This window comes from Brachyistius frenatus, unplaced genomic scaffold, assembly GCF_029030835.1.
Source record: "Brachyistius frenatus isolate BFR_SWC_R1_liver_20210118 unplaced genomic scaffold, ASM2903083v1 Contig_16, whole genome shotgun sequence".
In the NCBI taxonomy this organism is placed as follows: Eukaryota; Metazoa; Chordata; class Actinopteri; family Embiotocidae; genus Brachyistius; species Brachyistius frenatus.
In genome coordinates this window covers 2,159,695-2,399,609 of record NW_027210615.1, presented here as the reverse complement: position 1 = coordinate 2,399,609, position 239,915 = coordinate 2,159,695, and the positions used below count along the sequence as shown (strand labels likewise).

At 40.0% G+C, this 239,915-nt stretch overlaps 5 protein-coding genes across 6 annotated transcripts; 2 read left to right on the top strand and 3 right to left on the bottom strand.

The window, feature by feature from the left end:
• The first annotated feature begins 29,265 nt into the window (after positions 1 to 29,265).
• LOC138618300 (neuronal acetylcholine receptor subunit alpha-4-like) lies at positions 29,266 to 44,794 on the top strand. Its single transcript, XM_069693942.1, has 6 exons — positions 29,266 to 29,620; positions 32,203 to 32,354; positions 34,221 to 34,265; positions 34,358 to 34,467; positions 36,163 to 37,594; positions 40,146 to 44,794. Exons 1-6 carry the CDS (start codon positions 29,569 to 29,571, stop codon positions 40,269 to 40,271), a joined length of 1,917 nt encoding a protein of 638 aa, XP_069550043.1. The 5' UTR covers positions 29,266 to 29,568; the 3' UTR covers positions 40,272 to 44,794.
• A 7,132-nt stretch (positions 44,795 to 51,926) lies between these two features.
• On the bottom strand, positions 51,927 to 57,183 carry zgpat (zinc finger, CCCH-type with G patch domain). Of its 2 annotated transcripts, none has more exons than XM_069693940.1 (7): positions 57,031 to 57,183; positions 55,899 to 56,540; positions 55,452 to 55,585; positions 55,099 to 55,263; positions 54,836 to 54,958; positions 52,818 to 53,229; positions 51,927 to 52,341 (listed from the first exon to the last, which is right to left on the bottom strand). In XM_069693940.1, the coding sequence occupies exons 2-7, from the start codon at positions 56,531 to 56,533 to the stop codon at positions 52,203 to 52,205; spliced, it is 1,608 nt and encodes a 535-aa protein (XP_069550041.1). In that variant the 5' UTR covers positions 56,534 to 56,540; positions 57,031 to 57,183; the 3' UTR covers positions 51,927 to 52,202. The 2 variants fall into 2 exon arrangements, with proteins under 2 accessions (XP_069550041.1, XP_069550042.1); XM_069693941.1 differs by lacking the exon at positions 57,031 to 57,183 and adding an exon at positions 56,790 to 56,982.
• Positions 57,184 to 57,623: 440 nt separating this feature from the next.
• On the top strand, positions 57,624 to 81,766 carry tti1 (TELO2 interacting protein 1). The gene is made up of 14 exons (XM_069693938.1): positions 57,624 to 57,737; positions 58,390 to 59,142; positions 60,613 to 60,950; positions 61,044 to 61,296; positions 62,311 to 62,482; positions 62,570 to 62,850; positions 65,142 to 65,558; positions 65,694 to 65,853; positions 66,738 to 66,905; positions 67,086 to 67,237; positions 68,910 to 69,050; positions 69,846 to 70,050; positions 76,444 to 76,531; positions 79,428 to 81,766. The coding sequence occupies exons 2-14, from the start codon at positions 58,417 to 58,419 to the stop codon at positions 79,645 to 79,647; spliced, it is 3,321 nt and encodes a 1,106-aa protein (XP_069550039.1). The 5' UTR covers positions 57,624 to 57,737; positions 58,390 to 58,416; the 3' UTR covers positions 79,648 to 81,766.
• Positions 81,767 to 82,790: 1,024 nt separating this feature from the next.
• LOC138618296 (V-set and transmembrane domain-containing protein 2-like protein) lies at positions 82,791 to 129,116 on the bottom strand. Its single transcript, XM_069693937.1, has 4 exons — positions 128,769 to 129,116; positions 89,572 to 89,741; positions 88,762 to 88,806; positions 82,791 to 85,450 (listed from the first exon to the last, which is right to left on the bottom strand). The coding sequence occupies exons 1-4, from the start codon at positions 128,884 to 128,886 to the stop codon at positions 84,977 to 84,979; spliced, it is 807 nt and encodes a 268-aa protein (XP_069550038.1). The 5' UTR covers positions 128,887 to 129,116; the 3' UTR covers positions 82,791 to 84,976.
• Positions 129,117 to 135,674: 6,558 nt separating this feature from the next.
• On the bottom strand, positions 135,675 to 186,191 carry ctnnbl1 (catenin, beta like 1). Its single transcript, XM_069693939.1, has 16 exons — positions 186,025 to 186,191; positions 184,062 to 184,280; positions 182,608 to 182,714; positions 182,169 to 182,308; positions 181,215 to 181,312; positions 178,440 to 178,533; positions 174,962 to 175,053; positions 174,183 to 174,255; positions 172,931 to 172,989; positions 172,380 to 172,528; positions 166,877 to 167,058; positions 156,818 to 156,915; positions 155,876 to 155,956; positions 144,657 to 144,794; positions 144,189 to 144,261; positions 135,675 to 136,332 (listed from the first exon to the last, which is right to left on the bottom strand). Exons 1-16 carry the CDS (start codon positions 186,052 to 186,054, stop codon positions 136,244 to 136,246), a joined length of 1,722 nt encoding a protein of 573 aa, XP_069550040.1. The 5' UTR covers positions 186,055 to 186,191; the 3' UTR covers positions 135,675 to 136,243.
• Between the last annotated feature and the right edge of the window lie 53,724 nt (positions 186,192 to 239,915).

The window sequence follows — 239,915 nt, the reverse complement described above, 5'->3', positions numbered from 1 at the left end:
TATAATGCTAACAATTTAAGCATGAACAGTTCTTGTTAAAGCTAACTCGAGTCATACCAATTCATTTTAACACCATTACTGAAACATGGACACGATAATCGAGGAAATGTCATTCAGAAGAGACTGGTCAAACACAATCCGTATTTTTCAGAAAAGAAGACAACAAACCTTTCCGGCATGTTTTGTACAACCCTTTGGAAGGACCTGTAGGGTTTTACATGATACAGTAGATGCTAGTTCAGCGCCATTGTGTAACTGCACCTTCATCTTCTTCAATAATAAAACTTTGTACATCACTGACAAAGTAGCTCTCTGTTGCCCCTTTTTTTTTTATTAGATCCTGTGTTAATAAGATGATGCTGTGACATGTTGTAATATTCGCCATAGATCACTAGATGGCAACCAAGAACTTCATTTCAGTCAGGGATAGATAGAGAGCTCCAGCGATAGATCCAGAAATAGAAATCCACAGGCATAGATAAATAGATCCATAGATTGATCCATAGATAGATAGACCCATAGATAGATAGATAAGATAGATAGACCCATAGATAAACAGATCCATAGATAGATCCATAGATAGATAGATAGATAAATATATATATATATATATATATAGAGAGAGAGAGAGAGAGAGAGAGAGAGAGAGAGAGAGAGAGAGAGATGGATAGATAGATAGATAGATAGAACCATAGATAGAGAGATGAAACATTATTTAAAGACCTTGCTTTGTGCACAGGGGTATTGTTTTGTTTAAGCAGGGAATTGTTTTACACATACTTATGCCACAAAGTTAATAGCACTGTTAGTCTACAATAGAGTTCAAGGTTTCTCTTGATTAAAACTAAACCGCGGAACCCAAACCATTAAAATCACCCCACAACAAAAAGCAAGCTAAATAAACACATTAACATACTTTTAGAAACATAGCACAGCTGAAACCTACATATCACTACCTGTGTCTATGTCAGCAAAAAGTAGATTTATTTATTGCTGTCTCCTGATTTTATTTAACAACCAATTCAACAGCCATTGGCTATTGTCAGTAAAATAGCAGAGGGGCATTTCCATGCCTCAAGCTCAACCCTGGGTCAGCCAATTTGTTAAGTGTTGAGAAGCCAGGATTTGAGTTAAAGGGTGGTACAAATAGGAATTGATTGGCCCATTAATAAAAGTCAGATGATGGCGACACAGCATCTAAGGCTTATTTACTCTCTGCAGCACCTTGGGATTTGCAGTCAGCTTGACCACCCAGAACGTAAACCAAAGGACAAACAACTAGCAGGCACAAGCATTTGGAGTTTAATCTATATTGCAGTGACTTTGAGCATATTACCAATTCATTTCAGTAATTGAAATGCAAAATGCATGTTTGCCACAACTATACTCCAAGGATGGACCCAGAGTTCTGCTGTGACTCGTGGGAAACCAGCTGAATTAACACAAATATGACAGCTCCCTTTGGGTTTACTGCTGTTTTGCATGAGCACAGAGATAACACTGTTATTAGCCAGAGACATTTATCCAAAGATGAGGGATTTGTGTTTAAACGGTGTCATTAGACAGAGGTAGGGTACTGACGCTTTGATGATGGATGATTAGAACCAACAATCAATGAAACCATTAGTGATCCACCTCTTACGAGAGTCCTGTCAAATGAGGGGCCAAAAACAGATGGGCTCTATGCATTTTGGTAATGGTATGTGTGCTGACATGTTTTACCACTGAGTGCACAGAAAGGAAAGCAATAAAAATGTAGCTCCTCCAGCAGCCTCACCGCTCTATGGCCTTTTCTTTTCAGCTTTTCATTTGAAAAAAAAAAAAAAAAAATCACTCACCTGCCCTCTGAATTGATTGCACTTCACATATATGACTAAATTAACTTACATGCTGTTTATTTAAATGAGCCCAGGTCAAACATAAATCCTTAATTTGCCAGAGGTGAATTTCTGCAGTTACACAGGAGAGGATGAAATGATTCGGTGTCCTTGACTCCAGCTGTGTTTGTTCACAGGTCTGCTCAGGTGGGCTCCATGTAAACATTTTATTTATGTATTGTGTTGGGTTACATCAGCAGTGTGTCATCGATGTCCACCAAGGGTAGACATAGGTGATCTTTCTATCTCTCTCAGTAACACATACACACACATACACAAACTAAGACATATGGGGCCATAATGACAATGGGGGAGGGGATTACCCGTTGCGTAGATAATATTGGCCAACATATATCATAATTTACCGTCATTACACACCGGCTGCAGCTCAGATAAAGGCTTTTCACAATGACAAGAGGCAATCTGTATTGCCTTACTGTTTTATGACTATAACGTATTGTCATTCTGATCCCCCTCACAGTGGAGTGTGGCTCTTTATTAAGTTATAAATGGGTGAAAGCATAAATGCATGCACATCAATAATCATACACGGGACAGGCATCTTATATGAATGGATTTACAGCCGAGGTAAATTTTCACGAGGTAAGACACGTGTCATGTGTAATTAATTATTCCCATCAGGTGTAGAGGTTCAACGTGTAACTTGAGCGTGACGTGATTTGTGTGACAGGTTCTTCACAAATTACAATTTTCCAGTCCTCTGTCAACAATATATAAAATAAAAAACAGAGGCGATCCAGATATTGGTCCCTGTACGAGAATAATACCTGGGAATAAACCTCACTGAGAGCACGTAGCTTATCATTAATCATCAGATAATTACCAAATTGAATTGATCTTAATTCCCAAAAGGCTTTTGCCAGAAGCATGTCTGGTCATTCATTTATCAGATCAGAGGAAGGATATGACCATTTTATTGATGTATAACCTGACTTGACTAATTAGCTTGATATACTAGTTTGGACTGCAAAGTCACAACTATTTGCGACTATGCTTGAATAGAAACAGGAGAAATAATCAGAGCTGTAGGTCAGTTTACACCATTTTTTACAGAAATTTATTATAGTTTTATGCCTTAACAATCACAGAACAGGAAACATTATAGGCTACTAGTAAGATTATAAGATTACCTCAAATCGTTGTTCCGAAGCTACTTTGTGTGAGGTTAAAAACCTGTATAATTCTGCTAGGTTTAACCGTGGTTTACAACTTACCTTCAGAAACTTATCAAGAGCCTACAGTCACGCTAACCACTATGTAAACTGCATGTTTCTGTTCTGCGGTTACTGGTCCCACCGGCAGCTTATTTCTCCCATCTCTATGCTGTTCTTTTTTTCTCTCTGCTCTCTCTTACCCCCGTGTTTTCCACCGTTCTTGTGAGTTTCCCAGGTTTTTGATCTTGCTCTTTTCTGCCTCATTCCTTTGATCCACTGCCTCATTGTGTTGTGCTCTGTACAACCTGCAAGTAAAGAGCCTAAACTGTCTGGGTCTTGAGTCATGCCTGTGGGTCCTGTGTACCCTGGTGTAACATATTTGACCACCAAAGTATTGTAGCACAGAATGTAAAATTTTCGCCAGATGGTGAGGCTAAATGTTTAGCAATCGCAAATGAATAAATTGATTTGAAAAAAAGATCCTGACAATCCATCCAACAGTAGTTTAATCTACAGTAGTTTTAATCTGAACCAACTGACGGCCAGACATTGCTATCTCAGACCCATACCGTTAACATGGCTAAAACATATCTTTGGTAATATGATCAAATTTAAAGATAAACTGCATGTTGTTTTTTAATGTAGAAATTTGTAAAATGCATTTAATTTGAGTGTGCTCCAAAAAAGAAAAACACAGGAGTGTTTGCACACCTTTGTAAGACTAATGTTTCTCATGTGGCTCAGTACTGCAGACAACTAGTGTCAACTGATGCAACCAAGCCTCGAGTTTAGCCAGATATTGTAACCAAAACAACTGGCACTGTTGGTGGATGGGAAGCCAGTTAGGGATGATATCACTAAGAAAAAAACAACTCGGGAAAAGGGTTAGGATGAGTTTACACCTCAGGATGAGGTTTCAGAAGGAAAGAAAAGCTTCATCAATAATAACTTTATTTATATAGCACCTTTAAAAACAGAGTTTACAAAGTGCTCTACAGAGAAGCAAAGCATAGTCAAACATAACGTCAATACCGGTAAACATTTAGGAAAACAGGAGGCAAAAAAAAGACCAAGGTAATGAATACAACAAAACCAAACAAATAACCAAAACGAGCAAATGGAATAGAAAACAAACAAATAAATAAATGAATAAAATAAACAAATTAAAAACAGGGGAACAAAAGAACTGCATAAAAGGACATAAAAGGATGACATCACTTAAAAGCAATTTGATAAAAATGGGTTTTAAGAAGTGATTTAAAAGAAGTTAATGATTCTGCAAGCCTTATCTCCTCAGGTAGGTCGTTCCAAAGACGAGGGGCTCTAATGGCAAAAGCACGGTGACCCTTTGATTTAAGTCTCGACTTTGGAACGGCCAGAAGGGCCCCACCGGAGGATCTAAGGCTGCGAGTTGGCTCATATGGATGGGGCTAACATTTCAATAATGTAGCTTGGGGCCAGACCCAGGCGGGCCTTAAAAGTGATCAACAAAATCTTAAAATCAATCCTAAAACCAACCGGGAGCCAGAGGAGAGAGGCCAGAACTGGAGTAATGTGATGTCGTCTGTTAAAAACCAGTAAGAAGCAGAGCTGCTGCATTCTGGACTAGTTGGAGGCGGGAGATCGATTTTTGGTTTATGCCAGAAAGGAGGGAGTTGCAGTAATCGAGTCGAGACAAAATGAGTGTGTGAATTACTTTTTCCAGGTCAGAGTGTGATGAAGGTGTGTAAAATCAGGGGCGGTTGCCTCTATCAGAGGACTGCAGTCTCCCTCAGATAACCATGTCTCAGTGATAATAAAAAAAAAAGTCCAGTGTGTTGCAGGTAATAAAATCATTGCATAAAAAAAGACTTATTATTGAGAGATCTGATGTTTAAAAGACCAAAGTTTGCCAGATTGCTATTATTTGCAGATAGTAAGGGATGTTACAGAGGAACTCTAATCAAATTATTATAATTAGCAGCAGCTGGGTGTGATACTGAGCGTGCTGCAGTGAATCTGTGGTAGGAAATGATGGTGGTAATAAAAGAAGGTGTACCAGTCCTGTTTTGGAGAGTGGAGTCGGCAAGAGGAGTAGGGGTTGCTGCAACATGTCCTACCGTGCCGCCGTGTCATTTCTTCAGTGCAGAGTCCACGTTCTCAGACAGCATCTGGGATCCCCTTCTGTTCAGGTGGAGGCCATCGCGCTTCATAAGGATGGGCCTCGCCCAGAAAAGGTCAAAGTTGTTGATGTAGGGGATCCCAGTGGCGGCACAGTAGTCCTTCAGTCAGGTGTGTAGAGAAAAAAGTCTGGATCACCTTTGGATTCCCCTGTTGTGGGTGGGGATGGGGCAATGATCTTGCTGCCAGTGTCCCAACAGTGAATTGAGGAGTGCCTGAAAGTCTCGTTTTAAAACCTCTGACTGTCCAGCTCTGATGTCATTAGTTCCAATGTGGGTGATTATGGTGCTGATGTTGGGATATTTAGGTAGGATGGTGGGGAGTCTGCGCTGAATGAATCAAGGGTGCACAATATAATTTATTTAATTAAATGCAAAAGTTATTACATTATGTAATCATAATGCTATTATATTAGGAGCAAGTTATTGCATAATCAGTTGCTGTTAAATTTGATCATTATGTTAAAATATATTTTATTACATTATATACAATCTATAATTACAGAATATTAAAACTAGAGCACACAGTGATGACTGTGTTCTGTTTCCCTACCTTCATTAAATGAACCCAGCTTCTCTGTAAAGCTACAGTGTAATTTGAATGGCCTCATATCAGGATATGTTTCACACCACATTATAAAAATGCCCATGTGTGGGAAGAAACAGGAAGATATATATGTGTTGTGAACTATTATGATTACAACACTTTGTGAGCAGAATACTATTCATCTGCTGTCAGTATCAAAATTACCAATTTAATGATGTAGTATCATAGAAAAGTCAACCAAATGTTTGATATCCTGTGGTCTGCCCTTCCATACAAGTAAACAGAAATGAATGATGTGACTGATAAAAGCTATAAAATAAGGAACATTAGGTGAATATGAGAGGAATATGTATCAATGAGTATACAGTATGTGTGTTGATAACCACGATAAAGCACAATCCAGTAACGCACTGTAATTCATTTTTAATCTGTTTTATAGTTAACATTTTTTATTGGTGTCATAATGACATTTATGCACTATATAAATATACAATTATGTAAAATCATATCATGTGTAATCTGCCCTGTCTCCCTTTCTCCCCTCTACAGCCCTCTGTCCTCCTTCAGCTATTTATGGATCTCTCCAGATGAGACTTCCCTGCTATTTGACAGTCACCTGACCTGACCCAACACATCTGTCCTTTGTTACCTTAATCGCCTTTACGGCATTAATAGCAGGCACTTTCTACGTACTCCTCATAACTGTGACCAGTCTCTTCCCCCTTTCTTATTTACAAGCTTAGTTAATATTATTCCTTCTATTCTTATTTTCAGTCTAATTTAAATCTTTAATTTCTCTTGAATATACTTAACTAGACTGTGTACTCTTCTGGTCTGTTTAAGAAATTACAAGTGCACCAACAATATATTCCTTTTATGTGTAACATGATTGTGATGCTTTGGGCTTAGTTTGCCTCTTTTGGACTTTGTTCACAATGGTCAGTGTAAATCTATATTTAAGTTTCTTTCACTACCTCTGCCAGTGTCTGTTTTTGGGTCCTCTTTATTGTTGCTTCTATCTGTCAAATGAATTTCTGGTTCAATACCAACCAAACTGAAAACCATGCTCAAACCTGCCAAAAAGTATTTTTTGGTTTCTTCGGGGAAGCGGAATAAGCTACAAACACACATCACCTTATGAAATTGACATGCTGAACATGCTGGTGAACAGTTGCCTATTATGACTACATATAGCCAGGTGGTATAGTTTTGTCTGCCCCTTATCTTTAGCCTGATCAGTATGTTTCCTGTTGTATGTTGAAACTCTCACGTCTTGTGGTTTCTGCTACATTGTCACAGTTTTGTCCTTTCTGCCTCAGTTATTAAATTTGTCACCTGCATCACTCCCTTGCTTGTAATACACCCATCAGTCCACTAGAGGATACCGTGTCAGTGTCACATTTTACCTCGGGTAGTCATGGAAAATAAGGAGCCTGAGGTCAAAGAACTAAAAACCACATTGTTAGGTTTAGGAAAAGTGTAATGTTACATTATACTTTTGCGTTCTCATGGTTTTGTTTTATCCAACCTTCTCCCGACATGAACTTTATCTTCCATCATGTGACCTCATTCTTTGACAGTCACACATGTGTCTACTTTTCACACATAGGTGAGGCAAAACGTGACACCGACACGGTATCCCCCGGTGGACTAATGGCTGTACTACCGACTTTGGTCTGATACTGGGCTGACTGTACTGAGGCTTTATCAAAGCGTTTTTACTGTAAACATCTACTCCTCGCCATAAATCAAACAATATGTTGAATGCTATAAATTTTCATAGAGCTGAAGCAAACTGAAGTCAAGCGATAATACTTGATTCTAATGAGAAATGCCTTTCACATACACTAATCTGACACATATAAAGTAATCATTACAACAGCTCAATAGTCTCAACATACACTCATTCACATATGGAGTATCAGCACACTTGAGACCTTTTCTAATCCTGAAGAGGGAAACGCAGTAATACAAGTTAATACTTCCTGCAAAAGAGTAATACCTGAGCCTGTATGTAATATATTTAGGGTTTGAAAGCTAACGTAAATACAGTGTGTCACACTAATATAAAGTGGAATCGGAAAACAGACTCATGTCTGTTGAGCATTGATGACATCTTTGTGATATTTACCAGCTTTTTACTTGTTTGTAATGTTATTCATAAAACCAGGGTATTTTCACTAAAACGATTCTTACTTCAGGGACACAGGAAATGATGGGAGGAGGTTGAAATCTAAGTAGACGTGGTTGAATAAATAGTCCTTGACTTGCTTACAGCAGATTTCTTTTGAATTTAGTCAATGACTGATATTCCTTATATTTCAACAGAGAGAAGATGTGGGTGTAGGAAGTACGTAAATCCTTCATCTATGATTTGTGGAGGAGTGCGGCCATTTAGGTGACGTTTAATTTGGCCCTTGTAACCCAGGGAAGGAAACCAAGATAAGCTCTTTTCTTTCAATGTAGAGCAGAAGGGAAGTAATGCCTCACTGAAATGATCAGAATTCAAGACAGAACAAAGAAGCTTTACACAGCAGAAGTTTTTTTTAATTTGTTAGAGCTGCATTTATTCAATTTTTGGAAAATGTATAAAGATTTAAGAAGTAATCTGTCCTGGGATTTTCAATATAATTGTGATCAGATATTGAGTTGGTTTAAATTTCAACCTGGATCAAATGTTTACTTGTAGTTAATTTCTTGGCTTGAGAAGTTCTATGAAAGACGTCCAACCAGAGCAATCATCAGTGGGGGCTTTAAGATTGAAAACTGCAAATTAAACTCAACAGATCTTCATTTCATACTTAAAGGGTGATAATATCTGACGCCAATCATGATTACTCTTTCTGCAATGCTCCGCATGAATTTTGTGATTGGTCATGGATATTGATTAATGTGATGCAGGGTCCGATTTGGATCACATTTATTTAACTGCTGTTTTAGTAAAGTTATTTCAAGAAGTTCGGGTCATTTTTAACAAGCTGTAACTGTAGGCAATATAATCTAAAATGTATTCCTTGAACCCCTGACATCAAATTATACACAGATTTGGGTGTGCACTTTGGTTTACGCACTGACTTAAACAAACCCATACAGCCACTACTATATAAAGATTGCATTCATTTGTTCTAGCAAAGCTTTTTAAATTAATGGAGATACAACAGAAATCAGTTAAACAATGAAAAGAGTTGCTGAGTCCATTAAAGTCGCTCAATGTGGCTGAATAAATCCTCCTCGGCAAAATGAACAAAACATAATTGAACTCCAGCAAAACAATAACAATTAAACTCCAAAGAAACAATGCTAATAAAGCAAAAAAAGTTTCCAGCTTCCACAGAGGAACTTAAATTAACATTGTTCAAGTAAAACTTCAACACAAATCATGCTGCAGTCAGAAAAAATAAGCCAAAGTCTGCACTGAGCATGCACACTTGAGTTGTTCTGAGCTGTTTAGAATGGGACTGAGGCAGAAGGTGACCTCCTTGTCTGACCTGTTCAGGTAAACAGCTTTTCTTGTGATCACCAGATTGCTACACCAGACATAGAGAGACTATTCTAAAACGTGTCTTATTAGACAGACTCGACTTATTCTGTGTTCCAGTATCCATACTACCATACTATTTAGTATACCAGGAAAAGATGTATTATTTAATAACACATAGTCTGTTAAATGCAGTATGCCAAAAATACCAGGATGTCCTTAAGCATCCAGCTGTATTTTGCAGTATGCAGACCAGCGTGTTTCTCTGGCTATTTCTGACCAACAATTCTCTGAGCAGTGGACGATATATCACATCGACTGAGTAGCCGAGAGAGTTGATGATGGTAATGCTCCACCTGGTTGCAATTTGCAAAAGGAGGAAGAAGAATTCAATTTAAGTGCAGCACCTTTCACAAATTGCATACTTTTTCCTTTTACTTCAAATGTTGCATTATGAATCGTGGCGAATAGGACCAAGAGGGTTAAACCTCAGGGTACATTTTTATGACAAAGTAGTTTGTCCCAATTGTGTGCAACAGTACATACTTTGTAAGGGTAGCTGCAGTACATACTAAAAGAAAAAGTATGTGATTGGGAACGCAACTTATACACTGAGCGGACTGTGAATGTGAATATTTACAGAACCTATAGACACATTGCACAGTTACGTATCTGATTTCTTCAAAGTCAGTTTGTGTGCCCCCGTCCATGTGGAAGTTGGAACACATTGTTGTCCACAGAGCAGAACTGCAGCGAGTGAAGATGTATCTGTCAGTGTTTCTACATTCATTAGTATTCAGTGTAAGTAGCAGACTTGATCTCACACAGGCTCGGGGGAAGCCTTACCGATGTTCTTAGACCGACAGAGCTGGGTTCACCTGAACCTGCTCTGTGTTTTCCCACAGCACCTGATGGCAGCAGCTGAAAGAAGCTGTTGTGGGTTTAGGTTTTATCTATGAGCTTAAATCCACAAATACTATTCAAGGAGACAATCAGATGCTTCAGTCTGGAAATGAAAGATGGGTGGGATGCATTCATTGCTAGGACGTCATCTACTCTCAGTAGCAGTAAAATTCTGTCTTTCTAGGAAAAGGACAAAAGGTAAGTTCAAGCAAAACACAACAAAGGGAAACCCATGAGTAAAAAAAGTGAAACTGCATGAATAAAGCGGTGTGATTGTGAAGTAAATGACCTGGAGGCAAGTGCAGGTTCTTTTTCCTCCCCACACTTTGAATATGAAATAATTTATTGATGCCTTGATTATTGCTTTGGTGATACGCCAGCTCTAATTAACAGCTTGGCAGAAGTTAAAATGTGAGTGTGGCGACCGGGCCTGATTCTGTGACTAAGATGGAATCCTGAAAGAGAAGCATGATTGGCATATTTTGGAGTTAATGAAATTTCACAGAGGTTCAAATGAGCTGCGAAGCTCTCAAAGCCAAAAATATGGTCTCCTTTGTAGCTTTTTGTGGTTGGAGACAGTTTGAATGAGATCTGAAGTGAGAAATAAAGGCTTTTGGTGGGTTCCTTTTTTTTATTTTTTATTTTTGTTCCATTGATAGTCATGCATGTGGAAATTGGAAGCTGAAGGTCAAAAAACTAGTCTGCAGTTTTAAAGAAGAAATTGGTGCCACTGAGATAAATATTATGCTGAAAAGGGGAGTAGGTCAAGGCATACGAGATGAAGCTTGCGACACAAAAGATGTTAAGACATTAAAATGGGCAAATTGAAGGTCTGAAAAGAATTCCTTCATATGAGGTAGGTAAGTGTTCAGTGCAGCTGTAGAAGATTACACAGGAAGCTGTGACAAAGTGGTATGTCCAGACAGAAGTTGAGGCGGATTTTAGATGTCGCACAATTGCAAAGTCAGTGAATGATAATTTGATAGAGCTGGCATGAACTAAGGCCAGGGCATCTGCATGAGTTGAAAATATTTCAGTTTAAACCAAAACTTTGCTCTAATGCCAATGCTTTATGAAATTACTTTGTATAACGACAGAGGTTAAAGAGAGAGTTTCAATTCGGTATGATACCAAATCATGTAATACAGCCGTCAGTCCACAAGAGGATACCGTGTCAGAGTAATGTTTTTGTCCAGTCTACCTACCAAAAGCAAGGTGCCCCAGGTTTGGGCATCAAAAACAACATGGATAGGAAAATAAAACGTGACAAAAACACAATGTTTTGAGATGAAATCAAACATTGGTCATCTTGGTGAACGTCTTGTGTTTGTTACAACCAACCACCCCCGACCTCCTCTATACACGGCCTTTGTCACATGACTTTCATCTGGCACTGACATGGTATCCTCTAATTTTCTAGTAACTTTTGAGATCAGTGTAAGGCTAAGCTGCAGACAAACACACAGACACACTCCCACATATACTGCTTGTAAACTAACAACTGATGCTAGCAGAGTCTTTTAATTGAGAGATCAAAACTATTTTTTAACCACGCTGTAAATTTGTTTATTTCTGCTCTAACATGGGGGTCTGTGAGGATTCACTTCCATTTAGAGTCAGCCTCAAGTGGCCATTTGAAGAACTGCAGTTTTTGGCATTGAAACATTGGCTTCAACTTTCAGATCAGTCAATCGTTGACGTTACTTTTGGTTCCCACTTGGGTTTATGGACTTGAGAGTTAACTTTAGAGCGTCTGTCTTGCTTTGGGGGCTAACAAAGTGTTACTATAACTTTTCTTACACATTATATGTCCTCTGTGGCACTCGGCAGACTTCTGGGATAACGTGACTGTTGTGAGCAACCTGTGCCACATCATAATCAAGAAAGTCAAAACATTGATCTCTGCATTTTTAATGACTGACCTAAAGGTACCACTAAGTCTTTTATCACTCTTCATGCCAATCTTTAACCAATAAGTCTTTACCATTAACTTCTAAGTAATTAGTGACTTATGCTATCAATTTATTAAGCAGCTATGTTGTTAAAGGCACCTTCCTGTCAGCCAGCAGTGTAGCTCCAATAACATGGGCACTTAATCCCAATAGTTCTTTGTGTTATTAACCCTTCTGTGCTTGCTGGTGCTTTTGGGAGTCAGTAGGATTTATTGATAACATGTGCCTATCTGTTGTATACTGTCTAAACCGGGTACATTAGTTCCTTGGCATCATTTATTAATATCAGATTGAACAGAAACAGACAATGATTGTTTTCTTGATCTGAGAAGGAATAGTCAAACGGCGTCCCTAAACTTTTCAAGGTCTGAACTGATGAGCTGTTCCAAGGTCATGGCTCACAATGAAAAAAGAGAACAGGGACAAAATACTTGCCACCTTAAACTGTAGACGGGGTAGCATAAAAAGCAATATTATAGACTGACAATGGATATCTTCAAACTTAAACTTTCAGATATCATAGATGACATTTGGAATGGAAAATGTTAGAAAAGCAAATATTAAACTAATTTTTTTTTTAGCCTCACTGTAATTTCTTATTGACACCTTATGATTGGAAATAATTTAACGGACTCTCTCAATGGAAACATGTGAGATGTCATCTGGCTTCTGAAGCATTAGAATTACAAGGGAGAGCTTTGAGTTGCAGTGAGTCTTAAACCTTTTTTATTTATGGGAATTTATCTTTCTTGAAGGCTACTTTAAAAAGCACTTAATATGTTCAAGGTTCTTCAGAAATTGCCGCAACGCTGAAACCTCTTCTCAATCCTCACTGACCTTTTTGGGTTATTCCCACGTGGACTTTTAGGCCAAATAAAAAGCCCCTCAAACATCAGATATAAAGCAGGAATTAAACTGACCCCAATTTCTAGAAATTAATTCTCGATATTTTCTGCCCATGAATTAAATTATAAATGTATATCCATGTTTCAAATTGAAGTTTATATCAGTGAAATATGATATATAACAAATAATACAGAACTTCATGAACTTTACATTCTTCCAGGAAAATGAAGGCAGTGCTGTGATGTGCGCCTCAAACCTCAGTGGGTGGCGACAGACAACAAGATGGGAACCCCAGGAAGTCTTGTCAAGCTCTGCAACACAATTATCGCTCATCCATCTTTAATATCTCATCCATCTTCCCCATCTCCACCAACAGAGAGGTACTCACCTTGCAATTATTATCACAGCTGGTGTTCGAATAGTAGAAATCAGATCTTCTGCAATCCAGAAATGACAACAAAAATGGAATAAAACGGCAAAAACAGACTTCGATTGTTTACAGCTCTCCATAGGGACTGGCTAGTTAGAGGTTGAAATAAGACATGCCTCAGTAGTGAATATAAGAACTGGCTGAAGTGCGACATTTTCTGAAACCCCAAATTATCACTAATCGCATTTTGTCGTCAGTTTTTCACCTGTTTCTAATGCTTCATTTGTTATTACTTGATGTGAACCCAGCATACCTTATATTTGTCATTGTTATTTTTCAGCATTTTCTTAACAATCCCTAGAAATCATGCTTACACATTTACTAATGATGTTAGACCTTAAGCTATTGTACATCAAACAAGCTAGTTTCCATGCTTTTCCAATAGACTGTCATGGACAGTGTTGGAATAACTAATTACATATTAAATTACAGTTACTGTTCAAAATGTTGGTGATTACAAATGGCTCACATCTGAATATATTCTTTTCAATAAAAAGCTCTGTTGAATATAATCATTTAGCTGCTTTACGTCTTTGGTATGCAGGAATGTCTTGTGTCAATGTCTAGACAGGCTCCATTCATTTGGCAGTATGCGCCAGAAGTTTTATTCTTGTTTTTGATTGGTTCTCTTTTTTTGCCCTGCCTCTTGTCTGACAATCAAATTAATGTGCAATGCTCCAAGCAGCCAAACCAAGGCAATTGGCCATGTCATCAGATAAGATGAAAAGGTATATTAACAGTTGTTCAGGAACCAGTGACAAAAACCTGCAAACACTAGCCAGCCCTGTCGATGGTTGTATCATGACTCAAACAAATGTGATAAAGTACATTACTTTGAGGCAATGATGTTGCATTATTAATTACATTTTAACCGGGTAACTAGTAATCTCTAACCGATTACATTTCAAAAGTAACCTTTCCAACGTGGAGACTATTTTCTGCCAGGGGTCCTGCTTAGCTGTAACTACACTGTAGGGCTCTATGTAGATGTACAAGAAACTGGAACTCCTCAGCTTGGGCTGTTTGTGGTTTTTCGCCTTCCCATTTCTGATGCAAACAGAGATTGTTGATGGTGATCACAACATGGAACAAAATCTGAAGAAGGGCTGGATTATCTTTTCCTTTTCAGTGTTAAAAAGGACACAATATGTTGTATATTTGTACTGCAAATTTGGTCTGCGCTGCAGCTGTTTTTTCTGTCACAAAGTGAAAAAATGCAAACTCATTGCCTGATACAAATAATGAATGCATGGCACAGTCTGATAATGTATGGCACTGCTGGACATCTGGTGTCGCAGTGGCACTTAATCACATTCAAGTAAACTACTAAACTGAACTGTAAATGTAATTGTGAAATGGAGGCATCTTGGTTGGGAACACCTTGATGAAGAATCATAAATCTGAGTCTACTTACTTTTATGTGGAGGCACTTGTCGTGGTGACAAGGACACAAACTCCCCGACTTCTCTCATGGGAATAATCCCATTTGTGTTGCAAAAAAAAGACCAATCTAACAGGGTTACGGTGCTTTTGTGCCACTTTGGTCTATAGCTCTTAGTTTTTTTGTTCCATGTTGACCTCGTTTGTCCTATTTCTATTATTACTGGAGCGGAATTTGAGATAATCATGTATTTAAAATGTTGCTATAGTTATTTATCACATGGATCTGTTTACTTTTTCAATATCATTAAAAAAAAACCCACACAATTATATTTTAAGTCTTTGAAACAGAATTAAAGTTTGGCTAGTTGGTGCCTTGTGGGAGTAAGACAAGCGTAAAACAGCTGGCCCTTCAATTTTGACGGTGCTAAAACTTCCATTAAATTAAAAGTGCCACTGGATAAGAGCCTGAAGGCATGAGTGCCCAACACTCATCAAATGAATTAAGCAGTGTATATAAAGACCAAGGGCTTTGGATTAAATGCATCACAAAGTAACTTTGCATGACAAAAAATTAGATAGATTGGCTAAAGCTAATTTCCATTTGCATTAAATTTCAGTTGAAATTGTTGCATGCACTGGTCATGCAGTCATTCCTCACTGCATGATGTTTCTGTGTCTCAGGGGAGCAAAAACTAGCACTTATCTACAAGAATATGTTTAAGTATTGATGAGAGCCCACCCCCCACTGGACCTCAGATGGTGACCTTAACATCAGGGGAACAGCATTAGTCACTCAGGCTGCACTTAAGTATTCCCCATTTAATTAAAGCTATCAAAAGTGGGTGCTCTTTAAACTGGGCAATCTGGAGGCATTAGTGAAAGACTCCTAACAATAGATGATTGAAAGGTGGAATTAAAAAGGTGGGTTACGACAGCAATGTGGTTCAGGTGTGTTATTTTAATTAGTTTTATACAAAAGAATGTCAACGTTAATATTCTTATCTGCGATGAAATTGTAGGGTTTTTTTCTGTTTACAGAATTTGCTATAATAACTGTGATGTCAGTTCAAGAGAAATATATATATATATCTTTTTTTTTTTTTTTTTAACATTTTCATCAACTTGGGCCAATTTTCCGTTCATTAGGAAAACATTACCAGAGCAAATTATTCATTCAAAAATAAATGTATGTATTTTCAAAAGGATTTTGATTTTCAGAAAATTTCATAATTTTGATTTTATTTAAAATTGATGGATATTGGTGATCAAGTATTCAGTTTGTAAATCTTGTATTAGAAATATAGTTGCCTGAGCTGCTTTGAACCATTATAATAGTGTTTTAATTTATTTCAGTTTTATTTTTCAGAGCAAACTGAACTGTGTGAATTCATATTTAAGCTGAGGTTTTATTTAACAGTGTATTTTTTTTAATAATTTGCTCCCAGTGATGGATTTTTAGAAAAAACAAGTTACAGTAATAAACCTAAGCCTGTAGCTATACTTGTACACTGCAATGAAACCATTTTCACAAAATCTTGCAGAATCATAAGGAAAAAAGTATTGAGAGAAAAATATTTTATTCCCATTATTTCTTGGACACAGCTGAGAGCAGCAAGAACTCAAACTCAAAACCAGCAGCCTCCTCTGAACTTACCTCAGCTTGCCCTCAGCAAGGGATTTGCAGCATTGAGGTCCTATTCAGAGCTAGGGCTCTTTGTCGTTTTTTTTTTTTTTTTTTTAATGAGAGTGGACCAGCTCAATGTCATTCCAGAGGGGTTCGTTCTTATAAATAAAAAACCACCACGAAACAAACACAAAATCTCTTTGCACAAGCAGAAAGTGTTGCCAACATTTCATGACAGAGAATTTGGTAAGGAATACCCAAGACACCAGACTGGGGACAGCTTGGTCACCGTGTAGTGTTGTACAGGTGGTTGTTCATCACTGTAAGAGTGGAAAAAGGAAAGATTTCACCAAAGTTCCAGGAAGTGGCAATTTGCAACATGAGATCCTTTATCACTCATTTTGACATGTTTCCCTAATCAAAACACATCTTTCACTTGCATGACCACATAATGAACCTGTAGGACGTGCAAATATATCTGCAATATTCACCAAACACTGGTGAAATGATGTGGCCACCATTTGCAATCTGCATGTAAGCAATAGCTCTTTTGTGACCCAGGCTCCCAATGAGTTTTTTTTCATTCATAATCAAGCCAAAATAATTATAAATGGGAGTAAAGTTGTTTAGTTTGAAACAAAAAAGGCTAATATTCAGCTCTAAGCAGCACCAACCATCATATGCAGGCATTTGTGTCTAAAACAAACCTTAACAGCAAATTAAAGTATCAACCACCATTCAGAGGTTACTGTTCAGGCAACCTTCTCTAAAGTGCCTTCTTAACAGGTGGAGAAGCTAATGTAGTCTATTGATAACAAGAAAAGTTGCTGAAAACCAATTTGACTACAGACCTCTGTGAAAGCTACTACATCTGAAAAACATTACCCGATACTTTCCATTCGTGAGGTTTGGGTGCCTGTATTTAGTGATTTTTATTTATTTTTTTATTTTTTTGCACTTTTCCCAAAGCGACATTGTGACAAGCATTCCCAAGTATGCAGAGATGAGAAAGACGTAGACGGGAATTAAATATAATTGCAGACTCTTCTTTTTTTCTTCTTTTATCCTTCATGCAGCTAATTATGACATTATATCGTGTCTTGTCTTTGAAGAGAGCTGTCAGGAAGTGTCCGCCCTTATCCACACGTATACAATTAATGTCATTGTGACAACAAAGACACACAATAGACCAAGTTTTTTTGAGAGACTTGATGGAGGCAGCGGGATGCAGTCAGGAGGAGGTTATTATGCCTTTGAATGTGAGCATTCAGAAAATATATTTCTGACCTTTTTTAATCAAACTTATGCAAACTGCAACGTTGTCCTGGACCACTTTTGAATGCCATCCCCTGTTACCTCCATGCTACTAACTAGACAATTTGAATTTAGATGGAAATGGTTTTCCGAGACCACCAATTGTCCATGAAGCACTAAAAGTATTCAGAATTTAAATATTACATTAAAAAGGCAGTTCAAATTTATATTTCTAATTTGAGAAGGCATTTGTAATGTAAGGAAAAAAGGAATATATATTGGAACAGCTGAAATAAAGAAAAGTCAGAAAATTCAAGGTTAAAGTCAAATAAAGTTATTTTCCAAGAATTACCATGGTGATAAAGTTAATTTTACTTAATAACTAAACCCGCCTCATCTACAGAAACACCTTCATTAGACTGCTAACATTTCCCATTATTCCTTTGGACAACCCCCAGAGTATAAATCTGTGTGCAACCGCATGCTCAGTTGGAGAAAGACATAGCAAACAAAATGTGTCCTTTTTTTAGGACTGTGCAGAACATCCGGGTCTACACAGACTGGTAGCGGAGCATTTTGTAACCCAGGGGTCTCCAACCTGTTTTCCTCTGAGAGCTTTGCTGTAGCGGGTAGAAAAAAAGATTGGAGATGTTCAACAAACTGAATTGTGCTAACTTATATTATTATTGGGTTGTTGTTTTTTTAAGTTTTGGACACAGAAATTTCATTATAATTTACTTTCCAACACACTCTAATGATGGGATGTTCAGTGGATGATGTTGTCAGCAGTTGTAGAAATCTATACATTGTTAAAAATCAGGTCACATAAACACAATGACACACACACACACACACACACACACACACACACACACACACACACACACACACACACACACACACACACACACACACACACACACACACACACACACACATTCCCCTGTTCCTCCTTATACTGAGGAGATGACAGCAGGTGGATTTGGGAAGACAGATTGAGATGGATAGTAACCGAAACAGGGACAGATAGTGAAAGGAAGAGAAAAGGGGGGCGGGAGAAGACAGGAACAAAGTTAGGGAAGGAAGTGGGAGGGATAAGGTATAGACAGAGGAAGAGGGAAAGGCAATATGAGTACACAGTCCTGCTAAACCAAGCACACTCATTATGTCCAGAGTATCTGTGAAGCTTCAGTTATTGCAGAGGAAGTATTCAGTATGAAAGATAAGAGTTTCGAGAGATATAGAACATTGTTTCCAAATGACTCCTTAGTACAGTTGGTACAAGTAATCACAATCAAGGCTGAAAGTTTATTCACACGAACGATTCAATTAGATAGATAACTTGCAGCTTTTATGCACCGTAGAAAAGAAGCCCAAAGGCTGTTGACACCACACAAAAGCAGTGCAAATTACTTCCTTGTCAATCCTTGAGGAACCGTGCAGTCAGGCAGCCTCTCTCCCCTCCATTATTGAGGAGGATGAGAAAATGAGATGAGCTCCATGATGTTTATTGTTGCTCCAGCGGGTCAACACCTCCTTATGTTTTATGTCTGGTAATAATGCTGCCTTTAAATGGAGCTGGTGATTAAGACTTGCGAGGTTGTGTGCACAATATGTTCAGTGTTCAAGTGGTTAAACTGTGAAAGCACCGCTGCTTGGCACTGGCAACATGGACGCCAAAATACTCCTTGCTGTCAGCTAACAATTTAGCAAGCCAGCAGGTGGGTAATATAATGCAGGAAATGGGCAGGCATGATGATGATGATTTCTCACTCATGAATGCTGAGCTGCACATCCAGCTTGTAGGAGACCTTGGGATAGATTCAGGGGCGGACTACAACCTGACCCTAGATAAGCGGAGGACAATGGGTGAATGGATTGTCCACTGAAAAGGCAACAGAGAAGGCTTTTTATTTCTAATCAGAAAAGTTAGGCCTTTTTGATAAAACCTAAAACAGTCCAGGTATTAAACAGCAGAAGATTTTGAAAACAACTCTGCACATACATCTCTGTACAGTAAAGCTCAAATTTAACATTTACCAAGACATGTTTGAGTGAAGAGGGAGTGTATAAAAACTTATTTTGCCTATTTTTTGGATTCTACTCCAGTCTGCATGTAATGTTTTTTATTGAACTGCCTCATTTCCTGTGAGTTCCTTTTGTGAGTAGCGCTCTCATTTGCTTTGACTAACCACCTCAGCATTGTGGTTCTGGGTCCTCTACATTCTTGTGAATCTAACAACTGGAATACAAGAGTAGATGAAAGACCTGGCTTTCTCCCTAAATCTCAGCTACACTCACACAATTTTTAATAAGATAGACAGACCGTTTCATCAATTTAAAATTCTGTAAACCAGATTGAGAGGAGTCACAAACTACTCAAACTATACAGTGGATACTTTGGAGCAGCCTACTTGTAGAGACGCTCCAACAAGGGTGCCAGCACGGTGAAATGTTACCTGCACTAATAATGTCATTGATGGATGACTATTTTCTAAAACAAAATCATGCATGACTTGCTCTGAAAAACAGTGGGATGTGCAAGGAGAGGTCAGAGGCTAACAGTAATAGAAATCATCCAAGCACATTGTGTCAAGTTGTCAGGTGGATTTGTGATGGATGAGGGAGCCTGTAGCTACATGCTAGAGACAGCCAATGGTGTTCAGGATCCCAGTGTCACCATGTGGGACGCCCACAGTGGCCAAGACAAATGACTCTTAATATGCATTGGAGATTTCCCCTAATTCACTTGACATTTTCAAGACGTCTCGTTAATTCCACCCTGTCTACTATGAAGTACATTCATATGCAGCAATCCTCCAGTGGCAATTTACGCATAGTGAAAATGTTCAGCACAAATGCAGGAAGTGGTGTGATTTTCATGTAATGAAGATAAAAGTAAAGGTTTCAAAGAAAGTTACAAAGGCGTGTAATCCTGACAATCATCTTTTAGGTGGTATCATGGACATCAATCAAATTAGCTTCTTATTCCCAGATGGCTTCAATTTATGACATTTTTACACTCCTGTAATATTTCCATAGGGAATGAAGGACAATAAACCTATAGGCTCACTATTGATGAGAGTACACACTAATGTGTATGTGGGTATATAGTGAAAATATATTTACTGTAATTGTTTTTTTTTTTATAAAGCAGCAGGCTCATCTTTTTCCAAAGAAACAAATCAATGAATAAGACACATTTCTATTCTGCATTCTACTGTTGCATACGTATACTAATAATGGAAAATACAGTCAAATGGAAATAATAATAATGTTAGAATTTTTTTTTTAGAGGCAATGGTGAATTTGCGCCCCTGTACTGTTTCCCCGAGGAGCCTCCTCAGCTGTTTTTTTTTTTTAACTGATGTTGCTGACACACCAGGGACTTCACACCACACTCCCCCACATACAACACTATCCTCTAAACACATCCTCCAGATACATCACATTCTGCAGCCATACCATTGAGATGATGCATGGAGCAAATATTTATCATTGCTTATTTAGTCGTGAAAATCATTGGAGGTTGATTTATGGCCATGTAGCTGGCTAATGTTAGTTTTTATTACATTATAATGCAATAACGAAACTTGAGAGAAACATGCAGAATATCTCCACATAAAAAACATGCGTGGAAGCTGAACAGTGTCCTCTTATCTGCACTTGCTTTTGTAATCACTTCAGTTGTATTCCTCTTTGAATCAAAGTAAAGCTGGATGGGGGTTGTATATTAGTGCCTCTCTTTGTAAGGTTTTTGAATGAGACTTTTGAATGACAGTTATTCTTTGAGCTAATGGTTTTGGCATTGTTCGAAGAAACATACAATATCTAAACACCTACATAAAAAAGTATTTTTCCCATAGAAAAAAATTTGAAAAGGGCTTTTGTAAACCACTTTGCACCATTATTACTGTTACAGATTTGACTAAAAAGCACCAGGTTTATGTGAGCATACTTTCCATTATTCAAGACCTCTTGGAAAGTAGTGAACCTCATGTAGGTGTGAGCAGCGTGGTTAAAAATATAGACACAAGAGTTTTGTAGGGATTACACAAGATCTATACAACAATATTCCAACAATTTACATCAGAACATATCATTTCATTTTGATTAAGGTTCTTACTTTGAGCCTGTTTAATATAATTTAGCCTTTATCCATGAATACATATCCACAGTTTAGTAAAAACAGACATAAAGACGTATAAAGACAGGGTTTGACTTCAAGACCGATTGAGCCAGCTGCTGGGCTCCATTACTCAAAGAGTTAAAGTCAAACCAACATTGTAGTGGGTGTTCCTCTACCAGGGTGGATAAACATGCATCTTTGAGAACAACAGTAGTGGCACACTTACAGCTGCCTCTGATTTCCCATTTGTAATTATGCTGCACCCCAAGTGTGCACCATGACACAAACGTATGTCATAAAAAGCAATAATGCCTTTTTGACAGATGACTGCCCTCTCCTCCCTGCTCTAGGGCCACGCTGATACCTAAACAACCCCAAAGAGAGAGAGAGAGAGAGAGAGAGAGAGAGAGAGGAAGAAGTGGGAGGGGCTTGAGGAGATGGGTGTTATAATTAAACTCAACATGAAAAGTTACAGCATTAATCACCACATTTCAATTGTATCGTTGTCTTCACACATGCTGTCCCTCTGTGTGCTGTTCAACAGAAATCAATAGCATGCCCTTGTATAGAAACCCCTGAGTCAGCAGACGCAGCAGAAAATTGTAGGGCTAAAATCTTTTGTGTATAGTAATTAAACTGCAATTAATTTTTTGCTGCAACCCACCATGTAATGACTGCTTTTAGTGTATTAGCTTAAACCTCAAGTGGCTGTAGAGTTAATCAAGTCCCGTATGGATGTTGCATAATCTCAACCAAACCATTAAAAGTCTCACTCACCGACAACGTTTCAAGGCAACACAACTGTGTGAATAATTCACGATTTTTCTTTTAGTTCAATAAAGCCCACCACTATAAGTTTACAGTATATTACCTTTGTTTTTACTGTTGCTGTGTTGTAATTGCAGTTAAATTATTTTTTGACATTAAAGGCACATTAACGATTTGTGAGTGGTTACAGTTGAGAATGAATTTGTCCCCTCTGGTTTGCCTCATTATCTTTATGTGTGCATTATGTGATAGAGAATAGCATATTCGTTTTCATATGAAACATAATTTTATGCTTCTAGAAAGTAAATGTCTTCCTCCACCAGGAAAATTCTGTAATAGTGGTGGCCTGACCTTGACATTGAAACAGTCTGGTCAAAGTGTAGCTGTCATTACTTGTACTAACTCATGGTAATCATAGTTCTAATTGCTCTGCAATACCATGGTAATGATGGATCTATTAACAGTCAATGAGATCAAACACATTTAGGTGTGACTACTATTGTATCTGGGCAGAGCATCATTTAGTTTAATGGTATTTCTGCCTATTGATTTTTATTGTAATCAAAATAATATTGATCTGATATCATCCAACGTGAAAGGACGGCATTGACTATAACATTGTTATATAGTAAAGAGAAGTCCTTCATGTCTTTCAAGAGGAAAATGGTCCTTATGTAATCCTACACTATTTTGTTAAGACTGTGTGTCACTGGCTAACAGATGGCATTCACCACACAGATGCCACAGGTGCCCCGTCTTTGTTGGTACTTGTTCGCTGGCCATCTCCGCTCACCCCTGGGCGGTTGCAGGTGGTTTCGTGTTTGGCATCCATGTACAGTATGTCAATATTTGCCTTTGCCGGCAGCATTCAGGATGGCTTCAACACCCAACTATTGCTTCAGGCTGCTTTTCCATTCAATTTGGCTCTATTGTAAAAGCAAACTTGACAGGAAGAGGACTATGTAACAGCCAAGACAACAATACTACTATTATTTAAGCCTTTCCTTCATAATCCCCACAAGGTAATTGAACCTTTGAAACCCATTAATTTTATGTGGATAGTCCAGGAAAAGTGCAGCTGGGATTTTTGTGTCTTCTTTATAGACACAGTGGCCATGATTGACAGCTGATCTTGGCAACCCTAGTAGGCTGGGTGTTTATGCATGCATGGGATGAGTCCTCACGTCTGTGTGTGGGTTTTTGTGTCTGAAGGTGGATCCATGTCAGTGTGAGTGTAACAAAGAAAGCTGTGTGAATCACTCAGGCGCAAAACATGCGCTGTTGAGTGCAAGCTGACCTGGCAATTTCAGATCCTGGGGCTTTTTCAGGGAGCTTCCCTCTGAGGCCGGCTTCAGACGGAACATACTCTGCGATTGGATCAATACTACAGTTACTTCACTCGGTTTTGGGAGCCCATCAATAATGGTACATTTTGTATGTATGATGCAAACCCCTAATGACCACTGACAACTGTCTGATTAACATTAAATCTATAGCTCACCTCCCACTGGTCGTGTTATCATATACATGTACTGTATGTCTCTGCTAACAGTATCCACATAGCAGTAGTCAATGTAGGACAGTCGTAGATCATCGTTAATGATCATTAGAGGACCGTAATGTACTCAAGCATGTGTGGGTTATTCTGGGATGATCCTGAAGTGAAAAACCTTTTCTTTTTTTCTCAAGGACAATAATAGGTGGCTGCAGTTGATGAAGTCTTTAGCGTTTACATACCTGTTTGATTTAGATTAAACAAGCTGTGATGCATTTGCCTGGTTAGTTCAGTTTGCTTTGCCTAATATGACACCTGTAAATCAACCTCTAGTGTGGACTGTATGTATATATAAAAGTGAACGTAGCTTCCAAGTCTGAAAAACGAGATCAATGCAGAAGTGCCATGAAGTACAATACCATAGATGGCCACTAGGAGTTGTCAATCATTTTTTTCCCTCAAATTTATTATGTTGTTTTTAGCTAAAGTCCCTACTTCTTATTAGTGATCTGGTTGTTCATCTGAAAATAATCCAGTCATTAATTATAAATTAGTCTTCAAAAGCCATGCTCACCGCCTGTTTCTCCCTTGCTCATCCAAATATGGTCACTTCTGGCTCCAAACTGCTCTCAGCTAGCAAGATGGCGATGGCTGAAAGGTCAAACTCGAGGCTTTATAACGGCCGTTTACAAACCAATGGATGACGTCACTGTTGGTTGCCGCTTGGTGTGGACCCAACAACCAGGCCAAGATTGTTTGGAAACACGTGTCTCATTCCTCTTCCAAGTGGACTTTGAAAGGAAATGAACCAACCAAATGACTTTAGCATGAATGTAAAAGGTAATTCCTCATTAAATCTATACGCTGATTGTGAACTGTCAATGGTGAGAAGAAGATTTCCCTGATCAATCAGACAGTGAAGAGCAGTTAAAACAGCAAGGTGTTGTAATATCATGTGGTGAACTGAGGTCATTCACTTCATTTCCTCTTCTATATTGTAATGGAGAGCTGTGTAAGGCTCTTCACATCTGACACTGTGAGTCCTTATTAAAACTGTGTGGCCTGGCTGCATGTGGAGATAAGCAGTGAAACCTTTTTCTTTCATCACACATTCTCTTGTCAAATTAAATAAGTCCTCATCTGCTGGTGATCCCTCGGAGCTAACATAAGATGCCACCTGTGAAGACCAGTGTTCCTCCGTGGAAATCTCAGTGATAGAAAAGTAATTTAATCAGTGAAAGAACTACTGAGTGAATACAGTCAGAATCCGCAGCTGCCGTCTTTGTTTGGGCTGTACGAAGTTTTGGATTACATATTCATATATTATAGGCTTAAGTGTGGCAATTACAGCCAGTGTGGCACTTTGCCAGCAAACATTGAAATGTTAAAATTAAGTAAAAGTTATAACAAGTGCCAGTAAATGAAGTTACAATACAAAAGTTTTCAGCAAACGCAGGAGGTGCATATTCGCCCCACCCCAGTATAAATTAGCCGCCTTCAATTCAGTGCATCATTCATCTTGATGACTGTTATGGTTTTAGTCTTTCTGCCTTTTCTGTTTCTGTCGGTCTGTCTGCAATGGGTTCTCACTCACAGTGTGTCAAAGATGGCCATTCCCAGGGCATCAAATACTGATATTTTATCAAAGCCGTTGGTGTCTCGTATGGATGCACGAGGTGCCGTTTTCCTTACATTTAGGCACCAAAAACGATGTGGTTACGGTCATGAAAAGATCATGATTTGGATTACTTAAAAGAAATCCATGTTGACTTTTTCTTTATCATGGACTCAAACATTAGTCTACCGGGTTGAGGTTTGGGTTTGTTCTATCCAACCACCCCATACCTTATACGTAGGCAGACTTTACCTGTCTTGAACTTCGTCACATGACCTTTTTCGACCCACCTTGTCAATGCACATAAGACATAAGGTACCTTGTGCATATGTGTTCGACGCCAAAGGGGACCTTGTGCATATTTCTCTTACGCCAACAGCTATGACATAGCAGTAGTATTTGATGTCCTGGGATTGAGAATGGCTTTGTGTTACCACCCACCAGAGGTCTTCAGTCCCTATCGCTATCAATGCTCAGTCTCCTCTCTGACACGCCCACCTCACCTCTTACCAAATCCCCGATCTGCCGCACCTCCAGCCAATGTATGAATTACCTGGTTCCCAGTGATTCTACTGGTTACGTGTCCTGCTTGCCACGCCCACCTCAACTGCAAATAATTTGTTTTTCAATTATCTGGAGAAGTATATTTGCTCCCAGTTCATAACTCAGACTGCCAGACCACAATGTTGTATAATGTTAGACATTGTTCATGATTCAGTTCTTGTGTCAAACCTTGCCTGTTTGGATTGCTGCTTATTGCTTTTTGACTTCCTGGTTTTGCTGCATTTTGTATACTGCAGTTAGTAAGTAATGCTTACTTTTTATTCTACATCCCGCCTCTTGTCTCATGCGTTTGAAGCCTCTCCAGTTGAACAATCGTAATAGTAACTTGATGAAACATCTAAAATAAAGCAAAGAAAACAAGTCTTAAACCAATGCTGCGTTCGAATTGACCACTTGTCCACCACATAGTGTACAACAGATTGAATAAAATCCACTCTGATTGGCCACTGTGTTCACAATGTTCACTGTGTAGTGTGCTATATAGAGGACAAGAATACAATCCAAACACAATCTTATTTCATGGCAATTAAACCCCAAATCTTGATTGGAGAATTGTAATTTTGCTTAATGTTTTCATGTTTTCTACACCAAATGTAAGGCAACGGACGTTAAAACTTGTTTTGCAATAATACTGTGTGAATATCAATAATGATACATTATTATTAACATTGATAATATTGGCAAAATATTTTTCCCTTGAAAGCTCTGGACAGCTTTGCAGAGGATCCAAACAGTCATGCTAGAATTTTCTGTGAGGTTGTATTGAGGGACCATAGCCAGCTGTGTCTGCCAGTTTACATGCTCATGTTTAGCAGTTATGTTTACCCCATTTACCCTCCTAAATTAGTATGCTAAGCTTTGCTGATTTGCATCCAGCACAAAGAACACGAGAGGCTGATGGGAATGCCATTAGTTTTACAGATGATATTTGCTCATAAATCACAGGCTTGGGAAAATTTAAGTGTTGATCTGCTGATGGTACGAGATCACCAAAGTGGTTGCACATCATTATGATAAGGACGTGAATGCATGTACCAAATTCCATGACAACCCATATTTGTCACGATATAGTACATCACTTGAAAACACAAATTTCATCCTCATGGTGGTGAAAGAGGAAAACTGGACGTAAAGTGATGGTGTGACAGAACGCCATTGACAGTTGTCTAAACCCCACCACTAACATGTCAAATTTGAACAGATAGTGGCTTTATATAAACCAGCTAGTTCAGTTTAAAGGGTTGTCAAATGCAAAGACATTGCACAGTTTACAAATGTTGGTGCTCGATTGTAAAACCTCGGGGGAAAAAGCAAGCAAATGGATTACAATTGTGATACCTTTGGTAGTTATAGTGTGTGGCATTAACCTAAAACAGGCCATTCTAGGGTGAGCCAGTATGTTTGGGTTGTGACCATCTGAACCAGAGGTCAAAGTGTTTGTTTGGGGATCAGCAAAGGCTCTCCAATGTCAGGACGTGGAATTATTAAGGAACCTGCTGGATGAGGTGAATGCTGCCATACAATATACTCCATTAACATTCAAATAGCAAGGAAGCACAGATGGCTCTGCTCATCCGCTGAGAAGCAACAGAGGGAGATTATATGTGTCTATATGTGGGTGTGAGATAAACTAATGTACGTGTCAGCCACCAGGCTGTAATTGGCCTGTTTGTGCACCCTGCCCTTTTACTGAAAGTGAAATTTCCTCTTCTGGTGTCCCCCTGCTGCTGCGTTGTCCCACTTACAAATTCCTGCTGGACTCTTGTCAGCAATCCAACTAAATAATCAGCCATCAAATCTCTGATGGCCAGAGTGTACATCTGTGCTTGTGGCGGCACACCGGTGAGAGGAATCTCTTCATCTGTCAAGTCACTGTTAGTCATCACCGGATCAAGAGAACCGTGTCTTTGATTAGAAAAAAAATCAATGTGTGCACTGCGGAGGCTTTTCTCTCTGTGGGCTCATAGTGTATTGAAAAGAAGCATATCTGACAAAGACATCTACAAGAGCAAAATATATCCCCGCCTGGACCTCTTTTGTTGCACTCTATCATGTAACGCAGTTGGAAAGAACTGCCAGAGTCAAAAGCCGCCTTCTTCATTACGCACACTCAAGAAAACATCACTCTTAAGTCAGGGTTTTTTTAAGTGTCTCCGGTTATTCTCTTTTTCTTTGTATAACCAAAACATGACATGTTGCATTTGCTGTGGAAAAGTAAAAAAAAAAAAAAAAAAAAAAAAGTCAGTAAACACACCTCAAGCCAATGTGACTGTCTCAAAAGATGGCCAGCCTTGGCACTGAGCTCTGCTGACATATTAAAAGCTGTAAAGGAAACTATGAGCGAAGCACGGAGAGGCTGCAGAGAAAGAGAAACCTCTGTCTATTTGTTATACATTACATGGGAAGAAAAATTGACAGCAGGTGAGGGTCAGTAGTGTTTTTTAAGAGAGAAAGGAGGGGCTGAGATAAAAGAGGGGTGGAGGTTGAGATGATGTGCCCCTGGGAAATAGTACAGAGAGGAGATTGAAGAGGATACTATGACTCACTGGTACTTTTACCACACCAGACTTTGACAGGTGGCTATACATGGCTGCACATATATTGTTACACAGCTCACATACAAATAAGTGGTTGACAAAGACACACAGCACTGCTCATGTATACTGCATATATACTGGTAAGATGTATACTTTTATTTCCCTCACATACACACTGACAGCAAAAAAAAAAAAGTTCAGTTTTAATGGAAAAGAAAAAGTGAAGAAGAGACAGAAAACTGGAACAAGGACAAAAGAAAATAAGTGGGAGGGAAAGAATACAAACAGAGAAATGAGGTGTGTGTGTGTGTGTGTGTGTGTGTGTGTGTGTGTGTGTGTGTGTGTGTGTGTGTGTGTGTGTGTGTGTGTGTGTGTGTGTGTGTGTGTGTGTGTGTGTGTGTGTGTGTGTGTGTGTGTGTGTGTGGAGAGAGGGAGATGAGGTGAGGAGGCGGAGAGATGAGAGGCGGGGGAGGGAGTAATGTAGACAGGGAGGGCGAAGACAGGGATAAGCCACACTTGGATGAAGGATTCCTGTGGAACGAGGAAGGACTTTCAGGACAACTACACTGCGTGTCTGTGGTCCTTCACACTGCGATGACACGAGAGAAGAGCAGCTGAATACATGGATAGATGGAACTAGGAGGAACGTGGGATCTATGGCTCACACAGACTGACATGGCCTCTCCATCTGGCCGGTTAACCTGAACCTGCTGAAGACCTGCCGTTAGAGTTTACAGGTTTGATCACCTCTGAGATGACTGACCACCAGGACTGAAAACCAGCACACCTTGGAAGGAGTTCATTCACAGAGTTGGAAACTACTGGATTCACTATGGATATATACAAATGTCTGAGCTTACTTTTCTTCATGCTTTCTCCACAAGGTAAATAATTTTCTTCCTGTCAGTTACAACTGTTTCAACTCTTGTTCTCTTTTTTGAGGGAGGTCAAAAACAAGGGAATGTTATAATTGTTGCTCAAGAGAGATCGGTGTATATTTAACTGGAGAGCATTGAGTAGGTGCGCCAACTTTTACGCATCTCAAATTACAATGATTTTATCCATTTTTGGGCAAAATATTCACAGTGCATCAGTCCACCAGCATCATCAAAGTTGGCACCAGGACGTTGTTTAACCACTGGGCACCTCATTACTCAAAAATAGTTTCTGCACTTTTACTGTTTTATTATTTTGGCCCTAAATTGCAGAGCCAATACGAAGAAAAGTTTACAAAGGCAGCAGTGGGCCTTGATTTTTTTAAAATAAAATATAGGATGATAAAAATATAAAATTCATCCCTCCTTTCCTCACTTTCATAATCTTAGAACCATCGATGCCCCAGCTCCATTATTTATTAGAGGGACAAGGGTTTTTGCTGAAGGCTAATTAGACAAGATGCGTAGTACAATCACTGACAAAAGCAGGCAACCTTCGGGACACAAAAACTTGTTTTCTATAGTTTTTTTAGACTGAATAAGAGGAGGACATGCCTCTGTTGCTACCCACGCTTTGTAACCTGGTAACAAGCTTTGTCTACCTAGTTCAAGAGCGCTGAATAGAAACTGATATTTGCTGCTGATGCAGTATTGGCCTGTGAGAGTGCATTGATCAAATGAGGACAGATTTGGGTCCAGTAGCTGTGACACATCTAAATAACTAACCAGGATGAAACTGCTTGGCTTGTGTTTTACATAACTGGAAATATGCATAAAAATATTAGAAGAAATCACAGTATATTTGCTGTAATTCTTACATTGGATATCTCTGGATGATTCACACAATTCTTCTTGTTTGATTTTAATTGACTGCGTAAATATTGAAAAGTGAATATTTCCATGATAAAAGATTGGTATCATCACAGTCTGCATCAGTACCATTCATAGTGTCCTGTAAAGTACATCACACAGAAGTAAACTCATCCTACTTCCGCCTGAAAATATCACTGATGTGACTTACACATTGTCAAAGTCAGGACAGCCTGTGAGCTCTCCCACCTAAACCCATTAGTTACAAGGCTGCATTAGAATCAACTGGAGCTTCCCTTTTTATTTAATACCGGCTGCAGTCAACAGATATCACTCTGATCTGATGTGATTAAACAAAAGGTCCATTTCTCTCATCTGAAAACCTCAAGACATTTCAAGGTTGTTGGTTGTCTGGATGTATCAAATAGATTGAGGTGCAAGCAGGAAGAAAAGATGTGGGGGGAAAAAGACACTATATCCATTTAATAAGATATTGATCCCTATCCTTTAAAAATTGTGGATGCCAGTTTTCAGCCCATCAGCTTTGATTGAGTGGGTTGGAAGACCCAAGAGAAAGGCCGGCAGCATGACAACAACACCTGAATCCCTATTCTACAAGTTGAAACAACAGAGCATATACTTATCTATGACAGACAGATAGCAGCACAATTGAAACAACATAACAAAAACAGGACAGTGACCTTAAAGTGACTAAAAACTCAATCTGCTGTGTTTTCTTTCTTGTGCAATCACATGACCAAATATATGAGGTCATAAAGGTAACCCAGAGCTCCTCTGTAAGCTAATTAATATTGTTCAATGTACACAATATAAGGCTCCACAAAGAAGAAGTACATTGGAATTTGCAGTAGTGCCAGGCATAAAGAAGTATGAGTGAGGCCAGTTAAATAAATCACAGACTGTGTGATATATCGCTATGGCAATGAATTACCTGCACAGATTTATAAGCTGCAGGATGGAAAAAGGCCTGAATTGAATGTGTAATACAAAGGACATTGTACTGTACAGGCCACAGGACATTCCATGCCTCTATAATTGCTCCCGGACCTCGTTAGGTCATCCTCCGTGCAGCGGGATGTGATCGAGTTGCTCCATCCGTGGCAGAGAGACAGAGACACAGGCAGAGAGGGCATGAGTGGGTGAGGGGGTGAGGGAGGGACGGGACGTCTCGCCAGATCGTTCCATCAGCACGTCTGGTCGGAGACATAACGGATGTCCTCCGATTCAGATCCATCCTTCCTCTTTATTTCCCTCTCTGCTTCTCTTCCCCGGCTCCACCCCCAACCCCGGTTCGTCTCGTCTCTCAGATATTGTCTCATGTAACCATACGCCACCAGTATAATAGAGGTCACCCGACTTTTAGATTACACTCTGTATTCTTTGGCATAGCTGCATCAGCTAAATCCATTATAGATGAAGATATTGTAGATGTAAGCAAATATATTAAGCATTTGAAATCATGGCTTCTTTTTCACACGCAAAAAGAGAAACAATTCAAAGTGGTTATGAGGATGTGAGGTCATTGGAGAAGTCTGCACAAAAGCATCTGACAGAAATGAGCACCAAATATCAGTAATAATATCTAGTTCATGTAGAAATTCTGTTTTAAACTACTAAAATGACTTTAAGTTGTACATAAATGGCATGAATTGGTCTAATCTTTTCTTTAATGTTTTTTAAATATTCTTCTCTGCCCTCAGTTTGTTCCCAAATTGGACCTCGTGCCCATGCAGAAGAGAGGCTGCTACAGAATCTTTTTGCACGTTACAATAAGCTCTCCCGGCCTGTGCAAAACACTTCAGACACAGTGCTCGTCCACTTTGGACTGTCTATTGCCCAGCTTATTGATGTGGTGAGTAAAACGTCACAGCCTGGTTCTCTGTCCTGTGTTTCTTTTCCTAAAGAAATGTAAACCAAATGGGAAAAATTTATATTTGATACTTTTTATTTTATTATATTATATTATATTATTCTGTCAAAATAACATTAGTTCTACAACTACAGAAGTTTTATACTGTATATAAAAATGGACATAGTCTTTGGGCATGAAAAGCAAAGCTAATGCAAAAGTGCCTTGAAGTGTAATACCACTGCTGGCTCCCCCCAAAAAAGTGGCTGGCTCCCAAAAAATCAGGACAATTAAAAAAAAAAACTTAAAATTAAAAAAAACAACTTTGGCTCCAATAGACTGATTTAAAAAATAGTCAACTTCTGCCATGAAATACAAATGTCCACAAGGTGTCATTCATGAAAATGACTTCTGATCTGTGTTCTGGTGATCCATCTTAAAAAAAAAGAAAGATTATTCATTAGAGAGGCTTCAAAGAGAGGTATGTTTTGGGGCGGGCCGGGTCTGATTGACATGCCAGGGGTGCAGTCAAGTTGACAGTACAGGTGAGTGGGCGTAGTGTCCTCAGTTCTCAATCAGATCCACCACTCACTCCTTCCCAACCAAATATGGTCACTTCTTGCTCCAAAATGGTGACGCCCAAAAATCCAGACTCAAGGCTACAAAGCAGCAGTTCATAAACCGATGGGTGGGTTGATGTTTGGCGAAGATGTTGTTTACATACAGTCGATCAAACTGCTTCATTTAAAACAATATTTACATAAAACTTTAATGCAGATTACATTTAAAAACTCTTAAGCCTCTTTCTTCTAACTTACAAACATGGACACGCTTCCTGTCCTGCACCATGGCTTGTTGAATGAACCAACAAACATTCACCAGGGAAACAAGACTGCTGACATCAGCTTGAAAGCTTCATCACTAAATAGCTGTTTAGCTTCAGCACATTACACAATGTGTACATATTTACATCATTATGAGTGTTATGTTGTGGTGGTGTTTGTGCAAATTATTTTCAGTTGTACCCTTTCTGTCGTATGTATATTCATTATAAGCAGCTCAAAGCTACACCAAACAAGAGAGATAAATTAAAATACAGATCACTTATCAGCGGAAATGAAACCACAACAGAAGAGATTGCATTATTTTCCTAAATTAAATTCAGATGTCAAGTATGCTAACGCTGGCAGTAAATATTCAAAGCTGTCTCCTGAACAGCAATCCAGACGCTGCAGTTCTCGACAAAATAACATCTTTATTCTTTTTTGCCCCTGTTATCTGTTCATTCCAGACAAACTGGGCTTTTAAACACAAGCACGCAATGTGCATTTTATTCAAATGTTGTTGGGATTTGGTTGAGTAAGGTAAAAAACTGTTTAATGACACCGAACTGTCCTTTGGAGCCAAACAAAATTGCCTGGGGCAGCTTAAAGATTGTGCCACCTGCATTGCTGCAGGGACAAGTCTTTGACACACAATTAGTTGACAGTGCTTGCTCCATATGCCTGGCTGTGAGAGTCAGCTCTGGGTGAAGTTGTCTTCTCCTACAGAATGTATTCTAAGACTGCTGTGTCTTGGATGTTACTGGGGAAGAGCTGGAGAATGCAGCTTGCCAGCAAAGCAGCAGTAAGGGTGTTTTTGCAGGAAGCACAGCCTAAAAGTTTTTTCCTAGTGTATTACACAACAACTATGTCTTTATAATTTGAGGTTATGTCTGTTGGTTTCTTTTGTAAGTCATTCAGTGTATGTTACAGGTTAGAAAGAAAAAAAAAAAGACTGAAAAATGACGTGGTGATGAAGTCCAAACTGACAGACAATCCATTTGAAAGAAAATGAATGTCACATTTCTTTGTTCTGTTTCTATAAAAGGATGAGAAAAACCAGATGATGACCACAAACGTCTGGGTCAAGCAAGTATGAAATGATGAGAGACAAAACACATGCTGACGATACAGTCCATATAATCCATGTTTCTGTGTATAAATATAATTGTTGTTTTCTTACAGGAATGGAACGATTACAAACTTCGCTGGAACCCGGAGGAATATGAAAATGTTACCTCCATCCGCATACCCTCCGAGATTATCTGGAGGCCTGACATTGTTCTCTACAATAAGTAAGCATCAGTATCAATACCTCAATATACCTTAGCATGAGTTCAGTCACAAAACGTGCTTCCTGGCCTTTTAAATGTCACCATTTTCCAGTCAGAAATAATCATACAGAAGCTAATGTTCACATTCTGATGATTTAATTCTAACCATATGTCATGACTGGAGGCAAAACATGAAGAATCTGTTGCTGTTCCAAACATCTTGTCCTATGCCAATGTCATAAAGTAATTTAGCAGAAACAAATGTGAACAAGGTCAGCCTTAATGGATGTGGCTACAAACAAAGCTCGATATCACAGAAAGTAATACATTAGGCTGGGAATTAGAAGATGAAATGTAATTGGATGCGTTTCAAAGCACTGGGGATAAAATGCATCCAGTGTCAGTGCCTCAGGTAGACCAGTGCTAATTTAATTCTAAACAAGGGAAATCGGATAATACGAAAAGCTGCATCAGAAACAAGCCTGACAGAATTTGCTAAATAACCGTCAAATGCATGTCATTATACAAACATGACCGTGCTTTCCTCTGATAAAACATCTGAGGCTCAGTCACTTATCTGTATGAATTAGTGAGGCAAAGCAAGGACATTTTATTTGTAAGGCACACTTCATGCACTGTAGTTCAAAGTCCATTACATGACACAGCAAAACGACATGAAATGGATACATCTGCATTCACGGCAAAACATAAACATCAAAGAGGGTTTCTAGCTAAGTTAAAGAGCTTTCTTAGTCTTTGTGTAGACTTGAGCATCAGAGATGTGAATGAGCTGTTGATGTCTGATTTCTGAACTACTAGAGATATGAACTCAATTATGGATTTATATGATGAGAGAGGAAGTAATAGGTGGTGCTCAGGTGTGCAAAGGCCGGTCTGCAGTAAGCTGAGAGGCTTAGTTTGTACTAAAGAGATTAATTGAATGAAGTAGTGGCAAATAATGAAAGAAGGGTGGACTGGTAGCTATAGCTGTAATAATTTAGATATCAGAGACAGAGAAAGAACACCATCTTCAAATATCTTTGGCACAAAAACAGTTTTAACACAAATTCAAAAGTAGAAAATTATGGCACATCCTGTCATTTATGCGGTCTGTATTCTTCTTGAACAGTGTTGCAGGGACCATTCTTATTTTGTGATACAAACATGTAAGTGTGAGAGTCACCGGTGTAAATTATAAAATATTTTTTCTTTTTCTTTGCAAAACTTGAATTAATAGAAACATTTTGAATGTGAATAAAATTAGAAAAAACAACCCAAAATGGATAATATCCTTTACATTTACATTTCATGCTGCTTGTGACCGACTTTTACCATGTATCTGTCAGGTTAGTTGATCAGTAAAAGAAAACAAATCTACTTAATGGAACTCACTGATTTTAACAACTGTAAAAAAAAGAAGACTGCATCTCTATAAATAATTTGAATAAAAATCGTTTTAAAAAAACAAAAAAAATTATGAATAATTTAAAACAGGAAATCCTATGAGGATGGCATGGTGGTGCAATGGGTAGCATTGCTGCCTCACAGTAGGAATGTTCTGGGTTTAAACCTGTTGGTCAGCGCCTGTCTGTCTGTGTGGAGTTTATAAGTTCACCCAATTCAAATCTTACAATACAACTTTTGATGGAGGCAAAAATGTTAACTGTATTTGATGAATGTGTTTCCACCTTTCTTTGTTCTGTTCTTCATCTGCAGTGCCGATGGCGACTTTGCAGTAACTCACCTCACGAAAGCACATCTCTTCTACGACGGTCAGATAAAGTGGATGCCACCAGCCATTTATAAGTCTTCATGCAGCATAGATGTCACATTTTTCCCTTTTGACCAACAAAGCTGCAAGATGAAGTTTGGCTCTTGGACTTATGACCGTGCCAAGATTGATCTGATTACAATGGCCAGCAATGTGGACCAGATGGACTACTGGGAGAGTGGCGAGTGGGTCATTATCAATGCAGTGGGCAAGTACAATACGAAGAAGTATGAGTGCTGTACAGAGATCTATGCAGACATCACTTACTACTTCATCATTCGGAGGCTTCCACTGTTCTACACTATTAACCTCATCATCCCCTGTCTGCTTATCTCCTGTCTGACTGTGCTGGTGTTTTATTTGCCATCGCAATGCGGAGAAAAGATTACCTTGTGTATTTCAGTGTTACTGTCCCTAACAGTGTTCCTCCTGCTGATCACAGAGATTATACCATCTACATCACTGGTGATTCCTCTGATTGGTGAATACCTGCTGTTCACCATGGTCTTTGTCACGCTCTCCATTGTAATTACAGTCTTTGTGTTAAATGTACATCACCGGTCGCCACAAACACACAGCATGCCTCACTGGGTGCGGAGAGTGTTCTTGGACTTGGTACCTCGGGTCCTCTTCATGAAGCGTCCGCCAGGCACAGCAAAGCAGAACTGCAAGAAGCTGATTGAGATGATGCACCGTCCCACCACGATATCTACAACAGGCAACTCCCAGGCCTTTTGGACTGGGTTAGAGACAGGGTTGAGACAGTTGGCCCAAGTAGAGAGTACACTCCCAAAGACTCCGTCCGACAGTCCCAGCATCCTTGTCTGCTCACCCTCTCCCCCCTCTTCTCCACTTGAGGACTGCAATAAGAAAGACCACCCACTGAAGGCCAACATTTTCTGCCGACCCACATCTGGGCAGTATTCAGTTCTCTCAGAGAAACAATCCCTACGAGGACACAACTCCGCAGCCTCATCCTCCTCCCAGATGTCCTTGCCTCTAACCTTGTCACTCGGTCCAATTCGCAGCCTATCAAGGGATGAACTGAATATACTGGCCCCCAATGGGCGCTCCCTCAGCGTAGAGCAAATGTGTGACCAACAGAAGCAGCTTTCTCAGAGAGCCGGACATCGTTGTCGCTCCCGCAGCTTCCAGTACTGTTGTCTGCATGATGATGGGGTCATTGGGATCACAGGGCAGGTGAAAAAAACATCGCCTACACATCACCTAGCAGAAACTCTCACTGCAGAGTCTACTAGAGACGCAAGTACCCAGCAGGATACTGTGATTCCAACCATTTCCCCGGCTATGCTACGGGCCATAGAGGGAGTTCAGTACATCGCTGATCACCTCAGGGCAGAGGATGAAGACTTTTCTGTGAGTTGACAGAAATTATTTTTGTTTAAGTAACTAGTACAGCATTAGTAATGATGAAACAGTGTTCATATTTAAAGAGGTCCGGGAAATTACTCTGCTCCTAACTTTAAAAGAATTTCTTAGATTCAGTTCCAATACTTTGCTTGCAGAATGTGCAACAAGGCTGTATCATTCATAAAAAATCTGAGCCATCATTTGAACATTGCAAATTCTGAATTCTCAGTGTATAAACCCAACAGGCCAGACATTGTACCACAGCTGGGGGTACTCCTCAACTATCTGGCAACTTACGCTTGTCACCCAAGTGAGGCAGCAGAGGCACATCAAAAACATTGTCAGAGTGGATTTCACTTGGCAAAATTTATGCCCATCCTGATAAAAAAAGAAAAAAAAAAAAAAAAAAAGAAGCATGGGCAGGGTCGTTGTGATGAATTATAATGGGTACAAGACAATCAAGACTTCATTCTATAAAGCAGTGGCCTTTTTTTTTTTTTTTATCTTGAAAAGGAATATAAAAGAATACATCTCCCTCTATTCCTTAATATAAGTTAATGTGAGTGCAGTCACAATAGATTTTAAGGTAGGCTATGTGTTACTTTGTATATGTTTGTTGGCCTAATATGCAACCAAGAGGCAAAAATCACAACTTGCACTTTAAGGTGCCTTCTCATTGGCTTCAATTTAAATTTTACAAGGTCACTAAAAAACTTGGGCTCCCAAAGACTCTGATTTAAAAAGCATGAACTTCATTAGCTTAATTGACTACCTCTGATCAGTGGGCCGGTGGTCATTTTGAAAAAACGTCCATAATTAAGTAAATATTAGGCCTCAAAGGGAGGTATGTTTGGGGGAAATGGGTAATTTGATTGACATACCTGGTCATGGAGTAATTAACAAGCTGTCTAAATGAGGCAGGACATGAGGGTCATTCACCTGTGACATCAGGTCACATGCACATGTTTTAATTAAGCAATATTACATGACAGGGTGTGCTTTAAGTGCAAGCGCCTTGGTCCTGACCGCGTCACTGTCGTGCCAATAATGACGTTAAAGAACACCCTTGAATGTAATGTTGCATTTATACAACAAGTTAACATCTAAACAAAATATGTCATCTAAGTGTATTCATATTATGGGGCAATTCGCTCTCAAAATATAACTCTTTTTGTTGGTGTGAACTCAGCTTCCATAGCAATACATAGGGTATGACTAACAACTGGAAAACAATTAGTCACGTCAGTAGAAGCGAATGTAACGCATGCAGGAAGTAGTCCGACCCTTAGCAACGACACAGCAACAGAGACAAGATCAAGTCCATTTTATTGCTTTCTAGAGATCGTTTCTCAAACTGAATAAATACAGCACATAGAAACATTAAACTGCGTAGCTCGCTCAATCTCGTTGTAAGTAAGATATCTGCTGAAAAAAAGATAATATCTTATGGTGTTAAAACCAAAACGGTCAATCTAGCCGCAGCTAGGAGTGCGTGACTATCTGTAGTGTTACGGTACGGGTGCTCGGAGCGACAAATAAGAACCAAAAGAGACCCGATTTCGCCAAATGGGTCACAATTAACAGGCCAACAACAAGTAAAAACAACATTATTTTGCATATTATATGAAATTCAATTACAATTCTATATTTCTATAGAGATGACCAATCAGATCGCTGGGTCGGAACTACTTCTTGTATAATTTTGTTATAATGACTGTTGCCCGCATTTGTTGTTGGAGGAGGCAACAAATTATCAACAGACAGTTTGGCTGTTTGCTAGCTTGTTTTGATGAGTTTTCAGTTCTCTAATTATGGCTTAGTCCTTGGTTAATTCTACAAACATGCCCTAAAGGGATTGCAATTTCCAGTTGTTTTGGTAAGTAAACATTTTATCTTAATGCTCATATCTTGCATCTCAATGGCTGTAAAATGTGCAGAGCAGCCACACTAAAACATAGTGAAAAGCAAGTATATCAGAAACAAGCCATCTTGCCCTCCATTATCAAAAAATAAATACAAATAAAATAGTGACTTCAGGAGAAAACAGTAATAACAGTCATCCAAGTCACAATAATAAAGTCACATTGCAAGCCTTTAGTTTTACAATGTGAAAAGAAACATGCCGTCTTTATCACTTTGAAATACATCCCTGAAAATATGTTTTAATTATGAAACGGCGAAGCATCAAATTGTTCGGTGAAAAGGTATTAACTTGTGAGAAAAAAATGCCAGGTATCTGTGTGGAATAGGAGGAGATGTAATAGAAAGTTATTGTATTTATTGTCATCAGCCACTGTCCATCCTGCAATGCACTGTCTAACTGTGGCCAGAAAAGGCCTGTCATTAAAACAATGGGACCTCAGTAATTTGACCTTGAATTTGAATTGAAGAGAGACAAGCAAGGACTTGACATTTAGGAGATAACCGCCACATAATGGAAAATAATCAGCCATTTGAGAGAAATCAATCAAGGGTGAAAACTGACAGTTGGTATAAAGAAAGGTGGCGTGGTGTGAAATTTGAAATGTCCCTCTGTGCTGTGTCTCTTCTCTGCCAGGTAAAGGAGGACTGGAAGTATGTGGCCATGGTCATTGACAGGATATTCCTCTGGATGTTTGTGCTGGTGTGTATACTGGGATCTGTGGGACTCTTTCTTCCTCCTTGGCTGGCTGGAATGATCTAGAATCTCTGCGTCAAACACAAAGAACTCTAACAGGAGGACTTTCTGTCTTGTATTATATAAAAAAAAAAAGGTTTATCATACAGTATATCTTTTTATTTTCTATTTTTCAAAGAAACTACAGGTTACATTCCTTGCTCTTACCTGGGGTTATCAATAGATTACTCACGGAGAAACGAGATGAAATATCTATCATTGATTCCTGTCGGCGTATAAATTCTTTATGAGGGCAAAAGGCCAACAGCGAAAATATCCGTCCGCACCACTCCATTTTGACATTGAGCCGTGTAGCTTGAGCTGTCACCAATTTTTGTTTCAACCTATGAAAAATAGACTTTGACCCATTTACAACTTCAGATAATACCACAGAAAGGCCAAGGCTCAGGTCATTGTGGGCTACTCATAAGACTGTGAAAGGTTTGATTTATATCTCATTTTCAACATTCCTATAATAATGTCAGTGTTGCAGTGTCTTGACCAGAGCCCCATTGACTGTGCACTTGTCTCACCAAATGTTCATAAAATATATTTATAAGCAGTCATGTTTCTGTGAAACCTGATTGTCAGAGTTCTTTGTTGGGGAGGACTTCTGTGTCCATTTAGCTTTGTGCAACGGTCACTGCATTTGCAGGCACACACATTGCTTTGTGATTTTCTAGCACTTCAAGGTTGAGTGTGTGGGATTTAAGGTGTATCTATTGGCAGAAATGAAAAATCCACCCATCCATTATCTACACCCACTTTATCCTGAGGATATCCCAGCTCCCTTTGGGCAAAGGCAGGGTACACCCTGGACAGCTTGCCAGTCCATCACAGGGCCAACACTTATAGACAAATGAAAACAAAGACCATTCACTCTCTCATTAACACCTAAAGGAAATTTGTAGAACCAACAATTAACCTGAGGTGCATGTTTTTGGATGATGGGAGGAAGCCGGAGTACCCAGAGAGAACCCACGCAGGCACTGGGAGAACATGCGAAGTCCAAACAGAAAGGCCCAGGCCCAGATACAAACCTGGAACCTTTTAGCTGTGAGCACCACTGTGCTGCCAGAAATTAAATATAATATTGATAATTATGCTTTCATCAGTCTATAATCACCTAAAACTAAGAACTGTTTTGTTTTTGTTACATTAGAATAAGCCCTTCATATCTACCTTTGAAGTGGGTCCTCTTCCACAGAGCCCACCATGTTGCACCGCCATGTTTCTACAGTAGTCCAGAATGGACAAACCAAACTCTTGTTCAAAAAAGGGTCCTCCCTGTTTTTCAGCCACAATAGATGCTGTTGCATGCTTGAATGTGGAGGGTGAAAGGATTGAAATGGAAAGGAATGGTCTGCACTCATTTATGGTGGCTGTGAAACTCATGACAAGTATAAAAGTTCCTCTCCAGAGCCAGTGTTTACTTTGTTCCTTCTGGGCTATAGTAGAAACATGGCGAGGCAAAGTGGATGTAACTTCTGACAAGTGAGGACAAAGCAGAGTCCCATTAAAGTTAAATACCACAGAGTGGTTGGCTCCAAAAAGGCTCTGGCTCCATATACTCCCATTTAACATCTTTCATGAAATACTAAGTCAATACATTTTTTCAAAAAGGCAAAAGGGTGTCATTCACCAAAGTCGCTCCTTCTTATTAGTTTTCTGTCCGTCCACGTGAAACTAATCCCAATTATTAATTAGATATTAGGCCTCAAAAATGTTTATGTTTGGGAGTGTGTCTGTTTAATTGACAGGCCTGTGGTGCAATTGGCTATCGGTGGGCGGGGGTAATGTCCTTGGGTTCCCAATCAGATCAAATCAACCCCCCCCCCCCCCCCCTCCCTCTCCTCCCCAGTTTGTTCAAATATGGTTACCTTGGCTCCAAAATAGAAAGATGGCCACCGCCAAAATGCCAAACTCAATGCTTCAGAATGGCAGTTTACAAACCACTGGGTGACGTCACTGTTGATTGCTATTTGGGTACCACATGTGGGCTTTGTGGAAGAGGAAACTACCCCTATATGAGGGGCACATTCCAAGGTAACAAAAACACAAAGATTCATAGTTTCAGGTGATTTTATACTAATAAAATAATAATGATAAACATTATATCCTATTTCTGCCCCCCAAATTCTACACACTGAACCTTGAAACAGGCTTATTCAGTAATTCTTCTAGCCATTCTCTTTATTACTACCACAGTACTTTGGAGGGGAGATATTCAAGGTAACTTTCTACAGCCTTGCTCCCCTTAACTACAGCCACTTAAAAAAACTTTATAAAAGGGAATTTTACTTATTTATTTTGCTTGATAAATAGATGCAATGGGAATAAACAAGTGTAACAGCCATAATTATTTATTTCAGGCATTCCTACTTAGAGGTGAATGTTATTAAACATTTGGAGACGTTTGTAATATTATTTTGTATGAAGAAAACCAACTGTACAATGATGGATCTTTTCAATATCTTCAAAGGACACAGAATTATTATACTCATTAATATGTGCACCATTAGTTCAGTGCAAAACTGTGTCCACTATTGAGTAAAGGTTAATTGTGCTGTCAGATATTGAAAGAACTTGGTAGAGGACGGTGAGCTGTATTCAGTATTAAACACTGCATACGAGGTGCATGGAAGGATATTTTTTCTTATGTGATTTTAAAGAGGCTGAGCCAGCATGCTTTCTTTTATTAGTAACAAGGCTAAACAGATGGCAGTGTTGGTCTGTCTGTTGGCTGGTGAGTTGGTTCATTACTTTGGTCGAGACTAAAGAAATCAACAAGTCACAAGTATTGGATCCGAGGCCATGGAATTTTGTACAGACATGACAAGATGGTTTCTGGTGACTTTGGTGATCTTCAGTTAAATGTCTTGTTGGACTGATGTTGGATGGACTATTGGATTGTCATGGAATTTGGTAGAAATATTCTCGCTCCTCTCAGGTTTACTTTTAATAACTTTAGTGATCCCATGACTTTTTATTAAGCACCATTATCCGGTCAAAATTTTAATTTGTCCACTACTTTTGTTTATGACCAAATATCTCTGACATCTCCATCAGCCTCAGCTGCACTTTGTGTTTAGTGCCAATTAGGAAATGTTACCTTGACCACTAAACTAAGACCATGAACATGGTTAACATTACACCTGCTAAACACCAGTGTGTTGGCATTTCCACTATGAGTATGTGCATCCTCATAGAGCTGCTAACATGGCTGTACCCTTAAAGCATTGTTGAATTTCCATGTCAAAATCAGATTACTAAAATAGTTTTTATGATTTAGGAAGACCTAATAAACGCATTTGAGTTTTGGTAAATGACAGATTTTACTAACTGAAAATGGGTAAAAAACAGTCACTTGTTTCACTTCATTATTGTTTCCAAAGACTAAACCTGTCAGGATGAAAGTAGTTCTTTAAAGAACTGTTTTGCAAGCGATATAATACAAACTAGTATATTTATTGAAAAGGCTTAATTAAATATTTTTTTCTTATGAATATCAAACACTAATTTTACATTTTATGTCCTTAAGCTATAAATACAGATAATATATTTGGAAGTACCTTTCAAATAAAAGATGTCATTAAATAATTATGTCCCATAACTTATAAACTACTGTGTATCTATTTCCTGTCAGAATAAAGATTTTCTTGATTGATTATTTTAGGTGTTCCAATGTGCATCCTCATTACATTTTGAACATTTTGTCAACCAGAAACATCATGTATTTTAATATAATGTGTTTTTGTTTTTTCAGTGTATTAACGTTAAGTCTTCTTTTATGCCATCTGGCTCTTTGTTAATGTTTCTATGACTTCTTTGTTTTTTGTGTCAAATTCACCTTGAATTTCTCTTTAATTCTACCTTTTATTCTATGCTTGAAGTGGAAAAAAATAAGTGTCAGTACCCTCCATATTCACATGCTTTGCTGGTAGAGCAAAACATACACTGTTATTCATAATGAATACGATATTACGGAAATGGGTCAACAGGATATGCTCTGGGGTTAAACTGAATCACAACTGCAGCTGTTTTTTCTGATATGTTAACATTACATCAACAGGCTCCTCACTCATAGCAGTGGCTCTAACGTTAGCTTGCTGCTCACAATTTACATTTAGTACTGGTTGGGTTAGGTTGTATTTGACTTTAAATGTCTGACAATCTTTGTGCCCTTATGAAGCCAGTCCAACATTATTGTTTGATTAATGTAGCATGACTAGCAGAGACAAAGAGAAGCAGGCAGGTGAGAACTGGAACAGATTCGCTTTTTAGTGTTTCCTGGGTAATGCAGTTTATTTAAGGCCATTATGAGTCACACGGATAACCTGATATGGAGAGGGCAGAAAAGATTACCCACACACAAAAAGTACTGTGTGCAGTGTACTGGTGAGCACCCGTCCACCCTGAGCACAGTATGTGAGGTGTTTTTCAAAACACCTCAAAAAACTTTATCTCGCATTCAACAGTTATAATTTTTTCTGTTTTCATATTTTGTATGTGTTAATAAACAAAGCTAAACTGAAAGAGTGTATAAACTATATCATGAAATCAGAGTTTTTTTTATTTCCTCAACATTTTGCATTTTTGGCATAAAAAGTCTACTCGAATCTCGATTAATGATTCCAGTGACAAACTTTGAATAGACAGAGAATGAAACAATGAAATTACAAGACTGATTAAACATGAGGAACAAAGCCAACATACAAAAGTGAATTTTATCCAAAACAAATTCTATTAAATCCCTGTTTACCAGTAAGTCATTATTAACTCCCCTCCACTTTAACCATGCTCTCATACGTCTGCATGCTTCTGTTACACCTGATTAAAACCTCAGATCTGATTAGATTTAAAAGCATTCAACGTTACACCTGAATGCCCAAAGTGACGACCTCTGTTTTGACCTAAGCCAAAAAACTATTGCATTTCCCCGAGCTCAGCAGTAGACCGACTATTGATCATCATGTAAAATCACAGACAGGAGAAAATGGCCATTTAGCACAATATGGAAACACAGCACTTTAAACAAGGTGAAATTCCAGCAGTGCTTTGCTCATTGATTCAGTCCATAATTTGGGAAAGGTAGGCTGAACAATAGTCTGAAATACTAAGTAGTACTCTGGCTACGCTGTAACTCCAAGTTATTTTTAAAAAAAAAACAACACAGTTTCCCGAGAAAGAAAAGTTTAAGTCAATCTTTTGTCTGTATGCAAAGATTCATATATGAACGGATATTAATTTCCATTTGTTCCTCTGGTTTTCTTTGGAAACACAATACACGGTATATTGTCGATTGAACTCTGAAATTAAATGAGGATGGTCTTCATGAAATTACAAACTAATTTCCATTAAATGATAAGGCATGCCTTTTCAGCAGGGATCTCATTTGCATAATGTCGATATTAAATACTTGTAGAAAGGCAAATTACAAACGACGTCAGATGGTAGAGCTCTATAAAGGTCCTCTGTGCTGGCTCCCGGAAGAAAGCAATACAAAATGCCATTGAAGTACACAAAGTTATTAATTACAAGTAAATGTCGTATTATTAAATTTACCCTCATTGAACTGACCTTCAAAGCTAATTTCCATTAAGTGATTGTCTTTGGAGATACATCTGTCAGGGCCTTAAAAATTAATTTAGACAAAGACAAGGTGCCTTGATTTAATAACTTTGGTAAAATCCAGTTATTAAGTGCTCGGCTCATGATGAACATGATAATGCAGCTAGCTTCTTCCTGATAAACTATTTAATTGTTATAAAGATTATCAGTGCATGTATATATACAGTATGGGTATATGTACAGCTGCTTCACAAAGTACTCTTCATTCTTTATACACTTTTAGTATTGTAGATTTAATTGTATATGATTAAAATGTTTTTTTCATTAATCTACACCTCATCCAAAACTCAGCAAAAATCCCAAACTGAAATGTGTCATTTACAAAAGTGTTCAGATCCCTTGCCGCGGTGCTCCCGATTGTGGTCCAAGACATCCTGTTGATTTGAATAATTCTTGATACGTGTCTAAAACCTTACAGGAGGCAAACTGGTTTCATTGAACATATGTTTAGAAAGACACACTCCTCTGGGGTCCCACCCTTCACACTTCATGTCAAGACCATGCCATGAAGTCCAAAGAACTCTCTGTAGACGTCCAAAATAAAACTGAGGTGAGGAACAGGTCAGGGTATAAAACCATTTCTAAAGCTTTGAATGTTCCCAGGAGCTTGGTGGCCTCAATCATTTTGAAATGGAAGAAGTTTGCAACCACCAGGACTCTTCCCTCCTTTGGCTCTCTGGCCAAACTGAGTTTTTAAGCATGTAGATCCTTGGTCAGGGAATTGATAAGGGACCCAACAGTCACTATAACAGAGCTTCCCAATTCCTTTGCACTGATGGGAGAACCTGCTGGACTGATGGCAGGAGCACTCTATTTACTGTAGAGGAGGCAGATGGAAGCCACTCTGAGAAAAAGGCACATCACAGCCCGCTGGGAGTTTGTCAAACAGCATTCAAAGGACACTCAGAGCATCTGCTGTTAGGGGACAAAAAGGTAACTCTTTGGGATGAACTGCAAGCCACTCACTGTTAATCACTTGGCTAATACCATCCCAACAGTGAAGCACAGTGGTGGCAGTATCATGCTATGAAGGAACTTCCAAGCAGGGACATGGAGATAGATTCATGCCGGGAGATGGATGAATGCAACCAAATGCACAGTGAAGACAGCCAAGACAATACTAGATCCCCTTTTTTATAATGTGCTGTTAAATGAATGGTTAAATGTCCATTTTATCTATTTGAAATTAAATCTACACCACAGTAAAGTCTGCAAAAAATGAAGATATCGGAATACTTTCTGAGGCAACTGTATATGAGGGGCTGAGCAAGCCACCATTGATTTTGGGCCTCACACATATGTATTTTAATGCTCGTTTATTTCACTCACGGATATTTTCATGTTCACGTATTCAACTAACTTAATGTTATAAAGCATATACAGTGTGTATGTAAGATTAAAAAAAAATTCTGTATGTACAATGTATGAGGTCTGCTTTTAATGTCTCTTTGGGAACATCGAGTCATTTTCATCTACAGTAAAACTCACAATCTGAAAAACAGCATGTGAAGCCAACATTTCAAGAGAACAGCAGCTGCATCCAAGATTCAAAACCAGAGAACATCCTGTGCCCGCTAGGAAAGTACAATCATAAGATAACTAGAAAACTGAGCCTTTAAACCACTTCATTAATAACTGTACACCTGGACATTTTTTCAACTCTGATATAACGTGAACAAGAAACACATGTAAGAGTTTCAATCTGAGATCAAGTGAGGAGGCAGGTGTGTGAGCGAGTGCTTTTAACCTATTCAGTTGTAGATATTTACTCTTATCTATAAGTTTGACTGGCTTAAATAGACATATATATATATATATATATATATATATAGCTAAAATGAAAAAGTGAATGAGTGGGTATGAAAAAGTGCATCCATGCTCCTTCTAACCTCTACAAGCAAAAAAAAAGCTGAATGCAATGGGCAAAACAGACAGAAAAGACATAAACATTGAAGCCGCAGGGTCTGCTGGAGTTGGGGCTGCAGGTCAGAGCCCAGCTGTAGGATCCGCCATGGCAGATGTTGGGCCTGTAGCCCTTGGCAGAGCTCTGTTATCACTTTTCCAATGTCTGTTAGGAGAGGAACGCTGAGCAAATTATGATGATCTGATCAATCTATTCTGTGAGCTTAGATAAAAGTCACATTGGTAGAAAACTGACTCCATTCTGATTTATGTCCACTTATCACTGAGGCTACAACTCGATCTGAAAATATCAAAATCCTTTCTATACACTGTTTCTACACATTTCAAAGATATTTTGGTCTTTTTAGGGTAATGTGTAGACACACAAAAAACATTTTATATTTGAGTACTGGAGTACCTTTCATGCTCAAATATAAAATGTTGTCTTTACAAAACATTCCCAACTCAAGATCCAAATATAGTTCAGTTGTCATTGTGATCAGGGTGTAGTGCAATAACCGCCCTGCATCCGAGTACTCAGCTCTGCCCTTTTCTTTCGTGTGCACCGGCTTCCTCCCCCCGAAAATACTCTGCCTATTAGGCAGACTACAATAGAGCTCAGCTGGTCAGGTTGGCCTGGTGGAGCTTGTCATCAACAAGAAGGTATGTTTTGGGTTATATTTATTTTTGAATCCAAAACATAGTTACTTGCTTGCTTATTAAAAAGTTTAAATAATCCTGTTTGAATACTGGTGCACTCAACTTTCATATGACTATCTGACAGTACTCAGATGTGATTGCAGAAAGCGAAACCCCTTCAAGATGCATAAACATAAGTGTCATTGTAAGTATGTGTCCCTGCATTGTTACTGTTCTTATTTTGTTCTGCTCTGTTCGGTGTGATCTACAATGTTTGCACTCTTTCCACACTTTGATTCCATGACTGACTGTTTGATTGGTCATAAGCTTGCTAAATAACTGAAGCCAATATCTCCACAAAAGTAGTTTTGATTTCATGAACAGTTTTCAGCAAAGGGACATTTCAATGTCATGCTCAACGACAGGTTTTGGCATCAATTATTTATTTGGCTTACAGTACCCCACACTACATTTGGCTTAGTTCTTGGTTCTTTTTCTTAGTGCACAAACAGATCAAGGATGTTTTTCCAATAACTGGTATGTTCTCATCTAAAATCATCAATATCTGAATTCATACATTATAAATCTGAGACAGTGAGACATTTCTATTTGAAAATGACTCCTTGTATGAGGTTCTCTGTAATAAGACTTGGTTGTAATCCAGTTAAATGCTAATAAACCCACACTTTTGCAGGTTTGACGTTGCTAATTTGGTTCTCTGATAACAGCTCCACATGAATTTTAAGACTCCTTTGAGCAATCGTAAAAAAAAAGCCAGACTTCTGTCACATCATCAGTATCTAACTAGTACTGCTGTTTTGCCAAAACCTTTCTGTCTTTTCACCGGAGGTGTTGTTTTATTTCAGTTTGGCTTGATTTTTATGTTTTTTTTAGCAGATGGGCAGATTATTTTGGTTGTCAATAGCTTTTTTTATGCCTTTCTTTTTGTCAGAAATAGTTTTTTGTTGTTGTTTTTTGTTTTGTTTTTTATCTTTGAGTGTTCCCAGCAGCACAAAAGCTTCAAAAATCAGGATTATAATGGAAAAGGTTTCCAACCACCAGGACTCTTTCCTTCCTCGGCTCTCTTGTCAAACTGAATTACAAAGCCTGCAGTTTCTTGGTCAGAGAGGTTGACAAGGGACCCAACAGTCACTCTAACAGAGCTTTAGAAGTCTTCTGTGGAGTCGGGAGAACACGCCAAATTGATGGCAGCAAGCACTCCATCAATCAGATGTTTACAGTAGAACAGGCAGAGAGAAGCCACTCTGAATAAAAGGCGCATGACAGACAGCTTGGAGTCTGTCAAACAGCATTCAAAGGACTCAGAGAGCATGAGGAAAAACATCATCTGTTCTGATGAGACAAAAATTTAACTCTTTGGGCAGAACTCCACGCATCAGGTCTGCTGAACACCAGGCACTGCTCATCACAAGCCTAATACCATCCCTACAGTGAAGCATGGTGGTGGCAGTATCATGCTGTGGGGGAAATTCTAAGGGACAGGGAGACAGATCAATGTTTGGGGAAGAATAAATGCAACCAAATAGAGAGTGATCTTTCAAGAAAACCTGCTCCATATTGCAACGACCTATGACTGAGGGGGCAGTTGTCTTTTCAGCATGACCATGACCCAGAGCAAACAGCCAAGATGATGCTGGACTAGTTTCAAGACAAGTCTCTGCCTCTCATTAACTGGCCCAAAGCCTAAACTCAAACCCCACAGAACATCTGCAGATAGATGTAAAGATACACAAGTTGTTTACAAATTACTCTGGTCCAACCTGATGAAGCTTCAAAGGACGTGCCAGGGATAAACTGTTGAAATCAAAGTGTGGAACACTTGAACAGACTTACCCAAGAAGACTCAAAACTGTATCTACTGAATTAAGGATCTTATCACATTTTTTTTATATATATAAAATATGAACCATGTCTTTCGACTAAGGTCTTGTTTATTTGTTTGGCTTGATTATATTGAATTTGCCAGTTTATATTGACTGTAAGTTGATTTTTAAAGATTTGTTTTTTTTTGCCAAAATTCAATAAAAAAACAACAAATCTTTTAACATTTGTGACACTAAACCTGCCCATGCAACAATGAAATCCACATCTATTGTGTCTTTATTTACTGCACAGTATGTGACTGTGCATTTTAAATATCCACATGAACTAATATTCAGTTATGGTGGTTGTAAAACACTTTCAAACATTAAACATGCGAAACATTAGAAGGCTCAGCCTCCTCTACTCATTCAGACACAAGCCACTGTAGCCTTGGAGCCCTCAGGTGAACAGCTTAATTCCCAAGTAAAACGTCTGTCAAGGTGGCCTCAATCAATTCTTCCATGACACCTCCTTAATCACACAATCCTGGCTCTGATAAGTGCCGATTAGCTGCGAAAACTCCTCTAATAGGGCAGTCTGAATCTATACACGAGACGGCCGTGGTGGTGAATCTCCCTTTGGCTGGGTGGCGCTACACATGGAGACCTGAGGCTCACAGATGGGGTGAAGCGCGAAGCACAGACCCTCGAGGGATCCCATTAAATCAACACACATAGTGCATTTTTTGCCATTTCTCCCCGATGGTCAGCGAATTCAGTGCGAGCCCTCTAATAAAAGTGCTGCCACTCAACGGAACAGAGCGGGGCTTCCTTCAGGGCACTGAGACGAAGCTTCATGATTTCTGCATGTGTGGCTGCTCTTTGCTCTAGCAGAGTCCATCCACACACTTCATGGCTGGCTTACACTGTATCTCATTGCTGCTATTATTGCTTTAGCATGAGCTTTTTTTTTTTTTACCATCTCTTCCCCTCAAGGGACAACATGATTGCTGTGACTTGCTGACTGTCACCAGTTTGTCTTGCAGTTTTTCATGCTTTCATGGACTCAGGCTCACACTAAACTTATTTTGGCTCACCTGATTCTTTTGGAAAGTAGTCATTTAAAAAGTCGAGCGTGTATTTTCAGATCTTAATCTTGCACTGTTGTTATTTCATGTCATATTCTGATTAGACATTTCTCAGGAAAGGAAGACTTAACAGAATGAAGATCTAATCTGCAGCTGCCAAACATCACGATTTCAACCTTTTGAGTTTGAAAGACAGTGAGGTAGATGCAGTCACCGGCGGACCTGCCTACAGACAATCAGTGTCAGATTTACGAGCAGACAAGCTGCTCCTCAAATTCATTATTTAGCAGAAAGGTTACGGTCGTAGCTTCAAAGATGCTGTGTGTGCGCCATAAGAGGCAGGGGCGTAACTTCAAACCTGTGCAAAGGTCTTCCAACTCCTCAGGATGTAATTGTAAAAATCAGTCAACAGTCTACTGCACTAACCACTGGAGCAGCCGCCGGCCAGAAGTACTTCTCTCGGAAAAGCATAACAAAGAAAGCAAAAAGAAACATTTCTTTTACACTGGAGCTTAGTTGTGTGAATGTGTCTGGTTTTAAAAAGAGGAGAAAATACACAGTAGGTCCTCAAAACAAGAGTTTTAGTTCTGGTAAAGGAAGAATATGCAGAAACAGAAAAGTTTATTACAAATAAAAATCCATTTTTAACATTATTGTGAGCTGTACGGTTTGAAACCAAACAGCCATCCATACTGAGCAAATAAAGTGTTCAGTCCTTTGAAATTAAAATGAGAAGCAGCAGATCCCTTCGGCTGTTCACAAATAATGCTAAAAACATACAGTGCAGCAAATAACTGACAACAGGCAGGGAACAAAAGTTCATTTCAGACAAGCAGTGCTTCCCTTCATCCTGCAAGTCTTTGTGAGAAGTGAGCTTAGAACTCAGTCATCTTCTTGTGTGTGTCAGCCTTCCTGTGCTCTCTCTGGATGGACAGCTCCTGGGCTTTCTGCTGGGCCAGCAGCCGGCGGGCCGCTGACAGCTTCTCTTCCAGCTGCATCACTCTGGAAGCGTCCCTAAGCACACACAAACAACAAACTCGATTAGGATGTGTGGAGAGATGACGAGTCGAGTTGGTTTGAGCTGCGCCTCTCAGAGTGAGCTGGCCACGGAAACGAGCGCCTAACATCAAAATCTTCGCACCTTATTTACATTTTCACACAACTCCCACAGTCCTTCTTTGTGAATTCAAATTAATTACTTGACAAAAACATCACAGCAACTAGTGCTGATATTTCATAATAGATTATAGATGTGGAAGCAGTGCATCTATGGACAAGTTATGCAATGGTTGCTCATGTTATTCATGGTGGAGGCGAACGCAGCTGCTGAGGATCTACGGGGATACGTGGAGCTGAGGTTCTACTGCAATTAACTGCTTATTAATGACACGTCTGTTCATTTACGATTAGTTCCCAGCATTCACAGGAGCCCAATTAAACACAAAGAAATGTACAATAAATGAAGAATGTATCCTGAGCTCAGTACTCACCTGCCAGTTAGTCTGCTGAGTGATTCACTCAGTTTCTGGATCTCCCTCTCAGTCTGGGACACCCTCTCTGCAGCCTGGAACAGCTTCACATTCAGACTCCTCTTCGTGCTTTTCCCTCCCCTGTAGGCCTCCACCCCGGTCGCTCCCGACGGCGCAGCAGCACCCCCCTCAGCAGGATCGGCGCTCCTGCCTCCGAGCTGGTTGTTCAGAAAGTCAAAGACGTTGTGGCGCCCTCCGGTGGCGACCCGAGGCTTCCTGCGGCGCTTTGGACGGCCCGTTTGTGTGCCGTCTTTGGTGACTCTGCTCTTGGTGCGTCGCTGGGTTAACTCGGCACACTGGTCCAGAGACTTTCCTTTGGGCAAGACCACCGCCATCACCGGTTCTACTCGACCCTCCTGCATCTTTCCTAAGCCTGAGGAGACAAAAGAAACATACTTACTTTATTATCTAGTTGCACTTTTGCTGAGTCATTCAAAAAAATGTTGTATGTAATTGAGATTTTTTTTTTTTTTTTTACATAATCAGAGTGACAGCTACCCTGATAACAAAGTGCAGTGAAAGTGCCTACACATTACACACATTACTCAATCTAACTAAGTATTCTAAAGATTTTGTTCCAGCCTCTGTGCTGTCGCATCAGTATGAGGTACATCTATAGTTTTGCTTTAATTCATTATCTCTGTATTTAATCACATAGAATGTTTCTTTTCCTGCAGGTGGTATGATTTGTTTTGGTTTAAATGCACCACTAAATAATTCACATAATATGAATATTTTAGAGGACCGTGAAAGCGATTTGTTATGGTCACATGGTTGCAGAAAACAGACAGAACACCGGCACGCACAGATCAATAATCTTCTATTTATTGTGGGGGAAAAACAAAAGACATCATCACTGTCTGAAATGAATTTGTTTTTTTCTTCTCAAAATGAACAGAAGATTATTGATCTGTGAGTGTTCTGTTTTGATCCTTGCCACAACCATGCACCCAGAAGTGTTTAAGATTTGAAGCTGTATCATGTATAAAACATTCAGCTATGTATTTAACAGAGCATTGTAAAAGAAAAGTGCAAAAATTGGACACCCTTTGCAACACAATGAAGCTATATTTAAACTCACATTTTAAAGCTACAGTTAGGTTATACTTGCATTTGATTTGTTATACAGTGAACCCTCATTTTTCGCGGGGGTTACGTTCCAAATAGAACCCGTGATAGGCGAAATCCATGAAGTAGTAACCTTTATTTTTTTACAATTATTATACAATGAAATACTCCATAATACATTGAAACCAAAGAACAAAACCTTTTTACAGGCCCAAGCATTTGTTTAACAAATAAAAGTACTGTATAAATGTTTTTTTTTTTTTTTTTTTTTTACAAATAACTACTGTACTGTAAAATAATAATTTTAATCATCAATACGAACTGAAGGCTTCAAATTGCTGAGATCAGCACCGCCCCACTGCGACCCGAGTCATTGGATTAGAACGGGAGAAAATGAAAAATGATTATGAAAAAAAATACAAAGTACAGTAGGACAAATAGTGACTCACGTGCATTTCACTGCCGCAAGTGCCTTTGTCGGTGCAGAACGTTTTGTCGACATTATGGGTTTTAGAGAAACTTGAAATTGCAAGAGAATTTGCAAACTTAAATTTGGCAAGCTGTTTTACGTACGTGTACATATTAAACCGCAACGTTATTGACAAACAGGTAGAGAAGAAGCGGAGAGACTGTTCAGCCAATCAGAATGCAGAACACAATGCACGATGCAAATCCGTGAAGCAGCGAGACCGTGAAAGGTGAACCGCGTTATAGTGAGGGTTCACTGTACATCATTTTTAAAAGGACCATTGTTGCCCCCCAAATCTCTTGTTAACTATTGGCACCAACCTTGTTACATAAACAGAATTTCTTTGTTTTTATTATATATTTGTTTTATTGATCATATTGTTTTGTGATTTGATCAGCAGATGATGCTGTGACTTCAGAACCTAAAATGTATTTACACTCACCTTTCCCATATTCGTAGCCCATTTTGAGCATGAGCTTGGATCCGATGCCTCTGGTATGTGCCTCCCAGCCACCAAACGTAGCACTGCTTAATGTTACTGCAGATTCCACAGCAGAGTCTAGAACTGTCGTATAACAAGTAGAAATGAAAGTCAAAAGAGTCAGTTGTATTGTAAAGATAGAGAAAGTAGAAAACAACAATTTTACTGGCAAGGTGGAATTAAAATGTTTGCTGCATGCCGTTTTGTGAAAACTTTCAACACACCTTTAGCATATCCCAAAGCTTCTCCATCTTCCGCGTCGTCCGGGTCAGAGTCAGAGGAGAGCGGGTCGTCTTCTCTCAAAGGCGGGATAATGCAGTCGGCCTCGACCGCAACATCTTTCATCAGCAGTGAGTCAAATTTCACAGTGTAGAAACCACTGTCAATTTCTACAGAGAGAAAACATTCAAGTCAACAAAACACGGTATTTTTATGCTACATTGTGCAGTTGTATTCAGATGATTTTCATACCAGTTTTAGGAAATGGGGCTTTCTTGATGATGAGCAGTCACACAAACAGTCTGACAGAATTTACTGTGACGTATAATGCATATTGTACATATTGCTCACGGAGTACCTGTGATTTTGGCTGGGTACCAGATGCCGTCCTCGTGTCGAGTCAAGCAGGACGAACCTTCTTCTAGATTACTGAGGTCACACTCCACAAACTCTCTGAGCTCCGACACGTACACAATCTCACCATGTGAAAACCTTCAATAATTAAGAGAAATACTTTAGAAATTCTGTGTAGACAGAACTGAGAACAAAGTGGATCGTACAGTAAATAATCAAGTGATACAAGTGTTTGTATCAGGATGAAACACATCAAACACCATTAAAAAAGACCAAGGGACAACAACACTCAGAATGAGCACATCACTGCGGTGAAACAACATTTCACAGCACTTGTGATCTAGTTATCGTCAGTATAAAGTGGGTGACACTTTCAATTAGCTATTTATGCAGAGTTATGAAAGCTAAATTAATGAGACAACCTGCTGCAGATAGAAAAGTGATATTTTACCTGCAATTATCCTCAAAGCGACATTTGTCCTCCAGGTAGAAGGGACAAGGTTTCATAGACTTCTGGGTGGGGTAGATGTAGAACACTCTTACTTGTGCCTCCTCTCCATCTGCTGGTTCGGCCCCCACCACCATGGCATTGTGGTATTCCAGTGTCCCCCACCTTGTCCTGTAGGGTGCTCTTACTTTGGTACCACTGAGAGCATCTTCTTCTTCCTCCTCATCTTCGTCCTCTTCTTCACAGTCCCCCGCCCCACCGTCCCTGTCCCTGGTGTCAGAACTACTGCCTGAGGACTCCCCGACTTCATTGTAAAAAGTGGCAAATTCAGAGTGCAGGCCGCCGTTCGCACTGTTCGTATCAGCCGCTGCCTCCGAGGTGTTTACCTGCTCCCCGATCATGTCCTCCAGGCTGGCCAGCAGTTGACTTTTTTTGACAGACACCAGGCTGGCCTCGGTGAGCTCAATCAGCTGGCGAAGGTCTTCTTTTAGTTGAAGCAGGTCTGATTGCTGGGTGGGGTCCAGGGCCGCCGACAGGGCCGTCTCCACCTGCTGCAACTGGGCACCATAGGCAGCGATGGCTGCCTCAAGGGTCTCTTCATCCATGCTGACGCTTGGCGGGACAGGAATGGACAGCATCAATCCCCTGAAGATATTTGAGGAACAAGGAGATAGAGAACTTGAAGTGGAGTGAACAGATTTAAACAAAAGGAGCAGAAGGGCTGATAGAGATGACTTCACTTTCTTTCTCATCACACCTGCAGGCAATTTATCCTTTCCTGGGGCATACTTCACAGTAAAAACTGTAAACCACCAGATATTTGAATGGGTATGGGAGGACATAGAAGAAGCCCAGCTCGGTGGCTGTAGGCTGTAATCATAAATAATACTGAACCTTTAGGTTTTTGGGGTTTCACCGTCATAAGAATCGCTTCGTGAAAATTCGAGAAAAGCTTTTTTTTATATATATATATATTCATAAAGCTCCTGTAGCGTCATCAGGTATCATCAAACCTTCCCACATATTCCAGCTACTTGTGACTATAAAAATCCTGTTAATGTTTATTACGACATCGGAAACTGTTTTAGCTGTTAGCCATGTCAGGCTAACTTTTACAAAAGACACTCGGCATTACCTTCGTGATCAGACTAGCTGCCCGACATCCTCTCGGGTCAGGCGACGGACATTCAACGCTAAGCTTCGTTAATATTATTAGCCATTCAAGTAGAAACATACAGCTGCTCGGGCAGCACAAGATTGAAGCCCTGGAGCGTAAAGCAAAGCGACTTCCGCCGACGAGTTTCTTCTTTCAAAATAAAATACAAGTCTTCGGACATGAAGCTTTCTACTGCCGATGCACAGTTATAAAAACAGCATGCTCGTGTTGTGTTTCAGTATTTATTTTTTTTAATTATGCCAGAATCTTTTTTTAAATTACACAATTAAAGTTAATATGCTACCTTTTCTGTAAAAAAAATAATAAAAAAATCATATAATTAAATAATTTCCACGATTGAAATTTCTGTCAAATACATGAGTATTAATAACCATTATTTTAAACACTCAACTCATTCCTATATGATGAAAGCGTTGTTTATTTTGCTTTTCTAAGTTGTTTTTTTTTTCACAGTATGACTTTCGGTTCTCGTATTCTGAAAACAAATCGCCAAAACCGGAAGTCTCACCGCACGTCATACATGTGCGACGTCGACGCAGATCATGACGCTACCTTCGGCCAGAGTTCAGCAACTTCATCACAGAGAAATGTCTTTTTTCTAGTAAACATCTTGACAGTACTTGGTATTCCGCACAGTGGACCCACGTGATACTGCCAATGTGAAGGTAGGCTGCTTGTTTATGACGCTCGTGCCGCGGCGCCGTCTGCTAACAGACTACATTTACTCGATGTTGTTGTCCCACTGCAAAAGCATGCTTTTCCAAATGTGTCTTTTTTTAATTAATTAATTATTATTATTTTTTTTTTAACGAAAATAACATTTTCTTCGTCAATGTGGGCCTTTGTATAATAATTACAAACCTTGTGTGTAGCAAAGTTAATACGAATTCATACAAGCAACCCAAACCCAACACAAAACATCATCACCATCAATGATGTTGGTGGCATGCACATTGTACCCTCACCTAACCTAACATCCTTCATTAGAGATCAGTAGCAATGTTAAGAGATGGTGGCTTTTTATTCTCTGGCCTGTTGTATCCTTACTCACTAACAAATTAGTTATTGATTATAATTACAGTTTTAGTTCAGTTTAGCTGTTGGTTACCAGCCAGGCATATTTTCTGTGTAGACTTTTAAATGTAATTTCCCCAAATTACCAGTCCACATGGGAGACCACCACAACAGATTGAATCATAGACAGAATGTAAATTATTTTAGCTCCAAGAACACATTACTTTTAGCTCCTGCCTACAGTACTTGGTAAGTTAAAATTGATGTGTCTTATTCTCACATTCTCCATTTCTCTGTCCAAAGTCCTTCACTAAAGTGGCCCCTGCTGCGATGCCTCAAAACATGTCTCAGATTAGCGATCCAAAGATCGCTTTCGCCTACCTGCGCCCGGGCTGCGTCCTGCTCACCCGGGAGCCCACTGTAACCAACGTGGAGACGCTGACCGGCCAGTTAAAAGAAGTCAATGATGCCACACTGCAGCAGCTCCAAGAGTATGTTCTCTTCCCTCTTCGCTTCGTCCTTAAAGTCCCCGGACCCAAGACGGACCAGCTTGTGCGGGCTGTGGCAGAGGCCATGAGCCACGTTCTGGAAAACACTTGTGTCCAGAGCTGGAAGACTCTTCACGACCTATTCTCAGAGCTGTGTCTCTGCCTCTGCTCTCCAACTGATCCCGGGAAACCCGCAGATACGTCGGAGGAGCTGAAATCGTCTGTGCTGAGGTGCCTGGATGCCCTGCTGCATGCTGCTTACGGTGATATAGTCTTCAAACTCTACGAACCAGTTATGCTGCCAGGATTAGGCGCTGCTGTATCGCTGCTGCTGGCTTTAGGAGAGAAGGAGAAATCTCGAAGTATTCAGGCAGCGGCCTTGAAGTGCCTCCAGGTTTTGGCTCTGCAGTGTGACTGCTCCCAGGAACACGTCGTCCCGTCCTCAGAGGAGCGATGTTCTGTCGGGTGCACCATGGCTTCATTCTTACCTGGGATCTCTGTGGCTGTTGCCAGGATCATTACAGGAGATCTGAGACAAGGCCATGCAGTCACGGTCAGGGCCATCAAGGTACCAAATCTACTACCACTACTAAATCTAATACTCTAATGATTGCATTACCTGTTACAAGTCACTCATTATATCATCGGTTATAATCAGGATTGTGTTTGACTGTATGTATTTTGAATGTATCCCTCCAATGTACAGTGGTGCTTTAGAGTTTCACATTTGCTGTATTTCTGCGTAAATATGACCTGAAACATCAGATTTCCACACAAGTTCTAAAAGTAGATGAATGGAACCCAATTAATCAAATGCGATTAAAATAGTACACCTGCTCATAACCACTGTACACTGTGTGCACAATTATTAGGCAGGTTGTATTTTTGAGGTTTCATTTTATTATTGAACAACTACAGTGCTCTCGGTCAATCCAAAATGTTAATAAACCTCAAACCTGAATATCTAAGAAAGTAAAAGTGAGGTTTTGGCTTTCTTAGGAGAATATCTACAGTGGTGTGAAAAAGTGTTTGCCCCCTTCCTGATTTCCAATTTTTTTGCATGTCTGTCACACTTAAATGTTTCAAATCATCAAACAAATTTAAATATTAGTCAAAGATAACACAAGTAAACACAAAATGCAGTTTTTAAATGAAGGTTTTTATTATTAAGGGAGAAAAAAAAAAAATCCAAACCCATATGGTCCTGTGTGAAAAACTGCATTTTGTGTTTACTTGTGTTATCTTTGACTAATATTTAAATTTGTTTGATGATCTGAAACATTTAAGTGTGACAAACATGCAAAAAAATAAGAAATCAGGAAGGGGGCAAACACTTTTTCACACCACTGTATGTGTGCAGAATTATTGGGCAACTAAATGAAAAATGAAGATTTTCCCATCTCACTTGTTCCCCGTAGGCCACACCCTCCCACATTACACAAATACACATCACCTGATATGCTATAATCCAATAGGCATTCAAGTTTATACAGCTTGGAGTTGGAACATATGAATAAAAATGAACACATGGTCAAAATACTCACTTGCCTAACAATTGTGCACACAGTGTATTTAGTAGTTGTATGTATTTTATGTTATTAAGTGGTGCAACACAAAATTATTTTAATCATTCATGACCGTGTTGATTGTTTCCTCTGGAACTGATTATTAGTTTGGTCTAAAATATATCACAAAATAATGACAAATGCCCATATGTTTTTTATGTCTATATTAATTTCTTTATATTATATATAATAATGAAAATATTACAATTGGGTCTGTATGCTGACACAACATTTGAGATGAACTGCTGTGTGCAGGTCAGTTTTTAATACTCGTGCGTATAAAGGAAGCCTCCTTACGTAAGTAGACTGAAACCTTTACTCATTAAGTTTCATTTGTTTGAATGAAAACATCATAGATTAACAGTTGTGTCAACTGAAAAAAGAGTAAAAAGAAAACATGTCTACTCTTGCTTGGACCAAAGTAAGGTAAAAAAAAAAATATATACTGCAGTGATTTGCTTAATGTCATTCAGGTTTGGTCCGGGACTGTGGAGCTTGTCATGGAAGACGCTCAGCTTCAGGCCAGTGAGTCCTGCAAGTCTCCCTCTCCAGAGCTGGGGAGGATCACACAGCTGGTGGTCCACCGGTCACCAGACTGGGTGAAGAATACGGCTGGGAAACTGTCTATTCTGCTGAAGAAGATCATCTCCTGCACCTCGGCCCATCAGCACTGGAGGGTTCGACTGGAGATGGTGGAGCTGGCCGACCATCTGCTGGCCAGGTGTGGTCAGTCCCTGGGAGAGTGTGTGGGACCACTACTGGAAGCACTGGTGGGAGAGATCAACGATGAGGAGCCCACAGTCAGACAGAGGTTTGATGTGATTGATAATTATGTGCGAAAAAAGGACAAAGTCCGAAATAATTGATGCAAATTATTCACTAAAACTCCTGTCCTCTCCTGTAGGTGTGAGGTTGCTCTCAGAGAGGTATCACAGAGGAACCAGAGCTCCGGCAGTCAGACCTTCACCAACGTCTTGTCGGAGAATCTCCACTCTTTGGCCACCTCCCTTCCCAGACTGATGAGGACCTCCGACGACCAGAAGAAGCTGTTTGTCCTCAACGTGTTTCTGGGTTACATAAAAGTTCTGGGTCCTCTCGTCTCTGTGGTGCTCAACTCTGCCGCACATCTGGAGAGGATTTCCAAAGCCTTGATGCAGGTAATGTAACAGCCGGAGTAGCACATTAAATAATTAGAGTAAATTCATTACTTTTACAGTTGTTACTCAACAACAGCCATGAATTTAAATGTAAAACCATTTTGTACTTTAACACTTTTTTCGTGTCATGGTCCTCTTTGCATATGTAAAAAAACATCTACTGGAACCATATCTGTTGTGTACATGTAAAATGTTATTCTTTCTACACTATCATACATATTTGTGTCCATTGAGTTCCATGATTTTGTCCCTTGTCATTCAGACTTTAAAACATAGAAAAGAAACACACTTTCCATGATCTTAATCCATGAAAATAAGGCAGCGAGTCATATCTTATTCTCTCATTAAGTTGGTATTAAAATCAGTTCCAATGATTAAGCCAAACGTAGTTAAAAAAGGTAGATGTGTAAAGAACTGAAATCAGTGTGTTAAGGAAATTCTAACTACAAGACTAAAACTTTCATTAGAAACCAAGAAATTCACACCATTAGTTCTTAATTATCTTTGATGCTCTTTGTAATGTACCAATAATATCACCCTCACAATGACTCATGATATATCTACTGAAGTACTTCACAGTGAATTCAACATGTATAAGTTGTATTCTTATGTGTTAATCATAATGTAATTCTAATAATTAAACTTATTCCTAGGATTTTTCTCTGCCACTAGTTAGTGTGTTTATACCAGACCTATTCTGTGCTTTTGATTTATAACACATGTTTTGTTCTAGCGAGTTTATAGTATTTTTTGCTTTTTAGAAACCAAGTTATTATTATAACTTTGATTATTTCAAAACCAACCCACTGCAGGATTGCAACTATAAATGTAGTAATTTCACTTGTAACAACAACAAAAACCTTTGCATGCCCAAAACAGATTTAAAAACAATTTTGTTAACTGACTGGTATTATTAAATCTGTACAAAAGTGTTGCAAACATCAACCACAATCTGGTAGAGTTCATCTTAAACTGGCTTAAAATGGTCAACGACCCTTTTGTCTGCCTTGATAGGTGCTAGAGCTGGATGTGACGGATGTTCGCATTGTGGAGGAAAGGAGTTACGCTGCTACCATGGAGACAGGCTCTCCTGAGTCCCACACCACTCACGTACAGAGGAAACATTTTCTCTTCTTCACAGATGAGAGGATCTTCTCCGTGCTCATGGAGATCTGCCAGACATTAGGTATGAGTGCTGCTTCGTATGAACTTCAGGGACAGGCTCCGTGAATGATTTCTGATATCCTGTAACTTTCCCTTATTCTGTCTTTAGGTTACTATGGCAACATTTACCTTCTGACTGACCACCTCCTGGACTTGTACCGCCAGTCTTCAGCATACAGAAAGCAAACTGCCATGGTGCTCAATGGGATAATTAGGGGTGCTGCGGGCATCACCGTGGCAGCACAAGGTTTGGAGAGTGACGTTCCAGAACACTTTGCCACCCAGGAAGACCTTAAAGCGGCAGTGGCGTCCATCATGGAGGAATACCTGAACAACTGGCACTTGATTACCGTCAGTGAGGAGACGGATGGAGACCGGCAGGATCAGCAGGTGAGAAGATTTTCAGTCCCAGGGCCTCATTTATCAACCGATTTATAAATATTATCTTGTCGGTGAGTGTGGATAAATCTCACAAGTTAGAGATGGTTGAGGCTAATTTAACTGGAGTAACGTGTGTTTAAAATAATGCAGATGACTGAGCTTGCCTGGCTGCAAGAAAATAGAGCACCGAGCACAGAACGTATTTTAGTGACAGCAGGGATCTTCTTGCAAAGGGAGATTTTGTTTGTCACAGCAAGTTTTACTTGAACTGTGCCAGCAACTCACTCCTGTTTTAGAGAGGCCAACAAGGCACACAAAGGCCAACTCAGTGCACACAAGTCTGGTCAGTTCTGGTTGTTTTTTTTTAGTACTCGCGGATGGTGTGAGTAAAATCATTTGTGATCTGCATTTCTGCACGTATGACAGAGGATGAACAACTACAAAACTGCCACCAAACAGTAAAGTAGAACAGGTACTGAAGTGATATTTTTCATCCACATATTGATGAGCAGGATAGTCCTTGCCCATGGGCAGTGATTTCCATTTTTGTGCAAAGCAATTCTTATTTGGCAATTAGTTTCTGAACTTCTTTCTGACCTCAAACATTGCTGACTTCTTTAGTCACCTGCACACAAGTCAAGTCCTTTTTCTTTTTTGAATCATTCTCCAGAGAACGTGCTAAATACAGTTTTATTTAGCACTGCTTCATTAATCAGGACCTCTACCTTAGTGTCAGCAATATTTTTTTGTCTTTACCTGTTTCCTTGTTCCATTTTCAAAGCCTTTTAAAGGGAAGTACGGTGTGTGCTATAAATCAGTGAAACTAGTAGTGAACAAGAACAGCCATATAGAAAGTTTTGGAGTCATCACTGATGATGGCGCACAGGATGGATACCAGCTTCTTTGGTTTGTTTGCATTTTATGAGACCCAACCTTAACTTATTTTTTTATCAATACTTTCATGAAATGATCAGAGGAATAGCTTGACATTTTTGGACATATTGAATTTCCTGCTGAGAGTTAGTTGAGCAAGGGATTGGTTTGGTGAAGATAAATCAGACTAGCAGCTGGAAACAAGATGTTGCTAGGTAACAAAACCCAACTAACAACACATTGAAATCCCCCTTGTTATCACTTTTCATAAATTTTCTCATCTAACTCATTGAGAAAGCCAATAAGCGCTCCCTTAAAATTATAATTTTTATATTTATATTTATAATATAATAGTATTTTTTTATAATACTATAAAAAAATAGTTATTTTATTCCCTTAAAAATAACTATTCAAACTATTCCTTGAATGTCTTTCACTGGTTTAAAGTTTGATGTGGCAATGGATTTTATAATGGGCTATGAATATTGCAGCATCAGCAGTTAAATTTGCTGATCAACAAACTAACAAATGAGCCCACTGTTCATGGAGAGATGTTCTGAATGAAGAAACGATACTTTGCGCTTTAAATTCAAAATTTTGCATCTCATTTTTCACCCCGTGAGCATTTTCTAATCAAGTGTGATAATAAACTCCCTGCTCAGCTTACAATGCACAACTCTTTCTGCATTTAAATGTGGCTCAGATTACTTCATTCCCAACCAAGCGCTCTAGACTGTATTGGGAAACATACCCAGACTTCATTGTTGCCATGGCCTTGGATTGATCGCTGTACAGACTGAGCAGACTGAGCATAGGGAGATCTGCTTCAGGGTTTGAACTCACTGTATCAAGGTTGGATTTTTGAGCTGAGGGAATATTTCGTGGCCTCCACCCAGCAGAGCATTGCCAGCTGCGTTAACACACATGTTAACACACACGTTAACACACACGCTCCACGCTTGTGGATAAACCTGCTGTTTTCTTCTGTCAGCTGAAAAGCGTGCCCATCTAGACACACCACCAAATGAAAGTGATTGGAAGAACAGAAATACTAGTTTGAAAGACTTTTGGGCCTCTGCAGAGACAGTCTGGGGTTCCTCCCTCAAGACAAATTTGTTGCTTTCATAAATGACCTGTCTAATATATATGTAAATTGTGAGAAATTTGTACACAGCCACAGTCTCAGGGCCAAAGTGAGTTACTGAGGGCTACAGATTATGATGAATCAGGCGTAAATATATTTATATTGTATTAAAAAAGTTGATATATGTTGCTACAATTACCTGATGATGATCGAAACTGTCGAATCGTGTTTTACATTGTAAACCTCATATTTATATTGACCTTTTTATATTTATAGTAAAACTACAATGCGTTGTAAAGGAAAAACTGTATGACAATAACATTTGTTGTTTCTCTTACTGTAGCTGCTCGGCCCATCCAGACTTCTCTGCATATCCAACATCGATGCCAGCAACACAAACTTGAACTCTCTCCAAGTGATTTCTCCTTCATTTGTCACCGCCTCCCGCTCATCATCTACCTCCACCCTCCACCAGCTCAACAGCAGCATCTGGCAGCTGTGCATCCAACTCGAGGGCATCGCCTGCTTTGCCCAGGTGCTGGGGCGCGACTTCCGTCCCCTGTTGATGACCTCACTGTACGCCGTGCTGGAGAAAGCCGGCGAGGAGACGTTGCTGGTCAGGCAGGCAGCACTCAGCTCCATGCTGGAAATCAGTAAGGCCTGTGGCTACCCCTCCCTGAAGGAGCTGATCAATGAGAACTCCGACTACCTGCTCAACGACATATCACTCAACTTGCAGAGGCTCAGCCAGCATCCACAGGTAGAGCTGACAGGATTTTCTTTGCCCAAAATTGAGACGCAGATGCATGTTCATCATGTCGTTCTCTTTGTATGCTGTCAATGGGTCTGATAGTTTGTGCTGCCCTGAACATCATACTCCCGTCTTGTTCGCCAGGCTCCGCGGGTGTTGACTGTGATGTTGACTCATTCTGACTGCAGCCTGCTGCCTCTGGTCGGGGACATCGTTCAGGATGTGCTGATGGCTCTGGATCTCAGCTACGACCACACGGCTGCTCTTTTCTGCTCCGTGCTGCATGCGCTCATGAAGGCACTGGGTAAAGTGATGTCAGCTCCTTCATCATGTTTTGGGAGCCAGAAAGGAGAAGGAACAAAATATGACTCATACTGTATCATACAGTACATACCTACTGTTATCATAATAGTTTCCATTTTGAAGGTTTTTTAAGAGCATTTTCCCTCTTAGAAGTCTGAATCAGGGTTCATGTTTTTATTAAGTGTTAGACATTTGATCCAGCTAGTTTTATTTCACATTGCTCTCCTGCTCCTCATGTCTTACTGCGGCTCATTTTTCTTTCTCCACTGTTTTTTTTTTTTTTCCCTTCTATTTAATGGGTGACGATAGCCTGACTCAACTTCTTGTAATTGGTCCGAAAGTCCAAACCAACCAAAAAAGTGTTTTCGCACAGCAAACATATTAAACCTGGGCTCAGTTTGATCCGGACAGAGACCGCTTTCTTTGTTTGGACCAAACTTTGGTCCTTTTTTCTAGACCGTGGTCCAAGGCACCTTTCAGACCTTCATTTTATTATTTTATTTATTTTTATTCAGACCAAACAGGGTAGGTGTGAAAGCACCTGAAGTTACATTTGTAGTTTCAGACTGGGAAAAGTTTGAGTATTTAATCATGACTGTTTAAATACTGTCTGAGGTTTTTTCTTGTTTGGCATAAATATTCAGAAATGCAACAGTTATCAGCTCTTTCCCAAACCCTGACAGGCTGAACACACCACTAAAATGTTTGAATTAAATAATACCATTGGGCTCTATTAGGCTGGAAAAATCCAACGAAAGAAAATACTAGAAAAACATTGTTATCCCCGCTGTCTTTGGTTGACAGGTTTTGAAAGATTTTGCTTATTATAGCTTTATTCTAACTAATGTCTTACCCATGTTTGTATTTTTCTTGTTCTTCCTTTAGCGAGGTGGTTTCCCTCCCATTGCAGCAGGACCAGTAAGCCTGCCAGTTCCAAGCAGATCTCCACTGACCAGGAAGACTTCAACATCTGCCAGTTCCTGCTGGATTACCGCAAACAGAAAGAGTTGGCAGAGGGCATTGGGATAGAGGAAGACATCACTGAGGACTTTGGTAATATGGAGTCTTTCTCAGGATAAAACAGTAGTATATGTTGTGCACCTTAGTGCTGATTACATTAAATTCAGATTATTGTAGTTAAAAATACAGTAGAAATGTGAACACAGCATTTATACGAGGCAGCTGTTAGATTCATCACCAAACCATCTGGCTGTACATTTACTGTCACTCCAGAGGTGCCTCCTCCCACTGAGGGTGAGGATGTTGAAGATATCGATGGTCCTGATGTGAAAGCCGAGCTTCCCTCCCACCTCAGCATCACTAAAGATGTCATGGAGCGCTGCATTCACCTGCTGTCCAACCCCAGCCTCAGGCTGCGACTCAAGGTACTCTGTCTGTAGTGTGATGTCATAGGATCTCTTTTTAATGCATAGATACTATAGAAAGACTTCTCGAAACACTGTGATGAGTTGGGTATGGTGAGACAAATCTCCTAGTCACACATGATTTCATTATGAGTTGTTATAATTACAATATAAATTATTTTAGCTCCCAAGAGACTTTTAATCAAGTTTTAATAACTCAAAGGATTCACACTAAGAAATAAGTGAAACAAGTGAGTTCGGATGAGTCTGTCACATTTGACTGTTTGTTAAATGTAGTAGCAGTAGATGCTGTAGAGAAAGTCTGTCTCTGTGCAGCCTTTTGTTAACACGACAGCAGTGGTAAAACAGACACTTGCCAAGTTGACATTATACAAGAGAAGAGTCCTCAGACATGCCGGCGGCCCTGTGAGGATGTGATAATACTTTGGCACAGTAGTGCTTTGAACTTAATGCTATAAATGCAAACATAGTGAATTTATCGGGTATAATACCATGTTGACCATCACAGTTTAGCATAGTAACAGTAAACCCAAAGGGAATCTAAATGGGAAATCCTGACCATGAAATTTGTTATGCAGGTAGTTGGTCATAAACACAGGTGTTATCTCTGTGTTGTATTAACATTTGGACCTCATGATGGAGCTAGATGGAAACTAAAAAGATCACAAAAGTTATTACAATTCAACCTGAGGTAGACATCAAATTAAATACCAAAATATTCATGGCAATCTATGTAGCAGTTGTCAAGACATTTCTATCAAAAGCTCAACCTCATAAATGACTCCTCACTGGTGGAAGAGTTAATGGATTTCATCCTCTGGGCATCATGGATATCTGGACTGGAACTAATAGCAGTTCATGGCTATTGAGATAATTCAGTTCAGTCTAGAGTGGTACACCTATCGACTGAGCAAACGCATGGTTAAGGCCCAATCCCAATCCCCCCTCTTGGCCCTATCACTTGACCCTACCCCTCTGTTCTGTGGACGCCTGCATATGGTAGGGTGCCCCGTTACTTTCAGGGATCGAGGGGTAGTTGTCATCTAGCCCTCCAAACAGAGTGATGGAAGAATGCTTTGTAAACTGAAGCAACATTACATGCAAAAAAGGGTTCATAAAAAAGAAATAGATTATTTTTCAAGAATATTTTGGGAATCTGAAAGTGCACCTTTGGGATAAGAAAGCTTTTTATAGTTCAAACAGATTAAGGGAAGTCTTGTTTGTGAGCATTAATAGCTGATTCTCTGAGATACACTATTTTTTCATCAAACTGTATATTTCCATAAAATTAATAATCAAATTCCTGAGACTTACAAACTTATTTATAATTAGCTCAGGAGAATTGCGGCTACTGTAGACGCAGCAAGTAGTGTCCCATTTCCTTAAATTAAGATTTTAAGCACAACCACTTCTAGCTCCGTTCTGAAAGGCCACTACGCAGCAGAGGACACTCTTAAACGAGGGTTCGGGCCACGGGATGGGAAATAGGATTTGGCCTAAAACTCTTATCAGTAATGAATTAATCACTTGATTGTGCTGAACCAGGCAAGTTGTAACTCTAGAAAAGCAAGCAGCTGTTATTGCTGAGGTTTCTCCAGCGGTTGCTTTACATCACCTAAAATCTACATGTGTGTGCAAAAGATAAATAATAGTTGTGTGTCTTTGTGCTAAGGTGCTGGACGTGCTGGAGTTGTGTGTCTGCGTACTGAGTGAGCAGGAAAATGAACTGCTGCCGATGGCTCATCGCTGCTGGCCTACCCTCCTGCAGAGACTCACAGCTGACGACCCATTAGTGGTCCTCAGAGCCTTCAGGGTATGTCAACCTCGAATCAGTAATAATTATTAAAATAGTTTTTCACTTTTAAAAAAACTTTCAATTGTTAATTGAAAGTATCACTGGATTATTTAAAAGACCTGCAGCTTGATACTGTGAAAAGCTATACAGAAAATGGATTAACTTTAATGTTGTAATACATAATCAGGACCATTATGTGCAGCAACTAGACAGGTTTGACAAAATCTTTTAGTAATTTAAACTTAATGTTATGACTTAATGTTGAATCAATCAAAGGCTGTGGGTTTATACACAAGCAAAGACTCAATTCATTATAAAATGAAAGGTTAATTTTGGTAATTCTGTGAAGCATTTCTAAAAGATAATTGTTACAAGGAAAAAAATCATTAACTTGTTTTTGGATCTTAGAGCTGAGTTCACAATCACAGAAGGAAAATGGCCTTCTGATGAATGAAGATCACAACTGTTTGTGATCTTTTTTCAAAGCACACGTGTCAGTGGAATCAACCTGCCACTGTACATTTTTCAGCTTGTCAGCTCCTGTCTTCAGTTTGACAATTTTTATCTCTTATTCAGATTTTCATCGATGAATTGACAAAACGGACATAATTAGTTTGTCATTTAGTCACTCATTCCTGCCGCCTCTGACAAACCGTGTTCTAGTTGTCAGTAATATGGCAGCTTTTGTGTGTATCTAGGTTTTGTAAATACTGTGATTCATCTATAAGGCAGTGCCATCAGCCCCTGAGGCACACAAGAGGAACATTTTATTTCATCCTGTCAACTTTGCTGCATTTGTGCATTGCGTGCCAGGTGCTGTGTACGCTGGGTGAAACATGTGGGGACTTCCTGCGGAGGAGGGTTTCCAAAGAGGTTCTGCCCAACTTGACCTCCTCTCTGGCACGACAGGCTCCGATCAGCGCCAAGGCCGGGCCCGTCTACACACACACCATGGCCTACAAACTGCAGCTGGCGGTGCTGCAGGGACTGGGCTCACTGTACCAGAGGCTGGATCTGGGTAAGAGAATGGAAACACAACACAAACAGACAGCTTCACCAACACACAACACGCAGGATCATCCTGTATGATTGTGCCTGGTATGATCTGTAGTATGATGATGATCACACCGGGTAAAGAGTGGAGAAAGAGCGGATGGGAAAATGAGTCGTAGCTGGATAATTAGTCTCGGCATGGCAGGTCACTTAATGAAGATTGGTGCAACACGGTGCCCATTTAAGCCAGAACATATTGCGGATAGATTCGCTCTTTAACGGTTTTATACAATGAGAGCTGTGATGAATGAAAATGAGTAAAATTGTGCTCAAAATCAAACATGTCAGTCATGAATTAAGTTGTATTCAGGTCTCCGAATGGCAGCGTTACTATACAAGAAAGATTAGTTTTAAATGAGGCCTTTGGGCTGTATCCTCTTCCAGAAGTTAACTTTATACTTCTGCATTAAAGGATTAGTTCAACATTTTTGAGAAACAAGCATTAGCTTTCCTTCTGAGAGTGAAATGTGAAGGTCAACACTAATTTTGTGTTTGTATTGAAAGCCTAATTTAGCATGAAGACTGGAAACAATTAGGTCCACTTATACCTCCAAATCAGTCTTACTTTCACACATTTTGTCTTGTTTCTTTAACCCATGCATTAACAGAAGTGTAAAAAATGTTGGCAAATAGGTGCAGGTAATTTGTTTGTTTTCTGTTTTTCTTCTTTAAAATGTAGCGTTTAATAGGCTTTATATCAGAATAATCGGAGGTTTAAACTCTCACATAAATATGGCGTGCACAGAAAGTTGAACAAGATTGAGACATTAAGATACATTTCAGAACACAATGACTTTGTCTTCCACTAGGTGGCAGTCTTGTATAACAGTGAATTTCCATTTGGGGTACCACAACATGAGTCATTGTGTCATAATTCTGCTTTTCTCTTTTATGATGAAGACCTGAAGCAATGATCCAGTTTTGTATTTTAAAAATTGGACTGTGAAAGCTTAAGATGCATTCAACAAAAGCGTTCCTTTTTTTGGTGTGTCGATCTCTGGTATTTGACATGAGGCGGTGCTTTTCATCACAGTTGGTGGCCTTTTAGAGTTTAGATCCAGTTTTTAAACCTGCATCATTTTATTTGACAACAATTATACATTCCATTTCCTCCCATACATAAAGATCACTCAGTGCTGAGTGGGATATCATCACTACTAAAATTACCTTTAGGCTGCGGCAGTGCTGGGATACAATTTTTTTTACAGATGACTTTAAAGATAATGACCAGAGCCAACAGAACTGCATTTTTAGTTGCACACCCAATAACTTCTGCTTGCAGCTGCTCTCCTTTAAGCTCCATTTCACCACAATCAAGTGAGAAACACTATTAAATGTGCACAGCAATCAGCCAATCAGGACACCACAGGAAAGCTCAGAGATGTTTATTGATTTATTTTTATTTTTTTTATTTTGTGCTTATCAAAGTTTTAGAGTCATTACTGAAAATGCTCATTAAAATTGGGGGCTTACTACCCGTATATGATATAATTATAAGCTGCTTGTTTAATTTTTCATCCATCGTTATGTTCATTAAACAGCCATGTCTCTGTTACAGACATACTGGCTTCAGATTGTCTGATTTTCCTTTACTGCTGAATACTCTAAAGGGAAACACAGCACTTGTAATAGAACTAAGAACACCTGCATGCTGTGTGCAACTACGTTTTGTCAGCTTTGGTGTCTTATGTGTGAGGGAATAAGGATTTTTTTTTCAAACAACAAATAACATGCCCGACACCTGCATTAGGAAGTGGTGGCTGCAATCAGCGATAAAGATGCAAAGAAAATGTTTTATTCAAAAAGTGGTCATGATAATCACTTCTACAGTATTTTCCAAGGACAGTGAGTATGCAGGAACTGATTGATGCGGTTGCAGCAGTGATGAAGGCGTATTGTGTCTGCTGTCATTCCACCTGCACAGAGACTGCAGTTGAAAATCAGACAAGATGGCCAAACTGGCACGTTTACATCTATTAATGTGCACTGTCTCTTTAACTTTAAATTATATTAATATACAAAATATTTGTTTAAATGAAAATGGATAAAATGCTGACTTAAAAAAGAATGCAAAAGTATGTGTAAAAGTCGGATTTTAGAAGTTTCCATTTTGAGTGGTGGATTGCCTAACCTGGTTACTTACACAGTGAGGAGTTGAACTGGATGACGGTGTGAACGTTACTGATGTTGGTGTGGGTACACGGTGAAGCTCATCACTGACAAATGAAAAGTTAGCAGCTGGTTGACACCATGTGTTACAGAGGTGGCTTGGCTGGATGCAGCCTTTGCCGGCAGTAGATGAAGCAGTGAGAAGGGCCGCACTGCCCCTTTTTTTCCCCTTTCTTTTTTTTTTTTTTTTTAGACAAATTTGGTTTAAAAACATAGTTCACAGTTATTAAAGGCACTAGACACATAGTATAGTGTGTAAAATATACCTTTAGTTAGATAAACATTCAAGTACACAAGATACGTTCTACGTCTCAGTGTGTTCGAGATGCTTGAATGTCCTTGTGATGATCTGTGAAGTCAGTGTCTTAGTTCATGTGTAGTTGAGGGTCTGTGGTTCATAGTGGGTGTGAACAGAGTTGGTTAAAACAGGACGATCACCCAGCAGTGTAGAGGCAGAGGTAGTATTTTGTGGCACAGGGTAATTTTTGGAACAAATGCCTACCTGGAATGGCAGAATTGGGGGCAGTAACCACTCTCCACTTAGTGCTCGTCAGTCAGTCTCAGTGTCACTTTGCAGCGAGGTGCAAAGAAAGGTGAGAAAAGCCATCTGTACCCGTCTCCAATAATAGAGAAAATATTTTGGATGTACGCTGTTCGACATGTGAAGTCAGACCCACTGGAAACTTTGCTCTTTAGTGTTGGTACGCTGTGAAAACTTAAGTTTAAATATTAGCCTTAATTAAATCACTGTTTTAAACTGATACACATAACTCTATTTATTTAGGTCTTTAAGTGTAAAATATGTGCTGTTCCTAAAATAGCATTAAACAATATGTTTTATTAACAATGAACTGCGTGTAATGATAAATGTGTCACTCATAGTGATGAATAAACTCGGAGAATTAAAATCAAACCCTGCAGTTCCACTCCGAGCTTTTTTAGCCTAGCCCATTGTTTTGGTTTTCCAACCAAGTAATGAACCTATCAACAAACTTATTTTCAGCTGCTGCAGGCAGTTGTTTTCTGCGAATTAAACTATAAAATATCCTAAGTGCCCAATGTAGCATTTGCATCTAGGAGTTACAGAGCCATGTAAAGTATTTTTCTCAAGTCTTAATGGAGACAAATGGCAAATGGTCCACCACTTTTATCTGGTTCCACCATCAGGCCAATATATTTACTTGTCCCATAACTGGCGCCATTAATTCCCATTAGTCTCAGTTCTCTCTGTTTAGTGCTGATTAGCATTTATTAGCATGCTAACACTTTTAACTAAGGTGATGCAAATGGTAAAAATCATTCCTACTTTGTGATATGGCACGTTGTCCTGTTGGAAGGAGCGTTAAAAGATGGGGGGGGGGCCCATGATTATAAATGGATGCTAATGGTCAGCAGCATTACTGAGGTAGGCTGTGACATTTAAAGCATGCTTGGTTGGTATTATGGAGTCTAATGTATGCCAAGAAAGGGTACCCCACACCATTACACCACCAGCCTGAAACAAAGGCACGATGGATTTATAGATTAATGCTGTTTCTGAATTACCAACTGCACGTCGCTGCATGAAATCCACATCTGTCAGACCAGCTGAAATTTTCCGCTGTTGAGTTTTGGTGTGCTTGTGCCCCCGTAAATTCAGTTCCCTCTTGACAACATCTGTGTGCTTTTGTGCAACGGGTTGCTGGCTGATGATTGGAGTAGATTTTAGCACCAATGAGCAGGTGTACAGTTAATAAAGTGGCCACTGAGTGTATTATTCCCGGTCCCTGATTTGTTTATTTGAAAAGCAAGAATTTCTTGTCTTTGAAAGAAGAGTAACGGTGGTTCAACTCTCACACGTAGTAAAAGTCAGGTTCGGCCAGGTATGGACAGTTCATATCTCAGTTTAATGCCTGTGAAAGTCTAGAAGAAAAGTAGGGCTTTATGGACTTAAATCCCCAAAATGTCCACACAGTAAAGTATAGACAGAACACTTGTTAACATAATTTTTTTTCCCTCTTTGATGCACTAAAATAGCCTTTCTCTGTCTGGCTGTTGCTCATTTGGAAGCCCTGTTGGCTTAAAGTTTTTTTTTTTTTTTTTTAGCAAATCTAAAGGCCACACCAATCAGTAACTTGTGAGGGTGACTAATGTGTGGTTCAAAATGTAGTTCCAACAATAGCGGCAGTGGTTGAGCTAGATGAAGCGATAGCAAGGCGAGCAAGAGCAAGAGCAAGAACAATCACTAAAAGTTTTTTTTAAAAGTCTCCAATGGTCATTTACAAACATGGTGCTGCACTCTGCTCACATTGGCAGAGGGTCTCAGTTGCTGTCCAGTTTTGCCACACACCATACGTCGTATGGTGGTCAATTGCAATTGGTTTAAGGCTGCTCCAGCAGTGCTCCAACGTCAACATTTGCCTGAGGTCTACTTCCATTAGGGATGGAACAACTGCATACGATCCTCAGTGGCATCTGGTAGTACCAGGCTAGTACTAACAGAGAAGGAAACAGATCCAACATTTGTGAGTCCAGCTTTGCCTGCTCACTTGCTGTTTTGTAGGACACAAATTATGCTTAATAAATTCCCAGTGGGGTCAATAAGAACAGTCTGTCTATGTACAATATGTTTCCTAACTGTCTATACATGATACGAGAATTGAACTGGTGCCAAATGGGAAAACCCTCAAGGGTCATTGAGAAACTCTCTTCTTCTCTTGCAGCCTCATGTGGTGATTTAGTTCTGCTTACTACTGTACAAGGCAACCTTGACATGAAGATGTCATAGTGGAAAAGCAGCCTCTACTCATGACAATTGAAGACTTATATAACCCTCATATACCTGGAGTGCCTTGTTTTACATTAGAGAAAGAGTCTGGTCCATCTTTTTTAAGATCTTTGTGCTTGATTTTTCTTCCTGGCACTTGATGGCGTCCTCCTTCTTGTCAGAAGGGGAGAGATTTGGTGTTGAAGCTAGAGAGAATGCGAAAGAGCAGGAGAGAAACAGTCAGCGGCTGCAGCCACACTCGTGAATACCGATTTGGCTCCAGCTTACCTCTGGGACGCCCGCAGCAAGCCAATTACCAAGCCTTAGTCACAGAGAGTGAAAGACAGAAACACAGATTGACTGAAGCAAATAATGCATTTCAGCTTCAGTTCCCGCTTCAGCTCCAATTCCACCCTGTTATTAATTTACAGCAGAATCCAACGGCACCTGGCCCTCTCCTCTTTAGCAGTTCTCACTTCTCTGCTTCTCTCCAAGCACCTTTATTCCACAAAAGACTACAGGCTATGAGTGCAGCACCAGAAAGGAAGGAAGAAAAGGGATAAAAGCAGTTGCTAAATAATCCTATTTAACTCTGAAATGTGCACTGCTGCTTTTATTCTTGACACACAGCGAGCAGGCCCAGTTCAAGCCGAGTGTGGGTTGAATTGGCAAATAGAGTAAGCAGAGGGGGAGAGAGACATGTTTTGAAACGAGGCTTGAAAGGCAGCCCAGTTTTCAGCTTAGGGAATCGCTAAATGTCTGCTTGAAGGGAAGGCTGGAGAAAGGGAGAGGGAGTCGGAGGGAGAGCAATAGGAAGAGGAGATGAAAGAGTGGAAAGAAGTTAAGTGGATGGAGGGAGCAGGAGCCGGCAGGGTTATGAAAGGTACAGTGAGAGAATGGGAGAAAAGAGGCAGGTCGGTCAGAGAACAAAAAACTGCAGGAAGGGAGGAAAAGGTAGAGGAATGGATAGGGGGGGGAGGTAAGGTAGTTCTTTTTCACACACACCCACTCCTCAAAGGGAAGGAGTGGATGTGTGAAATCCAGAGATGTGCAAACAGCCTGCTGTGAAATTTTTCTTCGGCCATCTCAGCAGTTTCTATCAGCTCATTAGGAGTTAGCAAAGGTAAAGTCCATGCTTGGTCTATTTTTTTTTTTTTTTTTGCTTCTTTCATCTTCTTCCTCTTTTATCCTTCTTCCCCCTCCCATCTTTACCCTGAATTCGGGCAACTGTATCTCAAGATGGTTTGATCAGGAAGTGTCACTGTACATGTACTGTACTCACAAAACAGAAACAACAGTAACCACTCATTAAGTTGGCATTGTATTGATATGTGCCAGGTTGATTTCTATTGTGATTACATTATTTATGAAAGAAAATCTTAAAGTTTTTTGATCTTGGTATGAATGAAATGCAGTGAAGGTCCTGTGGTTTGTTTATCTCAGGTGAAGCAGACCTTGATTTTGCTTGTGAAGCCTGTCTGCCCTACCTGAGCTGCAGACAACCCATCGGACTGCAGGAGGCCTGTCTGAGGTAAGACTTTATCAAAGCCCATTGCAGTGGTGGAAAGGAATGATGTAACTTCTTCATTTGTACTCGAGTATTTCCATTTTGTGCTACATCAAGACTCTGCTGCACTACATTACCATTTAGCGGCTGTCACTCCTAAAATATATATTTTTTTGCTATAGATAAACTTGGTTAAAAGACGCTCCACCTTCACCAGCAATCAGCTGTAACGTTGCATTACTACTAACAAAGCAGTTATATCCACATAGCATACGTATAATTCAATAATAATACTTTGAATAGGTTGAATTCTTTGAGCTGATAATACCTCAGTAGATGAGCTGTAAATCTATTTTCTCAACGTCACACGTTTCTTTGCACCAGTTGGGCTAATTAGCTAATGAGCAACATTTGAATCAGAAATGTCAATAGTTGTGGTGTTGATTACTTATGTTTCCAGTGCTGTCAATCAAATCTGATCAAACCACATCCACACAGTCCTAATGAGACAAATTGGCTGAGATTAGGTGTTCAAAGGTGGGTTTTTTTCGTAACTATAACTTTGTACGTTCATTATATTATTCAATATATATTATATATATATATATTATATCAAGGAACATGTCAGGTTCTGTCACAGTGTGGCTCAATGATGAGCCTCTTCACTGCTTTTAATCAACAGTGGAGCTCTACAGCACAGAGGGAGATGTATCAGACTGTAGGAATAACAGGTTCTGGGCTTTTCATCCCGATTTGTTGAAAACAGGAAATATAGAAAATTACCACTTATAATATATATATTATTATTTAAAGTTATTTGACAACAAACATTCAAGTTTACATTTTAGTATTATTATTATTTTATTTTTTTTACATCAATGAATTTAAATACTTTTTCCACCACATTTTTCATGGTAGGCTATATGATATCAGTAGCACAGGCCATGACCTTTGACCCTTGACCGGTCTTCATCTTTCCATGCTGCACTCGACAGAATGCCGTACATTCAAACCGAGGGTTTTTACTGCTGTTTCGGTCGCCAGCGTCCACCTGACATGATGAACCAAGATACAACCGCAAACCTCCACTCTGGCTGACTCCAAATGTCAGTCCTACAGCTGGTCCCTCGTGGCTCCTGGGTTACACTGTTATATGTCTGAAATGCTCACCATCACCGTATCAAGTCTGGTGTGCTGTAAAAGTAAAACATGCACAACAAGATGTGACTTCAGACTTCACTCACTGCCATGGATAGGGCATTTAATGATAAATGTATGCACTGTGAGTCTGTTGTAAAGGACACTAAAATTGTCACGTGAAATCAAGGCTCAATATGCCATAAACAGTCTGCAGCCTTCATGTTACTGCCTTGTATAATTCATGTTGCTGTGGTGAGGTCAGTTTAAGAAGGTAAACAGTTTTACCCACTACGCTGCACGAAGGAGCTTAAATTTGCCCTGAACTCCACTGTTCCTTTTAGCTCCGTGAATATGTAGGTAATCTGTGCAAATGTTACTCTTTTCTCATTTATATTAGTGTGAGGGTACAACCCGATATCACACCAACGCATGCAATACACCCGTCAGTCCACTAGAGGATACCGTGTCAATGTCATGTTTAGGCGTGATCAGAAAGGTGTCTTTAGTTTAGGCCAAGCGGCAACCAACAGTGACGTCACCCATTGGTTTGTGAATGGCTGAAATGAAGCCTTGAGTTCGGACATTGGCTGGCGCCATCTTGCTATTTCGGGGCTGTTTGGAGCCAGAAGTGACCATATTTGGGCAAGTAAGTGGGGGATGTGACTCCATCTGATTGAAAACCCAATGAGACTACGTCCCGCCCATCGATAGCCGTGACCTGACTGCACCACAGGCCTGTCAATCAAACAGACACGCCCACAAAATCATGCTCATTTTCTAATTAATGACGTGCTTATTTTCAGATGGACGACCAGAAAACGAGTGAGAAAGTGCCGCTAGCTAACAACACCAAAATAATTTTTTTCTCACTTTGAATTTCATGAGAGAAGTTCAAATGGGAGTCTGTGGAGGTGGAGGCTTTTTTGAGCCAACAACTCAGTGGTATTGCAGTTTAAGGCACTTTGGCATCAACTTCATTTTACAAACATGGAAGCTATATACAGTCTGTGGTTTAGGCAACAAAAAACATGTGGTTAGGTTTAGGGAAAGATCATAATTTGGTAAATATGACCCATTCGCAATTTGGTTTGGGTTAGATCATTGCCCAAGTAAAAATAAGGAATTTTATGCAAGCAACATAGGTTACTTAAGTTTAATACGTTACGTAACCTAGAAGAAATCCACGATGACTTTTGCTTTCTCACTAATTCAAACATTAGTCGTCTGGGTGGAAGTCCTATGTTTGTTCTATCCAACCACCCTTGACCCTTGAAGTCTATGTGGACTTTATCAGTCTTTGTACTTTGTCACATGACCTCCTTCTTCGACCCTGGCCATACATGCGTCGACTGTTTACACCTAGACGAGACAAAACGTGGCACCGGCACAGTATCTTCTGGTGGACCGATGGGTGTATTACACCATTTGGTGTGATATTGGTGGGCAACAATACTTACACCATAAAGAAGATCAGATATACTGCTTTTGGGAAACACCTGCTAAGCTTCATAAAGTTTGCAAAACAACTTTAAACAATAGAACATAGGTTCTACATGAGTACTTTCCTTAAAGGAAAAAAACAACCTGAAGGGAAAAAGCAGTGTTGAGTTAATGAGGTTATAGTTAAACTGTAGGACTGCACAGTAAAGCCTGCAAACCTGCTCAGTCTGTCACTCTGGATTACAGGAGGATGGTTTACTGTGGAATAGATATTATGTACAAAGACAATTACAGCCCAGACCTTATCTCGTTCTCATGTATCTTTCGCCCCTCCACACAGCGTCTTCCGACATCTAATCCAGGTGGATCCGGACACCTACTGGTTTACTCTAAATGAGCTGCACTGCCCGGCCTCCTACGTCCCGCCCCACCCCGACCTCCTGCCCGTACAGCTGAACGGGATGGGCCGGCCGAGAGACGAGTACTCGGGCAACGTGCTGAAACTGCTAAATGAGGAGTTCGGCTCGGACGCAGAGACAGTTAACCGGCCAGTTAGCTAATGAGCTGCTGATTGATGCGATTGACTCACCTCTCAAACGCACGGTTCATCGACTCACCGACTTCAACAGGTCAATTAACTGAAAGAACTGACAACTGTGCTAAAAAACAGCCATCAGATTTCCTGGTGATAACCTTCACGGCGTACACTGCTCTGATAAGAAGCAAGGTACAAAGGAGGATGTCAGCTGAGCTTCTCTGCTGCAGGTGCAGCAACCACGAATAAACCTGACAGGTCTTCTTCATTTTCTGAAGAAATGCCTTATTTTGAATCGGTGCTTGTTTTGAAATATTCATCCCAACTTTCAGTGTTTCTGAACACAGAATAATTTAGTTGTTGGTGGCTCTGAAAAGATTTTTTGTTTCTTTTAACTTGGAAGATAACCCTGGTTATCAAAGACTTGTTCCCATCGAGGCTGTTTCTAATGTATTTTTGCTGAATCCAAATGTGTTTTCAGAGTTTCTCTGTCGCCCATATTTTTTTGTTCCAGTATACTCGCATGGAGCAGGGGTGCCAAGGAAAGTGGAGCCCCTCTATGTTGGACACTAAAGACGGACGTTCCTGAGGCCAAACACTAGTACATTCAGTGTAAAAAAAAGTACCATAAGTTACAGAAATAAGTTTTGCTTTTGCATCCATACAGATGGAAACTTAGGTTATTGAGAAGACAAAACAGATATATAATGTGTAGGTGGTCATTTACAAAGGCTTAGATGTCTTGGCCAACACATCTAGAGAACATTTGTGTCCAGTATTTTACCCACTGAACAACCAAGATGGTTTTTTTTTTGCCATAATTACACCATTTACATACTGTAAAAAATACATAGGGTTTTTGAATTTCAGAGAGTAATTGAACTAATCATGTGCACCGAATGCTTCCTAAAAGGAAAAATAACTGAAGCTTAGAACAGTGATATTGATAGTGATAGTGATCCAAATCACTCCTGTGTCATTCAAAGTTTTGCCAAAAATAAACCATTTAGTCACAATCCAGACTAACAAGGCTAAAACGTTGTCCTCTGGGGCACTGGGAATACTTGAATGACTCTGCTGAAAACAACTGTGATGTAACAAAAATGGATCACATTGTCGACACAAGTGCAGACAGGAGCACAGAGGAGATAGGACAGAGAGAGAGAGGATGATAGAGGTTGTAACAATGTAAATAGTTCAATGTGTATAGCATGTTGAGCCCCCATCAAAATTTTCTACATTTTTGTTCCATAAATTTGCAAAGAAATTCTACTACGTTTCTTCTGCTTTATGATTTGTGATAACTGCTATACGGCACAAAAGATATTTTTGAGTTCTCCGGACTTGTAGCCATGATTGTGCTGTTTCAATAGAGGTTACAGCAAAACCACCAAAAAAAAAAAAAAAGCCAAGTAACTGCTCGGGATTCAGAGGGTTAAATTATAAGTCTGGTCATTTTCTATATTTCCCGTTTTCAACAAATCACATGAAAAGCCCAGAACCTGTTACTCCTACAGTCTGACACATCTCCCTCTGTGCCGTAGAGCTCCACTGTTGATTAAAAGCAGTGAAGAGGCTCATCAGTGAGCCACACTGTGACAGAACCTGACATGTTCCTTGATGTGTTCATTACAGTAAACATGGGCAGCATAGTTTATTTTGCGTCAATCCCACATTCACTGTGAACGTCACTATAAATACTCAGTAGCACATCAAGTCACAGCACAAAATGGCCCCTGACGAATACGCTATTCATTACGGTCTGAGTCGCAGATAACGCCATTATATTCCAAATGTAAATGATTTGTACATGAAATACTTGCTGTAAATATTCTTTAAAGAATCTGTTATGTATTACATAATTTGGACTGTGTACAGGAAAGCCATGACTAAACTGTGCGTCACTTTCTCTTAGTTAAAGAACAAAATAGGTTTTAAACAAAAATATGAGATAACTGGCCTTCATTGTGGACACAGGTGACAACTAGAATAGTTTTAAACATCTTAACAGATCCCTTAAATAGTGATGAGCATAATCATGCAGTAATGATATTACTGTACTCTAAATAAATAATAAGTACTCAGTAATTTAGAAAAACTTAGTGTTACTACATCAGTTATGGCCCCTCATTCCCAAACCTCTTACTGTGTTTCCCCTGTACCTGTTACTTCCTACTTATTATTCTATTAATAACCTTTATTTACAAAATAATACACTATTGTTTTCAGAGTGCTACGTTACATTTGGTAAAAAAAACTAATGATACAGCTTTTATTGAGAATTATTTGGCCTTTATATGTATATATTTGCGACCTATTTTTGAGGTGGACTTCCGACTTAGAGGCAAGACAGAGAAGTCAGAAAGGGTCAAGAGGTCAGCCAAAACAAGTTGTTAGTTCTGGTCTTTCTGTGGAATTGTCTACAGTTAGAAGAAATAAATACAACCAGACCCATCCTTTTGTACAGCAGGTGCGGCTATAAAAGGGCTGTGGGAAGTATGAGGGGACGCCCTAATAGGACAGAGGTTGTGTTACTATGGACAAATCGCGGACATCACGACGAGGACACTGACTAATCGGTCATTGTTATCAGTCATGGCCCCGCAGGGTTCAAGAGGCGTGTAAGTGAAGGAACCAGAAAGTGCCCTCCATTATCACATCCCCTCTGTGACGGGAGAACCCGCAGCCTCCCCACCTCATCGCTCCATAATGAATGTATGAGGCTACTCGTGTGGCGGAACAAGATCGCCACATGTTTTGTATTTAGCTGGCCTGGCTTAATGCTCGTGAGCGCGCCACAGCGCCTCTTTATCTCATTCTGCACTGTCGCTATTTATCCTGCTGCCAGTGCTGACAATAGCACCATTAGTCATCAGCAGCATTGGGAGGAGGGGGGGTTGCTTTGGCAGCACCTATTACACACAGGCAACTGCCTAACATCGTTTCTCCTTAATGTACGCACACACACACACACACACACACACACACACACACACACACACACACACACACACACACACACACACACACAGCGAGGGCTAAAGCTAAATCACAGCTGACATAGAACACCCACAGCAAGCACTCAGACACGCGGGTAGTGAGTATTCGGGGGGGGGGGGGGTCTTTCATCTTTTCACACCTCTAAATCAATGAGAAAATTACCCAAGATTCTCTGTTGTTTCATATACAATTTATTTCATTTGATAAAGGCATACACTTAGTGTGAGACCAAACATTCGAGAAGAAATGTACATTTTCCCTCTTTTTTCAACAGTGATCTCTTCTTTACAAAACATTAAATCAAAGTTACTGGTTGAAGAAAAAAAGAAGAAGAAGAAAAGTCCCACTGATCACTGTTTTTCACATTAAACCAACCTCCCAGTCTGCAGGGACTGCACACGATAAACAGATACAGCAGAGAAGTAAAAACCGCTCATGGCCTTGAGACACGAAACGACACTTTGAAGCAGAGTGAACAGCCAATTTCAGTGTTTCAGTAACGCCATTTTCCTCCTACTTCTCACCCTCAATGCTCCAGGCTCTATCCAGCATGTTATCCACATTCACTTTGTCCTAACTGATACCCTTCAAAGTGAAGTATTTACCCAGAATACCTGTGTTCTCCGCATCACCTTCACGGACGAGGCTTGAGCTTCGTACAAGCGTCAAAGCAAAGAGATTATCTTCAAGTAATTAAAATAGTCTCCCTGACTGAGTCGCACACATGTTCAGGCTCATTCAAATCTGGTAACGCTTACGTTTGCAGCCCTGCGTGTACAGTAGTTTTAAGAAACACTGCTGAAGTACTAAGATACATCAGGAAAAAATACTTTTTCTGAGCAGCTATGAAGAGAATGTCATTCATCGGTCTGTACAGCACTTTTGGAGAGCAGTAAAGCAACAAAACACTGCTTTGAAAAAAAAATAACAAATCGTTGACAGGACTTCTAACGTAGAAAAAAGAGCCAGAACAGAAAACATTGATGTATTTTTTTTTAACAAACCAAAGGATAAATGACAAAAATAACCTTAACTAGCACACTGTCTTTGTGTATGGTTGGTTGAAAAAGTCTTTTTAAGAAAATTACGGAGCATGCACTTACTTTATTTCATATTATACAGTCGTATATACAGAGTGGATTAGAGGCTTGTAGTGGAGAGGATTGAGGCTTTTTTGAATGATTGATGAGCACTGGGCCGGAGCTTCAGAATAAGGGAGCTAAGCAGGGAGAGGAACACGGTACGGTTCTTCCCAAAAAAGTATATCTTGCACCAAGTCTACATTTCTTCTATTAATTTATAGTCGGGAATCAGAGGCACACTAAAACGGATGGTTAATTTAGTGTCATTGATTTGATCCTTTAATGGCTTTCTAAACTGTTGGGGGTCCGCAAGGAACAATTCGATTGATTTCTCTCAGCTTGAGCGCCCTAGAATGGATCAAACCTGCAGCACAAGTTGTTGAACAAAAATCATATTTTCTAATGGATTGCTAATTCATGAACTCAAAAGCGACATGGGGAACATGTCCTTTGTTTGAACTGATGTCCCACCCCTTCCACATGACCACTGTATTTACTCCGAATGAATAGAACTAGGAGCGTATCTGTCCTTGATGAGCACTGCTGCTCGGGGACCTTGAATTCCTGCTGAAGGAGGCATGTTTCTGTCTCTCTGTGGGCAAACACGGGGAGAGATAAATCGCAAAATTGTTGGTGTTGTACCATATTTACGTCCATTATTGAATGCACAAAAATACATAAAGAAGCTAAGGACTTGACAACATTTCCAGGGAAAGAATTTGTCTGAGTTTCATTCAGTGCACTCTCAGAATAAAAGGAGTTCTTTTACCGGGGACAGACCCAGTTTACAAAATGTACAGTATTATCCTTTCTTTTCTGAGGGTGTATCAAACGACAGAGTAAGGCAGTGGAAGAAGTATGAGCATGAAAGCAGATTGTGTCATTTACAGTATCTAAAGTACAAGAGTGGAACAGAGCATGGGTTAATAGTGAGACAAGAGTCTTTCTTTTTTTTTGTTGGTGCTGAAACCAGAAACAGTGGAGCTGCCTGGATCTACACATCAGCCCCCCTTTTTTTTTTTGCTGAATGCTGTGAAGCCAGGCTTGACAGACAGTGAGCAGTCCAACCCCGACCCAGGCACAGCAAGAAAAAGCTACCTTCCCTGCACAGTTTACAGCGCTGAGCTCTGGATAAGCCAGACTGCACATTTCTAGGTATTCTGGATTTGTGTACAGGCCTGCACTGTGTGGGAAGAATAGCTTTTTATGCTGTGACACACATCATGTTATGCAATCCAATCCTGTAATCTATCACTCAGGTCTAATAACCTTCTACAGTGCACAGCTGGGCTCGTTGTTGGTGCAGTCATTGTGGCTGTGGTTACTGTCCACGTCCCGCTTCTTCAGCTCTCTGCCCGTCTTGTGCTGCTGACTGCTGCCGCCGCCGTGGCTGTGGCTGTGGTGGGCGGGTGACAGAGGCCGCTTGCCGTGCTCCTGGTGGTGGCCGTGACTCTGGTGGTGGCCGTGAGCGTGCTCTTTGGCGCCACCGTGAGGGTCCACCTCGTCCCCGTCGACAAATCCCGCCCCGCTCTTGGTGTCGTCCAGAGCTTCGAAGTTGTCGTTGTGGTTACCGTCCAAGAAGTCGCTCTCCGGCAGCACCTGCAGGTAGGCTCTGACACGGTGGTGGCGGGCACCCGCATTATCGCTGAAGTCGATGACACGGCATTCGTAGGTGCCCTCGTCGGATGGCTTGACTCGGGAGAGACGGAGCTTGTGGGAGATGTTGCTTCCTACAACCTTCACAACCTGGCAAAGATAGACAAAGTAAAGAGAGCAGCGAGAAATTACGGTGAGATTCTAAGAGAAATTAAATCCAATGTAACTTTTACTGACCAGAAGCCATGGTACATACAAGTTGCAATAACAGAATAATGGTCAATTAACACTCAAATGTAGCGCAGTAGAAGGTATGAGATGCGGTCAAAAAGTTCAGAGACTTCTCTTCTTGAGTCAGTTTTCTAAGTTACGTCACTTGATCAACATCAGCACCTGTGTTACACATCTTTGTGTGAACCCTGGTATGTGTACGTTTGCAATTTTGAGCAGCGGAAGCACATCAAATTTGGTCAAACTCAGGAATTGGGGAAGAGAGACCCTTGAAATTATTTTTGATCCATGAAAAGGATGGAAAAGGATGGGACATTTTTGAGTTACATTCACATTTCAAGAGAGGCAGACAGTCACTGTCCAAGGCTGAAGAAGGAGCGTCAGCTCATGACTGCAACAAGGTGGGTTTTCTTTGACATTCCCAGGGTTGTGCATCGTGAATTGGTTCCCCAGGTTTAAAGTCATTAAAATGTCTTGTTCAATAATGTCATAATATCGCATGTTATGAATAATATATATATATATATATATTAAGTGTACATGTTGGTGAACAACATTCATTGTCACGGTACAGTATGTTGTCCAAAATATCATCAGAATGTCATAATATAGTATGTCGGCCAAAATGTCATAAAAAAATGTCAAAATGCCAAAATGTCAAAAAAATAAAATTATATAAATAAAATGTCAAGTATATCATCCAAAATATAAAAATGTCATACTATAGTATGTTTTCCAAAATATCATAAAGATGTCATACTCGTGTCATCTAAGTGTCTTTTTTGTACTTTTTTGAGGACATACTTTAATATGACACATGTGAAATTTTGACGATGTAGATGTTATCCCTGAAGTTACAACTAATAGACAATTAGCCTCGCTTAGCATAAATATGAAAACGGACTAGACTTAAGAATGAAAAGAAACCACCTACAGAAACCTCTTTGGCCGCTAATTTACATACAAATGCAAAGTTGTGGTTGTTGGTGCCCGACGGATTTTTGGGGCGGGAGCTCCGACTTAATCCTGGAGCCTTTTTGTCACTATAAAGTAGCCGAGCAGTCTCTGCTGCCTTCTGTACAGGTTGAATAAATGAGACATGATGTGTTAGTTAGAGACCTTACTGTAGACTGAGCATGGCTAGCTATTTCCACCTGCTTCCTGTTTTTATGCTAAACTAAACTAATCTTCTCCTGGCTCCAGCTAAACATTCATTTATTTTTCAGGTATAACCCTCATAAAATAACATCAATTTGATCTAACTGCGTCTGACTGAGCCAAAAAGATCATGTTCATGTGCCAGTTGATGTTTTCAATAAAAGGAAAAAAAAAATCTAAACAACAGCAGATAAAACAACACGACAGTCACGACAGCGACATTGATCTTCTCATCTAACGCTCAGCAACATCTCAAAAGAGTGGATGACTTCAAGATGTCAAACTATTGCTTTGATGGTATTCGCATCCTTCTTGCGTGCAAAATTCAATCAAACAAGAAGCTCCGCACTTACAGCCCAATGAGCAATTTTACAGTGATTATCTATTTAAGTACATTTTAAAAAGCCTATGGTTTCCTCTCACAAATTAGCCTCGCTAAGCATTATGTTTAGATAGATAGATGCGTGAAGTGATGGAGGTACAAAGAAGTAAAGAAGTGTGGCGTAGAAGTGGTGCTGAAATCATTTCAGTCGAGTGGCCTGAACACACTCCACAGCCAAACCTCCTCTGAGCCCATCACTCACACTCACACTCACACACACTCAGACGAAGGTGCTGCTTGACAATGTCTATTTGTGGCCTTGAAAGTAAGAGGAGCTGACATCTTGGAGGTAAAAGTTTTGGAAGTTCACAGAGCAGCGCTGTTGAGATGATGGGAGTCTATAGGGACATCATTAGATGTGACGCACCGAGATATATATATACAACCACAGTTATCACCCACCTTTCTCCGTATGATGCCAGCAGATGACGTGTGTGTGTGTGTGTGTGTGTGTGTGTGTGTGTGTGTGTGTGTGTGTGTGTGTGTGTGTGTGTGTGTGTGTGTGTGTGTGTGTGTGTGTGTGTGTGTGTGTGTGTGTGTGTGTGTGTGTGTGTGTGTGTGTGTGTGTGTGCTGGCAACAGCCCCTGCATTTGCGTGTGGCTCTCCAAGTATAAACCCAACACTTGACACTCGGTATTTGTGAGTCTGTGTTTGCATATGCGAGGATCCTGCCACATCTTTGCTTGACTACGTGGATGCGATCCAGCATTCATTATATACGGCGAGCTCATAATGACTTTCCAGCTGTACAGCCTGCAGTGTTTGGCTCCACCCACACAAACACACACATAGACGCGCACTCAGTCACCCAAACTACAACTGGTGCTTTCATTACAGTGAAGCAGCGGCAGCTAGCCTGCAGGGAGCAAGGATAGAGCCTTCGTGTTTTTGTGTTTGCATGTTTCTGCACACACAATGAAACAAGTCAATGTATTTCTACATGCATTTAATTGGACATACATGCAGCGCTGTGAATTGCATCAGTTCCATGATTGGACAGTAACATTTGTTGCTCATTTTTGTAACTATAAAGTCAATGAAAAGAGATTTAGCCAAGAAAGTTGGTTGGTTGGGAGGTAATGGGCTGTATTTCCAAAATTTTGCTCACTTCTGCAGTTAATTAGAAGCAAAAAGTCAAAGTTTTGAGTGGCTATATGACCGTCCAACTCCGTACAAGTTCCTCTCAGCTTTTTCTGGGAAACCATTTTCCTCGGTGGGTAACTAAAAGGCTCCAAGGATACCAGAGGAGATGTTAAAAGTTCTGCCGACTTCCCAGCCTTTTGTTTTTCACTGTTTATTAATGGGATTTGGAGTTGTAGCCATGAAAATGCAGGGGCATTTTTTTTGAATCTGAAGATGATGCACTGCAGGTCGTGGCCCCTGGAGGAGGATGCTTAACCACCCACGACGAGCACCAGCGCCGCCTGCTCTTTGGCTGACACCGTGTGATTCTACAGACCCATCAAGGATGAAGCGAAACATGTTAGTGTGTCGTCTGGAACATTCGCCGCGCTGAGAGTGAGAATCAGATCCTTGCGTGTAACACCGTATAACTACAACATCTGCGGATCATCCAGAACAAGAAATTTAAATGTAATCAGAAGCATTCTGTGCCTCATCTAATCACATAACACCAAGGCAAACAGAAGGGTTTTCTTAGGAAAATAACAGCAGGTAGCACTTAACTCACACTAATCTTTGTAGCGTCCTTCGGCATCTCCTCCTCTGGAGCCACCTAAGAAATAAAAATGATTTTTATCTTAATACCTTTAATTACTTTTCATACAGTTTGACTTAGATTCTAAACATAAAATGGAAGAAGTACTTGGGCACATGAATGGACAGATTGTGTTCTTACTCTTGAATCTAGGAAGGTAATATTTGATGATAAATTACAGGAAACATGATTAACTGAGCTGGGGTTTTCCAAAGGTAAGTATTTTTTGTTTTATAGATACATTCATCTGTATGTTTTATATTAACAATGAATTGAATAAAATAGTAATAACAAAGAGCATTTGAAGAGCTTTAGTGACCCAACTCTGCAGCTCTATACAGCTTTTTGGTTTCTTCTGTAGATTTGTTTGATATAGCTTCATTTACTGTATATTGTTTAGACTGGCTGCCTCTCATCAACTCCTCTATTCATCACCAAGAAATAGACAAATTGCTGAACAGCTATTTTTTTCTTTCTTTTTTGGTGACCCAAAGTTAAAGCAACATTCAATATTGGACTAAAATTTGTTTGCTGACAAGGAATCTGACTCTAAGTTAATGCTAATTCTTCTAGATCTTAGTTGATTTTTTGAGTAAAATGGTATTATTACATATACAGTATACATGATGGCCAAAACAAATGAAAATAAAAAGAAGGTAAAGAGTGTAAAAGTTAAAGTCCAACAGAGAGGCTTTTGGTTGATGGTGACTTTAGTTACAGCGGCAGTAAAGGAGTTAATTATTTCACATCAGAAGACAGTCAGAGCTCCTGTTATGAACCTACTTCATTAGTTGTCCAGGGCTGCCGGTCCGTCCAGTCGAGATGGTTCCTGATGTACCACCACTGGATCTCCAGGGAATAGGATGGTGTTCCCGCCCCTCTGAAGGAGCAGGCCATCTCCACATCCTGTCCTCTCTGGGCAGTCATATCGTGAGGCACCTCTGTGAACATGGCTGGACAGACACACAGAATCAGAGACAGTTAACAAACTGGTTCTAGCGACTGGATGTCAGAGCTTTAAGATCAGAGCAGTCCAATTTGAGGGCCACGGGCCACGTTTGGCCTGCACCTTTCTTGTTTTGGCCCAAAACAGCATTTGACAAACTCGTGCTTATTCTCCTTATTCTTTAGTGCTGTTAAATCGTAACTCTAATGACTTTGAACCACAAACTTTGTGCACCTAAAAAGTACATAATATGAGTTTTACAACAATGTGCAGCATCGTGCTGTTTAGCTTTCCTATTAAATTACATTGATCTACGTCTGATCTTCAAAGAGTTGCAGTATTCTCTCTCTCTCCTGCTGATGCTCATGCGCTGTTATTGGTCCTACATCACTGACTTTGGGCTGCCAGTCAAGATAAGCAAGCGAGGCAGTGGCACACTAAGAGAACATAGTTTTTGACAATAATTTCTGCAAAATCATAAAATTATTATTTTTATTGTTCTGAAATTTTATTTTTAAACTGAGAGCAATACCTTTCTGTCAAATATATCACATTTAAATGAAATCTTTTGAAATTTGAATGTATTTTCACATTTATTTTTAGCCCATGCCCCGCCATCCAGGTACATGTTTGGCCCTTCATAGGAAAAGGAGAGGGCACCTCTGCTTAAGATGAAGCCTTACAGAGCTTGTACAAACGTCTAATGAGCTTTTAATAAGATAATAAGAATGTTCCTGGGTTGAGCCTGAAAAGAGTGAAATCTTTGTCTTTGGTTAATTATGCTAAAAACTATTACTAATACCTGGAGTTGAGATTCTTTGTGAAACATACCTCTTGTTTTAAGTTTGTGGTAATTTGTGGCTCTTGCCATATCGCTCCACTGAAACCCACCAACCAGTGAATGACCACACTAGGAACAATTTGTTTGTAAAAAGCACCTCTCAACTTTTATATGAATTATTTAAAAAAAATGTGTAAAGAAAATCAGAGCACGGGCGCATCTTCCTGATATCAGATGTGGATGGCACTGACCAAAGTCTGTTTTTTAATGAAAGATAATTACTGCCTCATACAGTGTATCACTTTGGTACTTTCAAAACTGTGACTGTCACAATATTTTCTGCTCTTCAAAAAGGAAATTTTCTTTTAAACGACTGGATCAGAAGTGTTTTTCCCTCCTGGGAAATCCTGTAACACAGATGAAGAGGGTTTTTTCCAAACTGAAATCAGCACCACAATTTGAAGTCCAGGCAACTACTGAATGTTACTGCAGTGTGTATCCGTCCCTGTGAGCGTCTTCCTGACAGAAGAGAGACACTTCAGAGGACTGTCTGTGTTTTTAATTATGGAGAAATTCAAAAGCGAGTCCTTCTACAAACTTCAAGATTTCTTAACCTTTACCAAGTGCCCTACACTTATAGATTTGTCTGGCTTATTCAGTCAATAAGATTGAGTCAAACCTCTGCCAACTAAGTGCCGATTTTCATCTTGCTCCATAGATTAATCTCGCCTGTTCAACCAATGAGGCTGCGGCTATGGATCGTTCTTGTATTACGAGAGCGGTACAAGCCTCAAGTCATACATCCCTCTTGTACATTGATCAAATCTGCTTGTATTTTTCATTTGTGAAACCCGAAACGCACCAGGTATCGATTTGACATTACGCTGCCAGAGCCAGCAACAATGCCCACAGCCTCTCTCTTGTAGATAATATTCAAAGCTGAAACATAAAAACTGCTGTGTAAGAGATAGAGCCTCTGAAGTTGCTCTTAGCAATGATAATCTGTCTTTCCCCCACTTAGGAAGCCCACAACGTACAATCCCTGCACTTTTTTTTCATTTTTTTTTTTTGGGCCTAATGCGTCCCACATTTGGAGACCACAGGAAAATGAGATAGTCATCAGCAGTATATTATAATGCAGGAGTGATAATTCTCTCCCAGCAATTTACAAAATCCACCCATCAGATGCTAATCTGAGCGCATGATGTGCAGTCTGTTTCTTCCAGTAAAACATTTTTTTCTGAATTTTAATAACTTCCATACCGGTTTGATACTTAAAAAAACACTTTTACTGTAAATTCGTCAAAAATTTGAAGAAAATCGCACTTATTATCACGTCAAATTTATTTATCTACCATTCTGCAAATCTCCATATTCCACTGATTCTGTTATAACAATGGTTCAAACATGTGGCTCTCTAATGCTGTATCTCTTCCTAATAGTCATTTCTAATATCCACAGTCACTGTTGAGGCCATAAAAGGCTGCGATGAGTTGGGTCTCCTCACCCTGAGGCATTATCATTATCAGCGAGATAAAACAGTGGAACTGCTGTAAGTCAGGGCTCAAACGCTACAGTACGACGGCCACGCCAGACTCCGTGTTAACCCATTTATCACGGGTGAACGGGGAGACGAACAGAACAAATTAATGAGAAAGGGAGTGTTCATGAGTCTGAGAAAAAGAGAGTGTTTGTGTGATGATCGGGAACATAAATTATCACCAGAGATTGAATTAATGAGCAAGGGTTTAGGAGAGCAAGGCTGTGTGTGTTTGTGAGAGACTAATATATTGGAAGATAAAAAAAAAAATTAAAAAAAGGAATTCTTATGAGACTCTATGTGTGTGTGTGACAGAGAGAGGGGGGAGCAGGAAAAGAGGAGGAAGGCGGAGGACGGTGTGTGAGGTAGCAGATAGCTGTGGGCGGAGAGAGCTGCAGGGGCGCCTGTTATCGTTTATTTCGTTGAGAAATGGAATGTGGTAATTACAGTTGTGATAAAAGGAGAGCAGGATATGTTCCTTTGTGGCATCGTCTTACCTAAACTTCCATCTTACTCCACTTAATAGCCTGTTTGCACATACGGTGGCGAGAGAGATCTGATATGTTGGCATTTTGAAAGGTGACACCTTTCAAAATGCCAACATATCAGACAGAAAGGATGGAAGTTGTTTATGTTCTGTTTAAAGGTCCCATTTTAGCCTTTGCAATATTTTGCAGAATTCTGATACACCCACCTGAAAATTCTGTGGTTTCACATGAAAAACAATCTTTTAAACTGTTGACTAATTTCCATCATGTACATGTCAACAGGGCAGATGTTACACCTGAAAGTTCTGATTAAGGAGACTGCTGTGTGAAGAAAACAAGTCGCAGCCGTCAGTGACATCAACTATTGGTTTGTGAACGCTGAAGTTTTTGGCCATTATTATCTTGCTATCTTGGGAGCCAGAAGTGACCATATTTGGATGAGCTGAGGAGGACACTATGCCCCACCCACCATAAGCAGAAACCTGACTGTACCACAGTTCTGTCAATCAAACAGACACGCCCCCCCAAAACGCTGCTATTTGAGGCCTAATATCTAATTAATGATGGGATTATTTTTAGATGGAGCGCCAGAAAATGAATAAAAAGGAGTAACCTTAGCAAACGCCATCAAATTGACTTGTGGAAAAAAGGTATTGACTTTCATGAGAGAAGTTGAATGGGAGTCTATGGAGCCACAGCATTTTTGGACCCAACCCCCTAGCGGGTCTCGGTTGTATTGCAGTTTAAGACACTTCCGCATTGGTCTCATGTTTCTGATAAAAAAGCTACGTCCACTTTTATAGTCATTGTGAAACAAAACATAAATCTGCAACATCGCATGTTTTTTTTTTTTTTTTTTCAACCTTTAGAAGACTTTGGAGCAGTGCCTAAGATTAATAAAAGGCAAAACTGTTGTTGACAGTTTTCTACGTCTGGAAATAATATTCTTTCTGGGTGTGAGGTTTGTGGGTCGTCTTGTATTTGGGGACTAGACAATTCCATGAGGTATTCTTTTTTCACAGTGAGATTGCACTCTACAGAGAGGACCAGTGGGGACAACCATTTTTTTTGCCCCGTCAGTGTAAGTCCACTTGTTTGTGCCACCGACAGGCTCAGATTTTGAATATGTGTGTGATAACATAACCCTCCCAACCGAACTCTAATCCATGCTCTTCTACACAGCAACCTGACAATGTCCTCAAACTTTACAACAACAACAACAGATACGACCGATTAATGCTACTCTATTACCCATTAAAAAAGTGAATACCAATAGAAAAAGTATTGTTTGTTATTTGTCACTTAATTTCTCATCCCAGCTTGGTCAATGTTACTCCTCCTCAAATCCTGCATATCCACACGTTGTATCTTTTGTATTTAACATGTACAGGAACAGAAAATGAGACCCTGTGGTTCAAATCTGTTTGAAGACGGCATCATAAAAGACACATCTTACCCCGGTGTTGTTTGTTGGCCCTGTTGTAATCATTGATTGGAGGCTGTGACAGAATTAACTCCTATTTTATGTCCCTGCCACAAGGTTAGCAAGCAGATCAAGTTGTCATGTGCTTATTATGCTTATTTCAGTTTAATGCTTGCAGTATCTGTGGCAGCAGAGATGTCAACAATGATCAATGGAGGACCGCCAAAGACTTCCACTACAGTGAATTGAAGCCCCCATATTTTCAAATGCATGCAGAGTATACACACACAAAACTTTTCAGCTGCTCACTTCTCCCTTTCTGCTCTTCCATGCCTCCAAAACACTCAAATATATCACTCTGCCAGCGCTCATACGTCATTTCACAGCTGCCTAACAAGGATATTGAGAGACCAGTCAGTCATGCATTTGCTTCTATGCATTTTGCTCATATAACCCAGACTCACTGCCTCTCAGCGCCACAACGCACTGCTGCAACACTCAGAGTTTTTTTTATACATCAGGGCTCCGGCAACACTGAGTCCCTCCGTGCCTTTTCTGCTCTCCATCTGAATCCATCATGATCGGGCAGCTGGCGGCATCAGCCTCTGAATGTCAATGCTGTTCGGCGTGCGAGATGGCTGGTGGTGCATCGCCCTGCGCACAGTACTCTCAAGAGCTTTTTGAGCTCTTTGAAATGGCTTCATAACATGTGAGGAAGTGGCTGCAGTGTAATGTGAATCACTACCTATTATAATAGTAATTAAGCTGATGTATGTGCATCCTGTTACACTCTGGGAAAGAGATGGGTATATTTTGCTGTGTTGTTCAAATACAGTTCTGCGAAATATAATTATGTTTTATTACAACACTAATTTAGTTAATACTCCCAAATGGATATCTGTTATATGCTGCATCACTCAAACATTACGTGGTAAATTGTTTTTTGTTTTTCATCTATTAGAAGTCTGCTGAATGGCCAAAACAAAAATGTAACTTCAGCTTCTAAATTTTATTAAAACCTCTGATGTCTTTGTCGTGCAATCGAATGAATGTGGACAGATCAGACAGCTCTTTGATGATATTTTGCATGATGGCATGAATGCAAACATCTGAAATGCTTTAAACGTGGGCAGAGCACTGTATGGTATTGAAGGAAATTCACTTTCCCTGTGCTCTTCGAAGGTCAGGCTCAGCAAGAACAGCAGCTTCGGAGCTGGCTGGAGTTTAATCTTTTTCAAGGATGCTTCAGGACAAAGGACGCAATCAAATCTGCAGCCACAAACTTACAAGATGTTCCCTGTGAGTACTGCTGTTCAGACAAACATCTCACTGATTACTGTAGATTTTAAATAAGGTTTCAGAAATTCGTGTTGGAAATATGTGAGAATCTCTACCATTAGCATCATACAGTAAGTGCTCAGTCATATCTAAGACTAGCAGATGGAAACTTTGTAAGCGCTAAAGTTTTCAGTGATACATGGTTTGAATTTGGCATGTATTATCAGGATTTTGGTGACTCTGCCCTCTGATATGAAGCATAACATTGCTGTTTGCTGCTAATGCACCAGCAATGTGTAATGTGCCTTCAGCAAATCACAACTACCAACTCAGTAATTAACTAGAAAACGAATTAGGATTGTGTGCCTGCTCTAAAGAGAAGCTTTACACTTGACACTAAAAAGCTAGAAAGCATTTTTTTTTTCTTTGCCTTCCCTGGTAAAAACGTTTCAAGCCTGATTTGCATTTGTTTACACTGTTGTCAGAAGTGTGCTCTTTTGCACCTGCAATCACATCCATGATGTCAAGACGTACTGACACACCCAGGAGTAAACATCACTGTAGTAAGATTGGAAAATAAACCACTGGAGTTCAGCTATATCAACATATTCACAGGATGATACTGACTGACAATCCACAACTTTACACACAGTTTTCAACACAAGTAAGCAGCCTGAGGTGGCCCAAAAGAAAACTGATGTTTAAATATTGTAGGTGTTGCTACAAACACATTCACAAACAGTGCAAATCTCAAGGAAAAAAGTTGAAGTTATCCACTGGGATTGTGTTTTAAACTACAATATATAATACTCCTTACAGCTCTGCCTTGGTTTCCAACACCTCCTGAGGAAAATATCAACTAGCTTTTAATATTGTCTTTTGAGCAAAGATTTGGAGCTTCTTAACTGACAGCTTCACAGACATAAAACCCCAAAAATGAGCTAAAAAGAGACTAAAATGGTGAGTGGAGCTGCAGAAAGCATTTGCAACACATATATAATCATGGTATGTGTTTGCTTGACAATGTGTGTTGTATGGTACATAGATGTACTTGTTCTTATGCCTACGTATGTTTTTGTCCATAATATAATAATGCTTCAGTATTCTATCTGCAGTTAGTGTGTCACACAATAGCACATGTACAATAGGTCTCAGTATGTAATCTGAGTAGTGAACACACGCATTTGTATTCATATTTCCTGCATGTGCATTCATTTTCGCACTGACAATGACATACATATATATATATATATATATATATATATCTGTGTGTGTGTCTGGGTGTGGGTGCGTGTTTGTGTGTGCGTGTGTGTGCGTGCAGGGACCTTCGCCACCCTTGGCTTTGCCAGCTCCTCCACTTGAGCTCAGTTTCCTGCTGTTTTGGCCCAAATCCCAGCTGCTGGCCTGCCTCCCCACGGCGCAGGTCAAACCCTGTTTTCCCTCTTAATCAAATGAAAAAGGTTAAAAGGAGAACATGGCTTCCTGCGCCAGAGGGTTCAGCCAGAACACCAAGGACGAGTCATTTTTTTTCCTGTAATTCAACACAACAAAGGTGCCACCTCTGCACAAGAAATGATTACCACATCATCACTCAGCGATTACTTCCTCACAAAAACACAATGAGAGCAGAGGGTTCAGAATAACAACGAAGCTGCTGTAGTACAAAGCAGTATGAGATGAATGTGCTTAAAGCATGTCTTGTTTCACCACACGTGTCTCAGAGCAACAGCAGGCGAGCGAAGAGGCTCACGTCAAGAGAGTGTAAGCAATATATGAATACCAAAAAGAAAAGTTATTAGTAACAGTGAAGGACCAGCTAAGTGTGGCAGACATAGAACAATTTGATTTGATTTGGTTCAATCCTTTTGATATGACCTGAATCTTATTTTAGTATAACGCGTATCAGTCAATGCAGACCTGTTAAAAGGGAGTTTTTTCTCTCCACTTTCACCAAATGATAGATAGATAGATAGATAGATAGATAGATAGATAGATAGATAGATAGATAGATAGATAGATAGATAGATAGATAGATAGATAGATAGATAGATAGATAGATAGATAGATAGATAGATAGATAGATAGATAGATAGATAGATAGATAGATAGATAGATAGATAGATAGATAGATAGATAGATAGATAGATAGATAGATAGATAGATAGATAGATAGATAGATAGATAGATAGATAGATAGATAGATAGATAGATAGATAGATAGATAGATAGATAGATAGATAGATAGATAGATACTTTATTAATCTCTCAGAGGGATATTTTTACATTCCAGCAGCATCTACAGGGCAAAAATACTGAATATAATATTTTTTAAATGCATATTCTATACAATAAAATAAAATATAATAATAATAAATAAACTAAACTAAACAACAGTGCAAGGGTGTCATTGTTGTGTGATGGATTTTGCCAGAGGTGAGTTATTGTACAGTCTTATTGCAGTGGGCAGGAATGATCTCCTGTATCAGGAATGATCTCCTGTATCTGTCCTTGTGACAGCGGAGCTGCAGGAGTCTATTGGAGAAAGTCCTCCTCTGTCCCTGCAGCAGGTGGTGGAGAGGGTGGTCAGGATTATCCAATATGGATAATAGTTTCCTCAGCGTCCTCCTCTCCACCACCTTTTCCAGGCTGTCCAGTTTGTAGCCAATGATGGAGCCGACCATCTTAACCAGTTTGTTAAGTCTGTTGGTGTCGCCGGCTCCAGTGCTGCTCCCCCAGCAGACTACGGCAAAGTACAAGTGCTGAAGTGGGGAGTGTTTTGGTTTCTCTCTCTCATAGATGCCAACAGTCTAGTTTTTCCCAGGTTTCTACCATATTCTCCCGGCGCACTCCCGTTTTGATGTTTCTGCTAGGACATACATTATTTGTATGGTCCTCAAACGTACTTTGGATAATCATCATACACGGATTCATACGTTTTGTAAATTTGTCTGATGTTAGCCTTATTGCCAGATTGTCTACCCTCAGAGAAAAAACACACAAGTTCTTCATGTTTTCCAAATGGGATACATGTGCTCACATATGACTCATGTTTCCCATGGGCAAAATACATATGTCATGTGGTCATGTGAGTTCTTGCACGTGAAATTCCTGTCGTTTTTCTGTAAGGCTATAAAACACAATATAAACACACAACCCAAATATTATATACAATCTTAACCCAAATGTCACGGCAACCTGGCAACCCACCACCTGCATGAAACGGCGTGTGTGCGGCCTCTTTCTGTCACTTTTAACCTTCCGTCTGAGTGATTATTCTACGTGTAAATATAGCCCAAATCACAGCAAAACCGCTGTCTGCAAATTATGCGGACGACGTAACGGTTATACAATCAAAATTGTATTGTATTTTTTTCCATAATTTCTGCTGCTGCGTCAACTTTAATCCTCACTGAGTTTGTTTGAATGTCATTGAATGGTTGACAAAATCATCCACTACCAATTTTTAAACAGTGTAATGTGGAGAGAGGGGTTAAAAAAGTACCCATAAGCCTTTGCTGTTGCAAGTTACATACATTGCTCTTATATGCAACATTAGCACACATTAATGAGTGTGTGTATACACTGTATAGAAGTAGATCTACTCTCAATAAAAGAATGCTTGGACTGTATAAAATGTGTAAGTTGCAAAGCGAATCATGAAAAAAAAAATAAGGACAGATAAAAGAGACAAGTGGAGAACAGGAGCAAAATATTGTAATAGAGGACGGGCCCTGAGACAGTGGAGGAACTGACATTTAGAGAGCTAACATGTTGATGACAGCCAGACTGTCGGTTACAACGTCAACAGTCTGGAAACGGAGACACTCTTGGGACAATAACACACAGCTCCCCACTTCCTTTAACTGCTGCCACAGCGTATGGCTGCTGCGAGTGATATATATACTGTGTGTACTGAACATCACCAGCTACTGAATAGATTTCATGATTTGTGTCTGTTTCAGTTCTTTTTATAGATTTAAATGCATCATCAGGGAAGACGTGGATAAAATCAAGAGGAATTTAAACGTTGTTTTTTTTAAATATTAAAATAGATCAGATAATTATGTGTAATGTGAAAGTGGCTTCTCATTGTTGACAAAGCACAGAGAATCATTACACTATTCTGCAACCTCATTTCTACAAAGCCTATTTAGTCTTGTTTTAGATCCTTGTTTTCATTTTATGGCCAAACTCTTATTGTCATCATTGGTGCGACGGTGGATCAGAAAGCTGAGACACTGCTTCTGTGTGCAACAGAGAAGCTATAACCTTTGTGAGTAAAGACGCCACGTTCCGTCACTTGATCAAAATCAGCACCTGACTTACACGTGTTATTGTGAGCAGTGGTACGGGTGCTTCTGCAATCTTTCCGTGGACATGACCCGAGGGCACACAGTTTGTGTCAAACTTTGGTAATTGGATATGGAGAGTTTTAAAATGCTTCAGAGAGCCTACGGCACTGAAGCAATGAGCCTGGAGAGGTGTTTTGAGTGACACCCGTGTGTCCGAGGGGCATAAAGTCACTGTCCAAAACCGAAAAAGGCGCATCAGGTCAGGAGCACGACCAGGTGGGTTTGCAGGGTTGTGGACCATGAATTTGTCCCCCAGGGTCAGACTGTAAACACTGAGTTCTACTATGACGTCCTGAGGTGTTTAAGTGAAGAATTTCAGGGCTAACGACCTGAACTGTGGCGCGATGGCACTTTAGTTCTCCAACATGACAACTAACCCACTTACAGTGTATTGAAAACGCACAAGTTTATCTCTCACAACAACACAATCGTAGCTCTCCACCACCCTTACTTGCCAGATTTGGCTCCCTGATACTTCTTTCTGTTCCCCAAGAATTTGCAACAAACTATGACGCGCGTTCTCTGCTCAAGTTGAAAAGATTTCCACCTCCGAAACAGCAGCCTATTAACTGTTTTGTTTATCCAAACTCATTAACTGATCTTACAGGGTTGAACAAATTATTAACGAGCGAACAGTAATGTAACAGTTTCTCATGTTGTCATTTGTGGATCCCCTTTGTAAAAGCACTGTAGGTGATATTTAGAAGCGTAAAGTAAACACACAGGATATAGGTTAAATAACGTTGAAATAAGCATTATTGATAAAATCATTCACTGTGTGCCCACTTCTGAACTAATATTTACAAGTCAAGGATTTTTTTTTTTTTTTTTAATTCACTGTAGCTTTAACATTCTGGTTTCTAACCTGTCTCATTTGTACTGCTGTGAGGTTTCTAACCTAGCTTATAAGTCTAAAAATGTCCTTCACAGTTTCTCAGGCGCCAAGGGGATGTCTTAAAATTACTGGTTTTGTCCAAGAACAGGACTAAACAAAAAGAAAATCCACTAACAAGGATAAAAGTTTAATATTCTAACAATTCAAAGCTAACAGTCAATGTTTGGCATTTTTACTTTGTAAATTACTAATAAATGGGTGTCAGAATTATTCTGAACCAGCTGTTCCCGATCTTTTTTTGATTGAAATCTCTTAAATGAGGCCATGTCTTAATGTGACCCATCATCACATTGTTGTACATCATTAGCAGGGGGAGCCGTTCAACACATTTCATTTGAATGGCCAATACTTTACTAAATGAACAAAAAAATTAACATACATTTGTTTTACAAAATATTTGATCTTTCTGTTTCCCCTCAATGATAATTTGTAATTGTTATATTCATCTTTTGAGGAGTCGTGATTATCCAAGTGGAAAACCATGGGTTTGAAAAGTGAAGCTAAGGTGTCTTGAAGTGCAATACTTTGGTTTAAAAAAAACATTTAAAGCATCATCTTCTCTGATGAAATACAAAGTCAATAATTGTATTCCACCACTAATTATGCCATAATGAACTAAATTCCCTTCTTCTGATCAGTGTTTTTGGGGTACTTCTGAAAATAATTCCATAATTAATTAGATACTAGGCCTCAAGGGGAGGTTTGTTGGTGTGTCTGCTTTGATTGATTTGCCTGAGTTGCGGTCAAGTTGCTGGTACAGGTGGGTGGGACGTAGTGTCCTCTGGTTGTCAGTAAGATCCACCACTTTCGCCTCTCCCCTCCCATATGGTCACTACTGGGTCCAAAAATTAAAGATGGCGACGGCCAAAATGCCAGACTGGAGGCTTTACAACAGCATGTTCACAAACCAATGGGTGATGACATGGTGATTGCCAAATGGACTTAATAACAACTCATGCACTGTGATTGAAAGACTATGTACCACACAACACAACATAGAGTCACAATCTTGACTTGAAACTCAAAAAGAGTCAACCAAACTGGGCCTCCCTGTAGGTTAAGACCCACAGTAAAAATGTCTGACACATGTAACCTCTCACTCTGCAACAGAGCATTCGTCTTCCTGCTGCACTGCATGTCTCTCTGCTCTTCTCTCTTTTCATTTCCATCTCAACATGCCAGGCAGCTCTTCAGAAATAATTAGTGAGTAACGAGTCTCTCACATGGCCTCATAACAAGCTTCATGCTCTAATAATGAGCTTCTAAACAGTTCGGTGGTAAACAGCTGCCATCAGTTACACAGAGAACCTGCCTGGAGCCTTAAGCCTAAGCAAACGCAAAGACAAACCAGTCTGAGCAAGCAGAATCCGCGAGACTGTTTCGTCTCTTTGGAACATGTTTGAGTTTTTTTTTGAAGATTCACTAATGAGAAACCACAAAAGAATTCATTGCGGAGAGGCACAGTTGGAATTTGCTGTGCCTCTTGCCTATTCATGAGTCTACAATACTTCACAACTTTCATCAGCAGTCCAAACAACAGAATGAAATAAAGTGTTTCCACAGCATAATACATGTAAAATAGTTTGGGTTTAGGGGAATTGAGAGACACCATTTCAAAACATTATGAATAAAGACCTTTTTAAAAAGCAGCCAGCTTTTTGCTGCAAAGCCAACTTTACAGCCTCTCTAACGTGTGAAAAAGCATTCAGTCCAACCACATCCAGCTATTTGTAATGGATTTAACATGGACTCTCAAAGTGGTGAAGATAATCTGAATTTGTCAATCTGAGAGACGAATATGAGAAGATCAAGTGAACTTTCCATTTAAATACAGAATTCATCTGCTTCTGTGTGCCCATATGTGGCGAAAGACAAGTGCAACAGTCATGTAACACTTGTCATCCATCAACATAAATGTCTTGCTGTTCACCATGAACAAAAAAATGCATCCTCAAAAATATAACGTGTCCATATTCACGCAGAGTATTTACACTTCTTGAAGTTCTAACAGGACACATCACGGCGAGGTGTGTAATGATTTTTACAAGCCTCGATGAAGATCCCCTGTGGGGTGTGTGGTCAGTGCAGCAGGAGCTGAGCTAACTAGCCATAAAACAGTGATGGATGATACAAAGGTTTAAAGAGCCATGTGTAAATGCCACAGTGTTTATGAGCCATTCCTTGGTGTTCATGAGGGTTTGTAAATGGTGCACTGCCTGCATACAGTGTCTAACTTAATAACAGATGACATTAAGAAGAAATAGGTATTTTTAGTCATCTATTTATTAATGCTACAAGCTTTAATTATGATAAAATGAACATGATGTGTAGCCATACAGAACCAAATGTTGTTTTAAACACACATGACAAAATAATCCCTAGATAGTGGCTGTATGTGTGGTCACTGGTCGGTTGGAGGAACATCAAGTTGAGATTATTTTGCTGCACATATTGTTTGCATATTCAAAATGCTCAAACTTCAAGTATGTTTAGTTGCCAGTGTGACGTTTTTTCCTTACACATTACATGTATCGAATGCATTACATGTGTCAAATGCCCATAAGGCAAAAGTATCCATCCAACAAGACCATTTATTCAACAAGTACTTGATGTGAGGTACGAATTCACCATTTTAAAGAAAAACCTCAGTGTGCTGCAGTACAAGTGCTTAGTTTGTAGTATTTGTTTGCCCTTACACATAACATGAAATTGTTCACAACATATAAATAGCGATAGATTTATCTGATAAAGCACATCAGAGTAAAAAAACTGAAAAATGCCCAAATTGCTTTTAAAAACACTTTTCGAGCCAAAGTGTGTAATACACCCATCAGATTTGCCTCTCCTGGGCGTGACAGTACACGCATGTATGACCAGGGTCAAAAATGGAGGTCATAACAACGTTAAGTAACATGTGATACATATAAAGTTACTTCCAAAGAATTGCTTATTTTAACCCAAACCATGATCTTTTCCGAAAGTAGTTGTGTCGCACCAAGTCCAATCTGACGGTTGTCTTACACGCTTTGGTGTGATATTGGGACTTTTCAGGCCAACTGACTAAAAGCACACTGGCAAAAACAAAACCTGCACCAAATAAAAACAAATAAGATAAGATAATATCCAAGCAACAATTCATCAAGACCATCTGAAACTAGTGGCTCATAAAACACAACAGATGGAAGCCCAAGGGAAGCCTCAACACAGCTAATGGAAACCTCCAGCAATTCAGATGCACCCTGCTATGATTCATTCTCCAAGTGTGATGGATATTTGTTCCAGATTTCATCGCATCAATGCAATCCATTCATCGTTTTCACGATAAAAAGAAGGACGTCAACCTCATGGTCAGTGGATCATTCATGTCAGTAGAGTTCATCCTCTGGGGAACGTGAATGGACACAATTTCACAACAGGCCAGCCAGTAGTTATTGTTACACACTGACGAGTCATGTGCTACTATTGGTGAATGTTCTGTCCATATCCACATATCATTCTTCTACATTGGAAATAATGTTCGAGCTTGTTTGGATTTCTTTCAACCAATCACAATCATCTTGGGCGTTACTAAGCCCAGGATGCAGCAACAGCGCTCCTGGCAAATAGTGTCAAGGGGGAAGTTGTTATGGTGGAACATTTGCATGTAGGGAGGCGAGCCCTGTTATTCAAAATCCCTGCAAAAGACTGTAACAAACCAAGCAGGCCGGCCTTACTGCATGATCAAAATCACACACGCGCACGCACGCACGCACGCACGCACGCACACACACACACACACACACACACACACACACACACACACACACACACACACACACACACACACACACACACACACACACACACACACACACACACACACACACACACACACACACACACACATAAAACTAAGGTCTTTAAAAGAGTCAACAAAAAAATATCATGACCTAAAGGCAGCCTGATGCTGAAGCTTTTGGATGACATACGTTGCATGGCTCATTCTTTATTAGCAACATTCACTGTAGTATCCCTCCTGTTTATTACTATAATCGGTCCCTAATTTACACAGCTACATATATTGTGCACATGCCTGTATGAAGAGTGGTTTTTAAGCCTACCTCGTGTCGGCTGCTGTGAGCCCTGCAGTATTTCTCCCCACACGTCTGTTGCTCCCCAAAGGCTCAATCTCCCCGCTTCCACCATCACAGTGTACGAAAACACAGCAATTAAAACACCTGGCCAAACAATCAGTCAATGAATTTGATGTGTGTGTAGCTCACCCAGAGAGGCAGAGCGATCAATAAAGCCATCTCCAAGGTGAATCTATAGCAGCTCCCAATAGACACAGAAAACCGCTGTGCAAGGTGTTGAGATACAGCCGTGTTTTCAACAATACAACAAAATGCTCAGTGCTCAGACTACTAAACAGCCGAGCAACACACCCCCCCCCCTTTTTATTCATAAAGTAAAGCACAACATTGTTTTCCCTTTTGCTACGCAGTATTTTCTGCAGCAGTGCAGCCATGGCAGGGAGACTAGTTTCAAAGAAGAAAGCATAAGAGGTGAAGGTGAAGTCAGATGGAAGAGGAGCGGCAAAATGAAAGAAACAGGCCCGCAGAAAATCACAACAGGGAGTATCCTTCTTCCTCTGCCTCTTTAAAAGCTGCCTCCACCAGCCTATTCTCCTGGGCCAGGCAGCGGCGTAGAGACGTAGCGGGGAGAGAGGGAGAGAGAGAGACGGGAGATATCAGCACTCTGTATCTAATCTCCCTACCCTCTCCAATGCACCCTGGAGTATCCTCTCCAGCACCAACACAGGCAGAGAGATAGGAGTCGACAGCTGCACAAGCTCAAACCCAGCACCTGAGCTTTATAGCTAAAGGTAAGCTTTCCCTGCTGGGCCTGACTTGGAGCAGAAGGGAGGCAAGTTTGTGGGTGGAAGAAGGATGTCTTAAAGAGAACAGAAAAGGTTTAGCAATCTCTTCAATCCTAGGAGCTTCTTAGTCTATTAAAAAAGTAGTGTACATTAACAAGAGGTCTATATGGATTTTAATGCCTTATTTCTTCCTTAAAATAAGTGCTACATTCTGCTAACAGGGTGAAATTTTGCCATGTGCTTCCAGTCATACACATACAGCCATACAGTCCCCGCACGATGAAACACACAATGTTTCTTGCTTCTGGGATATAGTTTAAACATTTGCAGTACAAATCCCTTTGAGGATTTGTTTCAGCTGTTAAATTTAAGATTTTGCCCATCTCTGCTGGAGTCCAACAGCTACATGCATTAATTTTGATTTGATTTTTTTGATTTTATACACTTTATTAATCCCCGAGGGGAAATTTCTTAAAGCAGTAAAGCCAGGACTTAGATTTAAAGAATAAATGGATGATAAAAAAACAACAACTTTGAAAACCACAGCTACAACAATATCAACAGTGGTATCAGCTTATATTGCCCTCTCCTGCCTCAGTGAAAACAAGCAAACACCTACAGTGACAGGTGTGTAGGAGGAACAGTGGCAGATAAGACTTTTTTTTATTATTATTACAAGCCTGGAAGAAATACAGGAACTATCCTTCCCAAACATAAGCAGGTATATTTTTTTTCACTTGTCACTTATAATACTGAGAGTATGATTCTACTTAAACTGGTTTTACACACACTCAGCCAATATGATATCCTCAAAACATTTGAATATTTTCAGAAACAAAGGATAAAATGCACAGAACTATTTGATTTGATTTACTTGCACAGTTTATTATAAACGTCTATGAATTCCTGAAATGACTGAGAAAGTTCACATAATCTGCAGTCTAAAGGCCTTTACAAACTGGGGCTGTGACAAATATACAACAATAAAATGTGAAACACTAGCCGGCGAATACTTTGCATCAAAACTATTCACACTACAAGCGATACAAATTTGTGGCTTGTGATACAGTTTTCCAAATAAAAGTTTAAGTAGATTCGTGCCAGCTCAGTTTTCTGAAAAAAAAAATGCAAAATGTCAAAAATGTCTTTTTAAAGTTGGCATGGTTGGTTTTAAGATATATTTGGAGGAATACACTGTTAATAAGTGCTCCTTTTTCTTTTAAATTGACACAGAGATGCTTTAACATGATTTATTGTGGTTCACATCAGTCAGTCATGATGCAGGCAGCTGGAATAACAGGCAGGCAGCCGATCTGAGAAAGAAGACGTTTTCGGGGGGAATATTTGGGGTTCAGACCTGATGATACAGGTGAACCAACCAACACAGAGTCTCAATAGTCATGCTAAAGCTCTGTGAGGTTGTAATTCTGCACAGTGGTGCTTTGAAAAATGCTAACATCAGCCTGCAAACAATGACAAATGTAATGTAAAGTTTACAACCATCTTAGTTTATTGTGTTAGCATGCAAAATTTGCTCATTAGCGCTGGATACAAAACACAGCTGAGGCTGATGGGAAAGACATTACTACTGTGGACCAACCGGCCTACACTACAAAGTGTCGGCTGCAGAAACCAACAGGTTTCAGGACTCAGAGTGGGAGACCAGCACTGACTGAACCCATCTTCCAAAAGGCCGAGCAGAAAGTGTCCTTCGACCTGCCACATGAGCCGCTCATCCAGCTCTACACAGCAATCACAGAGTCTGTCTTCAGCACATCCATCACAGTCTGGTTTAGATCGGCCACCGAAATGGGGCAACTTCCAGACAGCGATGTCAGCGGTGCCGACCTGGATGCAGTCCAGCACTTTAACACATGCAGAGTGAGAAAGCAGGCAGGGACAGTAGAGCTACAAAAGAGATGTGAAGAACACCTTCTTTCAACATGTCATATTACTCATCAGCATTCAAACCAGCCATATGGCAGAAAACTATACATGTACAACCGTTTGTATGAGTATAACGTTTTTTGTTATTGAATTTTTTATTTATCTGTCTTAATACCTGAGATAATATCTTTATAAATTAGTATCTTATCGCTGTGTTTTATCATGTGGGAAATGTTTATGAAATGAAACAGCTTTTCAGAAATAAGGTTTTTTGTCTCTACATTCTACAAATTGTAAAGGGGACATTTATGGAAAATGAAGTATGGATGGATGTTACATGTTCCTTTGGCGTGAAGAACGATTGATGCTCTGTTTGGTCTGACTGAAAGCACACCATTGGAAGTTATATGGAGCCGTTCGCAAAGAGCCAAAAGAGTCTCCCATTATCTTCACGCTCCTAAAAAGCCAGAGCTGAGGCAGCCTTTGTGTCCAACGCTGGAGGCATGCGGGCAGCAACAGGGAGGAGAAGGGAGGAGAGGGTGGAGGTGGGGTGCTGGTAGACAGGACAGCTGGAACCCAGCCTCGGTGTCTGGCAAAGAACAGTGAAATTCCCCTCCACCCGAATCACACCTCCCCTCCTCCTCCTCTTTTCCTGCTATTCTCTCGCTCTTCCTCCTCATCCTCCTCCTCCTCCTCCATGCAGGTTACTGTTGTGCGAGCGAGGCTCTCCTGGGGCGAGCTGACAGCACGGATAAATGAGTGAACGGGCTCGGTGGATGCACACACACACACCCACACACCCACCCCACACCCACACACACACACACACACACACACACACACACACACACACACACACACACACACACACACACACCTTTCCACACAGAGAAACACACTGTTATACTAGCTTCCCAACAATCACTAAATAGAAGTACACACACACACACACACACACACACACACACACACACACACACACACACACACACACACACACACACACACACACACACACACACACACACACACACACACACACACACACACACACACATACTGTAACACAAAATGGGCTTTTTGACAGGAAGCATATAGTCAGAAGAGGATTTGCACACACACACACACACACACACACACACACACACACACACACACACACACACACACACACACACACACACACACATCATCATCAGATGTATAGCCAGTCACCGGAGGTTTACCAACAGTGCTCTCTTACTCTCCTTTTCCTCTCTGCCTCTATTAAGGCTGACATTGATGAATGACAGAGATTACAGGACAGACTGCTGCTTAGCTTCATCACAGAATGAATGTAATCAAACACAGACGCGGAGAGCATCGAGGGAACTTTATACTCTGCAAGATGGAGGTAACAGAGCAGGCGATGTGAGTCTGCATATGAGGAAGTGAAGGAGAAACACAGAGGGGTTTCACATGGCACACCTCGGGCGCCTGGTGACTCTCCATCCTTCCCTCTGGCAGTGTGTTCACCTGATCTCAACTTGGCAAAAATGTGCAGAGTGGCACATTTTTGGGCCGGCTTTGATGCTTCTGAGTTGTCTGTGTTTTATTGCCCATCTCTGCTGACATTCAGAGGAACTCCAGAGATGCCCCAACCTGTTAGGGGTAGCCAGGGCGCAACATTTTGGGACTGCTGGATAAAAATAAACTTAATTTTTGAGACACCAAAGCCTTCATTAGCTCATGGTGATCAGCAGCAATTGCTCCTCTGCAACAGTAATTATTTTGGATATGTCACGAGCAGTAGTTTTGATAATAACTAATCAAACTTCATTGCTCTTGCATTTCCTTGAATAATGTACAGATCAATTTATCCCCGCACTCAGTTTGAAGTCATGAAAAATCAAGCTGTATTTGAGCCAATAATATTTATTATGCTCATATTTGTCAGGTTTTATAAAACTGGGGGACTTTGTAGGTTTTGTTTCCCCAACTGTAAGGTCTCATTCTGCATTGTTTACAACAGTGGATACAAATATTCAATGCTCATGACTGCAACATCATTTCTGCCTGTGCACATCACTATCCACCCATACAGGAAGAACCAGACAGTAATACTTTTGTTTGTCTGTGAACAAAAGAGCGTTTAACAATTCAGGTAAATCCTAATGCATGGATTAAGACTTGGTTATTCAAACAACCAGGGATTTGGATGACTGATCGATTTCCAAATGACTCTAATTGACATCAGGGAAAGACAACAAACGGCCTGGAATTTGGATAAAGAAACATACATATTTAATTAGGATGTAAAACTGTTCTTGGGTTTATGATTGGTTTGAACACAAAAGTTAGAGCTGAAAAGTCGACTGTTTTATTCCTCTTTTCCACCTCACGGTACCGGCTCGGTTTGACTGAACTCGCTTTTTCTGGTTAGTGGATAATGCTAGTTAGTGGTACTTTGTTTTGTATCACCTCCATCGAAGTTCAAAATGAGCTGAGACTAAAAGGTGACGTGACTAATCTGCAGACCTCTGATTGGTCAGAGAGAATTATAACTTCTATCACGTGACATGGGGCGACCTGCACAAACCGTATGGAAAGCAATTTGAGCAAATTTACAGGACATTAAAATGCATGTTAACACCTAAAAGTTTGGTCACGTTAACACTGAATATTTTCTTACATGTTAACACCACAATAAGATGTTAGGAAGATGTTTTACTCCAGACAGCTTAATAAAAGCTACTGCAGTTGCAGTCATTTTTTGTATTCATTGTACTACTTGAGTAAATGGCACCCTGTAATACTACGCCATGGTCAACTGAGGAGGCATAAATGTTTCTCTGTTTGGTTGCCAGCTACACTGAGGAGGTCGGCTGACTATCTATTGTAGCAAAAGAAATCCAGAAATGTGCCTGGTACCACCAGCCAGTGGAGTCGAGTAAAGCTGGTATCAGCAGTTGAAACGGGGTAATGGAGGGCACACTAAGATTACTGACCCGTCGTAAAAATATCTCTACCATTGTTAAAGCTGAAAAATGAACAGTAAATAAGGTTTTATTGTTTCGATATGGTGGAACAATATAAAACAGGCCTGTATAGTCTGAAGCTGTCAGCTGCACAATAAAAGGTTGGAGATACTGCAGTTCACACTTATCTTAGTTGTGCTGAAACACATTAGATAGTGCTGAGATTAATTTACTTGTACTGCAGCTTCGACTATTTTAATGCTATTTGAACTTATTTTCTCCGCAAAAAAGAACAACCTTGAAATAATCTGTTTTACACATGAAACAGTTTGATTCATCCCTTTAGCGAACTTTTTTTTCTCAGTATAGATATAGCCACTAAACTATATTTAGATATACTTTTGGGTGATGTGATCACGTCAGACCTTTTTATGCTGTGGAAGAAAGTGATTCAACATCGTGATGCTGGGGCTGCGAGTCTGGAGACAGTTTGTGGATCTTTAAGTTAAGGTCATTACAGTTGTCCAAACAGAGGGTCCGACAAATTTGGACTCAGATACAGACTTCCTGCATCAAGTGCTCATTGCACACTGGCTGCAAATCAGCCCTTTGCGAACACACACACACACACACACACACACACACACACACACACACACACACACACACACACACACACACACACACACACACACACACACACACACACACACACACACACACACACACACACACACACACACACACACACCCCACCCCACCCTCTTCCATCTTTTCTCTCCTTCTTCACATCATAGCATCCAATAAGCAAGAAATGCCACATGTATTCTGGAGTGGTGCAGTGACTCTAGAGAAATGGCATTTTAAAAAGCAAAACAAATTATGGCTGCAAGCAGCATTACAGCGACCGACCCCCAAATCTGCATTTTAGTCGTGAAAGCAAATAAGCTAACTTAAAGAAATTTTTATATATATATATATATATATATATTTGTATGGTTGTTATAAAGGTACCATACATTGTTCACAGAATTTAGTCATTAAGCACCCCTTCAAAAGAAGCTAATCTGCTAAACCTCGTGCATTTTCATTACGTGTATTTATTTGTCAAAAGCTTGATAAAAGCAATGCAAAATATACAGTTGTATCTTTTAGATAAATATCTTATTAAAAGAAGAAAAATAACAGCAGCAGAGGAAGCCAAACACACAAACACTGCTTCCATCCTCTATATAAAATACCAACACCAAATACAGAGCCAAATAAAAGTGCAAGCCTCTCGGAGCCTTTCACTGGCTACAGGTGTAAAAGAGTTTAGCATCGTGTGTCTTTGTTTTAAGAATAAGTGCAGCGACAGCCTGAAGGGATGAGATGTGTGAGGTGGATGATAAGGACAGAATCAAGTGCTGATGACCCTGATCGCCTTGCTCGCCCCTTTGACCAGCTCAGTCGGGCTGTTTTTAGTTACCAGTCACACAATGATGTCTTACAGGATTTTTAAACCCGTGCGCAGACTGACAAGCCTTTAAACACATAGTTCTCTTACTAAAACCTTCCTGGACCCTGGACTTTATTCTAAACATTTCAACTTTCTTCTCATAATGCAAACATTTTTTTTTTATATATTCCTCCTCTTTTTCCTTTCCTTAATGTGACCCTTATAATCCATTCAACATTTGTCTGTCTGCATGCTGCTTTATTACAGCTGGAAAATTAATAATTTGATTTCTTCTTACACGTCATTTCGGACTGAATTGTTGGTGTTTGTTTTCATCCAGCAGCAAAAGGAGAGAAAGCCACTAGTTCTCTGCGTCACGTCGTCCAATAAAAAAAAATCAAGGTGACACAGTGAAGTGGGTGGACAGAGGACATATAGTGAGTGTGAGGAGTCTGGCAGGGCTGCAATTTATTACAGCATCCTGACCATAAATAATACCGCAATTCATTTTTATGTGTATCAGCCTGAACTGTTGGGCTTCTGATTCAATATAAATACCAAATAATACATTTCGCTTAACACACTCTTTTTTGAAATCACATTTGCGTGATAAACTTGTACAAAACTGGAAGTGTGGAGCATCATTTTCAAAGAATTGTGCAGTTCAGCACAGCTCATTACATTAGGGAAAGAAATCAAACTTAAAAAGCAGCTCAAGACTCCAGACAGCAGCACATGCAGCTCAGGGGGAAAAAGAGGAACTCGGCCAACTTTCCAAAACATGCCCAAAATTGTTAAATAAATCACATTTGATTAATCAGGGGTGAGAAGACACTTTGCCTGTGATTGGCGAGTGTCTGCCCCGCCTTCTGCATCAGCAATGGATCTTTTTTAACTTCCTGGCGGCTGCCACATCAGAGACACCTCCGCCACGTTAACGTGTGTAGAAAAGAGAGAAAAAGGAAAGTGAGACAAGAGGTGGGGTGAGGGAAACGTAAGACACAGCCAAAAAAGACTGAAAGGAAAAAAAGACAAAGAGAGAGCATGACTTTGACACAGCAGATTAAAAAAGAATAACAGCAGCGAAAAGTGTCACATCTAATAGGGACACGACACATCAAGCCTCCTCTGAGAGGCCGAGCTGTCACAGGAACATCTCTCTCTAAAAATGGAACGAGCGGCGTCTTTGCGGCGCTAATCAGAGCCGACATTGGGAATACAACTCCTCAGTCGTAATCTATTTGCCGCAGCGACGCTAAGCTTCATTTGGAGGCGATTTCATTTGCAGTGTTTGTCTTCCTGAAAACTACAATGTGGTTGAGCTAATGAGCTTGACGCATTGCACGTCTCAGGACAACAGCAAGACATCAGAGCTTATCAGGGGCTCACTGTTACAAGCACAATAACATTTAACCTAATGACAATCACATTTTTAAATTAGCTGTTTAAATCCCTCTTTAAAATCTGAGGAGACACCAATGTATTTTGACACAGGCCTCATCTGCATTTGACCAATCAAAAACTTGATTAGATTCTGCCCATTTTGGAATTCAGTGAAAACATCTGTTCCTCAGAAATTAGCCCGAATAAGTAGCAATAATATGTCCATTAGCTGTTAATTATCTGCATAAAATCACATGCCTTTCATATTGACCTGTTCCATCAGGGGTGATTATTTATTTCATTTCTTTTGATTGGACAGTGGCAAATCAGGAAGCAGTTTCACTCTGCTTTCCAACAGAGACGTGGTCTCAGGGTGCATATAGTTCTGTAGACAAACCTAAGGAAGATGATATGGTAGGACGCTCTAACAGGCTTGAAAGTGGACTTTGAACTGAGGTTATCTCATCAACAACATTCAACAGAGTACATAAGGATGCACTGCTGTGTAACTTGTCTTTGTTTTGGACTCAGGAGGATTCTCGTTTATTAAAACTTGAGTCATATTATCATACTTTTTGCCATCATTTCTATCAGTTATTGTTCCCACTAAAGTACTTGCTAATATCTGGGAGCAGAGAAACTTCACTTCAACACATTTCCAGTTATAAAATTACAGCAGTTACAGCAGTCAAATGGTCTGACAGATATTAAACAAGTTAACAGTTTAGCCAGACATACGCAATAATTATTTTCTGCAAAGGAAAACTAAGCACATGCATCTATAAAATAATGAACCAGGAAATTGTCTTTCTTTTGTTTACTTTCAAACTTTTTGGCTCACCAGGCAGTTTGTTTTAAACCTGTATGGCTGTCTGATTGCTTTCTTGCCCTATCTCACTTCTTTTTAGTATTTCAAGATGGTGAGTATTAATAATAGTAGCAAAGCTTCAGTGCCATTATTATGGATTGTGATGATGATTGTGACCAATACTACTAATATAAGACCATAACACCAAAGTGATCCATCACTGCTCACACCTGGGTTTAAATCTGTCTCACTTTCAGATCTGGACTCATAGAGTAGAAAACATCAGAGTCTGATGCATTGCAGTGATAAGTCTACATGTGTTGTACAGACCTTATATGACACCTTTCATGTCCATAGAAAGATGCAGATCAGGTTTCTACAGAGAATTTAGTTTGTAATTAGCACCTGGATCCAGATATGTAAATTTTCCACAAACACCACACACAACAGGTGTTGATACCAAAACAACAAAATAGGTCTATTCCCAAAACAGCATACTGTATATGTGTTTTATGCACCTACTGTAAGACAAACATATCTTTATACTGAAATAAAAAAAATAGCAAATTTTCCAAAGCGGCCATTCCAGAGTACAAGTGACAGGCGTACCGGACCTCCAGCCGGTAACATGTAAGAAATATGTGGTTAATAATCTGGTTAAATTTACGCACCAAAACTACTTGGTTAGGTTTCAGAAAAGATCACAGTTTCAATTCAAATAAGCATGTACGTAGTTACATATGTTAATCAAGTTGAATCATTGTTAATCATACCTGTGTATGTAGGCTGTAAAAAGTCAATACAGTGAACAGTTATGCTGAACAGTTCTATAAACACTCTAGAGGATGATGGAGGATGCTGCAACAAGGGCATAAATGGCATTTTCTAGCCTGTGATGATGTTAATGCCATTAATTTTAAAACTACTTCTCTCATGCAAAAAATACTCCCACACTGTTTTAAGATCCTGAAGATATTTAACTGAAAATGAAGGCATGACGGCCGATGCGGAAGACCGCAGTGAAAACAAGCGAAGCCGAGAATCCTGGGAGAGGAAACGAGGAAATGTCTGAGTCTAAATGTGCTGCTCTGAACCATCATCTCCGAGCAAAGCACCCCTCCAGCCTAAAGGTGATTTGCTATGCAACATATTCTCATCACTAATCCCTTGTCTGGAGTTGCAGCTTCAGCACTGAGCAGTTTAATGGTTAAAGCATCCCTGAAGTAGCAATTCAGTGGGATATGCAGCATGCTCTCAACATTGATAGTGTATCATGTTTAGGGCAATGGAGCTCCAATATTGAGCTGCATCCTCTCTGGTCAAACTGGACCTCTCTGAGCTGCACAGCCAGATGCAGACCGAAATCCACCCGGGGACAGCTAAACACAGCTCTGAGCGGCCTCATCCACAGCCTCTCTGCTGTGGCAGATTGTCCTCAGCATGTCTCAGCTGTGAAATGTGCGAGACTCCCTTCGGCATTAAGTTGCTTTGCTGCTCATTCTCTGTAGAGCAAACTGTCAATGTTCTGTAGGAACCACGCAAGAAAAATATCTACTTTACATTTGCCCTCTTGCCAGGACTTGATGAGAAGGAGAAGAGGCATTTAGTTTAGTTTAGCACAGGTCTGATGCTGGTCAAAGCTCAGAAGACCGACTTGATCATCAACAGTAATTTTTGTTTTCAGACTCGATCGAGGAGAGACAGAGTGACAAGTGTAAAGGTGTAGCAAATCCATCTCGGAGTTTCTCTGCTTTCAGGTCCAGTTAATGCTGCCCCATAAAATGTTCAACATTTCCAGATAAGGACAGGCGCCTGCTTCATCCATGAAACTTGGTAAACCTTGGAACACCAGATTGTCTCCGTCTATAGCCATAACAGACCTTTCTTAATGGTGACACAGAGTTCAGGAGGTCATACTTTTGGTCAGATCGCAGGCAAATTGGATTTGTTTCTCAAATCAGATCTTTAGGACAGACCGTCCGCACTGTTACATGCAAGAGAGCATATCGGATTTGCTGTCTGCGTGAACTGCTGTGGTAGCAACGTATGCGTAGCTACGCTGATGACACAGCTTTCCAACACAGAAGCAAATGGCCAGCAGACAGTTTATTTTGGCATCTGTCAATGGACTGTTGTTCTCGTTGTCCCCTTTAGTGCCAAAATCTTCACTCTCTGATACACTCTGCTAGTGGCAGCATAGATTCTGCTCACTCTGTCTCTCTGAAAATGATGTTGTCATTTTGTGTCGCGTTGCTAGTGACGCAAGAAATCAGATCTAATTCAATTCAAATTATTGTTTTAACACTTATATAACCTCAAAAGAGTAATAGCAGAGAACCTACAGAATTGAAACACAAAGTTAAACAAAAAAGCACAAAGAGCAGTTTGTCATAAGAAGCTTTTGATGATTAGCCTATGGCAGAAATACCTAAACATTTGATGGAAAATCAATCAACAATTTAGACAAGTGTTTTATTCATGATTATCAAACAAAAGTGTCAAACATTCACTACTTACAAATTCCCTGAATGATGTCCAATGAAATATCTTTGGTTTCGGCCAGTCCATCAGAAAAAACTAGCGGGAGTTAACACTTTATGGTCTAAATGGAAAAGAAATGCTGGATTAATTAATGAAATGGAAGCATATTATTTATTTATTATATACCACTTAACATGTTTGTAACAAATGTAACAAATGTTTGTAACAAATTCTGCCGGATGCTCTGGGCTGCAGCTGCGTTCTGCCACGTGACCAACCGTTACAAACCACACTGAGGAAATACATTGACTCTTAAGCACGTCCGCCACACCAAGCTGACTGTGATGGTATTAGTGTGCCCACAGGTATCAAGCTGTCCAACTCAGCACCCCTTTGTAAATACCATGCAAGGCTTCAAAGACGGCCAGCAGCCTATTAGTCGGACATGAAAGACAGAATATGTGAATCACTGGCAGCCGGCTAAAGGAGGGAGAGAGAGCACGATTGGATTCAATCAAAGTCAGCCTGTCAGTGTGTGTGTGTGTGTGTGTGTGTGTGTGTGTGTGTGTGTGTGTGTGTGTGTGTGTGTGTGTGTGTGTGTGTGTGTGTGTGTGTGTGTGTGTGTGTGTGTGGACTCCAAACAATACTTTGAACAACTACACGTGTATGGCAGTTAATTTGGCTCAAGTTTGGGTAATTGCGAAACCAACCACTGGCTGTTGAGTCATTCACAGGACACAATCGCACACAAAAAGCACACCTTGTCTGTGTCCGTATACATTCACGGCGGCTGTGTCGGAGAGAGGCTCTCCACAGAGGTGTAATTAGGCCTGGCCACTGCAGAAACGTTGTAATGGATAACCCTGTCGGAAAATGGCTACGGGCAGCACACATAATTGAGTATGCAGTGTTTATGTGCGTGCTGTTTGTGTGTTTATACTTCACAAGGGAGGGCAAAATAAATGGCATTTCTTGCTGCTTGCTTTTTTTTTTTATGTTTGAACTTTCTGGATTATTTGTGCAGTAACACATAATGAGTCCTGTGACTTCTTTATGTGGATGCTGGAGTGTCTATGCCAAACATCTGGCTATAAAAAAAAGTCAACTTTAATATCTGTGGCCATCATACAGATATTCAAGCTTTCTGTTTATATAGTAAAAGCATGCCCTGAAGGCTTTTACAGATATGTTTAGCAAAATGGCGTGACAGAAGTGTTTTAAGCCACAATCTTAAAGCACCAATATGCCGCATAGGTGTCTATATAATGAGACATTTTCCTTTTTATACATTTGTGTGCTCACTCTGCCTACGTTACTTGTGTGGACTTTGTTAGAGAGGTCGGATCACCAGTGTTATTTTAGACATGACAGGACCTCTGTGCTGGTGTGATATTTGGTACGCGAGAGAGAGCAACAGCAGGTTCAAAAGTAATGAGAATTAGCTTTGAGGTCTAATAAACAGATTTTAATTTGCAAAAGAGCTGATGGGTGACTGATAGAATTGTTGCAGTGAATACAGAATGTGTTTATGCATGCCTTTAAATTGTGTATGTTATGCTGCTGCGACCTTTTCGGAAATAATTATTATAATAATAATTGTTTAAAATATACTAACCGATAACACCTAGGGTGAGTGAGGTGTGTGTAACTTTCAGGAAATGAATAGATTTGCTGTCGTACCCAGTAGCACCACAAAATGAAGCGTGTAACTTAACGGGATGGAGTTACAGTTGTTTGCTAGTTACCCATAAGGTAACTAACTTCAATAAAAAAAACTTTTTGACAAACACAGCAACAGAAATTCCTTCGAGTTGTTGTCAGGCAGATGTCTGTATTAGCTCGCTGGCTGGGGCCCATGCTAATGATAAACTATTAGCATATACACAAAGGTACACTGTGCGTTCTATTCATTTTTAACAATTGATTGATTGTTATGTGTGGCAAGTTAGAAGTTTGACAGAAATGTTGCAAGACCCGACCAAGAGAGATGCCATTTACCAAGCTAAGGCTAACGTCAAGTGTGTCTTACTGCTGTAATGCAAGTATCAGTGGGGAACTTAAGTTATGTCTCATTTTGTTACTTAAAACCAATATTTTTTTTCACGCTTTCCAAAATTCAGCCTGACATCTCTGGAACCGTTGAAATGAAGCTCCAGCGGGCCGGAGCTCATTGGTGGGGCTCGCAGGGCTAAAGGGGTTCAGAAACAAAATGCTGCGCCCTACAAACTGAAGGCATGAACGACTGCGAGTGCAGCAATGTGACCTTTTCATGCTACTCTTGGAACAGTGCTTCAGAAAATCATCAAAATGTAAATGCTCGCTTCCATATCAGCCACATGAAAGGCAGTGTGAGAAGCAAACACATTAAAGCAATCTTCAAAGTCAGTTCCCCCCCCCCCCCATACGGTTGAAGTCATGGGACGCCGCCTGCTGATTACGTGATGGGTCGGTTTGAAAGGACTGACACAGGGCCGTGATATCACTGCATATAGGACAGCAGGGTTGACTTTGTTCAGAGCGTGAGGTCCTGAAGAGACGGTTGCCATGGTGAGGAATTGGTAGGTTAGGGAAGAGGATAGGTGTGCGAAACAATGAAAGTAACCTTTCCATCCATCCATTATCTATACCCACTTTATCCTGGACAGGGGTCACGGGGGAAGGGGGGGGGGGCTGGAGCCTATCCCAGCTCACTTTGGGTGAAGGCAGGTTACCCTGGACAGGTTGCCAGTCCATCACAGGGCCAACACATAGAGACAGACGTGAACAAAGCCCGTTCACACCTAAGGGCAATTTGCAGAATCACCAATTAACCTGAGGTGCATGTTTTTGGACGGTGGGAGGAAGCTGGCACAGGGAAAACATGCAAACTCCACACAGAAAGGCCCAGGCACGGATTTGAACCCGGAACCTTTTTCCTGTGAGGCGACGATGCTAACCACTGCGCCGCCACAGTAAGCTACAATTTTGAAATAGAACTGAATGAATCACACATACTAAGGCAGCGAGAGATTGCGTAATTGACAGACCAGAGCACACTTCTCATTTGTAGCCGGTGATCGGTGGTTATGGTAACTGTTGCAGGAAGACTTGATCGGTTACGGCTAGCCACCTGACTTTTGTATGTTTCCTGCTGACCTGTTATTTAAAAGACATTCCAGCAAAAAGAGGTTTTAAAAATGATGGCGTGCTACAGAAACACAGTGAGATGCATCTGAAACTCACTGGAAAACGGCAACTGAGTGGAGCTTTGAGTTCAGATTGTTGCAGCAGAGTAAAGGTTCCAGAATCCCAAATCACATGACGGCACAGCACCTTAACGCCTCTTTCCTTTCATCAGGGGTCTCCAACCTCTTTTCCCTTGAGAGCTATTTTGACCAAATGTACTCTATTTTACTCTGTGCAAAAATAATGTGACTTTGAATTTTTGTTCAGTTCTCAGATTGCCCGTTGAGAGACGAGGCTTTGTGTGATGTCACAGTGCTTTACAGTAGCACTCTTGCTTTTAATAGCACTATATATAGCACATTATAGTCATTAGCAATCAACGTCAAAGTAACATGTAGTTTACAGAAATTTACAAAGTCTGAAAAAAGAAGTCCGAGAGGCTCTCCAGGGAACAATGATACTTCACCAAATTATGTGGCAGCCTGCTGGAGGCTGAGGAGCTCGTTCAGGCTGCAAATGACTGATCCTGGACCATGGATACATCACGTTCCTCTCTTCGCCTGTCTTCCTCCTCCTCCTCCTCCTCCTTCCTCCCTCAGTGAGACTGCCAACAGATGAATCCTGCCAAGTGCCTCCCCAGGAGAAGTGTGTGTATTTCTCCCTCTCTGCATGTGTGTGTGTGTGTGTGTGTGTGTGTGCGTGCGTGCGTGCGTGCGTGTGCGTGTGTCTGTCTTTCCACTTTGATGGCAACATTGGCAGTAATGTGTCTAATGGAAGATAAGCAACACTCTCTCAGACAAGTCTTCACAGCCAAGCACTTCTTCACAACATCATCATGCTGAGTGCAATAGAGGGAATACTTTATCCCCCTCGCCATCTTTTGGTGCGCCACACACACACACACACACACACACACACACACACACACACACACACACACACACACACACACACACACACACACACACACACACACACACGAGTCGCACAGTGGACACACTAATTCAAAGACACACACACATACACACAGAAAAGAGAGGGTTTGTATCATCCGTCTCAAAGCCGCCTTTATCATCTCGCCACAGAGCTTCACACACATCATGCACGCGCACACGATGTGTCCCGGAGATGAGTTTCAGTCATGGAAGGACACCTCAGAGAAAGTGTAGCTTTGGATCGCCCCACTCAAAGCTACCTGCAATCATTTATCCTCTAAAGTAACCCTCCCCCACACACGCACACACACACACACACACACACACACACACACACACACACACACACACACACACACACACACACACACACACACACACACACACACACACACACACACACACACACACACAAACCAGTAAGGTGTTTTGCAAGAGAGCGAAGGACGAGTGTGGCAGACGGCACTTGTGGAGAAAGACAGAGGGAGAGTCCTTGACTGCCAACTGACCCTGCAGCTTGTTTGTGCCGATTTTGAGGAGTTTTCTGATCGAGGGGGAAGGGAGAGGAGAGGATTCAGAGTTTATTACGCACAACAGAGCGAGCAGTGATAGGCGAAGGGGAGGGAAGGAAGGAAGAGGTAAGAATGATGGAGGACACGGAGGATCTGAGTCTAGATTGCCAAGCAATGAGCACAACACCTGACCTGCTGCCATGTTTCTTCACAGGTTAGACTGATAAATCGGCTTCTTTTGTCGGATACAGTAAGTCAGTGTTGCCTCCCTGACCACGGCTACGGAAAAACTAGAAAATGGCTGCGGTGAAGTTTTCATTCACTGGGCACGCTCTATTCATCCTTTGAATTTGAATTTATCTGTGCTTACAAAATAAAATAAAAAAGCTAAGAAACGCCACTGTGTCCTTGATTTGTTTTGTTTTGCTTTGCATGGAAATAAGAAAGGATGACAAGCAGCGAAACAAAAGCAGTTTCAATCCAAATCTTGCAGCCCGCACATATAAATAATGCAAGAGAGAGCCTGAGGGATGAAGACTCAGCCTCAGACTTTTAAAATGTTATATTTAAAGAAGTTAAAAAATTACTACCAGTATGTGCAGCATTTTCAACTTTTGCACCCGGCAGTGGAGAGTCGTAAAGACACTGTGCCGAGGTCTCTTCAAAGCATCTCTAAACCGGTTTTCTCCAAGTTTGTCCCATAAACGTAGGCCTTTGATGGTACAATCATAAACAGTTTCTCGGCTTTAAAAGAAACTACAAAATATGAATTGTTCTTTCTGAGATTAATAAGCAAAACTGGATTATCAAGTATACATATGCAATTGCCCAGGGCCCAATCTTTTAGGGGCCTCGTGGTCAGTTGTTTTGTGATATTTTATTCAACTGAAATTTGCAAAGAGATGTGCTGCAGAGTGGATCGGCTGAAATGATGAGAGCCTTAATAAAAAAAAATTACATTTGGTTATATATATATATATATATATATATATATATATATATATATAGTATGACTTCTTCACTTATTCCAAAATAGATACATTGTCAGGGCCCATGTGTCAAAAATGTCATATTCCTGACTTTAACCAAACAACGGCTCAGCAGGTACATTTTGTTCTCGGGCCCCCCAGTGGCTTGCCATTCGGAAACAAATGGCAACAGGCTAAAATGCAAAATGTGATGAGTCATATCAGAGTCCAAGAACACCACCAGAGCTTCTTCTTTCTCAGCTTCCAGGATTTCCCTGTTAAAAGATATTTCCTTTCCGTCAAATCAAACACATGAATCCATGTCCCATTTTATTTCATTATTCAAAAAGAAATTTCCACTATCCTGTGACAATGCTTGAACTTTAACAGCTATCATGACGATGTAGCTTGAATCACAACAGTGAAAGGCCGAGAGCAGCAAAATCAACACCCATTAATGTGAAAATGTCAGAGATAATAGCTCTGAGTACACTTTGCTCATGAAAGGATATGCAGACAAAGCCAGGAGACGTGCAAACGATTGATTTCTAAGTCCTGAGAAAACCAAGCTGAGTGTTGTGTAGAGGGAAGGTGCAGCTACAGTAATAATGTCTCTCCTTTGTGTAGTTTATCCCAGGCTGCCCTCCAGCACTTGTCTTCTCAGTGAGTAGTATATACTGAGGTCAGAACCCAAATACATCGGCTCTACCTACCGCTGAGCGCCAACAAGCTTTAAAACTGTCATCCTGTCCCTCTCTCCTCAGCCGTCCTTCCTGTTTGTTCTGACACTCTCCTTCTTCTTCTATTTTTATGTCTCTTTCTGAGCAGCACAGTCGCTCACAGTGGGAAACAGACAGAGGGAATTTAAATCAGAAAGAAATTAGGCGACAACACGCATCAGACAGAACATGAAGGCAAACTGAACGTCTATTGACTTTTCACAGTATAATTAAATAGAGGTTTAGAATAAATAGAGGCTTACATCAGGGGATGCAACAACCTGTCATTTTCATTCAATCCGCCAAGGAAGTTGTGTTTTCAGTGTTTGTTTATTTGTCTGTTTGTCAGCAGGATTATGACAAAACTACTGGCCCGACTTTTATGAAATTTGGTGGAAAAGTGGAGCATAGACCAAGGAAGAGAGCATTATATTTTGGAGCCATATCTGAATCAAAGGCCGAGACCAAGTCAGCATGAATGGCTGCGCTAAGAGTAAACGTATTGTATAACTAAAAAGGAAAGCCAATTTAAAGGAATAGTTCCACAGTTTGGGGAATGTGTCTATTGGCTCTCGAGTTAAAAAAGCAGCATCCAAAATCTGAAGCTACAGCCAGCAACTGATTCACTTAACTTAGCATAACGACTTGGATTCAGGGCAAACTGAAGTGTTAGAATTGTGGTTTTACTGGAGGAAATGTGGCTGGCTACTCCTTGGCCAGCTGCAGTGACTTCCTGAGGGTGAATTGCCAAAATAATGTTTCTGAGCAGAGACACCAGACTCTACATGCCCACTTCCTTCAGACTTACTGCCATTTATCTGTTGCTATTTCGTCATAGTAACTAACTCTGACAGAAGATTACAATGAGATTCTTAATTGATTACTGTTTCTCCAACAGCCATCACTGATCTGAGCTCCAGAACTATTCTCCATGTACTCAAAGTGGAGTTGTGGGTGGTAACTGTTTACAGATAGCTTGAATACTTTATCAAAATTTATTCATTATGTTGTTATAATTATAGGGTCAGGGTTGCAATGCAATTAATGTGAAAAGGTCTGAACCAGCAACTGAATACTACCAAAAAATAGGGCCAAGGCACTTAAAAAACAAAAAGAAGCTTTTTTTTAACATCCACAGAGGGCGAAGAAATTGTCACAAGTTTGGACTTGAATGTTTGACTCTCTTCCGACTCGAACAGACTGAACCAACAGTTGCTCTTATTTTCCGTGGGATTTTGCTTTTCAGTCATTGTAGCTTAATAATGTTACAAAGTCTTCTCTGACGACACAAAGCAGTTGTTTGTGTCATTATTTTAGAAAAGGCTAACACAACGCAGTGTTTCTTCAGAGCCTCCTGGATCCGTGCCCGTATTAGTTGACCCAGTTAACAGAGTTTTCTATATTTGTACCAGTACGTCAGTACACCTGACTGATGTTTTCATGACAGTTGTTCTTCTGTGCTCACCGCTGTGATGCTGTGTGGAATCCCAAAGTCATGTCAGTTCACCGCCATCACATGTGAACTGTGACGACGAGCAGACGGGGACATTTGGTGCCTGATTCTCCAGAAGACACGAGTAAACCCCACAAGCTGCTGCTGAATGTTTGCCAGTGAGACTGCATTGGCCACTGTTAAATTTTTAATAGTCTAACAGTAGTGTGATGTCATTGCCTCCCTGCTCCAGTTTGCTTTTAGTGGAAGTCCCATTTTCCTCTCCATTACATTTATCATACAACATTAGAAAAAGGGCATTTAACTTGGGAAAGACGGAGTTGTAAAGGAGGCTTAAGCGTCGCAGGTTGCGGCTGCATCTGTGCCCGACCCGGCTTTATACTCACACTCACATCTCCTATATTCTTCTCCAATACTGCCGTAGTGTGGAGGAGCAGCCATGCCTGAAGCCTTTGAAGGCGACATAAAGGAATCTGTCTTCACTGAGTGGTGAGCAATTCACTTGTTGAATTGGAGAAAAAAATGGTTCAAATACAATCTAATAATGGGAATCAGGACGGTGCAAGTTTCTCTGGGGATGGAGGTCAAAACAGGGTAAAGATACACAACTGGCCCCGAGTGAAGGCTCCCAGGCACAAATATTCTTCAGTGCAGCAAGAGGAGGCAAATAATACGTTTTACATTGATGCCGAGGAAACTAGGAATGTTACGAAAACCGATTGGTACCAAAACTCTGAACTGATTTCCTATGGCACTAAAGGAGCTGACAGAACGCAAGGTAACAACAACATGTGGAAAGGTGGAGGCAAGTGCAGGTGGAGCAACAGGTGTGCTGCAGCTTATGGGAATTTTTTTTTTTTTTTTACATGTGCATGGATATATTTTGTGATCAATAAGTGACAAGTTCCAGGGGACGAAATCCACAATGCAAATGATGTCCGAAAGCATTTCCAACGAAAGGACGAAAAACACATCTGAGCAGCTCAAAGATTGTAATACACAATAGAATCAATATAACCTAAACTAAGAGAGTCTCAGTTTAATGTTAACGTGTCTTCAGTCACAATTTTCACATCCTGAAATTGTATTCTACCTGAAGTTAGACAGCTCCTTATGTTGTAGCAATCCTCTGCAGACGACATTCGCAGGCTAATTCAAACCCAAACAAAAAGCTCATAACATCAGGAGCAGCTACCGTGCAGACATCGCCAGTCAGCTGTTTGTACTCGAGTGTGGTGCATTTTTATGAAAAGGTTATCTGCCAATCCCTGACTTTAAGTTGATAGTAGAACCATGTCTGTGGTCTTCTTCCTTTACATAACATGTTTACCTGTGTATGTAATGGTACCATAAATACCGCCATAACAAGTTGAGTTTTATAACACCATTTTTAGGTTTAAATAGTTGAATGCTACATGCCACTGTTTTGGTGATGTTAATATTATTTCATATTATTTTTTTACACCTAGGCTATTTATTATTTGCAATATTGTTTTATTGTTTCTTCCTGCTGGGCACTGCTGTAGAAAATGTGATGCCAGAATAACACATGTTGATTACTTTTTTTTTTTTTTTTTTGCCACCATCCTACTACTGTCTGTCACTTAAATGTTATTTTCAAAATAAAAGACTTAACGTTGAAACACTCAATTCGTTGGTTACATTTTTTTGCTGTGGTATCAACATTGGTATTAAAAGTTGGGGATTTTATATGATATTGGTACTGACTACCAATATTACAATGGGACCCTAGAAGAAACTGGGATAAGTTGATAAATGGAGGGTTCTGGTATTGTTAAACATCAAGCAAAAAAAAAACATTTGTGAGGATTGCCATTGTTGTCTCATTACAACTGTTTTTTTTTTTTCCTTTGGAAACCTTGAGCATCTTATTAGCCAAATGGCTCATTTACCCTTCACTGATTAATTAAGGCAATTGATTGGCTGGAATAATCGCCTCACTTGCTCCTAATTAGGAGTTAATTGAAAAGTATCAATGACTAAAATAGCGTCTGGGCAGACACAGATTGGAACGCTATAGAAACCGAGGAAACATTTACAAAGTGTTTTTCTTCAGATTCTTTTATTTGTCTTTTTCTTTGGCCTCGATCTTCTCTGTCAGCTGGTGCGGTGACAGCGGAGGAAGAGGAGGATGAATTAGGGGCTCAGAAATCGCCACTATGAGCCAAAATTACTGTATAGGATCAGAAAATCAAATGAGGGCCTCTGAATTTCCATCAGTTGACCCCGTCGTGTCATTTGCTTGATATGACTCAGAGTGCTGTAGCCTTCGCTGTGAATTTACCTCATAACTATGGATGTCATGCCCCCAAAAAAGGCAATTTACATTGCAAATATAAAGGTGTTAACTGAGTTCACATCACTCCCACCCTGCAAATCATTATGCAAGCAATCGATCCAAAAACCCTAATATAAAACTCTATATACCGCAGTATTCTACACCGTGCTTCACTAATTATTACAATACAAGGCCATTTAGTATTTCAATTAGGAGTTAGACTACATGAATCTAGTTATATACTTGCATCTGCAGGAGTTTTAAATCACATGTTGCCCTCCTCTTTTCTCTCTCATTCTACCCTCAGGACAAAACAAAAACAAGTGTATCTGCACACGCTCATTTCCATAAAAATCCCACACACCCACTGTTTGAAAATATCTCTTCCCACAAGCACATTATTCAGTTTGAGAGCACATTCAGACTCCTTATGTTACTGATGCGCCAACCTGCCAAGAGACATTATTCATATTGATCCACACGGAAACTAAATATTTTAAAACGAGAATGCAGAGAAATCGTTTCACATGATGTCACGACAAAGAGGGAAATATCTATGGAGGGTATATGGAAATGCAGCCTGGACTTTAGACCAGGACGGACACTGATGAGTCAACCCAAAGCAGGACTCTCTGTGCTGCGGTGACCGCAAACCGTTCAACATGTTCAGATGTCTGCTGGTACAGACAAAAACCTTAAACTTCACGACACACCGATGCCGAACAACAGGCTGAATGAACATCGGCTGTCTGTGAATATCGGACCAAAACCGGTCATAGTATTGACTAGCAAAGGGGTCAAATATCATTCACCAGAAGTTAAGGGACAACTCTGGAAAAGGATTGTATCTCCCCTCCATACATGACCACCTGTTATCACGTTCAACATACCTGAGCCACGTCCGCTGCAACAGGGGTGGACAGTTCAACTAAAAATCAATATTCTCTGGGAACCATTCAACTATGATTGGACTGTAAGACATCTCTCCCTCTGCCAACGCTGCACATACAAATACAAATAAAGGGCAAGAGAGAGTCACTCATGCCGTGAACTCAATGCCCCTCGTCTTTCGCTCGATCTTTGAGATGAAGGCCGTCTAACAAGCAGGCACATTTATGGAAAAGACACTTTACGTTCGCTCTGTTCACAAAAGCAAGATGAGGAGACGAAGTCAAAGCTCAGAGCTGTTTAGTTTGTTACACCACCGCATGCAGTATATCAGTTGAGCTAACAATCTCCTGGTGGTAGCTTCATATTTTATGGACAGAGATAAAAGTCTTCTCGTCTAACTCTCAGCAACTAAGTGAAGAAGTCAAATTTGCTCCCCCCAAATTTTTGTTCTCACAAATCTCAGCTCGCTGTTAAGTTTGACTTTCTGTCGGCACAAACGCGATCGAAGCTGACAAACTCATCTCACACACACAAATTAGCGTGTCGCTTAAAGAGAATGGGAATCTCATCTACCCCGTGACCAACACTTTGAGGCCGAATATAACTAAGGCGTATTTTGGAGGTTTGACAAAGGAGGACCTTTACCGGTGCAACAGGAGTCCAAATTTCTCCTTCTCCTCTTCACTTCCTTTCCTCCAACCCACTCAAACTTAGCGCTGCCAGCTCATCTGCCAAGCCGGTGGCAGAGTGACACCTGTGGAAGCCGGCAGGCCTGAGCCACAGTCACCAGGCACCACAAACACACACTCAGGCGGGTGTCAGACTGTATGACGTAACCGAGTGTAAACATTGGAGTCCATTTAGGGAAGCTCCTGATTACAGAGGAGTGTGTGTGTGTGTGTGTGTGTGTGGGGGGGGGGGGGTCTGAACCGGAGGAAAGGTTCTTCAGTATCATTGGGATGCTACAGGAGAATAACCTCCATCCATCAGCTGACATCACCTCTGCTCCGGCCGGATGAAGCTCCCGCCGATCAGGAGAGAGGAGGATGAGGAGCACTGGTGAACAGCTGCAGCTCTCAGAGCAAACACAACCCCGTCGGTCATGATGAGCACTGGGTCGCGATAAAATCACAGGAACACAACTCACTCAAAACGCGTCTCACATGAACCAGATTTCAGCCTTAAAGACTTGAAATGGTCCAAATTGCAATTACAAACCTTGACTGGATGATAGGTTGGCGCACACTGCACAGACTTCAACTATTTTTTTTCATTATATGCATGACAAAAAGAAGCACGGGCACTTTGAGTATCCACAACACAACCATAGAAAACACACATTGGCATTGGGCATTTATTCAGCAGCAGACTCTCCAGCCGGCGCGCTCTGCTCTGCTCTTTGTTGAATTCCTCCTCTGCCTGTGAGCAGATGGCATCACCTATGCCAACCTCTCCACAGCCCGTTTGATGCCCCCCCGCCCCCCCTCCCACCCCCATTAAAAGACAAGCAGTCTCACACCTACCGTTCCCAGAGATGTGGTTCTTTATCTCGCCGTGTCCAGCTTGCCGTGTGGAGACACTAAGTTGCATGTAGAGTCCCATGTAATGTAAACTCCCCAGCAGCACCCTGAACGCTCCCATCTCTCTTCTGTTTTATTTTTTGTTGCTCTCCTTTGCCAGCTTTCGCGTTCACATCGGATGAAGTGCGCGTCGAAAAAGAGGTTTGTTTGTTTGTTTATTTTTTGCTTTTTTTTTTTTTTTTTCAATCCAGGTGTTTTTCGTGAGGAAGGGCGCGAGGTACCTGCGAGAAATAACGAGAGGAAGAAGTCGCCGCAGCCTCCTTCAACGCCAGCACACCGACTGACTGACTGACTGAGGCTCTGCTTCCGTCCACTCCGCTCTACATGCGGCGGAGGCAGACTTTCCCAAATGGGAAGTGATGCGGCTTGCAGTGGGGAATATCAATCATAAGAGCAGTGATATTTAAAAGGGGAAAAAAAGCACACTTTTTTAACTGCAAACTTAACGACGTCAAAATTTTCATCACGAAAATGTGCATTTATGAAGAGTCACGAGACCTTTACAAGATTCAACAGCCTAAAACGTTCGGGTTTTTTTTCTTGAGTTTTGATCATGTTAACTAAATATTCTAAGAATATTGTGAGCTGTGTTTTTCTACCTAAAGTAAGTAGGCTGTGGATTAAAAATCCTGACATACAGTCTATATATATATATATGTATATAAATCAATTAAAACAATTAGGGCGCTCAATCATAGGAATGTGATGACATTTTTGAGCCAATCAGGATTCATTTAAATGATGATAGGCTACTACATTTGATGGCATTAGCTGAGTGTTTCTGAGTGTTAACTCAAAATGTTTCTTTTACTTTAACTATTACTCATTGAATCATAACTAATTTTTCTACACTTTTCTGTAATCTTTCAGGATTTGCTGATCACAGCTAATGCTTTCGGGCTACACATTTATTTGCCAGTGTACACATTGAGAATCAGGCCAGAAAAAAAAAGATTATAACAACATAACTTGTTGTGATAACAGAAAACTAGATTCAATGAGTGTCTGCAGTGGACCCAGTTTTGTTCCAGCTTTTAATGCCATGCAGCTAACCCCTGTTGGATCCGATCGATCCCCAACCAGCAGGCTATCTGCAGCTCTTCAGAGTGGGAAGTCTGAATCTAAATGAGGACTAACAGAGCCGTTTCCTGTGATGTAGTCCAGTCTGCAGACCAGAACCCTCTTACTGTGATGCAGTGGGTGTTTGCTACAACATTCAGCACACTGTACAGTGGACAGCACCATGGACAGAGACACAGCGTAGATGTCTGCTCTGTGTCGCTGTCCATGGTGCTGAAATACAGCCTCACTGTTAGTCATATATTAACCAGTGGAAGATACAATTTCCAATGACATCACACTATGGTATGGGTTATTGAACTTTATGTAATGCATGTAAGTGGTTGTATAATCTTTAATTCAGCACTTTTCCTGAATTGGAAAGCTTAGCCAAGCGGATATTTTGTCCACCTTGTTCGGCAAAATTACTCCGTGTCCCATTGATTTCAAGGAAAAAAATATTTTTCGGAAATCTGCCTTAAATGCCTCAATATTTTCAAAATAAATGTTCCTGTCAATGATTAGACAAAAGAAATCTATCCATGACCCTATGTTGGACATTAAATCTGAGATTGGTTTAGTGTAAATGATTATGTATACATTAAAATGATTGTATTTTAATTTGAATATAAATATGTCTTAAAATTAATTTAAATGTTCATTTTTTACAGAACAAAACAAAAAGATATAGGCTTCTACAAAATGTATTTTGTGATTATAAGAGAGGACATCCACACAGTCACATTTCAATCAAGCTCAGGATTGTGATGTTATTTTTTTTAATGATTTTAATTATTCAGGTTAATATGTATTTTAGATGTGTCAGTCTCACATGGTGAGCCAACCACTGCTTCACATAAGGGAGTTTTAATATTTATACAAGACGTCACACATGGTGTCCTCAGCTGCAAGCTATTCAGACCCCACGACAGCAAACCACATGGTTCTCCCTCCAGAATAAGGTCACTATGTAGTAACATTGCACCCTGACAAAAACTGTAACTATTGCCTAAATTACATTTTGTTCCAGTAGCCTTATTAAACCAATTATGATTTTTTTTTGTTTGTTTGTTTGTTTTTTTGGCATTATAGGTAATTGTAGACCACTGAACGTGGGCATAATCAATCATCTAGAGTTCTTTGAAATAAGTTTTGGTTTTTTTTTACCATTTTTTTCTTCTGATGAAGACACGTGTCCCTTATTTTTTTAACTAAGCCACAGACCAGCTGAATGGATCACCTGAGTCCCGTTGCCTGCTTTGTTAAAAGCTATTGTCCCAGAAGCACATGTGCTCTTTTTCAGACACTGTTTCTCTGAAAAAGTAACTGCTTCTACAACTTTACATGAGAAAAGGGTGTGGAAATGAAAAATAAAGGACATTATACTTGGTATTTGACTCCTACCACTGGCTGTGATGCATTTATAACGATGACCAAATGGTGCTCAGTTTACCCCTGGGGTGTCATTAGGCCACACTTACTGGGGCATGTGCATTAGTAATATTTTGCCAGGCTTCAATAAAACCATCCTGGGAAACGAGTGTTGTTTTCGCAGTGGAGAGTGAGAGTGGCCAGTTTGGAGGAAACAACCTCTACAGCAGCTGAGCTCAGACCCTGTGCTGACTGCTGGTGCAGCCGGGCAGTTGGACTGCAGCAGCAATTAACAGCTTAGTTTTGAGTCCATGAGTTTGACTGATGTGGCTTTATGTGTGTGGAAGATGTAAGGCAAGGTTGATGATGCAGAGGACAAGTGTTTAGCTGCAAACACAGCTACTGTCTGCCGACACACCAAATCCACTGACCAGCAAGGAATTTTTGTTTTAGTGTGCCAGAAGATCCAAAAATGAACTAATAAACAAAAGTGGTTTCCTTCCCCGTTTCTTTCTCTCAAAAACAAAATCCTCCTACAATTAAAGAAATCTTACAATTCGAATTGAAGCCCAGTCAGTGATTATTGTCATCATACCAACTTTTGTGGTGGTTCATGTTTCCCACTGTCTCTTCCTTTACAGGCATTAACGAGGTTGAGTGTTAAAAAGCCTGTCCAAGCCTGCCTCTTCCCTTGTCAAAGCCATTACACTGTATGAACCTGCATATGACAAATCACCTGACATATGCACTGATTTCATCTGGTGGTGCTCACAGGAGGGAGCCATGTCCCCCCTATCATGCTGCTTTTATAGTGCTTTCTTTTCAGAATTTCAGACCCGAATCACTTAATCGCACTGGAATTAGGTTTGATTGGAGAATTACTAACTGTGTTTTATATGAAAAGAGTGGTTCTCGACTGGTGGGTCAAGCACCAAAAAGTGGGATGAAGGGCCATTTTGAGTGGGTCGAGGATGTAAGTGTGACCACAAACAAACAAACAAAAAAGCTGAGGAAATAAAACCCTCAAACTTTTGTTTTGATGACCAACTAAACTTCTGTTGGTGTGTTTTTATTTTGGTGGACATACGTGTCCCATGACGCATCGCATGTACAGCGGCTGTTCACTACCAGAGTCATCACGTTAGTAACGGCCAAAAATAAGGTCCATTATACTTCAGAGATTAGCTCTCATTTTAGCATTTGTAAAAAGGGTTGAGATTAGATAAATCAGACTTCTGGTTTAGTTCCAGAAAAGTCAAGACTTTTTATTTCGTATTTCATGAAGTTTAATGTAGGTTCTTGAAAATTCCCCAGTGAAATTGTGAAATTTAAGTGGCTTGAATAAGTTTGGGTCATGACTTAATTTGAAAGGAAAAATGTGGACCAGTTAAGAACCACTGAAATAGAGGACGCTATCATATTAGCTGTGGCACATATTCCTCCTCTTGCTTGAGTACTTACTGGAAGGGCTTCACAAAAATGCATTAACATATCATGCTTGCTAATAAATAAACAGTGGTCATCAGTTTTTCAGGTATTTGATCAGAAACTACGATACTGTAATTGTAATTTTGCCACTGAGAGAACCATGTTGCTGAGCTAAAAACATTGCATGTACCTCTTAGTTCCACAGTAAGCGACACATGGAAAGAACATTTACGGCTGAGCTTATGTTTCAGGTTGTGGAGGCCTGTATGTATCAAAGCTTTAAGTTTGTCAACTTGTCACGCTTGATCAATTCCTGTGCTCAGCTCTCAATAACAGAATACCTTCTCCTCTCAATCCCTACGAAAAGAGATGAGCCCAAAAGCACAGCGGTACACAGTGTTTGCACTCAGTCATTCGGAAAATACAATTATTCTCCCTCCCCTCGGCTGTGAAATTGCTGTACAACCGCTGTTAAACACGCTGCAGTCATAATCACTGATAAGAGATGCATGGGGCCGGCCCTCCTCTGCCAATACAGTATGCAAACGACGCCCTGCCGTTCTACCCATCTTGTTACTGAGCGACATTAAGAGTTTGTAAAGATGCTTAGGAGAGACAGCAGATGTGGCAGCTGTCAGTAACCTCTCGTTTCCTCTCAGCACCGCTGCTTCCTTGCCTGGCATCGTGGTCAAGGATCCAGAGAGGACGAGGTGCACTGAATGAGTGATACACAACACCGAAACATGCCACGGACAAGACACTAATAGAAGAAGACGGGAGACAGATAACACACGCAAAAAAAAAGGTGTTCACATTAGCGAAGACAAGGCTGAGTGCAAACAGCGATGTGGCTCCGAAGGCAAGAAGAGGGAAAGTATTGCGAGGGAACTCAAATTGTTGCGAGGTTGTGCACAATATATCACAAGCGAACACAATATAAAGAGCCTTCGCAAAAACTCTCGCCGTGACCCTTCGTGAGCTCCGTAGATTAGAAGCAGTGCACGTTGATTTGATTGGCAGATGAGAGGCGGTGCCAATTCAAAGAAGAGAACCAATCAAAAACAAGCCTCAAATGAAGCCGTCTCAGACAGAAAACATTCCTGAGTGGCAAAACGATGCAAAGTAGCAGAATAAATATATTTTTGATAGACGCTTTTTAACAAAAATCATTACATTTAGATGTAACCACTTTATAATCACCGACATTTTGAATAGTTACTCAAATTGAATTACATATTTTTTCTCAGTAACTGATTACAGTGACATTTATTTTGTAATTGAATTACCTTTACATGTAAATAGTTACTTCCCAACGCTGTGCTATTAATAAACTTTTTGCCCTCTTTTAAAAGTCGAAGACCAATTTACATCAACAGTTTACGTCAACATACATTTTAGATTCAGTTTTAGCAAACAGCCCGTTTCCCGGATTAGAAAGTCAAGGATCAGATGGAGAGCTGCACCAGTTGCTACTAATTTCTGACAGCAGAGGATGAGTCTTATCACGATGATGAAGTTGGCTGTTGTTGTATCTCAAATTGTTGTCCCCAATTGTTTTCCCCGAGTCCGTTGATAGAAGCAGTCTTTAGGCAGTTACCGGTCTTAGTTGATTTTTATTAAGCGTAGTTTACAAGATATCCTGCATAGCATACAAGACATCTTGGAGAGCCCAACATCAACCTGACGTCTCTTTGTTGGGAGTCTGACTTCCCCCTTTCCGGCACATACACTTATACTATAGGAAGAGGCGTTACCTACGTTGTGGCGGGAACATTTTCATAGTATGTTTGTCTCAGTACTTTTCCACTGTCCTCCGTTTGAACCACATCCCCCTTTTGATCTGATAGTGAGTTGCACCCTACTGTGACCCCAACGTGATAAGTTCCTGCATAAGCAATGTGTTCTACAATGCTTACAGTCAGTATATATTTTGAGCTTCTGTGCTAGGTTATGTTCACAACAATACAACACATATATATATATATATCATATCATATTACTTACATATAGGTCGTACCATCAACTACCAATCTTAAGGTGTAGACAAAAGGCTGTGCATGTAAATGTGAGTGATACTGCTGGGCCAAACCAAAAGGTCACAGTAGGAGGTCTGCAACCTGTGGGGTCACATACAGTTGTTCTTTGAGGCATTATCAGACGGCTGTCTGGAGGACTCCAGGGGGTGAAGGAAGACAACCCCCACCTCCACCAACCAACAAAGGACACATCAATACACATAACATTTTGGTGGAAGTCAACCAAAATTATATTGTAATTATTATTATATTGTAGCCCTCATATGCACTAAGCAGATCTATATTCCACACTGTATGCTGATAAAAACAAATGATCTAATATATAGATTTAGAAAACTCTCATTATCTACAATTTGTTTGACACAACTGTGTGCTATGAAAATGACAGAAAGATTCATATCAGACTAAAAATAGAGGGTAAATGGAGTTTAAGTGGGTCAAAACGAGTCGGTGCAAAACAGCGTCTTTGGTTTCTTCTCTGCACTCATCTGTGTTCTCTCTCACACTAAAAACGCACCAGTAATTGGAATAGCTTCTGTTTTTCTCCTGAGCTCAAAGACAGCAAAGATACAGTGAAATCTGGCGCACAAGGCTGGAAGAATAATACAGTAGGTTTTGTTTGTGTGTACAGCTCTACTGTAATACACCTCCGCACTGATGTGTGTGAACATCGGCACAAAGAAAAACAGCAGTGGGCTGAGAGCTCCGGGAAGCTGCTGAGATCCGTCCGTGGGTGGGTGGCTTCAGACAGACCGAGAAGAAGCAGGTCGGCCTCGTCTGAGGATTCAGCCGAGGAGGCAGCACACATAGGTTTGCTCGTCTCCATCTGTTTGCTTCAGTGCAACCGTAACCGAGTGGAGGCATAATTAGATGCCTCCGCACAGACGGTTACCGGCAAGCTGCACCAATCTCTCCCCCTAAACTGTGACATTAATTAAACAAACCAAACATCTAATCAGGATTTTATTACCAAATGTTTTATTAGAAAATATCTTACACCTAAATTCAAAACAAACAAAGCAGGTAAAGTGTGTGTGTCTTGGTGTGTGTGTGTGTGTGTGTGTGTGTGTGTGTGCGTGCGCTTGTATTGAGTTTGTAGATCTCAATTATCCCGCAGAGTCCGACACCAACGAGTACATCTCATGTTGGCTGTGTGTTTCAGTCGAGCTACAACGTTCTGCTCTCCAAAGTCAACTCCCACTGTTTCTACAGCGAGTGTTTTCATTGGATACGAAACAATACTCTAGACACATACAGATTGCGGTCATTAGATGGATAACATTTAATTCATTAAGGCTTCTAATTTGTTTCCTTTTCTAGCAAGGTAAAGGTAAAAGTGACAAGGAAAAAACCGCGTCACTTCTTTAAGCGGTGAATATAAATCTATAACGACGGATTCCTTTTAGCCGACTAGGTGTCCATCAGTGTCACGTGTAAGAACATATTGTGTGTGTGTGTGTGTGTGTGTGTGTGTGTGTGTGTGTGTGTGTGTGTGTGTGCGCGCGACAGAGAGAAAGAGTGTGATTAGAAATTGTCTACGAGGTCCATGATCCTCTTCCGCTCGGCCTCTTTGAACTCGTCACTCTTCCCATCTCCGATGCTCTCGGCGTACTCTGAGGAAGACAGAGAAAAATCACAGGATTAGTCGGCCTGACAGCGCAGGCGTGGCTGTTTGACTTCTGAGGTTAAACAGAACATCCTTGGAGCCAGAAATTCACAAGATCGACACTCCTCCGGCTCTGAATGGAAGATAAATGAGTCGGAAAGTGAAACGCTTCAGGTTCTGGAATTTGTCTGACAATCTTCCTCCGAGTGTAAAAGCAGAAGGAGCCGCGGTTACTCGATCGCCAAACACAAATATCTGTATACTAGATTAGTAATATGGATTTACATGAATTGTTCCGCCGGACATCTTAGAAATGACTGCACCTTTCCCCATTTAACATAATGAATAATTAGAAGTCGAGAGAGACTGAAACTTGTACTTAAGAGTGAATTGTATTTAAAAAAAAATGGACATTGAAGATAATAAAACAGCGTTTCATTCATTTTACAAGAACATTACTCTTAAAAAACTGCTTTTATATAACGAGATGCCCCACGACAGCGACTGTGCCGACATCCTCCCTGTTCCTCAGTAATAGTAACAGGTTCAGGCGTACTGTGCTGTGCTATTACTTCGTTGTGTTGCTTCCTAACGTTTGAACCGTTTTCTTCATTTCGTGTCTGCCTCCCGCCCACACGAGGCCTCTGAAACCGTCCGACGGTCGATTTGTGAGTCTAATGTGCAGAAGAAAAAGTTGCAGCTGCCGCAGCCCCGGCAGACTCCGGCCGTCCGCTCGGTCTCTCAGCCAGCCTCCGAGGCAGGGATTACACATTAAACCCCGGGATGTCGAGACGGAGGGATGAAAAAAAAAAAAAAAAGAGTATTTTTTTTTTTTATGTGGAGAGAATGAAGGGGGCTTTCCTGACAAGAGCCCGCAGGGTTTACGAGGACGAAGCGCGGCTGTCAAAGACACAGAGGAGATTTTGTTTTTTTTGAGGTTTTCATGTTATTAGATTGAACATTAAGGATGGTGACAGATGCAATGGGAGTGAGTGGGGACCTCAGAGATTTTGTGGAAGAATACTACTTGATTATATGAGTACTGGAGGAACAGGCAAAATTATTTCCTTTGGCAATTCTGGTTTATTACAGCGGAGGTCTTATTTTTGTAGTTCATCATGCTGTCATTACTCTGGCATGACAACATGGTAATCAGCAAAGTGACACCTGGGAACAGGATGCAATCACTAAAAGGAAGTCTGACAGGGCAATAAATGTGTGCTCAGACCAGCTGGCTGATCATCTAACACGACTTATTTTGAGGTAAAGCAGGAGGTTAACATCCAAAATGTGGAATGACCAGGTAAGTTGTGATTGATGTTTCCTAACAGTGTTCGGTCATAACTTCATAACTGGCTTTCATTTTTTCTAACCTGGAAGTTTGTTTGAAAACTGCGCGATCATCTTTGCATTGTTGCCTTCGTCCCACAAGTATCTTAGTGAGCACAGTCTTGATTGATGATTGCCAATAAAAATGACAGCCAAAACTATTAAAACAGGTTTTTAATAAACCAGAATGATCCTTTATGGTACTCAGCTGACAACCAGCTTAAATCCCTCAACCAACATTTCTACCCGAGTTCAAAATGAAAACAAGCTGAGTTGTTGGGAATTAGGGACGTCTGGATCCTTTAATATTGAAGACCTGCTGACAGAGTCTGATCTGACCTTCAGGTTTACTTGATCCAAATCCTGGAGATCCAAGTCCAAACCTGCCACTGGTGACATTTGTCATGTTAACTGATGATAAGTAAAACTACCGACTCCTCTTGCACACAAACAAAGCACAGTGATGTGCGGAGGGAAGGGGAAGCACTAACTTTCGTGAGAGGGTATTCCAAGTTACGTCACTTGATCCACATCAGTACCTGAGTTTTTGGGACCACTGTTGCGTGTGCATTTGTGATTTCACCCTGGACGTGGAGCGCACAACATATTTTGCGTCAAACTCTGGAAATCGGCAACTTGGATCGTAGAAATGCTTCAGAAAGCCTGCAGTCCCGAAGCAATGAGCCGGGTGAGCTATTTGAGTGGCACTTGTGTTTCAAGAGCAGAAGAACGTCATTGTTTAAGACCAAAGAATAGACGTGTCGTCAGGAGCACAACCAGGTGCGAATGTCTTTGACATTCCCAGGGTTGTGCATGGTGAATCCATCGGCCGGTGTCAGACCGTCAACACTGTGCTCTACTTTGACGTTCAGAGGTGTCTGAGGGGAAACATTCTGTGCAAACTGACCCGAACTGCGGCGTGACGGCAACTGGGTTCTCCAACATGACAACGCGCCTGCTCACAGCGAGTTGAAAAGAGCGCTCGTTTATCACCACCCATCTCACCAGATCTGGCTCCCTGTGACGTCTTTCTATTTTCCGAAGGTTTGTCACGAAATTTGATGTGTGCTCTGTGCTCAAGTTTCAGGTTCATGCTGAAATCACAGATGACCGTATTCCAGCGGTCACAAGAAACAAGTGTAACACACATGCAAATGTTTATCAAGCAATGTAATGTGGAATACTGACTCATGAATATTGTAGCTTCCCCCGGCTCCATGCACATCACTGTGCCGCGCTCCATTTGTATGCAACAGGAACAGTCTTTGAACTTTTTCATTGCGCCTCATCTCTGTGAACTCACTCATATGTGCACCCTAATTTGCACTTGGATACACAGGGGGAGGCTCACACTATGGGCTGCTGTAAAGGAGAGCAGCGCTGCAACACACTGGAGTGCTGGGAAGAAAGAATCTGATTTTAAATGGCTTCATTTTTCGGGTAATTCAAAGCATAATGTATACAAGAGTAGTAAACAAAAATTAAGTCCAGCAGATGTCTATTTAAGTCAGGAAAAACATTGGATACAAGCAGAGCTGGAAGGACAGCAGAGCAGCACACTGCGTGAACAGTTTGTTGAGATCCAAGTTTTCAGTTCAGATGAGGTCAGAAGACACACAGCGAGACAGGAGTCTGCTCCGGAGCACAGAGGTCACTCCATCATGACAGTATTCTGGGAAGTGTTGGGCTATGACGGACCACAGCGCAACTTATAAAAGGCTGGACCAGTAGCTGAAGAGGGAGGGCTGTAGGTTTGGGCCATGACGCAGAGGCAGCAGCCTCGAATGGCAGCAACAAGGATTTCATTTTGATCCGCAGACGTGTGGGACACTACTGACCTAAAAAATAGCCGAATTTTATGGTTGACTAAGAAAAGCTGGTAAGGGGGACGCAGAGAGAGTGACTCAACAAAAACACACAAATCTACAGCCTCTCGTACTACCAGTCTGTCATTGTGTGTGTGTGTGTGTGTGTGTGTGTGTGTGTGTGTGTGTGTGTGTGTGTGTGTGTGTGTGTGTGTGTGTGTGTGTGTGTGTGTGTGTGTGTGTGCGTGTGTCTATAAATGGTGTTGCAGTGAGCCTCACTGACAGAAAAGGTCAGAGATTCGGTGACTCCTCAACTCTCCGCAGAACCTTTTCTTTGGCATGCTGGTACCCTCTCCTTCTGTCACCACGGCAACGCGGCAGAGGACAATACAGTGCTGAGCATCGCCATTACTCAGGTCAGTGACTGGGACTGATCTACCATGAATACAAGGAGAATCGCTTCCAGGGGCAGTCTCTGCCGCTGCAGCCAGGAACAGGGACACGCTGTAGGACTTTCAGTGCGATTACAGCCGCAGCTGGAACGCCATAACTCTTTTAAAACACTCGTTAACCAGTCTGAAGCTGCTCTGGTGCAGCGGCACCGAGGACAGCGGGCGCAGACGATCCTGTAGAGTGTTAATCTCACCGCCATACGGTTTCAAAATTCATCACAAGTCGTCATATAGAGTAGGAAGTCTTTATAAGTGAAGATTTAAGGAGCAGGCGAACACAGAGGCACAACGGGTGTGAAAAAAAAAAAAAAAAAAAAAAAAAAAAAGCAACGATATCTCTAAAATATGATAATCAAAAGGAAACCTTGACAACAGATAGCCAGCTCAGCCATCTGCTGAACAACTGTTCCAAAAGGTTTTTAAAAGGAAATTGCTGGTAAGTTTTGCCTGTTGCCAACAAATATGAAAGAAACATGGGTGATATATTACCTCATTACTGCTTGATATTTAAAGGAGGGGTTCTGTGTAAGGCAGATGCTACATGCACAGGATCAGATTTTATGGCACAAAGGTTGTTTTTCTGTTGATAAGTGAAAAGATGAAATCATTTCAGGATTATACTGTAAAGTCCCCTCCCATTCAAAATGGGGTTTCTTCTTGTTCCTACAGTTGAACGTTTGAGCTTTGCTGAGCGTGTATAAAGTTACTCTGTGCTCATTTAAAGTGTAATTTTAAGAGGCGCGCTGACTAACAGGATTTGTGACATAACAAATAGTTTGCAAGCTGATCCAGGTCCATTTCATCTTACACAAGTGCGATGTGGAAACTGGAAACCTTCACTGCACACACACTGAGAATGGACGTTAGTGATGCACGACACCTCTTGATTAAACTTTGGAAAAAAACTTAAAAATTTGCTTTTCATAGATTCTGGAATTTTAATGAGTGAGAAAAAAAAAATTATATTAGCCACACATTATCATTCAAAGTACCGTGTTTTATATAAATCTCAAAACATGCCGGCAAGCGATCTTTAATACGTTCGTCTATCAGACAAACGAGGATAATGAGCAGCGTCTTCCACGATTTTTTGTGAGGATTCCTTGATACATGGTGCAACTTCAGTGAAGGTCCACTACCATGAATTTATGCATCCCACCAGGATTATGGCCAACAGCACTGAGAACGACTCGCCGAACCACAATACTCTAAGCGTGAAGATGCCAGTATGCTTGGAAGTACCTGTCAGATGGTCCAATAGCTTCACAACCTTTCCAACAATGGAAGTGTGAGTGTGTGTGTGTGTGTGTGTGTGTGTGTGTGTGTGTGTGTGTGTGTGTGTGTGTGTGTGTGTGTGTGTGTGTGTGTGTGTGCGTGCGTGTGTGCGTGTGTCTGAAGTTTCAGTAATTTTCTGAAACCAACTGTCAAACCATTACACCCACCTGAGGCGAACCTGAACTTCTCTCTAAACTTCTGAGAGTCTTGATGAGTGCAGATAAGCATTTATGTCACTTTTCATGTGAGCACACAATGAACACCTTCCAGAGGAGACGGGTTGAAAGTGTGCACTGTTATTCGCATATCTGATAAATGCCGCATCCCCCTTGACTCTATGATGATCAGTCTTTCAGTCTGCTTTGGAGTGTGGCCTTTCCAACATGTTGTACCAGCTAATTCCTTTCTAGCCGAGCCCGGCCCCGAGGCAAAGGGTTCTGTTGCCCACAACTGTGAACCACAGTCAACAAGTTCAGCAGAAAGTACATTTTATATCATCTGAACGGCCCCCTTTTAGTCTCTCAGAGCTCTGTTTGCGTCATCTAAAAGGTCAGACATAATGTTACAGTCCGAAACTTTCACAATTGAAACATTATTCTTTGCATTAAAACATAAAGGCAGACACCGAACATCTCTTTTGTCTAACTACCGGTGACATGACCTATTGAGGTTTCCCAAAAACTGAAAACCTCACAGCAGGTTTCCCCAACATTAGTGAAATCAATGTCCCTCCTTCCAGCGTACTAAGCCTCCCTTCCTGCGGAGATGCTTCTCATTCCGTGAGCTGAAAGCCATTAAGGTCAAGGCGGCAGAGCCGGCGACACATTCTGCATGTGCTTAACCTTTTCCTGCATTTTCACATTGACCAGGTGGGGCACTTGAAATAGGAGAGGGCTTCACATTGAGGCCTAATGGAAAAGGTGAGGGCACAGAGTACCAGACACACACACACACACACACACACACACACACACACACACACACACACACACACACACACACACACACACACACACACACACACACACACACACACCACATAAATAAGTCACGTCAAGATCACGCAAGGACACACAACATGCTCATTAGTATACAAAACATGTAAGGGCAGGCATGAAAGCAATATGCAAAGTGAATCCCAAAACAAGTACACATCTGCATGGATTTAGTCTCAAAGGTATGTTAATACGTCAAAAAAATATGCACATGAAAGTAAGCGAGGACACGTGAGTCCACATAAATATGCAGACGTGTTAACATTGTATATACACACACACACACACACACACACACACAAATCATCAGAGTATGCAAAAATGTATTGTGGACAAGCAAGACAAACATGTATGCAAATATGAAGATTCCCCCCCCCCCCCCACACACACACACACACACACGGAGGACTGGAGAATTGCCACGCTTGCTGGCACCACCGCGTGTGACGGATGGCTCTATCTACAGTGTTACATGCCACCGAGAGCCAGAGGGTGTGTGAACGGAGCCTCGTTCTTGAGCTTTATCCGACAACGATACAGGAAGGATGGATGTCGCACCGGGGAGAAAACAACACATCTGCGAGCTCTTTGAAAAGCAAACGGTAAAACAAAGATGGCAGCACAGGAAATGTTTGGGTGATGGGGGGGGGGAAGAAGGAATGACAGACAGACTGTCTCTGCCTCCTGATAACGTGATTAAATTACAGGGCGTGTTTGAATGCCACAATGCATTTCAGCATATTGTTTTAGCAACTTCACACAGTATGAATAAAAACCAATGAACACTCCTGCCTGGGTATGTTAGACTTTACTGTCTTTATTTCCCTCTGTAACGGGTCTCCTAATTGCCACCGGGCACTGACTGTGTGATCACTGCTATCTACCTCAAAGCTCTGCTAATACACAAATGCATACATGCAAAAGAAAGATGTACTCAGCAGAGGTCCTACATCTTAGTTTGCTCAGGCCTACTCCTTTGTTCAAGACAATAATGAGCTGTGACATTCTTCCTCGCATTTTATTGTATCCCAGTATAAACACTTTGGCAAGCAAACAGCACAGACTTGCTATCAAAGACCAGAAGCAGCCAAAGAGCAGTGATTATACCGATGTTTTCCCCTGGAATTTCGCTTCCCTGCCGCTCAGCCTGGCAGGGAAGCGATTTGGAAACATGATTTTACAAAATGTGTCAAAAAAAAACAACAACGCTCCCCTGAAAAGAATGTCATTTCGCCCTTCAATAATAAACATTGTTTTTCTACTTTTATCCACTTTCAATCAGAGGTGAGGGATTTGGGCTACTAGGTAGCAGCTAGATCAAGCTGTAGATCTGACAAGGAGTCATAGTTTTACTTACACCACCGCTTGGGTTTGGTATTGAGGTCAAGACTATACCTAAAGGGCAACACTCATTTATTCAACTCAAATGGGAAACAAAAAGCAGTATAATATGGGTGTTGATGTGTTTGACAGTGCTGCAATACAAAGTAACTTCTTATATCTACATTATTTTAAAATAATGGACGTTAACTGAGCAAAGACTCTTATTTGAGACAGGCGATTAGGACAGACATGATTTTATTTATAATTCAACCCACTAAGGGAGTATATTTTATCATATATTAGTAAGAAACTGTGTAATTTGTTTAGACTGACTCCATATGTTTCAAGTTAAAAAAACAAAACAAAAACAGCTGTGTGTGTGTGTGTGTGTGTGTGTGTGTGTGTGTGTGTGTGTGTGTGTGTGTGTGTGTGTGTGTGTGTGTGTGTGTGTGTGTGTGTGTGTGTGTGTGTGTGTGTGTGTGTGCGCGCGCGGGGGGCACAATCTCTCGTTGTGAACATCTGCACAGTGTTAAAATTGAAAGGAATTCCTGAAGTGAATACACTTAAAAGATACTCGACAACAGAATGGCCTGACTATGATTTTATACTGAATTAACAATAATAACAATAAAAGCTTGACCTTATTTGATAAATAAGAATCTTACACAAAATGTAATTACTCACCTCTCATGATGTGGCGCACGACTTTGACGGAGCCTCCTCTGAGGTTGAGAATTTGATGGACCCTCTGCTGCAGCTAAAAACAGAAACAAATTTGAATTATTTTTGGCCAAGAAATCAATACAAGGGTTGATCAAAAAGTTCAGAGACGGCTCCTGTTGCGCACAAACGGTGCGCAGCATCGTGACGTGCACAGAGTACAGAGAAGCTAAAGGGTCACATGAATTTATGAGCAAGGTTAGATTAGAGCCATTTCAAATTGCAGGTAAAAAGTGTTGTGGGTTTCACTTTCAAACAACAAGCGTGGCAGCCAGAGTCCAGTTTAACCCAGATTAGTGCTGAAGGGAATGAGCCACTTGGCTGCAGCAAAACCATCTGACTGCTGTCTGCTTTTATATCTTATCTGATTGGATGTCTTAATGATAATTGATCGAATCAATTTGGCGATCCAGAGTCAGTCTGTGTGTTTACCTGTGAGATCCCAGAGTTGCTGATCTCCACCATAATGTAGCAGATTAGCTGAAGGACGAACAGTCCGGCATCCAGGCGGCGAAGGTAGAACTCATCCTCCAAGGTGTCGTCGAGGATCTCCCCCCGACGAACCATCTCCTGCACACACACAGGAAGGGAAAGCACTCATTAAAAGAGAGCCTGTTTCTATGCACGAGGAGGTGAATACATCCCTATTTACTGTTTGTTGTTAGTTTCTATTGTTTGCAGCACACTTTAAAAAGATTTAACAAATAGAAAATCAGCGACTAAGTTTAATGTAGGTGTTGCTTTTCAGCCTTTTCCATAAATCCATTTTCTCTATTGACCGGGCACACAAATCAATGGATTTCACGGTTAAGCTGCAAACATGGGGTGGTGGTGGTGGTGGTGGTGGGAGGGGGGGGGGCACTGACGCTTGCACACTCACACATAAATACACACAATTGCATAGTTATCCATCTCAACAGCCCTGTCAGTATGCCAATAACACAGTGCTGCCAATAAGCATACAGGCCACATTAATCATCGTTAGAGATTAAGAAGCAAACCTGAGGGGGAGAGTCGAGTCTCAAGTGTGAACCACTAGAGTGAAACACAGAGGGTGTGTGTAGTGTTTGTCTGTCACACAGTTTTAGAATGACAATAAATATACAAGGCGCAATCGAAAAGTTCTGAGACTCTTCATGTTGTGCACGAATGGAGCGCAGCATCGTGATGTGCATGGAGCAGGAGGAAACAACACATTTTGTACTCCAAGTTAAGCAGCGATAGCAGTATCAGCACCTGTATTACACTTGCATGTGCAACATCAAGTTTTATGTCAGTTTTTTGGGGAACAGAAAGTCCCAGGGAGCCAAATCTAGTGAGCAGCGGTGGTGGGGAGGAATGATTGCATTGTTGTGGTAAAGAAACCTGCATGTTTTCAACGTGTTGTCATTTTGAAGAACCAAAGTGTCATCACGCCACAGTTCAGGTTGTTTGTTTTTCCTCAGCCGCTCCAGAACATCACAGCAGAACTCTGTGTTGACAGTCTGATGTGGTCTGACCCGAATGTCAAAGTAAACCCAGCTGGTTGCGCTTCTGACCTGATGCAGATTTTTCAGTCCTGGATAGTGATGAACTGCCCCTCTTAACAAGAGAATGACACTCAAAACACCTCCTTTCCACCTCCTTCCTTCATTGCACTAAGCTATCTGAAGCATTTCAAGAGTCTCAGTTGCCAATTTCCAGAAGTTGAAACAAAATTGAATGTGCGCCCTCAAGTCTATGGTGAAATTGCAAATGTACACGGCAGTGGTCACAACACAGGGGCTGATGTTGATGAAGACGACAAAACTTGGAATACCAACTCATGGAGGTTACAGCTTGCTCCTGCTCTGTGCACATCACTGGTTCAAAGTACAAAGTTGTCAAATATTTGGATCATTCATAGATTCACATAAACTCAATCTGCATGTTTTTCAGTCTGAGAGACGATGGTTGAAAAAAAAAGAGCACAATTTGCAGCAATATGTGACAAAGTAAATCAACTTTTCAAACCGTTCCTAATGAAAACAAAGAGATTTAAGCGTGGAGCTAGAGGGTACCACACGTGACATTTACATCCTAATGATTTAATCTCAGACAAAATTAAAACTTTCGAAAGGCCTTGTCCTCAAAGATCAATCACACTGTAAAACCGAATTATAGCTGTGAAGTTCAGCTCATTAACATGCCTCGATCAAAGGGCAGCGTCGGAGGACTATAGTACGAGACTATTCTAGGAAAACCATTAAAATTCCGGGTTGCAAAGTCAGCACACAAAGCAGGATGTTATCCGCCTTTTAATGTCATACTAAGAGAAGGAAAAGTCAGCGAGATACACCTTCAGTACAAAGCCCTACTGTACAATGTCAACTGTAGCTTGTTAAAGATGCAAAACAATGTCGATCATTAAAACCAGAACAGTTAATAAACCCAATAAATGTAGGGCACTCGTCTCCTCTGGGTAAAACACTGGCCTTGAATCCAGTTTTATAACAAAAAGGAGAGTTATTGCAATGAAAAATAGTCCCAAAGCTTGGCCTTGTTGCTGTCAACTAGCGCCATTACAGATGCACAAAACTTGAAACAAAGCTTTTTGAATTTAAACTCTCCTTCCTGTAGGGAAAAAAAAAAAAAAGAGTGATTATATCCGTTTCCAGGACAACTCGGCTCATTATTGGGACAGTAGCTTGCGGCAAAGTTACACAAATCTCAGGATACAACTTCAGCAAAGACACAAAACACAGAATGTAGGCTTAAATGACAGGTAGGACACAGTACATACATGTTACCCCTGAGGGAGAGTGATAAGCAGCATGCACATGCACTCCAACCCATGTTGGCATTTTCTCTCATTGCTTTACACAGGAAGAAAGTCTATTTCATCCTCATTACTGCTCATGGCCACCAGAGCTGGAGGCCCTTTCTGTAAAGGCCTTGGAAAACTCAATTATTGTACATCCACATGTTTCCATCTCCAGCCTATCAGCTACAGAAGGATGGAAACACATTGAACAATGTGACTAATGGTCTATGGTGTGTGTGTGTGTGTGTGTGTGTGTGTGTAGGCGCAAGATTACTGGTAAAACAGTGTATACTGGACTGCAATGTCAGCAATCAGAAAATACATTTGCATCAAAGCAAAACAGGAAAAATACTGGTGAAGAAATAATTATGGAGACTTTTGGCAGTGATTTACTTCCTCAGCACAATTCACGTGTCCATCATCTAGAATGGTGATTCCCAACCAGACGTCTACATCAGCCCCAGGGAGAACTTTTGTTTTGGGGTTTGTGGAAGGACTGTAAAATAGCTCAATTGGAAATATAAGGTATGGGTGATTTAAAAAAAAAATATATATATTTGCATTTAAGCGGTGGTGGATTAGAATAACCAATTATCCAAGCTGATCTTTAGCATATTCACTGTCAGACATTAATTGCAACAGTAACAAGTAGCTACAATAAGCTAACAGCAGAGTACACACTTTTCACCAACCTGAGTCAGTTGTAACACCACATCATCATGGAGAGTGCATTAAAATAGATATGGATATATGGTTTAAATGCAAAGTGAACAAACATTTGTTAGCCAAAATTGGAAGAGCTGCCAGATACATCGGACATTAAGTATTGAAAAACTCTGAAATAGAAGCTTAAAACTTCATACAGGTATCCTATGCTGATTGACAGAGACCTTAATTAGTGAATCCATAAGGAACTAACATCTTCCATCTGGTTTCACCTGCTTAACCATCAGTAATTTTGAAACAATAACAAAAATAAATCATGTAGCTAACACTTTTGACTTCTAATACACTGAATGCAAAATGGTCAATATTGGGTGAAAGTACCAAATTAGCATAATTGTATTCACAGGACCCTTCAGTTAGAGGGTCTGTGTAGTTTATTTATTGAAGAAAGAATGTGCTTGTCAAAATGACAGAGAAGAAAAAGGGCAAAACTCAGGACAATCCTCCTCAATATGAACGTTGAAGTGTTTTGCGACTTCATCATGAACCTGACCAGACAGCGCAGTGAATTTGGAATCAAACTTGGGAAAATGGTAGCCTGAGTTTACCTGGCTATTACTTACAGCTTCAGTTTTCTTCATTATGATATTAGTCTGATAACCGTGTTTGCCTGAAGGTTCGCTCAGCCACTCTGAAAGGCGGACCAATCGGCGACCAGCTTCCTTTCTGGAATCCGTCCCCTATGGAGTGTTACCAGTCCCATATATTCACAGTGACTTCTGTAGGCGCTCAACACCTGCAACAAGTGCTCCCATTCGGCTACTTCATTGCAACATGTGGTCTCATCAAGTAGAAAAAGTAAGACAAACATTTTCCAATAAGCTCTTAGACAAGTCAACTGCTGCAGCCTGCAGGGAGTTGAACTGTAATGGTACGGAGAAAAAGATGTTCGAGACATGATGAATCCAGCCAGACCTTTGAATCTGTGCAGGGAGTGGAAGGCTTTGAACAATGACAAGTGCATTAAATATTCATTATTGTGAGCGGTGGAAGCAGACATTTGGGTTATTAAAACCCCGAGCCGACGCAGGCAGTGTGGCGGTATTCATCACGGCGGTGTGGATTAGTCCACTCGCGAGTTTTGACATTGCAGCCAATATCTTCTTGTGTGTCAGTTCAGTCCCTCTGGCCAACACTGGACAGAATGAGCGAAGAAAGAATAAAGTGTTGAAAGGAGGGACTGGACAAGTCAATTACTGCAACCTCAGGGGAGCCTGGCTACAGTACAGACAAAGTAATAAGCAGTGATTTTCAGTCTCAGTCCCTTTACTGTAAGTCAGCCGCATTGTGCTTGTGTGTTTGTGTGATGAGGTGTGTATGATTTATGGAAGACTGTGTGAAGTGTCAGTGTTGCTGTGCATATTGGAAACCATGTAGATGTGTTTGTGCCCATGTATAACATGTGTATGGAAGAAATGGCTGCCTACCTTTGAACAAGAACCTTTATTTGACATGTTCCTTAATGTGTGTGTGTGTGTGTATGGTTATTATTCCTGTGCTTTCTTTTCCGCCGAGATGCAGAATTAAAGTGATTTCTTTGTCAGCACTTTGCAGAAACCCACTGTGACTGTGCCTGTGCGTAGGACGTAATGCTCTTTATTAGGCTTAAGCAAATACTAGAAAGAGAGGTTAGATAGCCTCATTATAAAACAGAAATACAGAGGTTGAAAAGTTAAACTCTGAGGAAAAACTTAAATCTTAGTGAGAGCATGACACAGCATGCTGATTTCTAGTTATAATAGAGAGAAAGAATTGGCCTTTGTTTTGGGGCAAACATCAAACCGGCATATGTATATCCTAAAGTGGGGCAAAGCAAAACAGCAGTTACCAGGAGGAAGGAGGTTATTGATACCAATAACACAGTCTGTGCTGAGCTCTGTCCAAATGTAAAAATGTCAGACTGTGAAACAAAGTTTGTCCCAAGCAGCTTCTTATCCCTGATCTTTGGCAGCTTCCTTCAGTGTTTCTGTAGTTAATTGTGGTGAACGTGTCTGATTTTTTTTTTTTACTAATTTCTCTTCTAGCATGTAATTTTAACAACACCAGCTCTAAAAACATCTGGCTCTTATAGACTAGACTTGATATTAGGCCTCAAAGAGAGGGGGCATGTCTGGTTTGATTGACAGGCCTGGGCTGCAGTCAGATAGCAGTACAGGTGGGCGGGCATAGTTTTCTCAGGTTCTCAGTCAGATCCACCCCTCGCTCCTCCCAAGCGTGGCCAAATACACTCACTTCTGCCTCCAAAAAAAATCAAGGCGGCAAAGATTAAATAGCAGATTGGACACATCAAAACGGCCGTTCACAAACCAATGTGTGACGGCTGTGTGGGTTGCCACTTGAAAAAAAAGTACTTGAACAAGTGACACTGAGGAGACATTTATGTTTTATCACTAGTGTTCTCAGACTGTACTTCTTGGTTTCCTGAAAGTTAACACTTCAAAGATGGAAACTAACTGGTTGGTTTAGCCAGTGCACATCTGTTTAACTGCCTCACCTCCCATAAAAGAGCAGTCCACAGCCACTTCCCTGACCTTTCTAAGGGAGCTTCTGTTTTATGGTTCAAAAATGACCATAAAGCCAAATACACACTTCTCCAAAACAGTTTGATAGAAAACATACATAAACATTACAACCTTCATAAAGCCAGCCTTTATTACCAGGCTTTTGTGTTACACTATAATCAATACAGTGCCAAATAAATTGGCAATGGAGTCTACTTTATACTGAATGTTCACTGCCACACTGTTTATTAGTTTTCTGCCATATAACTTCCAGTCAAGTAAAACATGACAATGTGAGAGTACTTGGTTGAGGTCAGGAAAAGACTGTGGTCTTGGTTTAACACTGAAGAAGCCGTTAAAGACTCTGACAAGGAGATGGGATGTGAAACGTGGTCTCTTTACTGACTCCATCATCTGCTATTTAACTTTAAACTGTGGTGTAACGATGCCTCCACGTTTCCTGCACTGGAGCACATCGTTACCGGTAATGCAAGTTTGTATATGGAACAACATTAATACTTCTGTCATTAGGTGCATGTTATGCAACAGGACCGAAACTTTCATTTTTTTAAGTGGATCAATGAGTTAATACTTCTCAAACTGAAATAAACTAATCCAAACATGAATGGTCGCACTGCAGACACGTTTTAAGTAGCACATTTCTCAGCAACCATCAACTATACGATTGAATAAATGGTGACTTTTGAAGGACAGAATAATGGATGAGGATGAATAAAACTGAGGGAAGAAAGAGCAATGATGAGGGGAAGATAAACAAGCTGTGACACAAACAAAAGAGGAGTTGTGTGTGAATCAGAAAACAGATAGAGTGAGAGAGAGCATTTATTCTTGGAGGACATTTAAGAAAACTAAATATATCACATCCAGGTGCAAAACCAATTCCAACTTAACACAGACTTTCTTTGAAAATGTCTACTGTCAGCAAAGCTAAAGTAGCCCAGTTCTGCTGCACACTACTGCTACAGCCCAGTAAAGGAAACACACACACACACACACACACACACACACACACACACACACACACACACACACACACACACACACACACACACACACAACGAACTGGGTTCTTCTCATGTGCTAGGAAAGCTCACTCAGGCATTTTACAGTATTGAGGTCGGCCTCAGCCATGTTTTGCTGAGCTTCATCAATCTCAAAGAGCTGTAACCAACAAGCCGAGAGCAGAGGGACGGTTTTGAAAGAAAGGAGGTGGAGAAACAAGAAAGGACACGGAGAGGGTGTGATGTAGCAGCAGAAATGGAGGATGAAGGGAGAGGGAAAAGACAGAGGAAGAATCTGTAAATTTGCTGTAAACAAGCAAATAAAGGAAGCAGGGAAGATTCAATTAAAAATTGAGATGAGAAAAACAAGACACTTCAGAGAAGAGGGACAACAGTCATAATATTGTGGGTGAGTAAAAGACAGGAAAAGAGGGATGAAAGAAAAAGAGAAGGGGAGGAAGATAGTCAAAAATGAGAAGTACAGCAGAAAGGGAAAAGCAGCTATAAGAGAGAGAAGGAGAGTATCAGAAGGATAGAAAGAGAAGAGAGATATCACGGTGGAAGGAAAATAAGCAGCTTATTAAAGAGGGGACTGGGCTGAAGATGCAGAGAAAAAGCAGCAGCAGCTTTTTCCTCTGCTATCCTCCTGAGAAATCTGTGGATAATATGTTGCAGAGGAAAAACATTTTGCTTACCGCCCCTTAAAAACAGGCTTAACTAGGGGAAAGCAAAAGGCACAGCAGAGACAGATAAAACACCGCTGCTGACGGCAGCCGATTCAGCCAGACAGAACTGGGTTGCTGTCTTTATCACCTTATTTTAACATAACATGGAATTGATGGAAGCTTTGATTTAAAACAGGTTTACGATATAATTTAGGTGTTTTCAGTATTAGACTTGTACCAGCAGGAAGGAAACCTTTTGCTCAAACCACTGAACTACACAAGGCATAGAAACCTGATCAGTGATGTGCAACAGCAGTATCCCTTTATACCCAGCATGACCCATTAAAGAAATCAATACACTGCAACAACTATCTCTTTACATGCATTAGGGATGTTTAAGAATATTGTAGAAGTAGCTTAGAAATATGCCCAATGCAAAACATTATCAACAGCTATCTTTAGCTAAAGTTATCTTTAGCTCAGAACTTAGTTTGCATTCTTAAGGTACAAATTGCACTTCCTTGAAGAATGGATATAAGGAATTTTGTTGCCAAAAAACACGTTAAATACAATATGAGACTATTCTGCACAATCAATAACTTTTCCCACTACTGGTACCAGCTCAAGATGGCTTGACTTTACTTGCTGTTGTAGGGTTTTCTATTGGGCAAAAGTTGTGGATGGTACCTAGAACCTGGTGCTATTTTTGTGTTATGGCCTTTGTCAAGGTTTCAAGCAAGCTAAGCTGATAATAAAAGGTAACATCAAAAATACTGCAGACCTCTGACTGGTCAGAGAGAATCATCACAATCACTGTGTGCGCAATATCTTACATACAACAGCCTTTGTTAACTGGCCAAGCTACTACAGCGGTTTCAATTTTTAACATTTTTCAAGTTCAATTAGTGGCAAAACAAAAGCCACACTGTGATTAACTGGAGTGTCATTTGTTTCTCTGTTTGGTTGCCGATGAAAGGATCCAGTGAGTGCGTGTCTGATTGAAGCTTATGCCACATTTATCTGCAGTGGAAAACGGAAACCAGAAAAGTACCTGGCAACAAAAGAGCAGAGTCGAGTAGAGCCAGACGTGAAAAAGGGGCTTTAGAGATACAGCATTGTTTTTTTCAAATGCTTTTCACAACCATAACTTAGCATGCTAATTCGCACTGAACACAAACTACAGGCACAGGTTTTGTCCAGATACGTGATCGCAAAAAATGGACCAATTCAAACTTTAAGAGTGGATGATGATGCTTCGTGAAATGTCACCAAAGGAATAATCATTTTAATGTCAATCCATCCAATAGATTTTCCAAAGTACTTCAATCTTCAATTCCCCGTCATGATGCTAGTTATCATGAAACAACTTCAGAGGCGCTTTTAATGACTATTGTATTTACTTTTTTATTATTTTGCCAATTATTTTGTCAATTAATTGCTTAATTGTTTTGTCTAAACCAAGTGACAATTGTCAGGAATTGATCAGTCCCATTTCCAAGATCACAGGTTTTCTTCAAAATGCTTGTATTGTCTCACAAACAGTGCAAAACTAAGATTACTTATTGTCTCAGCTCTAAACAAGTTTAACTCAACAAATTGAGTCCCCTTTTGAGAGTAGGCAAACCAAAATTTCAAAACAGTCTTCAAGGATTTATTATATTGTTGGACTGTCAGACTGAATCTGGGGTAACTCAATTTTACACATCAAAGTCTGTCAACGGGTGTTGAGTAGCGTGACTGCATATGGAAAAAGAGTAAAGAGTTAAAAGGGGAAGTAAAGTTAGAAAGAAATGAGCTTTACTACATCTTTGTAGCCCACCCGTCATCCATTCCAGGCTACATTAGCCACTCTGAGCTACCGATATGCAGATTATATTTATGTAAGCTTTCATTGTGCTAACAATCTGTGAATCCCACACAGTGCACCTATGCACGGAACAGTTAAGGGTAAGGATGAAATTATGACTTATTTCAAAAGTCCTTTTTTTTTTTTTTTGTGTACAACAAATGCAATAATTTTGCCCTGCCGTAAATAGGTGTCTTATCACTGTTTGCCTCAAATTTGCCTGGCTCACAATATGGCTCTGAAGTAGGAAGTCTAACCATGAGGCGTCAAAGATAGCTCCACACACAGACAAGGTTTCTTATCACCAGATTATCACAAAGTCATACTTTCACCATCCCGGAGGAAGAGACGAGACAGCGACAGAGGGGGAGAAAGAGGAGGAGAGAAAGAGCGGGAGGGAGAGAAAATGTCAAACTGTCTGGCCTTTTCTTGAAAATCCCACCACGATGTCTGTCTGAGAAATTAATCTTCTGTCATCTTTAGATAGAAATCTTAGATAGACACTTATCTGTCTCCTCCCACACATCTCACCCATTCCTCAATCCCTATTTTGCTCAAAATTCCTTCTCTTCCCTTTTCTATTCCTTTCCCCCCCCCCTTTTATCCGCTCCTCCTCTTTTGACTGAACTACCTTTCTGAGGACAGGATGCTCTGTCCCTCTGTGTTAAAGCCATTATCCCCTTGCCTGGTCACTTATCTTCTATCTGTATCCCTCCATCAGTCTGTGTAGCCTGACATATACACACACGGACAGCTTAATAGGGCCCTCACACACAGCTATCAAACCTGCCATTCCTCTGTAAACTGTCATATTGTTATCAGCAGGATTGGAATGCTATTTCAAGTCTCTTCCCTCTTGGCTTTGGATGTGACACTGTGTGGAACTGCACATTTTATCTGGCAAAAAGAGACAGCATTTTGATCACACCGCTCAACCCTTTACAGCAGGTATTGTGGTCGATATCTGAACGTGTGTAATGCAATGTAAATGTTTTTTTTGTTATTTTATATATCTTTCTAATGACACCAAAAACCCTGAACGTGAGATGATATTTCACTGAAGTCCATAGTTTTCCTGCCTGTGGACAGCTCTAATGGATGGTAATCATTCTTGTACCTCAGCAGGTTGATTTGAGGTTTAAAAAATTGTTTATAGAAAACCAAAGAGGAGCTTTCAAAACTTGTTTTTAAAAAAAATAAAAAAATGTCCACTGGTTTCACTGTGTCACACACACAAAAGGACAATTTTATGCTTAAGTCAAACTTAGGAAACCATGGATACTGAGTTAAATGTTGAGCAATATTTTTTTATATATATATATATATATATTTTGGATAATTAAATGAACCAAATTAATAACTAATTTGGTTCACTGGTTTGGTTTCCTTTTTTTGTACCATTGAATGTCTGACAGCTATTACTTTGATACTGATGAAATCATAAAACCCTAAAGATTTTTAGACAACTTATGAAGCATCCCTATTTCCGCCCTTATAGTCTTTTGTGTGTTGTATCTTAATATTGAGAAAACAATCTCATAATAAAGACCAAGAAAAAAAGCGCATCAGTGCAACAGGATCTCGATTACACCTCGTATAGTCCAAAAAACGAGGCTCAGTGTAACTTACTGGAAGCACCCATTCACACGCTAATGAGACTGAGCTGCCATGCAAGGTGCCGGCCATCAGGAGTACATTCACACACATTCCCCAAGGCAACTTGGGGTTCAGTGTCTTGCCCAAGGACGCTTAGCCATGTGGACAGGAGGAGGACCCACCAATCTTCCGATTAGTGGGCAACCTACTCTACCATCTGAGCCACAGCCATTGGATTTATAAACTATTATCAGGCTACGAACTCTAGCAAACTGCTGCTTGTACAAAAATACCCCCAAAAAAGGCTGTGCGTCATAATAATAATAATTTCTTGGTGAGCCACAATTTATTTTATGGCTTTCCATTTGTGGTCAACAACTGAAAACATAAATGTTTTGTGTGAATCCATCATTTCAACAAGCTGTGTGACATGAAGCCAGCGAATACAGAGGCGCACGAGGATAAGGACGGAGGAGACAGATTTAGAGGGAGGAAAGGAGGAGAGCTGCTTACATGTTTCTCTCCTTCGATCCTCTTGTCAGCCTGTTGAACGGCCTCCAGGTACTTAAAATGCAACTCCATCAGTCGATCAACCTGGAGAGAGAATGAAATAGAGACAGACAGAGAGAAAGTGAGAGATGCAGCCACCGACAAAGCAAAGTGAAAATAAGGGAAATGTTAAGGGAAAGGAGAAAGTACAAAGCAGAGACAGAACAAGACGAGACGCTGAGGGCAAACGTGAAAAAATACTCTCTGGGATAAACACACAACACCCTAAATAATTTGATAACACTGATTTAATTATTTATGCAGTGTCTACTCCCTTTCACAGACCTGTTAGATTGCAGGGGGGAGCTCATGAAATGGCAAACAAAGAGAGGGAAATGTATTATTTTTAATTCAATTTGTTGTACAATCGTTTGGCCAATGGCATTACATGTAAACCTGAAAATGAACAGTAAGTGCAGAGGGTGGAAGATGGAAACGAGGCTCTGGCATGGCGCTGTAGCGACAAAGATATTCGCATTTGATTTGCATGACAACACGTTTCAAAAGTCACAATTCGGATTAAAATAGCCTCGAGCAACACAATATGTTTTTGCACGTGGTAGGAGAACTGGGGGGGTTATGGGGAAAGAAAACTTGCAGTTGAGGTGTCAGCTTTGATATTTTAATTACCTCGCTCAAGTTGTGTGACATTAAGGCACACCGTATACACAGGTACAGAGCGACTATTTGACCTGAATATGAACTTTAGTGAATCTGCCTGGCAAACTCCTGGATCTGGCTTCTGGTAAAAATAGAGCTCGACTGATAAAAATACTGTTCAGGAAAAAGTCTTTTAATATGATGACATTTAGGTGGCAATTAAAAACAAGAGGTGGGGGGAAAAAAACTGTGAAGTGAGGAGAGTGACAAAAGAAGACGAGAAGCAAGAAGACGGCAAAAACAAACCTTCTCACAGTCGTTCTCTGTGAACTTGTTGAGGAGTCTGCTTCTCTGTTGGGACTTGAGATTTCTCAGCATGGAGGCGATGATGGAGCAGACGTGTTCTGAGGTAAAGCAAAGTGAGAATTAAAGCTAAAACTGGCTCGTTTTTATCACCAAGCCAAAGTCAAAATGATAATTGCAGCTCTAGACAAACACGTACAGTATGTACATATGCCTATATGATAGTACTTCAGCAAAGCGCTCAGAGTGTTTTACAGTAAGCCGACTTCACAACCCAACAGGTGCATGAGTTTTAACTGACGTGTGAGCCAGTTCTGCTCCTCAGTTAAAACGGTCTCAAATCCCCCCCCAAAAATAAACCCTGAACTCTAGAAAGCTCATTCACACCCACATCCACAGCCCTGAGAAAGAACAAATCGATTAGCCCATGATAATTTGCAATTACAGCACGCAGCCAGCTAAGCATGAATATTCTTACAGAGAGTGCACAGTACAAGAGGAGGAGAAAATGTTAATGAAATTTAGAAATCAATTTTCATTTTAGGGCATGCTGGAACATGCGGAACGGTTTTGGCTGGGGCTGAACTACATTTCTCGCGGTGATAGAAATTTGTCTGTGTCAGCTCTGGGGCCATTTAGCAAGCGGGAGGTCTAAAAACATGTTAATTGACTAAATTAGCAACAAAAACTAGTTACTCCCATTGAGTGCCCTTGTTAACCCAATTCATTCTACAGTATGTAAGATGTGTTACTCTAGTCACAGACAGGACCAGTAGGTGCAGCAATCAAAGTATAATATTTCTCTATGATATTGAACGAAATATGCACTGTACACACATGGGGAGCAGAATATGACATTGTAAATCCTCTGAATGTACAGAGTGGAGGAAAAAATGGAATTGGACTTTATCAACAAGAGGTCAATATTCTCTCTCAACGAGGCTTTGCAGTTGCTAGGCAACAAGAGTACAGGAATCAATCCCATTTCTGCTTTTTAAAAGGGGTCGTGTTTGCTGTCAGCACCCTTTGTGAAATCCCCTATGACCCACAGTGTCTTTACCCACAAGACATTAAGGGTGAGAAAACTAAAAGCTGGGGCACCTGCCATCATCAATTCTTTCAGAATGTACAAATATCCATCAACACATGAGCAGAACAATTGCCCTTAAATGCACTGAAACAATACAAAACAAACTAGGTTTACTCTGCTTTGGGAAGAAGGTTCAGTAGAAAATACATCCAAACAAAAGCTGAAATAAATCAACAAATGAAAATTACAGCTGAATCTGTGAGCCACAAGCCTTCCAGCAACCTTCCCCTCCAGATCACGTCGTCGGTCTCACTAACAGTATTTTTCAATTCTCGGCTGAAAACATATTTCTTCTCACTGGCATTTCCAGATTAGGGCCAATATTTATTGGGTTGTTTTTTTTTCAGTATTAATGACTGTTCGTGTATACTCTCATGTGTTGAGCTTAGTGCTGTTTTGAGTTTCTTTTGATTTTGTTTCATTGCTTTATTTGTTTTTGATGGCTTAATTGAAATTGGGGATTGCTTTCATACAATTATGGAAACTTAAAGGGCTCTACGAATGGCAATATCCACTTTTGTCCACGGTACAAAAAAAAGTATATGGTATGCATGCAGAGGATGAAACTAGAATGTAAACATGGTAAATATTACCATATCTGTTTAACATTGACATTGTTAGCATGTTGACTTTAGACTTAAACTAGGCACAGCTTCAGCTTTTTCTAAGTTATGGACAAATAAAGGAATATATAGCAAGAATGAAAAACTTGTTTAAATGAAGGGGTTTTGTGTGCCTAAAGGGGTAAATTACGGCTCAATTGGTGTATTTACTTCATATTTTTATGTATTTATGACAGTAAAATCAATTAAAATCCTTTATATACAGGCATGTCAGAAGAACAGATGACACCGTACTTGAACTTCACAGTTTTACTGACAGACTGAGATGTATTACATGTCGTTAAAGCATGTCAGGTAGGTTCAGTCCAAGGATTCCTTATTTTAATGTAGACAACTTTATTTCCTGTACACAATGATACGGAGTCTAACTGCCATTTCCAAAAGGACATTACTTTATCAACTTGATCCAAATGGTAATTGATGTCGCCACCTCCACGCCCTGCTGGGGAGGCTATCGATCGCTGGCTGTAGAATGTTCTTTCCAAAGAGTTTAAAACTAAACAGAGGCTGCTCCTTTGAGATTTGTAAAGGAGAGGAAGCGGGATTACATTGTGGGTACCAGATAGAGGGCAAGGTTGAGTGAAACAGCTTCCTCATCTGTCTTTGGAAACGGGTGCAATCAATACTTCATTTACATGTTTTGCTTTACACCTGAATATTGAGTATAAAAGGTTGGGGACAAATAAGAAAAATGTACCCCAAGATCTCTCAAAAAGCCTCAACAAAACAGCAGTAGTCAGTTTTACATTTAATATGAGCACAAGACTTGCTTGTTGCACTATGCCGTTACAAATGTCAAACAATCATGTAGTCTGTGCTGAGCTGCCACTAGAGCTGAGTCGGCTACTTCACCTTGGGTCAGCCTTTACATGTTAAGAATGTCAGGTCATTAAAAAGAGCAAGCTTGATCGACAGATGAGGTTAAATATATACAGCATCAAATCCAGATCAAGTATTAGCTTGGAGGTCCACACTTTATTTTTTTCTGCTTTTATTTTCAGTCTTGATATCTGTGAAAACATGTTTTTGTGGTTTTAAGTACCAAAGACCATCTCAATATAATTTTACATCTTCTCTTTGGAGCTCTACCAGAATAGGCTGTTTTGTGTCTGAGTCTTTAAATAGCATTGACACCAATGACCCTCTCTTCTGATTGGCTGACTCTTTTCTGAGTGACAAGGCCAACCACAGGTTCTCTTTGGTCTTGTGGTTTGCTGGCTCTGCGACAGAATTACCAGTTTTCTTCTCCATAAAAGATTGGACAGTGATCCTAGCTGAGGGCATACATGTGGCATGAGTGAGTTTGTGGCATCACAAACTTAAGGAAGTCCAAACGACTCGTCTATATTTATACAACACCTCCATCTGCTATATAATAAAAACATCTATAGAAATCTGAATTTATACAATATATGACCTTTAAGTCCACTTAGAAAGTTTGTGGTTAATGCAATAGCAATATCTGGCTCATGACCACCAAGATCCTTCTGTTACTCAACATACTGATCATTTAAACAAGTGAGACCTCTGAGTGGACTCTGGCATTTGTAGACCCCTCCACAGAGTTTCATGTTTTAAAAGAAGCACATAACTCAGCAATTACAGCACAAACCCACAACATCAGAATCCCTGTGAGCATGAGAAAACACTTTGACAAGTGATCATTTTCTCCAAAATTAAACTACAGTTTAGTTGATTTTGCTACCTCCAAAAATGAAAGCAGAAACTCCTCCCCTCCCCTTAAACAACTCCACAGCAGTGAACAAGGTCTCCGTCAACTCTTCCCATTTGCATTCATATAACAGCGTGCATATCCAAACGCTAGCATTCACTCATCTTCCATGAATCATCCACTGTTTGCGTTATCTTTGCCCCGGGGGATCTATAGCACTAAGTTAACATGCAAATAACGCTGCGGGGCTTGGATTCATTTATTGATTGGCAGCTGAACGACAGAGAAAAAGAAAGGTGGTACTTCACTAATAGACGGACAAGGACCAGAATAACTATGGCCTGCGTAGAGCAATCAGCGCCTCAGCACCACAGGCTAGTCTGTGAGGGGTTATAAAATCTGAAGAAGCAGGACTGAATTCTGCCTCTAAATTGTATCATAATAGTTTGTTAAAACATGCATCATCATGTATTATTTGGGGAAATTTAAGAAAAGTTGACCTAAGTGAGAGCATCTTGTCCAAAACACACAGCTTCAAAACAGCCACCTTAAAATAACTTTTCATACTGATACTAGTGACCACCAGCGGTTACTCACAGTCTGAACACTGTACAGACATTGTAACAGTGTCGCAGCATGTGTGGCGGTAACTCAGGCAAACAAAGTACCACCTGTAGGGATTTTCACTTCTGGAGGACCAACAAACCAAGATGAAATCAACAACTAAACCTACATTTTGCCCAAAGGAAGCAGAGAATTAATTTCCTTCCTGCTCAATAGCTGCAGGTGGGGACGACTTCCTGATAGTTCATAAAGTGGAAGTTGAAGTGCTAAATGTTTGGTCAAAAAACAGTTCCCACAACAACCAACCCAAGGCAGCTTTAATTATTTTGTTATACTTTAATCCATCCTCGTTTTAAATGTGCTAAATCTTTAAGGTTCTTTAAACAGGAATCTGCAAAAGGGACTTTTAGTTTCAGAGATTGGCTACTTTGGAATACAGCCCAAGAGATTAAACTGGGATAGGAATAGGATTTTTGACCGTAGGTTCTGTGGTCAAAATGTAGTTCCTAGACTTTCCCGAGGGGAACATTTTAATGGTAAAAAAGGAACCAGAGGACACGTCTCCAAACTCACTTGGTGAGGCTAGTTTACTAAATGGAGCAAAGCTTATTTTTGAACAAAGTATACAAGCCTGTTGTAAATTCACCAGTTTGTCTGTAAAGATTCTCATTCATCCAGGTTATGGTCAATCTAAGTGTTGTCCAAAGGCATCTGGACTCGTTTCTTCAGTTCCAGACTTCAGAACTGAAGAAACCTTTCAGATGAGTCTCAAGAATTCCAAGCAAGTCTGGTTGCCATTGCATAGCACTTAAATGCACCAGCTTGATCGCTTGTATCCCTTCTCTGAGAGGCACTATGTGATGACAAAGGAAACTATTTATACACAATGATTTCGGACTTTACAAAAGAGCAGTGTTCTAGCTGTTATTAAAGATTCTTATGAGACATACAGTATATTGCAGATTTTTCCCACCTTGGGTAATGTCCCATTTACCCATACCTATATGAAAAAGGTTTGAGTTACTAACTTCCTCCAAGTACTAACTGAAACATTTCCTCTAGATGTTGTGGGCGCCCTTCCTGAACAGAATACTAAGTGTTATGAAATAAAACCCTTCATATACATCTAAATATACCACAGCATATTTAATTTGTGTCAGTTTACAGAGATGGATCAGGATCAATCCCCACCAGAGGAAAGACCAAACGTGAAGACGATGCTAATTAGATACATCTTTACACAAGGATCTAACAGCAAATCTCTCCCTCTGAAATACACTAATAATAGGATTACACAGCATGACTCTGACAACACAGATTACAATCAAACTTGTATCATGTAAAATGTTACTGATCTCGATCATTGCCAAAGACGCACAATGCTGGGCGTGATGGGGGGGAGGGGGTGTGTGATTAAAGGAGTGCCATTTGGTTCTCTGATTTTTACTGAAATATGTGATGTAAGATTCATCATTAAATCCAGATAACTAAGTTTCTCCATAACAGTCACCTATTTAATGTCATATATTCTGCTATGTAGTCATGCTTTCAAAATTTCCATTTGTTAATATCACAGGAGAGATGCTGGTGATAAAGTAATGGGCTGATAAAATTCCACATTTTGTCTTTGTAATGAAACAGTTTGGAGGAGGAGGAGGGGTTGCTTTAGTAAAGGCATTCTGTTTCCAATAAATGGGCTATTCCATCTTTTTACTTTCAAGGCGTACATCCAACGCAACTGCAGAGGCAGAAAATATGAGTTTTTCTAATTCAGTTCTTTTTCTGCCAGCAAGCCTCACTCATTACCTATTTTAGTACATTCATTAGAAAATAAGGGTCATGATGAGGGCATATGCAGGACTGGAGGGTATTTGTGTGACATTCAAAAACCTATCAAGTACAAAGACCTTTGTTCCCTCTCTCAGCCTCTATCTCTCTCCACCAAACAAACACGTACGCAAGCACACAAAGAAACACTTTTCTGAGTTGGAGCCGGAGACGGAGCGAGGACTATTGTGTCTCGCCATGTAAATTAGTTGTTTACTTCTGTTCCCTCTCACACTGGCTCGCATCATTAGCCACCTAAATGTAACAACCGGCTGCCACCAATTTCCATCATACAATCTCATTTCACTGGTAATGACAGAGTACATACACCAATAAACTAAGACCCTAAAACAAGGTGAATGCTGGTGTCGTGACAAGACTACTCGAGCAGAGAAATTTGTTGTTTGGACTGTTTTTTTTTTCATTCCCTTTCACTTTTTTTTCTCCTGCTGGCAAAGTCTCCATTAATTATGCCGTTCTGTGTGCTAATATAGCCTGGCAATCCCTGGTCATTTGGGCTGTGTCAATTTCAGAAAGGATTTCAAGGGGATCAATCTTTGCACCGGGGTTTAAGATGGAGAGAGCAATGGAACGAATGTGAGAGAGAGAGGGAACTAAGGATGGAAGGACAGAGAGGTCCCTACCTCCTAATTACTTTTTGGTTGAAGCGCATGATAGTTAATTAATCGACAGTGTTATTGTGCTATTCAGGAGAACCACTTGATTCATGGCATTTTCAATTAGTAGTCTTACAGAGAAGGCGGGTTCACTCAATATGTCTTATATTATGACAGGCATCTCATTACACCTATGGCTGTTTGATAAATCAAAGGAGACATGATAGGAAATCCTATACAGGCTCTAGTTCTCATCACAAAGAATAATACCATGAATGAATTATGGACTTGCTATAAAGGCAAAGGTGGTTAAACTGATCAGTTAGCTGGTTGGTGTTTTTAATTTTCTTCTGATGATTAACTCAGACAGGAATTCACAGATGCATGCTTGCATTTTTTCAATTTCAATAAAAATACATGTATTTGTATGAATGTTATCATCTCTGAATTATAGAAAATATATGTAATGCACTGTTTTGACATTAAGAACCAAAAGACTGTGGAAATTGCTTTTGGCAATGGCTTTGCTGTAAAAACTAGCATGAACTTGTCACTCACTGTATATCTGATCAGGAATGGTTAAACAAATGTTGATACCGATCCCTTGACTTCGATACCAGTCAAATTCAACAATGACAAAGTGATGCCAAAATCTTTTTTCCAACCTACAGTCAAAAACTGAAACATATTAAATTCAGTACAATGGCGCAAAATTTGCATCACAAATTAAAATATAAATCTTAAGTTTGTATGCAGTCTAGAGGGGGAGGGTGTTATCCAGGTTTGTTTTCTGTAGCTAAAATTGACCAATATTCCATCAACACGTCACATGGTATCAGCTTGCTGGTTGCGTACAGAGAAGCCTTCCGTTACCCACCGTCTGCACTTGTCTGCACAACTCAAACTGTATGACCAAAAGTTGTTTGAAAACAGTGAAATAAGTTGTTTTAATGGAGGATATACCGAGGTTGAAACAGAGTTGTTTTATCTACATTGGCAGGCTGCTCAAGTAAATGTTGTGGCTCATTGATGTTGATGAGATTTACTTCTGTGTCAATGTAGCAAAAGTATGCATTTTCAAATTTAACATGTTAGTGTGGCTGTAGCCTAGGTATCGAAATTTGGTACTGATGACCAGGCATTATTAGAGACGAGATGGTTTTGAAGCAAATTGGTTTGTGGCATAAAAATACCCAGCCCCATGTTTGTCCTCCATGGAATAGATGTGAAAGATTTGTAGTATTTAGATCTAGCTGATGTTATTTTTTCTCATTTTCTAGCTTATGATTATAAAACACAAGATGCTGAAATCCCTGATTTCTTGCTCTGATACCAGATGAAATAAACCATTTGATAGAAATCCGAAATATTTGGATTTGCTCAAGGGAAATTCTTATCATTGTGGCTTTAAGAAAACATCATGCAGAAAGGGTGAGATGAAGCATTAGGATTTATTGGAGATCAATTCAAACTAAAATTAACTCCTACATCTGACACTGGTTTAGGTCATTTGCAATGAACAAATCAAGCTGTCTATTGCAATATGGCTCAAACATTGGACGACTATTTTTAGATGTTTGAATCACATTTGACAATTACTTTAAGGCCTTTTCTATCAATATGGTAGCGTATGTAGTATGTGCTATGGGATGTCTTGGAAATGTATTAGTATTAAAATGTTTATGAAAGCAATTCAAATTCTAGGTGTCAAAAACAACACAGAAATGCTGATTTTCCCTCTTCCAAAAAAGCTACTCCATCATCCTACTGTAGATCTCTTGATACATCTTTAGCTGATAAATACAAACAGATGTGCTCCACACTTGCCAAACTTCACAGTGGGTAAAAACCTTCAGGGTGGATTTCCAGATCTCTCTAAAACATTGAGTATGTCTGGCTCCATACACAAGGGGGAAAGGTTTCACAGTGAGGATGGTTTATCTTCCTCACTGCTCCTCCTGCTGCTCAAGGGGGTCAAAGGTTAATTCATCAAGTCCCTGGGTGAGACGGGACACAATGGAAGACAATTTGTTCTCTTCTGCAGAGCTGGAAAGCCCCACCGGATGTATGAAGCTTAATTAATACAGACAGACAGAGAGGAGGGCTTTCACAGTTTAGACGTAAGCGATCAAACACAGAGCAGAGAGCTGGACAAGGTTTCTATCTCTTTTTCCCTATTTTATTGTCTTGTCCTGTATGGCATGGACCTATGTCTCTCTCTCTCTTGTTTGCACTTCCCATCTCTCACTCAGAGACAAGAGAGGTTCGAAAGAGTAGACAGGGAAATCAATCAAGATTGGATTGATAGTGTAAACTGACAGGCCGAAGAGGCAGCAAACCGTGATACATGAGCAGATTAGGACTGAGTGTGTCTGCAGGAAATGGGTGGGACTGCACGTTGCGGAAAACTGGAGGAGGAGGAGAAGAAACGAGAAGTTCGCTCATCGTCATTAGCATAATCAGCTAAATTAGTAGTTAGCGATGCGGATTGATTTTTGACTTGCCAAACTAATTTTGGGAGTAGAACGTTGTTAGAAAAGTAGCCCTAACACGTTCAATCATCATCTACACCATCAGCAACTTAGGCATGATCATATTCATATCGAAAAGCTTTAATAATAACTTACATGGATTATTTAAATGGAAATGCCAATTTTTGCTCATCAGGTATGAGTGAAACAGCAGAACATTCATATAAAATACTTTGACAACTAAGTTATACCAAGTCTTTTGAAATATGTTACATTTGAAATAATTATTGTTAAATAAAGCACTGACCTTCAGTGGAACGTATGTCATCTTGCTGATAAATGAGGTTCAATCACAATGCTAAAGGTTTGAGTTGAGGATTAAACTTGAAATAGGTCTAAAATTATTATTATTCAGAGTTGGACCAAAGTGCAGAATGTATCAATATATGTGGTCGTGGATATTTTTATAAAGTGCACAACAAATACTATGAAAAGATAACACAAATTTAAGTGTGCATATATTCTCGACCGATGTGAGAAAAATCTGTGTTGTGCAATAAGCATAGATTGTATATAAAAACAGACATAGTGTTTAGGCCTGAAGTTTAATGTTGAAGTGCCTTAGATGCAAAACCATTGAGGTCCGATTCAAAAAGCATGCAATTATTTTTTCCCACAAGTCATTATGATGGCGTTAGCTAAATCCACTCCTTCTGAAAAGTGTTCTGTTGGTCCATCTGAAAATAATTCCATCATTAATTCGATATAACGCCTCAAAAATCTGCATGTTTGGGGGCATGTATAGTTTGATTGACATGCCTGGTGTGCAGTCAGGTTGAAGGTAAATGTAGGCGGGCGTGATATTCTTGGGTTCTCAGTCAGATTCACCCCTTGTTTCTCCCCAAGCTCGTTCACAAAATACTAAGTGATGTCACAGTGGGTTGCCAATTGGTAATAACCTAGTTAAATATTAAATAAAAACTAATTTGGTTTCCACTGGATTGTTCCCTTTCTTTTAAAATGCCATTTGTTGCTGATATGTAATTGAAAAATAGTGCAATTATGCATCTTCCAACTTTCACTGTTTGGGCCACTGGGTCACACTACCACAAAAGGTCAGATTAGGGTGTCGTTTGCAGCTGACTGAAGCCTTTGTGAAGAAATCACATTTGTTCCTGTGTTCTGAGTACTGACTTACCTTCATGCTCTTTCTCTGAAGCACCAGTTTTCTTCATCTTCTTGGGGGTTTTCATGAAAAGTGGAAAAATGGTGCGTAAGCCCAGGATGTCCACAAACTTATGGCAGTTATCTCCTCCCTCTGGTCCAATCATCCCATGGTCCAAGACCTTCATGGCACTGGTTCGGGACATTTTCTTTTCTCTGCAGCAAAAAAAAAAAAGACAATCAATACATAAATATACAGCATTACCTTCTCAAATGTGTCCTAAGAGGTATTGCAATTATTAAGATGGCTGCAATTCACCCAAAGTATTTTTTAGTTAACTAGTAATAACACCACAACACTTGTATGTATAAATCTTCACATATAACTTTGGCTTTGAGTTGCATGTATTAATTTCTGAATATTAACATGTATTATTGTTCATTGAAATGTCTATCATCTACAACATGGATAAATACGGACCATGGGCAATACAGGCTTAGTACTGAAAACAATGGGTGCAACAAGTTTACAATGCGTGTTGCACTTGTTGTAAACTTGACAAAAAGTTGTTCAGTTGTCAGAGAAATTGCCTGAATTTGCAAAGACAATTGTTTTGCTTGAGCAAGTAGATTTTTGTCAAGATGTTTTTTAGTATCTAAAGCTGCATGAAACATTTCGCTCCTTTATTTCTGTGAAAGAACAGTACTAGTTTCATGACGCATCACTGTCAGCTGTATCATTATTTTCTAATCGTTTCAGGTCCCCTAATACGACTGACATTGCTACATTTTAATCTGCAATTTTGTTTTACTGCAGCTTCACTGTAACATTCATTTTGTGTCTTACATGGTAAACAGGGGCATTTAACATAATAATAATCAAATCTCTCCTGTGTGCACCTGCTCAAGAAAACACAAAATGCATCAGACTGAAACGAGCAAGTTTGTACAGAGTTTGGTAGAAATGATTTGAAACACGCACAAAAACCCCCGACAGGAAAAAGGAAGAGAAACTCGGTCAAAGAACACAAACATTTTTGCAAAAAGCTTGCTAAACATTTATGAAATTTTCACTCCACTCCCTACTCAGAACATTTTGTCAGGTCTACATTAGAAAGCACCGTCAGCAGTATACAGCATATTAAAACTCCAGATGAATCCACATATCAATTAATATACATTCAGTAATTTTAGAAAAAGTGTTCTGTCAAACGAATCCATTGCTATATAGATATTCATCTGTTTTCCATCATCAAAGCATTGCCATGATAAAGGGGACCCACTGTTTCATGCGCTGCCTACACCTCCCACTCTCCACATCGTCTTAGGAAATGTAGCTGTCTGTCAATGTGTCACTTCCTCCATCCCCACCAATGACAGATGACAGTGTTTATCTCAGAGGAGAGACACATATTTCAGGCAGTTGTGTCTGCTTCTGCAGACAAGACACATTTTAGATGATGGACGGCTGGGGAGGGCAATGGGGAGCGATATGTAGTGGACTTTCTGAAGGTAAACTGAGGCAATTCAGTTGGCAGACAGCTGATTTAACTCAACATCTTGGTGTCACCACAAAATGGATCGAGGGTTGTGTTTAGTGGATAGTTGCATGGCAGCAACAGTAGGTTTTTGATTGGTCTGATTCCAGATGAGATTTAGGGCTATTATTAAATAAACCAAAGCACATGGTTGAAAGCCCCTGAAGCAAGTGCATTTAAATCCACATCTGATAGTTTAATGGCTCATAATCTGACTGCAAAGTAAGGTGCATGGTTAAAAGGGGTGGTACTTTAGCTAGCTGATGATGATAAACGATTGTGTGTTGGATGTAAAATAAAATTAATCAATCACAGTGTCATCTCCAATTCATTTGAAGAGAGACCCTGCTTGAGAAGTTTATAAACCTTTGCACACCCCAAACACTGACCAAAACACTAAACGGTTTCATCAAATAAGATGTACATTTAAAAGTGTTTATGCATTTAAAATTCTAACTATGATGAACCCACTGTTTCTCAGACTTATCTTTGGTACATTTCAGTTTCAGTTGCAGCGCCTGGTTTGAAAAAAACCTTTAGCTGTACCAGAAATTCATCAAGACACCAGGTGTGAAATCTGTTCAGAAGCAAAAGGTTGACGGGGCTGAATGTCTGATGTTGTTACTATGATGCTTTGTTGGCCACGTTTACCAAGGAAAAGAACAAACTATGCGTGATCTAAAGTGATCTGGTGTTTAAGCTCGTATAAATGAAAGTATATTCCACAGAAGTCCAAACAATAGCAGTCAATAAAACTGGATTTATACTTATGTGTTCTACTTTTATGGTCCTATAAGTGTGCTCCATAAACCTTCTTAAAACAATGTCGATGCCAATTGGTGAAGTGTGATTGGTCAACATCAATTATGATCATGTTATGTAAAGTTGTGTTGAAATTATTGGAGCAATTAACAACAGACTGTTGCTGTGCAACAGAATAATTTTCAGCAATTGGTAGAAAAGACAAGTGCTTCCACGAAAAAATGAACAGAGGAATGTAAATGGAATAATTTGGGAGTACGTGATGGATGCATGCTAATAGCTTGACAATGTATGAGTCGTCCATCTAGGGCAGGGTTTCATTCAAAACTTTTCAATAGCGATACATGAAGCTCGACTTCCCAAGCAAAAGTAATTTGTTTTTAATGGAAAACCTGTTAGTGTAGCTGTAGTCTTGGTATTCAAATTTGGTACCAAATGACAAGGCCTTTTCTGATAGTAAATAGTACCGGGGCAATTTAATCAGTACCATAAAGATACCTAAGTTGGGTACAAAGTCCTACATCCATCTCATGTTATGGTGACGTGCCCAAAGTCATATCTTTCTGTTCTTGCACCTCCTCCCTTTCTGTCTCCCTCGCTCTCTCTCTATCTCTCTCCCTGGTGGATGATTTTACAGAAAAGAGGTTTTTGCATTCCAATAATGAGATATTGATCCACGCCTTAAATCTACGTGTCCAGTGATGTGATTATCAGCGTGCAGATTCAGAAGCTGTGAAGGTCTCATAAATATGTGTAATGTGTCTTTGGGATTCTTTAAGGTCACATCTCTGCCTTGCTGCGCTCCACCAACTGTTGATTGATTGGACTGCCAGTCTCACCAGGTAATAGAGAAGACAAATGTACAGAATGAAGGAAGGAAAATAAGTTCGGAAGTGAGCTGAGAGGGCCAGATTATGTATCAAGAGATTTCTGTACTGGGCTCGGCACTGAATATTTTCCCACTAAAGAATACTTCTTATGACACTGAAGCACTTACTGACCATAATTTTACTAACATCAGGCAATTGTGTTTCTGGAAATTGTCCCTTCCTTCCCGTGTCTCTGGTTATAGCGGTTTAAGTATTCAAGGGTACGAAAGTGATTTCTTTACGCATGTGAAAATTTTGCAGACAGGGCGCATCAAAGCTTGTCACAAATTATTGGGGAACAGAAAGGGAGCCAAATCTGGTGAGTAGGGGTGGTGGGAAGCAACAATTGGGTGGTTTTGGGCGAGGAACTTGGGCATTTTCAATGCGCTGTAAGCAGGCGCATTATGTTGAAGAACTAAAGTGCCATCGTGCCACAGTTCACATCGTTTACACAGAATGTTTTCCCCAGACGTCTCAGATCATCGCAGTAGAACTCGGTGTTGACAGTCTGACCCAGTGGGACGAATTCAAGGTGCAAAACCCTGGGAATGCCAAAGAAAACCCTCCTGGTTGTGCGCCTCACTTGATGTGTTTCAGTTTTGGACAGTGACATCTGCCAAAAACGCGAATGCCACTCAAAACACTTCTCCCGGCTGATTGATTAATCGCCACAGGCTTCCTGAAGCATTTCGAGGGTTTCCAGAGTTTGAAGAAAAGGTTGATGTGCACCCTCTGGGCATGTCCACGGAGAAACCGCCAACGTGCCCAGGTTATTTCTCATAAAAGCATGTGTAACTCAGGTGCAGATTTCGATTCAGGGAGAAAACTTAAAGGATGTACTTACAAAGGTTTCAGCTTCTTTGTACTCGTCAAGGTGCTTCTGTTGTCGTGCAACAAGAGCAGTTTCTGAACTTTTTGATCCACCCATTGTATTATTGTGACAAGTATTTTGTTTGTGTCTGTGACTTAGATGAATTCAAACATGTTGCAAAATAAATGCTCTGCAATGTAGCTAACTTTTATTTATTCACACCTGATTAGTAGTTATGTAGCAATTACTGTGTTTGCAAGTTGGGTATTAAAGCAGTAATGCACACACTAATTTAAAAGGAACTCACCTGCTTCAACTCAATACAACTAATGCACCCACTCAAGTTACATAATCCACTACACGATGTAAATGGGTTTGTTATTTGTTTAAGTGTAAGTGCTGCTTGCAGCTCAAAGGTTGCTGTTTGGCAGCGAACATCCAGGTTTCTGAAGTCAGAGGTTTTCGCAAGCTCGCAAACACACTTTACTAAACCAATTTATGAAGTTGTTTTTTTCCAGAGTTCCTTGCTGCTTCAATTGTGCTGAGCCAGTTATTTTTTTTCTTTTGTAAGAAAAATTAAAGTGAGGCTTTTTTAATATTAGCATAAAAGTTTGCAATTAGCTTCTTATATTTAAACCCAATAAGCATGCCCATTAATTAATTAATTAATTAATACAACTGTAATAAAAGCTTGCTATAACTCACCTACCAAAGATAGTTCAACTAAGTTTTATTTAGACTTTTTTTTCCAGGTGTCAGACTACAAAACATGACCCCAGAGAAAACCTTGTGTCGCCAGAACTAAACTGTCAAAGTATCAATAGTCTATAGGGCTGTCACTTCATCTTCAAACTTAAGAGTGGAGCAGAAATTTAAGCCTTAGTCTAAAAGTCCAAACAAGCGCCAAAATCATGAGCACTCTTTCAAACAACACATAATGTACAATGAATTTGTGTTGTGTTCATTATGAGTTGATGCTACATATTTTAGGTTTTTAGCAGGTAATACGTCAATATCACAACTTGCGCATATTATTACAGCAGTAAGTGATAGCAGGGCTTTTTCAAATAAAAAACATTAGCAGGGCAGATGGCGTGAGCAACACTAACTAACAGGGCTGAATGTGAAAGAGCTTAAAGGCTTCAAGTACCTAATTTATGGAGAAACTGGTGGTTAAAATATGTGTGCAACAGCAGGACAGTGAAATCTGACTGGTGCAGAGGGAAAACAAGACTATTACCCTTTTTACACCTGACATTAACATGCAATATGTAGCTGGGTATCTGCATGAGGAAAAACCCTGCTAATGTAAGGTGCAAATGGGAAAATGCATTCCCAATAGCATGACCGCATCCTTAGTAAGACAAGGCAGACAACGAGTTGAAAGATCTCCCAGTGCCACCTCTTTCTGCTAACTAATGCAGTCTTGATGAAAGTGGTGGACAGATGACCAACGAGGAGACAAACCAACCGTGCTAGAAGACAATGTTCTGCCTTTGAGTAGCCTCAGTCAGAGTGTGTCTCAGTGATGGCATTTCTTCTCGTATGCAGCCTCACCTGAGCATGAGATTCATTAGCTGAAGCCCTTCTCCTCGGAGGAAGCGGTCCCGATTGGTTGCCAGCATGAGGCAGGAGCACAGACCATCGAACAGGTTCTCCATCATCTCCTGCTCTTCAGCTGTGGACGGGTTGTGACGTTTGAACACCTGAGAGGAAAAGCAGGAAAGGTTCTGAGGGAGGGAGCAGTGTGCTGCACACTGGCATGCACATTACCTCCATTAACAACCAGTTTCTAAGCTTGTTTAAGAGAATAATTTGAGAAAATGGGCAAAATTAGTCACTAATTGAAGAGGGAGTAAACCTAGTGTGACAAAAATATTAGCCAAAGTAGGAAAATGGGACCTGCCTCCCCCAAAATGCTGCTTAATAAAAACAGCAGGATGGAGCAGATCCACAGTATGCTGCTCAAGTCAAATCTTGATTCTGAAGAGTCTCGTGCTTGAGAAATAATTCAGCTTTACCCCTGTGTGCCTCAAAGGGATGGGGGCGAATATGACGGGTCATGGGTAGAGCAAACTAAAAATAGAGAGTAAAAGCAAAAATCTTACAGATAGTTGCTGGAGTAACACATCAATGCCGTCCATCTCACCCAGCAGTTCTCTGGTATCTGTGGGAGAGAGAAATAAAGAGGGAGGAAGGCGAAGAGATAAAAATGGAGGACAGTAGGGAGATAATATTAAGATGGCTACAAAAAACAGACATTTAGGGAGTGGCAGGCAGGCCAGTGGAGAAAAGGATAGATAAACAAAAACAAAATGAGAAACAGGGAGGGAATGACGAGTGTTTCAGAGGCTTAAGATGAGCATAAATACCGGCAAATGCATCGTCCACGAGGAACCTTCACCGAGTCCGAAAATGAGGAGATTGAAAAATATATTCCCTCACCAGTTATTCCACGTATACCTGAGTATTACACAACACACCTCTGCTTCTCAGTGGGCCCAGAAGTACTGTAAATTGACATCAGGAAGTTGCACAGTGTACTTTGCGGTTGCTACTTTAACTACGCTGTGTGGTGCTCACAGCTGCCAACAACATCTCATTTGGAAAGTATGGTGAATCTACAGGGTTTTCATTAGCAGGGACAAGATGCTGTAGTTTTACATATAATCCTTTAGAACTCGGGCTTATGTCAAATTCAATAACCGGAAATAATAATTACATTGAAATAATTTAAATCGTTTTTACTTTTACTTTAAACCACTAACTAATAAATCTGTGATGATTCGTGGCGGTATGTTTACTTTGTTTTGTGAAAAATAACAGTTTCAAATTTACATTTTATTTTGGTATTTGAAAGGCTGGAGGCAGAGGATGAATGGAGGCAGCACCAGTGAAGAGGAGGGAAAGGAGTGCAAAATGAGACACGATTCTCACTGAATATCAATGCCTTATATCATTAATGAAGCACTTGTACAAGGACCTTATCGTCCTGTAGTTGTGTGAGGCTTTAATGGGTTTTTACTGAGGGAGTGGATGGATAGAAAAGACAGCAAAAAGATAGTGGGGAAACATGAAATCATAAAGTAATGGAGAAAGCAAGAGAGAAAAGAAAAGGGAGAAAAAAAGAGGAAAGGATAAAAAGTGAAACAAAGGACAATGAGATACAAAAAAGGAATAAGGGAAAGGACATAATAAGGTAAAGAGAAAAATCAACCAAGCCAAGATGGGTAGAAAAAAAAACAGAAAAGGAAGGAATGAAAAGAGAAAAAGGTGGGTGGGAGAAGATAAACTAATAGATACTAATAGATAAACTAATATCATTTGGAGCCATCAAACCATTTACTGAGACACACTTACTGTCATTGTTTTGCAGCAGGATGGCCAGGATTTCACTGCAGTACAGCTTGTTAGCATCAAACGGCATCTTTGCCTGAGAGGGAGAAGGAAAGAGGACCAATTCTAATTACCACTCGTCTTGAGAAGCTCTGTTCTCCAGAGAATTAGAAAAGCCCCATGTGTTCTGCAACAAAATCTGCATTTTTTTTTTTTTTTTTTTTAACCTTCAGCAGAGATTCTGCCTTGTATACTGATAAGTCATATACAGCAATGGCATTTCTAAACACATTTGTTTATTCATAACAACCCAACAGAGGGAGAATACAGAAATGAATCATTTTCATTCACAGTTTACCTAAATTGAAAATATGTAATTGTATCTAAATGTTTTTGGCCATCCAAGTAGAGCCAATGTATGGCAAATGGCTCCCTGGCTCCGATGAGATTTACTCCTGTTAACATAGCAAAAGTTATGTGTTTGAATAAAAAACGTGTTCGTGTAGATGTAGCCTATGAATCGAAATTTGGTAATAAATGAAAAGGCCTTTTTTTGATGGCAGATAGTATCAAAGCAATTCAGTCGCTGCCATAAACATTCCGGTACCCGGACCTAAAGACAGGGAAAAGCAGCACATTTCTGAGAAGCCGAAGTGACAGGACATCAGAATTCTTCGCGTAAATGTTGACTTAACCAATTCATGAAAATATTTGACAATTATTTTTCTATCAATCAGCTAATCAATTAATTGACTAAATATTAACGCTTTAAAAATAACTTCATACAATATTCAAGCTCTTACCTTGATTCTCTTGAGCAGCCACTGCATGAGTCCCTGCTGGGCTGCCTCGGTGCACAGGCCTGGTCTGAACTCTGCCATGTTTTCTATGATCGCTGTGGAAATCAAAAGTCAAAATTCAACCCTCCAGATTGGTGTCCGCCCTGCTGAAGTACCCTTGAGCAACTTTAGAAAAGCATTCCTGACATGGATCAGATAAATTGGGATGCCCCGATCTGAAATGCCAGATCAATATCAAAACCGATGCTGATCCTATTAAGCGGATCGGGCATCGGTCAGACGTGACTGATCCAAATTAAATATCTTCTTCAGTGTTTCTCTCATCTTATAAACTTCACTGCTTCCACAAGCACAAACAATTTTTTGTTGTTTACTCTATGTTGGTGTGCCTGCGTTTGTACACGCTACCACTTTAATAAAGTGGTTTTTAATCAAAGGCCAAAGCCCTCTATCAGTCAAAATTAACTTTTTCCAGTGAAATATGACATCCATCTTTTTATAGAGGGTTCGTTTGGTTTCTGTCTCAGTCTCTTTTAATAATATAATTAGAAAGCTGTCTCTGCTACTTAATGTCTCTATCACAGCAGCAGAGGACAGGGAGATAGAGACTGTCATGAAAAGGGGAGGAAGAGGAGGAGGAGGAAGAAAGGAAAACTAAAGAGGAAGGAGGGGAGAGGAAAAGCAGAAGGGAAGGAAAAGAGGAGGGAAGGCAAAATAGAGATGAGGGATGGAAAGCTGAGGGAATGAGGAACCTCAGAAGTGAATGAACGAGGACATAACAAGATCACAAAAGGAAGAGAGTGTTGTGAGAGGATAAAAAAAAATGAAATAAAACAAAAAAGAGCAACATCTGGAGAGAGGGGCTGCAGATGATAGAGAAATGATAGAGACAGAGAGAGGAACAGAAGAGGAGATGGAGTGGAAGGGTGCTGAGGGAGCGAGAGAGAGGAAGGGCCTTTATCAGTGATTCAAACAGAGCAGACAGACAGCATCCTGGAGGACAGCGGGCTCAGAGCAGAGAGCAGCCAAGGCAAACAAAAGGCTTATTCAAGCTCAGAGAGCTCCCTTGATAACTCACACAGACGCCGTGCACGCACACAAACTTGAACAGAGGATGCACAAGCGCTGCTCCCACGATATAACCCCACATACAGAGCCAAGTACATACACCTCAACAGCCCTCCTGACACTCGGCCTCAATCTGGCAACAAAGACAAAATTCATCTCAGTAGACTCATTCAACACAAAAAGAGCTGAGAGGCTGAAAACTCTGATTCATGCGAGGCTAAATACAGAGAGTGACTTTTCAAGCTATCTGCTGGCCCGTGCCCTCTCGGCAGACACTAATTCTCTGTAACTTGTACGGCAGACTTTGAGAAGGAGCGAAACCTCAAAAGAGTAAGTTGTTTCAAAAAGTGCTTTCTCTCTGCCAAAACATTAACTTAGACATTGACGGCTTCCTGTCACCGTCGCTGAAAATGTGTGGGACACTTGGCAGCAGGGGGACGCAGTGTTAGAGCTGAAAGAATGCAAATAAAGTCAATGTACACCCTCTGTGTAATGTCAAACGCAAAGTCTGCGAGGACTCCCTGTCACTACACTGCCCAAAGCTCTAACGCTGCCTCGTACATACCCTCAAGGCATGCCTCCCTCTGGGAGTGATTGTCATGTTTCAGCATTAAACAAAGCCGGCTTTATAAATTTGTCTTGCTCAGAATATTCAAAATGTTACTATTTATATTCTGCCCTGGTTTTTCTAATGTGCGGTATAGAACCTGCAATGTGCAGCGAATGTCCCAGATTTCTCCCAGATATTTGTCCCACGTGTTTTGAATGTGAATAAACACACAAAGCTGATTAGCAAATGAGGCCCCTTCCAGTCTTTAATGGTTACACGACTCATAGGAAGATGCCCAGCTCATTGTGCTGTTGAATCTAGTCATAAACAAGAGTGAGGCCCCCTGGGTAAATTATATGCTGTCTTTTTTTCATGTCTAAAGTCAAAAGGAAATAAATGCAACACTTGCAGCAAACAGCCATTAAAAATAAAACTTTTATTTATTTTTTTAAGTAGAAAAAACTAATTATATTTGTACTGTAAAGTTAATTTGCCCAGTGGGAAAGTAAAATGGTTACTAGTTTAATGAGAACGTGCAGTAAACTTCCCGATGGTTAGTATTGCTGGTTCACATTTGAATTATCATTAAAATTGTATTTGATTACTCGGCTTTAAAAAAAAAAAAAAAAAGAGAAGAGAGAGAGAGAGAGAGAGAGAGAGAGAGAGAGAGAGAGAGAGAGAGAGAAAAAAAAAACTCGCTGTAAATACTGTCCAGCATCCACCAAAATGAACAACAGTCTCCCGGACGTGTGAGTACAGTGACAACACGCAATGTGGGCTTGTTTTGGGTCAGAGAAAACATGGCAGACAGCAAGCAGTGAAAGCACTCCAGAAAATATTTTATCCCAATTTAGACAGAGACCTAGCCAGTGATAGCAACTACAATGTGATAGAAAAAAACAGGACGAGGAAAGAGAGAGGGAAGGAAGGAAAGAAAGAAAGAAAGAAAGAAAGAAAGAAAGAAAGAAAGAAAGAAAGAAAGAAAGAAAGAAAGAAAGAAAGAAAGAAAGAAAGAAAGAAAGAAAGAAAGAAAGAAAGAAAGAAAGAAAGAAAGAAAGAAAGAAAGAAAGAAAGAAAGAAAGAAAGAAAGAAAGAAAGAAAGAAAGAAGGAAAGAAGGAAGGAAGGAAAAACAACACTACGGGCTACATATGGTGGGACTATGCATATACAGCTGTTAATAGCAAACTGGGACACTTGTGATAAATGGGAAAAAAAACATTACTATTACAAAATTGACACATTTATCACTAACCTAATTTATCGTAACCTAAAATATTTAACTCTGTGATGTATTTGGAATAAAAGAAAAACATCTAGAATGTAAATAAAACATGATATTGCACAGTAAGAAGAAACACTGAGATAAGTTCTGTAATGTTAGTTTGGTTTCCTCCACTAAACAACATAAACAGTTCCATACTTCACTCCTGGCACCTGCTTTGTTTTGGTCTAGGATTCAGTTCAAAACATGATGAATGTTTGAATGCAGAGTGCCAACTTTTTCAACCGTTTGATTCAGATGCTCTTTGCGTATATGTATTGGACAGGTGGCAGTGAAATGACTGTAGCTGCATTTTCTGTCCTTCTGTTACTATTTCAGTTAATTCATGTCTTCCAGGAGACAACGCTGTGGTCTCCTAAACCTTACAGTGTCTGTATTACTACATTACTGCAGCTCAGTGAAGCCAACCTTGACAAAACTCATTACAGGAATGAAAATATGGAACTCCTTTGCTTACATAGACATGACATGATATGATTCTGTTGAGACAATAAACTCGATATATGTCACTGAGGTTTATTTATATGCTGGAAGCAGTTTCCTGTTTGATAAGCAAAGACCTTAGTATACATCTCCTTACCCAGTGTGTTGTAGATGCCGTCAGCCTCCTCTTTGACCTGCTCATCCAGCCGCTCCATATTCTGCACCAGCAAGGCCACCACCTGACCCTCCAACTACACACACACAAAGATGAAGATAGACTCAATGCCTGGACACATTTCTACGGCAAATCAAGACTTAGTCCATCAGGAATGAAACCAAACATTTATCCAATTTATATCCAAATATTTGAAGGTAGCGGACAACTATTACTCTATTTGTATCTATAAAGTTTCTCATTCTCATAATGATGGCTGTGTAATATAAATCATGACTGTTGGTAATGGGTTGTAAACTTCTTCCCTTTCGTGAAAGCTTTTACACCAGTATCAATTCCTGACACTTTTCTAATCTCACCGCAACTTTTTCCACTTTGTTGGAAGTCTGCCGACTGAATCGTTCTCTTTAAAAATATGATGTGGCATTTAAGAAATAAAATTGACACTTCACAGAGAGAAAAATGCAGAGTTAACACAGGGCTGACAAAGTGATGGTTCACTTTTAAAATCTCAGTCTCAAACTCAGTTCCTGCTGGAGCTTCTCTGAAAATGTCCAAGTGTTATCAGTCAAGTCAAACTGGAAACCGATCATAACCAAACAAAGCTTGCGGGGTGCCGACGGGACCGATAAAAGTACTATTACAGATGAAAGAAGGCGACAGTCGACTCAGATTTATGAGCCATCGGAGACTGTCGTGGATCATTTTGATTTATTTTATCAAGGATAGCACCTGGCCTTCTGGCAGCAAGGACAGAGGTGCAGTGGGCGTTACAGCAAAGACGAGACAAATGGATTCAACCAACCCTTGCTGCCCAGAAACGGTTTCCCTTGGAAGTAGCTGCACAGAAGAGTGAGGTTTACAGGCGCTCCATTGCATGGTAAATGGACTGCGTTCATGTAATGCCTTTATCTTGACTGCTGCCAAGCCACCCGAGCTGCTCTGTCTGACATTTGTCCAACGGTTGCTACAATTCTTCCCGTCAGACACCAAACAGCCAGCCAGTCAACAAAAGAGTCAGAAGTACCACTGAGCTTTTTTTTTGCCTCTTCCAAGCATATGCAGTTTACACAATCCAACAATACATCAGTGGACGAATGGGCTTGTGACACTGCTGAGGGTTTCAATGCTGTGCTTTTTTTTAAAAGGATGATTCACAGCATTACACTGCATTTCCTCTTTTCTGTGAGTAAGTCTAGATGAAGGGTTTTCAACATCTCACACTGTGGGCTCCCACTCAGATGGAATTGATACATTATGTATGCATATAATACATAACATTGTATACAAATGAACATTGATTGATAGGATCTCAAATGACCTAATAGCAGTTCCACCTTGCAATGTACCCATGGATGTCCAGAGAACTAACACCTGATATTGCTGAGAAACAATTTATTAAAGTCCTAAAAACATACAACGCAAACAATCAGGACTGTGGCACAATGGCACTTGGGTTCTCCAACATGACAATCCGCCCACTCACAGAGTGTTAAAAATGCACAAAAACACAATCAGAGCTGCGCGCCACCCCGACTCACTGACTTTAGCTCCCTGCTACTTCTTTCTTTTCAAAATGGACAAACTTTGACGTGAGCTCTGCTCAAGCTTCAAGTGGAGAAATCAAAGACACACCAAGACCAGAGGTGATAAAAACATAGGTAACTCAGGTGCTGATTTTGATCAAGCGATGCAACTTGGAATACTTTCTCACCACGGTTGTGGCTTCTCTGCGCTCCGTGTACATTACGGTGCTCCGCGATGTTTGCGTGAAACTGGAAGAGTCTTTAAAATGTTCGATCCACACTACTCCATTGAAAAGCCGCTTTGACTAAGTTCTTGTCACTGTGACTGTAAATCATTTTTTTTCTGACTGCCACAAACTCACATAGTTAAAAGCAATGTAAACATGATAAATCAATAATTAATCAACAAGTAGTTTACAGATCTGTTTCCCAGTTAATTACAGAATGTGTCAAATATCCAAATATAATGTGTATTACTAAAACCCACTTTGAATGTTTTTTACACATTGCTATTTTAGCATTGTTCTTAATATAATCATTCATTAACTTGTGGAAGCAGAAAAAAATTATATGGTAAATGATCTGTACTTGTATAGCGCTTTATCACCTTTCGGTCTCAAAGCGCTTTCACATGGTTTTTCACATTCACCCATTCACACATTAATCAGACAGATCACCATGCAAGGTGCTGCCATCAGGAGAACATTCACACACTGATGGTACACCATCGGGAGCAACTTAGGGTTCAGTGTCTTGCTCAGGGACACTTGGGCATGTGGACAGGAGGAGCGAACCACCAACCTTCTGATTAGTGTGCAACCCACTCTACCGTCTGAGCCACAGCCTCCCTGTAACAATAAAGTAACACAGTAACAACAACAAACAATGTATCAAATGTCAACAGAAAGTGGTCTCATAAAAATTGGACCCCACAGCCTCAGGGCAACAGCTTGATGAATTAAAAAAAACAAGTGGTGCTCACTGCACAATCAAAGTCACTCAGTCCAGAGAGTCCACTGACTGCAGTGAGCAGCTTCTCCAAAAATAAAAAATAAATGTCTGCACACAAGCGAGAGCCACCTGAAGCTTTGCTTTTGATTCATTAGTAAAGACTAAGGAATCAATTCTTCTCTGCCTGCTTTGGATGCCAGAGCCCAGAAACTTAAGTATTCACTCCACAAAGTGCTGCTTCATCAATATCAACAATGACTAATAGAAATTTTGAACTCACCAAAGCATCTATGAGCACCTCGGCACCCTCCTCGCTCTCATGGAGTGTGTCGATATCTGTCAGCTCCTGCAGCAGGTCCACGACTGCTATAGCCACATGTGGTTCAGGTTAAGGACGATACGTTTGTATTAAAAGAATAATTAACTGATTTAGCATTGCACTCCCATAACAGTCAAAATTAACACGGCACTCACCTTATACGTCAAAACCTGAAATCTAAATGACCTCGAATGCAACTCAACCACTGACAGTTTGGTCTCAGATTTAAGTGTATTTCAATTGTTACATTTGATTTGACGTCTTTCAAAAGTTTTATGGATTTATTTAAATTTTCTGGTGAATTTCTTCTTTTCCCTCATTTTAGCTACTCTTAATTAATTGTAATACTACATATTAAAATGTTTATATATAAATAAATTACACCATTTAATGTTAGTGGTAATTATATTATTACAGTTACAGGATATGGCTGGGATTATTGTCTAGATTTCTTATTGACAACAAATCCCATAAAAATCCTTCAATGCTTTACTCTCAATACTTTTTGACTTTCGTATCATTTGTGGCACTCAATAAAACAAGAATCTTAAAACCTGTTCATTTAGTATTTAAAAAAAAAAAAAAAAAAAAAGGTGAAGTCATTTCCTGAAATTGCTGCACAGTGTTATTTTTAACCGGTTTTATTCAAATTTGTTAAGGACTACTTTTATCTGTGGATTTGGTGCACTTTTATATTGGATCAACATTACCACTGGCCACTGTTCGTATGTGATGAAAGAACATAAAGCTCGAGTGCAATTGTAAGCATGAGATCAATGGTTCTAATGGTATTTGGACAATAACGGAGCTCTGTCGCACAGACATACGATCAAAGACCGATGTCAAATTCCAAATTCAAAACAAATTGATCAGGAGTGACAGACTCTCTGAATCCATCTCTAAATGAAAGGATATCTGTGTTTTCATGACTGAGGAGGCCCAGCAGTGAGTGGACGGCATTAAGCTCCACCAGCAGGTGGTAGAGATCTGGCATTGTGGCGATAACGTGCATTTCCTGGATGATGTCGTTCAGATCCAGCTCTGACTCCATGAATCTGGTTTAAAAAAAAAAAGAAAAAGAATGTGGATCGCATGTTAGTGTTCTGTTTTCCTTTCTTTCAAGTTAGATCATATTGGAGGTATTTTGGCAGTTTTTGGATTAATTGTTCAGAAATATTGCAATTAGCTGATATTGAGGCACACAGTATAAATTCACCATAAAATGTTTTACACATTTCTAGAAGTCCACATGAATTTTTGCTTAATTGACATAACATTGGTTATATAACAGGTTTTAATTAACCCTTCAAACTCCACCAATAAAGTGAAACAGTGTGGTAAGTAATGAGCTTACTTCTCTGGACTGTCCGGGAACTTAATCCTCAGTTCCTGGTTTTTGTACGACCTTTTCTCAAAGGTCAAGATCATTTTTTTCACTGAGCTCTCATCGACCGGCTCTGCCTGGTTGATTAGTACAATAGGCGAGGAGAAGGGAGGAAAAGATGGAGAAGGGAAGATAAGGTGAGAGGGGAAAAGTATTTTATTGAAGCAGCTTCTGCCATAACAAAGTCTAAGTCACCATAGTTACATAAGTGGAACACAGCGACCAGAAATATTGTTCAATCAGAATCAGAAATGTGACTGCATCATCTCACTTAAAAGGAAACGTGTTTGACCCCCTGATGGCTGTAAAGTGCTCCAGAGATAATGACAGGTTAGGACACTACAACTGTCTGACATTATGGAACAGTGCAGCTCTTTGCTGTGAGTAGCTCTTGACCATGTGAATCTTTGAAAAGGCTGCAATGTGGGAGAACAGGATAATAGATGTGCAGTTTTCTACTGCACCACACAATAAGGCAACACTGGCACTGACACTCACATTGAAACCTTCCTGAAGCAGATGTTTCTCACTAATTTTGGTTCTGAATACTTTGCCTTTGCACTGAAGTAATGCCAACACAGAGGAGAAGGTTTTTCTGGTTTCATTATGGAACATACTACCGTTCATCCGATCTATTTACATTTTATCATTCGGTTTGCAGTGGAGATGATTTTGTGTTAATAAAAAGGCCAACTGAGTGTTTTTTCAGCTTGATATTGTTGCTGTGACCCTCAATGATCTCCACTGGCTCTCAAACTTGTAAGTGAAAACACAAGCGGTCCAAGCTGACCAATCCCACTTCTTATTGTGTCCTCGTGGTATCTCCTCCACCACACAGCAGATATGTAGTTTCATTTTGAGGAGCCACACATTGGCTACGAAATCAGAGCTTCAGTACATATACACACAACCTGCTGAATGTAGCACTGGCTCCTTGATGCAGGCGTATAAATCCAACTCTAGAATGCCCAGAATGCAATGGGAACAACGCAAACATGATTGCAATATTGCAACACGTCTTGAATTTCCCACCGATCTATGATTACTTATTTAGTTTAGATAAAGCTCAAAACAAGGCAACTAAGATAAGAAACACTATTGTCATACGCCGTAAATAAAATCAATCTATTTTGAGTTATAAACAATATGTGAAGCACACGTTTGTTCTTTCAAAAATAAAGTTTGAGGTGGATAATGTGTGATGAATCGCTAAGTGTTGACAATTCAGTCTCATTGAATACTTGAACCAAGGTGCAGAGAAGCCGATAACTAATTGTGTTTCACTTTGCTGGTGAACCACTGAGGATTAAGGGATGAAGCATGTTTAAATAAAAGCTCCAGATTGTTTCTGCTGAACAGAGATGAAACTTCAAAGAAAAGATAATATAACAGCTCTGTAATAATTATGAAATAATTTCCTCTACCTCAGGTTCTTCTTCATCCTGATCCATCAGTTTCTCCAGGATCTTCTTCTTGTCCGCAGTCATATCCTCCATCTCAACACCTCCTTCTATTCCCAATGCTGCTTCCCGGTATCTGGCCAGCTCCCTGGCTCCCTTCTGTTGCTTCCCTCCTCTGGAGTCCTCATCTCCTCCTGCTGCTCCTCCATCCTCCTCCCTGGGACGCTTTGCTCCTCGATCAGGCTGCAACACGAAAAGAGATGGTGAAATGTAATGATGTGGTATATACACTGATCAGCCCATATTATTAAAACCGCTGGAAGATGAGGCATCAAGTACAGAACAACAACCCAGCTATAAATCCTGCCTTCATAAGGATTGTAATGCTCAGTTGATAATACATTTGATTGACAGAGATGTTGAGTTATTTCGATGGCAAAGCGTTCAGCTTTAGAGAAAGGCATAAATGTAAATGTGACCACTTTGTAATCAATGGCATTTTGAACAGTAACTGTAAATTAATGACATATTTAATTCTCAGTAATTGATTACAATTACATTTATTTTGTAATTTAAAAATGTAACTCCGTTCTATGCAACTAGTTACTGCCCGTAACACATTTATAAAAATAGATAAATATTTGTAAATGACTGTGGTGTAGTACATACTTGATAATAGATTAATTATATACTGAACGTGAAACATCTTCAAGAAACGTGACTAGATCCAAACACTGAAGCCTCGTATGGAAACACTGAAGCCTCGTATGGAAACACTGAAGCCTCGTATGGAAACACTGAAGCCTCGTATGGAAACACTGAAAACACTGAAGCCTCGTATGGAAACACTGAAGCCTCGTATGGAAACACTGAAGCCTCGTATGGAAACACTGAAGCCTCGTATGGAAACACTGAAGCCTCGTATGGAAACACTGAAGCCTCGTATGGAAACACTGAAGCCTCGTATGGAAACATTGAAGCCTCGTATGGAAACACTGAAGCCTCGTATGGAAACACTGAAGCCTCGTATGGAAACACTGAAGCCTCGTATGGAAACATTGAAGCCTCGTATGGAAACACTGAAGCCTCGTATGGAAACACTGAAGCCTCGTATGGAAACACTGAAGCCTCATATGGAAACATTGAAGCCTCGTATGGAAACACTGAAGCCTCGTATGGAAACATTGAAGCCTCGTATGGAAACACTGAAGCCTCGTATGGAAACACTGAAGCCTCGTATGGAAACACTGAAGCCTCGTATGGAAACATTGAAGCCTCGTATGGAAACACTGAAGCCTCGTATGGAAACATTGAAGCCTCGTATGGAAACACTGAAGCCTCGTATGGAAACACTGAAGCCTCATATGGAAACACTGAAGCCTCATATGGAAACACTGAAGCCTCGTATGGAAACATTGAAGCCTCGTATGGAAACATTGAAGCCTCATATGGAAACACTGAAGCCTCGTATGGAAACACTGAAGCCTCGTATGGAAACATTGAAGCCTCGTATGGAAACACTGAAGCCTCCTATGGAAACATTGAAGCCTCGTATGGAAACACTGAAGCCTCGTATGGAAACATTGAAGCCTCGTATGGAAACACTGCATCAGGATGTTTTAAAATGAATGAATACTAACGATTGGTGTGAACAATAAGTCTTGTATAACAAACGCAACCACATCAACTAAATGGGCTTTTACGACAACAGCATACCAGTTAAGAGACGTCAATCAAACGGCCTGTCTTTTGACAAACAATGCCATTAAAGCTGTACGTCTCCGTTTGTACAACCAGACAGGTAGCTCCACGACGGTGACGGTGAACTCAACGGGGTAAACAACACAGTAAACAAGAAGCAGAAACTAAACTCGGTCTGCTACGTGACTGGGAGCGGCTGCGCGGCACGCAACTAAGCGAACGAGCTAAGTTCATGCTAGCTCAGTTAGCCTCCTCTTCGCGTTAAAGGGCGGGATGAACTCTGTACCTGATAGTTCAGCAGCTCTCCGACATCCATTTCTCCACGTCAGAAGCCGAAAACCGTGAGACTGTTTTTGTTTGGAGATTTGAAAGACGAGCCTGCACAGATTAAGTTAGCTACTCAGCTAACAACAAGTTCCCAACGTACACATGCTTGCCGTAAAACAGTCCTGTTCGTCGTCGTAGCAACGGACTGATTCTTCTTCTTCTACGTTTTATGGCGGATGGCATCCAGCGAAAGGCGCATTACCGCCACCTACTGTGGACCGGCGTTATCTATACACTTACAAACAAACAGAAATAAATGTATAAATTAAAAACAACAACAACAAAAACTCAAATATAGGTTGAACCAATTCAGTGAACTAAATTATTTTACTCAATCCTATTTCTTTCAAGTATTGCAATACACTCCCTGCCCTGAAAGTTAATGCATCTTTTAGATTAAGTTCCTCAACTCCCATCTTCCTCTTTAACCTGTCTCGCTCTAGTGTTAATTTCTGGCTATGACAAACGATATGATCTACAGATTCTGGTATTTTGCAGTGCTCACATTGTCATGTTGGGTGTTTATTTATTAATTGCATTGTTTTGTTCAGCCTTGTGTGTCCAACCTTAAGTCTGGTTAAAATGTTTTCTTCCATGGTGCTTCTTTTGGATGTCCTCCCTTTGCCAGCTTCTCTCTAAATAGCATAAAGGTGTCTTCCTGTGTCTCCCGAGTCCCATTTTAGCTCTCATTCTTTAACAATGTTTATTTGGATTATTGATTTAGCTTTTGCTTTGTTGAATAAAATGTCTGTACTGTGCTGACACTCCAAAGCTTGTTTTGCTAATTTATCTGCTCTTTCATTTCCTTTTATCCCTTTGTGTGCCGGCACCCACAAAAATGATACTAAAATACCCAAATGTTTAAATTGGAACATTGTTTTATATATTTCATTGATTAAATCCTGCCTGCTTTGAGGTGTGAATGATTGTAATGACAATAATGCTAAACTGGAATCTGTACAGATAATGACCCTTCTGATCTGAACCTCTTCCACCCACAGCAGTGCTGTTAAAATGGCCAACGTCTCAACTGTATAAACAGATAGATTGTCTGATGTTCTCCTTTTGACTGCATATTGCAAAGTTGGTATGGTGACCGCAAAACAGTTCTACATGTATTAGGATCTTTAGATCCATCCGTCTATACTGGGGTAAATGATTGATATGTCGTCTGTAGTCTATCCTCAACCATTCCTGCAATATTACCTAGATCTTTAAGTACTTGTGTTTTTTTTCCAACAAACAATTATCAATTGACACTGAGGGAAATAGACATGGTGGTGTTGCTGATAACGGTACTGTAGGGGTGAATATTATCTGATTTAATGACATGTCTCTGGCTAATTTTTCACTGCTCCATGCAAAACAGTCCTGTTTGGCCCTTTCTCTTTACCAACATGGGAGAAGCACCTTTGTGGTTGATGATTATCTCCAAAATGTCCTTGAAGATTGCCCCAGTAGTTCATGGTTAAGAGCTTGCGTCTCAAATGCAGCTGCATTTCACCCACCTCTACCTGGAGAGCAGACACAGGACTTGTTTGAAAAGCACCACAACAGAGTCTCAGAGCTTGGGATTGCACCACTTCCAGCGTCTTTGATTAAGTTTTTGTAGCTGATCCAAATACAACACAGCCATAATCAAGGACTGATCTCATCAGATCTATACAAATATGTTTAATTGCAGATCTGCTGGCTCCCCATTCTGATCCTGTTGGACACATCATTACATTTGAAATTGTTTTACATTTGATAACTATCCTTTGAATATGATCATTCCATGTTCATTTATCATTGAACCACACCTAAAAATGTAAAAACTTTCACGTGTTCAATCTTTTGTTCATACATCTTTATCTGGGCATCAACTCCTCTCTTTATTGTAAACGTGACTGTTTTAGTTTTTTTCCAAAGATAACTTGAATCACCATGTGGTTTCTTTCTAACACATTCACAGCCTCTTGAACTTTACCTTTGATATTGTTTATGTTCTTTCCCCTCTTCCACAGTGCCCCATCATCAGCAAAAAGGGATCATCCAATATCACCCTGAACTTGAGAGAAAACATAATTTATCATGATGGAAAACAGTATCGGACTAATGACACTTCCCTGAGGTATACCATTCTCTACTGGATATCTTCTAAATAGTGCTGTCCCACTTCTGACTTGAATGAATCTGTTAAATAAAAAGTCTTTAATCCAATTATGCTCTGCCACCTATTCCTATCATATTTCATTTAATCAACAATCCCTCCTTCAGAGCCATTACTGACTCCTTATTCACTTGAGCTTTTTAAATTCATGTTTCCAAACAAATAACTGGGTCCATAGTTCCTCTACCTTTCCGAAATCCACTTTGATGAGGTGTTATAATTCCCCTCGTTTCCATGTCAAATGTTAATCTGTTTGTAATCATTCTATCCATAATCTTACCTACATGAGATATTTGTGCTATTGGTCTATAATTCATTGGATTTGATGAGTACTTGCCTGGTTTCCTGATTGGGATAATCATAGCTTCTTTCCAAAAACTAGGTAGTCTCCCCACTTCCCAAATCTTATTATAAAAACATAACAATTTACAAAATGCCAAACTACCTAAATGCTTTAGCATTATGTAACAAATTTCATCCTTCCTTGGCGATGTAAATCCATCTGTAGCACCAAATCACAACATAGCCTGATTTATCACAGGGCACATAACACAGTAAAGTTCTTACAACATTAGGAACCCAACCATTTAATTTGCACATGAGCGACAGCTGGAAGGAAAAACCTTTTAACAGCAAGAGAATGCATTGCACATGAATGCATGGAGAGTGAAAGACAGAGAGGGGGGGAGAGGAGCTAGTGCATCATGGAATGTCATCCAGCAGCCTATAAGCCTGTGACAGCATAACTATGTGATGAATAAAGTCACCTGAAGAAGCCCTAGCTTTAAACTTTCTCAAATAGTAAAGTTTAAGCCCAATTGTAGAGGATGTCTCTGCTTCCTGAACCCCAACTCATTCCACATGAGAGGGGCCCGAACGCTGAAAGCTTTGCCTCCCACTCTACTTTTGAAAACTCACAGGAACCACAACAAGGCCTGTACTCTGAAAACGAACGGCTCTGTTGGAATAATATCGCACTGTAAGATCTAAGATGCAGCCTCGTTATTGAGAGCTTTGTAAATTAGGATACGGATTTTGAATTATATTCTTAATTCTACTGGAATCCAGTAAAAAGAAGCTTAAATGGGAGAAATATGATCTCTCTTGATCTCCCCATAGTATTCTCCCTTCAGCATTTTAAATCAACTGCAGGCTTTTTAAAGTCAGAGGCATACTGATTAAAGGCTGTGATTATATTGTATTATAATACAATACTCAAATAATATGTGTATGGGTATTTAAAATTGGCTTCATATCAACATTAACATGCTACTTGCATGTATATGCACCAATAGTTTAAAAAATATATAATAATATAAACTAGTTTTCTGAAATTGGCAATTCAGCAAAAATTTGAATTTTACTTTTGAAACTTTAAGTGCATTTTATTGATTCTATAATGTGATTATCTTTGTTCTTACTTCATGAAATATGCACATGCAGTTGGATCACTAATCAACTACTTGATCCAGCACTGGTAATACATCTTAACAAAAACATGTTTTCCCCTCGACAGAATCCTTTGGGCTCACTCCCCAATCCTGAAATAAGCCCCGTTAATGATATGCAAAATTAGACATGAATGTTTCCTCATCAGACCTCGCACATGAAATTCTGGTCTTATAGGCTCAATTTCGCTTTATTCATAACAGGAGAGCTTTATATGCCAAGCTGGATCCTCTGGTCCAGACAGGCAGAAAATCACCTTTTCAATAAGCATCAATGGGAAAAGTATGAGTGGTGCATGGTGCAGACGCCTCCATTGCTACTCCAGTCTCTGGCCAGCGATCTGTGACAGCAAAGCAATAGAAACAGCATTTAAAAGGAAGGCCAGTGCAAAGCAGTCGAGCCTGGCAGAAGCACTTGATCAAAGGAAAGAGAGAGAAACCGGGTTAAAGGGAATAACAGGGAGCAAGAGGGGTGAAAGAAGAAATTTATATGGAAATCCCATGGCTGGAGAGAGAATTTCAGATGAATACAAAGCTTTGATTGAGCAAACTGCAGAGAACTCCTTTCATGAGGTTGACAAGTGATTTCGGGCTATAATTTAAAAAAAAAAAAAAAAAAAAAAAAGTAAAAAGATACTTCTAATTATGATGCTAGAATTAGTCTAAATGTTGAGTGTATTTTCACAACATATACACTTATGAGAGGTTTTGTGTGAAACCAGGATTATGATTACCTGTTGTGTTGCTGACAGATGGATGGACAGCCATTGTGTGAATGAAACCAATGACATTCAGACACATGTTCATCTGATGTGGACAAGCCTGAATGGCAAAAGACAAGGTCCAAAGTAAAACATCAAGTAATAGTCCAACCATGAAATAGCACATTTTGTACACAGGGGAGATTTAATGTGCTTTCCAGAAATGTCCAACAGATGATTTCCAAGCTATCAATGAGTTAAATTAACTGTAAGAAAAGTTATATTTCTTTGAGTCTTTTCCACAGACTACATGTTAACCTGTCACTGTACAAAAAGCACAGCTATAATGGATAAAATGATTGATAGCTGGATTCTATCTGGTCTCAGTTACAGCATCCATGCTGGCTCACTGTTACGTTAAAACTGTCTTGACTTACTAGAATATATAGACAGAACACCAACAGCCATTGTTACTGTTAAAGCAATGAAATTGGCCTAAAACATGTATTATTAAATATTGTGAGAACATTAGAAAAAGATAAATAAAACAGAATATAATCATATATAACACAATTATATAAAAAGAGAAGAGATTAAAAATGGCATAGAATATCAAAGTGCTCATTCAGTGAATATAGAATGCAGTGGTGCAAAACAAAAAACAAATAGCTTTATTTTTCTCAGACCACTCAAAACTCTATTAAGCAGAACTAAAGTGTCCGATATCTGTACAATGGGATCCAAAGATCTGATATAGTGAAAACACATATGTTTTGCATTTGTTTTAAAATTAAAACAAGATTTTCCAGAACAAATGATATTAGTTTAACAAAAGTTGAATCTTGGACAAATTAATTTCAGAAGATGTTATTAGTTTGTCCCTCCTTTTCCTTAATGGCAGCAGTGGAGTTGCATGGAAGAGACCTGATGTCATCCAAGCAGGATCTGACAGTGTTCAAAACAGTTTCGTGTGACACCGGGAATGTTTGGCTTTTTTTGTGTGTTCAAGTACCTCATCAAGTTCAGTAGTGGTTGAGGTCAAGTGACTGAGGAGGACAGACCATAATGGTCGGCAGGCTTTGGTCTTTCTTTGGTCTTCAAGTAGTTCTTCAAAGCTTTGAGGTGTGTTTGGACTCATTATCCTGCTGCAGTGTGAATGCTTCCACTCAAAAAACAAACCATAAGGTGAAACGTGTTGGTGAAAAACTGAGAGCTACTACCTCTCAGTCAGACTTTAACCACAGCGAAGGCTGAAGCTGTGAGCAACAGGTGGGCAAAGCCAAGCTAAGGTAAAACACCACCTGACTGTAATATTACCACCACCATGTTTCACTGAGGGTTTGACACACCGTCTCGTCTCCTTACATCCACCCCTCTGTTCCTGTCACTAATCTCCAACTTTGATTCATCAATAAATGGGACTTTTCCCATCCTTAACTGTGAAATGCTGGTATGTTTCAGTGCACTCCAAGTGATTGTTCCAGTTTCCCCTTCCAAGAAGTGGCATAGAGACTAATCCTCTTTCATCCAGCTTTCTTCAGACAATACATTTGCTGATTGGAGTCCTGTGCTTTTAATTTATTAAGATCTATATCTCTAATGAAGCTGTTTTTCTGTCTCTGAGTGAACAAAGCTTGATGTATTGACCTTCTGATGGTGAGCTAACTTTTGGTCTGCCCGGTCGTGCGTTGGATACAACTGATCCAGTTTCCATAAAGAGTTTTACAGCTCCATGCACTGCCCTCTTGGAAACCTTCAGTCTAGGCATGATTTGAATGTTGAGAAAGCCCCTTTTTACTCAGAACAACAATCTGACTTCTCACACTTTCTATTTCTTCTGATGTCATGTTTCCTACTATCAAAATGCAACTTAATAAGTAATTTTCTGCTAGAAAATTGTGACACAGCCATATTTCTAACACATGAACAGTAGTTACAAGTTGATTTACTTGTACAAGCCTCTGATGGGTCGATCATCATCATCATCATAGATCATCATCTACCCATCAGGTATCTGAATGCTGCTTCAATGAAAGGATACATGTCAAGGAAATTTGACCTTTTGTCCAAAGGAGTTAATTCTGGTTGGTGAGACAAATGTCCTTTAATTTGACCTCAAAATAGAGCAGAAACCTTAAAGTGTCCTCTTCATTTTATATGCAATGACTTCTTGTGTGTTTACATGTTTCTAAATCATCAAACTTTCTGATTATTTCCAGGTTTACATGAAAATATGCCACATTTTGTATGTGTTCTCAGACAGTCTGCTTTTCTGTTATTACACGTTTAATAATGTCTATTTTTACCACAAAGTCTTTGTTTATCAATCAAGCGACAAGTCAGGTTCAATCTCTGCTTAAATTTTAAATCAAAGCAACTTTACTTAAAAGATACACACTCAACAGATTAGACTAAAATTCGTACTAAAGTGATTTATAACCAGTAACAGAATGTTGAAGTCATTGGTATTAACCCTGTCACACAGGTAGGTAAAGGAATTAGGGCGTCCACACACATGAAAGTTTGGACCAAGGTCCAAGTCAAGGTTCATGGTTTTGTTACATTCTCTATGTGATCCATTTTGTTTTGGTTTCACATTGCAATCATGCAAGCTCACTGAGGAACTTTGCATGACATACTAACGTCTCTATACTTGACATGAATTGGTTTGTAGATGGGCGTGTTGCCAATTTGGACGGTAGCCTTTTCTGTTTAAATGGATAAAAGTGAATGAAAAGATTTATCTTGTTGCCACTATGTTCTCTTTATTATGGTGTTATGACCAGCACTTATTTTCCTCTCAGAAAATAAATTGTACGTTTCATCATTTTCACGTGTTTTTCAAGCTAATGACTTCTATGTCGGACCAAATTATAGGTAAATATTCTCCATCTCTTTTAGTTTTTATTTTGTTTCCTGTCACTAGCCCAAAAGCTCGAACCATCCAAAAAGTGTTTTCACACTGCAAACAAACCGAACCAAGGTTCAGTTTGAGCCAGACCAAGACCGTGTCTTTTGGTTGGACCAAATTTTGGAACTTTAGTCTGGACTCTCATCTGAGGTGCCTTCCATGCCTGTTATTTTGGTACGGACCAAATTGAAGAGAGTCAAAAAGTCTGGACCAAACAAGATAGATATATAAATATATATTTAAAAAAATATATATATATAAAAATATAAACTTATATAAACCCTTCAATGGAAGTATTTTTCTGTATAAGAGAAATGAAAACAGAACCAGCTAAATGCAAAACTTTCAAAGTGGATCAGTACAATCCTGTGTGATGCTTTTTATATAAACATGTCAGCCACAGTAATAAACTAACTTTGAATGAATCCTGACTTGAAGCCTTCATTATCAGAAATTATTTTTGTTCCACACAATGATTTAGACGTTCCACAGTCCCTGAAGGAGCCAAAAGCTTTTCATAACCAACTGTCTGCCTAATGACATCTCCTCATCATTTCCCCGCAGAATTATTCTGGAGAGACGCTGTAGGATAATTTCCACAGAATCGTACCCCATTTCCTCTAAAACAGAACAATACAATTTCACACAAGCTGTGCGGGCTGATTGCATTAAATCACATGAGGTCAGTGTGATTGTATCATGCTGCGGAGACCAACGTAAGTGTGCTCAAAATTCAGAGTGGCAATGCTATTTTTACAGCGAGCGAGGGAGGGAGGGAGGGAGGCAGAGTTATGATGAGGACCGGCTGGCCTTATCATTTCCCTCTCGCTAAGTCAAGTGGTGCAATCAAATGATTTTCTCTGCTCTTAGGTATGATTTGAATTATGCATCACATCAGCATAGTCCTTCAAAACCCCATCCTGCACACATTTGCAAATCATCATCAAGTGTTGCTTTGGTCATGATGTATCGTGGTTCTCTGTGGATGAATGAGCAGTAAGCCATGCAATCAAGTCATCTACCTTGCTAGGCAAACATTTTATTTATTCCTCAAGAAAAAAAGGCAGAGTCACATCTTGTCAGAAAATGGAGCAGTACTCCTTCAGTTGGTGAACTTGGAAGGAGTCCTTCACCCACATGGTTTGAACTGACTTTAGTGGAGGAGACCTTACTCCATTAGAATGAATGATATTTTTTGTTTATAATAGACAAGGGACATTCCTATTGGCCACTGGTTCACTTAATAGTCCATTATATAGTGGACAAGTGGACAAACTGAACTATAGGATGTAGCTGTGTAGCATTAGTATTTCTGTTTTATCCTTATCTTACATACGTATTATTATTGTGGGGTTTGTGCCATTCCATAAACCCTGTTATTAGGTTTATTCTCAGTGATGATCCTCAAATTCTTCCTTTATATATTGCTTGTACTTCTGTTTTCATTTCACCGTGTCACTTTAATAGCATCTGCATTTTCTGCAAACTATACACTGCAATTCATTTCTGTATCGTACTGTATTTGTATATCTACTTTCTGAACACACACGTTTTGGCTTTTTCTTTGTATATTGTAGTTTAAAGTAGGCCCTTGGTATGTTATTGTTTTTTTATACTGTTTTAAAGATACAGTCATTTAAACGTATTACCAATGGAAATTGTCAACTTTGGAGGACCAAATATTTGATCTCATCTGTTTGTGTTAAACAAATCACATAAAGATGTCATTTTGTAGACATTTTCATACTCAAAATAAATTTAAAAAAAATGCAACCCTCCATTTATCACTTCAAATCTATCAAATTTTTATCTGGGGTGCCAAATTAGGTACCACTGATTAGTGGCTGATGGAAACTGTCTTATGTAAACCTCTGACATTGCGGATCTGATGTTTGCTTTGCTATTGAAGTGCTCCTGTCTTTATGAGTATTTTTTATCTGATTCTCTTTTTTTCTCAAAACCTTATAGAGCACTAAAATTCCCTCCCATCCAGGGAGTTTGTATTGTCACCGTTTTTCTCATAACAAATGTTATGGGTGGATGTGTGACTGAAATGGTTTGATGGCCGGATGGATGGATGGATGGATGGATGGATGGATGGATGGATGGATGGATGGATGGATGGATGGATGGATGGATGGATGGATGGATGGATGGATGGATGGATGGATGGATGGATTGATGGATGGACGAATGTTTCTGCCATTCTGACACTAAACTTTAAAACGAGCAGATCATAAAATCAACCAAAACAATGATCATATCAAATAAAAGCAAATAAAACTCATGTATAAAACAAATACAGTTGAAAGCAACAAAACAGTCCAAACCATGAAATGAAATGAAAACAGATCAATAAAAATCAAGTAGAATCAGGAAAGGGGCTCTATAAAATATTCCTAGAAGATAGTGACCTTATTTCCTCGGGCTGCTCATTCTTTAGCTTTGGAGCTCTGACTGGAAAAAGTCAACAGATAAAAGGCCAGAAGATCTCAGCCTACACACTGACTGGCATGTAACCAAGAGCTCAGATGTATAGCACAAAGAGAGGCCATAAAGAGTCAACAGTAAGAACCTAAAATCAATTCGAAAACATATTGGGAATAACACGGGTGGTGTGTTCACTACTCTTAGTTCCTGTTAAAAGCCTGGCAGCAGAGTTATGTTCAGTCTGGAGGCAATTTCTGTTGAGGCATGTAAAGAGGCTGTTGCACTAGTCTATTACTAAAGCAGTGAGGAAGCCACAAGTCAATGGCAGAGGTACATGGAAAACACATGGAAAGATCAGACCAAGAAAAATAAAATAAAATATAATAGTGTCAATAAACAAAAAAAACCAGAAATGCAACTTTGATGATGCTGATGCTCGACGTACATACCAAACTGCAGCCCAAATGCGGAACAATAAACAAACAGTGACTCTGCTTTTTTGGCCTGTTAGCTTATTAGCCTGTAAACACAACCCCTGATTGCCTGCAGACCTTGTCAAGACCCTCTGCTACTGTTTGATTGGTTGTGAGACAACTTTTAGTGCCTGTCACCATTTAGTATTTTGATTTGGTTGAATGGATTAACAACCAGGAATATCGCAAGAGACCATGATTCAGGTCTATGAGAAAGTGATGTGGGTTTCTTTAAAGAACTTTTTTCCTAACCCTAAACATGTGTTTTTATCTCCAAGGCCTAACCAAGTGTTTAATGCCGAGGTAAGGCAAAACGTGACACTGACACAGTATGCTGTAGTGGACTGGTGTATATGTGATTGTTGTACAACACGTTCTGTCATCATACCATGTTAAATAGATATAAGGTTAGTCTTTTAAAGGGTGATGAAGCATTTTGTTTTACTTCTACTGGATATCCATGTTAGTGTGTCATGCTATCTTTTGGCCCGAAAGGTGCGCAACACCAAGGACTTAAAAAATAAAAGTACAAAATACATGTAGAGCTGCAGACTGTGTATATACAAAGGAAAAGTAACACTTAAACCTCCTGGTTTGCCTGTTGGATTCTCACATACACATAAGGTTTAAGCACCAATAAACACATGATTAGTATTAAGAAAAGATCATGGTTTAGGTTGAAATAGCGTCACATAAATCACCTAGATAAAATTGTGTATATTATGTAATTTAAATATATTACTTGAATTAATTTTAAGAGGTGAAAGGTTCAACTTTGTCAGCTCAACTGTACCTCTCTTATCACCCAACAGGAAAAAGTTTACTATATGACAAGAAGGACAAATACTTGTCAAATAAACTTGGGGGGGAAAAAAAGGCATATTTAATGTGAAGTTGGCTAAGGTGGTTGTTATATGTTAAATGCAGCAATTTGGGCTGACTGTGAAGCATGAACTCACAATAAGTGTTGCATGTATGAAAAACAAATTACCACTCAAGCACTTCAAATGTGTCACTCTGAGAGCTATTCCTGCAAGCTATTAAAGCAGCCTTACACTTTTAACTTATTATTGCTACTGTGGAAACAAAAGGTTCTGTTTCTTTCAGTGGGCTGCCTGCTGTGAAACAGCAGGAAAAGTTGGGTTTATTCCAGTTTACTTAAGAACCCGAAGGATTATTCTGCTATAATTCCCATGCTTGAAAAATAAGAAGATTAATAACACATTTCTCTTTCTTATTCTGCTTTTCCTACAACTTGAATGTTAACAACAGCTCATTAGCATGTATTCATTTGCATAGGTTACACAAGTAAAATTGAATTTTTTTTCTTTTCATTATGCTAACACAGTGTAACTGACAGAAAACAATAACTAATGAATGGATGGATACATGGCCGCGTGATATTTTCCTGATAAGAAAGAGCAAGAACAAGCTCAAGCCTATTCCTTATAAATGCTTTCAAGGAAGCCAGCAAGTGCCTAATAGCATCCCTCTCCATTGTCTGGTACACAAACCTGACACCGTCAGAGGCTGGAGGCTGCTGCTAGGCCTGCTATAACATGGTTGTGTAACAAAGGGAGAGAGAAGATGGCAAGAGGCAGGATACACACTTTAGAGATAAATGTATGTAGGGACAGTGTAGGAGGTGAGGAAGAGAGAGAAGGGAGGGCGAACAAGAGATAGAGGAGGAGGAGAGTGGCAGGCAGAGATAGAGGAGGGGAAAGCAAATTAATTTTATCTCCATTATGAATATGATGGCTGTGGTGTGCTGTGGTGGTGGCTCACGCCTTTGGGTGATAGCGAACCAGGGGTAGCTAATCGGAGCAGCCAGCACACAAGAAATGACACAGACACACACACACACACACACACACACACACTCACACACTCTCTGCTGGGTGGGAAATCCACTGAAACAGAATTTATAACAAGATGTGATACAAAAACTCTCCAATGAAACTGATACTGATGAAAGTGTTTAAGGTGGATTAGCAGCTCCTTAAAGGCATGAAAATTAATTAAATTAACTAATCTGCATGCCCCTGTGTATACTCAGTGAAAACCCAATTTAAAGTCACAGAGCATCAAAACACAGGGAGCCAATTTCAGAATTTGAATGGCCCTTAAGAGCCGGGAAATTCTAACTTGTTCGTTTCCCAGGATGTCAAATACTACTGCTTTGTAACAGCCCGCCAGCGTCTCAGAGATACGCACAAGGTGCCAGTTGGATTCTCACATACACATAAGGTGCCTCAGGTTTAAGCACCAATGGTTAGAATTAAGAAAAGATCATGGTTTAAGTTAAAATAGCATCACATAAGTCACCTAGATAAAATTATGTACTGTATATTATGTAAGTTAAATATATTACTTTATGTTCAGTGCAATTCTATTTCTGTAGCCCCTAATCCCAATAGAAATTGTGCCAGGGCACAGAATCTTGTAAAGATACAAATCAACAGTACCTCCATGAGCAACAGCTGGAAGGAAAATCTCCCTTGTGACAGGAAGAATGCCTTAAACACAACCAGCGCCAGAGATGGATGCCACTCTGCCCCGACTGGTTGGGGGGATGGCAGAGAGAAAAAAAACAGGTTTGTGGGGCTTTTACCCACAGATCAGAAAAATACAGCTCCAGATCTTTCTCATGGCCTCATAAAGTCGTGTGTTTGTTTCCCCTGACCTCCTCCTTATACAGACTCTGTCAGTCTTTCTACTACATCACATGATCTCCTTCTATGACGCGGGTGGTCACTGTGTCGACACCAGAAGGCACCAACACCAACAGCTCTGTCAAAAAGGAATAATGTAATGCCTCAGGAATAAGAATGGGCTACAATTTCATATTCCTTGGTCCTCTAATTGACTGGAGACCTTTATGGATTTTTTTTCCCCCACCTTTTTGCCCAAAGTGTACTGTTCAATTCAAGGCAACCTCTAGGGGAAAGAGCAGCAGCTTGAACGAACAGAACTAAAATTAAATGAAATAAAATAACTACAAATAAACACATATGATACTTTTACACGTCAGTGCCGGGCCATTGTTTCATTATCTGGCCATGGTTGCAGGAACAGATTGCTCACACACACATTCACAGATATGCAAAATGTTCATATTGCATAAATGTATACTGCACATACTGAAGAACAGTCAATAATTCATAAAAGACACACATAGAGAGACTCCTTACATAACTAACACACAAACATCCTTTTCAAATCCGTGTATACTCTCATAACTCTGTTCTTAAGCTCGAGTCACAAGTGATGCTTGAAAATCAAATGTGTCATTATCTCACATTTTTAATAAATTATTCACAACACTGAAGAAATCCCTTTGGATTAATCCCTCCATCGCTCCCTTTTAGCACTTGCACTCAGGATCAAGTGCCTGGAGCTTTTGCACGTCTTCAACGATATTTGCACAAAACCAAACTCACACACAAATTCACATACATAAAGAGTTATATGAGTGGACAGAAAAAGTTGTACACAACACTCGCTCCCACTGAAATGCTCTTTATCTTTCCCTTACACACGTTTCCACACATAATCCCATTCCCACAATACAGACATCTGATAGTGGGATTAGCTGTTCAGAAAATTTCCCAACACACACCAGTTCCCTGCAACATCAAATCTAAGCTTCCAGTTCAAAGATTAATTTCTGCTAATTAGAGAAAGGAAAGAGGATACTTTTTTTTTTTGAGGGCACACACTGAGTCCATGGACAATTGACACAAATCCTTCTATATGTGTGTAGTGGCGCTGGGGAATCCCACATTGCCAGTGGAGGCTAGATTCAAGATAAAAGACTGGTACAGACATGTTGAAAGGTATCCGAGTTTAGTCAATGTTGAAGTATTAACCATGTTTTGAAAGGTGTTTTTCTTTACAATAAACAACTTATTGGAAAATGTCTGAACATGAATTAAAAACGTGTATTCTGTATTATACTGTCAGTCAACCCTCAGTGTGTAAATGTACTGCACTGCAGAAACTGGATGCACATGAACCATTTCTAACATGGAGAGCCTTTAATTAAAAACTGTTTTGATTTGTACTATTAAAATGTTCTATTATGAGCTCAAACTGTTACTGGTACAACACTTTGACAGACTATTTCTTGTATCTAAAACAATATTAGCGCTTCAGCACTACAGACGCATGTGGTTCCACTTGTGATTAGGTCAAACAAACAGCTACAAATTTGGATCTCGAATGTTCAGTATGTGTTGTGATGGGTGTCCCAATCACCAACATATTTCCAATTAAAGGGTGGGTCGAGCCGGGAACATTAGCGTGGCGTTAATGACAGTGGACCACTATGATTACCGGAGGAGGGAGAAACAATCAAATAAGGACAGAGGCACTGTGAGCAGCAACTAGCATGGCTCTGCCTCTAATTAGCATGTTTTTTATCTTGTTTACATTTCTGTTGGTGTATTAACTAAATAAATGAGTTATAGCATTTCAAAAAGGCTAATTCAAATAGTGCTTTTGTTTTTGTATCTGGACAAACAGTCTGGCTAGCCGTTTTTCTTGTTTCCAGTTTTTACGCTAAACTAAGCTACAAGCTGCACCTAGTTTATCTGATATGGAGCAGGCGGCAACCAGTAGTCACATCACCCAGTGGTTTGTGCACGGTCGTTATGGGTGGGGGGTCTGACTATCTGACTCGATTTGATTGGAGCTCCAGCGATAGTACGTCCCGCCCACCGATAGCCGTAACCTGACTGCACCACAGGCCTGTCGATCAAACAACCACGCCTTATTTTATAATTAATGATGAAAAAAAACTTACAGATGCTCAGCCTGAACACTAATCTGGAAGACTGTATTTAGCAAATGACATTCAGGAAACTCGTGAAAATGTTTTATTGACTGAAAATGTCATGAGAGAAGTTGAATGGGGGTCTATGGAAACCGCCGCATTTTTACAGCCAACCTCCAACGGCACTTGGTGGTATTGCAGTTTAAGACACTTCCGCATCGCCCTCATCTTTCGGAACCGGAAGCTACATCCACTTTTTTATACAATTAATAGTATAGAGACGAGAGAGCTGTCAATCGTTCAACTCAAGTGTATTTCCACAACCACAAGCATATACAGTACTCAACTCTCCCCCTGACCTTACTTAACCCAACCTAACAAAATGTCAGCCCCACGTTTTAATGGTTAACTTTATAGGGATCCGTTTTTTGCTACATATTACCCAACAACAAAATTCTGCTATTTTTTTTAACCTTTACTCTCCGTGTATTATGGTCTAACAGGAGCTCGCGTTGGGGTAATAGAAACAGATGTGAGGTCAGCCTGAGCACTGAGTTAACAGCTGGGGTGTTGACAGCAAGAAATGAGCTGGCACTGGAGTGAGAGGCAAAATTTTTGGTTGTTTCTAATCTGCCTCAGAGGCGTAAACACAACAAGGATAAGACGCGCCTTGCTCCAGGGCACTTCAGTGGCACATGTGGAGGGAGGAATAGTTAACATCATTCAGTCCCTAAGATAGAAGTTTGAACCATTAACCTCCACAAGCTGCACCAATATACTATCAGGATATTACTACATCAGCATTTATGAATGTTTTTCTCAAAGCTAGTGTTACTTTCCCTTTTCCAGATGGCCTGAGGTGGTCTAACTAGGCAATGCGAAGCAACTCCAATCCACGTAACGCATCTATAGACAGAAATAAAACAAATTAAGCTGCCAACGGGCGGCTCAAATTGTAAAATACATGTCAAAAATGGGGTACTTGTGGATGAACAAGTAAAACGAGATGTTTACTGTCAGCTCTGAAGGACGTAAAGGACACAATCTGCATTTAGGCGAGGTGAAGAGAAATCCAATTTCACTGTGTATACTGCCATCGCATTTTAATGTCAGCCGTAAATGTACTCCAGCTGAATCATATCCAGAAGCAAACTGGATGTGAGATGAATGTTAAAGTGGCTATAAGAAAACCTGTTAACTGCCTCGTAGCACAGAATGGCTGTAATATATCTGCGAGACGGTGAGAAAGGCCTCTGCTGTAATTAGCAAGCTTATTTGTCTGTTTTGTGACAATGCTACTGTCTTGTTTTGTGACGAGCCGCTCCACCTCAAGTCAACAGGAGATGGGGAGTCCAAAACTTGGTTTGCAGTTAACCTGATTCCTTCTTGCTAATTTGGTATCCGACAATCCAGAAGATTTAAGGTCAAATGCCCCTTAACGTCAGGTGTAAGGAGAGTGTCCGTCTGTATGTCATTTTGTCAGTCCGTCCCTTTGTCCGAGTAATCCCTACCTACAGTCCTCTGCAGCGGTGAGCCACAGGCGGTTGGCCTCTCTCTGTATGAGTCTGATCCCCACCGCCTGTGATGTCAAATGTTGACAGAGAATCAGGAACCACATCAGAATACTAAAGAGGCCAGAGAGTGCTTTTATGAGAAAGAGGGAGAGCAGAAGCAGGAGAGCGTCGGTGTGTGTGTGTGTGTGTGTGTGTGTGTGTGTGTGTGTGTGTGTGTGTGTGTGTGTGTGTGCACGCCTGTGTGTATTTGTGAGTGTCCTCATATTCTTACACTATAAAAATTACAAGCTTGGCAAGGGCTTGTATTTTGTAGCAAGAATTATCACCCTCACTCCAGGGTATTTTTGTGAAGCTGCACTGCTGCTCATTCCCTTGAATTCTGCTGGTTTCACTTCAAATGACCTCTTTTGGGGAATAATCGTAAAGCCTCCAAACAAAAAAGCTGGAGACAGTTTCTCTTTTTCGAAGGAAGTGTCCTGAAACAATTCACAACGGGCTGGGAGTCCACTAGGAGTAAGCTGACTATCTTAAAACAACGGCTGATAGGCTTTGATGGCAAATAAAATCTCTTGCCAAGCTTGTCATTTTTTGCAGTGCCTGCCTATTATTCTTTTGTGCCGGGCTGTGTGAGTGTGTGAAGAAAGAGCATAGGAGAGTAAAGGAGATAGAGATAGAGATGAAATGCCAGTGTTGACTGCAGCGGCTGGCCTGCATGGCTCTGTGGTTTCTGAAGGGTGTCTTGGCCTCTCATGCAAATGAGCTTGCATCTTATCAGCTCTCCACAACACCCAAGTCCAAATAATGAATACTTGGCCGTAGTGGTTGGGTGCGCTTGATTTAGTCTCTCAAGCACATCAAAACCTCTAGAATAAAAAAAAAAAAAAGCACTAAGCCTTATAGTTGGACTGAGAATCGGGTTTAATGAAGTGTGTGTAACTTGGATGAAAAAGCGTAATTTCTGGGCCCAAAGATTCACCAGATAACGACAGCATTTTTCAGCAGACTCAATGAGTTTTATTTTGAAATCTGGTGAAGATTTAATGGATCACAAGGTGAAAGCTGAAATACGATCATGTGATTTACTAGCAGCACAGCATTTGAGCAACTGTATACAGAACATGCCTATGATGTTCCATCTGTAGATCTGATAGTGATGAAGCGTTAATTATGCACACACATGCACATCTGCTCTGCTGTAATTGCTATGTTAATGCTTAAAATAAATAAAGCACATATTACGTTGTTTATTTACAAAATAGTTATAATGAATTTAAAAATTGTGAGAACGATATTTTTACAATTTATTTATGTATTGTTTTGATTATTTAAAGAGACACTAGCACAGTAGCCTATTATCAACAGCTCATTTACATATTCTTCACTTTTTCTCTTCACAATCAAGCACAAAAGTTGGACTGTGATTGTCAGTGGACATGAGAGGATATAGTTTACTGTAAATACAGCGATCAGAAGGGTTTTTGCAGCAGAAAAACACAGTTGTGCCTGAAAGCATTCATCTAATAAATGTTCAAAAAAATTGTTTTGATGTCGTGCTAAGAATTTTTTTTGTAATCATATTATCTCTAAACCCAAAATAAAATCAATTCGTGGGGGCCACACTTCTCACTGGAGAGGCAACAAATGGTGTTAGTGCATTTAAGCGCAAAGATCAAAGCACCTTGGGATACTTGCTGATCAAAGAGTGATCTGTATCCAGTATCACTTTCTTTCATTGGACCTCTATTAAATGGCATAAAGAAGTAACAACATGTATAACATGATATACTTGACTGGACTCTCTCCTCTTTTTGAGCATAACTTAAAAGGCTCGGTTATGGTCTCGCAGGACTAGTGCTTAGCATATGCTATCACATCTCGACTGTGTTTACAGTCATTGCCAGAGGACATTGATAGTGTTGCAGTGGGTTGTATGCATGAAAAGTGCCAAAAATAGTTGGAAGTTGCACAACTCCTCCAAAAAAAGTTGGCCAGTCGTGGTGGTAAATGGGTGTTAATAACAGATATTTGGTTTTTACAAAGTTACAGAATATGGCCGTCATGGTGACACTGTATCAGATGTGGGAAAATGTGTGGGAGGAAAGGGTTTCAAATAATATCCAATCATCCGACATGCATTTCAGACAGATTATAAATCCCATTTAAAGGAGCATTGACTGATCACTTTGGCCACTTGGGGGCAGTATTACCAACAAACACAACATCTAACATATAGCATCACCTATAAATTATTTAACATGGCAATGCTAGTTTTTAATGCAAATTTACACAACAAGCAGACACAAAGCAATGTTTGTATTCAACAGCCTCGCAATAAATGTCCAATATCCGCTCTCTTTTTGGCTCTGATTTGGTCTCCATTCTTTCTAGGTGTTCTCCTGCTATTTACATTTGTCTGCATGTCATTTTGTGCTACAATATTGCAAAGTATCTTATTGCAGCTTTTTAATGAAAAAGGGGGTTCATGAGAGCCATGGGACTGAACCGAAGGAGTGAAGTTGTGAACCGTAAAAACAAAACAATGAGCTAAAAGATGCTAAGGGGAACTATGCAGTTGGGTGATACTTTTTTGGGGGTTTGACGGTCCGAACCCCCTTTAACTTTACAAACAGACTACTAATTTGATTTACTGTTATTATTAATATATTTATTAGTGCAGCTTTATGTTTTTTAAATGTTTTTGTCAACTGTGACTGAACTTATGTTCCTTCCTTTTGCTGTTCCTATTTGTTTACTTTTTTTGCATTTACTAGTTTCCCTTGTAATTGAGTTTGAATGCAGCATCTATTAAAATTCTAAATGTTATTGTGAGCTTGCTGTCTATCTACAGGCTGATTGATTCGTCCTGTTTTTTTTCTCGGTAAATGGACAGATTCATACAGCAGCAGAATAACACAGCAGTAAAAAGACATTAGGACTGAAACAATCTATTAATAATCACATATCTAATGTTTGGACTAAACTATTAGTTGGTCCGATGAAAACACTTGTTTAACTTCTGCATCTTCTGCATTATCTTACATATAGTCTTTGTTGTTCTTCTTGTCTTTCTGCTGCAGTCATCCATCACCCTCACAGCAATCATTTAACCTTAACCTTATCTTGAGATCACATTGATTTTCTTGCCAGTGTTATTGCTATTAAAACACCTACCTGAGGACACTAAGTCAATGTCAGTGTCATTTTAGGTGTGAGTGGATGTTGTGCGTTTCCCCTCCCGGGCCCCTCTTTTCCCGTGACATTATCCAAATTCAGGAGTTTGTTTACCGACAGAAAAAGCATGGATTTGAAAATGACTGAGTCATTGCTGTGCCCTGCTGATAAAGGGAGCAGATTGGAAATGGGAAGGTTAATGAGATTTTCACAAAGTGTCCGTCTAGTGGTTTGAACTCAGATTAAATTGACACACTGATTAAAATTAATTGACCTGTGAAATGAGTGTGTCCCTCAACAGTTAAGAATTGATGGATATCGCAGAGGGGTCGAGAGGGAAGAAGACAGTGATAGGGGGGAAAAAAAAAAAAAAAGGAAAATTAACTTCGTTGTAAGTAAAGGACAGATATGGTAGGAGACAGCTCCTACTCTTTACTAATTACTAAGCCGGGGCAGTCTGGCACACAGTATAGTGCATGATATACCGTGATTCTTGTCATTTAACTTTATCATTGAGAGGTTTTTTAGCTGCATGGAGTTTTATCCGACACCTGCACTGCACAAGATGTACAAGAGAAAACCATGCTAGCAGCTCTGCTTCACTCATGATGACAACATGCTCATGTGTAGCAAGCCTAATGTTTACCATATAGTTTAGCATGTTACCAATATGCTAATATTTGTGAAGTAATGGATTCATGGGAATATTAACACAAATTAATTAATTACTTGTATACCGTATATGGCGATGAGTCAAAACAGTATAACCATCTGTCTAATATAATGTTGGTCCTCCATGTGCTACCAAAACAGCTCCAATCTAGCCTGGCTCCGCCCACCTGTTGCTCTCAATTCCAGTTTTCTTCACTGTGATTATGGTCTTGAAACCCCGTTTGCAGAGCCCCTCTGAAGGGTCGACCAATCAGCGACCAGTAGGAGTGACTAAGTGTAAGGACATTGAAGCTGATGAAAAGACAAAGCCTTAAGTTTTGAAATAAATTCTGCAATGATCATTTACAGATATGGTGATCAATGCTTATCGATTAAATGCTGCTCCAATAGTGTCAAAATTTACCTGGTGTACGCCCACTAGACTATGAACATACAATGGAGCGTGACCAGACCTATATGCGGTGAATTTTCGTCTGGTAGTACCAGGCTAGCTCCAATCCTCTGATGTATGCAAGGTGCCGTGTGCTATCTGGCACTAAACAATAGCAGCAGAACCTTCAAGTCCTGTAAGTTCCGACATAAAGTCACTGCATTTTAGTTGAGCATATTCAACAGACACTTGATCGGATTGAGATCTGTGGAATTTATAGCCAAGTCAACACTTTAAACTGTTACTCAGACCATCACCTAACAATAAAAAGGGGCAGGATGCATTATCCTGCTGGAAGAGGTTCCTGCCCTTGGGAAGACCCACTGCTAAGGAGGAGTGTACCTGGTCTGCAACAACGTTTAGGTGGTTGGACATGTCAAACTGAAGTGTGTGGTCCCAGGGTGTCCAAGTAGAGGAGTGCCCAGAGCATTGCACTCCCTCCACTGGCTTGTGCTCTTGTTACATCCCATCCTGGCGCTATTACTTCCTCAAATAGGCAGTGCAGATAAACACACATGGACCATCTATCCATCAAGACAGATCTTTCTAGATAGATTCCCTAGGTGGATGGAAAGAAGACAAGCGCAAGTTAGGGGGACATAAAGGGTAATGTCGTACATTGTTTCTTTTTCCACTTTTACAGTTGAATCCTTTTAAGAAAAACCTAATAAAAATATTTATTTAGAAAAAGACAGAGATCAGTCCTGAGGTGTTACGTGTCTAGCTGTTGAAATGACAACAAAAGCCACAGGATGCTGTTTCTCAAATATGCTGCCATTGACAAATCCACAATGACGAAAATTGTGTCTGCATGGCATTTGCAGCCATTGGAGCAACAGTGAAATTGGTATGTGCCTCCCTTTCAATTGATTTCTTCCTGATTGTGGAATGTAATTGTAAAGTGGTGGCTCTAGAAAGAAGCTTTTGCTCTTTGATTTTGAGTGGATAGATATAAGCCCTTCGGGTAAAGATCCTGTGAAATGGGTACTTGAACTTCCTTGAGGAAGGAACCTCTAGGAAGATTGCGCATAGTCAACCTGATATTACACCAAAGCATGTAATACACCCCTTAGTTCACTATGGGATACCGTGTCAGAGTCACGCTTTGCCACGCCTGTGGATAAAAAGTAAGGTCATGGTTTGCGTTACTTAAAGAGTAATCTCGGTCTCCTGGGTGAAAGTATTTGGTTTTATCCATCCAGCTACCCTGGATCTACCTCTTTATTTGGACTTTATCACTCTTTGCACTTTGTGACACGACCTCTGTTGCGTGACCTTCTTTTTCAGCTGTAGTCAAATTATCTGCATTCTTCACGTTGAGGTGAAGCAAAGTGTGAAATTGACACAGTATCCCCTAGTGGCCTGATGGGTGTATTACACACTTTGGCGTGATACTGGTCTTGTATATTCAGTGGTGACTTCGGGCGTCACTGGTGGATGTAGCTACTGCATGACACTTTGTGTCACTAAACAGAAACAGTGTCTATCACATATCATTCTTTTATTTTCGATCTATAGTCTAAAGGAGACCAAATCCTGCTTGACATATAGTGAATAAAGACTTGTTTTGTAATTTGCCACTGTTGCTGACTGATCTGAACAGTCTAAAAGTAACTACTTATCCAAAGTCTACAAAATTGTTCATCTCCTGTATGTTCGAAAATGAAAAGCCTTGGCTGGCAAAGTAATTTGGAGTCCACATATACATATTCCCTCAGCATAGAGTCTATGTGAAGATGAAACTGTCTCTCATCTCTCATTATTGTAACAGTCCCTGAAGTAAAAACCCATTTTCATGCCCCGAATGGCCCTTTTGTACAAATAGTTGACTGCGGTCCATAGACTGTAGTGTTGGGCTAAATCACTTTCAATTCAAAGTGATGGACACTTTAATTGAACAGCCATTAAGACAGTAATGAGGAAGCCACTTCAGGAATTAACTGAACAGAAACTGAGTTGAGTATTTATTCTATGATGGAAAAACGGTTTATTCTACTGCTGATCAAATCTTTTAGAAATAACTTAACTGCTTAATTACTGTATTGACTCAAAACTATTGTCCCTATAAAGATGCAAGGCCAGATAGCAGGACTAAAGATGCTATGAGCCTTGCTGGGAGCAGGGATATAAAAAAAATCAATGTTCCTCGCATTTGGCAAGGCCATGCCTCACAAACATAACAAGGATGCTGATGATAGTAGCACAGACCAATGAGTGGACATTACAGCTGCAAGGCCATAACTGGGGTGTGGTGGATGGATGGTGTTACAGAGAGAATGTCATGCTTGGAAAGGCTTTATTGTGTCTTTCATTAAAGGATGTGCTGCTTGACTTGCAAATGGGGAGGCAGCCTGCCCAGCACAGATGTGGCTGTTTTATCTGTCCTTCCAAAACCCTCTATGTTGGCAGTTCAATAACGAAAACGGAACCGATCCAGGTGAAATCAGGAGTGGAAAGCTTGAATAATTTTCACAATCTTTAGCTAGAAGGTGAAAATTAGATAAGATTAATTAATCTTCGGAAAACCAAAACCAAAAAAGTTCATTACACAGCAGAGGAAATCAAACGTAGTCATCTGACCAACATATGAATATTGAGCAGGTTGTAAAGAAATTAAGCACAATTTTATTCCATAATCATTTAAAAAAAAAAAAAGCTTTCAGATGACTGATCCCTCTGGTGATCACATTCTAAACTGTAGTGTGCTGGGGAAGCAGGCTGAGGACAGACAATGCTAAGAGACTCAAGGGAAAGCGAGTTCTGTTCTAGGAGTGGAACTGGGGTCTGTGGTGGAGGTCTGAGAGGTTTTGTGTCTCTATATTCTATGACCAAAACACCAACCATTGCTATTCAGGTTTGCTGAGTTGGGAGCTGAACATGTATCAGATTTTAAAACAGATTTAAAAAGTCTAAGCACCTGAAATGTACTGAAGTGTCCTACTTTACTAAAGTGCCTTCAATTCCACATTATATCATCGCTATAAAACAGGGACAATAACATGGAAACAGTTATGTACTATGATCCAACATTGTGCCACTATTACCCACCATGTAACTTGTTAATATGCAAATCACCTTCCTTCTCTCCCCCGATGGTAACAATGCATAAAGGGAAACGTAGCATGGAAATACGATTACCATGCAAATAAGTCATGTAAATGACCCCACTGTTAGGAACCTGCAGCCTCCATCAACGTGGTCTAATCTCTACTTTCCATCCAGGTACAGGAATAATATAATAAATTAAGTAACAGTTTTAAACTCTGGCTGAACCTCGGTTTGCTCTACACATAGTTAAAGTGTTTTTTAAAAGATACTATTTTTATTATGAAGTAATGGTACAAATTGGTCCATTGGTGGGAAGAAGTTTCCCTCCTTCCTCTGCTTATCTCTCCTTTTTTTTTTTTTTATCATCTCTTTGACCCATTCCATCTCTATTCTTCTCTGCCTTTACTTTTATCCTGTCTTCGCTCACCATCTTATGACTTCCCTTAGTCATTCTCTTCCCTTACTTATTTTCCTTCTCCCTCCATCTCTCCCCAGCCTGACTGATGGTGTGTTGAGGTGAGGCAGGCGGACGGCGGGTGAGGGATTGCCCCTGCCATCCTCTGACACTGGGCCCCATTCAGGCTGGGGAAATGATCGATGTTAAATCTAATTTTAAACACCCCCAGTTTAACTCAGGCAGACAGACGGAGTGGAGGCTAGCGTCTGGCAACACAGCTGGGGCAACTTGATAAGACCTATGGTTCAAGTCTACCGGCAGGTGTGTCTGTGTGCATGTGTGTGTTTGTGTGTGTTGCCTTCTTACTTCAGACAGCTTTCTTGACACAGGAGCCATCTGTCCTGTATCTAAAGGGGAGTTGGAGGGCACTACTTTGGAGACAGAGATGAGGATCTGTGTGTGAAAAATCCACCAATATTATCCAATCAAATCATACGGAACACATAATTGCTCATATACAGCTGGAGAAAAGTTCAATTGATGTTGGCGCTCCTATGTTACAAAATTAATTCCATGGATTATCTAATGGCCTTTAAATGTGTTTTTCAAGAAGATTCATCTTGACTGGACTCTGAATTTATCACACAACACACAAGGCAAGATTTCTGTGGGAGAATACTTTTTTTATTAAAGAAAGCTTCTAGGCACACTGTAGCTGACGCTTTCTTTATTTTTTTCTTTGAAATATTTGAAATGCATTTTTACACTTGCCTGAAATATTTAGTTAGAAATGAAATCTTTATATTGTGTCATGATCACCAATAAAATATTTACACATTGTCAGTAACAGTGTGTTACTGTGACACACTTTTTTATTGCACATGTTTACATGCACATGTACATACAGGCTAACAGTGCCCAGAGATGCATTACAGGAATATATGTCATCTCCTTGCCCAGCAAAATGTCTGTTGGGTTGGGTTTTTCTAAATCCAATTTTCCCATGTTTTTACTTTCATCATGTTGGTCAGTCTTTCATAAAAAATGAATAATTCCTGTAATTTCTGACACTTAAGGCCAGGAGCTGGTTTACGAACAGAAACAGACGATGAAATAATGTGGACTGTAGCAGTAGTTATGGAGAATTGTAATCCCATTTAGAGAATTCATGATGATACTATTACTATAGCTGTATGGTTTTGTGTACTGTACTTAATTAATTGTAGGCTATTTGATTGGTAGTTGGACGTTAATGCAGAATTTGCATGCAAATTGGCAGTTTTAATTACCCACCACAAATTAGAGCCTTGGCTCTTATAAATTATTATTATAAATCATATTTAATTAATTTGCATGATTTGGAATTATGGACACATCAACATTTGGCAGGACCCATGTTAGAATCAAGCAGCAACCAACATTGACATCACCTATTGGTTTGTGAACTGCCAATGTGAAGCCTCGAGGCCGTCACCATGTTGCTATTTTGGGGCCATAAGTGACCATATTTGTACGAGCTGGATGAGCGAGTGGGGAATCGGACTCAATCGGATTGGAAATCTGAGGACGCTGTGTCCCGCCCACCGATAGCAAAACCTGCCTGCACCTCAGGCCAGTCAATCAAACAGACACACCCCCAAAAATTAAGCTTTTTGAGCCCTGATATATAACTAATATTTCAGAAAACAAGTAAGAAAGAGTGATTTTAGTGAACAACAACATAATGACACATGCAAAATTTATTGACTTTGTATTTCATGAGAGAAGTTGAATACGAGTCTGTGGAGTCAGAGTCATTTTCAAGCCAAACCCTTGTTGCCATCCTTGATATTGCAGGAAGATACATCGACTTTTATATACAGTCTATTCTACAGAGCAGAACCAAGCTCACTGAGCTTTTATTTGGACAAATTGAAGCTAACTAACTTGTGAGAGCTAGCACTACTAAATGCTCTGTGCTGTGTTTGTCCTGCATAAGACGGGTTCCAGCTTTTGTTATCTATCTCTTTTCCATGTGTCCTTACAATTTTAGCACATTAAACAATGACCACATTATCATCTTTCAGAATTTTAGAGTACCAAATACATTATTGTTGTTTTTCCATGTATTTCAATTGTAGCAATTGTTAGATGGTACATGCCTTGATTTAAAACAAATCCATCGCTGACAGCTAGTCTGCAGGATTTACGACACACCATGCATCCTAGTGTGGAAGGAAACAAGCTAGTTAAATTCATGGTACAAGAAGCAAAACCTGAAGACATCCATATCTATACCACATTCTTGTAAAATACAGAGACACCGAATTCATATTATAAGTTGTGAGAGGTGACAGCGGTTGTCCCACAAGGTGTCATGAAGATGTGACTGGTTCATTATGGCAGACTCCAAGGTAAAATTTCCATAACACCTTATTTTTCACTCCTATGGAAAAATGAAATCACCACATGTTCATGTCATTATTATTTTATTTTACTATCGTACAAATATGATAATTATTTTATGCCTGGCAACACTGATGTCACCACCTGCACCCGCTCCTGCTCCACTGGAATATAAACTTGCATCTAATCTTCAGAACATCATACACTGGACCATGTCATTGTTCTGAGATAAAAGACTTGACGGAAGTCAGAGCAACAAACTTATTCTCCTGCAACAGTGACATGAATTCTGGTGTTTGTCAGTGTTTCTCCTTTAAGCTTTTCCAACTCAGCCTGATGATGATTTATGGCTGGCTGGGTGAGCTGATTAAATCACTGAACAGAACGCCAGGTAGCATTACCGAGACCATCACCACTCTATATGGCCGTCGCATGGCAACCAACTACGTTCCTATCTACTTGTCTGTCGTTTCAACTGCCCTATTGTCTCCCGCATTTCCTCCCTTTCTTTATTTTCTTGCTCTCGTTCCATTTTCTCGCTCTGCATGAATAGATGGTGGAGAGAGACAACATGAGAGCCCCAATTAATCAAATTACTCTCTAAGGATACAACGGTACACATTTTGATTCTTAATTGTATATTTTTGGGTTACACAGCTCAACAAAAGAAAGCAAAGGCACGTGAGGGTTCTGTAATGGGGTTTATGTGTCTGAATTAACCATGCAAGCGGGTTTGGAGCAAATATATTCATGCAGACTACAAGTCCACCTCTGCATTTACACTTCAATCTATTTGATGTAATTCTCTGCAATAGCATGTTTTAGCTCTTTGGTCATTGCATTACTGCGAAGGCTCTGTGATTTTCCTACGTCTTCATGATGTTTCCTTACAAATACAATTCAAAGTTACAAAAAGAATCCAGACTTGCAACCAAAATCCTTGACTGACCGGGCTGTGAGTTTTGCGGCAGCACAGTTGTGCTACAGACTCGATTATTGTAAATGAAATCAACTCAGGTCCCAAACGGCGGCATGTCAGCAAACAGGAAAGGGACTGCACGTTAAAGAAAACTAGTGGAAATGATATGGAATTGTGCAAATCCACAGGAACCTCATATCAAAGGTATTCCTGTGGCACTCTTTGTGTTCAAAGCTGGGACCATACCTGCTCTAAATGCTCTGTCATGTCAGACACATAATATACCGGTTAAACAGCCGCCTCCCAGCAGCCCCAGCAGTTGATGGCCTGTAAATTGTTGATCAGTGGCTTGGCACAGGCAGGGTAAATTGATTCCAGGAGAATCCTCCAGAAGTGAAGCTGTCTCTACAAAGGGCAAATATACTGCCATGCATTAGAATGAGGTGTGTGTGTGTGTGTGTGTGTGTGTGTGTGTGTGTGTGTGTGTGTGTGTGTGTGTGTGTGTGTGTGTGTGTGTGTGTGTGTGTGTGTGTGTGTGTGTGTGTGTGTGTGTGTGTGTGTGTGTGTGGGGGGGGGGGGTTTGAGAGGCTGAGGTGAAGGTGGATGCAGAGAGAGAAAGAGAAGGAGAAAGACGGGTGAAAATGTCAATGAGTCTGTGTGTGTCACAAAGGAGATATGCACAGGAGACGCAGTGAAGAGAAAGGGAAAGAATAACAGAAGAATGAAAGCAATTTAGTGTGTGTGTGTGTGTGTGTGTGTGTGTGTGTGTGTGTGTGTGTGTGTGTGTGTGTGTGTGTGTGTGTGTGTGTGTGTGTGTGTGTGTGTGTGTGTGTGTGTGTGTGTGTGTGTGTGTGTGTGTGTGTGTGTGTGTGTGAATAAGTGAGTCATGAGTTGAGGATACCTGAGAGACAGAAGCAAACAATACAATTTATGAAGAAACAAGCAAAGGTAAACATGTTGTACCACATAAGTCCATAAGAACTATGTTATCTTTTTTATACTCCAATTATGCAATTTTATTTTAAAGGAAAAGTCAACTTTCATAATCTAAGAAAGTAAGTACATTTGGGGAAATGTACTTACTTTCTCAGATGAATACATTGATACTAATTTTAGTGGCGCTGGCAGGATTATATTTCATAAAACGCTTAAGAATTGCCTGCCTTCTAATAGTTAACCTTTAATGTGTCATTTCACATACACCATATCTTAATTATCACAGGTGAGGACGGAGCTAAAGCAGCCAGGAATTTGAAGCTGAACATAAGAGGGGCTTTTATCACATCTACGATTCAAGTTACATAATATCTGTAAGGTCGTACTTCCACGTAAAGGTTCTTTCTGAGTATTCCAAGTTAAGTCACTTGATCAACATCAGCACCTGTGCTACATGCATATTTATGACCGCTGGTAAATGCATATTTGCAATTTCTGCATGGAACTGACACTTGAACAGAGAGCGCACATCGGTGTTTGTGTCAAATTTTTGGGGAACAGAGAGAAGTCGCAGGGAGCCAAATCCAGCAAATAGATGTTGGAGTGCTACAAAGTGTTTTTGCTGGTGAGTCACGCATTGTCATGTTGGGGAACCCATTTACCATTGCCACACAGTTCAGGTTATCTGCGCTGAAGGTTTTCCCTCAGACGTGTCAGAACGTCACAGAAGAACTGGGTGTTAACAGTCTGATCCTGATGGACAATTTCATGGTGCAAAACCCCACAAATGTTAAAACAAAAAAAAAAAAAATGTGGTTGTGCTCATGACCCAACAAGCCTTCTTTGGGTCTTGGACAGTGATGTTCTGCCTCGCTTGAAACGAAAAAGCCGCTCAAAAAACCTCACCGGCCTCATTTCTTCTTCTCAGTAGGCTTTCTGAAGCATTTTACATGTTTCCGTTGCTGATTTCCTGAGTTTGATGAAACATTTTTTGCGCGCTTTCTGCACAAGTCCATGAGGAAATTGCAAATGACCACATACCAGTGGTCACAAAAAGGCATGCAAGATAAGTGCTGATGTTGATCAAGTGCACAACTTGGAACACTTACTCATAAATGTTATTGCCTCTCCCTGCTCAATACAATGGACAATACTGTGCTGCACTCCACTTGTGCGCAAAAGAGCCTGTCTTGAAACTTTTTGATTGCACCTACATGTTCACCTCGTTCTGAAGTGGTAATTTGCTTCTATGTGAAACAAGTTGCTCATTATTACCAACATTTTTTATATATATATGTAAATGCAGATCTCCAAATTATTATCAACATACAATTGCAATAGATACAAATATGTTCATTTATAAGTGTATATGTGCTATGTGGGTTTCAATTAAAAAAAAAAAAAACTTTTTAAAACAGGATTGAAGAAAATTTTATGGAATAAAGTCAATTTTCTGGCATTCACTGTGTTGCAACTTTACTTAATTAAGACCAACTTCTTGCTTTGTCTTTTGTCCCAAGCTTCACATTTTTCTCCTCTGATGTTTGGATGGAAGGCAAGTGAGTGCATATTACATTTTTTTGAAATACTCTCTGTCTAACCCAAATCTGAAAATCCTAGAGAGCAGTGGCAATATGCACATTTCCCCCAGTGTGTCCAAAATCTAATCAGCAGTGTTTGGGATTGTGTGTGCCCCTGCCAGATGGATTAACGGAAACACAAACGGGAAGTGATTTATTGTTCCAGAAAAGAAAGAAACAGACAGGCAGACAGAGAAGCAGTGACTTACCATTTACTTTGTACATGTGATGCCTTTAACGAGGTATCAAGGCTTTTCACTTTGCCAGAGTTACTCTCCAGTGTTGCTTGGCATTGCTGAGTGGAAGGTTACTTTGACATTGAGAAGCCAGAGGAGCCAAGACTGGCATTAGCTTTCAAAGCAAACTGTGAAAGTTGCAAGAGTGATGATCTTTATGGTGACCTCTACCAGCTGCTTTAGGACTATTTGAATTTATGGTGGATTATGTGTTGTGATGTTTGGACATGGTTTATGATTGCATGGCTCTGTTCATGCCTGGCATCAACATATGTCTCCACATAAGACCTAAGTACACTTGTGATCGTCTTTCACTTTCCCGCTTATGTGCAAATAAACACATACATCATGTAAATAAACAAGTAAATAAACATGTAAACACAAACAGAAACATGAGGAGAGAGAAGTCAGAGGAACAGGCATTTACGAAAATGAGACATCCTTCCTCACTTGATTTTCATTTTGATGCGACATCAATTAGACTACTTCATTCCTGTAAGTTATTACTGTGTAGATAAACATTATCATTCTGATGATGTAAATCTGTCTGAAAGCCTTCAGAGCCCCGACTTGATATATTACATTTAAAAAAATGAACTGAATCAGGTTATGATAGTGAATCAGGAGCGTCAGGCTCCGATTGTTGCTCTGATTGTCTTCTTTAATTTTGTGCTCAAAATACACAACAAAAGTTGAAAATCATTCTTAAAACTCATTATGTGGGAAAATGTAAAGTTCTGAACATGAGAGTTGGAAATTACCAGCCTGAACTGTCAGATGTAACCCAATTCTGTCAGGTCAGGGTCAGATAATTTAATTTTTCCAGCGGGTTTGAGAGTCGGGCTCTGCACTGCAGTGGACAAACAAACTGGGCAAGTGGGTGGGGGAGTCTTTCACAGCTGTGGGTCTGATGTGTATCTAAAATTACAGACAAGGTAAACTTAAAAAAAAAGGAACTGAACCTAGAAGAGGCTTTGGTGAAACAAGCACCTGGTGGGCAGCGTGCGTTTATTATAATTGAACAGCTGCTTGATACCAGTTCAGTTTGCAAGTAAATCTCTTTTATTTCCTGGAAAGTTCAGCTCTCCTCGGCAGAATCACGCAGGATATTTTTTCTGTTGAATATTTCTAATGCATATACAGAGGTCATCAATTAAGTAGGTGGTCCTTCATTGTGGTCCAGAATGCATTTGCTTTCACACTGCTAAAAGCATGTGGCCATATGTGTCCCAAACCACCTCAGAATGTGGTCTGAGCAGATCAGATCTCATTGCGTCTTGGGTGCATTCACGCTTGTACTTTGACCTGTCATCTTGTGATTGGATCACCCATGATAAATGTTAATGCCTGGTGAGAACAGTGCCTATAAAGCAGTAATTCTCTGGCCGTTTTTGCACATTTCAGTTGCAATAGTAGAACATGAAGTCATCAATAAATAATTGAATATTGCAAATGAAATTAAGAAACACGATTTCAACTCAAAATATAATACACAACAGGGAGGATGAGCGATACCAGAAGGTCTTTGGACATTTGATGCACTGGATAATGACTTGACAGACTAAACAGCCAGATCTACAGTAAAGTCACACTTAGTGTCCAACCACTGCAACAAGCATCTTAATTCAGCCCACGGCTCAAGACTCAATATGATAAATGAACATTTTATGGACCAGGGAATGGATCAAACACAACTTCATTATGCTCACACAAGGCCACAAAGATCAGCGTAGTAATTTTTGATTTGAGGATTCAGCCCCTAAAATCTGACTCCTTAAACACAATTTCAACAACACAGGTAAATAATGAATGTCAATGCCACATTTTTTTTATATTAATTATGTTGATTTCCCCTGTGATTAATAAAATCAAATCAATACTTCCTCCTAAACCTTAATATAGACGGACGGACGGACGGACGGACGGACGGACAGACAGATAGACAGATAGACAGATAGATAGATAAATAAATGTGTGTCTCTAACTCTCTCCCACACTCCTCAGAAAAGCCAATCATGACAAAACACAACAATTAAAACCCTGGGAGTTGTGGGACTTCGTTCATTAGCTTGCAAAGTTTTCGATCCAAACAGAGACCGAATTCATCAAACAAAAGTTTAGAATGTTATTTCTTCCCCGCCAGTGTAATTTATCACGTTTAGGGAAGCTGTCACCAGTTAAGTGGATTGCCCGTAATTGTGGCTGGTCCACCACTAAGCAGAACCGACTAAACCAGCTCATCAGGGACAGACTTGTGAAATGGAGGGTAGCGATCTCTTTATCCCTCGGCAGAGAATTGAAGGTGGCAATCTCTCTTTCGCTTAACTTCCCTGTCATTTCAGTGGGGTGATTTTCTTTATTCCTTGGCTCCAGGCTTTAATGCTTCAAAGCTGCTCTGGTAAAACAGATGTATCACTATGAATTTGTTTATTTAAAAAAATGCTTAAATAAGAGACAATAAAGGATATCTCTAAATGTATAATTCCAACACGAATTCCAGTAAACACTGCAGCAAGAGCTGCAAAATATTACATTCGTTTTCATGCTCTCTGGATATTATAGCCTATTTTTTACATCAGAAGAAAAGTAGCTGTACCTGGGGCCAGAATCACAGGATCTTATCTTACTATAGATCCTACGAGATACCAGTAAAAGTTTCTAACTTTCCACTGAAGCAACTCTTTCTAAATAACGGCATCAATTTCTGAGTTGATCCTATTACTACGGATATCTTTTCATGAATGAACTTAAATGCCTACAATGATTGGTTGGAAGGTGAGCAGTCTGCCTTAGGGCAAAAATGCTTTGTAAATCACTCAGGGGGTTAGGAGTTAGTTACCTTTAGCCGAGCAAGATGTTTAGTGAATGCAGCCACTGAATACCAGCAAGGTTATGTGAAACAGGTGGACACAGTGAATGTGTGTCATGGTGCTCAGTGTGACTGACTGATCTCACTTTCACAGAGCTGAACCCACACACCATACCAGGTCATTTCATGACAGAGATACCGGAGAGGATTTTCACTCATGTCAGATTCTACCCCTACAGAAATACTCCTGTCCTTTCCCACTCCCATTATCGGTAAAAAAAAAAAAAAAATTACTGTCCACTTACAACCCCAGAAGAATGACTCCCATCAATTCGAATTTCCATGTTGTGTGTTTTTAGAAGGGCTTCTCTTTGTCCAGGGGTACCTTTACTTTTCCTATAATGAAGGCCAGCTCATCCCCGAGTCAGTGGTCTATTTGTTACCAACTTTACACATCTTAAAAACAGCGTACAGAGTTTTAACAATGTCACTCTCAACTTTTAGGAATTTGATTAAAACTTCAGACCTGCCTGAAAGCTCTGTCAGAAGCACTATTCTCCCCAAATCTGTCTCTGCTTCCATTGTTGGCAACTGAAGTTTGTTGGCTGCGCCAGGCGTCGCAAATCCCCACACTTCATGCATTGTCAGGTGGCTGCAACCAACCAGCAATCAGTAACCAGAGCAGAATCTCAAGGGAAGAAAGAAGAATTAAAAAAAGACAATGGAACGAATAGCATTATGTTCTAAGCAAAAAAAAAAAGACTCCCATCCCATGGGCATCCCACAGGAATCCCACAAAAAGGACAGCCTGTAGTCTTTGAACATTTTTCTGACTGATTCTTAAGAGATGAACCCAAAGCTTATCAGAAGAACAGATGTCCTGCAGAGAACTATGGGTAATCACACAGGGCTCACAACTCCCATCATTCTTGTTGATGTGTGTGTGTGTGTGTGTGTGTGTGTGTGTGTGTGTGTGTGTGTGTGTGTGTGTGTGTGTGTGTGTGTGTGTGTGTGTGTGTGTGTGTGTGTGTGTGTGTGTGTGTGTGTGTGTGTGTGTGTGTGTGTGTGTGTGTGTAAAGTGACAATTGCTTGTCTTCTTTAATGACATGATTAAATCCACATAATCACCTTAGTATGATTTAAGCCTATTAACTGCAGTAACAATCCTGTATTCTTTGTATATTATTGATGCATTATTCAGCAGATTTCCATCATGAGCTTTTTGGTTTTGAAGTGCGATTCTCTTCCAATGATAAAAGCTGACGTAATGTAAACATGTCCTGTATTTGATGTGTATGTCAGAGCTGCGGCAGCTCCTGTTCTTTTTCAGATGTTGTAAAGTTGAATTGTGTAAAGGACACTGTCCCTGCCTCACCTTCATACCACAGTGAATTAACTGGCAAAAAGCTTGTGAGAAGTCAACAGTTCCGCTGGTGAGTGTATGTTATATTTAACTGTAAATATAACTGCGAGTGATATGGCTGGGTATTAAATGTTAAATTCCTTATCAACTTCTGTTGACTTGAAGATGACTTGATGTGAATGTTCCAGGTCAGCTGGATTTTTGCATTTTGACTTGTCAGATTAAACTAAAATATCCTTTCATTGATCATGAATTTATTGTACTGATCCAGTCCAGTGTGATCTGGGAGTATCTATGTTAAAGGGACCGTTGTTGATGTTGAGGCTGAATTTTCTGCCAGGAAAGTCAAAATTTGCAGATTCTGTTTTCTTTAAGGGCTGTTAATGCCACTCTGTGAATGGTTTAAACAAGTTAAAGAATAGCAAATGTTGCTTTAATTAAAGTTATAGAAGTATTTTTACACATCATTTCATCTGTTATCAGGATTCCTCAACTTTAGGGTACATAAATATTGAGGCAGGGTAATGGGATATCGATAAATCACTGAAGAATTTACGCATTTTTTTCAATGACAAATACATTTGATTACATTATATCAGTCTGTGTTCAAGGAGCTGCTTCAATGCTTCTGAAAACATACAAAACAATGCTATACTTAAATGTCAAAGTAATTAATAGTACTTGACTTTAACATACTAAGTATAATTCCTCTAAATGCTTGTCTCATGAAAGTTAGGCACACTACAGCGAGAAAGTTATAGAAATGCAGATTCAGAAGAAATTATCACTTTCTGCATCTATTAAGAAAGAAATAAGACACTGAAAAATGTCTGGATGTGGAAAGGCCAACATAGAAAGTGCAGTGCCAGCGAAGGCTGGGCAAAGGACAAGACCCTCTCCTCCCGTACTGTTCCTCCTTGTCCACAGGCTGCTGAGGAAGGGTAACTATGCAAAGTGATGCATGACACCGTGAACCTGGAGGATCTGACTGCTGAGATCCTGGAGCTGGCTGGAAATGCTACTACAAGACCAGAATCACCCCCTTCCAGCTGCAGTTGACTGTATGCAACGATAAGGACAACAAGTTGCTGTTTGTATAAAGTGAACATTTTGTGAGAAAGTTAGTGCAAGAACTGGCGTAGGGGGTGTGGATTAGGAATGAGAGGTGCTACTCTCCCTATTGTAAGTTGGTGTACAATCAAACTTATTTTAAAGGTACTATTATGAGGTTACAAATTGAGGTTTAAAGTAATAAAGGAGATAAAGAAAGGTGCATTCAATGTTATCAACTGCAAACTCTATTTTGAAGTTCCCGACTAATCACCAGCTAAGCCAGTATTAACAAGTAGTCCTCGGACTAAAAACACCTGTCACGACAGAGAAAGAGAAAAAACGAGTTTCAGTCTGTGATGTCGATTTGAATTGCAGAGTTTGTTGGTGTGTTTTTTTTTTTTCTCGAAAGTGATTTAATTCCCCAATGTCATTACGCTGGCATTGAGCGCTGATTTGCTTTGTAGCGCTTTGTTCTTGTTCGGAGAGCTGTTTGTTCATCAGTTTCACTGCAGCCAGTTTTAACAGGAATCTCTTGTTTTCCCTCAGTTTGTGTATTTGTGTGTGTTTCTCATTGGAAGTATGAGTTGTTGTTAACAAAGTTGTACCAATTCCCCGTCTGAGCAAACTTTGGAGAACAAAAAGAAAAGAACAATGACTGGTGGCAGATTCGATTTCTTCCTTCATGTTCAGCATCCATTAAGACTTTTTATTGCAGCAGCGGTGCCTATGGTTTATACTGTAAATAACAAATGCAGTTTGACTTTCACAATGATATTCTAAAACTAATTGCTGCTCTAAAATCAATAGAAAGAGGAATATAGCTGGGAAAATGATTATACTTTAGGCTTCACATAAAAATCCCATTTCACTTACAATATATTACAAATATTACTCTCCACTTTAAAAAAAAAAAAAAAAAAAAAAAAAGCTATATGCAATCACATATATGGCCTTCTCTAGATCACGCTGATAAAGAGACAAGGGTTGGCTTTCAGCGGACCCAATATAGTTTGATTTACCTGCAGCCGTTTAAAAAGGGGAGCACAATATTCCCCCTAATGTGAATTGAAAAGCACTGGAGGAGAAAATCATTTCATCACTCTATCTGTGATGGTGTCGCAAAGGGAGCTTGAATTGACTGGTGTGTGTGTGTGTGTGTGTGTGTGTGTGTGTGTGTGTGTGTGTGTGTGTGTGTGTGTGTGTGTGTGTGTGTGTGTGTGTGTGTGTGTGTGTGTGTGTGTGTGTGTGTGTGTGTGTGTGTGTGTGTGTGTGTGTGCGTGTGTGCGTGTCAGAGTCGTTTCAGTGGATCCACATAGGATAAATGATTACCTCTGTTAAGATGGAGCTTTGAGCTGAAGAGAGTGTGTGATGCTGTGATATTGAAGGCCCGGTGTAAATCCTATCGACCACAGTGCATCACCACCCACGCAGCCCGCATTCATATAGACCTGCTCACTATGCACCCGGTGTGCATCGTCACCGAACCAACCTCCTAATATCGAGCTGTGCCGTCTTGTGCAGAATTAATGTTTCCAGTGCCTTGCATCCTCCTTTGCATTTGCCTTCGTTCCCCTGTCAGCATGATGGTTGATTTAAAGGATATAGCCACCACAACCTGGATGATGTTTTGTGTAATTTTAAACCATAATACGGCTGCAGCAAAACAAAGGCAAACATTAAAATCTGTTCATTTTAAAAGTCAAAAACATTTTGCAGGGCCACTTCCTGGTTCAACTTGGACTTATTTGCCACAGCTTTAAGTGCTAGGATTTGTTTTCCCTCCCACAAAACTCTAATTGCCTGTGCTCTTATTTTCCATTGAACCTCCACATCTCAGTTAATGTGGTGCGTAACGTTTTACCCTTACAGAAAAGTAATCATCTACAGCATAGTTTACAGTATATGTGTAAAAGAGCTTTTCGTGAATGGTGATATTTTGTTTTTTTATGTGTGTCTTTGTCATTTTCTCTTGGGAACCCATCAAAATACATAATACTGCTTTACTTTTTATTGTTTTTATTACCATGATATTATCCATGAGTATAATTTGTTCTCGGAACCGTTGGACATCAGGGAGAGAGTTCATGTTATTGTTGCAACCATATTGCAAAACCAGAATTCTGTACTACTACTGGACAATCCAGTAAGACCTCATATTATTGTATGTTCAATTGCATTTAAAAAAAAATATTTTTTATTCATATCTACAACATCAGGACATCAGTACCTCTGGTATAAAGCTAGGAAATGATCGAAATTGCGGTAAATAAACCCTGGTTAATGAATCAAGGTTTAAGCAAAAAAAATTTTGTTCAGTCGAGGGAAAGACTGTGCATATGGTTAATGAAAGTGAACATGAATTTGCAGGATGCAAATCCAAAATCTGATTTAGTAAACACATCCACTGCCATGACCTTCACATCACTTTAATAATCCTACAATTTATACAGGATTTACAGTAAATTGAGTTACTGAATTGTTGAATATCAACACAATCCATCTGGATATTGGTTTGCTCTGTGATCATGCCAGCCAGACTTCATCTGCAACCTCAGGATCTCCACTGTGATCCGTCAATCACAAACCGATCTGCAGATTGTGAAAATCAATCCTCGTCCATCATTAATGAAGTCATGTTGACAGAAGGGAAATGTCAAATTGACACTAGCGCATAGTGCAGCACAGCACGTACAAACTGTAGTTAACGAGTTAGTCAGGCTATTGAGTTTTCAGTAAAAGTAAGGATCTGGGATAATGAGTGTAACTTGCTTCCAAATTATTCCAAAATATAAAGCTTTAAACCTTCATACACTTTTCTCTGGTTTTTTTTTTTTTTTTTTAAAGTCAGACAGGTTAATCAAGACCACGTAACTCTTGATTTTGTCAAACGGACCACTGAAGAGAATCATGACGGTCCCAAAGATTTACGTCTCTATATTTTTTTTTATGAATTCTCCTGTGCCCTATGTTAACATGTATCAGGTTGCAGGCTTAACATTGTAGTTCTGCAACGCAAAGGGCAGTCTGAATGGAATAAAGCATTGATTCCTGATACACAAGAGCCTTACCGAAAGGCCTAACAATTGCACTCCAACTGCCCCAAGTCCAAAAAAGAGTGTAATTTTATTTTATTACATACAAAAGTTAATACATATACATATCACATTTCAATGGTGTAAAAAAATAATTGTGAATCATTTATAAATCACGGTAGAATGGTATCACGTCACATCTCACTAGCATTAGCTTGACTCAGCTGGATTCAGTCTCATCAATTGTTGATTTTTAGCCAGCGGAATAAGTCAAACTTTAAAATGGCTACAAGTTCCCAAAAACAGCTGAAAGGCAAGTGACAACACTGGACCTGACAGATCAGAGAGGGAGTTGTAAGCTGTAAATAGCTATTTCTGTGCTGCCCCACCTCCCCCGCTGATTTTGAAGGATTTATTTCGAGTGCTCTGATTTTTAAACAGCAGCCTTAAGTTGTTTGTATTCAACCTTTCCAACGCTATAACATGTTTAAATCGGTAAATTAGATTTTATAAGAGGAATGTTGATATCTGCAGTGGCAAATGGCTCTTGGAAAATTTATTTTGGTTCATGGCCTGAAAAAAATAGAAATGACTCCATTAATTTTCATTTAGGCCTCAGCATATGATAACTGCATTAAATAGTTGGAATAAAGTTGAAGACGTTTACTGGCGATTGGCTACAAGTCATTATTTTAGCCATAAACACAACAATATCACTGTTTGTCAAAAACATGAGGTTTCCTTAATGTTCCACTTCGACAGCAGAACTTCAGTCAAAAGTTTGCCCGCAAAACATGTTGAACTTGTTTGCTTGGAGTGACTGTTGAGATGATGTAACACATTAATAGTGACTTGCAAATACTGCAACATTTTTTAGTTTTAAAATATTCTACTTTAACAACCATTAGATTTTGACTGAAAACTGAGAGGAATTTACATTTGATTAAAATCCCAACAATCTATACTTTTTTCCTGCTCTGAGGCTGCAGACTCATATGAGCACATAAGAACAGAGAATCATAAGTGATCATATCTTTAAATCTCCACTATAGTTGCAGCAAAAGAAGTATAACATCCATATCTTCAGCCGCACTCTCATCTCCTCAGAACGGGGTATCGGGGGACGATAATTTCAAAAGGGCAGCGACCAAACAAGATGCTTGATGTATTTCTCTACTGATGTTTCTATAGCAACCCAGTCCTCTGCAGAGTGTGTGCATGTGCATGTCTATGTCTCTTTAGTTGTGCGAGTGTACATATCCTGTAAGCCTTTCTGTGAGCAATGCAGGCCTGAATGGGCTTATACAAGAAAGTAGGTGCAGCTATATATGCCTGAGGTGTGTGACAGAGTGTGTAGGTGTGTGTTTTTGTGTGATCATAGCTATCCTGAGTTAGACCTCTGTTTAAGTTGCTGAAAAAATACATGACGTCACCAAAGTCTTTGAACAAACAGCAGTAAGAATATTGTCAACCGCCAAACCTTAACAGGTGCAACCAAACTGATGGGAGACTGATGGAGCTGTCAATCTTTTGCTTAGTGCTTGATTGGATCAGTTGGAGGGATACACACTCTAAACTCTACGCTGCTGTGATTGGTTGACAGACAACAGGCAACCGGTTCCTTACTCCAACTACCAATCAAAGGCAGAGCGTCCCTCCTGCTGATCAAATCTACCCCCAACCCAGTTATTTTTTTTGTTTTAAGTTGGTATGCAAGCTGCAATCAAAAAACGTCAAGGCTATCCGTGCTGCGCACAAACGGAGAAGCACAGCAATGTCAATGGTGCAGGGGAATAACATTTGTGTTAAACTTGGGACATTGGCAACAGAGACTCCTGAAAGGCCGCAAAAAGCTTCCAGCAATGAAGCAATGAGCCAAGCGAGCCATTTTGAGTGGTATTCGTGTCTCAAGAGGGGAAGAGCATCACTGTCCAAGACTGAAGAAGGTGCAACAGGTGAAGAGCGCAATTTGTCCCACACGGTCAGACTGTCAGCAATAAAGTTCTACTGTGATGTTCAGAGGCATCTGAAGGAAAACACTTGGTGCAAATGACATAAACTGTGGTGCCATGGCAATTGGTTTCTCTAACATGACAACCCACCCAATCGAAGTGCGTTGAAATGCGAGAGTTTCTCGCCAGAATCACCACAATCGTCACTCCCTGCTACCTCTACTTGCGATTTGGCTTCCTCTGATTTTTTTTCTGTTCCCCAAAATTTGATAAATTAAGTTTCAGGTCCCCGGTGAAATCGTAAATGCGCACATACCAGTGGTCACAAAGACATATGAAACAAAGATGCTGATGTTGATCAACCAACGTAACTTGGAAAAATCTCTCACGAAGGTTATTCCTTCCCCCTGCTCCGTGCACATCACTGTGCTGCACTCCGTTCATGCACAACAGGAGCCGTCTCCACACTATTCCATTGCACTTTATAATGTTAATAAGCCTACTATTGATCTAAGCATTAAAGGATTTAAAACCAGCCACATTCACATATATGTGTTCAGTACATGCAAGCTAAATGAATTTCTGCTGACACTTGACACTGAACTTTTCAAAATGATCGCTTTTGTTGTAAACTTACACTTTCAATCTATATTAAATTATATTAAAGAATAAATATCATGTTAAAAATGCATAAATTACAAATATTCAATTGAACATTGCTTCATTCCCTTTTTTGTTTCTTGCTGTAATGGCTGACATACAAAATCAAGTCATGTTAAAGTTATATTAATCCCAAAACAGCTTTCGAGAACTCTCACTCCCATGACTTCCCTGATTCATTTCCATAAGAAGCACAGATGAAGAATTTTTGGATAATAGAGGGCCGTTCTTTTTCTTTTTATCATTCTGAAGGAAGACACCATGAAAACAGTTTCCCTCTAAGCTGTAAGTACAATAAAATGACTGACTTCAGTAAATCTCTAACAAGAACAAGCTGCTAAATTCTCATTATCAGAGTAACTGATGTTGTCTGTCAGCTATTGTGAAATCATAATGAAAACAGCTACTGCAAAGGACAGAAAACTAGCAAAATACAACAGTGTACTGATGTGATTAAAGTTTCCAACGACTTATTAATATTCCTTTAATTGAAAAACAACATTATCTTCCTCCATCTGGTCTATCTTGAAAAATTGAAATACAAAGCGTTATTTTTGGATTTGAATTGTAGTCAGTGCCTGAGTTTCCTGGTCGTACAACGATGCATTTCATTTTGAGTCTGCTGAATGATCATATCAAAAATATAAAGTGCTGCTTGAGTAGTTTAAATATTAGAAAAACAGAGCGGTGACACGGGCAGACATAGGATGTTGCAGGAAGACAGAGACGAGTGGTTTGACATTTGTGTATATATGAGAATTATCTTTGCTGTAATTGCTTTCTCACTTGTGCATGTAGAACATGTATCTTCACGCCGGACTCGGTTTATATAGTCATCCATCATTGTCCGTGTGTCATCACAGAGTTTGTAGCACATATTAAATTTGAACGTCAGCGTGTGGTGAAGATAGATAAACATTATGTTGTGATGGCTACAATTTCCTCCTTTATTTGTCATGACGCATACCCAAGTGTGTGTGTGTGTGTGTGTGTGTGTGTGTGTGTGTGTGTGTGTGTGTGTGTGTGTGTGTGTGTGTGTGTGTGTGTGTGTGTGTGTGTGTGTGTGTGTGTGTCTACAGTGTCTTTGCCTTTTTTGCTCGTACTATAAGATGCATTCATACTTTGATGGATTTGCTGTGTTCTGGCTGACTGTGGTGCTAAAAGTCCAGATGGTACGTAGAGTGACACATAGCTGCAAAGTTAACAAGCTATTGGTGTAACTTAGCTGTTTTGACAGTGCATTTCATGTCATTGCATCATGTGTGAGTCAGAGCAAGTGAGTAAGTACTTAAAAGTAGATTTAATGATGAAAAAAGGAATCAAATATCATCAGTTCTCCTCTCCCGACTACCCTAAAGATCCAGAAAGTGTAAATGAAGAGAAATATGGGTGTGACAGAACTTAACTGTTTGGTTCAATCTCACTGCTCCCATCAAACTCAATGAAAAACATCTGATAATTCCACTGTATGGCTTGTTTGTGAAAAAAGTTTAGCATTCAGAAGGTAAACAGTCCGATATTAGCATAATGTAGAACAAAGTTATTTGATTTTTGGCTAAAAGCACAGCTTCAAATGAATGCTAATTTTGCTTTGTGTTTTCTGGATGTGTCACGCCAACTATATGCTAACATGTTTGCCGTAGGTGGTATTATATAATATATGAGTGTAGTTGTTGTTAACTGCAAAAACGTTATCTTCACTTTACCTGTGTCTCCTCTGCTCTGCTCCATGTACTATATGTGTGTATAGGAGTTTTAGCCACGCCCTTCATGAATCACACGTAGAGCAGACAATGAAATATTTCTGGCAGGCTCATAACAGCAGGGCCGGTCCTACACATTGAATGTCTGTCGCCGAGTGAGTGAGGAAACCAAATTATATGATTGGTTGGCCAAATGCCATCATTTCTGTTTCAAATTAAAAGCCATGGTTTCAAATTAAAAGCCTTTTCGTGTTTCACATACAGTTCAGCTTTAGACTAGGTTTTCATCTAGTCTTGTTTGTCTTTCAGGAGGGTGGGGGTCCCAATGGTCGAGAAAACATTGGGTTTCAACTTAGGTAAATCTTAGAACAACTTATTTCACTCTTTTCAACTGATTTGACCACATGAGTTGTGCACACTGCAGTAACTGAGTGGGGACTCAAGACTTCTCTGTGTGCAGCTGCTTAGCTAGCATCTACTGAAAACTTGCATGGGAAGTATTTATGGAACATGATACATTTTAGGGATTACTAAAAGGCTGCACATGAGGTGTTTAGGGGAGATCTGTAAACTGTAGCTGCAGGAAATAACTTGGACTATATTCTCCCCCGTCCAACAGCATGAGTCTCTGCATGAACATCAGTCATCAATTTTCAACCTGTGGGAAACACTGCTCAATCTTATAGAAAGTCAACTTCAGCAACATTTTGCATGGCTTGTAGTGACACATTGCTGTGTCAGTGTGTGTGTTTGTGTGAGATAGATATGCCCTCTGCATCTCCCACACAGAGCAGCAGAGCGGTGACGGACAAGGGAAAAGCTTCCTTTACAGTCTTCATCTGTAGAGCATCCACAAGCTGACTGGCGCTGTCTAGACCGAGATAAAAACAAACAGGGTCAAAGGCTGAACTGATAATAATTTTTGTTCTTATCATTGCAATAACCACATGAAAAAAGGTGGTGTTGTATAATTGCTGTTGTTATTGTCAGGCATGTTGTTTCATACGGTCCCTATGGCAGTTTCTCTGCTCCATAAATAGAAGCAGCTCTTGGCAGGTACAGTAAAGCAGGCATGAGGCTGCTGAATGCTGAGGAGGAGAGAATTGTGACAGAGCTGGAAAGTACTGGGGAAGATTTTTTTTTCTTTCTATTTTTGGGAGGATTTTATTTTGTAAAGTAGCCAGTTTGAATGCAGTTGGAGGGTGTGAAAAGCTGCAGGGGTGGGGAGTGTTGGCATCTTTTTTCCTGTTTTTTTTTTTCTTGAGAAATTACCCAAGAGCTTTCCAATGGTTAACTATGCATTTTAGGGAAATTGTGAGAGAAATAATATTTGAATGGCTTCACAACCACCGAGGATATATTTAGTCTGTTTTATTGTAGGGAATAATTGTCAGCATATTTTGGTGGATATCATTTTCATGAGTGTTCCTTGTGTGGCTTCCTCTTTACAAGAACTTAACAATGCCGTGGTTAGTGAGTATTTTTCAAAAGCTAGTGTAGAAAAACAGCAAACATATAAAAAAATAAAAAAAAAAAATAACCATAAATAGACAGAAGCGTCAGTTTTCCTTAAGCCCCGAGCAAAAACCTGGAATAACATAGGATGTGGATGTGGAACCACTTTCACCCAACAGCTTTGTTCCCATTTATCCCATTGTATTTGTGACACACACACACACACACACACACACACACACACACACACACACACACACACACACGCACACACAACACACACACACACACACACGCGCACGCACGCACGCACGCACACACACACAGTATATGCCATCTTCTCCTTCATCCATCCTAATACTCCACCGACAAGCCCTATAACTCTATGTTTGTGTCAACAGTGGGTGAGCTGAGGTGGTAAATGATGACATTATGTATCAGCAGCTCAGCTCACAAGATGAACGAGCTGACGCAGGAACACAAAGCGTCTGCCACAAGAGAAACGTATGTATTTGAATACAGTCAAATTTTCCCACTGAGGTAATATGGATAGCTGCCTCTATCGCCATAATCCACTTCAATAATTCATACATAATAATGAGTTTTCTTACCAACAAAGTATCTCAAACTCAAAGTAAAGTTATGTGTTCAGAAGCCAACAACGTCAGTGAAGATTAGGTGGGAATTGCTCTGGCCCGGCTCAAGTTGACGCAAACCCATTCAAAATGTTTCAACTTGAGGGAAAAACTCAGATATATCCCAGGATTTACTGAGTCTACTTCAGACGAATACAGATGAGAGGAAAAAAGAGAGCGACTGGAGGGGAATAATAGAAAAACCTGAAGTTACTGGAGTTCTGACATCAGTCAGTGGCTGAGCTGAACACAAACAGACACAAGTCAAGCTTCTGTCCAAATTCAGTGCCCGTTTTAACAGATCTTTTAGCAGATCTGCAAAAGAGAACGCAGTTAATGAGCACTTCATTCACAACTGATGGACACATCAAGGTAAACGGTGGATGGGGCTGATCTTCTGCAAGATGGGATAAGATGACATCATTAAAAGAGCACCAGTAAAACCTCAAAAGATGTAAAACCATGTGGGAGGGTTTGTTATGTAGGGTGTGTTATTAATTAAAAATAAATGATTAAAAAACAACGTTACAGTCTCCTTCACACTCCACACAGACCTGATGTTCGTGCAAGGGCATAGGAACACCAATGGGCTGTGCAATGATGCCAGCCTAGTTTCCAAGCTGTGGCATTACAGTTTGCATCACACTGGGCCAAAAAGCATTCTTCCCGCACACAATCTTTGGAAAAGAAGTGGCTGTAAGACGGTGAATACATTTTACATTTTACTTTTCAATGCTGTATCAAATTTGAAGCTGGAGTCTCGCTTGTGCATGTTCTCTACTGACTTGAATGTCAATGACGCTAGTGCACATGATATATGGGAGAAAAATTTGGAACATACAAGTACCTCACAGAGGTCGGTTCGATACAAGATATGAGGATACACTTATGTTGCTATCTTGCAGCTAACGCCTGTACAGTTTGGCTGTCAGAGGAGTATAAACATAAACTGCACGACCAGTTCAGCATCCAAATTCATGCAAACAATGCAACTGGGTCAAACATTCTTTAAAATAGTTCAGCCTTGACCGAAGCGGTGGACTGATTCAAGCCAAACAGATCGCATGGCTAGAACAACACATCTGTGCTGTCCACTGAAAATAAATTGAACAAGTAAATAAATGAATCTCAATTATTTGGAAAGCTATTACCTGTGACACCAGTTTGAATGTGTTAAGACAACATTCACACATATTCACACATCAGAAAATCGGACTCTTTGAATCTTCCATTAGATTCATCCTCAGTGTGTCAACCAATAGCCATGGTCAAAATGCAAAGCCTTCACACACAACAACATACTGTGAGCCAGTCACACTGCAGTTCTCCAACACACACATCAGCTCGATTCAGGGAGGCAGGGTGTTACCTGGCAAGCGTCACTATATGTTGAAAGATGCCAAAAGTAAGGCACCAGGATGCATGGCACATTCACGGGGATACGAGCTGAGTATTTCCACCCAGCCTGAGATCTAAAAAACACTATTCAACATCAGCCTCACGATAAAGACCAGTCTGATCTGTGTGAATTTATTCTATAATGTACAATTTTAAAAAGCCAATTTCAGTGACTATTTTGAAAGCACAATCACACAAGAAGCCTTCACAACAACACCTTTTCTTTATGTTCATAACCTTCCCTTGACTCAATACCAAAAATAAAATGAATTGTAAAAGCACTGCAGCATTCATGAAGATCAGTTGCACAAAGCTGAAGACAAAATCAAACACTGGATGAATGAAATTATTTGCAAAGCAAAATTCCAATTACCTTCCCTCATATCAACCATTCCCCGTATCTTATTTTCCCTCCATTGTTTGTAAGTGTATCAACTTTAATTCTCTTTGGTATGGTGACTTTTGGCAGAAAATTAAACTTCATATTTTCGCTCTCCACCTCTTTGTCTCTCGCTCCCTGCCCCTTTCTTTTTTCACCCTCTCGTCTTTGCCGGTATCGAAATGCGTGCAGCGTGAAATTAAAGCCAATGCATTTCTGACTCTGAAATAAATTTGCCCTTCTGATGAGGTTGGAGTTGGTCCAAGGCTCTGCGATGAAAATACTTTTTACCCTTATTTTCCTTCATGGTGGAATTATCAGCCGCTTATTATTGTTCGGCATACATGACACTTTCCTCTGGGAATGTGGCTGCCATATCTAAGAGACTGTGTTCTCTTAATTAAGAATTAAGCTTTTTTTTTTAAAATGCCTTTAAAAGGGCAGATTTTTAAAAACTGAGAAACAATGACGTCACACCTCAATTTCCCCATTCCCATTGTTGCATTGTGTAAGGACGTGACGCCATCCATTGGTTTGTGAACTGCTGTTTTGAAGCCTCGAGTTTGGCATTTTGGTCATCACCATCTTGTTTATAGAGGCAGAAGTGACCATACTTAGACAGCTGGGAAGGAGCAATAGATGGTTCTGACTTACTCTACACCCACACACCTATAGTGGGAATCAGTCTTCACCCCAGGACTGTCTTCAAACCAGACAAGTACCTAAGTATACACCTCTCTGAGGCCTAATATGCATCTAATTAAGGGATTATCTTCTGTTGGACTGACAGAACACTAATCAGAAGGAGTGACTTTAGCTAATGATATCATAATGACTTTTGGAAAAAATGTTACTCTGTAATTCATGAGAGAAAGTTGAATGGGAGTCTATGGAGCCAGACGCTTTTTGGAGCCAGTCCCTAGCAGCCCTTAGTGGTATTGCATTATTGTATTTACAAAAATATCCATATGGTGGGCAAGGTCTCAGTTACTTTTAGCTTGGTTACAAGACCTGTCTGGATACGCTCCATAGAGAATTGTTTCCAGTCGTTGCACCAGAGCGTAGACCTCGGGTGAATTTTGAAACCATTTGATCAACCTTTAACAAATTGGCAATGACCACAATATGCGACAAAACTGTACCTTTGGTTAAAAAAGTTCATTGAGTTCAAGAGTTTATGCTGGAAAACAACAACAAAAGGTGTGTCCAGCTGGGTGTATCATAAAAACTAACTTCCGAAATGAAACCAAAAGGTTGTGGGAAAATACAAAAGAACTTACGGAAAAACAAAGCTGCTGATGAAAACCCACAACACAAGGCTAAAAAGATACGGGATCAGACATGAACACAACAGACTGACACTGACATGGTGACAAGGCAGAACTAAATACACAAAGTGTTGATGAGGAAAGGAGACAGAGGTGAGTGTAAAAATAGGTAGAACAACACAAAGGCAGGAAGTAAGACAAGACAGACACATGAGGAATGTGGTTTTCAAAATGTAACATGAAAAAAACCAACTAAAACCAAGATCAGAGAACAGAAACAAAATCCAAACCATGACAACGTTTTAATCAGTTAATTATTTCTGGTCATCCATCTCCTTTTATAAAATGAATATCTATGGATTGTATTTATATGAATATTATTTGATCTGAACTTACCATAGTAGGAAGAGCATCGGTGTTGCTAATAGCATTACCAATGTTCTCTTATGGGTCCCTAAAAACATTAGCAAGGGAAGCAGGATGTTAAAGTTTAAAGACCCCAAATGGAATCTACATCTCTCTATTTACAAAAGTAAAGATTCAAGCTTGCAGCCCAATCTCAACAAACACATTGTTAGTTTTCTTTGAAGAACTTTTGATCTGGAGGAATTTGCCAAGATGAAAAAAGCTGTTTTGAAAAAAGTTGTTACCAACCTGAGAACTTTATGAAGATGTGACAAACCTTTCTCATTTTCTAGTCCTTTGTGGCCAACCTGATAAATAAATAAATAAACAGACAAAGATCAAACTTTGTAATCACATACTGCCTGGAAGAAAACAGAAACTACTTCTGCTAGTTCTTCTGTTGTTTTGAAGACACAGTGAATTGCATGCTATGCGGCTAAACAAACAGCATCTGTATGACTGCAGAATATTAACATTATGGTTTGCCACTAAGATATTATTGGAAACAATACACTCAAAGTCCTCCAGCACCGGTCTCTAAATGATACAAGCTCACACTTGGGAGCAATAGGTGCAATATCAGCTCCAAATGCAATAACTTATTTGAAAGGTATGAACTAAAGTCCTGCTATTACATTTTACGGATTCAATTTTCAGCGTTGCCTCCACAGAGGCAGCTTCAGCAATCGGTCAGTTTTGATAGTCTAATAGCAGCTCCCACAGCAGCACCTCCAGGATGATCGATCCTGGTTCAAAGATGACCAAAAAGGAGCTGGAGTGAAATGAAAATTACTCCGTATCTCATAAAATATTGATTATTAAAACACATTGTCCAGTTTTTTTTAATCATGGCCTTCAGAAAGTGATGAAGGAGAGGGTTAAGAATTATAGCCAGTCTTGATTTATTCATTACTTTGTTCCTTATAGCCCCCAGAGGTGTCATTATTGTTCAATTGGCAAATAACTGTCTTTGAACTTTTTTTCTTCTTCAGTCATTCATAAAAATTGCCCATGGATCATCATCCTGAGAAGCTGAGAGCCAGGACCATATTTAAAATTTTAGTTTATTTCCCCTTTAATCTTTGATGATTATAACTCATGCAGCAGCACTCCAGCACACTGGTGGTGATTATTCATTCACCGGCCCATTTCTCTCTTGGCTGAGGTTGCTCCCAGTCCAGTCATATTAATCAACCGCCGCTCTAATTGACTGATTAAGTCATGTCTCCAGAAGCCAAAATGGCTGACTGACTCATTAAACTATGACACATATTCTGGTTGCAAAATGGCTGACTGCAATCTAATTTACCTGACTTTTATGGCCACTATAATAGTTGTTTTTTTCTTTTCTTCTAATTTAATGTGGAACAATGAGGAATAATTTTAGTACCTTCTAAATCTGCGCATACTTGTTTGCAAGATTTTAAAGCAGGACGCATTTGCATTTACACAAGAAGAATGTGGCCCTTTGTTCAGACAGCCGGCAAATCAGATTTGTTTCTCAAAAGTCAGAACTTAAGGACTGACTGTCCGCACTCTTCTTTGCAAATAAGAAGATCGGATTTGGTGTGTTTAGATCTCTCCAACCTATGTGCATGAGTTGCTATGGTAACGACGTATAGGCGTAGCTATGCTGATGAAGCGGCTTTCCAACATGGGAGCAAAGTGCCAGGAGACACTTTATTTTGACGTCAGTCTACGGACTGCTGTTCTCGTCCATAGTGCCAAAATTTCCAGCATAGATTTTTCTCACTTTGTCAGTCTGAAAATTATGTAATCGTTTTGTGTCACATTGCGAGTGACGTAAGAAATCCGATCTGAGCCAGCAGAGCGTCCAGACTGAGACACATGTAGAAATCAGATTGGAATTACATTCCAAACCAACTTCAAAGGTGGTGCAAAAATCACATTTCATATTTGTTTTTTGCTGTTCAGATTTTTTTTTTAAATCAATCCGTACACGAGGAAAAACATTTGGGCTGGCAGTCTGAACAAGGCCGATGTGTCCACCACTGTGCCAAAGTACAACCTCACAAAGCTGCCAGCATAGCTGAAAACTCTTTGACTTGTTTGTTTTATTGTGAAAACTTTTCAAAGGTACTGTGGCCCAGGGATACTAGGAGCAATGCTGGGGGCAATAGTCAATCAGAACAGAGGCACAAACTAACAAGATACTGAAGACCGCAGATTTTCTGATCATGATGTGTGTGTCTCTCCATGCAATTGGGACTTGTGGCTCTGACTGAGGACTGACTGACATTTAATTTGATCATTTTAATGTCAAGTATTTCAGGCCTTTCATACCTTTCATATTCATTGTGGAATTGATTTCATATACAAATCGGGGAGTGCACTCACTTTTGATGGTAATATGGTTTAGGGTGGCACATCTTATTAGTTTGGTGTTATATTCTATGAGGGTGGATAAGAAAGTTCAGACACTGCTCCTGGTGCGCAGCACTGTGACACGTGCAGAGCACAGAGAAGCTAAAACTTTCACGACCCAAGTGCTTCAAGTTTTGTTGCTTGATTAAAATCAGCATCTGAGTTACACATGCTTTTGTGAGCAGTATCCGGGTACGTCTGTGATTTCTCTTTTAAGTGTTTTTCTCACAAGCACTCCACCAGTGGGTGGTTGGTATCCGGCTGTGATATGACTGTGTCCTGTCTGACTTTTTTTTTCTTTTTTTACTATTTTAAGAGTTTTAGTGAAGGTTTTGATTAAAAGTCGTTGTGGCAGATAAACAACAATGACTGTTGTGGCCTCTTTATAACCCTCTGCCTCAATTTCCTTATGTTACAGTATTGTAAAATTAAATACTAATAAGTGTTTTGATGAGTAAACAAAGTGACATATACGAACAGTTTTGTCATGTCACGTCACACCCTTCTCTAAATTAAAAATAAAACAATGCTTCAACACACTGTAATCTCAAACTCTAAGTCAGGACATTAAAATTGCATTTCTCCTCCAGGAATCCAGCGGCAGTAACCAAAGGCTATGATTAATTTCTATAGCTATAACTATTACACCTGACAGGATTATGTAGATACATTCATCATCAACATTTTATCATGTTTTACAAGATTTTGTTGAACTCCCGCCTTCTGTTCACCGTCTATAAAATATGAAGAAACTTAAAATGACAGATGCTTCTCAGAAAAAATGTGTGATATGTTTTCATGAGTTTGGTCCCCAAATGAGGGCGAGTTTGTCTCATGGGTACCAGGCTATAAAAAAAAAAGGGGACCTGTGTTAGAGAGGAAAGGTGTTATCGGTGGGCTGCCAAATGCCTGTGCAAGAACCTGCTGCAGCCAATTCATTTCTATTAGGATGTCCCACAGGCAGCAATGGCAAGAGTTTGCTCACAGCAAAATGCAGGAAAATACAGTAAGCAGGTACATCCATCTACAGAGGTAATGAGGCAGCAGAGGGTTGTTGAGTACAGGAGCTCACTCACATATGATACACATTTACAAGTAGCATACAGTAAACGTGGCAAAAAAATCTAATGTAATAACATTTCCGACATGTTTCTGTAATGTTGTTGACTTTTCTGAAGTGTTTTCTTCTGGGCAGCGTGCTGTCTGATACAGTGGTCAGTGGTACTGGAGCTCCACAGGGGACTGTTCTGTCTCCCTTTCTGTTCACCTTGTACACAACTGACTTCCAGTACAACTCAGAGTCCTGCCATCTGCAGAAGTTCTCTGATGACTCTGCAGTGGTAGGATGTATAAGGGATGGACGGGAGGATGAGTACAGGGCAGTAGTGGAGGACTTTGTGGAGTGGGCGGGTAGAAATCACCTGCTCCTGAACGTGGCCAAGACCAGAGAGATGGTGGTCGACTTCAGGAGGAAGACGACGGCTCCACAACCGCTGAGAGTTCTGGGAGAGGAGGTGGACATGGTTGAGGAGTACAAGTACCTGGGTGTGTCCATCGACAACAGACTGAAATGGAAGACCAACATCAATGCTGTCTACAAGAAGGTGATGAGTCGACTCTTTTTCTTGAGGAAACTTCGATCCTTCAATGTGTGCAGCGAGATGTTGGAGATGTTTTACCAGTCTGTTGTGGCCAGTGCTTTGTACTTCACCGGGGTCTGCTGGGGGAGCAGCATTGGAGCCGGTGACACCAACAGACTTAACAAGCTGGTTAAGAAGGCCGGCTCCATCATCGGCTACAAACTAGATAGTCTGGAAAAGGTGGTGGAGAGGAGGACGCTGAACAAACTATTGTCCATCTTGGATAATCCTGTCCACCCTCTCAACCACCTGCTGCAGGGACAGAGGAGCACTTTCTCTAAAAGGTTCCTCCAGCTCCGCTGTCACAAGGACAGATACAGGAGATCATTCCTGCCCACTGCAATAAGACTGTACAATAACTCACCTCTGGCAAAATCCATCACAGTACAATAACACTGTTGACTGTGTTTCTTGGTTGCTTGTATATTATATATATATATAGATATATACTGTACTGTATGTATATATATATATATATATATATATATATATATATATATATATATATATATATATATATATATATATATATATATATATATATACATATATGTTGACTGTGTTTATTGGTTTGTTGTATATAATATATATATATATATATATATAATGTACTGTATATATACTGTATATACTGTGCATTTTATGTTATATTTATATTTTTTACTGCTATTTACTGCTATTTTATTTTATTACTTTTCTATTATATTATTCTATTCTATTATTTTATTCTATTGTTTCTATTATTGCTTCTGTATGTATGCTGCTGTGGCGAAAAAATTTCCCCTCGGGGATTAATAAAGTATATATACCTACCTACCTACCTACCTACCTTAAGTGCTATGTTCTGTGAAACAGCATTATGTTTTTTGAATCATTGTTTTCTGTAATTAATGTGGCAATATTGTGGTTTCCGTTACGCATTTCCTTTGATGTTTTTGTGTTTTCTGTGATGCCATGTTTTTAAAAAATGGGTCAGTGCAACCTAAAATCACAGCAAATGCATGCATGAATTTCTCTAATTAGTAGAGTATGCCAGCGTTTTCGTGGGCATTTTACAACACCATTTTTAAAACCTTCCATCTGACAAGTTAGTCAATTTTTTTGTTTTGCTTCAAACCAACAACAGGGAGCTACAGAGGGAATCCTATGATAGATGGACCAACAAGTCCATTTTGTTGCATGCAAAAATTACCTGACTAATTTAACTGAAGTTCATGAGGCTATAGAATGTGATGGAAAAATACTTAGCGACAGGCTATAGGAACCTTGCATATTATTATGAAATATATATATTTTGAGAAGTGCATTTTCCGATTGGTCATTGTATACATGTCCTGTTTTGGTATTTGTTCTGTAAACTGTTTGCTGATTTGTTCATGAGTTTTATGAAACATTTCCTGCATTTTCTTTTAGTGTGTTTTGTATATATATATATTTTTTAATCCAGTACAGCATAGCTTTTCACCTCAGGTCCACTTAACAAAATGCTAACATTATGTAAATACATTTCCAGACACACATGTATTCACACAGGCG

Excerpts from the sequence above, each read along its gene's own strand:
- tti1 (XM_069693938.1), top strand. The coding sequence starts at position 58,417 with ATGCCTCAAAACATGTCTCAGATTAGCGATCCAAAGATCGCTTTCGCC. Across the intron at positions 62,483-62,569 it reads GGAGATCTGCCAGACATTAG|GTTACTATGGCAACATTTAC; the intron begins GTATGAGTGCTG and ends TTCTGTCTTTAG. Across the intron at positions 66,906-67,085 it reads AGACATCACTGAGGACTTTG|AGGTGCCTCCTCCCACTGAG; the intron begins GTAATATGGAGT and ends CTGTCACTCCAG.
- zgpat (XM_069693940.1), bottom strand. The coding sequence starts at position 56,533 with ATGCTGTCCATTCCTGTCCCGCCAAGCGTCAGCATGGATGAAGAGACC. Across the intron at positions 55,586-55,898 it reads CGCTTTGAGGATAATTGCAG|GTTTTCACATGGTGAGATTG; the intron begins GTAAAATATCAC and ends TAATTATTGAAG. Across the intron at positions 53,230-54,835 it reads GGGCTACGAATATGGGAAAG|GCTTAGGAAAGATGCAGGAG; the intron begins GTGAGTGTAAAT and ends TTGTCTCCTCAG.
- ctnnbl1 (XM_069693939.1), bottom strand. The coding sequence starts at position 186,054 with ATGGATGTCGGAGAGCTGCTGAACTATCAG. Across the intron at positions 184,281-186,024 it reads GAGAGCTGCTGAACTATCAG|CCTGATCGAGGAGCAAAGCG; the intron begins GTACAGAGTTCA and ends TTCGTGTTGCAG. Across the intron at positions 136,333-144,188 it reads CGTGCGCCACATCATGAGAG|AGTACGCCGAGAGCATCGGA; the intron begins GTGAGTAATTAC and ends TGTCTTCCTCAG.
- LOC138618296 (XM_069693937.1), bottom strand. The coding sequence starts at position 128,886 with ATGGGAGCGTTCAGGGTGCTGCTGGGGAGTTTACATTACATGGGACTC. Across the intron at positions 88,807-89,571 it reads AGCCCTGGACAACTAATGAA|GTGGCTCCAGAGGAGGAGAT; the intron begins GTAGGTTCATAA and ends TTTATTTCTTAG. Across the intron at positions 85,451-88,761 it reads AGGACGCTACAAAGATTAGT|GTTGTGAAGGTTGTAGGAAG; the intron begins GTGAGTTAAGTG and ends TATCTTTGCCAG.
- LOC138618300 (XM_069693942.1), top strand. The coding sequence starts at position 29,569 with ATGGATATATACAAATGTCTGAGCTTACTTTTCTTCATGCTTTCTCCA. Across the intron at positions 32,355-34,220 it reads TTGCCCAGCTTATTGATGTG|GATGAGAAAAACCAGATGAT; the intron begins GTGAGTAAAACG and ends TTTCTATAAAAG. Across the intron at positions 37,595-40,145 it reads CAGAGGATGAAGACTTTTCT|GTAAAGGAGGACTGGAAGTA; the intron begins GTGAGTTGACAG and ends CTTCTCTGCCAG.